Source organism: Drosophila nasuta, chromosome 3 (genome assembly GCF_023558535.2).
Source record: "Drosophila nasuta strain 15112-1781.00 chromosome 3, ASM2355853v1, whole genome shotgun sequence".
Lineage (NCBI taxonomy): Eukaryota > Metazoa > Arthropoda > Insecta > Diptera > Drosophilidae > Drosophila > Drosophila nasuta.
This window is the reverse complement of record NC_083457.1, coordinates 41069319-41345712: the sequence shown is the minus strand read 5'-3', so window position 1 is coordinate 41345712 and position 276394 is coordinate 41069319. Positions and strand designations below refer to the sequence as shown.

General features: G+C 38.7%; 62 protein-coding genes, 1 long non-coding RNA gene and 1 pseudogene across 69 annotated transcripts; 37 read left to right on the top strand and 27 right to left on the bottom strand.

Moving 5' to 3' along the window:
* Positions 1-7530: 7530 nt before the first annotated feature.
* LOC132793064 (EGFR adapter protein) lies at positions 7531-38371 on the top strand. Of its 2 annotated transcripts, none has more exons than XM_060802719.1 (6): positions 7531-8023; positions 27343-27404; positions 29375-29477; positions 36002-36275; positions 36329-36675; positions 37509-38371. In XM_060802719.1, exons 2-6 carry the CDS (start codon positions 27376-27378, stop codon positions 37710-37712), a joined length of 957 nt encoding a protein of 318 aa, XP_060658702.1. In that variant the 5' UTR covers positions 7531-8023; positions 27343-27375; the 3' UTR covers positions 37713-38371. The 2 variants fall into 2 exon arrangements, with proteins under 2 accessions (XP_060658702.1, XP_060658701.1); XM_060802718.1 differs by lacking the exon at positions 7531-8023 and adding an exon at positions 28473-29198.
* Positions 38372-42549: 4178 nt separating this feature from the next.
* On the top strand, positions 42550-43467 carry LOC132791303 (serine protease 1-like). Its single transcript, XM_060800175.1, has one exon. It carries the CDS (start codon positions 42567-42569, stop codon positions 43347-43349), a length of 783 nt encoding a protein of 260 aa, XP_060656158.1. The 5' UTR covers positions 42550-42566; the 3' UTR covers positions 43350-43467.
* Positions 43468-44075: 608 nt separating this feature from the next.
* On the top strand, positions 44076-44807 carry LOC132788238 (serine protease 1-like). Its single transcript, XM_060795569.1, has one exon. It carries the CDS (start codon positions 44076-44078, stop codon positions 44805-44807), a length of 732 nt encoding a protein of 243 aa, XP_060651552.1.
* A 1233-nt stretch (positions 44808-46040) lies between these two features.
* LOC132791934 (serine protease 1-like) lies at positions 46041-46924 on the top strand. The gene has a single exon (XM_060801067.1). It carries the CDS (start codon positions 46070-46072, stop codon positions 46808-46810), a length of 741 nt encoding a protein of 246 aa, XP_060657050.1. The 5' UTR covers positions 46041-46069; the 3' UTR covers positions 46811-46924.
* A 1358-nt stretch (positions 46925-48282) lies between these two features.
* LOC132791304 (serine protease 1-like) lies at positions 48283-49155 on the top strand. Its single transcript, XM_060800176.1, has one exon. The coding sequence runs from the start codon at positions 48303-48305 to the stop codon at positions 49059-49061; it is 759 nt and encodes a 252-aa protein (XP_060656159.1). The 5' UTR covers positions 48283-48302; the 3' UTR covers positions 49062-49155.
* A 1402-nt stretch (positions 49156-50557) lies between these two features.
* On the top strand, positions 50558-54107 carry LOC132788237 (uncharacterized). The gene is made up of 2 exons (XM_060795568.1): positions 50558-51311; positions 53187-54107. The coding sequence occupies exons 1-2, from the start codon at positions 50573-50575 to the stop codon at positions 53987-53989; spliced, it is 1542 nt and encodes a 513-aa protein (XP_060651551.1). The 5' UTR covers positions 50558-50572; the 3' UTR covers positions 53990-54107.
* Positions 54108-56451: 2344 nt separating this feature from the next.
* On the top strand, positions 56452-57334 carry LOC132791613 (serine protease 1-like). Its single transcript, XM_060800615.1, has one exon. It carries the CDS (start codon positions 56474-56476, stop codon positions 57221-57223), a length of 750 nt encoding a protein of 249 aa, XP_060656598.1. The 5' UTR covers positions 56452-56473; the 3' UTR covers positions 57224-57334.
* Positions 57335-58467: 1133 nt separating this feature from the next.
* Positions 58468-59986, top strand: LOC132792467 (serine protease 1-like). 2 transcript variants are annotated; one of them, XM_060801866.1, is made up of 2 exons: positions 58468-58652; positions 59646-59986. In XM_060801866.1, exons 1-2 carry the CDS (start codon positions 58497-58499, stop codon positions 59865-59867), a joined length of 378 nt encoding a protein of 125 aa, XP_060657849.1. In that variant the 5' UTR covers positions 58468-58496; the 3' UTR covers positions 59868-59986. The 2 variants fall into 2 exon arrangements, with proteins under 2 accessions (XP_060657849.1, XP_060657848.1); XM_060801865.1 differs by having other exon boundaries at positions 59631-59986.
* Positions 59987-61691: 1705 nt separating this feature from the next.
* On the top strand, positions 61692-62593 carry LOC132791394 (serine protease 1-like). Its single transcript, XM_060800288.1, has one exon. It carries the CDS (start codon positions 61719-61721, stop codon positions 62472-62474), a length of 756 nt encoding a protein of 251 aa, XP_060656271.1. The 5' UTR covers positions 61692-61718; the 3' UTR covers positions 62475-62593.
* Positions 62594-69543: 6950 nt separating this feature from the next.
* Positions 69544-72119, top strand: LOC132790823 (brachyurin). The gene has a single exon (XM_060799534.1). The coding sequence runs from the start codon at positions 69951-69953 to the stop codon at positions 70956-70958; it is 1008 nt and encodes a 335-aa protein (XP_060655517.1). The 5' UTR covers positions 69544-69950; the 3' UTR covers positions 70959-72119.
* A 96-nt stretch (positions 72120-72215) lies between these two features.
* On the top strand, positions 72216-73190 carry LOC132790825 (serine protease 1-like). Its single transcript, XM_060799535.1, has 2 exons — positions 72216-72504; positions 72576-73190. The coding sequence occupies exons 1-2, from the start codon at positions 72248-72250 to the stop codon at positions 73138-73140; spliced, it is 822 nt and encodes a 273-aa protein (XP_060655518.1). The 5' UTR covers positions 72216-72247; the 3' UTR covers positions 73141-73190.
* A 9811-nt stretch (positions 73191-83001) lies between these two features.
* Positions 83002-83990, top strand: LOC132791990 (serine protease 1-like). The gene is made up of 2 exons (XM_060801169.1): positions 83002-83295; positions 83361-83990. The coding sequence occupies exons 1-2, from the start codon at positions 83036-83038 to the stop codon at positions 83923-83925; spliced, it is 825 nt and encodes a 274-aa protein (XP_060657152.1). The 5' UTR covers positions 83002-83035; the 3' UTR covers positions 83926-83990.
* Positions 83991-85894: 1904 nt separating this feature from the next.
* On the top strand, positions 85895-86873 carry LOC132791302 (serine protease 1-like). Its single transcript, XM_060800174.1, has 2 exons — positions 85895-86191; positions 86252-86873. The coding sequence occupies exons 1-2, from the start codon at positions 85932-85934 to the stop codon at positions 86814-86816; spliced, it is 825 nt and encodes a 274-aa protein (XP_060656157.1). The 5' UTR covers positions 85895-85931; the 3' UTR covers positions 86817-86873.
* Positions 86874-88178: 1305 nt separating this feature from the next.
* LOC132792199 (serine protease 1-like) lies at positions 88179-89071 on the bottom strand. Its single transcript, XM_060801455.1, has one exon. The coding sequence runs from the start codon at positions 89038-89040 to the stop codon at positions 88240-88242; it is 801 nt and encodes a 266-aa protein (XP_060657438.1). The 5' UTR covers positions 89041-89071; the 3' UTR covers positions 88179-88239.
* Positions 89072-90907: 1836 nt separating this feature from the next.
* LOC132792276 (serine protease 1-like) lies at positions 90908-91799 on the bottom strand. The gene has a single exon (XM_060801565.1). It carries the CDS (start codon positions 91768-91770, stop codon positions 90970-90972), a length of 801 nt encoding a protein of 266 aa, XP_060657548.1. The 5' UTR covers positions 91771-91799; the 3' UTR covers positions 90908-90969.
* A 1515-nt stretch (positions 91800-93314) lies between these two features.
* LOC132788236 (serine protease 3-like) lies at positions 93315-93844 on the top strand. The gene is made up of 2 exons (XM_060795567.1): positions 93315-93355; positions 93541-93844. Exons 1-2 carry the CDS (start codon positions 93315-93317, stop codon positions 93842-93844), a joined length of 345 nt encoding a protein of 114 aa, XP_060651550.1.
* Positions 93845-94531: 687 nt separating this feature from the next.
* Positions 94532-95391, bottom strand: LOC132791308 (serine protease 1-like). The gene has a single exon (XM_060800180.1). The coding sequence runs from the start codon at positions 95378-95380 to the stop codon at positions 94580-94582; it is 801 nt and encodes a 266-aa protein (XP_060656163.1). The 5' UTR covers positions 95381-95391; the 3' UTR covers positions 94532-94579.
* A 1833-nt stretch (positions 95392-97224) lies between these two features.
* Positions 97225-98079, bottom strand: LOC132791309 (serine protease 1-like). Its single transcript, XM_060800181.1, has one exon. It carries the CDS (start codon positions 98074-98076, stop codon positions 97276-97278), a length of 801 nt encoding a protein of 266 aa, XP_060656164.1. The 5' UTR covers positions 98077-98079; the 3' UTR covers positions 97225-97275.
* Positions 98080-98805: 726 nt separating this feature from the next.
* Positions 98806-99667, top strand: LOC132791310 (serine protease 1-like). Its single transcript, XM_060800182.1, has one exon. It carries the CDS (start codon positions 98833-98835, stop codon positions 99613-99615), a length of 783 nt encoding a protein of 260 aa, XP_060656165.1. The 5' UTR covers positions 98806-98832; the 3' UTR covers positions 99616-99667.
* Positions 99668-100797: 1130 nt separating this feature from the next.
* On the top strand, positions 100798-101675 carry LOC132792647 (serine protease 1-like). Its single transcript, XM_060802084.1, has one exon. It carries the CDS (start codon positions 100837-100839, stop codon positions 101617-101619), a length of 783 nt encoding a protein of 260 aa, XP_060658067.1. The 5' UTR covers positions 100798-100836; the 3' UTR covers positions 101620-101675.
* A 1821-nt stretch (positions 101676-103496) lies between these two features.
* On the top strand, positions 103497-104336 carry LOC132789542 (serine protease 1-like). Its single transcript, XM_060797613.1, has one exon. It carries the CDS (start codon positions 103500-103502, stop codon positions 104280-104282), a length of 783 nt encoding a protein of 260 aa, XP_060653596.1. The 5' UTR covers positions 103497-103499; the 3' UTR covers positions 104283-104336.
* Positions 104337-105687: 1351 nt separating this feature from the next.
* On the bottom strand, positions 105688-106538 carry LOC132792923 (serine protease 1-like). The gene has a single exon (XM_060802459.1). It carries the CDS (start codon positions 106503-106505, stop codon positions 105726-105728), a length of 780 nt encoding a protein of 259 aa, XP_060658442.1. The 5' UTR covers positions 106506-106538; the 3' UTR covers positions 105688-105725.
* A 1028-nt stretch (positions 106539-107566) lies between these two features.
* Positions 107567-108409, bottom strand: LOC132789615 (serine protease 1-like). The gene has a single exon (XM_060797720.1). The coding sequence runs from the start codon at positions 108386-108388 to the stop codon at positions 107609-107611; it is 780 nt and encodes a 259-aa protein (XP_060653703.1). The 5' UTR covers positions 108389-108409; the 3' UTR covers positions 107567-107608.
* A 503-nt stretch (positions 108410-108912) lies between these two features.
* Positions 108913-109877, bottom strand: LOC132789540 (serine protease 1-like). Its single transcript, XM_060797609.1, has one exon. The coding sequence runs from the start codon at positions 109860-109862 to the stop codon at positions 109068-109070; it is 795 nt and encodes a 264-aa protein (XP_060653592.1). The 5' UTR covers positions 109863-109877; the 3' UTR covers positions 108913-109067.
* Positions 109878-111549: 1672 nt separating this feature from the next.
* LOC132789539 (serine protease 1-like) lies at positions 111550-112415 on the top strand. Its single transcript, XM_060797608.1, has one exon. It carries the CDS (start codon positions 111565-111567, stop codon positions 112372-112374), a length of 810 nt encoding a protein of 269 aa, XP_060653591.1. The 5' UTR covers positions 111550-111564; the 3' UTR covers positions 112375-112415.
* A 1192-nt stretch (positions 112416-113607) lies between these two features.
* On the bottom strand, positions 113608-115688 carry LOC132789541 (serine protease 1-like). Of its 2 annotated transcripts, XM_060797611.1 has the most exons (2): positions 115239-115688; positions 113608-114041 (listed from the first exon to the last, which is right to left on the bottom strand). In XM_060797611.1, exons 1-2 carry the CDS (start codon positions 115647-115649, stop codon positions 113658-113660), a joined length of 795 nt encoding a protein of 264 aa, XP_060653594.1. In that variant the 5' UTR covers positions 115650-115688; the 3' UTR covers positions 113608-113657. The 2 variants fall into 2 exon arrangements, with proteins under 2 accessions (XP_060653594.1, XP_060653593.1); XM_060797610.1 differs by lacking the exon at positions 113608-114041 and having other exon boundaries at positions 114788-115683.
* Positions 115689-117300: 1612 nt separating this feature from the next.
* LOC132791889 (serine protease 1-like) lies at positions 117301-118153 on the top strand. Its single transcript, XM_060801006.1, has one exon. It carries the CDS (start codon positions 117306-117308, stop codon positions 118113-118115), a length of 810 nt encoding a protein of 269 aa, XP_060656989.1. The 5' UTR covers positions 117301-117305; the 3' UTR covers positions 118116-118153.
* A 679-nt stretch (positions 118154-118832) lies between these two features.
* On the bottom strand, positions 118833-119681 carry LOC132791890 (serine protease 1-like). Its single transcript, XM_060801008.1, has one exon. The coding sequence runs from the start codon at positions 119661-119663 to the stop codon at positions 118884-118886; it is 780 nt and encodes a 259-aa protein (XP_060656991.1). The 5' UTR covers positions 119664-119681; the 3' UTR covers positions 118833-118883.
* Positions 119682-120015: 334 nt separating this feature from the next.
* LOC132792740 (serine protease 1-like) lies at positions 120016-120913 on the bottom strand. Its single transcript, XM_060802196.1, has one exon. It carries the CDS (start codon positions 120876-120878, stop codon positions 120084-120086), a length of 795 nt encoding a protein of 264 aa, XP_060658179.1. The 5' UTR covers positions 120879-120913; the 3' UTR covers positions 120016-120083.
* Positions 120914-124691: 3778 nt separating this feature from the next.
* LOC132789987 (serine protease 1-like) lies at positions 124692-125552 on the top strand. Its single transcript, XM_060798368.1, has one exon. The coding sequence runs from the start codon at positions 124705-124707 to the stop codon at positions 125512-125514; it is 810 nt and encodes a 269-aa protein (XP_060654351.1). The 5' UTR covers positions 124692-124704; the 3' UTR covers positions 125515-125552.
* A 705-nt stretch (positions 125553-126257) lies between these two features.
* On the bottom strand, positions 126258-127093 carry LOC132789832 (serine protease 1-like). Its single transcript, XM_060798123.1, has one exon. The coding sequence runs from the start codon at positions 127090-127092 to the stop codon at positions 126313-126315; it is 780 nt and encodes a 259-aa protein (XP_060654106.1). The 5' UTR covers position 127093; the 3' UTR covers positions 126258-126312.
* Positions 127094-127611: 518 nt separating this feature from the next.
* Positions 127612-128486, bottom strand: LOC132789921 (serine protease 1-like). Its single transcript, XM_060798259.1, has one exon. It carries the CDS (start codon positions 128462-128464, stop codon positions 127670-127672), a length of 795 nt encoding a protein of 264 aa, XP_060654242.1. The 5' UTR covers positions 128465-128486; the 3' UTR covers positions 127612-127669.
* A 2442-nt stretch (positions 128487-130928) lies between these two features.
* LOC132790205 (serine protease 1-like) lies at positions 130929-131776 on the bottom strand. Its single transcript, XM_060798665.1, has one exon. The coding sequence runs from the start codon at positions 131761-131763 to the stop codon at positions 130969-130971; it is 795 nt and encodes a 264-aa protein (XP_060654648.1). The 5' UTR covers positions 131764-131776; the 3' UTR covers positions 130929-130968.
* A 2193-nt stretch (positions 131777-133969) lies between these two features.
* On the bottom strand, positions 133970-134820 carry LOC132790469 (serine protease 1-like). Its single transcript, XM_060799001.1, has one exon. It carries the CDS (start codon positions 134808-134810, stop codon positions 134016-134018), a length of 795 nt encoding a protein of 264 aa, XP_060654984.1. The 5' UTR covers positions 134811-134820; the 3' UTR covers positions 133970-134015.
* A 2183-nt stretch (positions 134821-137003) lies between these two features.
* LOC132792849 (serine protease 1-like) lies at positions 137004-137868 on the bottom strand. Its single transcript, XM_060802358.1, has one exon. The coding sequence runs from the start codon at positions 137838-137840 to the stop codon at positions 137043-137045; it is 798 nt and encodes a 265-aa protein (XP_060658341.1). The 5' UTR covers positions 137841-137868; the 3' UTR covers positions 137004-137042.
* Positions 137869-140761: 2893 nt separating this feature from the next.
* Positions 140762-141632, bottom strand: LOC132792677 (serine protease 1-like). Its single transcript, XM_060802126.1, has one exon. The coding sequence runs from the start codon at positions 141596-141598 to the stop codon at positions 140804-140806; it is 795 nt and encodes a 264-aa protein (XP_060658109.1). The 5' UTR covers positions 141599-141632; the 3' UTR covers positions 140762-140803.
* Positions 141633-145688: 4056 nt separating this feature from the next.
* On the bottom strand, positions 145689-146517 carry LOC132790513 (serine protease 1-like). The gene has a single exon (XM_060799062.1). It carries the CDS (start codon positions 146513-146515, stop codon positions 145718-145720), a length of 798 nt encoding a protein of 265 aa, XP_060655045.1. The 5' UTR covers positions 146516-146517; the 3' UTR covers positions 145689-145717.
* Positions 146518-147784: 1267 nt separating this feature from the next.
* LOC132792397 (protein tantalus) lies at positions 147785-149287 on the top strand. The gene is given in 3 exon segments (XM_060801754.1): positions 147785-147961; positions 148043-148325; positions 148328-149287. Coding segments are annotated over 3 exon segments (888 nt in total). The 5' UTR covers positions 147785-147890; the 3' UTR covers positions 148862-149287.
* A 1758-nt stretch (positions 149288-151045) lies between these two features.
* LOC132791056 (chymotrypsin BI-like) lies at positions 151046-154055 on the top strand. The gene is made up of 3 exons (XM_060799838.1): positions 151046-152202; positions 152993-153168; positions 153226-154055. The coding sequence occupies exons 1-3, from the start codon at positions 151673-151675 to the stop codon at positions 153909-153911; spliced, it is 1392 nt and encodes a 463-aa protein (XP_060655821.1). The 5' UTR covers positions 151046-151672; the 3' UTR covers positions 153912-154055.
* LOC132791057 (brachyurin) lies at positions 153896-154927 on the bottom strand. Its single transcript, XM_060799839.1, has 2 exons — positions 154337-154927; positions 153896-154273 (listed from the first exon to the last, which is right to left on the bottom strand). Exons 1-2 carry the CDS (start codon positions 154896-154898, stop codon positions 153963-153965), a joined length of 873 nt encoding a protein of 290 aa, XP_060655822.1. The 5' UTR covers positions 154899-154927; the 3' UTR covers positions 153896-153962.
* A 3996-nt stretch (positions 154928-158923) lies between these two features.
* Positions 158924-164874, top strand: LOC132791055 (organic cation transporter protein). The gene is made up of 3 exons (XM_060799837.1): positions 158924-159545; positions 163060-163502; positions 163572-164874. Exons 1-3 carry the CDS (start codon positions 159142-159144, stop codon positions 164720-164722), a joined length of 1998 nt encoding a protein of 665 aa, XP_060655820.1. The 5' UTR covers positions 158924-159141; the 3' UTR covers positions 164723-164874.
* A 769-nt stretch (positions 164875-165643) lies between these two features.
* LOC132788235 (uncharacterized) lies at positions 165644-166930 on the top strand. The gene has a single exon (XM_060795566.1). The coding sequence runs from the start codon at positions 165644-165646 to the stop codon at positions 166928-166930; it is 1287 nt and encodes a 428-aa protein (XP_060651549.1).
* Positions 166931-172162: 5232 nt separating this feature from the next.
* LOC132789770 (uncharacterized) lies at positions 172163-173726 on the top strand. Its single transcript, XM_060798027.1, has one exon. The coding sequence runs from the start codon at positions 172163-172165 to the stop codon at positions 173477-173479; it is 1317 nt and encodes a 438-aa protein (XP_060654010.1). The 3' UTR covers positions 173480-173726.
* A 1879-nt stretch (positions 173727-175605) lies between these two features.
* Positions 175606-176859, top strand: LOC132788233 (uncharacterized). The gene has a single exon (XM_060795565.1). The coding sequence runs from the start codon at positions 175606-175608 to the stop codon at positions 176857-176859; it is 1254 nt and encodes a 417-aa protein (XP_060651548.1).
* A 1702-nt stretch (positions 176860-178561) lies between these two features.
* LOC132788232 (uncharacterized) lies at positions 178562-179557 on the top strand. Its single transcript, XM_060795563.1, has one exon. The coding sequence runs from the start codon at positions 178562-178564 to the stop codon at positions 179555-179557; it is 996 nt and encodes a 331-aa protein (XP_060651546.1).
* A 98-nt stretch (positions 179558-179655) lies between these two features.
* Positions 179656-183574, bottom strand: LOC132788231 (T-cell activation inhibitor, mitochondrial-like; annotated as a pseudogene).
* A 1047-nt stretch (positions 183575-184621) lies between these two features.
* Positions 184622-185710, top strand: LOC132788230 (uncharacterized). The gene has a single exon (XM_060795562.1). It carries the CDS (start codon positions 184622-184624, stop codon positions 185708-185710), a length of 1089 nt encoding a protein of 362 aa, XP_060651545.1.
* Positions 185711-185975: 265 nt separating this feature from the next.
* On the top strand, positions 185976-187190 carry LOC132788228 (uncharacterized). The gene has a single exon (XM_060795561.1). It carries the CDS (start codon positions 185976-185978, stop codon positions 187188-187190), a length of 1215 nt encoding a protein of 404 aa, XP_060651544.1.
* A 19-nt stretch (positions 187191-187209) lies between these two features.
* On the bottom strand, positions 187210-189117 carry LOC132789809 (T-cell activation inhibitor, mitochondrial). The gene is made up of 2 exons (XM_060798084.1): positions 188413-189117; positions 187210-188360 (listed from the first exon to the last, which is right to left on the bottom strand). Exons 1-2 carry the CDS (start codon positions 188947-188949, stop codon positions 187413-187415), a joined length of 1485 nt encoding a protein of 494 aa, XP_060654067.1. The 5' UTR covers positions 188950-189117; the 3' UTR covers positions 187210-187412.
* A 297-nt stretch (positions 189118-189414) lies between these two features.
* Positions 189415-190179, top strand: LOC132789811 (probable trafficking protein particle complex subunit 2). Its single transcript, XM_060798086.1, has 2 exons — positions 189415-189581; positions 189638-190179. Exons 1-2 carry the CDS (start codon positions 189495-189497, stop codon positions 189968-189970), a joined length of 420 nt encoding a protein of 139 aa, XP_060654069.1. The 5' UTR covers positions 189415-189494; the 3' UTR covers positions 189971-190179.
* LOC132789810 (translocon-associated protein subunit beta) lies at positions 189993-191166 on the bottom strand. The gene is made up of 3 exons (XM_060798085.1): positions 191025-191166; positions 190460-190835; positions 189993-190396 (listed from the first exon to the last, which is right to left on the bottom strand). The coding sequence occupies exons 2-3, from the start codon at positions 190832-190834 to the stop codon at positions 190199-190201; spliced, it is 573 nt and encodes a 190-aa protein (XP_060654068.1). The 5' UTR covers position 190835; positions 191025-191166; the 3' UTR covers positions 189993-190198.
* An 862-nt stretch (positions 191167-192028) lies between these two features.
* On the top strand, positions 192029-194873 carry LOC132790772 (phosphoglucomutase). Its single transcript, XM_060799463.1, has 4 exons — positions 192029-192179; positions 192246-192492; positions 193211-194429; positions 194496-194873. The coding sequence occupies exons 1-4, from the start codon at positions 192102-192104 to the stop codon at positions 194632-194634; spliced, it is 1683 nt and encodes a 560-aa protein (XP_060655446.1). The 5' UTR covers positions 192029-192101; the 3' UTR covers positions 194635-194873.
* A 458-nt stretch (positions 194874-195331) lies between these two features.
* Positions 195332-203222, bottom strand: LOC132789872 (WASH complex subunit homolog 5). Its single transcript, XM_060798178.1, has 7 exons — positions 203018-203222; positions 202858-202960; positions 202610-202801; positions 200933-202174; positions 199470-200854; positions 195619-195990; positions 195332-195550 (listed from the first exon to the last, which is right to left on the bottom strand). Exons 1-7 carry the CDS (start codon positions 203137-203139, stop codon positions 195397-195399), a joined length of 3570 nt encoding a protein of 1189 aa, XP_060654161.1. The 5' UTR covers positions 203140-203222; the 3' UTR covers positions 195332-195396.
* A 550-nt stretch (positions 203223-203772) lies between these two features.
* LOC132788227 (uncharacterized) lies at positions 203773-204648 on the bottom strand. The gene has a single exon (XM_060795560.1). The coding sequence runs from the start codon at positions 204646-204648 to the stop codon at positions 203773-203775; it is 876 nt and encodes a 291-aa protein (XP_060651543.1).
* A 1105-nt stretch (positions 204649-205753) lies between these two features.
* On the top strand, positions 205754-211497 carry LOC132793907 (FACT complex subunit spt16). Its single transcript, XM_060804063.1, is given in 10 exon segments — positions 205754-205985; positions 206249-206512; positions 206579-206632; positions 206634-206879; positions 206934-208114; positions 208480-209346; positions 209416-209684; positions 209743-209890; positions 210044-210154; positions 210888-211497. Coding segments are annotated over 10 exon segments (3369 nt in total). The 5' UTR covers positions 205754-205916; the 3' UTR covers positions 211048-211497.
* Positions 211487-213287, bottom strand: LOC132793909 (uncharacterized). Its single transcript, XM_060804065.1, has 2 exons — positions 213154-213287; positions 211487-213074 (listed from the first exon to the last, which is right to left on the bottom strand). Exons 1-2 carry the CDS (start codon positions 213197-213199, stop codon positions 211540-211542), a joined length of 1581 nt encoding a protein of 526 aa, XP_060660048.1. The 5' UTR covers positions 213200-213287; the 3' UTR covers positions 211487-211539.
* A 1877-nt stretch (positions 213288-215164) lies between these two features.
* LOC132793910 (transmembrane protein 134) lies at positions 215165-219146 on the bottom strand. Its single transcript, XM_060804067.1, has 2 exons — positions 218314-219146; positions 215165-216313 (listed from the first exon to the last, which is right to left on the bottom strand). Exons 1-2 carry the CDS (start codon positions 218490-218492, stop codon positions 215962-215964), a joined length of 531 nt encoding a protein of 176 aa, XP_060660050.1. The 5' UTR covers positions 218493-219146; the 3' UTR covers positions 215165-215961.
* Positions 219147-219504: 358 nt separating this feature from the next.
* Positions 219505-221761, top strand: LOC132793908 (protein HBS1). The gene has a single exon (XM_060804064.1). It carries the CDS (start codon positions 219626-219628, stop codon positions 221645-221647), a length of 2022 nt encoding a protein of 673 aa, XP_060660047.1. The 5' UTR covers positions 219505-219625; the 3' UTR covers positions 221648-221761.
* A 307-nt stretch (positions 221762-222068) lies between these two features.
* LOC132788981 (ras-related protein Rap1) lies at positions 222069-224808 on the top strand. Its single transcript, XM_060796691.1, has 2 exons — positions 222069-222294; positions 222834-224808. Exon 2 carries the CDS (start codon positions 223580-223582, stop codon positions 224132-224134), a length of 555 nt encoding a protein of 184 aa, XP_060652674.1. The 5' UTR covers positions 222069-222294; positions 222834-223579; the 3' UTR covers positions 224135-224808.
* A 1227-nt stretch (positions 224809-226035) lies between these two features.
* LOC132788980 (CUE domain-containing protein 1) lies at positions 226036-228284 on the bottom strand. 2 transcript variants are annotated; one of them, XM_060796688.1, is made up of 2 exons: positions 228034-228284; positions 226036-227936 (listed from the first exon to the last, which is right to left on the bottom strand). In XM_060796688.1, the coding sequence occupies exons 1-2, from the start codon at positions 228196-228198 to the stop codon at positions 227103-227105; spliced, it is 999 nt and encodes a 332-aa protein (XP_060652671.1). In that variant the 5' UTR covers positions 228199-228284; the 3' UTR covers positions 226036-227102. The 2 variants fall into 2 exon arrangements, with proteins under 2 accessions (XP_060652671.1, XP_060652672.1); XM_060796689.1 differs by having other exon boundaries at positions 226040-227888; positions 228034-228282.
* Positions 228285-230159: 1875 nt separating this feature from the next.
* On the top strand, positions 230160-235914 carry LOC132790300 (uncharacterized). Of its 2 annotated transcripts, none has more exons than XM_060798788.1 (4): positions 230160-230911; positions 234399-234637; positions 234719-235076; positions 235265-235914. In XM_060798788.1, exons 2-4 carry the CDS (start codon positions 234410-234412, stop codon positions 235336-235338), a joined length of 660 nt encoding a protein of 219 aa, XP_060654771.1. In that variant the 5' UTR covers positions 230160-230911; positions 234399-234409; the 3' UTR covers positions 235339-235914. The 2 variants fall into 2 exon arrangements, with proteins under 2 accessions (XP_060654771.1, XP_060654770.1); XM_060798787.1 differs by having other exon boundaries at positions 230170-230911; positions 234716-235076.
* A 15786-nt stretch (positions 235915-251700) lies between these two features.
* Positions 251701-253277, top strand: LOC132791349 (cuticle protein 7). Its single transcript, XM_060800223.1, has 3 exons — positions 251701-251791; positions 251899-252030; positions 252183-253277. Exons 1-3 carry the CDS (start codon positions 251777-251779, stop codon positions 252603-252605), a joined length of 570 nt encoding a protein of 189 aa, XP_060656206.1. The 5' UTR covers positions 251701-251776; the 3' UTR covers positions 252606-253277.
* An 8626-nt stretch (positions 253278-261903) lies between these two features.
* On the top strand, positions 261904-264531 carry LOC132791350 (larval cuticle protein A2B). The gene is made up of 5 exons (XM_060800224.1): positions 261904-261945; positions 262030-262183; positions 262321-262417; positions 262503-262727; positions 264087-264531. Exons 2-5 carry the CDS (start codon positions 262094-262096, stop codon positions 264233-264235), a joined length of 561 nt encoding a protein of 186 aa, XP_060656207.1. The 5' UTR covers positions 261904-261945; positions 262030-262093; the 3' UTR covers positions 264236-264531.
* A 765-nt stretch (positions 264532-265296) lies between these two features.
* On the bottom strand, positions 265297-266692 carry LOC132791238 (uncharacterized). 2 transcript variants are annotated; one of them, XR_009632884.1, is made up of 3 exons: positions 266376-266564; positions 265808-266323; positions 265297-265740 (listed from the first exon to the last, which is right to left on the bottom strand). It is a non-coding gene; the product is annotated as an uncharacterized LOC132791238 (long non-coding RNA). The 2 variants fall into 2 exon arrangements; XR_009632883.1 differs by having other exon boundaries at positions 265808-266692.
* Positions 266693-276394: the final 9702 nt, after the last annotated feature.

Sequence of the window (276394 nt, the reverse complement as noted above, 5' to 3'; positions counted from 1 at the left end):
TGCCGACAGGAAATGTATGTAACAGGTAGAAGGAGGCATCTCCGACCCTATAAAGTATACATATTCTTGATCAGCGTCAACAGCCGAGACGATCTAGCCATGTCCGTCTGTGTGTCTGTCCGTCTGTCCGTATGAACACCTAGATCTCAGAGACTATAAGAGATAGAGCTATAATTTTTTTCGACAGCATTTGTTATGTTTGCACGCAGATCAAGTTTGTTTCAAATTTTTGCCACGCCCACTTCCGCCCCCGCAAATCGAAAAAATTGAATAACAAGCGTAATTGTAAAGTTAGAATTGCGAATTTTGTATATGGGCAATTCCCAAAAAAAGGTAAACCACGACCGAAAAAAAAAATCTTCACATTCATCGTATTTTTTTGTATAATGTCATAAAGAAATATCCAAATTTTCATAATACAATGGATCCGTAGCATATCTCCGTTGTTTTTATAAAAAAAATTGCCTGCAAACTGAAAAATGTAATTTTTTCACTTTTAGCTCCATTTGTATGCATTTTTATGTTTTATTATTTCACAAAGAAAACATATGATATGTTTGTTCTTTTTCTACCAAATCTCTTAATAGCAATCCAATAATAAGATAAAAATGCAAAGTGAGCGAAAAAATGTTCAATTAACTGTTTATTTTTATTTTGCTTCTTATCTATGTTCAAATCGTACGTTCGCGACCAAAAACATCATTTTATTGTAATTGCTCCGCAATAAGTGCAAGCAGGTGAATGAAACTTCGCGTGTTAAGTGATTTTGGTATATATATTTTAAATATAAAAAATCGTTGGGGTTACTCTAAGCGTACGTTCGCGACCTTACCTATAAGCCTATGTCGATTTTTACTAGCGTCGCATGGATTTAAAAAAAAAAAATTTTTTTGTTTTTGTTTTTGAAAACTATGTTGTTTGCAGTTACTTATTACTTGTTAGTTATTACTTATTATTTATTACATATTTTTCTTGCTATTAATAAATTTCAGTACATATTTCATATTTAATAAAAATTTTTTTTTTTTGCTTTTAAATGTTATTAGACACATTAAATTGAGTTAAATCCGTTTGTTTTTATGAAATATAAAGTTATTAATAAAAAAAAGTTGTGGTAAAAATAAAAATTTAATAAATAAAACAACATGGAAAAATCGTACGTTCGCGACCGTACGTTCGCGACCGGAACTTAATTAAATTAAAAATAAATAAATCGAGATATTTTCTTGGGAGTAGACTTAATAGAAAGCTACATGATTCTACTTTAAAAGTAAAGTTATTTCTTTAAAATATTCCGTCTCAATTCGCAGAGTTTTGCATTTTACTGTATTAAGCCAAAGTCGACTTCCATTTTGCGTACGTTCGCGACCGCATGTTTTTTGACAATATTATGAAAATTAAAAATCGATAAGCCCCATAATTTACACTAACCAAAGAGCTAAACAAATGCTATCGAAGAGTAAAAAAAAAGTTTCAGGAAACGTTTGTTTTCGATTTTATTTTTTTAATTTATCTCGTACGAACGTACGTTCGCGACTTTGGGAAATGCCCATATACAAGTATATACAATAATAAGTATAGTATTTATGATATACAAGTATATACAATAATAAGTATAGTATTTATGATTCCTGAAAATTTGGTTGCGATCAGATAAAAATTGTCGAAGTTATTTAAGAAATACTTTTGTATGGGCAAAAACGCCTACTTACTAGGGGTCTTAGTTGCGTTGGCTGACAATATGGTATATTTTGCCGTCTAAGGTATATTTTGAATGCGGTACTACACCGATATACCACATATATCATTTGGTATATTTTTAGTATTTTTGTAGTATATTTGGTATATTTTGAGAAAAATACAGCAAAATATATTGCTTTTATTTAAAATGGGTAGCGGGTATCTCACAGTCGAGTACACTTGACTGTAGCTTTCTTACTTGTTTTCTGTTGTACCTACTTTTAAATGGTTTATTTCATATGGTTAATATTTTAAAATTTTATTAAAGTCATATGCACGTTGGAAAGCCAAACTTGTCTGAATTTATGATTCAATTAAAATAAATTAATTTTTGGACAGCTTCATCCCCAAAAAATTAAAATAAAGGAGTTCGTATTATCTTTAAAATATACCAAACTAATATACCAATAAAATACTTAAAATACTGAAATGTATATTAAAGCAAACCTGATCCGCGAGCAAAAACAATTATTTTATGGGTAACGTGTATAAAAATACACATTTGCTGGCACATTTATCTACTTTAATTATGCACATAATTTTATTACCTAAAGATGTAATAAATTGAATCGATTGAGTGTCATTCTGCAGATCAATTGTATCTGTCCCCTATAAGATGTCAACTTTAAACTGACATCACAAGTCCATCAACAGCTTTGGCAGCTAATTGAATAGCATCCGCTTTGGGTTCACACCAAATAACAATAATAATAATAATAATCATGTTGCTGGCATAATAATGGCTGATGCTGTGTATATGTTTTGTAATCTGCCCTGTCAGTCGACACTTTCGACACATTCGACGCATTCGAAATTAGTTTTGCGCTGGCGTAGAGAACAGTTCGTAATCATATTATGAGTATGTCACACTTCAATTACTGTCAGCGACCGTATTTTGTGTATTAATAATTTTCACAAAAACATTCGACTGTGTGGGACACTTGCAGGAACCATCATCGTGTATCGTGCAAAGTATCAGTCAGCATCATGTGACAAAACTCTCGATCAATGTTGTCGCTGGCAATGTCACCACACGTTTTGCATTAGAAATGCCAATGACTTGGGAAGATGAGAAGCAGTCGGCAGTGAAGCAGTCAGCATGTGGCATGCGGCAAGCGACGACGACGTCAGTGTGTCTGGCATAAAGTTAGTTTTTTACACTGAAAAAAAAAACATGTTATAAAATCAAGATTTTGGTTTTATTACTGCATATTTCCTTCTATGAAGACATGAACGATCTCGAAGTTAGAAAACAAGTCCTGACATAAGGCCAATTATATTTATATTAGTAAACGAGTAAGAAAGCTTCAGTCGAGTCTGCGAGATACCCGCTAATCATTTTAAATAAAAGCAAAACAGTGCGGTGTTATTCTTTAATATACCAAATAAATATACCACAAAAAAAACTTAAACTTTCCAATAGCTATATTTGGTATATATTTATACAGTACTGCATTCCAAATTGACCAAGGAGTACAAAATATATCAGATTGTTAGCCAAACCTTCTATATATAACATATACTTTAAGGGTCGGAGATGCTTCCATCAGCCAGTTTCCTGGAGGCACAAAGTTGTAATAGCCATCACCATAGAAGGCGGTTACAATAAAATAAAAATATATTTAACTTTTCAACCAAAAATGTTATTATAGTACTCAATATTACATTATTATGCCGTTTACTATTTTATTTATTATTTAATAAATTGATTAGAATTATTGAATTCTAGATGTAGTATTTTATATCATATTTATTGAGTATGTGGCATTTTTCAGCTTCATGTTCTTAGTTTAATAAGTTATTTTTATTGTAAATAACATAATTTTGAAGCTGAATGTTCTTCATCTAAGCAACTCTTTCTTTCTTTCAGTGTAGCTGTCTAAAAAGTGTTTAGAAGTCAAGCTGCGCGCTTGCGCACAATTTATTTTATTTTAGTTCTGTTTTTTTTTGGTCTAGCAACCTAATTCATTTTCAGAGTTATGTGACACATATGGGTCCAGCATGGCAAGAACAAAAGGTACCTGGTGCCAGCGGGCGGGCGTCACTGGCAAACGCCCTCGAGTCTTGAATTGACTTTGAATTTACGAAAGTCGCGTGAATTCTGGGTAATTACAGTTCACAGTTTTGTATTGCTTCGGTTATTGCAGTTGCCTTTCAAGTGGGGCGACCCGCAGAGCGTGTTTGTATTGCTTTTGAATTGAAACTCGATTGCGAAACAATACTCACTTGAGGTTGCCCTTTGTGTGTGTGTGCGTGTGTCTTTCTGTTCTAGTTGCGTTCCACGAAGCAATAACTACATGCACAAAGAATACAATCGTCGACAAAGACGAGTTCACCTTGCTTTGCAGGACGACGGAATGTCTGCAATTTCTATGGCCAGCAGCTGCATTTAATCAAATTCAATTCCCCTTCTTCCCCTTCTCTCGAGTAGTTACATCATCATCAGAGCTACTATATATATGCGGGCAGTTGTCTATAATAATTCCCAGACATAAGCTGCACAAACAATTAAAAGAATAAAAACTTGTTCAGAATTTGCTATGCATTTCTGGCGGCGTTACGCTTCAGTAGTTCCATCCAAAAAAAGAAAAAATTGAATTAAATTATATTCTTGCGGAGAGGAGTGAGGCACAAACAACGACTCAATTAAGTTGCCGCCGCAGTTGCCAAGCGAAAAACTTAATTTAATGCTTAATTGCAGCATAAACAACCAGGAATCAGGGGGGAAGAGATGATAGAGGGTCGAGGTGGGAGGTATGAGGAGAGAGGGCAACAGCAGTTAGGTCACACGTCGATGGCGGCCCCTATGCTTCAATTTTTGGTCTCCGTTTGATCCTTGAAGCATATGCCTGCCAATTGATAACCAATTTTCCAATTCGCCAACAATTTCCATTTTAATAGAAAAAAATCCTACACAAAAGAATACAAAAGCAAAGAAAGATAAAAATGATGGCGAAAAAAATAGAATAAATATGAAAAGCCGCGTGGGCAACGTGCCACGTATAAGGCATAAAAATTCAATATAAAAATTCAAATCATTCAATTATCTGCGGCTCAGCACAACTGTAGCCTGCCTCCCTCCCTCCCTTTGACGGGGGCGTGCGAAAAAGGCAAAAAGTTGAATCAATTTGGCAATTGAATTTTACAACAAAGTCGTAGCTGATAGCATGAGAGATGTAAAGCCAGATAGCACAGAAAGAGAGAGAGCGAGGGAGAGAGTGGGTGGAAGGCCTCGAAATATTCAACTTAAATAAGTAAAATAAATAACATTTATCAGAAACAAATCAAATTTCCGGTTGCAACTGAGAAAAGCTCACAAATTCTATACTAGACAACACTAAATTGCCAAATGTTTCGTTTGATTAGAAAATACTGTAGAGTATCGATTTCGAATGTAGTAAAATTTGATGTCACAGGAATGTAGGAAAGGAAACGAATGTTTATATTGCCAAATAAACAAATATTTTTCTATTTAAATTGAGATACAGATAGAGATAAAAAAAATGGAATTATAATCGTTGAATTTATGGATCTTTGGCAGCTCGATATCTGTTCAGAATTTAGATTGCAAAGATTGAAATAGGAAAAGTAATTAATATTTCTTATAGAAAAAAAAAAATACTATAAAAAATTTCTTGTAGGGAATAGTTTTGTGCTTTAATAAATTTTTGAAGTTTGGCAGCTTGGTAAATGAAGAGAATTTGTATTCAAAAAGTAATTTAAATTTCTTATTGACAAAATAAATTCTATTAAAGTACACTCTAAAATAGCTTTGTAAGGAATAGTTTTGTTTTATTTCAAAGAAAATAAAGATGGACAAAAAAAAAGGAATTATAGATGATGAATTTTTCGATTTTGGAAGTACGATAAGTTCGAATTCAAAAATTAGGATAATAAGAGTTACTAGCAATTTAACTTTCTTGTTAAAAAACAAATAGTATGAATGTTAGTTCTATTTAAATTTAAGTAAAGATGGTTAAAAAAGATTGCCCAAATAGTCGAATATTTAAGAATTTAGAATAGAAAAGATAAAACACAATTTACTATTATTCATATTTATTTTAGTTGAAATGCCTTGAAAAGATATTTGTATATAACATAATTTCATCTCTTTTATTTAACAACTTTAACCTTTCGACTTACTTCGAATGCTCAGCATGGAAACTAGAGTATTTTCGCATGCATAAAAATTGGAATGTCAACAGGGACATTCGGCATCAAAATAGTCGTCATTTCACATGCTACCTTCGTATATACATATATTTTTGCAATTCCGCGAAATAAACTCACACGGCGGAATACCATTTCAATTTAGAGCCATTAAATCAGAGTGGAACCTATGACAACAAAAACAAGAGTAGCAACAGCAGCAGAACAAGAACCAACCATGTAAATATTCGGCTGCTAAACAATGCGTTAAATAAACAATAAAATGGATTGCAAATAAAAAGAAAATTGCATGGCACGTCACTCGTCATGGCGACAATGAAAATTGCCAACAAAAAAAGTAAGATAAATAAATAAAATTCGAGGGGAAAAAATCACAGTCCGTGACTAGGAAAAAGAGATGAATTTTATTAGCTTTTTATGGGTGGTGCACGTAGCAGGCGCATCCATGAGATACGATATCAATTTTAGGTGTAGAGTTACACACATGAGTGGCAGGTAAACGGAACGCTCTTCCATCTATTATATTATCTGTGCATGGGTCCTAATGAGTTGTTGCTCGTGGCAACAACAACATGAAGAGAGCAACAAAGCTGCAACAATGCAAGATACTTTGCGCTTGGTTGAGTTTTGAGTTCAGGTTGAGCGTTATAGATATGCCAGATATGTTGGGTTGGCCAGCTGCCGAGTTGCAAGATGCCGCCGCTGATGCACGCCCACAAACAAACACTTCGAGTTCGCCTTGCGGTTTTTGGGCTATCCATTAATGCACTAAGCAGTCGGCATCCTTCTGAAAACCGCAAGACAGCAGCAGCAACAGGCAACAGCCAACAGCCAAGAGGCAACTGGCAACAGGCAGCAGCATGTAGCATGCAACTGCCAACTGGCAACCAGAAACTCGTGAGTGTGTGATGAGGGTGCGGTGTCTGCATATCTGCATATCGTAGTTGAGATTTTGCTTAATGCGCTTGCATAATAAACAATGTATGCATCTGTATCTCTATCTCTATCTGTAGCTGTAACTGTGGCACAAACTTTGTGTCAGTAAGCGGATTTACTGTAATGTCATTCCGTGCCGTCCCTTTGGGACCTTTTTCCGTTTGACCCAGCTCAGATGCTTTGCACCAAACTAAAACTCTGTTATAATTAGATAAACGTTCTACATTTGACAGGCTGTCAGGTATACGGTAAAAAGTGAGAGTGCAGGCATTGAATTTCCAAGTTCAAAGGTTGCCAATGGCTAAAATACAATTTCATTAAACTTAAAGCAATTTGAAATGAGAAAAATGAATCTCTCCTGGGGTTGTGGCAAATTACAAAGAAATCAAGTTGTCACGACGACAAGTCCCATTCGAAGAAGGAATCGCAGTCAAAGTCGTCACATATGGCTGCCCATTGGGAGCTGCTACTGAATGTTGATTCCTGTTCCCGTTGCTGTTGTTGTTGTCAGGCAACCACTAGTTGCTTGCCCTGTAAACAAACTTGGGACTGGAAGTGTTTTGGCCATCCAACGCATGCGCATTAGTGGATGCCAAGTTTCGGTCACAAAACATTTTGCCAAGTTTCGTTTCATATCATAAATGCCTTAACACTCGTCGAGCACAAAACAGTTCCTTGCGCGCTTTCAACTGCAACGGTTGCCCCAATCAGCGCTGAAACAGTTTCTTCAAGTGTAACCAAAGTAACCAAAACTCTAACTCTGAGATACGTATCTCTGTTTTTGGCGTGTGAAAGTAGCGCAATTTGTGCGATAAACTAAACGCAACAAATCTGCCAATTTAGCACAAAGCAAAAGGCAAAAGGGCCAAGGGATGCTTAACTTTTAATGCCGGCAACGGGCTAATTTTATGGCCAGTCTGCGACTGATAACAGCGATAAGAAAGTGGCAAATCAAAAGCGGCTCGTAAAACGCGCGCGCCAAGTGTTGAAATTTATGCGCTCGCAATCGTAATTGAATTTTATGCGAAAAGTTCGAGGCTGCTCGGTGTCAAATCGCTTTTGTTTGTTTGTGGCCCGATAATACTGAACACTTTCGAGAATTGCCAAGCAAAAATCCAAAAAAAAAGAAAGCATAAAGTGGAGCAAACCAACACAGAAAAACAAAAGTTAATACCAGGTAAATTTATCCCCAAATTGTTATTTGTTATGTGTCATAAATTTTGATTGCGAATTGTGTACAATTTTCTGGCCAATTTAAATGTGTAAAATGTGTTTTGTGTTGACCTCGCTTTAACCCTTTTTTTTGTATATGACAAGTTCAGTAACCTTACCTTGATCTCGCTAAGGTTCGGTAGGCTGTTTATGGCTGGCATCTTGTGTATCCTTACATTATGCAAACATCGTGCCACAACTCAGCTGGTTAAGCGTATCAACCTTGTCGCCATGTCGCCACCTTGGCTGACACGCTGCTTGACATTTAGCACTGCACTTGCCGCATATTAAAACGCATCGAAATGCTGTACAAAGTTTTTCTGTGCAACTTGACGAAGAAACTGTGGCAACTGTTTCAGTTCTTTGGTTAAACTTTCCACAACCAAGTACTATGCTGAGTTAAGCTCTCTGCTTTTTCATCTAATGCCTCTTCTGCCTCTGCCTGTTGGTTAACTTGCGCAACGAGTCCTTGTTAAGCTGTCAACATGTTTTGAGTCAACTGTTACAGTTTGCCTCGGGATTTAAATATTTGCGCCTTGTTTTATATGCAGTTGGCTTTGTGGTTTAAACAAGCTTGAATAGTGCGCTGCATTTTAAGTCTGGCTTAAAAATATAAATGAAATGCGCGTTAATTAACATAAATAACAATGTTGTTAGTCACTTAATTTATTATGCAACTGAATGCAGCTATGATTTACTTCTACAATTTAATTTAATCAGACATAAAATTAAATTTATTTATTTATTCAATATTGATATTCTAGCTCAAAATGTATAATAAAATCTTAAGAGCTACAGACATGTTTTGGGAAAATCATTCTCAATATTTATTTCGTTAGTAGCATTTTATTTCAACTACTTCTAACTCTACTTAAACTTTTCTACTTTTCGATAGAATAATTTTATTTCAACTACTTCTAAAAAATCTTGAACTGTTGTAATAAGTTTGAAAAAAATCTAAACCTTTCCGCATTGTAAAGTTTCAGTTTATATTTAACTTTTGTGTGCAATTTGCCAAACAACAAACATGTTAAAAAAGTTGAAACAACCTCAAGAGAAAACAAGTTATTTTGTTGTAAAGTGTTAATACTTTAAGATGCAATCAAAAAACATTAAATGCAAACGAAGCACAACATGAAGTTATGCAAGCCTTAGAACTTATATTGGCCACAAAATACAAATATAAATCACTTATTAAAAGTGAGTTCGTATAACATGCTTTGTTATTAGAAAGCAACAAAAAGGATTTAACATAACAGCAGCAGTCTTTTTTATATGGGTAAAAAATCGTGTGCGACACTATTTTCAGTCATAAAATACATATGTATATATTTTATTAATTTTAAAAAGAAGTAAAGGATTTTCTCAAATTATTTGATTAGCATTGCATTTGGTACTAAGATTGATTGTAGGAACTTTTTTTAGTCCTCATTAAAATATATAAATTTGCAAATTTGTTGTTTTTCGTAAGTGTTTCTTCGTTTTTGTAATTACCGTAAGTTATAAAATCATTCTTAGCTCTAATTAAAGTTTTAATCTAGAGTCATCTTTATGAAAATTTATAAAATGTGTTGGTATATGTTTTTTTCACTTAAAAGTACAGTAAAATTTTACATTTAAAAATTTGCAATTTTGTATGCCAATTTAAATATCTTATGTCTTATAATTAACCAGATTTTAAAACTGCTATAAATTATTAATTGACAAATTTTAAGCAACATAATCTTAAACCTACATTAATGAATAATCAATATCTAATGCTTCTTCAGAGCAACAAATTTTATGCTAATTAAAGTATAGAATTCTTAGAATATTTTATACCCAAACAATTTTTCAAATTGCTATAAATTTTAAATGATGAAATAATAAGCAAACACAATGCGTAAATAAGAGACTTCAACTTATTAGCCTTAACCAACATAATCTTAAATCTTCATTAATAAATAATCAATATTTTATTAAACTGAATACACATCTTCAGAGCAACAAATCTTATAATTAAGTTCAGAGCAGTAGACGAAATCAAAGTGCCGAAATTCACATTAAAAATGAGTTATTCCTTAAAGTCTTTAAGCTGCAGTTTGCAGTGTGTGAGTATCGTGTTCGTCCTCGTGGAATTATATTTTGAAACGTGAAGGAACCGCAGTGGTTTTACAACCGTCGTCAAGGCAAACGTCAGTGGCGAGCAAAAGGAAATGTCAGCGCGGTTTGGCAGCCGCAGCAGCAAGTGGGCGTAGTATGAAGTATGAATGGATGAGTGAAGAGAGTGGGTTAAGAGTTGTGGCAGTTGCGGGGGGGTTGAGAGCGACAATGGCGACAGGTGTAGCCTGTCAGCTGCATGAAAAACCGAGCGAGTTCTGTCCCCCAGGAAGCAGAACCATCTTTCCTGTCCCCTCGCTCACCAGGTAAATGGTGTCAAGTTAATCAGCGCGCGACAGAATTTCCTTTTTTCCTCTCTCTCCATCTCCCTCTCTCTTTCTGTTGGTCGCTGTCATGCGGTTTGTGCAGCTTTTTAGCTTTTGAAACGCAGAAATTTTCACGCCTGCTAAAACGGGCAAACTTTCCATAGAAACCGTTAATAAGGTGTACAAAAAAACAGAAGGAGGAAAGTACACAAAAAAAAAAAAAACGCTATAAAAATGGCGGTTGTTTGTTTAGCTTGGCGCTGCATCCAGCTGCTGTTGCTTCTCGCTCTGCTACTCAACACTTTTTATTTGCTAGCGCTTCTTTATTTTGTTGCTGTTGCTCTTGGCAATGACTTTGCTTTCACCATGAACTGAGTAGCCCGAGTAACAAAAAAACAACAAAGTTGCAAACGAAAGGCAACAATTTTGTTGTGTTGTTTTTGACTGCCGTTTTTTTGTGTGTTGTGTTGTGTTTTTTTGCACTGACAGCCTAAATGAAAATCTCAAATGAAGCTCTTAAGTAAGAGGCTTCACTCACACATACAAACTTCCCCTACACACACACACACACTTTCTATCGCACTCACACACATGTGCAATAATTCACACTGCTACTCTAAAGCATTGGCAACAGTGAAACGCTTTTAAGCATGCCCCCTCCTCTTTTTTTTGCGCCCACCTGCTGCGCCACGCCCCCACGCCCACGAGCAGCTTAAGTTGGCATCGCTGCTGCTGTTGCTGCTTCATCGTTGACATTTTCATTCATCGTCTTGGCAACCGTAATTAAAATCGTTTTAATTTACTTTTGCTGCACAAACACAGCTACACACGCAGTTATTCACACGCACACATACACACATACACTCACACACATGTGCAGTAACTCAGTGCCGCGCACGCACTTACTTGAGTGTAGCATACTTATCTGGGCCCTCAGTAGGCTTCACGCTTTTGCTTTCTCCGCTTACGCTGCCTTGGTTTATGTTGTTTATCGACTTTTGTTAGTCGCTGCCAAGCCACGGCAAGCCAAGCCGCATGTTGTTGCTTCTGTTATTATTTCAGTCTTTTGCCTGGCGGCGCTTATTGCTCCCTACTCCCTAGCCTTGCCTGTTGTTCGTTACCCTTCCTTGTTCGAGAGCCTTGCTCATTATGTGGGCGTGCAAATTGCTGCATATTCATTTACCGTTATCTCTCAGTCGTCAAGTGAAACATACACATTTCACTAGTACAACAACAGCTGCTGCCCGCCGTCTCCCATTCCCTTAGCTTGTCCCTTTATCGTCCTCCGCTTCTAATGTATCTTGGCAACCAAGGCCTGCTCCCTTTCGTTGCTCTTAATAACATAAACTTCTTTTCTTCTCACTCGGAGTCGACTGAAGTTTGAGTTAATGAAGAATTTCCATGACGATGTTGTCGTCGTCGTCGTCGCTGTCGGTTGACGCTTGACTGTTGACGGTTGCCGTTGCCTTGCCGTAAGTCTATGCTAAGTATCTTCCCTTTTTGATAAGACTCAACTGCTGCTGTTGCTGCTGCTGCTGCCCACCTGCCCAGCTCATTATGTTGCCTTGGCTGTTGGCTTTGCTGTTGCTGCTGGCAACGAACAAAACGTCTACAAATTTAGCGCACAGTTCGCACACATCTCAAGTGCGCATAAAATGATTGCCGATAAGATTTGATCTCTGTTTGCTTTTGCCTCCGCTTCCATCTCTCTCTTGAGTACGTAATGTGAGCAGTGTATGCTTGCTGCTCATTCACAGCCAACGGATTTACTTTGGGGATTCACCTCTGGCATTTTAATGAAAATTTTGACTCGACTCTGCGCCTTTTCTAAGCGGCTTAAAATTGCCAAGTTCAGTTTGATGTTTGCCATGTGTGCAGGCAACATTTTGCCAGCATTCAACTGCTGTTGAATGTTGCTCGCAACATTTGAGCCTAATACACGGCGTACACACACACAACTAAACAGCCCCTGTGCACACACATGCGTGCATCTATCATGGTATCTCGCATCTGTGTGCGTTACACCCACACACACTAAATATTTTGCACCAGGCGCACAGCAGCCAGCGAACAATGCCCGCCACAAAAGCAGCAGCGAAGGCAGCGAGAAACACGCCATGCACACAGAGAACACAACGAAACCACGCACTGTACACGAATACAAGCACATCGAGAAGGACATACACACACTCCCAGTTAAACACACAAACAAAAACACACACACACGCTCAATTGGAGCACACATACAAACAATTTGAGACAGGCACACAAAATCGTGCTGCAGGCTGCTCGCAGAGCAAAACCAAGTCGAGACTCGAATTTTTGGGGGACGAACGAACACAACGATGAGATAAACAAGGTGAAGAATAAACACACACACACATATAGGCACATACACTCTGCAACAACACACTCGAATGCTGTACAAGAGGCGGACATTGAAACAGTTTTGGTTTTTCGGTTTTGGCAAAGGGGGAAAAGCAGATTGCAGACTGAGGAGCTGTAGAGCCGTGGCACTTGTGAGATGTCTGTTAATTTTGCAACGTTTTTTTGGCGCGCATAATAAAGTTGATACGCTGCGATGGCGAGACACTTTGAATATTTTTGTTGTTATGCTCAAAAGTAGGCAACGAGTTTTTCGTTTTACAGCAGCGCAATTATGCGCTACATGCGTGTGTGTGTGTGTAAGTCTTTGTATGTATGTGTATGTAAGCTGATAAATAGTCGTATTGTGGGTAGCGAAGTGGGGGGTGAACAGGCATGCCAGTGTGTCAGCAGCAGACAATATAATGAATGCGGCAGAACGAAGAAGTAGTCTGGCCTTTTTTTAAACATCTCTAGCTAGAAAATCGTGTCAAATAAGTGGAGCAGGGGAGCGAAAAACACCAGAAGAGAGGGTAGGTTGACAGGACGCATATGTCTGTCTAAGCGCTGCCATAAAACAAATGAGCTTTCAACATGAGTTTGTCATTTGTTGCTGCTGCCGCTTCTTTGCCGTTGATGCTGGCCTAAAAGTGTGCAGCAACGAGTGCAGAAAAGTAACGAGTGGAGAGAGAATCTCTATGTTGAAAAGCATAAACTATGCACTTAATTTTGTAGATTGAGTGGCATGAAAGCAGCAGACAAAGGGGACAAATTAGAGCAGATAGAAGGGCAGCAAGCAGCAACCAACGAGAGCGAAAGCAGTGATTGATGAGATGATTGAGAGTAGATTGAGATTGTGATGTTGCCAAACTAACAAGTAGCGAGAAGAGTTGATTATACAAAATATACATAATTGCTAGAGCGAAAGTCCAGACAATAGTTAACCACAATGATTTCAGCAGAGTAACGAGTGCCAAAGGGAGCAGAGCAGCGAGTAAAGCGGCATTGAGCAGCATAAACAATGCACTAAATTTTCTTGATGTGCCGCCAGATGGCAAACAATGCACAAGGGAAAGCGTTGGTCAGAGCGGAAAAGCGACGGCGGCGGCGCTCAAAGGTAAGGGAAAACAATAGTCTGGAGTCATAAAATGCAAAAAGTAATACAAAGTAAAAAAGGGGTTAAGGACTCGGGCTCCTTTTTTGCCAGGCTGCGCACTGCAATTCGCACGAGACGCTTTTTATGGTCACAGTAATTAATGCATACCTCAAGGCTATTACGGACAGTCTGTCTGTGAGACAATACAAAAAAAAAAGAAGAGCACAGACAATGGATAGACTCTGGCTGGAGCTGGAATATAAAGACATCGCAGCTAGACGAGCAAATCAAAGTGAAGTATTTCGGGATAGGACAGCATAGGACACGACAAGCTGAATGTCCTAAAGGTTTCAAATGCCACAAACTGCAGTTGGTTAAACTTAAAGAGCAAGTGCAAAGAGCTGTGTAAAAGTTATGCATACATTTTTGCCACTCAAAACACAAATAAATTGCCTTTTATGTGTTGTTGGGCAAGAACTGCCAAAAAAGCCAAGTAAAGCTCGCCGGACTAACAACAACTTTTGGTGCCATTTGTATTCGTTGTTTGTTGCCTCATAGACTGACTTATGCACTCGGCATGCAGTTGAGTTGCCCATCTCCCTCGCTCACTATCTCCATCTCGCTGTCACAGAAACAAATATAGTATAACAGCAAATTTAAGTTGCATTTGTTGTTGTGGCGAGAGGCGTGCGCTGCAAAGTATGCTACACTTTTTTCCTCGGTTCTTTTACTGTTCGTTTCGTTTCTTTTTTTTCGTATTACTGCTGGTAGTAGTCCTGTTTTGTTGTCCTTCACGCCTCGCTGCGACAGCCTGAACTTTTGTTACAACTGACACCAGTTGTTGCCTCCTCGGGGTGACTTACTATGCATTGGGTGTGTGTGTGTGTGAGTGAGGCAACCACAGCATGTGGGCCACAGTGTGAAGTATAGTGCTCTGCTGGCAAATGCAAGGGCATTAATCTATGAGGCAACGCAACTCAACAGCACCTGATGGTGGCCTTCGTTTTGCACTGAGTCGAGTCATTCATACGCCTCGTCGCTTTGGCACTTAAGTAATTTCAACTTGGCAAACAAACATATACAACGATAAATACTCTGCTTCACGCACAGCACAAATGTCAAAGTAGTTGTTAACATTCTCCCACTCCCACTCTCTTGCTTTTGCTCTCTCAAAGTTCGCCCAACCGAATTGTAAGCCACAAGAAACGCAGTGAAGTAAAACTCGACAAAAGTTGCTTTTCCCACAATGCTCGACACTTTTAAATTACTGACTTAATTATAAAACATGAAAGCAACTCGGAGAGAAAAAAAAGCGAATGAGTGCAAGAAGTTTTGCTGCAACTAGTTGCAGTTGGCAGTTGCAAGTAATTTACATAAATAACTTTTGGCAAGCGCATTAACATGAAGGTTACAAATCGCCACGACCATAAAATGTTTAAATGCCATTTAAATGCTTGACTTTGGCAGTAAGAGTCAGAGTCAGCGAAAAGCGGGTCAAATGCAGCTGCAAAGTTGACAATTGCAATTGCGAAAACATGAATGTGAGTTTTTTTGGGGTGCTCAGAGTTGGGTGTTTGACCTGTTGACAAGTGCAACACAGTAGCAGTAACCAAGTTGACCCCAAAAAAAGTCAAGTAACATGACTGCAACTGAGAGCGACTCTCAAGTTCTTGACTTCACAGTAAGTTGGCCGAGTGCAGCGAAGCATTGCCAAACATTGACTTTGACTTGTGCTGTGTTAATGCTGCCAAAAAAGTTGCCACATTTGTAAAGCAGCTTCTGAACTAACTAACTAAGTAACGAAAACTAACCTTAACTATGCAGCTAAAGCAGTAAATACCTTAAGCTTAACCAAAAACATGCTCAAGAACTTTACACTTTTGGCCAAAACGCAGCTCAACTTGCTGGAAAAAGGTTTAAATATTTGCTCAAGTGAAGCGTTTTTAATGCGTTTATAAATACCACAGCTTCAGTTTCAGACACAGTCTCTCACTCTGTTTATTAACTTGCCGCCTGTCTGAGTTGAGTTCTCTCTCCTCTTCGTTCCTCTATCAGCTTGTCCTTTTTTTGATGCTCTCGCCAAATTGACCCTTTGGCTTATGTGTAGTCCTTGTCGCCCTCTCCTCCCCGTGTTTGTATGGTCTTGCTTTGCTGTTTCTGGTGTAGTGTGAGGATTTGTTATGAGCTGTTGACTGGACTTTGTTGCCTGTTCAATTTGTCGCCTCTTTTGCCCAGCTTAAGCCACGCCCACATGCTGGCCAAAAAACCAACTAAAGCGAATATTAATGCACTATCCTGAGGCGGTTTTGATATTGAAATTAGTGTTGGTCATGTGGGTTGGATGGAGTCAGAGGCAAAGTCAGAGTGTGGCGCCTCAGATAAGGCGTGTGTTGGTTTGGCTTTTAATGAAATCGTTGCCTCGTTGACTGGCTGACTGGCGTTTGGCTCGTTTAGCATATTTGCATAAACGATTTTGAGGGCCGAGAGAGAGAGAGAGAGTGTCAATGACAAATATTTGAATGCTGGGCGGCATAATTGTTATTTGATGAATGCCAAATGAGTGTGGTTGCAAAGGGTTTTGCTTGCAGCTGCCTTAAACTAGGCCAAGTCAAAGTCTTTAACTTCGAGACGAATGAATAAATTTGCTTGCATTAGTTTTTGTTTTCTGTCACTTTAAGCTGGCAACCCCAATTTCGATATCAGCTCATAAACAGTCACTCTGTTTGGCCACACACATCCAATCAGCATAACCCAAACCCCCCAAAAAGCATCCAAGGGGCACATTTTCCATTTCAGGCCTAAGCCAGCTTAGCACACAGAGACCGAGAGAGGAAGGGCGCAGCATCGTCCCCCTTTTTTCGATATTAGTTTGCTTTGTCATTTTATTGAAGCAACAAAAATGATAATTTCGTCAATACAATGTGCTGAAGGGCTCAGCATCCTGCTCAAATATGCAGACTTCTTTCTCTCTCTTCTCATCGGACAGACAATGGCCCAAACAAAAAAGAAAACCCACAAAAATTCATTGAATGCGCATGAATTTCAATTTGGACGGCTGACAGGATTTGCACTCGCTACCAGTTAATGATCAAACGCATTTGCCAGGACTCACTACATAGTTTGCAGGGATACACACACACACATATACACACTTATGATGCGCCTTCAGGCTTAGCTTGCTTCCCCCTCACTGTTTCTCCGGTTATTGATACTTTGTGATTGCCTTTGGTTATTTAACTTTTACGCAGACATGTGATACGACTCTGCTCCTTGTGTACAGCAGTTCTATTTTGTTTATTTTTTTCTTCGCTACTCGCTTTCGTCCATTAGCGCACAGCACGCAACCCTGCCCACTTGCTGAGCGTGCCCTGCCCACTTGCTGAGGCTGCTCTGCTCGTTTGCCATTGTTAAGTAATTGGATTAGATTACTTCTTTTACCTGACTCTAGTTCGCTTCGGTTCGGTGCTGTTCTCTCCGCTGTGTTTGGTTTTTGGTTGATAAATTTTCGTGGTTGCCACGCCTTAGCGCGCCCGTCCCTGCCACCGCCCCACGTCCCCATCTTGGGCCCAGTGGACCGCCTGTCATGCGTGATTGATGGATGATGTCAATATGCTTTTTATGTTGCTCCCTTGTCAGCTGCGGGTTCCCAAATTTTTCTGTTCACATCTCCTAAGTTTTGTTTTTTATTAAATTTACTTTTAATGGCCACTCGAACTGCAGCTGCCAAATGTATCCTCGTCAAGTTTTGTGGCTTTTTTTGCGCTAGGTGTGCGTGTGTGTCGCACTCACACGTCGAGTTTCTTGTCGCGCTTTTCTCGAGGCCATAATAATTTTCTGCATCGTATCTGCAAGGCTATTAAATTCGCATAAAAATCGTTGTTGTGCGGTGTACACATTTTTCCCACGCAACCAGCCAAGCAAGCCAATGGAAAATCATAAAAATTTATGACTGCAATAATCTGGCTTTCGCACGGAGAAGGATGAGAGTTGACTGCTGCTGCATGCAGCTCTACGCTCTTGATGTTGCCATGAAATTGGGCATTCAAGTTATGAAATGAAAGCGCGTTTCACTCACAGAATATTTTTGGGCATGGCATGGGATACACTTTTAAGGCGAATAGCTAAAAGGCAGCTTAACAGCGGCGCACATTGCGTATGCGCAACATTTCATCAGTTGGACAGCATTTTAATGCTGCCAACTTTTTGGACATGGTTCTCTGCTTAAGCTGATTGACAACATGCAGATAAGCGTGAAAATTTCCAAATGATTATGGCTCTTGGTTGTTAAAGCAGCCACCAAAATGTGGGACACAAGCCAGGCGGCAAATGGTAAATGGCAGAATGGCAACTTCAAGCCAGTTGGAACATGCAGCAAAATTTTGAAGTGCGGCCAAGGACATAAAGAGAGACTGATGAGAGATTTGGCAACGAGGCTCTTTGTTGTTGTAGCTCTATCTGTGCGGTCCGATCTGTGGCAGAGTTATCAGCAGTCACAGAGCACAGACCAATGCCACAATTTGTTGTGCAGGCAGCCGAAAAAAAAAACGAAAACGGAAACAATGCCATTCACATTGGCCCAGTTCCAGCGTTGAGCAGCCAACTCCCAGTACTCCCAGTGAACGGACTCCCCTTGATACTCTTGTTGAGCAGTCAAAGTATATGAAGCGTAAGTAGTTCTAGTTTTGCATGGCCATTTATCTCCCAAAACGAGTGTGTAGCATCGTAATGAGCGCTTTACACGCCATGTGCCAGAGTCGGTTCCACAGTCACAGCGAGAAAGCACTCTCGGAGCCTGGCGCACAGCAGCGCATCGCCTGCGTTGAACGCATAAATTTCAAGGACGCGAGCCCAACTGGGCTCTGAGCAGAGTTGAGTTGAGGCTGGCAAAACAGAATCAGACAGTGTGCCAAGCCGTGACTGGAACCGCGTTGCGCATGAGGAGCGACCAGAAAATCAACATAAACAACGCTTACACACACAAATGCACACACATATGCAGGCGGGCGAAATGTGCCAAGCGCGAGAAATAAATTGACAGCCTGAAGGTATGCAACGCTTTTTGTGCTGTTGCCAGTTTGACCTACATGTGAAATGATGGGCAGCACTGGCAGGGGTAGGCGTTATTTTGTTTTGTGTTGCGTTTCGTTGCGTTGAGTTTGTTAACGAGTTGCTGCCGCGTGTTGAAGCGTTTGTTAAATGACTGCAAGCAGTTCTTATATATGTACATATATAGTGAGTGCTGTTTTAATACATATACACATTTCTTAAGGGAAATACCTCGTATTTAATAAATGCATAAAAAATTATCTTAATCAGTATTTAAATTATACATATATCAATTGTCCTTCAATTTGCATAAATTATTAATGATCAATGGAGGGCAGAGAGACGTGTCAGTTTGCAGTTTGCAAATGGCATTAATTGCACATGCATGAATCTTTGATGCACTCGAATGCAAAAATCAATTAAACGTGAAATGCATAAAATACAACATTGCAACAAAAAAAGAGGAAAAATGAGATAGTAACGATACATTACTGAAGCCGACAGTAATGGCTACTATATGCATATTTTGCAAAAGTTATTTTTAAATATTTTACAAGCCAATGAGCTTCAGCTGAGCGCACCGTTTTGTTAATGCGCCCGGGCATTAAAAATAATATTTAATTTAAGCCTGAACCACTGACAATGGTCAAGATTGGGGCCACTCTCTGTGTGTTTAACAATGAGTGCAAATGTGGGTTGATTTTAAACTCACTCAAATGCTGGTTTAACCCACAAAGTCTTTGTGACTGTTTAAGCTCATTTTACCTTTTAAAGGGCTAATGGGGAAACTCAAATTGAAATTATATTAGCCACATCAATATTGGCATTATGACCTCAAGTAATAAAAACGTTATAGAAATTTGTTAGTAATTAAAACGAATTGCTCTTAAATACATAAAGATGAAATACGACTGTCTTCAATTGATTTATATATTTATAATTTTGTTGAAATGAAATAAAATTATTTCTTGAAAAGAACTTCTCTCATAAGTTGTATTGCAATGCAAATAAATAAAGAAATTGTATGAAAATTGCCTAACAATTAAGATTACTTTCTATTGAACACTTATGGACAAAATACAAGTGCTCTTATTAAGGTAATTTATTTATAATGTTGTTGAAAAGAAAAAAAATTATCATTTGGAAAGAAGATCTCTCACTCCACTAAGGACTTCAACTATAAGCGGAAAATAGTCAAAGAAGTTGTAAATGTATTGTTACGAATTTTAATAATTTGTTTTACAATACGAACAAAAAAGAAAATGTTTTTAAATTGCTTAGCAAGGAGAGCTCTAGGCTCTTATAGATAAAGTACAAATGTTTTGAATAAATTGAATATAATTTGAATGAAGTGGAATTGTAAAATAAATTACCTATTCAAAAGCACTTCTCACATGCCACTAAAGTTTTCAACTATAAGCTTCAAATAGCAACAGAAGTATACATTTTATTTTTATGAATTTAAATAAGATGTAGTGCAATACGAAATAATATGTTAAAGAAAACAAAAGTCATACTTTAGGAGCATATAAATACAAATATATAACTTAATTGTTGTTGCCACAGCTGGCAATCAAAAATAGCAACAAAAAAAGCAAGTTAATACCACCTTAATTTCGCACTAGCAAATTGCTGCAATTTAGAAATTAACATACTTCATGATAGTGCCTGTGACTGTGATTTAACTACTACTGAACTGGCGAACAAAGTGCACTTTGTTATTAAGTTAACAGTTAACTATAGGCTATCGTAAGCTTTGACTTTCATGATTTGTTAGGTGTGGGAAGTGCGCGACAAGAGAAAAAAAAAGAGAAGGAAAAGGAGCAATCGCTGCTGCGAAAATGGTTTGGTGTGTGCGATGTGTGTGCAATTTCCGCAACGAGCTTGCGGGCAGTTTCGCCTTTCGCCTTTGGCAAAAATAAAAGGGAGGCAGCAACAGCAACAGCAACTGTGCTGGGGTCATTCATCCTGCAAAGTGGCGACACGCCAAAGCGGTGGACGTAGCCAAATGACTAATGGAGGGCCCAGCCAGGAGAGCCAGAATAAATGCTACAAAGAGAGAGAGAGAGAGAGAGAGAGAGAGATAGAGAGGAAGTCGTTGAAACAGCTGCAAAGGGACGATGGCAGCAGCAGCTACTGGCAATATGCAAAATTCGCAATTTGCCATGCCAGACGACCAAGGCGCAGGACACGACGTCGACGACGACGACGACAGCCCAGGGGCAGTTGTTTGGGCCAGTCTGGCAAGCGGCCTCTTCTCTCTTTTTGTCCCTGGCATGCATTCGGTTCGACGTTCGACTATTTTTATGACCGAATTGCGTTTTATTGCTTCTCGACAACGTCGAACGAATGCTAGTCTCAAATATGGGACAAGCCGCCGTCGCCGTCGCAGTTTGCGGTCGCACTGCGTATAAGCCAAGTTCTTCTTGCACTTGCTCGACATTCAAAATTAGTTGACATTTTCGTTACGTTACTTTTTTTTCTGTTTGGGCATCCCTTATCGATTTTGCTTTTTTTTGCGCATAGCAAATCGCAGCCTTAAGCTGCCCAGGAATCTACTTATTCCTGCTGTCGATCTATGTCGTATTTGTATGTATATTGCGGCTTTCCTTTTGTGTGTGTGGCTGGAGGTGTGAGGCTTTAGTAAAACGCTTCAATTGATTCGAACATTTATTGCTTGGGGTAATGCGAGACGGCGTGGGAGTTCCACCCAGACACACGAGCTGGACTCTGTCTCTTCGTCTGTCTCCGCAGCTTGCCTCCAGCATAACCCAAAAGGTATTCACATTATTTTGTTGCTGTCGTCGCATATAAAATAGTTTTACTTTGTGCCTTGTCGTTTTAAATTTGCCAGCCAAGAAATCTATGGCAACTTTTTCGGTTTTTCTTTAGTCAATTCCGTTTCAGTCGATGAGCGTTTGAGTCCATCTCAGCTCTGTGTGTCCTGCTCCCTGCTGGCTTCGATATTCTATTTTGTTGCCTGAGACAAATTTTATGGGGGCCATAAAATTACACAACTTTTAATCAATAGTTTGCATGTTTCCTGCACGACACAATTCTTTTCATCTGCCGTTGTGTTGTGACTCCAAATATTTGTGTAAGAATTTAAATTTCACTTTAAAGTTGCATCACAAAGTTGGAATCTATAGAAAACTTTTTAAAGAATTACTGCATTCTCTTAACTGACTTATTATTCACTCTTTAAATTAAATAATAATTTTTCAAAGAAGTCCTTGGAATAAGAATAGATTTAAATGGATCTGAAAAAGTCTCCCTAGTGTATACATTTTTCTACAATTTCTCTTTTGAAAAGCAAAAGCTCAACATCAGCGCTGTCAGCTATTTGCGTGCATAAGCAAAGAGTATAATTGTTTTGTTTATTATTGACAAAGAGCAATCATAACGAGCAACGTTTGCTTAATTGTACCAGAAAAAAAGCGAAGAGAATAAAAATAAAACGAAACTAATTAAAATTCTTTTGTTGTGAAATTTTTGTGCTTTCAACTTGTTTTCTGTTTGCTTTGCGCATATTTAAAACATTTAAAACAACAGCTCACAGCACAGTTTTTTTTTTGCGCCCGTTTTCTAATTTTGTTCGACTCGACACCTTTTGCTGGGGTTGCTTTTAGACCCCATAAGTAAAATGAAATAAAGAATCACCCTCCAACTCAATCCTCGACGTGCTGGCATTTCCGTTTCAGCCCTAAAGCTAAACAATTTTCAAAAAAATTACAAAAAAAATTCAAAATAACAGAAAAAATTGCACATAATGAACTGAAGGCGGCAAGTGAGCCAAATTACGGGGGAGCTCCCAAAAGTGTTTCTTTTTTTGGGACAGACGATAAGAGAGCAAAAAAAAAAGGAAAAACAGCAAACTGCAGCCAGTCAAATGGCCTAAAAATCGCATGCCAGTTGGCCGTTTTGTTAGCCGCTAAGCGAAAATAATTATTTGCCGTGAGAAGTGCACATTATTCACTCGGTCTCAACTCGCTCTCTCTCTCTCTCTCTCTTTCTCTGTAGTCAAAGGCGTTGCTACAAGAAATATGTTAAATAACTGAACAAAAGGCGCAGTCGAAAACGCGCTTGTAAAAGCAAAAGTGTTTTTTTTTCGTGGAGTTCCTGGTGCCAGGAAGTGCTGCCGCTGCCTTCGAGCCTTTGCTTTTCCATTCGAGTTCGAGTTCGAGTTTTTAATGTTTGTCATTTTGGGGTTCGCTTTGTTTCCGTTCTGCTGTTGTACTTATTGTTTTTCTTGGTGATTTACCTGCGTGTCGTGCTCGTTTTGCATGTAAATTTGTTGCCTAATTTTGGGCGCCGAGCGATTTATGTCTTTCTCTCGTACTCTCTCTATCTCTGTCGTATCTCTAAGGTCTCTTAGAGCGCCATCAACATGCACTCACGTCGCCAAAAACTTCCGCCGTCGTCCTCCTCCTCCATTGACATTATGAATGTTTTTCAATTTTATTTATGACATAAATTGTTAATAAATGCAGCTTTTTTGCTCGCTCACGCTTGCTCTCCCTCTCATACTCTCTCTCTCTCTCTCTCTCTCTCTCTCTCTCTCACTCTTTCTTTGAGTGTCTCGCTGCGTGTGGTACGTGTTGCCGCGTCCTTGGGCCATGATTAATGCCTGGCATAAACGAATTGCATTTTAAATAAATTATTACGCATACGCAGCGTTGTCGGCAGCTGCTAATGAAGCTGCCGGCTATTTGAGCTTTGCCCGTTTGCCAGCTCTATCAAGCAAGATGAAACGAAAGCGAACACACACAGAGAAAAAGTTTACACATCTGGCGCTAAAATATGTGTTATGCAAAATGTGGCGCAACTCTTTGGCACTCGGTTACAGCTTGATTAAAATTTCATTAACAAAAAGTTGCGGCATACTTTAAAGCATGTGCGAGAAATCTGCGGTGGCTGTGTGTGCCACATTCACACACACACACGTTAGCAGCTGCTCACAGACACACACACACAGACACATAGACAGGCACAGACACATGTGCAGTGGCACATAAAACGTTTTGGTTGTTTTGGCCTGCCCGCTTTTCTTGCGTTTTTCCTCGATTTTTCTCCACTTTTTATTTTCAGTTTTTTTCTTTCGTCTTTTTATTTTGCTGCTTTACGTTGCGTTGGCTTTTTGCGCTTGAACGCTTCGTTTGTTTGCCAACTGCCTGACGCCTCTTCAAGTCTCTCTTTCTCTCCTTTTCTCTCGCTGCTGCAGCCTCCTCCTCGCTGCCTTTTTATCGCCATGCGTATACGTGAGTGTGTGTGTGTTTGTATGCTTGTGTGGGAGTGCCTGTTAAATTGCTTGTTTATGTTTGCCCGCCAACAGGATTCGCGAGGCAAAGTTTCACTGTTGTCGGCCTCGGCCTCGGAAGCGGCCTCGGCGGCAATCACTTGAAAATGCTCATATGATTTTGATTTGTTTTAATTTGGCTGCCAAAATTCGCTTGCTTGTCGTTTGTTTACTTCATTCTGCAGCAGCAACAGCGTCACACACACACACACACACTCGTACACACCCACACACACAACAAACATAACAATAAAAACAAGCAACAAGATTGTCTGTTTGCTTTATGCAGGCAAATGTTGTTGTTAATGTTTTTGTTTAGACTGTTGATTTTATTACGCAATGTTGTTACCATCGCTCACTCACTTAGCCAAATGAGTTGTTATTTAATATTTAATGTGCGATTTTTATGGCCAAGCCAATGCCATATGAAAATCCATATTTATATTTTCGTTTTTACTTACGAAGGCAACGAAAGCAGCAACAATGACTGATTACCATAATGAGTGTGCTTACATTTAATGGTATTAAGTACTACCAAGAGACTAAACGAAATATGAATGTTGGATAAAATGCATTAAATCAATAAATGAATACAAATTTTGTAAGTTATTTAAGAAATAAAAACATATAGCAAAAGAAGGCTGCTGCTGTTGGATTTTTTTTTATTGTTTTGGGCTACACTTTGGTATATTTTGTTGTGGTAGATTTGATAGATTTTAAATGTAATAGTATATAGGATAGCATAATAGTATATTTTGTACTCTGCGGTATATTTTGAATTTAAAAGTACATCGATATACTAAATATTGCCTCCGGTATACTTTTGTATTTTTGAAGTATATTAACATGGTATATTTTAAAATTAATACCGAACTCTTCTGCTTTTATTGAAAAATCTAATTGTCTACCACACTTTCTTAGTTGTTTTTTTATTGTAACTCAATTCAATTCTGTAGTCCAGTGTAAATTACTTTTGCAACTCAAATAGCTCGCAGCTTGGCCACAGGTTGAGTCAACGTGTTAATGGCCGAAACAATAACTATTTATATACGCAATTAATATGAAAGTGTTCGTGTGCGTGGACGGGCATAAATAGTGTCCACTTAATGTATCAACAATAATGTGCTTAATTACTTTTGCCGAACCCCTTAGCAGTTAAATTTAATTGTTAACATTTTGATTTTTCGTGTTGCGCGCTTCTGTTGCTGGCAACTTTTAACTTATCAACCTGTCACGAACAGTTCGGTAGCTCTTGCTCTTTGGTTGTGAGAGGAATCGCCTTAACTACATGCCATAATTATAATGCCAACATCAGCGTTAATTTACCTCCAGACCTCCAGAGCCAGTCCCAGTGCCAGTGCCAGTGCACAATCCTCTCAGAGTCCGGCGCTAATCCACTTCAGCCAAAAGGAGACTCACACCGAACGGCATGTCAAGCATTTAATTACTGGCCATCAGCGTAGCTTAAAAATGCTCATCTCTGGTCGTCTGCTCTCTCTTTCTCGGCTCTCTGGGTGTGAGCTGTCCTTTCCAGCTGCAAATCCACTTCGTTAAAACAATATTAAGCCAAACGAAAGGGATCCCAACTCGAAGCGAGGAATTCATCAGCCATCGTTCACCGTTTGCCTTTTGACGGTTCGAAATGTTACGCAAAATATTTTCATTAAAATGTCAAAAATATATATCTGAAAATATTTTGCGCAGACACGCAAAACTCAAACAACAACAAACAAGGCAAAAGAATAAAAGCAAATGAAGAGAAAGGCTGGCAAAATGGCAAATGAAAAAGGTTTTCTATTTGTTTAAGCGCTCAACGTTCAACGTTCAACGCTTTTTTTTTTGGGCATTGCCAGAGAGTATTTTTGGTCAGGAGTCGACGGTCGCCCCAGTGAATCGTCGAGAGAGTCGTTAAATTGTTTTCATTATCCTTGTAAGCCTTGCCGGGCCAACAGAGCTTTTCTCTTCCTCTTGCCCGACTGTCGAGGTTGCCTGGCAATTAAAACCGCAATGCAAATGAGCTGTGCTTAATGCGTCGCTTCTTCTTTCCCTCTCTCTTCTTCTCTTCTCTGTGTGTACACTGTCCTAATAGTTTGCGGTATGAGCATAGGAAAAATTTTAATTGCACTGCCGGCAAAGTATTTTTAGAAACGCGTCAAGTGGATTCTATATGCTGGCTTCAGTTGCCGTCTAAATTATGCTTAAATTTGACATGCTCTACGCACATACGCACACACACACATAAGCAAACAAAGCAGACACAGGACTCTTTCGTTTGCTCTCGCCGTGTTTCCGTTTCATTTGTAATTAATTAAATTACTTCCGCTTAAAGTGCGTTGCCAACATGGCGCTGCGGTCCACGCTGAGACATTGCTTGGCTCGCTTGCCCAACCCAATCCAATCCCATTTCCAATCCCAATTCGTAACTGAATCCCAGCTCCGTCGTCGACTTCTCAATTACTGGCGCTGCAGCTCAACCCCCATTGGCGCGCCGCAACTTCACTCGTCGCCTCGTCCTTTCATCTCGTTCCCCGTTTCCCGTTCCCTCGCTCAGTGCTGTTCATTGCGAAGTAATTAAGAAGACATTTCACCCGGGCATCCTTTAATCTGTGCGTTTTATTTGCGCCACAGCCACAGCCAAAGCCAAAGCCATAGTCATGACCATGGCTCTAGAGCTCTGAAGCTCGTCCATGTTGTTTACTTCGTTTGGCCAACGCACGACTGCACCGCTTGGGTGGCAGCTTCTTGGTCTGATCTTAGGCAATGTCCTTGGTTGCTATTGCTTGTTGTGTTGATTTGCTTTAGGTTTGCCTGCCTGCCTCTTTAATCTGTGGCTGTGGCTGAGGCTGTGTCTGTGAACTGGTTGTTATTTCTTGCCCAGCACACGCTTGATTAGTCGCCTAATGAGGTGTTGACTATGGGCGTCTAATGATTGCCACACACACACACACACACATACATATACACGCATTTCCACACTTGAATGGCTGTCGCTTATGGCCTCGCTTTAAAGTCAATTTTAATTACAATTTAACTCAGTCTAACTTTAGTTTCATTCTCTCTGTTTCTCTCTTTTGCAGCGCATATTCAGCCAGCTCTATAAACGTGGCCAAATGAAAAGTTTGGTTGCCATCGAACCAGCGTGAGTATTAACCAAAAAAAAAAAACACAAACACAATAAAGCTGCAGCTGTGCCTGGCATGAATGTAATTCATTTGCCATTTGCATTTCACTTTCATTGCGCTGACCCTAAAAAGTATGCTACAAAAAGCGCCAAAGGCAGAAAATGCTTTTACAGCGAACTCTCTCAATCGCATTAAATAATCAAAAGTTGTAATGCAAAATAAAAAAAGGACAGCAAAAGTTTTTTTTATCAAATAGGAAACACACATATCACAGTTCACAAGTTATATCCATTCTTTTTGCTCTGAACTCTTTATTTACATGAAATTTTGGACTGCATACACAATCAAAATCCAACTATAACTGAAATCGAACTCAAATTGGCAATAACAACAACAACAACAACAACCAAAACAACAACAACAATTACAAATGGCATCAAAATTGGCAACTAATTGGCAAAAATGTTCAACTGTGAAATTGGCAAACAAAAACGAACCGAAACAAAACTAAAAACGAAATTCAAATGTTTCTCCCCAAACATGTTTTGTATATGTTCACCAACAACCAACCACCCACAAAATCATATTAACAACAACAATAAACAACAAATACAACAACAACAAACAATCATCATCAACATCATCGTCATGAACAACCCGCAAAATCCTGCTATTTATGCGCTTTACAACGTGATGTCACATGCTGCGCCTTCCCCTGACCAACACCCCTCTTTACCCCCCTCTTTTCCTGTTGTGTTCCCCTTATTGTTTGGCGCTGCTATTTATGTGCATTTTTGTGGCTTCTCCCCCCTCCAAAAAAAAAAATCATTTTCATATGCGTTTTCATTTTCGCTTTCTATTTTGCGTTTTATGCAACCATCTTTCCACTTCTCCCCTCTCAACGTTCTCCTTCCATTTTTTTGTTTATGCTTCACGCTTTCGATTTTGTTTTGCCTTTGCTTTATTTTCTCTTGTTTTTTTTTTTTTGCTTTTGCCAATTTCCGCTTGAATTAATTCTGTGTTTAAATCTGCGTCGTTGTCCTCCTCCATGTCCTGCCCCTGCTCCTTAACCTCGTCGCCTGCAGTTTGCTGAAGTAGCGAGCGACCCCTGCGGTTAGTCCTGGCATCCATCCCCCTCAGCAGCACAATAGCAGAGAATTTAATAAAGGCAGCGGTTGGATGTGCTCCATCTCCATCTCTAACGCCATCTCCATCGCCAACACCAACTCCAACTCCGATTGCTGTTGCTCGTCCTGGCGGGGATCACACGCAGTGCGACAAAAGCCGCCCGCAGCGTTTTTATATGCGCACATAATTCAAAAACACTGCAAAAGTTAATGCCCAAAAGCGAGGCGAAGTGAAGCCGCCGCAATGATAACCAACAATAATTTGGATTACGACAAGAGCTCAGCGGCAGCCACAGTGACAGCAACAGCAACAGTGGCAACATCAATTGCCACCGGCAACAGCAATGGAAGTGCCAGCAGCAGCAACAACTCATCACCAACCGCTGACAATTCGAACTCGAACTCAAACTCGAATTCGAATTCAAACTCTAACTCGTATTTCAACCGCTTCGACAATCGCATTGCTGCCAATTTGGCTGCTGTTATAACCGGCGCACGCTTTCGTTCCTCCTCCTGCAACAGTCGCCAACAGCAGCAACAGCAATCTTTGGGCAATGGCAGAACAACAACAACAACAGCCATGACAAGATCAAATTTGACGCGCAGCAGACCAGCAACACCTTCATCGCCCGCTACTTTGGGGCGACGTCGTCCTCTGCAGCTGTTCAGCCAGGCGAATCTCAAGTGAGTAAAAGCATTGTAGTGAGCATGCCGCTTGGCTTTCCCCCTTGTAGACGCTTGATTCATGTTCATTCTGTGACACTGAGAAGCACACAAAATACACACTTCGATTTGACACCCGAAACACACACACAATCTGACCAGATATTTAAATGTTAACCCCATCACAATCCCTACAGCTGCAATGACAACGAGAAGGTGGCTCAAACGCCCAGTTCCGATGAGGACAACTCACCCACAGAGCTGAACAATTGCAAGCGCTTGACGGACAAGCCGCCACTGGTAAGAGAAACCCCGTTAAGAAACGTTTTTTTCGGGAAACCTTAAGAATTTCCAATCTATTTCCCTTTCCTTACAAGCAGATCAAAGCTCAACGTCCCCATTGCATATTTGATATGTTTTGTTGTGTTTTTTTTTGCGGCAGACTTTGATAAGGGTGCGCAAACTGCGGCCATTTATTGCTTTTTGTCATCGACAATTTTTGCGCAAATATTTCAAATTTATGAATTCCACATTTTGTTTTGTTTTGTTTATTCTGCTGCATTTGACGCTGCTTATGAATTATTGGCCAAATAAAATGTGTGCCCAGAGGACTTCAAAATCCTCGCCTAAGCTTCAGCAAAACCTTTCGTTTTAGGGCGACTTCGACTTCGTCTTCGATTCTTTTTGCTACTGCTTTTTTCTCACTTATTGCAAACTTTTGCCTTTTGCACGCAATTCTCGACAAACCGGAAGCAAAAAAAAACTTGTAGCAAGTTTAGACACACCCCAAATGAATTGCTTCTGAGCGGTGGCCCCAACACCCTGGCAGACTTACAGACCATTTGATGCCATTTGTATACACTAAGTTCGTCGGGTTTCGGGCATTGCGACTATTAGTTGTGATATGGTATAGGTATATTTGAAGTTATCAAATGATATAAATACAAATAGTTTTTAAATCTAGATTGAAAAGGTTGCAAACTTTATAGAAATGAGTTATTGATATAAAAAAATTAAAAAAGACAAAGCTGTCAAATGAAAAAATTATTATGTGTATGGTTGAAAAGTATATTTAGTTCTGGCATTTATATTTTGTTCGATTCTTAATTATTATTCCAATAATAGTTTACAATACTTCAAACTATGTTTAAACCAGAAAATAATAGTATCGTTTTACTTTTGCAGTCAATTTATAGTCAAAAAAGTTTCAAGTGAATTCAAATGGAATGTTGCAAATGTATATTTGAAATTAAATTGTGATATACTATAAATAAGCTTTAAAAGTGTGATAGTTTTTTCGAGAATTGTAATTCAGTTCGAAATTGAGTCCCAAACTTAACTATTGGTATCTTATTCAGTTCGTAAATGAAGCCAAAAGTTAACTAATCAAATAATCTATGAAATGACGAATTTCAAACCATGTTTAAACAAGAAAATAATATAATCTTATAATGCCAACATTTACTATTGCAGTCAATAATTCATAGCCAAAAAAGTTTCAAGTAAATTCAAATGGAATGTTGCAGGTATATATTTGAAATTAAATTGGGATCTTTAATCTTTAAAAGTGTGATAGTTCATTCGAGAATTATAATTCAGTTCGAAATTTAATCCCAAGCTTAACTATTCGTATCTTATTCAGTTCGTAAATGAAGCCAAAAGTTAACTATTCAAATAATCTATAAAATGCCGAATTTCAAACAAAGTTTAACCCAGCGAATGGTATTATCTTTTAATGCCAACATTTACTTTTTGCAGTCAATGATTCATAGTCAAAAGTAGTTTGAAGTTTTGCGAGTCTGTCGCGCTTCTAAACACAACTTTGACAATTATTCGACGCACAACAAGCAACTATTTAAGCTTGTGAGAAGCACAAAAGCAAGAGAAACTATTTGTGTAAGGAAAACGCTGCAAGGGTATTCAAAGTTTAGTGTGCCATAGATAAGCTGTTGCCTTTTGTTATAGTTCTCCGTCTCGCAGCTTCTTAGGCTATTGTCATAACACGTAGAGAGAAGACTTACTGAGAATGTGAGATAGTAGAGAGGGAGATGTCGAACTGTTTCACATCTGTGCAATGTTTATCAAATGTTTTGTCATTTTTTGTCACGTGTATGAGCAGCAGAAAAGCAGCAGCAAAGGACCCGAAAAGTTGTGGCATTGCACACAACAACTTTGGCCTTTTACTCGTAGTTGGAACGCGGTCTTCGACTTTGAGTTGAGGCACGTTGTTTTCATAAATTTTACGCCTTAAATATTCATACAGACAGCGGCGGCAGCACATACTATACATATGTAGATAGATATAGGAGTAGAGCTGAAGCTAGAGCTTGAGCGAGGCAGCTGTGCGCAGTCGAGCATAGTCTATGCGATAAGTACGTGCGAGTTTATTCATATGAGAAACTCTCTCTATGTGAGAAAGACTTTTGGGTGCTGCTTGGTGCTTGATGCTTGATGCTGTGTGCACACGGCGTATGCGTAATGTGTTTGTCTTATTTATGGCCGGATTGCTGCTGGGGCGCATTATGATGATTACGTTTTGAACTAATGGCCCTTAAATGGAGCAAAAGTGCAATCATACAGGCGGCAACAGCAACAACAACAGCAACAGCAACTCAAATTCCAAGGCCATGTCACACTACAACTCAATGAAGCAAATCGAAACGAAACACTCGACAAAATTGAAATTCCTACAGCGCTAAAAATGAAAGCGAAAACCAATCAGTTGCCTCTAATGGCAAGCCATAAATATTGTCAGTTCCACACAACAACAACAACAACAAGAACAACAAAAAAGGCGATGTAAATGCAAAATGCCAAGGACATGCGATCGAAAGGAAAAACAAAAACACAGCAGAAGAGGAAAACAAAACCATATGTCGAAAAGGGTTGAGAACGCTTTTACTCAATTCCCGGCAGCTCTTATGCTTTGCTTTGGCATTTTTCATATTTTTTCGGTTCGCCAGCCGTTTTTTTTGTTTTGTCAATAAATCAATTTTGCTATAAACATAACACGCATACGCCACGTGGCAGCAGCATGGCTCACGCCTCTGTCTCTGCCTCTGCCTCTGCCTGCTGTTTTACATAGTTTTTCAATACTGAAACCGACTGCCTGTCAATAACATCATTTTGCGGCAGTGGCAGCAGCAGTAGCAGCAGGGTGCGGCTGCAGCGCGATAAGCAAATTAATTTTTGGCCCAGAGCATAAAGTACGAGTCGAGTTGTAGTGGGACATGTTGTAGGGGACTTGAGGGAGGTGGGTGAAAGAGGGAGAGCAGTGAGTGAAGCAAAGGCACCCTAATTGTGCCCGACGGCAAAGTTGGCAGCGCAGTGTCGTCTGCTTGGCTGCCTGATTCAATTTCAGATAAGCAAAATAAAGCAGCAGCAGCAGCAGAAGCAGCAACACATGCGACCGAGCCAAAGACAAATGCGATGCCACATTATGCACTTTGCCCGTATAACAAGACACACACACATCTATAGAGAGAGAGAGACAGAGTGAGCGAGACTATGCCGGAAATAACGCGCTGTCTGTCGATGGGGCTGATCTCGAGTTCGTCCTGTTGCTGGCGTTGATGCATCGATGCTGCTGCTGTGTTGACTCGGTGCCGCTAAATGTTTGTTTAGCAACTGCAACAACAAGCCCAGCAGCAGTGCTCTGCTCTGGCAACCAAATATACTCGTCCTGCACACGTCCTGCAGCTTCCTGTCTGTGTCTGTGTGTGTGTCTGTATGTGTGTGGCTGGCATTGAGTGACAGGCAGCCACATGTGGCCGGGGCAAGCGTCACGCCTACTCATCGTGTATCATGCTGGTGCCCAAATAATATTTTTCGACTCAAATGCCATAAATAATATTTTGTTGGCCACACGCAGACACGCCTTCCACGCCCAAAAGCAAAGTCAAGCGCTCCAATCTGTTGCCCCGATTTAAACGTGGCCAACTTGCCACCGCACTGCTGACGGGTTGTTTCGTTTTCCTCGTTCCCTTCCGTTCTACGTTCGACGAGTAAAGCAGTTTATTAAATTTGCATAAATGCTTTGCAGGGAAAATGCTTTTCGGCCACATTCATTGCTGCTGTTGCTGTTGCTGTTGCACGTGGCGCCTTCTTGGCAACAGCTGATGCCAATGTCCGGGCTGCCAGGCACTTCATTAAGCCAACGGAGGCAATTAGTCTGCCCCAAACACATTCACACACGCACACTCTTTGCTCATGACCAGCAAATTGCAAAAATGTAAAATGTTATGCAGAAAAATGCAAACAGCACTGTGGACAATCTAATGAAAAGCAAAATTCAATTTGAAATGCCATCAAAATATCACAAAAAAAATAAAACAGCAAATGTGTCTGACAAGCTCAGCAAAGTAATAAAGTAATATGCAGCCGCAGACACACCCACAGTCAGAGTCAGAGTTGGAGTTTCGAACCTGGCACAACCCCTAAAACAAACAGAGTTCGCCTGGCAAAAAAGAATAAGCACCGAAAAGTAGACTATGCTTCGGCAAACACACCTGAACCACCTGCCTTCTTTCCTCTTTGTGTGTCTGTTCTGCTCTGCTCTGCATTTCATTTGAATTTGATATGCTACTGTGGCTCCGTGCTCTGCTGCTCTGGGCAAACATGCTTTGACTGCGACCTGCCGTGAATGATTACGTTTGTTATTTTTAAAATTATAACTGATAGCAAAGTGCACCGAGGAGCACAATATATATTTCCAAATAGAATAATTTCATTATTGTAAAACATTGAATTCGCATCACTTTTATTATTAGCGTTTTCTTTTGTTTGCATAAAAAATGTATCTTGTTTTTTAAGCTCTTTAAAGATATCATTTAAACTATCATTTTTACGAATTATACGTCATGTTTAACATATTTGATGAGACTAAATAGAAATATACAAGTAACGAAATTACAAAATTGTAAAACGTTGAAAGCTTTTCTTTTTTGTATGGAACATTTCTTGTTCTTAAAGCTTTTTAAAGAAGCCATTTAATTACTATTTTCGTTTATATCCTAAATTAAACTTATTTGTTCAATTTGTATCTAATTTATTTCTCATATTTGTGTAATATATGTTTTTATAATATCAATTATTATAGATTACAAATTAATTTATAACCTACCGTAAATTTACTAGCGTTGGCTGCTTTGGCCTTTGGCTAGCTTAAAAGATATTAAGATTCATTTGAGTAATTGATGTTTAATAACAAAGCACAGAAACCTTTTAAACTTTCTTTTATTTCAAACCTTATGTATGATTAGATTCTTCTTTTGAGAATGGAAAAAAATAACTAATTTATCTTTCATGTTTAGCTTATTTAACTGCCTGTAATTTGTAGTAAATACGTAAGAGAAATTAAACAAGTAAGAAGCTTCCTAGTAAGAACATAAATGAACAACATGACCTTTGAGAACGATACAAGCCATACATTCTTGGTTTCATTTTGAGCTACATTTAAAGTTAATTAAATTTGCAAAAGAATCTTAAACAGTTTAGTCGAAATTTGTGGCAAAAAAGCTTGAAAAAAATTGGTATGCAAAAAAGGGTCCATGTTGCGTTACGAAATGCATAATGTATACATGAATTCATCGACAAACTTGAGGCTGTAAAGCACACCTATAGTATTGTGTGCGAAGTATGGAGATTGTGTGTGTTGTGTGTGTGGTAAAATGAGCTTGACTGCCAGCCAAATCACTGTGCAATGCGCCGTGAAATATGCAAACAATGTTTGCTTAAGCAGCCTAAAAGTATGCAGCGTGCGCGCTGTTAAATTATGCAGCAATGAGCAAACAATTGCTGTCAGCCGCTCGCCAGGTACGAGTAAAGTAAGGTAGGCGAAGGCAGAGCAAAACCAGCCAGCAAATGAAAGCTTGGCTGGCTACAGCTCAGCCACCTCATCGTCTCATTGTCAATGTCGCCTTAAATTATGCCAAAACTCTCGCACACACACATTCGCATAGCTGGGGAACTGAACTGTAGTCTAGTTTCTGGCTCGCAGGCAGCAGGCAGCCGCATCCATTGTGCACGGCACAGACAGACTTTTCAAAGCCACTGACCTCAAAAATAAAAAAGAAGAAGAGGAATAAGTAAGATGGAGAATATGGAGGACAGCGTTGAACACGATCTCAACATGCGCGCACAAGTGCAGCTGAATTATCGCCGCCTTGCTCTCAGTTTCCTTTATGCCCACATAGTTCGCTTCTTTTATTTCGCTCTTATTTTACGTTTTTCTCGTGCTGCTGTTAGTCCTGCGGCACATTTCCGCTTAGCACGCCACTTCCGCATCCGCCGCATCGGATGGCTTGCAACATTTTTAGCGTCCGTCGGTTGGTCGCGTGCATTGCGTTTGGCTGCAATGTCGACAGCGACTGCGACTGCGTCTGCGTTTGCGTCTGTGCCAGCAATTTATGCGCCTTTTATGGCCTGCCTGACTGCCTGCCTTTTCTTTGGGGCCCAGCCACTTCAATACTCCTTTTCGCCACCCCTTCTCTGCTGCTCTCCAGTTACGTTCGTAATTCCTAGTCCAAGCATCCGCTTCCTGTTTAAGTGCAGGCGTACAAAAAACTTTTCTCTCTTTTTTTTATTCGACTGCTCGTTTTGCCAAGCTTTTTGTCTAGTTGCGGTTTTTGGTAATAAATTCCTTTTCGTATTTTTTTTTTGTTCTTTTTTGTGAGTTCATCTCCTCCCTCGTCTGTGACCAGGACTTACAAGGTGTTTAAATTGTAGTTAATTTTGTTGCCACTTGAACGCGCGCTGCCTTATTCGTTGATCCCTTTAAACGACCGTGTTAAGTCTTAAAGCTCCTTCCGCTTTTTCACCCGCAGGTTAAGCGCCTGACCATGGGTCTGCTGCGTCACAATGAGGAGTCACGCCCCCTTGTGGGCAGTGTTACGCCCCTGAGCGGAGTTGCACTCAAGGGCGACGACACTCAGCCCATCTACTCGAATGGCTACATCAACGAGGACTCGTACATTGACAGCAAGTTTGGAGATTCGTGCCGCCAATCCTTGACTGCGATTCCGATGCTCGACAATGTGAATCTCAACGACAACAGCGAGTTCAATCTGAAGAAGCGTTATCTGCGCGAAACCAGCAGTGGTAAGCAATCATCCCTAGTATATCAATTCCGTTGCTAATTTTCTAAATCACAGCAAACTCGAGTCCTAAGATCTTTGCCAATCGCCTGCGGATGAACAATGCGGCGGCAGCTGCTGCAGCTAGCTTGGCGGCCAATCAGCGCAGCAGCAGCTTGGCGAATACGCACATCAGCGAGGAGGAGGCGGATGCGGACCTCAAGGATGCCTGCTGGTATCAGGCGGGCATCTCACGTGACATTGCCGTCGAGGTGCTGCAGAGCAAGAGTCCGGGCGCCTTTCTCGTGCGCAAGAGCAGCTCCAAGCCCGGTTGCTATGCGCTCACACTGCGTGTTCCATCACCGCCGGGTCCCAACATAGCCAACTACATCATTCTACGCTCGCCGCGTGGCTACAAGATCAAGGTAAGATACTGAAGAGAAAACTGAGTTTTTATACCTGCTGCCAAAGTGTCACAGCAAATGTAATCTTAACAGGCAGAAGGAGGCATCTTCGAACCTATAAAGTATATATTATATATTCTTCATCAGATGCGACGATGTAGCTATGTTTGTTTGTCCGACTGTCCGTCTGTATAAACACCAAAATCTCAGAGTTAGATATAAAACGTTTCGACAGCACCTCTTTTTTTTTGCACGGAGTTCTCTTCCGCCTCTTCAAGTCCTCAAAAAACAAATAGTACGCGTAACTTTAAAGCTAGCACGATTTTGGTATATCTGGCGAAGACCCAACGTCATTATCAGAGTCCAGTACTTAATTCAGGCGGATGCAGTGAGTCTTCGCTCCCTTTGTTGTTCATAATTATCTCTTCTCTCTTTTAATTAACACACGTGTTAGTCTCACGACACACTTAAATCGAGAGAGAGCGAGAACAAAAGAGTGACCAGACCCACACAAAGCCTTAGTTCCCAAACAAAGACTTCATTCTAGCAGAACTAGTATGTATCTACCAACACAGCATAACTCTGGTCACACCTTTAACTCGCATATCACATATTCTACAGCATTACATATAACTACAGTGCTTATGATTCCTGATCATAAAAAATTGTAGAAATTTGTTAATAAATACTTTTATAAGACACTGTATGGTACATTATAGATGTAGTAGTATACCAATATACCAACTACAATATCGCTACATTGATTTGGTATATTTTTAGAATATGATTGTATTGAAAATATGTAGCAAGTATCTTTCTTACTTGTTTAATCTGAAATATCAACTGTTGTTTAGGGCTTTCGCAAGGAGTTCTCCAGCTTGAAGGCGCTGATAACCCACCATTCAGTGATGCCGGAACTGCTGCCCGTTCCCCTGGCCATGCCCAGGCCGGCAAATATGTCCTCATCGCGACGCAATCTGGATGACTTTGATACCTATGATTCGCTGCAAATGCTGCTCAAGTATTTGCGTGCCAAGAATCTCGAGGCGGAGCAGTAGCACGTATTTTAAATGAAGATCTCAAGGATCCACGTACTATATGACATAATTGTAGCACACAAATTGCATTTAGGCATTAGGCATAAGAGAGCAAAATGATTTTGCTTCAATATTCGATAACAAAAATGTGATACTCTATAAAGAAGAACACAAACACAACACACACACACAAATACACGCACACTCTAAAACACAAACGAACACGAAAACTGCAAATGAAACGCCTAGCTGATAAATGGTGAAAATAATTCTAGTTTAGTTTCCTTTCTCTTTTGGCCATTAATAAGAGTCCACAAATGTGAAATGAAAACATTGAAGGAGTTGAAACAATGTGAAAATGAGCACAGAAAAATTAGCAAGCAAATTCCAAATTTTCGTTTACATAAATTGAGGTTCTAAACTTACTTCATTTGTTTTCATAGATTTTCCATTGGCCCTGAAAGTAAACAAAAATATATAATATAATTAAATTAATTAAAATCTATATATGAATATTATGTATTAAAAATTATATGTTAAATGTTGTTGCTGCTTCAATTGTTAAGCGTAAATAAATGTACTAAGCATAAATTGCATATTTTAAATTAAGATAAACAAAAGCGCATAAAAACAACCTACAACCTAAATATGTAAATAATTCACTACCCTAACATAATTGAGTAAATAAAGTTATTTAATTTATATACAAAAACAACAATGAGCTTCACTTGTTTTTTATATACATTTATATAATTGAAATCATAATAATCAATTTCTCATTATGCAAATTTTCCGCACTGCAGCTGCGAAACCAGAACATTTTTCACACGTTAATTATGTTGGCCGTTTTTCCGAGTAAGTGCGACACAATTTCAGAGTCAGATTCTGAATCACATTTATATTAATTTCCACGCCACAATCCAAACTCGCTTTACAATTAATTTTAAAATGATTTCTGTTTTTTCGATTTTGATTAAGGAAGGTAAAATGAGAAAAGAAAATATACATATTTTTTAAAATAAGTTTAAAATTATTTCTGTTTTTTTTTTTTAAGTCAAAGAAAACTTTCATTTTTGAAATATATGTATATATGTATTTTTTAGTAGTCTCTAGTAAATGAAATTTTCAGTAATAAACTTTATATTATTATTATACTTGTTCTTCGAAATTATATTCTTTGTTATTTCTTTAACTACTCAACATTTATTTATGAATATTCTCTTTTATTCTTAGCATTATTATTGGAAAGCTTTTTTCAATGAAACGAATCTTCTTCATTATACCAAACCAATAAAGTTTATTGTCCTTTAGAGCAAGAAACCAATTTCTTTGAAGTCGCATCTCCACTTGCAAAAGTTGCAAACAAATGAAGAATCATCTATTGTACAATTGAAGCTGGGCAATTTGCAGTCCGTTGTTGGCCTAATCACCGTCATTATACAATTTTAATTTGCTCAACTTTTAATCGAAAAGCAGAAGCAAGAGTAGCAAAAAGAAGCAACAGTCTTGGCCAAATCAAAGTCTGACCAGCCACGTAATCCCTTTTTTAATTGCAGCTTCGACCGAAACACTTTTTCTTGCACAGTCGTCGCAAAAGTTGTGGCAAATCTTTTCGATGGCAACATGGAACAAGTTTTTAGCCGGCGGCGACTCTTTCTCTTTCTTTTTTTTTTATTTTCCAATTCCTTTGTTCCTGTGAATCTCTCGTTCTTTTTCTCTCGTTCCCTGGAGTTCGACTACTTGTTGGTGTCAAAGTGTTGTCTACTTTTCTGCTTTTTGGTTTTGCTTTCATGTTCTGTGAAAAGTTTTTGCTTTGTTGCAATTATCGGGCTCGCTACACACGAATGCGTGCGTAAATAAAATGAAAAGAAAAAGAAGCACAGAAAAAAAGCAGAAACAGAAAACAGAAGAGAACAGCAAAAAAAAACATTTAAATAATTGGAGAATTGGCAGTTGGACAGCTCGAATCGCGCCGCTAAGCAGCCTAAAGTATTCATAAGAGAGACAGAAAACTCGTCGAGACTTTTACAAAACTTTTTGCTGTCAATTCACTTTATTTGTCAATTATTGCCACAAGCAAAACCCAAGAGGGAAAGAGAGGGAGACAGAGAGAGTGAGAGCCTGTCATTCACTTTGGCTGTTTCTGACAATTTGCCATTAAATATTTAATAAGCCAAAGTGGCCAAAGAAATAACAACAACGCAAACAAAAACAACATCCACACACAAATGTTGAAAATCAATTATGAGCCATTGCCTACTTCCTCGAAAGGAAATGAAACCAAGCCGCGCCTTATAATTCTTAAGTGGTTTATGTACGTGAGTCTGTATATACGGATGTGTGTGTGTATGTGTGTACTTATGTATGTCGTAAGTATGCGTCACTCTCTGCGTCGCCCATTCGACAAAATGAAAAGTTTTTTAATTGAACATTCTGCATTCTGGCTCCCCACTCGCCTCGCCAAATGTCATTTGCTTAATGAGCGCTATTTGCTTTCATGGCCGATCGGCCGCAGGACCAAGAACCAAGGACTAAGGACAAAGGACAATGGCAAATAAAGTAGTCGGCAGAAACCAAAAGCCATTGAGCCGCGCGAAGAGAGAAGAGAACAGACTCCATCCAGTTGCAACGTCTTTCATATTTTTGTATTATTTACCAACATCATCGCGTTGCCTTTTACTCATTTTCATTCCTCGCGATTCGCGTTGTCGCATTTCTTTGTTTGTGACATCGCGACTCTCATTTCTCAACTCGCTTAGCGCGCTGCAGCTGCGAGCGAACAATGGCAAAAATTATTGCTCGCTTATTTGGCGCTGCTTTCTCCTCATTTGTCAGTCGTCTTTTGTCTTTTTGTTGTCCCCTCCGCAGCAGAAGCTCGGAATATTGCGAAATTTTTTCAACATTTGAACTTTTTCATTAGGCTAATTAAAAATGTTTGGCTGCGCATTGGTTTTTGTTGGGGTTTGGGTTTCCCAGCTGTCTGTCACTGTCTTGAAAGTTTTCTCCGTTTTACTGCGTAACACATGGCGTATGAGTGCTGAGTGTTTTATGACTGCGAGGTAAACGAGACGCAACAACTTTGGTAACTTTTATTTAAATGGATCTAAACGCCCCAAGCTCAATGGAAAAAAAGCAAACCCAAAGCATATCTATTTTAATGTAATCTTTTCCCTTACCAAATCACACACCCAAAAATAAGTGTCACAACATTTTTGCTATAATTCTGTTAAATCCAACATTAGCTGCTAGCCACAGACCTGTGCTGACATTAAGCATTTCAACATTGTCGCTTAACTTGCTTGGGCATAAAAATTAAAACTTTTCACTGGCTCAACCCAAAAAAAAAAGAAACGAAACGAAAAAAGTTGCATACTTTGAGGCGTCGCGACGCTTTCGTTGACATTAAGGCGACAATTTTGAGTGCTGCTCGTTGTTCGGTGGCTGTCATTAAAACTACAACAATGCCAAGTAAAAAAAAAACTGAAAAGGAGAAAACGCAAAAGGAAAAGGAAAAAACAATAAAAACCAACAACCAGCCAAGTTTTTTTCTGTTTTTTCTGTTATGTTGTGTCGCGCGCATGTAAAGGAAGTTTTTTGGCAAGGATATGCTTAAGTGGCAGTAACAGTTTTCATGCAAATATTGTCTGGGGAAATGTTGGACTGTCACAAGAATAAAAGCAAAGAAAATAAACGCCAAATGCTAATCTTGGCTGGCATTCGCTCAGCTCCGTCTGCTTAAAGAGCTGCTTAAAGCCAGTTGCCAAATCTGAACAAAATTACAGTGCTGTCGACTGCTGACATGGTCAATTACAAAACTGCAACTGCAGTGGGCGCCGTTTGGTGGGTGCGATGATTATGCATGGCTGGCCAACAGGACACCTCATTAATTTGCCAGGCTGCGGCAATAACAATAACAGCTATTTGGCCATTTGGCTCATTGACTGTCTGATTTTATGGCCCTGACTTGCACAGCTCCGACATCGCCTCATGTCCAAAATCAACATTGACCCAGGAGCCGTTTGTGGTATATTGGTAGCTTCAACTCGTACTCGATGCCATACCAAACCCCCACTCAACTGGAACGGCAACTGCAGCTGCGATTCTGGCGTTGCCAAATATGTTTTTGTGGCATTTTTGGCCAATTGACAGAGTTTTGGCAACGTCCTCCCCGCGGGTCAATCGCATGCTGCAGACAAAGATGTGCACAATGTGTCTACCTCGTCCCTCTCACTCTCTCTCTTCGCTCCCTTCTTCCCACCCTATCTCCATTCATGCTGATTATGCCGCAATGTTTGCCAAGCCGGGGGGCAAGGCACGAACCGGGCCACGTTGCTGTTGACTTGTTTGCCTAACCCAAATTGCATGCTATTGACCAAAATTCAACATTTTTCAAGTGATATGCCAGCCGCCTGGCAAAAGCATGACGCCAATTGCCGCCGTACTCGCATTCGCATTCGTATTCGCATTTTCCATTAACTTTTCCCAGCAATTGCACTTGAAAGTTTCGCAAACACTTTTGCAAACACGCGCCAGTTCGATCAACTATGAGTGCCAAACAAAAGTCAGAGAGAGCGAGTTCTGAAAGCAAAGCAAAACAATGCAAATGCAAATGCAACAACACATTTGTGCAGTCTGTGACACAGAGTGAAAACACTTGAAGAGAGAGAGCAAAGTGCTTTATATAAGGCTGCTCCGCTCTTTTAAGGTATTCAGAAAGAGAACTCCATCAACCCAATTCTTTATGAGTGTACCCAGATAATACCTAATTAGCATTCTACATTTTATTGTAACTCCTAAACTGTGATGCGACGCAATTGAAAACATCTATATATAGGGCAAGAGTTCTTCAGCTCAAAGTCAGACAATTCTCTAACCATGCAAGTTCTGTTCATCCTTCTATCAGTGACAATTTCTTTATCACTTGGTGGTAAACTTCCGTTCGGTGGAACCAAAAATTTCAATATACAGCAACGCATTTATAACGGAGAAGATGCCCAAAAAGGACAATTTCCATACATTGTGTCGTTGAGCATCAGTCTGAGCGATGATAATGGTGCCTTGTGTGGTGGCTCCATTATTGATCACACCTGGATTTTGACTGCCGCTCATTGCACACACAAGGCCAAATCGATTAAAATCTTCTATGGTTCCACGAAAGTTGCTCAGGGTGAATTTAGCCATGAAGTCAATACCGATAACATTATTGAGCATGAGCACTACGATGATGACACGCTCGAGAATGATTTGGCCCTCATTCGTACACCGCATGTGGATTACTCCGAGCTGGTTAATAAAGTGTCGCTTGCCGATCGCGATAATGACTACGAAGGAGCGTGGGCCGTAGCCAGTGGCTGGGGAGAAACCTATGACAATAGTGCAACACCAGAGAATCTGCAGTTTGCCGACTTACAGATAAAGAGCAAAAAGGATTGCTGGGATGCAATTGGCCGTGAATCGGATAACATTCTCTGTGTCAGTACATCGGAAGGCAAAACCATTGGCAGCGGCGACTCTGGCGGCCCATTGGTCACCCATGATGATCCCAAACTCGTTGGTGTCAGTTCTTTTTCACTCGAAGCTGACGAAATTCTTCCAGCTGGATTCAGTCGAGTTAGCGCTAATCTGGATTGGATTCGTGAGCACACTGGCCTAGAATAGATGTACGCAATGCTCTCATACAGTGCACCAAACCTAGCACTAAAGCGATATATTATTAATTGGATGTACAAAATTTGTAATAAAATGATATCGCAAAATATGTTGATGAAGAGCAAAAGTATCTGGTCATTATTTCTTTGAAAATACCCAGGTGAGTTAATTTATAATTAATTATTCAATGCCAGATATAAGTATATGTAATATATAATTATAAATATATTAGTAAGAATCTGAATATTTTGATGAATTTTGAGCTTATACTGAAATTAACATTCCTGCACTGCCTTTAGCGTAGACTCGCGCCAAACAAGCAGTGTCACAGCAGTGCACTGCTTTGTCAGAGCGCCTATCATGATAATACTTTATTATTGTAGAGCTTTGACCTTGACTTCGGTGAAATCAGTGAGCGGCCACGAGCACAATACTCACTCACTCATTATCGAACGCGTCAAACTAGTTCGAAAGCGCACTCATTTGCTTTTGCAGAATCGTTCGATCGCAAGTTTGACGCAACATGTTCGAAAGTGATAAAGCTATGTTCTTTAAAGGTATTTACAAAGATAACTTTGCCAGCCTTCATTAAGTCCATCAATTCAATTCTTTATGAGGATACCTAGATAATACTTAATTAGCATTTTGACTCCTCAACTGTGACGTAACCTAATTGAAAATCATTGAATATATAAGGGAAGTGTTCTTTAGCCAAAGACATACAATTCGCTAACTATGCAAGTTCTACTCGTCTTTCTATCTGTGACATTTGCCCTGTCACATGGGGTTAAGCTTCCGCTCGGTGGATCCCAAAATCTTAATATCCAGCAACGCATCTACGGGGGAGATGTTGCCCATAAAGGACAATTCCCATACATTGTTTCGTTGGCCATCAGTAAGCTGCATGGAATGTTTGGATGTGGAGGCTCCATCATTGATAACAACTGGATTTTGACTGCCGCTCATTGCACACACAACGCCGTTTCGGTTCAAATCTTCTATGGTACAACGGAAAAATGGAAGAGTCAAATTAGTCATAATGTCAGTTCCGATAACATTATTGAGCACGAACTTTACAATGATTTCACGCTCTTGAATGATATTGCCCTCATTCGCACACCTCGTGTGGAGTACTCGGAGTTGATTAATAAAGTGTCACTTGCCGATCGTGATAATGACTACGAAGGAGCGTGGGCTGTAGCCAGTGGATGGGGTGAAATTGAGAATAATTCAAAGCTACAGTTTGTCGGCTTGCAGATTGACCGAAAGAGTTCGAACACCATTATCAGAAGCACAATTTCGGATGGCAAATCCTGCGGCAGTGGTGACTCTGGCGGCCCATTGGTCACTCATGATGATCCCAAACTTATTGGTGTTACCTCAAAAGGACAACCAGGTGTTTCCACTTACTTTACTCGAGTTAGCGCTTATCTGGACTGGATTCGTAGTCACACTGGCCTAGAATAGATCCATATACCCTTATACAACACACTAAACCCAGTATATAGTGATGTCTAATTAATTGCATGTGAATAATTTGTAATAAAATGAAATCGCAAAGTATGTTGATGAAGAGAAAAAGTAACTGGTCATTATTTGTTTCAAAATTCCAAGCTGATTAAATATTGCTTTGATTATTCAGTGCAAGATATAAATAAATACACAGAATATGGTATATGTAAAATACACAGTAAAATAATATTTAAAAAATATATTGGTGTTTGAATTTATTGGTGAAATGCAAGGCAGCGTTTTGAGTTAGATTTGACCTTCCTTCGGTTAATTTTGTTTAGATTTAGGGACTTTAGATTTATCAGATCTTATTTGTATTATAATTTATTTGTTATGGGATATCTTACTCTTTTATAATCCTTTAGACAAAAGGTGTGAAAAATGAGATTAAATTGTAATTAAACATCAACAACGCAATATTCATTAATCAAATAAAAAGCATTTTAAAGTTGTATCTATGCATAAAATTTTACAATTTCGCGAAATAATATATTCCCAAAGGTTTTGATAAGATCAGTGTTTAAACACTTTTCCCCGAAAGCGAATTCGATTTACGTAGCATTCAAAGGTGCTAATATATCTTGCAATCTAACACTTACCCATAATAAATCAAATCAAAAATTTATGTTTACTTTGAGTGAAAATTTATTTTTGTTTATTTCAATTTCACATAATGAAGTAAAACTTTCTTTTAATCTAACATTTGTGAGTGCACAACTCTCACTGCTTCCCTTGCCTTAGCCTTGCGGAAAAGAAGCAGTGTACTAGCACTGCTTTGCCCGAGCGACGCTACTGAAAATACTTTATTATTGCATAGCTTTGACTTCGGTGAAATGAGAGAACGGTCGCGAGCACAATAATTTCAATCAAACTCGTTGTCTGCTCGTGCTCGTTGTGATGAAACTCGTTCCAAACATGTATAACGCCTGCTCGATATTATTTCAAACAAATTATTTGCTCACTACTGATCACATCAAACTTGTTCGACTGCAAATTTGAATAAACATGTTCGAAAGTGATTTAACTCCGTTATTTTAGGGTATTTACAAAGATAACTTCGCCAGCCATCATTAAGTCCATCAACTCAATTCTTTATGAGGATACCTAGATAATACTTAATTAGCATTTTGACTCCTCAACTGTGACGTAACTTAATTGAAAATCATTGAATATATAAGGGAAGTGTTCTTTAGCCAAAGACATACAATTCGCTAACCATGCAAGTTCTACTCGTCTTTCTATCTGTGACATTTTCCCTGTCACATGGGGCTAAGCTTCCACTCGGTGGAACCCGAAATTTCGATATTCAGCAACGCATCTTCGGAGGAGAAATTGCCGATAAAGGACAATTCCCATACATTGTTTCGTTACTCATACGTAAGGGCAATCATAGTGGTGTATGTGGTGGCTCCATCATTGATCACAACTGGATTTTGACTGCCGCTCATTGCACGCACAACGCCGATGGGGTTCAAATCTTCTATGGTTCAACGGAAAAATGGAAGAGTGAAATTAGTCATAATGTCAGTCCCGATAACATTATTGAGCACGAAGACTATAATAATTTAACGGCGGTGAATGATATTGCCCTCATTCGCACACCTTATGTGGAGTACTCGGAGTTGATTAATAAAGTGTCGCTTGCCGATCGTAGTAATGACTATGAAGGAGCGTGGGCCGTAGCCAGTGGTTGGGGCCTAATTACGCATAATTCAATTTCAAAGAGTCTACATTTTGTCGGCTTGCAGATTAACGGAAAAAGTTCGAACACCATTATCAATAGCATAACTTCGGATGGGAAATCCTGTGGTATTGGTGACTCTGGCGGTCCATTGGTCACTCGTGATGATCCCAAACTTATTGGTGTTACCTCTTTAGGAAAGATGGGTGTTTCCACATACTTTACTCGAGTTAGTGCTTATCTGGACTGGATTCGTAGTCACACTGGCCTAGAATAGATCCATATACCCTTATACAATACACTGAACCCAGTGAATTAATTAATCTAATTAATTCCATGTGAATAATTTGTAATAAAATGAAATCGCAAAGTACGTTGATGAAGAGCAAGAGTACCTGGTCATTATTTGTTTCAAAATTCCAAGCTGAATAAATCTTGTTTTGATTATTAAGTACAAGATATAAATACATATAAAATGGTATATATGTATTATATATATATAAGTATGTCAAATACACAGTAAAATAATATTTAAAAAATTATTGGTGTTTGAATTTATTGGTGAAATGGAAGGCAGCGTTTTGAGTTAGATTTGGCCTGTCTCTGGTTTTTTTGGTTAGATTTAGAGACTTTAGATTTATCAGATCTAAATTGAGTTATAATTTATTTGTTATGGAATATCTTACTCTATATGCTCTTTTATAAACCTTTAGACAAAAGGTGTGCAAAAAATATTTTAATTGTAATTAAAAATCAACAACGCAATATTCATTAATCAAATAAAAAGCATTTTAAAGTTGTATCTATGCATAAAATTTTACAATTTCGCGAAATAATATATTCCCAAAGGTTTTGATTAGATCAGTTTTTAACACTTTTCCCCGAAAGCGAATTCGATTTATGTAGCATTCAAAGACCCTAATATTTTGTGATTGTCTTGGAATCTAATACTCGCCCAGAATAAACTTTTATTTATTTATTTTCACTTTAAATGCTTTCGAATGTCATAATGTTTTTTTTTTAATTGTTGTTGAATACTAAAGTAAATCTTTCTTTTAATCGAACATATGTGAGTGCACAACTTGCACTGCTTGCCGAATAGCCTTGAGTAAAAGAAGCAGGGCATCAGCAGTTCACTAGTGAACAAAAATAACAAAAACAAAAGCGATGCTTGCCGTTATTCTGTACTTATGCTTTAATACGCATACATTTATTAATTAGGTGGTTCGACGTTCGTTTACTATAGGGTCACTTTAGTAAGTACCCATGTAGTGATCGGCGAGGTAAGCACTTAGCCATGGCCAATCGACACCTTCAGTTCTGCAGGACTGCTTTGCTCGAGTGACGCTACTGTTAATACTGTATTATTGCATAGCTTTCGGTAAAATCAGAGCGCGGTCACCAGCACAATATATTTTTAATCAAACTCGTTGCTTGGTCGTGTTCGCTGCGATCAAACTTGTTTCAAACATGTCTCAAACAAATAATTTTCCCACTACTAATCGCATCAAACTCGTTCGAAAGCAGATTCGTTCGACTGCAAGTTTGAATAAACATGTTTGAAAGTGATTCAGCTCCGTTATTTTAGGGTATTTACAAAGATAACTCTGCGAGATATCAATAAGTCCATCAACTCAATTCTTTATGAGGATACCTTGATAATACTTAATTAGAATTCTGAACTTTCCCTAAATTGACGTAACTTAATTGAAAATCTTTGAATATATAAGGCAAGAGTTCGTGAGCCAAAGACATACAATTCGCTAACCATGCAAGTTCTACTCGTCTTTCTATCTGTGACATTTGTCCTGTCACTTGGGGCTAAGCTTCCGCTCGGTGGAACCCGAAATTTCGATATTCAGCAACGCATCCAAAAGGGAAAAGATGCCCATAAAGGACAATTCCCATACATTGTTTCGTTGGTCATCAAAAGGGTGGATGGAAATTATGGATGTGGGGGCTCCATCATTGATCACAACTGGATTTTGACTGCCGCTCACTGCACACACAACGCCGAGTGGGTTCAAATCTTCTATGGTTCAACGAAAAATAAGCAGGGTGAAATTAGTCATGTTATCGGATCCGATAACATTATTGAGCACGAAAACTATGATATGACTACGACTCACGTAAATGATATTGCCCTTATTCGCACACCTCGTGTGGAGTACTCGGAGTTGGTTAATAAAGTGTCGCTTGCCGATCGCGATAATGACTACGAAGGAGCGTGGGGTGTAGCCAGTGGATGGGGCAAAAATGAAAATGGTAGACCACAGGAAAATCTACAGTTCATCGACTTACAGATTAACAGCAAAAGGAACTGCTGGAATTTCGTTTATGAACCATCGGACACCATGATCTGCGTTGGTCCATTTGTCGGTGATGGCGACTCTGGAGGTCCATTGGTCACACGTGATGATCCCAAACTCGTTGGTGTAGCTTCTTTTCTAGACCCAGGTCGACTAGGTGGCTTTAGTCGAGTTAGCAGTTATCTGGACTGGATTCGTAACCACACTGGCCTACAATAGATCCAGATGAATCCCAAGCCCAGCATAAAGTGATGTCTAATTAATTGCATGTAAAAAATTATTAATAAAATGAAATCGTAAAGCATGTTAAAAAGACCATTGTCATTATTTCTTTTAAAATGTTCACATTTCAATTATTTCACGCAAGATTTAAATACATTGAATATACCCGCTACCCATAGGGTAGAAGGGTATTATAGCTTTGTGCAGACAGGAAATGTATATAACAGGTAGAGGAGTAACAGGTAGAGAAGGCATTTCCGACCCTATAAAGTATATATATTCTTGATCAGAGACAACAGCCGAGACGATCTACCCATGTCCATCTATCTGTCTGTCCGTCTGTCCGTATGAACACCTAGATCGCCAGACTAGACTATAAGAGGTAGAGCTATATTTTTTTCGACAGCATTTGTTATGCTTGCACGCAGATCCGCCCCCACAAATCAACAAAAACCGAGTAACAAGCGTAACTTTATTGGTGAAATGCAAGGCAGAGTTTTGAGTTAGATTTGGCCTGTCTCTGATTTATTTTGGTTAGATTTAGAGACTTTAGATTTATGAGATTTAAATTGAATTATAATTTATTTGATATGGGATATCTTACTCTATATGCTCTTTTATAGTCTTTTAGACCAAAGGTGTGAAAAAAGATGAAATTGTAATTCAAAATCAACAACGTAATATTCATGAATCAAATAAAACGCATTATGAAGTTATATTCATAATATTTTAAAATTTTTCGAAATCTTTTGATTAGATCAGTGTCTAAGCTCTTTGCCCCGAAAGCGAATTCGATTCAAAGGCCCTAATTTATTGTGATTATCTTAGAATCTAAAATTTTCCCATAATAAACTTTTATCAAGACAACAATTTATTTTCACTTTGCGTACATACGAATGTTTATTTTTGTAATTTTTGATATATTATATAATGAAGAAAAACTTTCTTTTAAAAGAACACACACGTACATATATGTAAGTGCACACAGTGCACTGCTTGCCGAATAGCCTCGCGCAAATGAAGCAGTGTAATAGCAACGCATTGCTTTGCCAGAGAGACGCTACTTTATTATTGCATAGTTTTCGGTGAAATCAGAGAACTGTCAGGAGCATAATATTTTCAAGCAAACTCGTTGCTTGCTCGTGCTCGTTGTGATCAAACTCATTTCAAACATGTCTAATGGCAGTTCGTCATTACTTTAAGCAAATAATTTACTCACTACTGATCGCATCAAACTCGTTCGTAAATGCTCGTTTGCTTTTGCAGAATCGTTCGACTGCAATTTTGACTCAACATGTTTGAAAGTGATTCATCTCCGTTATTTTAGGGTATTTACAAAGATAACTCAGCGAGATATCAATAAGTCCATCAACTCAATTCATTATGAGGACACCTTGATAATACTTAATTAGAATTCTGAACTTTCCCTAAATTGACGTAACTTAATTGAAAATCTTTGAATATATAAGGCAAGAGCTCGTGAGCCAAAGACAGACAATTCGCTAACCATGCAAGTTCTACTCGTCTTTCTATCTGTGGCATTTGCCCTTTCACTTGGAGCTAAGCTTCCGCTTGATGGAACTCAAAATTTTAATATCCACCAACGCATCTTCGGAGGAAAAGATGCCCATAAAGGACAATTCCCATACATTGTTTCGATGCACATACGTAGAGCTAATGAAAGTTATATATGTGGTGGATCCATCATTGATCATACCTGGATTTTGACTGCCGCTCATTGCATTCACAACGCCGATTGGGTTAAAATCTTCTATGGTTCAACGACACTTTGGAATAGTGAATTAAGCCATGTGGTCTATTCGGATAACATTATTGAGCACGAGAATTATGATAATGGAACTCACGTAAATGATATTGCCCTCATTCGCACACCTCGTGTGGAGTACTCGGAGCTGATTAATAAAGTATCGCTTGCCGATCGTGGTAATGACTACGAAGGAGCGTGGGCCGTAGCCAGTGGATGGGGCGAAATTGCACATAATTCAATTTCAAAGAGTCTACAGTTTGTCGGCTTGCAGATTGACCGAAAGAGTTCGAACACCATTATACGTAGCACAACCTGGGATGGCACATCCTGTGGCCGTGGTGACTCTGGTGGTCCCTTGGTCACTCAAGATGATCCTAAACTTATTGGTATTACCTCAACTGGCATAGGAGGTTATTTAACTAACTTTTGTCGAGTAAGCGCTTATCTGGACTGGATTCGTAGTCACACTGGCCTAGAATAGATCCAGATGTAGCCCTCATACAATGCACTAAACCCTGTATAAAACGATGAGAAAATGTTGTAATAAAATGAAATCGCAAAGTATGTTAATAAAGAGCAAAGTATCTTGTCATTGTTTCTTTCAAAAACTGAGTTCAGCTCTCTTTTTAAGAGAAAAAATATAATATATTTTAAAAATGAGTGGTGTTACAAACAACGCAAGGTTTTGGCTTGATTTGGTTAGATTTAGGTAATTAGGATCTATATTGATCTATATTGTATTACAATATATTTGTTATGGAATATATAACGGTATATTCATTCTCTTAATCCTATGCCCGCAATGTAGGAAAAAAATATAAATTCAAATAAATATGTATGTTGATGGTAAGAATTTCACGTTCGACGATGTCACATAACAAATATTTATAAAATTTGTAAAATAAATTAATCTATAATAATACTTTATTATAATGTTTCTAAAGGAAATTATACCACTTATAATTTTCTAGCCACATGTATGTAACAAAGTAGTTTATTGATATGAAATATGTAATGAAGTAATGATGATATAAACAGAATAATGATGAAATAAACACAATAATGATCTACACGATTAGAGGACAACTGTTCCTGTCAACGCCGACACATCAACTGACTTCTCGTCGATCTTGCTTTCGTGATCAGTGCTGCCATATCCTTTCACTAAGCTCGCGTTGCCACTCGTTGCCAGCAACCAGTAGTGCCATACTTCACATGTATATTATTGACAAAATCGTGTACTTTTCCGTCAAATGAAACACAGATGATGTGCGCACTGCTTACCACATAGCCTTGCGCAAAAGAGGCAGTGCTTCAGCAATGCACTGCTTTGTATTAATACTTTGTATTGCACAATTTTTTACGTCAGTTCATATCAAGAGAGCGAAAACGAGCACAATATTTTCAATAAAACTTGTTGTTTTCTCGTATTCGTTATACTTACTTCAAACATGTATAATTCCTACTAGTTCTAACACAATATTATTTCGGACAAGCAATTCACTCGCATTAAACTCGTGTTAATCTCTTGTTTGCTTTTGCATAATCGTTCGATCGCATAGATTGTGGAATATATAAAATGCACAGTAAAAAATGTTTAAAGAAATACTGGTGTTAGACGATTAATTATTTAAAAACCAGCTAAAAAGCTTTATAGAGTATTTCACTGCATAATATTTTACAATTTCAAAAATTTTTTTTATTGCTAAATGTTTTGATTAAATTCCCCGAAAGCGAATTCGATTTACATAGCATTCAAAGGCGTTAATTTATTGTGATTATCTTGCAATCTAACACTTGCCCATAATAAATCAAATCAAAAATTTATGTTTACTTTGAGTGAAAATTTATTTTTGTTTATTTAAATTTTACATAATGAAGTAAAACTTTCTTTTAATCGAACATATTTGAGTGCGCAACTCTCACTGTTTCCCTTGCCATAGCCTTGCAAAAAAGAAGCAGTGTAATACTTTATTATTTTGACTTCGGTGAAATGAGAGAGCGGTCGCGAGCACAATATTTTCAAGCTCACTCGTTGCCTGCTCGTGGTCGTTGTGATTAAACTCGTATAATGCCAAACATGTATAATGCCTGCTCGATATTATTTCAAACAAATTATTTTCTCACTACTAATCGCATCAAACTCGTTCGATTGCAGATTCGTTCGACTGCAAGTTTGAATAAACATGTTTGAAAGTTATTCAGCTCCGTTATTTTAGGGTATTTACAAAGATAACTCTGCGAGATATCAATAAGTCCATCAACTCAATTCTTTATGAGGATACCATGATAATACTTAATTAGCATTTTGACTCGTCAACTGTGACGTAACTTAATTGAAAATCATTGAATATATAAGGCAAGAGTTCGTGAGCCAAAGACATACAATTCGCTAACCATGCAAGTTCTACTCGTCGTTCTATCTGTGACATGTGCCCTGTCACATGGAGCTAAGCTTCCGCTCGGTGGAACCCAAAATTTCGATATCCAGCAACGCATCCAAAAGGGAAAAGATGCCCATAAAGGACAATTCCCATACATTGTTTCGTTGGCCATCAGTAAGAAGAATAGAATAACTGAATGTGGTGGCTCCATCATTGATAACAACTGGATTTTGACTGCCGCTCATTGCACACACAACGCCGATTGGGTTGAAATCTTCTATGGTTCAACAAAATATGAGCAGGGTGAATTTAGCCATGTAGTTGGTTCCGATAACATTATTGAACACGAAAACTATGATATGGCTACGACTCACGTAAATGATATTGCCCTCATTCGCACACCTCGTGTGGAGTACTCGGAGTTGGTTAATAAAGTGTCGCTTGCCGATCGCGATAATGACTACGTAGGAGCGTGGGCCATAGCCAGTGGCTGGGGCAAAAATGAATATGGTAGAAAACAGGAAAATCTACAGTTTATCGACTTGCAGATTCACAGCAAAATGAACTGCTGGAATTACATTTATAAACCATCGGACACAATCATCTGCGTCGGTCCATTTGTCGGTGAAGGCGACTCTGGGGGTCCATTGGTCACACGCGATGATCCCAAACTCGTTGGTGTAACCTCTTTTCTAGATCCAGGTCGACTAAGTGGCTTTAGTCGAGTTAGCAGTTATCTGGACTGGATTCGTAAACACACTGGCCTACAATAAATCAAGATGTACAATGCACTAAATCCTGTATAAAACGATGAATAAATGTTGTAATAAAATTAAATCGCAATGTATGTTGATAAAGAGCAAAAGTATGTGGTCATTATTTCATTCAAAACACTGAGCTCAATAAAACTTTTTTTAAGATAGAAATACAGAGTAAAAATATATTTAAAAAATGAATGGTGTTAGAAACAAAGCAAGACTTTGGCTTGATTAGGTTGGATTTAAGTAAATTTTGTCAGATCTATATTTTATAATAATCTCTTTGTTATGGAATATATAACTCTATATCCATTCTCTTGATCCTTTGCCCGCAATATGGGGAATAAAAAAACAAATTCACATATTATTCGCAATAAATATGTTGATGGTTAAAATTTCACGTTTGGCGATGTCACTTAACAAAAATTTATAAAAATAGTAATAATACTTCATAATAGGGTTTACTGAAAGGAAACTTAGCATGTAATATCTACATGTATATTATTGACAAAATTGTGTTCTTCTAAAGACGTACTAATGTTATGTTTGTGATCCGTGAAATGAAATAGAGTTCTAACACAATATTATTTCGAGCAAGCAATTCGCCGCATTAAACTCGTTCTAATCTCTCGTTTGCTATTGCATAATCGTTCGATCACAAGTTTGACTCAACATGCTTAAAAGTTATGCAGCTTTTTTTAAGTATTTACAAATATAATAGATGGAACACAAAATTTCGAAATCCAGCAACGCACCCAAAAGGGAAAAGATGCCCATCAGGGACAATTCCCATACATTGTTTCGATAGCCATCAGTAGGGAGCATAAAATTTATGGATGTTGTGGCTCCATTATTGATCACAATTGGATTTTGACTGCCGCTCCTTGCACAACGCAGAGTATGTTAAAATATACTATAGTTCAATGAAACTGTGGAATAGTGACATTAGGCATGTAGTCTATGAGAAGCACCAGTATCTGCGTCGGTGCAGCTAACAAGAGTGGCGACTCTGGGGGTGATGATTCCAAACTCGTTGATGTAGCCTCTTTTATAGACTCGGGTCTACTCGAGTTAGCGCTTATCTGGACTGGAGAATAGATCTGGACTGGACAATAGATCCAGATATCATTTTACAATACACTAAGCCCATCTTAAACTGATGTCTAATTAATTGTTTGAGAAAAATTATTAATAAAATGATATCGCAAGGCATGTTGATAAAGAGTAAAAGTTTTTTTTTTGATTATTTCTTTCAAAATATTGTGCTGAAAGTAGCTTTTTATAATTATTCAATGCAAAATATAAATACATTGAATATAAAAATTAAAGTTGTTTAATTATTGGTGCTAGAACCGAATCCGAGCTTTGTTTCTACTTAGGTTTGGCGCTTTATTGCTCGTTGAGTATTACATTTACGCAATTTAGTATTGTCAGATCTATATTGTATTATAATCTAATTATTAAGGAATATATCGTTCTATATCTTCTTCTCCTAATCCTTTGCTTTCAAAGTGTGAAAAACTACACATTCACAATGTGATGAATATTTTAACGTTCGGGACGTCACGTAAAAAATATTTATAAAATTTGTAAAATAAATAAATCATTAACAATACTTTATAATAGTGTCTATTAATAAAAAAAAAGCCTACATTATTATGATTTAAAAGTATTGTCCTAGAATTTACTAGCCACATTTGCTGTCTTACACAAGTGTTGATGATGAAGTCAAATGTAATTTCCGTTTTTCGTCACGTTCTTGATGCACTGTTTTTCATTAATTTTCTGTAAATAGACAATTTTCAAAACTAGTCTCTTAAAAAATGCTCTCTTTAATGAGTTAAACAATTAATAAGAGTTTTGAGAATGTATATTTTTGACGAAATTTTGTACGTTTAAAGACTGTAAGAATGTCGCGTCCGCGATCCTGGAAATGTCCGTATGCAGATGTTACCTTATCTTAGGTTGCACTGCTTACCGCATAGCCTCACGAAAAAGAAGCAGTGCCCAGAAATGCACTGCATTGCACCAGCCGATGCAGCGACGCAACTGAAAATACTTTGCTATTGCTCAATTTTTACGTCAGTGCATATCAAGAGAGCGACAACGAGCACAAAATTTTCAATAAAGCTCGTTGCTTTCTCGTACTCTTCGTAATAAAACTCTCTTCTAACATATATAATTCCTGTTAGTTTTGACTCAATATTATTTCCAACAATCAATTCACATCATTACTGCTTGCATCCAACTTGTTCGTAAACGCTCGGTTAGTTTTGCGTTTCCAAGTTCGACTCAACATGCTCGAAAGCGATACAGCTCCATTCATTTACAAAGATAAATCCGCCAGCTATCAATAAGTCCATGAATCAAATTCTTTATGAGGCTAGATAATAATTATTAATATTTATTGTACTTCCTAAATTGTGACGCGTTCTAATTGAAAACAACTGAATATATAAGGCAAGAGTTCGTAAGCCAAAGACAGACAATTCGCTAACCATGCAAGTTCTACTAGTCTTTCTATCTGTAACATTTGTCCTGTCACTTGGGGCTAAGCTTCCGCTTAGTGGAACCCAACATCTTAATATCCACCAACGCATCCACAAGGGAAAATATGCCCATACAGGACAATTCCCATATATTGTTTCGTTGGTCATAGGTGAGGGCAATAAACGTTTTAGATGTGGTGGCTCCATCATTGATCACACCTGGATTTTGACTGCCGCTCATTGCACGCACAACTCCGATTGGGTTAAAATCTTCTATGGTTCAACAAAATATGAGCAGGGTGAATTTAGCCATGAAGTTGGTTCCGATAACATTATTGAGCACGAGCACTTCGATCATGACACAGGCGTGAATGATATTGCCCTCATTCGCACACCTCGTGTGGAGTACTCGGAGTTGGTTAATAAAGTGTCGCTTGCCGATCGCGATAATGACTACGTAGGAGCGTGGGCCATAGCCAGTGGCTGGGGCAAAAATGAATATGGTAGAAAACAGGAAAATCTACAGTTTATCGACTTGCAGATTCACAGCAAAATGAACTGCTGGAATTACATTTATAAACCATCGGACACAATCATCTGCGTCGGTCCATTTGTCGGTGAAGGCGACTCTGGGGGTCCATTGGTCACACGCAATGATCCCAAACTGGTTGGTGTCAGCTCTTTTGTAGGTGAACTAAGTGGCTTCACTCGGGTTAGCGCTTACCTGGACTGGATTCGTAGTCGCACTGGCCTACAATAGATGAAGTTTTCATACAGTTCACCAAACCCAGCATAAAGTGATGTCTAATTAATTGAATGTGAAAAATTATTAATAAAATGGAATCGTAAAGCATGTTGATAAACAGCTAAAGTATCTTGTTGTTATTTCATTCAACATAATGAATTGAAAGAAGCTTTTTATAACTATTCAATGCAAAATATAAATACATTGAATATAAAAAATATAAAAAATACAGTTTTTTTAATAATTGGTGATAGAACCGAATGCGAGCTTTGTTTCTACTTAGGTTTGGCGCTTTATTGCTTGTTGAGTATTACATTTACGCAATTTAGTATTGCCAGATCTATATTGTATTATAATATACTTATAGAGGCATATATCGTTCTATATCTTATTCTCCTAATCCTTTTGCTTACAAAGTATGTAAAATTACAAATTCACAATAACTATGTTGATGATGAAAATTTCACGTTCGGGAACAACAAATATTTATAAAATTTGTAAAACAAATAAATCAATAACAATACTTCATAATAGTGCCTACTAATAAAAAATGACACAACTTTATTATGATTTAAAAGTATTATCATATAATGTACTAGCCACATTTGCTGACTTATACAATTTTTGAAGATGAAGTTACATGTAATTTCTGTTTTTCGTCACGTTCCCAGTGCAGTGTTTTTCAATAATTTTCTCTAAATAGACAATTTTCAAAACTAGTCTCCTATAAAAAATGCTCTCTTTAATGAGTTAAACAATTAAAAAGAGTTTTGAGAATGTATATTTTTGACGAAATAAATACGTTTAGAGATTGTAGAAATGTCACGTCTGCGATCCTGGAAATGTCCATATACAGATGTTAACATATATTTTACTCGCACTGCTTATCGTATAGCCTCACGCAAAAGAAGCAGTTCCCAGAAATGCACTGCTTTGCACCAGCGACGTAATTGATAATACTTTGTTATTATACAATTTTTTTTTTAAACGCTCGAATATTTTTGTGTTTGCAAGTTCGAATCAACATGCTCGAAAGTGATATAGCTACGTGCATTTCGGATATTTACAAAGATAACTCCGCCAGCTATCAATGAGTCCATAAACCATATTCTTTATGAGAATACCTAGAGCATTCTGAACTTTTAATACCTAAACTGTGACGTAACCTGATTGAAAATTATTGAATATATAAGGCAAGAGTTCGTAAGCCAAATACAAATAATTCTATAACCATGCAACCATGTTTTTTAATATTTTAATATCCACCAACGCATCGTCGGAGGAAAAGATGCCCATAAAGGACAATTCCCATACATTGTTTCGTTGCTCACACGTAGGGGCACTAAAAGTTATGTATGTGGTGGCTCCATCATTGATTTTGACTGCCGCTCATTGCACACACAACGCCGATTGGGTTCAAATCTTCTATGGTACAACGAAACAAGTAAGAAAGCTACAGTCGAATGTACTCGACTGTGAGATACCCGCTACCCATTTTGAATAAAAGCTATATATTTTGCATTATATTTCTCTCAAAATATACCAAATATACTGCAAAAAATTAAAATAATATACCAAATGGTATATGTGGTATATCGATATAGTACCGCATTCTAAATATACCATAGACGGCACAATATACCAGATTGTCAGCCAAAGTAACTAAGACCCCTAGTAAGTAGGCGTTTTTGCCCATACAAAAGTATTTCTTTAATAACTTCGACAATTTTTGTCTGATCGTAACCAAATTATGTCTGATCGTAAATCATAATTACTATAGTTGTTATTGTATAAACCAAAATTCGTAACTCTAGCTTTAAAATTACGCTTGTTATTCGATTTTTTTGATTTGCGGGGGCGGAAGTGGGCGTGGCAAAAATTTGAAACAAACTTGATCTGCGTGCAAACATAACAAATGCTGTCGAACAAAAAAATTATAGCTCTATCTCTTATAGTATCTGAGATCTAGATGTTCATACGGACGGACGGACAGACACACAGACGGACAGACACACAGACGGACAGACGGACAGACGGACATGGCTAGATCGTCTCGGCTGTTGACGCTGATCAAGAATATATATACTTTATAGGGTCGGAGATGCCTCCTTCTACCTGTTACATACATTTCCTGCCGGCACAAAGTTATAATACCCTTCTACCCTATGGGTACCGGGTATAAAAATGGAAGGGTGAAATTATTCATGTTGTCAATTTCGATAACATTATTGAGCACGAAAACTTTAATAATACAAATCTCATATATGATATTGCCCTCATTCGCACACCTCGTGTGGAGTACTCGGAGTTGGTTAATAAAGTGTCGCTTGCCGATCGCGATAATGATTACGAAGGAGCCTGGGCTGTAGCCAGTGGATGGGGCGCAAGTGAGAGTAATGAGAGACTACAGGAAAATCTACAGTTTATCGACTTGCAGATTCACAGCAAAACGAACTGCTGGAACTTCGTTAGGGAACTATCGGACACAAATATCTGCGTCGGTCCAAATGTCCGCCCTGGCGACTCTGGGGGTCCATTGGTCACACGTGATGATTCCAAACTCGTTGGTGTAGCTTCTTTTATAGACTCGAACTTAAGTGGCTTCACTCGGGTTAGCGCTTACCTGGACTGGATTCGTAGTCACACTCGCCTAGAATAGCTACAGAGGTTGCCCTCAACCTTATGCACCAAGTGCATAAAATGATGTGAAAAATTTGTAATAAAATGAAATCGCAAAGTTTGTTGATTAAGAGTAATCTGGTCATTATTTGTTTCAAAATTTCGAGCTGAATAAACGCATTTTATATTATTTAATGCAAGATATAAATACATTGAATATGGATCATGTAAAATACACGGTAAAAAATGTTTAAAAATAATTATTGGTCTTAGGAAGAACGATTCCATTGCTTCTAGTTAAATTTGTTCTTTGGCTTTTTTGGTTAGATTTATACAGGTTATTTTTCTCAGATCTCTATAGAGGGACACACAGCCATACGGACATGGCTATATTGTCTCGCTTTTGAAGCTAATCAAGAAGATGACTCCTTCTACCAGTTACATACATTTGCTGGAGGCACAAAGTTATAAAGCCATTTGTCCCCCACGGTCAACGTGCTATTATCAAGAGCAATAAGTTTTGCATTTTTTTTAAAGCAAACAATTATTATCATTTACCATCCCCACTGCTTTCTGCACAGGCAGTGTCTTCGATACTTGCTCGTTCTACTTGTGAGCAAACTTTTTTCAAACATGTAGAATCGCTGCTCGGATTAACACGATTTGATGGCGAACAAATATTTCAACCAATTCAACGCGTTTCAAGTTCATTCGTAAATGCTAGTTTTTTTGGCAGATTGGTTCGATTGTCGGCGCTAAGCGAACAGGTTTAACTGAAAGTGGTTGGATTGTTCGATGATGTTCGATCACCCGGGTCAGATGACTTCTTCGGCCTGTTAATTATATTTTCTATTCGCAAAACAAAATAATGCCAATCCAACAAAGTATACACCTTCTGCTTGTTACAATTTTATAAAATCGAGTATTAGATCATTGTCAATATGACGTACACATCATCTATCCACCGTAAAGTTTGAAGCTTCGTCAGGAATAGAATAGAAAAGAGAGGAAAACACATTAAGAGCGCAAAGAGCTTTATAAGACTGCGTCCTTTTTTTTTTTTAGGGATTTACACAGATAACTCAACAAGTCCATCAACCCAATTATTTATGAGAATACCAAGATATCATTAAATTTGCATTCTGAATTTTATTGCAACACATAGATCTCAAAGACTGTAAGAGACTATATTCGTCCCGATAAATAAGAACAAAATGAATATAAAGAGTAATTTTAAAGCTACAGTCATGACTCATACATTAATATCTACAGTACATATAGTATACAACGAGACAAAAATTATAATTATATATTGCAAAAACGACAGTTTATGTTGGGTCTTAGTTGCTTTGGCTGACTATTTGGTATATTATGTATATATGGCTTATTTTATGTTAAATATTATAAATATACAAAATAAAGCTTTTGATATATTTCAGAATTTTTGATATATTAGTTTGTATTTTAAGAAAATTGCCGCCATGTTTTGGATATATTAGAAATGTGTAGCCTTAAGGATCGGAGATGCGTACTTTTGCCTGTTATATACATTTAGTGTTCGTACAATTTTGTAAAACTCTTCTATTATTGGGAAACGAGTACAAGAACATTGTATGTGGCTACTTCGTAACTAATACAATAGAAAAGAGAGGAAAACGATTTAAGAGAGCGAAGAGTTTTGTAAGGCAGCTTGATTTTTTAGGGTATTTACAAAGATAACTCCGGCAGCCATCAATACGTCTATCAACAACTATTTATGGGTTTACCTAGATAATACTTAATTAGTGTTCGTATCTTTATTTAAATTTTTAAACTGTGATGTAACCTAATTGAAAATCTTTGAATATATAAGGCAAGAGTTCGTGAGCCAAAGACATACAACTCGCTAACCATGCAAGTTCTGATCGTCTTTCTATCTGTGACATTTGCCCTATCACTTGGGACTAAGCTTCCGCTTGGTGGAACTCAAAATATCGATATCCAGCAACGCATCCAATACGGAAATGATGCCCATAAAGGACAATTCCCATACATTGTTTCGTTGCACACAAGTATTGGCAATGTTAGTTATATATGTGGTGGATCCATCATTGATCATACCTGGATTTTGACTGCCGCTCATTGTACACACAACGCCGATTGGGTTCAAATATTCTATGGTACAACGAAACGTTGGAATAGTGAATTAAGCCATGTGGTCTATTCGGATAACATTATTGAGCACGAAAACTATAATAATAGAAATCTCGCAAATGATATTGCCCTCATTCGCACACCTCGTGTGGAGTACTCGGAGTTGATTAATAAAGTGTCGCTTGCCGATAGCGATAATGACTACGAAGGAGCGGTGGCCGTAGCCAGTGGATGGGGCCAAAATGAGCATGGTAGAGTTCAGGATAATCTACAGTTTGTCGGAGTGCAGATTCACAGCAAAATGAATTGCTGGAATATCGTTTATGAACCATCGGACACCATAATCTGCTTCGGTCCATTTGTCGGTGGTGGCGACTCTGGGGGTCCATTGGTCACACGTGATGATTCCAAACTCGTTGGTGTAGCTTCTTTTCTACAACCACGTGTACTAAGTGGCTTTAGTCGAGTTAGCAGTTATCTGGACTGGATTCGTAGTCACACTGGCCTGGAATAGATCCAGCTGTAGCCCTCATACAATGCACCTATCCCAGCATAAACCGATGTCTAATTAACGGAAATTGAAAAAAATTTTAATAAAATGAAATCGCTTAATATGTTGATGAAGAACAGAAATATTTGGTCATTATTTCTTTCAAAGTGCAAAGATAAATGCTTAAAATTTAACGTAATTTGAAACAACATGTAATTATAAATATGTTAATAAGAAGCTTAATGCTACAACGGATTTTAAGTTGATACGGAAGTTAGATTTTTTTTTAAAGAAATGCTAAAAATAATATTGTTATACCTCAGCAAAAGTGAACAACTCGCCCTGCTTACCGCAAAGACACGCGTGAATCAAGCAGTTTACAAGCAGTGTACTGCTGTATCGATGGATTCTAGCCACTTTGAAATGTGTTTGCAGTTATCATATAAAAAACCATTCAAGTCACGATTCACTTATAGCATCATAATTGCATAGATAAAAAAAAAATTATTCGATAAAGATTGGTATATAAGCAGGATAGCGATTATCCAAATATTCTTCAACGGCTGGTTAAAAATCTTTGTTAATTTGTTTACACCAATATTTCCCAAGATTTTTGGTATTGCCAAAATAGTGGGCTCTTCATTGTGTTGCTCATTGAGGGCGCTGATCGACGCTTAAAGGATCTCTCACACCAGAACGAATAAATGGCAGCGGCAGCGGCGCAAATATATAATTACATTGCGTCTTATGAACGTATGCACCGTTTTTTTCCACAACCGCGCATGCAGCGCTTTTTTCGCATGCCGCCAAGAACGATAAAAATTAAAATTGCAGAAATTTGCTCATGTTCTGCGATGATGACGTCACATGTGATGCATGTGTTCAATTTTTGCCTTATTTACATGTTAAATTAATATATTTTGGTATTTGATACAATATGATTATAATAATATAATACGAGAAGCAGTTTTTAACTTATAATCATTCACTTTTATTGAAAAAATATTAATTTAAAATCATCACATGTGACGTTAATGCGTTTAATTGTTTATGCGCAATGTCTTTTTTCATGGCTGTCATTTGTTGTCATTCACAAGTGCACTAATGTAAACCTCGAATAAATTCGCCGAGGTGTGAACACACTTGCGATTTTGGCGCGGAGAACATCACGCGGTTTATTCGCGCCGCTGCCGCTGCAGTTTATTCGCTCTAGTTTGAGAGATGCTTAATCCTGATCTTTTGTACTGGGCACCGAGAGATTGAGCCATCATGACTGGTGCACATGGTAATCTACCAATTCATAGGTTCAAACACATCTGTCACAGATCGTCAGTAAAAGCTTATTTCCTTAAGATTACTAAGATTCATGATGGAATATAAAGTACACTTCTTTCATAACTTTTAGCTAGAATATATCACATATTTAAGTGAATCTTAAATCAACACATCAACAGTTGAGCTAATACAGCTTTACCTTTTGGTAGAAGAACAACAAAGATCATGCTGCAACCTCGACTGAGTTGTTAGCTTGCAAAACGGTTAAAAGAACTGTAAGCTACATTCATATGCAATGCATTCGCACACAGTTTGTGGTATTAATGCTCTGCAGTTGCTAATGCAACAACAATGCGAGTGACAAAGCAGCAAATGCTATGCAGATGCCAGGCAACAACAGCAACAATAACAACACCACGAAATGGGGGCCAACAAAAGCCAGTTAAGGCAGCACTGACTGTCGTCTTAACACACACACATCCATATTAAGTATACGCACACATACGCACAAGCGCATACTATAGAAATGCACACTCTCGCAGCCGCATTCATTTCTGCCTTTCGCCATTGTTGCAGCTGCTCATAGCGTGGCCCATTGTTGATAATGTTGTCGTTCTCGTTGTCGTTGTTGTTGTTGCTGCTATTTCCTGCATATTGTTGTTGTTGTTGTTGGGCCACACACACATATAGACACACATTCAAACAGCCCGCCTGCCTTTTTGTTTAATTCGTTTTTCTATTGTTCACAAGAACTTTAGTCCATGGCTTTGGCAACATTGTAAAATATGTGTTGCTCTCCCTCTCTCTCACACACACTCTATTTGTGCTGTCTCTCTCTCCCCTTTTACTCGCATTTATTCGCTTAGTGTGGCGTGTAGATTTTGCATTTACAAAGCATAAAAGTTGAAAGCGAGGACATTATTGAATATGCGTGGCTGTTGTCCCATTGTTGCCACACTCTCTCTCTCTCACTCTCTCTTTCTCGCATGCTCTCCCTCTAGACTAGGCTTGATACTCCACACACAAAGGTGCAGCTTAGCGAGCATTTTGACCATTGAAATTTATATGCCACTTTCACACATATTCGCCAGGCTTCGCATTAAAGCCAACTAGCCAACAGACAAAGCGAGGAAGAGAGATGGAGACAGAGAACGTTTTGGGGTTGCCAGATTTGCTCAATTTCAAGAATGTTATGGCCAGACTGCCAACTGATTCGAACTGCAGCCCTGCCACCCGAAACCCATACGTTTATTTATGTTTTTCTGGCGTTTTGTTTGCCGCTTCAGCTAATAAATTAGCAGCTTTACCTTTGGCCCCACAGCCAACCAATAGCAATTTATCGCCGAGCCAAAGAAAGGCACGTACCACCGACTGGGGCAAGAAGATGTGGCAACGAAGGGGTTGCCTGGAATGTGCACACCTTATCGCCGGCTTAGGCGACACGCACGGCAACTGAATGGAGATGGAATTGGAGATGGAGTCGGAGTCGGAGTTAGAGACAGAGACGGAGGTAGAGACAAAGCGAGGAAGGACCATCAGTCGGGGATTTGGTAATAGTTGTCCCGACTCTCTGACTAACGAGGCGACAATAAAAATGGCCCTGGCAATTGGCACATTGCGGTGGCAAGTTAAAGGGATTTACGATTTTAAATTATGGCCATAGCTAGAGCAAGCACATAGCAGAGATAGGCGGATGTAAAGAGAACGCGAAAGAGCGAAGAAATCACATATGGACTAAGAAGCGAAATACTTTGCATACACTTTTTGTTCAGAAATATCAATAAAAGTACATCAAAAGAAATAAATATATGTATAATGATATGCTTACATCTCCTGTTTAGAAACGATAAGTATATGCTAGGTGATCAAAGGTAATCATAGAAATATAAAATAAAATATTAAGTATACGTAGTTTAACATATGTAGGAAAAGTTTCCTTTGTATGTTTCTAACATGAGTATAAAAAAAGAAATAAACATAATATATAATATTGTGCTTACATATATTGTTAAGAAACAAGTTGCCAAAGGTAATCATAGAAATATAAAATACTTTGCATACCAGATATATCAAGTATACGTTGCTTAACTAATCTAGGAGAAGTTTCCTTTTTATAATGTTCCTAATATGAAGGAGAGATCACATATCAGCTAGTCAGAAATAGTCAATAGTTTGTATACACTTGTAGAAGTATTAAGTATACTTCAAGTATTACAAACTGATCTGCCTTTTGGAAAATGTTACGTTTTGAAAGAAATATTTAATACCTTACATACACATTTTGTTACAAATTATACCTCGCCACACATGCATTTAACAAAACTTTCTTCATTATAATGCTGCTACATTCAAGAAAAGCTGGCATATCAACTCGTAATATTCTAGTAATATTTCATTATTATTTAGGGCAATAGAAAGCCCGCCTTTCAGTGACTTTTAAGTCAGCACACAGCACTTTAAAGTTTATTTAACAGCCATAGGCCAAGTTTTCTAATTATGCTGCTAATTTTAAGGCAAGATACTTTCCTCCTTTCCTCTTCCCCATCCCGATGACCGAACTTAGCACGTTTAATATGCCACAACTTTAGCTACAGTTTCGAGTTCAGCCGAAACGTGAAGGCAAATTGAAAAGCCTGAATGGACCTTGGGTTTATCGCTCAGGTGTAAGCAACAAGAAGCTCAAACAAAAGATGTATTTCGATTGCGTGCAGCTGAAGAGATTCTCGAGGTTTCGTGGGTTTCGTGGGCAAAACGGAAACGCTTGCCAAGATTTATCGTGCGTCCATTACAAGCGGAAATTAAGCGCGGCAGGTCACCAGGCGACGCAACGCTTCCAAAGCGAGCGTGCGTGAAAGCGTTTTCCCGGCCAACAACATTCTCACTGCCATTCCCGTTCCCTCGGTGCTTTGGCCATAAAGCAACAGACGAACCCCCCACAAAAAAAAAAGAAATTCCAACTGGCCAAAGCAAAGCTATTGTTTCTCGACGTGGGCATGACACGACGCTGTTCTGACTCTGCCGCTGACTATTCCAGTCACGTGGCACGCAACGACAACTTGGGATTTGTTAAGTGGCGCGGCATTTTGATGCACGGAATGTTGAACGCCAGCCTCTCCTCCGCAATTCAGGCATAAATGTGGACTACACTTTTATACATATTTTCATTTTTCTTGAGCTATGCTTACTTTCTCGATTTTTTTTTAGAACATTGTCCTGTCACGTGTTGCGGACATTTTGCACATAACTTGTTTTAACATTTATTACCAACTTCTGTTTTTGGCCATGTTTTTGCTTTTGTTTTTTTGTTTCGCCCCGTTTACTTTTCGCTCACAGCTCACCTTGTGGTGGTTAACGACATTTTGGAAATCAAACGGGGATGGCGTAGGGGAAGACATCAGTCAGCCATGGCTGATTCGATTTTCCGATGTGTACCTTTTGCTTTTTAGTGATTGAAATCGCACATTTTTAAGTGAAAAAGCGCACACAGAAGTGCACTCAATCATTCGTCACGTGATTCGTTGCCAGTTCACATCGCCGGAGCAGGAAGTGAAGTGAAGGAAGCGGAGGAAATGGCACAATGTTTTGCTTCTAGTAGAGCGACGAGGCAGAGGATTGAGTGCTATTTCTGTCAGTGCTTCTACAGCTACAGCTACAGCTTGGACAGCCGTGTGAAAAGTGTTGGAGCGCGGCTCTGTTTATATAAAAGATTACGTCACTGTCGGACGACAGAGTGTGGGGGGAAAAACTGATTGCGGCAGGGGGTGGGAAAGCGGAAAAACAAAGCGGCATTCGAGAAGCATTTGGAAATGGAGTCGCTTTGGGGTATCGGCTCCGGCTTTTGTAAGCGATGCGATAATGGCACGTAAATGTTGTTGAATGGGAAATCAATAGGAAAACAGCTTTAAAGAAAATGAAAATCGCTGGCGGGAAATAGCGACTCCCCCTCCCGCACCCCTCCTCTTCGTTTGCCAATAAAAATTTAAAACCAATAGCTAAAAACTTTTGTGCCAAAGTTTTCTAATTTTCGCATTATGAAAATTATCTGTAGAGGGTCTTGAAATTCCACAACCTCCCGCCAAATGCAAAATAAAAAGGACCAAAAAGTAATTTCAAGGGCTGGCCATTTGCGTGCGGGTTTGCAGCAGCCAGGCGAAGAGGGGGCAAAAGGGGGCATTTTGGGTTTGAGCCTACAAATGTGGCACAGGCGACAAATGCCACAAAACAGAATGGACGAAAAATTGATGTGGCAACACGACAACAACCGAAAGAAAAGCGAAAAGAAAGAAACCAAAGAAGAAAAGCAAAAAAATGTGAATGGAAGGAAAATCCGTGAAAACTTTTCCATTAAGAAAATTAACTGAGATTAAGTGTGGCGCATGTTTTAACTGAGTGAAACTTTGCCTTCGCTCACACATTTTTTGGGTTGCAACAATTTCAGGGCATTTAAGCATTTGTCACACACAGACAATTTCCCATCGTAGGCAGCCCAAAAACCGGATGTGCGAACCCTGCTTCACACACACACACACACACGCACACACAATATAACGGATGTGGATGTGCTTCGAACATTCACACAGCCTTCGGGAGTGTGGAAATGGGAATGAGGATGTTGCTGCCTGCGACGCACTTTGCTTGTTTGGGGGACTGCCGTCGATACTAATCTAATTTTATTGATATTGACACAATTTCTGCAGATTTCCGCATAAACATAAAAACAGAGGCGGGGTCGAAATAAAGCTAAGCTTCAAGTAGCAACGCAATGTTGACTACAATAGTAGCTACAACAACAGCAGCAACAACAACAATAACAGCAATAGCAACAGCATAGGCAATAACAGCATCGAGAGCTACTGCCAAACAGATGAAATCCAATAATGTTGACTCGAGAATAGAGTAGGAAAACAAGTTGCGGAATATGTGAGAAATTTCTAGCGATGCAAGATTGCTTTTCAAGAAATATTTCCTAAATTTGTGAATATATACATATAAAAGATTGACTGACTGGTAATAATACTAAATTTTCTATCTATTTAACACATCTATCAAAAGTTTAAAATCTGGGAAAATATTTATGACATAAGAAAATACTTAAATTTTAATAGTCCATACATTTTTGTAGTTTATCCAACAAAATGACATACACTTGTCTTCTTGTATATATATTTTAACGAATGTATATAAATCGTAAATTTATAAAACATAATTATTATTTATATTTATATTTAAAGATTAATTATTCTTAATCAGAATTTGAAAATTGAAAACTCTGCATTAAGTTCTTAGCTTGACAAACTCAAATTGCTTGGGTCATCTGTCAAAATCAGATGCAATTGTCTTTCTTATTAAAAAATATTTAAGAAAATGTTTATAAAATTATAAAATATATATAAATTAGAATTATCATTATTATTTAATAGTTAAAAGTTTAACTTGTTCTTTAACTATAATTTAACTTGCCAATAAAAGTTACCTTTTTATGAGCAGCTAAATTCCATCGACTGTCTTAGTTATTATCTACTTACAATTCCATCAACTATTTTTTGTAATCAGCTTTATTTTAGGCAGACATGACTGTACACGCCTCAATCGCATAAAAATGTCTGTACGCCGACAATTTGTCTCGTTAACGATTGGCGCGCAAAAACAAAAAATAAATAAAACATGTTGTTGATTGTTTTTGCAAGTGTTTTCTGATATCACTTGCGCCGTTATCAAATTACTCACAATTTACTCAATGATACCAGGAACGAAGGCATTGTAAAAGCTCTTCAAATCCATTGATAAGTACACCGCAAATCGCAAAAACTATTAATTAAGTAGAATGCTAAAAGCATAGTCTGTAAGTGAAATAAAACAAATATTAAACGAGTGGAAAACACAGCATTGATAAGAAGGCTTTGAAATTGAATGAACCGACTTCAGTTTGTGTATTGTAATTAAGGAAACTGCAGTCAAGACAAGATGCTCAAACAGAAATTACAGCTGGGAGTTGGGAGAAGTCTCCCTAACTTCGGTAGACGAAGGCCTAAGCAACATAATCGCCAAAACGTGCGGCAATTACATGAAACTGTGGAAATTGAATGCCAAACAGCACAGCTGCTTGGCGAAATTCAATTAACAGCGTGGAAGGGGGGAGTGAAGCGAGAGACACGTGCCGGGCTATAAAAACAACAAACTACTCAAGTGAAGAGCCCACTCAGCACTGTCGATTGGATCTACGAGATGGCCAGCTTAACGTGTCTAGTTCCGTTCGCTTTGCTTTCCGTTGCTGCATGCATTCATCAGGCGCACGCGTGGAGCACTCAAGAGGAGACGGTTGAAGAGGAGTCAGAGCAGCAGGAGGAACTCGATGCACAGCGCTGGCAGCTGGGTTATGAGCAGTGGCAACGTCAATGTGTGACTCACGAGCGTTCAGCTGGGATCAGCACACGCATCGCTCGTGGAGAAGCCGCCGAGCCGGGACAATTTCCCCACCAAGTTGCATTATTGCTCCAGCTAAACAACGGCAGCTTGCGACAATGTGGCGGCACACTTATAACTCTGCAATTTGTGCTGACCGCAGGCCATTGTCTGACGAATGCGGCAGGTGGCAAGCTCTTTTTGGGTGCCACAACATATGCGAATGCCACGGCAGCAGAGGCAACATTCGAAGTGTCGCGCAGTAACTTTAATGTGTATCCAGGCTATCTGGGATTTGGGGGCTATCATGATCTGGCTTTGATACGTCTGCCACATGAAGTCACGCCCAGTGAGCGGGTGCAACCCATTGCGCTGGCTCGCCAGTTCATGCAACAGCCACTGTTGCAGGGTCAATTAGTCATCACATCGGGCTGGGGCGCCACGACAGACGACGAGCTGAATGCCACCGCACGCACACCGGATCAAGTCGATGGACTGCAATATGCGAGTGTCAAAGTGCTGGAGCAGCAGCGTTGCATTTGCCTCTTCCTGCCCGGTTTGGTCAATGCTCGGCGACACATTTGCACCGATGGCGAGGGCGGACGTGGCGCCTGTCAAGGGGATTCAGGGGGTCCGCTGGTGTATCGGTGGGGCAATGTCAGCTATTTGATAGGGATAACCTCGTTTGGCAGCGCCAACGGGTGCGAAGTGGATGCGCCCACCGTGTACACGAGGATAACTGCCTATTTGGAGTGGATTATGGATGAAGCGGGCATCGTCGACAGTCAACAGTCAACAGTCGACAGTCAACTAAATGCAATTAACGCCTAATTGTTGGCCATTAATTGCTTAACAATATAGCCAACGACCAGGAGCCAGAAACACGTCCTGCGAACGACAATAAAACCAATTAAAACGACACTCGCAATAAAACCGAATGCGAAACTCTCAACTTTTGCTTTCTCTTGTATTTTTCGGGGTTGCCCTTTTTATGGTCCCCAAATGGAAATTGTAGCTAATAAATAACAATAAACACAATGAAATCGAAATTGTAATCGATATGTTTGGGAAAAGACTATAAAAATGCCAAAAACAAAATAAAGAAAAAATGTCAATTAAATTTGTCGGAGAAGGGAAATTTGAGCTGGGCAATCGACTAATCGGCTTTAATTGAGCATTTTGAATAGGCGATTAACCGCAGTTTTGTGGCCAGTTTTTGTTGTGCCCACAGCAAAATCCACATCGACAATCGTCGCAATCACGCGGCGAGTGTTGATAAATACACAAATACCAAATGACCAAACAACTTTTTGCGGTCAGTTTTGCCGGTTCTCGAGTTCTCGGCGAGTTTAATAATAAATCAAATGCAACAACAAATACCAATAGCAATATCAATCGAAAATATTATTATAAATAATTATCAGTCTCATGATTGCGAAATCTGTCCAAGGAAGAGACGCCGCAAACAATGACAGTTGAAGGCCAATAATGCATTTACTTAGCACATAGATCTAGGTTGCGATTGTAAGTTGATCTTGGGAACCGAAACGGAACTGACAGCTCAATGTCTCCAATGATAAGATACACAGATAGAAGAAATATGAAAACTAAGACCATTTAATGCAACTTACTTTCAAGTATCGTATGGAGAGCAAAACAAACTATGCTCAACTTTATTTTCAATAATTCGCAAAGACTCGCAAGCCCCCAAATATCCTATCGGATTAACGAAAGTAAATAACATAAGCAGAAAAAAACGCACAAGTGTTTGTAAACAAAAACATAATTCGTTAAATTTAGAAACTCATAAGAAATAAATCAATTTGAAAGCTGATGGATTTCAATAAGATTGTCGCCGCAGCTGCGTGCCAAACTTACTCGTATCTCGTTTGATATCACCTTCGAGAAGTGTTCAAAACTGTTTCATTGATATGTGATAAGACTGTGGGCTGGAACGTTGACATTGTCTTGGACGCCGTGACCAGGCTAGTGACGTGTGCCAAGAGTCGACAGCTCTATCTTATCACACCTGTATTACGTCGGCAATGCAGTCCGTTTTTGGTATAAAAGAGCCGGCGTTCCGTTGGTAAAGCACACAGTTGACTACTAAACTAATCAACATGAAGTTCCTGATCATCCTTACCCTGGCCGTGGCCGCTTCGGCTTTCCCCGAGTCTGAGCTGGTGCACCGCGACCGTGTGATGCCTGTCCAGGACAGCATTGAGGGTCGCATCACCGGTGGATCTACCGCTTCCGTCGGCCAGTTCCCCTACCAGGTCGGTCTTTCCCTGCGTGTGAGCGCTCTCTCCTCTGCCTGGTGCGGTGGTTCTCTGATTGGCACCCAGTGGGTGTTGACCGCTGCTCACTGTACCGATGGGTAAGCATCGAAAACTAAACATCTAAACCCAAAAGTGTTTCTGTGTACTTACTTTCTTTCCCCAATTGTAGTATTTCGTCTGTGACAGTCTACTTGGGCGCTACCGTTCGTACCTCCCCCGAGGTTTCATCCACCGTTGCCTCTAGCCAAATCATCATCCACTCTGGCTGGAACAGCAGCACCCTGAAGAACGATATCTCCCTGATCAAGATCCCCGCCGTTGCCTACACCACCAAGATCCAGCCAGTTACCCTCCCCTCCGTTGCCTCCTCCTACTCCACCTATGCCGGTGAGACTGTCGTCGCCTCCGGCTGGGGCCGCACCAGCGACTCTTCTAGCAGCGTTGCCACCAACCTGCAGTATGTCGACTTGACCGTCATCACCAACACCGTCTGCGCTGCCACCTACGGCACCTCCATTGTCACCTCCTCCAACATCTGTGTGTCCACCACCAACGGTAAGTCCACCTGCAACGGTGACTCCGGTGGCCCATTGGTCCTTAAGAGCAACAACGTCCAGGTTGGTCTTACCTCTTTCGGTGCTGCTGCTGGTTGCCAGAAGGGCTACCCAGCTGCCTTCACCCGTACTACCAGCTACTTGGACTGGATCAAGTCCAACACTGGCATCTCCTACTAAAGACCAGGAACTTCTAACGCACATATAAAATAAAAAAGCTTCTAACGAAATTCGATCTGGTGTTTTACTTTTCTCAATACTGATCTCAAGAATTCTAAAATCAAGATTTCGTTCTTAGTACTAAAGCATATTAATCTAAAAAGCTGAAAACTAGTAGAACATTTGATAAAATACCAAGTTCTTATTAATGAGTGCCAAGACCACAAATCTTATCATAAGATTGAACAAGTAGGAAAACTCCAGCGCATAGTGAGATACTACTGCTATTATAATTTGATTAGCATTCAGTTATTTAGTAGTACTTATTAGTTTAACACTCTACTTACGAAATAGCTTTCCCCAACTCTAGCTGGGTTTGAATATAAAGCAAAATAATAGTTCACGACAGTTCTACCAAATGTAAGCAAAAATACTGACAGTAAGTTCGATTGATTTAAGGATATTGGCTTATTTTGTGTTTTAGATTTTGTTTTTAGTGCTTCGAATTTTCTAGATTGCTGTTCTTAGTTTTGACAATTGAGTCTTAAAGTAGCATTATTTTAATAACATCATATTTAAGCTGTGTTAAGCTGGAATTCTTTTCAGTGTACCTACACACCAAGCCAAACAAATGTGTTTCAATAGGCAAGAAAATGGCGTCGCGCACATCAAAAGTTTAAATTGACATTATTCGACAATTGCAAGTGTTTTAGCATGTAAATGAGGGAAGCGTAGAATGGGGAGAGGACAGAGGAAAAAGGAAAGATTGGCGGCAGCTGTCTCAAGCAGCGGCAACACATGCGCAACGCACATAAGTTTTCATTAAAATTCATTAAATTTACGCGGCGACGCAATAAAAGAAAACATCAACAACAAAAAAAAAAAAAAGAAAAGAAATCAACACAGAACACAGAAAAAGTTGTTAGCAAGTGAAAGTGGGCGTGGTTGGCTGACAATATGTCAACATTTAAATTATTACAACGCATTTAAATAATGGCAAAAGTTTTTTTGTTCTCCCCCTCAATTTTATGAGTGTTTTCAGTTTATATTATTTTTATTTTTTTTGCTTTTTTTAATTTACAGCAAAGTTTTGCATAGCCGAAATTTCCCTCGAATTTAAGATGACTTTGCAGCAGTGTAAAATTCATAAAAATCATAAGAATAAAAGCGAAATAAATATTCAAATTTTACAATCTCATGCAAGTGCACAAAAGGCGCGCACATGAATATGCAAAGAAAATGTTGTCCAACAATGAAGTGCTTGGCCGCACACTCACCATATTTGGTTTGGCTACTCGTTATATGGCATGGAATGAAATGGAAGGCACTCCAGACACACACATATGCTGCCGCTGCTGTTGTTGCTGTTGCTGCTGCTCTGGCTGCGGTTTGAATAGAAAGCATTTACTCAACGACGGCCAAAGACAAAAACTCGCAAAGTCAGTCAGTAAAAGCGGCAAAAGGCAGCAGCAGCTGAGCTTGAAAGTGGATGCGAAAGTGCACTCAGAAAAAACTCACAAAAAAACACAGTAAATATCCATTTTTTAAGCCAACTTTGAAGAATCATTTAGGTAGTCCAGCAGGCAGTCACACTTAAATGAGAAGTAAAGACAGTTTGGTTACCCATTGAGAACTACAATTTTCTAATGTTCGAGCTATTAATCATACTCACAAGTAAACCATCAATCAATAAGTAGTCTAATCAACTATAAAAATATGAATAATGAGTTATTAATTATAGAAATAATTTGAATTGTGTAAACAAAAGATAAAATATAATTTTACAGGCCACCAGCTGAAAGTCAACAAAATTCTCAATCAGAATAGTTAATCGAAAAACGCGTGCTAAAAATAATATTGCTGAGCAAATTTAGAAAACACTACAAACTTATCTAAGAGCACAAAAGTAAATAATTAACTTTTAATCAAAGCAAACGATGAGCAATCAGTCATAGTCAAAGTTTTCAATTGGTAAAGTATTTTTTATGAAATAGGCCACAACAAATAAAAGATTTTGTGACGAATTACTTGCGCTTTTTCTTCAAGTGTAATAACTTTAAATATCAAAATGCAGAGCGCTGCTAACTGAGTGCGGGACCGGCCAAGCTGATAAATGTTTGCATTGCGCAAATTTATGACAGCAGCAAAAAGTTGCACTCGTATTTTGTGGCTTAGATATGACAAAATATCGCACATATCCAAGAAGTTACAATACAACTGTGTGTGCACAGCATAGTTCTTTGTGTGTGTGTGTTTCTGTTTGTGTGTGTGAAAAGTTAGTTAAAATGTCAAAGCAGGCAACTTGACATGCATGTCGCTTTCTCTCTCGCTCTCTGCCTCTCTTTTTCTCTATCTCTCTTCTTAGTTGTCTCACTGTCTAAATGGGTTACTCATACGACGCGTGGGCTGGGAGCGTTTATTGCAAAAGTTTTTTATTTAAATTCCTCTTTGGCTAGTCACAAATTCAGTTGCAATTGCAATTTTGACAGTTTCCTGTTTGCAGTTCTGATTGAATTGCTTGCGCTTCTTTTGGTCTTCGCTTCGCTTCGTTTCGGTTTCTTCATGGCCCACAAAACTTGGTTCATTGAACACGTGCCATTTCGACATTTCTGGTGACATTTTGTGGCTATTGGGTTAGTTGGCAAGTCTCACATCGTATCTAACAAAATTCACAATTGTTTGTACAATTTTGCATTTATATTTATGCCTGCATTAAGCTCGTCACCTGTGGGAAAGGCATAAGGATTGGGGTCAGCAAAGTTGACCCAAAAATTTGTTTGAAATGCTGTAACCAATCAATTATTTAGCCAATTGCTTGCCAGCTAATAAAACCAATTTGGTTTCGATATGTATATGTAGTACTTGTCGTTCGGTGTATATAAAGTTGTTGCCGCACAGCAAAATCAATTAACAAAGAGGCAGCTCATCAATTATACGAGCACCAGTCTCTGCCACACACACACATACACACATGTTTGACTGCGTGTGTGTGGGCGAAAACTTTCTGACTGAAGAGTCAATGCAATGCTGACTAACAAATCGCAGTCGATTCAAAGCAATCAAGTTAATTAACGATTTTTGGATGGGCAACTAGTCGGCTACATAATTAATTAAGTTGAAACAGACACACACAAAAAAAAAGTCCCAGCTATCATGCTACACAAGTAAGAGTGAGATGAAAGTTGCAAGGACAGCAAATTATACACACTCACACTCACACACACTACTACGCATAAAAGTTACAAGTGGGTATTGGCTAATTGGCTGCAAAGGCTGGCAGGCAAAGGGATTATTTGTATCAAAGGAAATGCAAAAAGTTTGCATCCCCTTTTCGCAATGCCACTGCGCAGACATTAAGTCACAGAGTGTTTTAACACATCACCCAATAATAATGATTATGATAATGATATTGATGCGGCATGAGTGGCAACTTTAGGCAGACTGTTTGTCTGTCTTATCTATATACATATATAAAGCAACTCGACTCTTAGAAATCAAGCATTACGTTCGACTATGACGAGGCAAAACTATTGCCAGTAAGTTGATCAAGTTTGTAGTTTGCAGTTTTAGTCAACTTACAAAAGTCATTGCCATGACTTTTTGCCTGTGACACTTTGAGTGATGTCTGTGTAATTAGCTACCACACAATTAAGTATAAGCAGCAAAGAGAGAGAGAGAGAGGGAGAGAGAGAGAGAGCACTTACTCTCAAGTTCTATGTATATTTAACGGGCTGTCACTTGCGCTGACAGCCAACACAGAAAGTGTTTCTAGCAAAGTCCTCAGCCTGGCGAAACATACAAACACAAACACACACACACACACGCACACCCGCGTCACACACATGTGCTTAGAGTATCGTACACTTAATTCATTTAACTCAAACATTTTCATTTATTTATCGCATTATTCCGACTTTACCCCATTGCACAGCACTTTTTTTTCTCTTTCTTCTTTTTTTTGGGCTAATGACTTCCTGCTTTTGCCAACGCGCACAGCTTCCGGCTGAAACACTCGCACAAAGGCAGCACCACACATACACATACACATGTGTTTGTAAGTGAGTTGGAAACTAACTGACACCAACACACACTCAGGCTCATTGAATGTTTTTGGCATGTTGCCCGGCTCGACACCATTATTTCTGGTAACAAGATAATTGTATAATGAAATCCAAACAACACTTTGGCTTGACTTGTCTGCGGCGACGATGTCGACGATGACGATGGAAACTGCCTGGTTGGCTGACAGACAGACAAGCAGGCAGCCAGACAGATCCTGGCATCTCGACTCTCGACTCTTGGCACCCGAACTCACCCGAATCCATGACCATGTCCATGCCCACTTCAACTTCTACAACAATGACTTGACGGCAAACTTCGCCGCTTTTTCCCCAACAGTTCACACAAAAGACAAAGACTTTTGTTGATGGTTTCGGTATTTTCTTCTTTCTATTTTTTTGTTTTGCTTTGCTGCCGATTGAGTGGCAATACCTTTTGCCTTTGATGGGGTATACTCATATTGCTCGAGGCTTAAAGCTCATTCCAGGCCAGGCACCAGAATTAAAGGTCGAACAGCTCAAATTAAAAGGCGTCGAAGCTGAAACTCTGAGTACACAAACTAATGACAATTGCCTAGCAGATGTGTCAACTTTTCAAAACTAAATAATTCTTAACAATAGCGAATTTAATAGTGTCATAAAAGACTAAAATTGCCAACTAATACCGTTGCTTTGAGTATTTTTTTCTTCCTTACGATTCTGGTTTAATTTTTCTTTTTCTTCTCAAAAAAGTCTTGTCATTCTCTGATTCTTTTGTTTCTGTGTTTCGTGTTTTTGTTTTGTTTTGTTTTGCTTTGTTTTTGCTGGCATGCGACAATTGATTGACAGCAAAAGTTAATGGCTTAAGTGCTCAGACACAGGACTATATAATAATAAAGCAGAGTCATATATTTTAGCTTGGCATACGAGTGCGACTCGCTATATTGATAACTTGGCACAAGTTGCACAAAATAATTGAAACCTTTTCGTTATAAGTATTAAAAAGTTGCCACTGACAAGAGAGCGTATCAAGTAGAAAGCACACACACACACACACTCGAATACATATGCAAAGACACTCGGAGGCAATACCATTACACAGTCGAATGGCAGCCATCGCTCAAGAGAAAAAATAATACATGTTGCCTCTCAAATTCTCCCTCCTCTTGGCAGAGCACAAAATAAAGACATAAAGCAAACAAATGCCACGTCGAGGAAGAGAAATAGAATAGGGTAGAGCCAAGAGTAGAAGCGAAGAAGAGTGTAGAGTGTTGACGAAGGCAAGGGGGCAAACGGAGAGTAAGCAGCAGGTGGGATACCCAACTGTTTGGCTGACTGGCATTCGAGTAGCTTTTAGTGCGTTCAAGCAGAAAAATATATAGAAAACAATAAACCGAAATTACAACAAAAGCATCACACAAGCAGAGCAGCAAAAAACAAGCAAAATATTGGCAAACAAAATGTTCATAAGCCATAAAGCATTTTCCTACCAACCAACACACAACAGAAAAAAGGAAGAAAATGCTCACATACTATATTTGCATGCTAAAATTTGATGAGTAGTTATATTTCATTTTACGAGTGAGCCACTGCTGTTCATACTCGTATTCTGTTTTTGCTGTTGTTTTTAATAAAGTTGTAACAAAGGCTTTACATTTCAGAGACGTATAATGAAATGCTCGAGAAGTGCATTAAGCTGCTCTTTGATAATATTTAATATTACCTATTTGCATTGCACAAAAGACCCAGACAGTAGCAGACTGCAATTTCAGTAGCTCTTTCAGCATCTTCTGCATTCAACGAGAAACAAGGAAGTAAGCAAGCTATCGATACGCGCCCAGTGGCAATCATTTTGCATGCGCCAATAAGCTGAGACTGGGACACGTATTTGTCTCGCTATTCCTGGCAATCGATGCGAGTAAATCCCTCAATTTCGCCTAGACATGCCAAGGCGCTTCCCAAAATCCAATTGTCGACTAGACAAAAAAATAAAAAAAAAAATGGAATACAAAACAAGCAAAGGAAACCAGAAACAGAAAACCTCGAGCACAATAAAAATCGGCAGCCGAATGGCAGTCAACCTATTGAAAGGGATTTGTTTGTATGCTTGGTATTTTATATATTTTTATTTATATTCAAAAAAACCTTTTCATATGCAAAAAGTCAGCGCTATTTGCTTATTGATAGCAAACACAAAAAAAGAAATTCAACAAAAAGGGAAACTCAAATATTTGGGCTGACAGTCGCAGTGCCAAGGCATTGATATCTATGCGAAATATTACATAGTTTGATCCCGGCGCATAAAATTTAATGCCAGCCACTTGTGTTTGTCGTCTGTGACTCGGATTTGTGTCAAAAAAAAAATATATATACATATGTATATAAATATATTGGCAGTTATACAGAGCCGCTTTGCTGCCAAGAACCCAACAGCTGACAGCAGGGCGTATATGTAATGTGCCTCAAAGAGAAAAGCTGACTAAGGCTGGCAAGTGAAAATTGAAAGATCGTCAATCATAAATTCGAATTAATATGCGCAATATTTACATCGTCAACTTTAAAAGGATTTTAATAAAACGTTTTGCCACGTTTTTTAAATCTTGATAATATTGCATAAAAGTTTTGATTTTATTGTGCACTTCTTATGACCTTTAGAACTTTCACTATATATATGGGACATATGTTAGCTGCTAGTGGATTATATTGACAAGTGGAGCTAATGAAAATTGCGCTCAGGTAGGCGCTGCAAGTTCGACAAGCAGCTGTGCCAATAAAACTTTTTCAATACGGAATGCATTAAAAACCGAGTTGGAAATTGCGACACAAAGTTTTTGACCAGTTGTTGCAGGCAACTGCATGTCACAAGGCTTAACTCACACACACTTATGTTCACTGTGCACTGCAGTGCACAGTAGCTGTAGTTACTGCAGTGTGCGGGTCGTTAAGTGTGTGCGTAAATCATGTGCGGCAACAAATTGCTGTTGAAAAAGTTTTAAAAATGCATTTTACGCCAGTGAACATCTTGAGGCAAGGCGTCGGCAATATGTTTTTTTGTTTGGGTCTGGCACAACCTGAGAGAGAGTGCTCATCATCATTGTCGCAAGCAAACATCACGGGCAGCAGCAGCGGAAGGAACATTGATAAATGCATTACTCATACGACCCGTTGTAATGATTAATGAGACGACTGGCGTTGACAAGCAAGAAGGCGTCTAACAATTTTGAATTATAGCCGGAAATGGAACTAGCTATTCAAGTGGCAATGTGATAAGTCATCAAGGAATGCTCGGCCAGGTCAGCTGTGCCAGACAGTTGTCATTAATTTTGGTCAACAAGCTCAAAGCAGCTCAAACTGCCCGCTGACCACAGACAGGCCAACGAAAGAAGGCCAAACGACAAACAGCAGACGATAGACGACGGACGATAGTCGACGGTCATTTCACGATGACAATTTAACGCAACTGTGCAAAGTTTTCTATTTGACAACAACAATGGGCAACGACAGCAAATAAATGTAATGAAAAAGCAGCCAAAAAACATCCACAGCATGAGTGGAATGTTGTGTCCAGAGAGAAAGAGCGAGTGTAATCGATGCGGCTCACATTAGGTTGCCTTTCGAGTGGCAGGCTGAGCTGAGCTGCTCCTTGGTCCTTACAGCAGCATTTCGAGTGCGCCACTGCCTTGCTTTTCCTTACTTTCTCCTGCCCGCTCTCTCCCTCTCTCTGCCTCTCTCTGCCTCTCTCTCGCTCGTCTTGCTTTCTGTTTGCTGCTCTGCTCTTTTTATCGTGTGCTGCTTCGTTTATCATTTGTTGTTCACTTGTCGAAATTTTATTGCTGCAATCTTGTTTGTCGTCGTCAAAGGAGCTCGAGCTCGCTGCTGGGGGACACTTCGAATGCCCCACACACATACACACACATACGCACACACACACAATACATACTTGTAGCGCACACTTATATATCAACTTGAGCGGCAGACACAGAAGGCAAGGATACTTGAGCATGAACTGGACATTGTTGTTAGGTCTTCCATTGCTGCAGGATATGCGTCTAATAAGCGTGTATGTGCGTGTGACTGAATGAGCTGTAAGCGCATTACGTATACGTAATATAGAAAATGCTGGCTGGCAATTTAAAGTCCTGGACTGACATCACTTAAAGCTGCAATAATGAAGGCAAATAATTCAAGAAAATTAGTTTCTTTTGAGTCAAAAGCAAGTCGCAGAATGTTGAAGAACAAAAAGTACAGTAATTCATTGTAATCAGACAGAGGAAACGGCAAAAGGAAATTGTAAGGCGTAGCCATAAAATACGCGCAAAATGCGTAAATAGTCTTCATCAAAATGGGTTTAACAAGCCAACTAAGCTGCAAGTGTCTTAAAGCCAATCTCTAGATGATCATCAGCAAATGTGAGACAATGTCCTTTTGGTCGCCAACGATTTGAATTTAGGCAGCTCACGCACACAACCTGCTCGAACGCAATGTGCCCAGCATTTATGACCCAGAATGGATTCTGCTCTACAACTTACTTACATGTGTCAGCATCACAGGCAATGAATTGTTTTTATGTGCTAATGCTGCCAGCCATCGAGCTTCCAGCTTCGGGCCTTGAGATGTGTCGTCCCGTTTGATATGTTTGCATGCCCAGCACGTAAAGTGATTTGATTTCAATTTTCCAGATTCAACTGACCAGCGCCCCAGTGTCTAGTTTTATGTAATGACCTTGCAACATTTGGGACAACACATACTCCGCATACTAGGAATACGAGAATGTACGAGTATTTCTTAAGAGCATGATATGGCTAATCGCTACGGGAAAGTCCAAACACTTGACTCCGTGGCGAGTACACATAAATTTCATCAACGCACTCCAGCGATAATAAAGACCACAATCAATTATCATTACGGCGCATTTCACCTAATCGAATAATATGAGTTCATTCAATCTATGTAGTACTTCTTAATTTATTGACTCCTTTCTTAGGTTTTATGTGATTTCTTAAGATGTTTTTCCCAATCCACCAATGAATTGTTCAATTTCAGCTAAAAATATCAAATCTCGCCATAGCTAAAGTTCAATGGAGATAACGAAATCCATTCGCATTTAATACTAATATGTTCATTCGTTTATCAATTTCGATAAGAATTTCACGAATTTCTAAAATTAAAATGGACAATAATATCAAGGAATTTGCCTAAAGCGCTAAGTAATGTAATAGATAAACAACTAGATTATATTAGTTACCGATTTTAAATGCGCATAAACTAGTGCAAAGTCCGCATACATTAAAAGAAGTTGTTGATAATATTCAACAATATTAAACCTAAAAAGACAAAGTTTGGCTGAACTTAGAGCAACGAAAGCTTTGATGAAAATAATATGAAACTTTCGCAGTGCAAAATGAAGATAGTTTATCGATGAGTTGCAACTTTTACCAGCTGCCAAAAGTGGTAATACCCAATTCTGGAGAGGGTAAATTCACCATAATATTTCGTGGGAAACCCACTTCCATGAAACTGGTCATCAGTCGTCTAACGAACATTATGCAGTCAATTGCGATCATAAATAGCAATCAGTTCGTATCACTCAAGTGTCCACGTTCCGAGTTCAGCGGCACTCTCAGTTCTTGAGAGCACTTAATTGCTGCTGGCTTATCTTTCCAACAGTGCCTGATATGGATTTCATTCTGGTCATTACGTAGACTGTGATACTCAAGCGCCGGAAGGAGAATAGACGAAAAGGGATCGTTAGTACTTGGAAAACCAAAAGCTTCCATTGATAAACTCGAACTTTTAACTACTGATAAGGCCATTTTCGAAGTATATAAATTGTCAGAATGGTCAGTGGAAAATTATTCGTTATACGGCAAACGATCAACATGAAAGTGCTCGTAGTTCTTGCTCTGGCTATTGCCTCCGTGTCCGCTGGCGTCTTGCCACAGGGTGCCCCCGTGCATCCTCGTGACTTGCCCGCTGTCCCCTCCATCCAGGGTCGCATCACCAACGGATTGACTGCCTCGGCCGGTCAGTTCCCCTACCAGGTCGGACTTAGCTTCGGCAGCACCAGCGGCAGCTGGTGGTGCGGTGGTTCCATCATTGACAACACCTGGGTTCTGACTGCTGCTCACTGCACCAGCGGGTAAGCAGAAAAACATTACTCAATTTGCAATCATCATCCTCTTAACGCTTTAATATTTTGTGCAGTGCCTCCTCTGTGACCATCTACTACGGTGCCACCGTCCGCACTAGCGCCAAGCTCACTCAGACCGTTGCCAGCTCCAACTTCATTCAGCACGCCAGCTACAACTCCGTTGTGTTGAGAAACGATATCTCCCTGATCAAGACCCCATCCGTTGCCTTCACCTCGGACATCAACAAGGTTGCTTTGCCCGCTATTGCCAGCAGCTACTCCACCTATGCCGGTGAGAAGGCCATCGCCTCCGGCTGGGGCAAGACCTCCGACGCTGCCACCAGTGTTGCCAACACTCTGCAGTACGAGACCTTCGATGTTGTTTCCGTCGCCACCTGCCAGAGCACCTACGGCTCATTGATCGCCACCTCCAAGGTCATCTGCATTGCCACCCCCAACAAGACCTCCACCTGCAACGGTGACTCTGGTGGCCCATTGGTTCTGGCTTCCAGCAAGGTGCTCATCGGTGTCACCTCCTTCGTGTCCAGCGCTGGTTGCGAGTCTGGTGCCCCAGCTGGTTTCACCCGTGTGACCAGCTACTTGGACTGGATCTTGGAAAACTCTGGCGTTTCCAAGTAAATGCACTTCCAACGATATTCTTCAATAAACTCCACAAATAAATTGCACTATTCGAAAACATAAAATGTGTTTGCTTTGATTTTATTATCAATAAATAAACACAACCCAATTATGCTAAAAATTGAATTGTGAAAACATAAAACCTTTTGCTTATTGAACCGATACGAAAAGATAACCTTAATGAAAAATAAGTTTAAAGATAATATTTATAAGACCAAAAATATTATTTTGTATACTTCGATTCGTATTTTTAACTAAGCTTTAAGTTTTAAAATTTAATAATTATTTTATTTAGGAAATGCGTCTGGTCCCTTGATCATTTGTACAATGAAATCATCTTGTTTGTCCTAACCTTATTATAATTATATATTATATATAACAGCATATACAAATGAGTAACAGGCAGAAGGAGACATCGCCATAAAGTATATATATTCTTGGTTAGCATCAACAGCCGAGGCGATATAGTAATGTCCGTCTGTCCGTCCGTCTGTGTGAACACCTAGATATCGCAGACTAACAGAGATAGAGACTTGCGACAGCATTTGTTGTTTGCCTGCATTCATATTTATTATATTATGTAGTATAGATGTTATTCAAGAAATACTGATGTATAGGGAAAAACGCATACTTACTAGAAGTCTTAGTAGCTTTGGCTGGCAATGTGGTATATTTTGTACTATTTGATGTATTTTGAATGTAGTACTATATCAATATACCAAATATATATTCGGTATATTTTTAGTATTTTGTCCTATAAAATTTGGTATATTTTAAGAGTAATCCACACTGTTTTGGCTTTATTCGAAATTTGTAGCATGTATCTCAAACTCGAGCACACTCGAGTAGCTTTCTTACTTGTTTTTAAATTCCTCGCATGACTAAGATAAATTCGTGAACACGATTTGGCGATCTTCATCTATCTATTACTACACTTTTAGTGTTTGTATATAATAAGCAAAAAGAACGACAGGCTATGTAAATATTAAACCTTTAAAATCGTAATGTATACTTTTTCCTGTATTTATTGACGAACACATTTTCATCAATCTTGTGTCCTAATATTGACTATTGAAAATAACACTCATAAAAGTATGTTTCACATAAAGCAATTCGATTGAAATACTGCCTGATACGAAGCCAAAAAGTATGCTATTATTTTTATTGAGAATGTCTGCAATGTGCAAAAACTTTTCAAGTGGGAAAAGAGAGCCATATGAACTTGCTGTGAAATGAAATTTGCGATGCCATGTTTTTAATTAAGAAATTAAAATATTTGTTATTTAAAATGCTATTTCTGGAGCAATAAATAGTATATAATTAAAAACAAACTCAAATCGATAATATGAGATACACAAAATAATTATCATGACGCCATTCTCATTATCAATTATATAAATTATGTGCTTGTTTATATATTTGATTTGAGCCTTGTTATCAAGTTTGTGGTCATTTTTTCTTTCAAGTACTGATATTAACGCATTATTTTAAAAATATCATGACTTGTGATAACTTATTTAAAGCTATAACAACAAAATTTCATTGATTAATTTGATAAACTGATAGCGAACGTACAGACGATTACGAATTTGTGGAATTACAAAAATTTACGAATCACATAATTAACAAAATTTAAACATCAGCAAATCAATGCTTTAATAAATCACTCTTCTGATCCTAATGTAGAAAATTTCCCGCATTCACAAAATTATTGGTTATCGGCCAGTGCTGATATATGGCGACTCTTAACGTGTAATCTAATACGATCTTAAGCACAACAATCAGAGCAATAGCATTCTTTCACTTCACCCAGCACGCGTTCAGCTTAGTTAAATGTTTAACTATTTAATTGGTAACATGGCACAAAGGGAAAGGCGGAGCAAAGAGTAACAATGAATGACACTTTTATCTCTAGCATTTTAGAACTGATAACGCGCCCCTTGGACACTATATAAATGGCCAGAATGGACAGTGTAGTATCATTCGTTTTACGGCAAACGATCAACATGAAAGTGCTCGTAGTTCTTGCTCTGGCTATTGCCTCCGTCTCCGCTGGCGTTATGCCACAGGGTGCCCCAGTGCATCCTCGTGACTTGCCCGCTGTCGCCCAGATTGAGGGTCGCATCACCAACGGATTGACTGCCTCCGAGGGTCAGTTCCCCTACCAGGTGGCTCTTAGCTTCAGCAGCTCAGGCGGTAGCTGGTTCTGCGGTGGTTCCATCATTGGCAACTCCTGGGTGCTGACTGCTGCCCACTGTACCTCTGGGTAAGATTTCCTCGCCTTGTTGTGCCTCACATCAAATAATCTGGCTTCTTTCGTTTCCAGTGCTTCCTCTGTGAACATTGCCTATGGATCTACTGTTCGCACCAGCCCCAAGCTTAGCCTGACTGTCAGCAGCAGCAGCTTCAAGCAGCACACCAGCTACAACTCCAACACCTTGGCCAACGATATTTCCCTGATCCAGACATCCGCTGTCTCCTTCACCACCTACATCAACAAGGTTGTATTGCCCTCTATTGCCAGCAGCTACTCCACCTACGCCGGCCAGAAGGCCATCGCCTCCGGTTGGGGCAAGACCTCTGACTCAGCTTCCGGTGTGACCAGCACTCTGCAGTACCAGACCTTCGATGTCATTTCCGTTTCCACCTGCCAAGCCACCTACGGCAGCACTGTTGCCTCCAGCAAGGTTATCTGCATTGCCACCCCCAACAAGCAATCTACCTGCTCTGGCGACTCTGGCGGCCCATTGGTTCTGTCCAGCAACGGTCTGCTGATTGGTGTTACCTCTTTCGTGTCCAGCTCTGGCTGCCAGTCGGGTCTGCCATCCGGCTTCACCCGTGTGACCAGCTACTTGGACTGGATCAAGACCAACTCCGGCATTTCCTACTAAAGCACTTTCCACGAAAATGTAACTCTAAATAAACTGCATTCTAAAAAATATATATTCTTTTATTTTATGGTAAAGTTTTTAGATTTTTAATATATTAAAGTGATTTAAATTAAATTCAATTTAAACTAATTATTTAATTGATCATTTAACAAAAAGAAAATGAATGCTATCGTCTTTGACATAAATTAAATGCTTCACCAAACAATAAGTCCTCATAATCTTTAAATTTTTGAAGTTCAACTTTTATAGATAGTAAAGCTTTTTGAGCAACTCGTTTAGATAACGAAGTCAACACTTCGACGCTGAAAAGTATGCTAACAAATTTTACATCACGCCGAATTGTATTAAGACCCCAAAACATATGCTGCGATTGAAAGAAAAGTTTAAACGAACTAAAATACACAATGGTCATGTATGTAGATAATTGCTGGTAGAAATGGGAAAAGAAATTAAGTTCTTCAATTTTTGCAATTCAGTGAAACCCATATTAAGCGGAAGGAAATACTTTTTGTGCGACGCTCATTTCTTGTGAACTTTTTCATGCCTTAAAAAATTATATATGGAAAACTGCACTTCGCGGACGCTACACTATGCAGTCAGTCAGATGGTCAGTCTGTTTCTTGTAGAATGCGATTAAAACCTCGATGATATATTAACTTTAAAAAAATCTATTAATACCTAGAAAAGTAGTCGGCTGGACCATAGTGCGCTAGTTGTAAAGTTTTTAAAAGTCAAAATCATTTATAAACGAATTCCCAAAAGTATATATATTTAAAAAAAACATGAAAATCTCACTCAGTTATTTCACAAGTCACAAAATACTCATCAATTTCATATGCCGCGAACACTCGTGCTGACCGAACATTGGACTTAACTTTAATTATGATGGCTACGATGGCAGACTGAACTGCTGTCTAGAATTTAGTTTTAATGTGGGCAATTGCCTAACATTATCAGTTATAGGAAAAACTGTAAATAATGAGTACAGTTGTGATTTAAATAAAATACAAGTAAGAAAGCTTCAGTCAAGTGTGCTACCCTTTTTGAATATAAACAACACAGTGCGGTATTAATTTTAACATATACCAAATTAATGTACCACAACAATTTAGTTGGTATATTAATACTGTACTACACTCAAAAGGTATATTTTGCGCAAAATATACTAGATACTAATATACATATATAAATATATATCTGTATATTTTTAGTATTTTTCGTCACAATAATTAGGTATAGAGATACTTTACTAGTGCTTATCAAGATAACTTTCAGAAATAGCTATTGCGTATGAAGTATGCTTACTTTATCAAAGATTTTTAATTCAATTGGTTTCTTTCAAAAAATAAACATGTAAATAAATGCTGTTATTATTGTTATTTATTCAATTTGAATTTATAAATTGTATTTCCATTGGAAATTTTTAGTAGGAAATGCCGGTGTTGTCACGGATCCAGTCCAAGTGGTAAGTGACACGGGCGAATCCAGCTGGACCACCAGATTGGCAACCAGCAGCAGGCACAAAGTTGGTAACACCAACCAGTTTGTTGCCGTCGTGTGTGACCAATGGGCCACCAGAGTCACCCTGGCATGTGCCCTTGCCGTCGACAACGCGAATGCAGATAATCTTGTCCTGAATGAGTCCGGTTCCGTAGTAGTTGGCGCACTCACTGTTGCTGATGATCTGCAAGTCGGCGCACTGGAGCCAGTCGGGCAGAGGAGAGCCATCATAGGTGCCACCCCATCCGCAGGCAACAGCCCACGCTCCGTTGTAGTCGTTGTAGCGATCGTTGTAGCTGGGCAGCTCAACCTTGTTGACCATGCTCCAGAAGTCGACATGGGGAATGCGGATCAAAGCAATATCGGCGGAGTTGTGGTTGATCATGTCGTTGCGGCTAACCCAGTGAGTGTACTGGGCGTTGGTGCGCCATGTGGCACCGAAGTAGACGGTGACAGACTCAGCGCTACCCGAGCAGTGCTCAGCGGTGAGCACCCAGGTGTTGCCAATGATGGAACCACCGCACCACCAGCCACCACCGTTGCCGCTGAAGCCCAGACCAACAGTGTAGGGAGCCTTGCCCTCGTAGGCTGGATAGCCGTTGGTGATACGACCTTCGATTCCCTTCTTGGTTGTGGTCAGATCCTTGGGATGGACCATGCCCGTGGAGGGAGCTGCCGAAGCAGCGGCGACAGCCAAAGCCAAAATTGTTATAAACACCTTCATGTTACAGTTGCAACTTGTACAAACTTAGCAAAAAGCAAGAGCTTTTATACCCTTCAACAAGTAGGCACCTTAATCAAATTATCTTTAAGTGAATGATTTATTTATGTTATCTTTACAAGCTCTAAGTTCGATTGTAAATTTTTCATTCTGAAGAACGTTCTCTTCCGTGGGCCAAAGACGTGAACGCTTGTTATAAAGCTGTTTAAAGTAAAAATCATTTATTAACAAATACCCATATACTATAAAACAACATGAAAATCTCACTCACTAAATCGTAAAATACTAACTATTCATGAATTTAAATATAGTAGTGTAATATATAGTAATGAAGGATGGCTTATGTAAATTGAATACAGTAATGAAGTAAGAATTAATCTTATTTTTATTATAAAGGCACAAAATACTCATCAATTTCAAATGGTATTTAGAATTATTTCAAAATCCTATGCAGCCAACATCCGTGCTGACCGGACATTGGATTTAACTTTAATTATTTACAGCTACGACGGCAGACTGAGCTGTTATCTACAATTTACTTTCGGTGAGGGCAAGTGCCTAACATTATCAGTTATAGGAAAAACTGTAAATAATGATTAAAGTTTTGATTTTAAATAAAATGCAAGTAAGAATGAAGCGTCATTGGAGTGCGCTCGACTGTGAGATACTCGCTACCCATTTTGAATAAAAGCAACACAGTGCGGTATTAATTTTAAAATATACCAAATTTATGTACCACAAAAGTACTTAAAATATACGAAGGGGTATATTTGGAATATTGATACAATACTGCACTCAAAATATAAAAGACATAAAAGGCAAAATATAATATATAATATAATTCTATAATATCTACAAGTAAGAAAGCTTATGTCAAGTGTGCTCGACTGGGATATACCCGTACCCATTTTGAATAATAGAAAAACAGAGCGGCATCATTCTTAAAATATACCGAAAATATACCACAAAATACTAAAAATATACCGAATGGTGTATTTGGTATATTGATGTAGTACTGCATTCAAAATATATCATGGGGCGAAAAATATACGAGACTGTCAGCCAAAGCAACTAACCCATCAATAATTGGGTGAATTTGATCATAAAAGAGATTTCTTTATTAACTTTGACAATTTCTGTCTGAGCGCGACCAAATTTTTGGGAATTATAAATAGTATGGTATTATTGTATGTATTAAAATTCGAGACCTTGCTTCAAAATTACGTTTGTTATTCGAGCTTTGTCAATTTGCAGGGGCGGAAGTGGGCGTAAAAAAAATTGGAAACGAACTTGATCTGCGTGCAAACATAACAAATGTTATCGAAAATTATAGCTCTATCTATTATATTCTCTAAATCTAGGTGTTCATACGGACAGACGGACTGACAGACAAACAGACAAACGGATATGGCTAGATTGCCTCAGCGGTTGACGCTGATCAAGTATATACATTTTCTATGGTTAGAGATGCCTCCTTATGCCTGTTATATAATATATATTAATAATATTAAAAATCTTTAGTATTTATTATTTTTAAAATTATTTGTAATGTTACTTGTTTTTTTTTTTTTTTGTTACATGTTCTGATTGAATTTCTTTAGTTACAAAACATCTAATAAGTAAAACAAGTGTAAAGTATGAACCAATCATGAAAATTATTCAAAAATAATTTTGTAGTAAGTAGTAACAAGTAATTAAAATATACTACATCTCTTTCATACTCTTGATAATTAAGCAACACTCATTGTACTAGCTATTGCAAAGTATGCTAATTTACTTTGCAAAAGATTTTTAATATTGTATTTCTTCATTTTCGCGTCTAATTGGAATATTCTATATTTATCTTTAAAGAATGAAACAAGTATAAGACTGCTGTTTTTTTTTGTTATTTATTCAATTTGAATTTATAAATTGTATTTCCATTGGAAATTTTTAGTAGGAAATGCCGGTGTTGTCACGGATCCAGTCCAAGTGGTAAGTGACACGGGCGAATCCAGCTGGACCACCAGATTGGCAACCAGCAGCAGGCACAAAGTTGGTAACACCAACCAGTTTGTTGCCGTCGTGTGTGACCAATGGGCCACCAGAGTCACCCTGGCATGTGCCCTTGCCGTCGACAACGCGAATGCAGATAATCTTGTCCTGAATGAGTCCGGTTCCGTAGTAGTTGGCGCACTCACTGTTGCTGATGATCTGCAAGTCGGCGCACTGGAGCCAGTCGGGCAGAGGAGAGCCATCATAGGTGCCACCCCATCCGCAGGCAACAGCCCACGCTCCGTTGTAGTCGTTGTAGCGATCGTTGTAGCTGGGCAGCTCAACCTTGTTGACCATGCTCCAGAAGTCGACATGGGGAATGCGGATCAAAGCAATATCGGCGGAGTTGTGGTTGATCATGTCGTTGCGGCTAACCCAGTGAGTGTACTGGGCGTTGGTGCGCCATGTGGCACCGAAGTAGACGGTGACAGACTCAGCGCTACCCGAGCAGTGCTCAGCGGTGAGCACCCAGGTGTTGCCAATGATGGAACCACCGCACCACCAGCCACCACCGTTGCCGCTGAAGCCCAGACCAACAGTGTAGGGAGCCTTGCCCTCGTAGGCTGGATAGCCGTTGGTGATACGACCTTCGATTCCCTTCTTGGTTGTGGTCAGATCCTTGGGATGGACCATGCCCGTGGAGGGAGCTGCCGAAGCAGCGGCGACAGCCAAAGCCAAAATTGTTATAAACACCTTCATGTTACAGTTGCAACTTGTACAAACTTAGCAAAAAGCAAGAGCTTTTATACCCTTTCAACAAGTAGGCACCTTAATCAAATTATCTTTAAGTGAATGATTTATTTATGTTATCTTAACAAGCTCAAAGTAATATATTATTCTGAAGAAAAAAGATTAAACGCAATGGTAAACATACTTGCTGATTTTACTTTTTAACTTTATTACGAAAATAATAAATTTACATATTGAAATTATATATTAAGTACAAGTAAAACAAGTAAGAAAGTTACAGTCGAGTGTGCTCGACTGTGAGATACCCGCTACCCATTTTTAATAAAGGCAAAATATTGCGGTATCATTTTCAAAATATACCAAAAATACTAAAAATATACCAAATGTTATGTTTGGTATATCGATATAATACACCATTCAAAATATACCATAGACGACACAATGTGCCAGATTGTCGGCCAAAGCAACTCAGACCCCTAGTAAGTAGGCGTTTTTGTTCATACAAAAGTATTTCATTAATAACTTCCACAATTTTTATCTGATCGCAACTAAATTTTCAGGAATCATAACTACTATAGTAATTATTGTATAAACCAAAATTCGCAACTCTAGATTTAAAATTACTCTTGTTATTCGATTTTTTTGATTTGCGGAGGCGGAAGTGGGCGTGGCTAAAATTTGAAACAAACTTGATCTGCGTGCAAACATAACAAATGCTGTCGAAAAAAAATTAGAGCTCTATCTCTTATAGTCTCTGAGATCCAGTGTTTCATGCAGACGGACGGACAGACGGACAGACACACAGACGGACAGACGGACAGACACACAGACGGACAGACGGACATGGCTATATCGTCTCGGCTGTTGACGATGATCAAGAATATATATACTTTATAGGGTCGGAGATGCCTCCTTCTACCTGTTACATACATTTCCTGCCGGCACAAAGTTATAATACCCTTCTGGGTAGCGGGTATAAAAATTCAGCTTATTTTGCAGATAAATTCCTTAATTATCCTCAGTCCAGATGATATCTAAATGCCTCTCTCAACTGAAGCTACATCAGAAATAAGAATGGATTCAGTAAATAAAATTGATTATAACATTTTGCACTTATAATTTGTCACAGTTCAGTGTTATTTCCGAAATAACTCCCATTGAGAGAACATCTAATGCAAAACAAGAAATCTTGCAATGTAAGGTTAACTTTTTTCTTTTTAATTTATTTTTCTAAATTATTATGGTGAAAATATTCAATATTCTATTTAAAAAATATACATATAGTTTATTGAAACAAATATGCAAAGCGATATATATAAAATATTAAATACAATAAAAACACAAAAAAAAAGTGAGCCTTTTTTTGTCAGTTCTTGGTCTTCTTGTCTTGGAGTTCCTGAATCTCGTAGCTTATTTAATTATAGAAAATTATAGATACGAACAGAATTTAATCAAAATAATTTTTATTTGTAAATACAGGATCAATTAGTAGTAGGCAACACCAGTAAGATCGCGAATCTAGTCGAGGTGGTAGGTGATACGCTGGAAGCCAGATGGATGTCCAGACTGGCAGCCGGCAGAGGAGACCCAGTTAGTAACACGGATAAATTTCTTGCCCTCGTGAGCCACCAAGAGCCTTCGGGTGTTCTCACACACAGAAATTTGCTGCACACAGTGTTAGATCCATAAGTTTGCACACACTCGCTGTTGGGCAAAACCTACACGTCGAGGAGCTGCATCCAATCAGGCAATCCACTGGTGTCATTTGTATTTCCCCAGCCACAGTGGAGTATCATGCGTTTTACGTCAAACGATCAACAAGAAAGTGCTCGTAGTTCTTGTTCTGGCTATCGCCTCCGTCTCCGCTGGCGTTATGCCACAGGGTGCCCCAGTGCATCCTCGTGACTTGCCCGCTGTCGCCCAGATTGAGGGTCGCATCACCAACGGATTGACTGCCTCCGAGGGTCAGTTCCCCTACCAGGTGGCACTTAGCTTCAGCAGCTCCGGCGGTTGCTGGTTCTGTGGTGGTTTCATCTTTGGCAACTCCTGGGTGCTGACTGCTGCCTTCTGTAACTCAGGGTAAGAATTCCTCGCTTTATTGTGTCTCACATCAAATCATTTAAGAAATAAAAGATGAATGATATCGTCTTTGGCGTAAATTAACTGCTTCACCTAAGAAAACCTCCTCATAATCTCTCACGGTTTGGAGTTCAACTTTCATAGGTAAAAAAGCTTTTAAACTAACTTGTTTAGATAACGAAAGTCAATACTTCGACGCTGAAAAGTATACTAGCAAATTTTACATCTCTCCGAATAAAGAAAAAAGTTAAAACTATCTAAACTACACAATGGTCATGTATGCATATAATTGCTAGTAGAAATGGGAAAATAAATCATGTTCTTCAATTTTTTCAAATCAATGAAACCTGTATTAAACATAAGAGAATACTTTTTGCATTGAAAATTATGTTATATGTGGAAAGCAGCGAACACCATTGCAGATGAATGATTGCAGTTGTAATTGTAAGATACGCCATTTTAAACAAAAACAAATCAGTGCGGTATTAACTTTAAAATATGTCAAATTAAAATACCGTAAAAATACTTAAATACGAATTAGGTATTTACTATACAGTATTACACTACTAAAATATAACATAGACGGCAAATTATACGCTAATATTACTTTATTTAATATCGTATCTCTTTATATTCACGTCTAATTTGGAATATGCTATATTAATCTTTAAAGAATGAAACACTTAAAACACTGTTTTTTGTTGGTTATTTATTCAATTTGAATTTCTGATGGAAATTTTTAGTAGGAAATGCCGGTGTTATCACGGATCCAGTCCAAGTGGTAAGTGACACGGGCGAATCCAGCTGGACCACCAGATTGGCAACCAGCAGCAGGAACAAAGTTGGTAACACCAACCAGTTTGTTGCCGTCGTGTGTGACCAATGGGCCACCAGAGTCACCACTGCAAGTGCCCTTGCCGTCAACAACGCGAATGCAGATAATCTTGTCCTGAATGAGTCCGGTTCCATAGTAGTTGGCGCACTCACTGTTGCTGATGATCTGCAAGTCGGCGCACTGCATCCAGTCGGGTTGGGAACCGCCATCAGAGGTAAGACCCCAGCCGCAGGCAACAGCCCACCAATTGGTGTAGTCGTTGTAGCGATCGTTGTAGCTGGGCAGCTCAACCTTGTTGACCATGCTCCAGAAGTCGACATGGGGAATGCGGATCAAAGCAATATCGGCGGAGTTGTGGTTGATCATGTCGTTGCGGCTAACCCAGTGAGTGTACTGGGCGTTGGTGCGCCATGTGGCACCGAAGTAGACGGTGACAGACTCAGCGCTACCCGAGCAGTGCTCAGCGGTGAGCACCCAGGTGTTGCCAATGATGGAACCACCGCACCACCAGCCACCACCGTTGCCGCTGAAGCCCAGACCAACTGTGTAGGGAGCCTTGCCCTCGTAGGCAGCATAGCCGTTGGTGATACGACCTTCGATTCCCTTCTTGGTTGTGGTCAGATCCTTGGGATGGACCATGCCCGTGGAGGGAGCTGCCGAAGCAGCGGCGATAGCCAAAGCCAAAATTGTTATAAACACCTTCATGTTACAGTTGCAACTTGTACAAACTTAGCAAAACGCAAGAACTTTTATACCCTTTGCTTACTTGTAGCAACTTAATCAAATTATTTTTAAATATTATTGATTTATTTTTTTTATCTGTACACGCTCTAAGTTCGATTGTAAATATTTCTTTCTGAATAACGTTCTCTTCTAAAGATTAAAAACAATGGTAAATGCATTTACTTTGATTAATAAAACATATTGAAACAAGTAAGAAAGCTACAGTCGAGTGTACTCGACTGTGAGATACCCGCTACCCATTTTGAATAAAAGAAATATATTTTGCGGTATTTTTCTCAAAATATACTGAATATACTGAAAAAATACTAAAAATATACCAAATGGTATGTTTGGTATATCGATATAGTACCGCATTCAAAATAGACGGCACAATATATCAGCCAAAGCAACTAAGACGCCTAGTAAGTAGGCGTTTTTGCCCATACAAAAGTATTTCTTTAATAACTTCGATAATTCTAGCTTCGCAACTCTAGCTTTAAAATTACGCTTGTTATTCAATTTTTTTGATTTGCGGGGGCGGAAGTGGGCGTGGCAAAAATTTGAAATAAACTTGATCTGCGTGCAAATATAACAAATGCTGTCGAGGAAAATTATAGCTCTATCTCTTATAGTCTCTGAGATCTAGGTGTTCATATGGACAGACGGATAGACAGATAGTCTCGGCTGTTGACGCTCATCAAGAGATGCCTCGTTCTACCTTTTACATACATTTCCTGCCGGCACAAAGTTATAATACCCTTCTACCCTATGGGTAGCGGGTATAAAAATTTATTGAATATGTAGTGTTTCAAAATTCTTCATTCCTTTAGCAGCGTCTAAAAATATATCTTATGTCCAATTTAGATTAAAAATAAATTAGAATTAGTTTCCCCCATTTAAAATCTGCGTCACTCTTCAAAGATAGCATTGCTTGCAAAAAAAAAATCAATTCACCATAAATAATTATTTGTATCAATAAAAAATTAAAGATAAGAAATCGCCAAGGGCCTCTTAAGTTTTGCATTTAACCTCAAAACAAATTTTTAAGTGTAAACCACTTTCTTTCTTATCTATTCAACGTGACCTAGCTCTCCAAAGTAAATTATTCAGTACCCTCCGAAAACAAACCAAGGGTATATCAACTTTTTGAAATGCTACAATTACAAGCCGGACATTTTATTTAAAGAGAAGTGAATCGTGTTTTCCCCCTATCCGTGCACTTTAAGTACAATAACACTAAAATAAAAATGCAGCTTATTTTTTAGATAAATTCCTTAATTATCCTCAGTTAGATAATATCTAAATGCCTTTCTTAACTGGAGAAACTTCAGAAATAAGAATATCACTAAAATAAAAATGTAACTTATTTTTTAGATAAATTCATTAATTGTCCTCAGTCCAGATGATATCTAAATGCCTCTCTCAACTGGAGCTACATCAGAAATAAAAATAGATTCAGTAAATAAAATTGATTATAACTTTTTGCACTTATATTTATAATTTGTCACAGTTCAGTGTTATTTCCGAAATAACTCCCATTGAGAGAACACCTTATGCAAAGCAAGAAATCTTGCAATGTAAGGTTAACTTTTTTCTTTTTAATTTATTTTTCTAAATTATTATGGTGAAAATATTCAATATTCTATTTAAAACATATACATATAGTTTATTGAAACAAATATGCAAAGCGATATATATAATAAATACAATAAAAACACATAAAAAACTGAGGCGGTTCTTTTAGGTCAGTTCTAAGTTTTCTTGTCTTCGGGAGTTTCTGAATCTCGTAGCTTATTTGATTATAGAAAATTATAGATACGAACAGCATTTAATCAAAATCATTTTTATTTTTAGATACAGGATCAATTCAATAGATCTTAGTAGTAGGCAACGCCAGTAAGATCGCGAATCCAGTCGAGATGGTAGGTGATACGCTGGAAGCCAGAAGGATGACCAGACTGGCAGCCGGCAGAGGAGACCCAGTTAGTAACACCGATCAATTTCTTGCCCTCGTGAGCCACCAAGGGGCCACCAGAGTCGCCGCTGCAGGTCGATTTGCCTTCAGGTGTTCTCACACACAGAATGTTGCTGCGCACAGTGTTAGATCCATAAGTTTGCTCACACTCGCTGTTGGGCATAACCTGCAAGTCGACGCACTGCATCCAGTCGGGCAATCCACTGGTGTCATAGGTCTTTCCCCAGCCACAGGCGAATGCCCACCAACCGTTGTAGTCATTGTAGCGCTCATTGAAGCTCGGCAGCTCAATTTTGTTGACCATGTGCCAGAAATCGACGTGGGGAATGCGGATCAAGGCAATGTCATCGTAGTCGTGATTGATGATGTCGTTGCGGCCAACCCAATGAGTGAACTGAGCTTCTGTGCGCCACGTGGCACCGAAATGCACATTCACATTATCCACGTTCCTGGTACAATGCTCCGCAGTGATGACCCAGGTGTGGGCGATGATGGAACCACCGCACCACGAGTAGGCACCGTTCGTCACCAAGCTCAGACCAACCGTATACGGGGCCATACCTTCATAGGTTGGATATCCATTGGTAATGCGTCCTTCCACCTTGCTGACCTTTGCCAGATCCTTGGGATGAGCGATTGCCGCTTGGGGAGCCGCGGTAGCGACACCAATGGCTAAAGCCAAGACAGCTATGAACAGTTTCATGTTTATAGCACAACTTAGTTTTAGTATTATTTCCAGCGCGCTTTTATACTATCCCATTATCGGGGATTCATTATCGAAGAAGAAGCATATAGTAAATATTCTCCGACAACTTATTATAACATATTTAACAAAATTAGTAACGATAATCAATCGACAACTTCGTGTGTGGTATAGTCTACGCAATTTACTCTACAAAATGTCTTAATGTGGTTTAACAAGTCTCAATATTCCTATGTCAGAAATATTTTGAAGTTTTATTGAAAAACAATATATTCAACTTCTGTAGGATCATTTCTTTAAATGCATTTCTAGATTAAAATATGATCAAATAATTTCTTCCTTGAGGAAAGAAATTTAAAGTAATAGGCGACACTATTTGTTCAATCAAATATAATAATATTATAATATTTTAAAAGGTTATAGTGTTCTCTTGCAATATTAGTATCCGATCAACAAAAACAGTTTTCCTATAGGGTATGTTAAAGCCAATGCTGAGCAGCGTTCCATTTGAATTGCAGAAGTAAACAAATTGTAAATCAAATTTTATAGATAATCAAATTCCTATCAGCACGTACATACATACGAAATGCGAAAATAATTTTTAATGGCCTAAATCACAATAATCTATGAAAGTTTTATTGAAGTCAACCAATATTTATTCGCTTTCCAAGCTATCTGATAAGGCTTATGTTCTTGCAATAAGAAAAAGTATAAAAACTATGTCAACGACCCAGAAAAGCACAATTTGTCTACAACATGAAGGTGTTTATTACTCTATTGGCTTTGGCTGTTGCCTCTGCCTCGGCTTATGAGGAGGTGATCCACAACAAGGATATCACCAAGGTGAATAAGATCGAGGGTCGCATTACCAACGGCTACCCAGCCTACGAGGGCAAGGCTCCCTACACCGTCGGACTCGGCTTCAGCGGTGGCTGGTGGTGCGGTGGTTCCATCATCTCCAACACCTGGGTCCTTACTGCTGAGCACTGCACTGGCAGCGCCGAGGCCGTCACCGTCTACTTCGGTGCCACATGGCGCACCAATGCCCAGTACACTCACTATGTTAGCCGCAACGACATGATCAATCACGGATCAAAGGATATTTCTCTGATCCGCATCCCTCATGTGGACTTCTGGAGCATGGTCAACAAGGTTGAGCTGCCCAGCTACAACGATCGCTACAACGACTACAACAATTGGTGGGCTGTTGCTTGCGGCTGGGGTGGCACCTATGATGGCTCTCCTCTGCCCGACTGGCTCCAGTGCGTCGACTTGCAGGTTATTTCCAACAGCGAGTGCGCTCAGACCTACGGCACTGGCACTGTTACCGACAGCATCATCTGTGTGAGGACTCCCGACGGCAAGTCAACCTGCGGTGGTGACTCTGGTGGTCCTCTGGTTTCCCACGACGGCAACAAGCTTATCGGTGTTACCAACTGGGTGTCTGCTGCTGGCTGCCAATCTGGCCATCCTTCTGGCTTCCAGCGTGTCACCTACCACTTGGACTGGATCCGTGAGCACACTGGCATTTCTTACTAAGAAGCTATGATAACTCGAAAAATATTAATAAAGCAAATAAAATGAAAATAAATGTTTAAATTTCGATCATTATAAACTATTCAGGGATTCATATTTTGTTTGCAAAACCAAATTCAAAGTGTGAAATAATAATGATATTAAAACTATTAAAGACTTTTTATACTCGCTTCTTATATGGTAGAAGGGTATTATAAGTTTGCGACTTCAGGAAAGTATGTAACAGGGTGATTTATATATATTCTTCGTCAGCGTCAACATCCGAGACGATATAGCCATGTCCGACTGTCCGTCTGTCCCTAAGATCACCTAGATCTCAGAGACTTTAAGAGATACCGCTATGTTGTTATGTTTGCACGCAGATCAAATTTGTTTCCAATTTTTGGACTACCCCAATTCCGCCTCCGCAAATCGACAAAAACGAAAAACAAACGTAATTTGGAAGATTGAGTTGATCTTGGTACATACAATAATAACTATAGTCTATATGAAAATTTCTGAAAATTTCATTGCGATCAGATAAAAAATGTTAGAAAAAATACTTTTGTATGAATGAAAACTACGGGGGTTAGTATCATTGGCTGACAATCTGGTATTTTGTGCACTCCGTGGTATATTTTGAATGAATTACTATTTCAATATGAAAAATATAACATTTGGTATATTTGAGTATTTCATGGTATATTAATTTGGTATATTTTGATATTAATAAACAGTGGGTTATTTGCTTCAATTCAAAATGGACAGCGCGGTTCTCATAGTCGAGGTTACTCGACTGTGGCTTTCATAGTTGCTTTGATTTTTTATGTTAGCACATTCTTTCTTATTTAATTCAACAAAATTGATGGTAATTTTCATTTTTTTATAATTTAATTTTTCTGAAATGTGCACAGTGGTCTATCATAATAAGAGTAATCAATTAACAATAATTATATTATTTTAGAGTATGTGCAAGCCATTGCGGAAAAGCCATCGATTTGAACTGCAAGCATATTGTAAATAAAATAATGTAGATAAAAAAATTCTATCAGTACGAGTATAAGAAAAAGTAAGATAATTTCTACTGGCCTAAATCACAAAAATCTTGAAAGTTTTATTGAAGTCGTAGATTATTTATGTGCTTTCCAAATTTCGCGATAAGGCGAATGTATCTGCAACTTCTTGCAACCAGAAATAGTATAAAAACTTGGCCAACGGCTCAGAAATGCACAAGTTGTCTACAACATGAAGGTGTTCATTACTCTACTGGCTTTGGCTGTTGCCTCTGCCTCGGCTTACGAGGAGGTGATCCACAACAAGGATATCACCAGGGTGAACAAGATCGAGGGTCGCATTACCAACGGCTACCCAGCCTACGAGGGCAAGGCTCCCTACACCGTCGGTCTCGGCTTCAGCGGTGGCTGGTGGTGCGGTGGTTCCATCATCTCCAACACCTGGGTCCTTACTGCTGAGCACTGCACTGGCAGCGCCGAGGCCGTCACCGTCTACTTCGGTGCCACATGGCGCACCAACGCCCAGTACACTCACTGGGTTAGCCGCAACGACATGATCAACCACGGATCAAAGGATATTTCTCTGATCCGCATCCCTCATGTGGACTTCTGGAGCATGGTCAACAAGGTTGAGCTGCCCAGCTACAACGATCGCTACAACGACTACAACAATTGGTGGGCTGTTGCTTGCGGCTGGGGTGGCACCTATGATGGCTCTCCTCTGCCCGACTGGCTCCAGTGCGTCGACTTGCAGGTTATTTCCAACAGCGAGTGCGCTCAGACCTACGGCACTGGCACTGTTACCGACAGCATCATCTGTGTGAGGACTCCCGACGGCAAGTCAACCTGCGGTGGTGACTCTGGTGGTCCTCTGGTTTCCCACGACGGCAACAAGCTTATCGGTGTTACCAACTGGGTGTCTGCTGCTGGCTGCCAATCTGGCCATCCTTCGGGCTTCCAGCGTGTCACCTACCACTTGGACTGGATCCGTGAGCACACTGGCATTTCTTACTAAAAAACTTTAACAACTAACGAGAAATTAAAAAAAAACATATGATTTGAAAAGCAAAATTAATTTTATTTGTTTAGTTCACAAGATTTATTCACCTACGATTGCAATGATGTTGCCGAGTCGTAGGAAAATGTCCTAGCTTTGAGTACCTGGACGTCCTTCAATGAAAAGCTATCGGCTACCGGCAATTCGACCAACAATTACCCAAAAGTATTTTCCTACTTTTACCATACTTTCTAGTTATATTAAAATACACAATTAAAAATACCATAAGCTATACGTTGCAGCGGATTTTAACACTATAAAATTCAAACTAAATTTTTAGGAATAATTTAGACTACTAGACCAAAATTCTCGCAAGCTTGAAAGTTACTATTATTATCCGATTCCGTTCGATATCAAAAAGATGGCGAGGAACCTGGTTAAAAGTAGTAGCTTCTATATTTCTAAGATTATAGATTTATCGAATCTCAGATATTTGAATATTATGTGGATAATGCTATTTCATAATCTTTATATGCATATAAACAGAGGCTATTTCATCTTCATTGTTGACTCTGTTGAGGAATATACTACTACTACTACTACTATATGTTATATGGCTCCCTTTGTTGCAATCAGATAAAAATCGAGCATGTTACTTAAGCAATAATTTGTTGTATGTCCGACGCCGGCTACTGCTGACAGGACTTAATTACCTTGGTTGACAATCTGGTTTATTTGGTACTCTTTGGTATATCCTAAAGGTAATAGTATTTATGTATATAACAGAGGAATTTTTTGCGCTATACTATTTTGGTATATTTTAACAATAGAACACAACTGTTTTATTTTTATTGGAAATGGGTAGCACATCCATCACAGTCGAAAACACATGATAGACATTTATTTTTAATTGTCTAAAAAATTGTATAAACATAAACAATGCAATAAAACAAGTAAGACAGCTACAGTTGAGTTTGAGATACCAGCTTTCCCCATTTTAAATGAAAGCAAAACAATGCGATATTAAATTTAAAATATACAAAATTACTGGACCGCAAAAATACTAAAAATATACTTAGGGCTATATTTGTTGTATTGAAGTAGTACCACATAATTATTCGATTTTATCAATATGAGGCGGCGGAAGTGGGCATGGCGAACATTTGAAACAAACTTGATCTGCGTGAAAACATGCTGTCGAACAAAAATTAAATTTCTATCTCTTATAGTTTCTGAGATCGAGGTTTTCATGCGAACGGACCTACAGCCGGACGAACGGACATCGCATTATCGGCTGTTGACGCTGATAATATATATAATACATATATATATACATGTATACTTCTTAGGGTGAGAGATACCTTCCCTTGCCTGTTACAATCATTTTATGGAGGCACAAAGTTACCATACCGTATTGGTAATGGGTATAAATAGTATCCTAAAATTGCCTAACTGGTTATTTAGATAGACTTATTACTGAAAAACTGCTCTTCATTTTTTAAACCCATACATTTTGATTGATTATTTATTTTTGTAAAATTTATAATTTTTGAAAGTTTATAGTGATCCATTAAAATAAAAGCTACCAATAAGTAAAGTCTTCAGTTTTTAGTGTTTTGAGGCTATTGCAGAGCAGCATTCGATTTGGAATGCAAAACAAAACGTACTGTAAATCAAATTTTGAAGATAAAAACAATTTCTATCGGCACGTATATACGAAAGCGTAAAATAGTTTCTAGCGACCTAAATCACATTAATCAGATAGTTTTATTGAACCAATAAAATATTTATGTTCCTTCCAAATTACGCGATAAGACTTAAGTATTTGCAACTTCTTGCAACCAGAAATAGTATAAAAACTTGGCCAACGGCTCAGAAATGCACAAGTTGTCTACAACATGAAGGTGTTTATTACTCTACTGGCTTTGGCTGTTGCCTCTGCCTCGGCTTACGAGGAGGTGATCCACAACAAGGATATCACCAGGGTGAACAAGATCGAGGGTCGCATTACCAACGGCTACCCAGCCTACGAGGGCAAGGCTCCCTACACTGTCGGTCTAGGCTTCAGCGGTGGCTGGTGGTGCGGTGGTTCAATCATCTCCAACACCTGGGTCCTTACTGCTGAGCACTGCACTGGCAGCGCCGAGGCCGTCACCGTCTACTTCGGTGCCACATGGCGCACCAATGCCCAGTACACTCACTATGTTAGCCGCAACGACATGATCAACCACGGATCAAAGGATATTTCTCTGATCCGCATCCCTCATGTGGACTTCTGGAGCATGGTCAACAAGGTTGAGCTGCCCAGCTACAACGATCGCTACAACGACTACAACAATTGGTGGGCTGTTGCTTGCGGCTGGGGTGGCACCTATGATGGCTCTCCTCTGCCCGACTGGCTCCAGTGCGTCGACTTGCAGGTTATTTCCAACAGCGAGTGCGCTCAGACCTACGGCACTGGCACTGTTACCGACAGCATCATCTGTGTGAGGACTCCCGACGGCAAGTCAACCTGCGGTGGTGACTCTGGTGGTCCTCTGGTTTCCCACGACGGCAACAAGCTTATCGGTGTTACCAACTGGGTGTCTGCTGCTGGCTGCCAATCTGGCCATCCTTCTGGCTTCCAGCGTGTCACCTACCACTTGGACTGGATCCGTGAGCACACTGGCATTTCTTACTAAAAAGCTATAACAACTTACGAGAAATTAAAAAAGCATATGAATTGAAAAACAAAATGCATTTTATTTGGTCAGTTAATTTCTCTAAGGGTTGTGTAAATACCCAACCGAGCTTTTCGATGACGTTCCAGCTTCAGGATGAGCGGGACTCTTTTTAACACAAATTTTGATCTTCAACATCAAAACTTTGGTGTGTGAATTATATCTTATCTCGAAGATTTTTGAGTTGCTGTAGATCTTAGTAAGATGATAAATAAGATTGTAATTGATTGAAGCAAAACTTGACAGAATTAGGGCCAGTTTATTAATGTCCCCATAAGCCTATAAATGAAATTACATACAAGTTTTTCCAATTTCCGATATAACCACAGATACTGCATGCCACTAGACTATGTTTCTAGGAATTTCCATAAAAAATATTTTATTAGTTATTCCGCTAAAATCCATAAGAGCTAGTCTGTTTTTTCAAATCTATTTGCAATTAGAAACTAATACACATACATACATACATAAATATGTGAACTTTTTATACCCTTTATGTACTTTTTATGCCCTTAATGGCATTCGACAATTTTACGAAAGGTTGACGACCTTGGTGAAGTCAGAGTGAAGTCATGAGTAGCACTCATGGGAAGTTTCATATAATATTGCTTCATTATTTAATGTGTTTATATAGTTTTAACAATTAACATAAGATCAATGAACTTTTTTTTAATTTGGCCGTAATGTTTGTTCCTGAGTATTGAGGAAATTTTTCTCTTTAATAAAGTAATTAATTGTCGCCACATATCGCAAAAGGTGTTTTCGAAGAAAACAATGCCACCTTTTTGAATTTTGTTTGCAATTCACAATGCAAATCGATATATTTTCGTTTGGGTACATTAGATAAAAGTTTCTATCGATAGTAATCGATATTTAAGGCAGAGGGTTGCCACATTTATCATTAAAAAAAATCCATGGGTATAAAGCCCGCACTGTTCCGATTTAAAGGAAATTTTTGTAGAGCTCTGAGGCAAGATTCAATATGGACGATATACAAATCCTTTTAAATGTATAATTTAATGGATCGTAAACTTCAGATTTTGCATATTCATTTCGCATTTACAGAAAATGTTGCCTATAAAAAAAAATCAAGAAGTTGGACTTTACAATTTTGTTCATCTTTCTTTGAATAGATGAGAAAGTCCCAATTTCATTAATATTTTCATTTATATTTCCTTTTAATTTGTTGAGATAAAGAAATTATTTAAAAATCGATATTTAAATGATTTCAGGATTGTTAATTTCATTTTGCATTTATATATGAATCTTTATTTTTGTCAATAAAATTAAATAAATAAATGAGGAAAACAAAAAATCCAGCATGATCCCGAACACATTAATTTCCCAAATCGTAATAAACATATAATTTTTAATCAACTAAGTTTTTATTGAAGCTAAAGCTTATTAGTAAGAAATGCCAGTGTGGTCACGGATCCAGTCCAAGTGGTAGGTGACACGTTGGAAACCAGCTGGGGCTCCAGATGTGCAGGAGGAGGTACCGAAGTTGGTAACACCAATCAATTTGTTGCCATCGTGGGAAACGAGAGGACCGCCAGAGTCACCGTTGCAAGTGGACTTGCCATCGGGAGTCCTCACACAGATGATGTTATCCCTAACGGTGCCAGTGCCGTAGGTCTGAGCGCACTCGTTGTTGGAAATAACCTGCAAGTCGACGCACTGCAACCAATCGGGCAGAGGAGAGCCATCATAGGTACCACCCCAGCCGCAAGCAACAGCCCACCATCCGTTGTAGTCGTTGTAGCGATCGTTGTAGCTGGGCAGCTCAACCTTGTTGACCATGTGCCAGAAATCGACATGGGGAATGCGGATCAAAGCGATATCGGCGGATCCATGGTTGATGATGTCATTGCGGCTAACCCAGTGAGTGTACTGGGCGTTGGTGCGCCATGTGGCACCAAAGTAGACTGTGACGGACTCAGCGCTGCTGGTGCAGTGCTCAGCAGTAAGGACCCAGGTGTTGGAGATGATGGAACCACCGCACCACCAACCACCGCTGAAGCCCAGACCGACAGTGTAGGGAGCCTTGCCCTCGTAGGCTGGGTATCCGTTGGTAATGCGGCCGGAAATATCCTTCAGGTTAACGGCTTTCTCCACAGCGGAGGGCACCGCGGCGCCAGATGCGGAGGCAATGGCCAAAGCCAAGATAGTTATGAACACCTTCATGCTGGATGTACAACTTGTTGGTTGAGGGGAATAAGTTTGCGCTTTTATACCAAATGCAAAACATTGTTAACCTTATCTTCAAGTAAATGAGCAATGACCTAATAAATTATTTACCATTCCTAAGTGGTTTATTGAATGCGATAAAATAGGATTTATAATCGCAAAGTTCAATTTAATAAAACAAAGAATTGACAAGTGGAAGATAGACAATTAAGAGTGCTGTAAACACTATAATCTGTATTGGGTATAGTTATGTGTTGACAATTTTCAAATAAAACAAAGTCCATTCCTCATTTCAATTGATTTTATCAGGTTAATTCAATGCCATTAATAGTAAACTGTGTCAGTGCATTTTTAGTGACAAAGCTAAAGTATTTGTAAAGTCTTCCTAAGACTACAGTGTAAAGTCAACATTAAATTCAAGCGACATATAAATAAAAACATTTTAACTATCTTTAATCACATATTAAATACAAATAGAGCTACAATCAACAATACTCTTCGGGAAATCCGGCTCGTATCCTACAAGGTCCTCTGTAATTACAAATTGTACTTTTCAAACATAATTTTATTTTTAGTATTCTATTGCTCAATATTGACTAGGGTAGATCGCAGACCCGGAGTTCAACTCCATCCGTAGGTGCTCTCAGGAATTCTATTGAAGTTGCCATTACATATAAGAAATATTTTTTATATATGGTTTTTCTTTTCAAAATTTAATTTTAATTGAAATAATATTTGTTTTTCGAAACACTGAAAAAACCTTACAGATTTGTTAATAAAAATCGCGAGAGGATACAGTGGAAGGCTGAAAATTTTACACAAGAATAAAAGATCACTGAAGACAAATAACAAAACATTAGTATTTGTTTTACTTTTATTTTTTATTTAGAAAAAAAATGTATAATTATATTAATAATAATAATGGAATAAACTAACAACAAGCAAACCAAGAAGTAAGAGCTGGACGTCGCAGGTTTTGCAAATTGCAGCGTTTAAGCAACCTAAATGCTGTATAACAGTTCGACCAATAATTTTAGCCCATATAAAAAACAAATCAATTTTTTGTAAATGTACTATATTTTTATTGAAGCTAAAGCTTATTAGTAAGAAATGCCAGTATGGTCACGGATCCAGTCCAAGTGGTAGGTGACACGTTGGAAACCAGCTGGGGCTCCAGATGTGCAGGAGGAGGTACCGAAGTTGGTAACACCAATCAATTTGTTGCCATCGTGGGAAACCAATGGACCGCCAGAGTCACCGTTGCAAGTGGACTTGCCATCGGGAGTCCTCACACAGATGATGTTATCCCTAACGGTGCCAGTGCCGTAGGTTTGAGCGCACTCGTTGTTGGAAATAACCTGCAAGTCGACGCACTGGAGCCAGTCGGGCAGAGGAGAGCCATCATAGGTGCCACCCCAGCCGCAGGCAACAGCCCACCATCCGTTGTAGTCGTTGTAGCGATCGTTGTAGCTGGGCAGCTCAACCTTGTTTACCATGTGCCAGAAATCGACATGGGGAATGCGGATCAAAGCGATATCGGCGGATCCATGGTTGATGATGTCATTGCGGCTAACCCAGTGAGTGTACTGGGCGTTGGTGCGCCATGTGGCACCAAAGTAGACTGTGACGGACTCAGCGCTGCCAGTGCAGTGCTCAGCAGTAAGGACCCAGGTGTTGGAGATGATGGAACCACCGCACCACCAGCCACCGCTGAAGCCCAGACCGACAGTGTAGGGAGCCTTGCCCTCGTAGGCTGGGTATCCGTTGGTAATGCGGCCGGAAATATCCTTCAGGTTAACGGCTTTCTCCACAGCGGAGGGCACCGCGGCGCCAGATGCGGAGGCAATGGCCAAAGCCAAGATAGTTATAAACACCTTCATGCTGGATGTACAACTTGTTGGTTGAGGGGAATAAGTTTGCGCTTTTATACCAATTGTGAGACATTGTAAACATTATCTTGAAGTTAACGAGTCGCCTAACAATAAATAATGCGCCGTATAGAATTGGATTTATCAATTTGATAATAGAAAGTATATGACCGTAATAGTTCATTTTAATAAAATAAAGATTTGACTATTTAAATGCTAGTCAATTTAATAACTGAAGATACTATATGAGAAGGAGTAAACAGCAATGCCCAGAAAATTCAATATATATACATATATGTACCTTGACACCCCGTCTTAATGCTTATAACTGGAAATATATTTACTTAAAAACATCCCTCTGCTTCAGTTTTTTTTTGTTTTCTTCACTACTGCCATCTTGCTAAAGCTGTCAGTTCATTTTCAGATTAATAGTAAAAAGATCAGCTCTTGCAAAGACAAATTTCGTAAACTAAGTCTCCTTTACTTATAAGACACAAATAAATATACAAGTATCATATATATTGTTTTTTCCTGTATAAATCCTATTTCTTCTTTATTGTAATTATAATCAATAATATTATAATTATTTAAATGAAAAAGGTAACTAGACATATCGTAATAACATCTCTCTCGAGATACTTATTTGATATATGTTTTTCTTTTTAAAGTTGTAGAAAACTCAAGAAATAGCTTAATAGTAAGCAACACCAGAGTTGTCGCGGATCCAGTCGAGTTGGTTGGTGACACGGGTGAATCCAGATGGAAGACCGGCGGTGCAGCCAGCGCCAGATACCCAGGAAGTAACACCAACAAGTTTGCCGCCGTCGTGGAGCACCAATGGGCCACCAGAGTCGCCAGAGCAGGTGGACTTGCCGCCGGGGGTAGAAACGCAGAGAATGCCATCGGGTTGGTTGCCATAAGTCTGAGAGCATTGGCTGTTGCTAATGATCTGCAAGTCAACGCACTGCATCCAGTCGGGTTGGGAACCGCCATCAGATGTAAGACCCCAGCCGCAGGCAACAGCCCACCAGCCATCATACATGTTGTAGCGATCGTTGTAGCTGGGCAGCTCAACCTTGTTGACCATGCTCCAGAAGTCGACATGGGGAGTGCGGATCAAAGCGATATCGTTGCCATTGTTGTTGGGCCAGTTGTGGTTCTGGATGAAGTTGCCGCTGCCAACCGAGTGGGTGAACTGGGCGTTGGTACGCCAGGTGGCACCGTAGTAGATGGTCACAGAGCTGGCACCGTTGGTGCAGTGAGCAGCAGTCAGCACCCAGTCGTGAGCAATGATGGAACCACCGCACCACCAACCGTTGAAGCTCAGGCCAACAGTGTAGGGAGCCTTGCCCTCGTAGGCTGGGTAGCCGTTGGTAATGCGTCCCTCGAGCTTCAGGGATTGTGGCAGATCCTTGGGATGCACCTGCTCAATGGTTTCGGCAGCAACTGCTGCGATAGCCAAGGCCAATACAATGAAAGTCTTCATGTTGAAGTTGAAGCAAAAACTTATAACCATAAATCAAAATCACTACTCTTTTATACTTTTTCTCAATGTCAAAAGTATATGTGGGCATATGCTTAAAGGTAATCGTAGCCGAGATAAACCAATTAGTAATCAAAAAGGGAAGAGATATAAAAAAGCATAGCGTCTATGCTTACACAAACGTTAGTGTTCATAGTCACACCCATAGAAGCTGATCAATCAATAAAAGGGTACTCAAACACGTAATGAAAGTGGTCTATGAACGATCATTGATAATAGAATAAATAATTGAAAACCAAATTGTATTTCAGAAGTGTGTAGTAGACACTTTAGTTTGTAGTATGTCTGGAAAAGTTTAATTAGAAACAATATAATTAGACAATGTAATCCCTTTCTCTATACAATGTATTTAGATTATATTTTAATCAAATACTCAATAACCTCCCAATAATCAGAAAGAAGATTGAACCAATCCCTATTATTAGAAACACCCTAAACATAGCATGATTGGCATATTTTTTGTGGTTGCACACTAAGTTGCTTGACTTTATCAAAATTTATAATTTCCTTTGGCAATGCTTCTCTTTCATATTTACAATATGCGAGAGATAAGCATTTTTGTTCGATACATTCAAATGAAGTTGAACATATCGATAACGATAATAATATCGAGAAGTCTGTACATCGACCGTCTTCTGCTCATATTCGTACTCAGTACTCATGTGTTATCATTCAAAGTAGCGTGTGGCACTTTGTTTGATGACTTGGTTAAATACTTTAATTTATTTGCACAGATAACACGATCATAAAGCTTTGGTAAGCTGAGTACATTTAAATGATAAGATAGCCAATGATTTGGCATCAATATCAATATACGACCGAAGCTTTTTCGACCTGAGCGCTTTGTTCATCATTAATAACCGCATCCGGTCTTAAAGATTATGCTAGAAAAAGATAATGAATGAAAAGGGCGATAGATACAGTATTTTTTTATTTATATGACTGTTATCAGTAAGCTGCCAAAATATCAGGGTGCCAATAGTTAAAATAGTGCCCAGACTTTAGGCAGATTTACAATGTGATGCCGATTGTACATCCTGTTGATGCGCAATATCTGCAAACGGTTATATTTATTACTATGTTACAATTCCATTAGCGGAAACGTGTATAACTTCAATATACCCTTAGTAACATAAATTGTAACACACTAAATATCGGGTATACACGCAACAAATATGTCCGAAAAAGACACATAAAATTATTATTGATTCATCCGTTAGAATAGTTAACACTCAATCATTTAATTAATGAAATTTATTTTTAATCAATATATGTTTGAAATTCACTATATATTTGCAGTTTCTCAAAAAACGTAACGTCTATATTGTATACATATTGGGTAGATTAAATAAAACCAAGTCGAATATTTTTTTAAAACATTTAAAGAGTATACAAATACTAAGCAAAACAAGTCATATTTTTTTATTGTCAAAATCGTCAAAGGAGCTGCGTAATATTTTGAAATTCGACCTACTAGACAAGCCCTCTTTGGGACTCACCGAACCATTTATTAGATTATAACTAAATAGACTCAAATAAAACTAGAAGAAAATTTATGAGCCGCGATTAAAATAATATGATTAGATTTTGAAAAAGAATAAAAGCAAAGGGAAAATTTCAAAATGTTATGAGTTTCTCTTCGAAAATGAAACTGTTCGTGTTCTTAGCCTTTGCGCTGGCCGCAGCCAACGCTGTGCCCACCGGCATCAACAAACCTCTTAAGGTTATGGACATGCCAAAGACCCCCACCATTGATGGTCGCATTACCAATGGGTATCCTGCCTATGAGGGTAAGGTCCCCTACATTGTTGGTCTTAGCTTCGACGGTGGCTGGTGGTGCGGTGGTTCAATCATTGGAAACACCTGGGTGCTGACTGCCGGACATTGCATTAATGATGGTTCCGGTGTGAGAATCTACTACGGTGCCAGCTTCCGTCACGAGGCTCAATACACTCACTGGGTCAGTGGAAACGATCAAATCCGTCATCCCAACTACAACGATCAGTTGAACAACGATATTGCCCTTATCCGCACACCCCATGTGGACTTCTGGAGCTTGGTGAACAAGGTTGAGCTGCCCAGCTACAACGATCGCTACAACGACTACAATGGATGGTGGGCTGTTGCTTCCGGCTGGGGCGCCATCTCAAATGGCAGTGGTATGCACAACTACCTCAACTGTGTCGATGTCCAGATCATCAGCAACGACGAATGCCGCAACGTTTTCGGCGGTGGCTATGTTATCGATAACACCATCTGCATCAACACCTCTGGTGGCAAAGGCACTTGCAACGGTGACTCTGGTGGTCCATTGGTTACACATGACGGCAACCGCATTGTTGGCATCACATCCTTCGGTCATTGGGATGGCTGCACTGCTGGTCAACCCGCCGGTTTCACTCGTGTCACTGGTTACTTGGATTGGATCCGTGATAACACTGGTATCTCCTACTAAATTATATCTAAATAAAAACTAAAAGCATTTTAAAAACAAAATTCCACTAATCCTTGCACTTCAATTGAAATCACTTCCACTTCAATATTAAGTATAGCTGATATGAAAAGCCTTTAAGTGGATCATCGAATAGTAATCGAAGTTCAAAAGTCCTCTTTAAAATTCACTCATAAAGTGAAATCTTCCATCATGGGGTATAGAGATGCACATAAATGTTGAAGCAATTAGTCTTTCGCAAAACAAAACGTTTATTTTTTCGGCCTCACAAATTACATATATATATTCTTGATTATTAGCTCAAACGACATAACCACGCCACTCTGTATGAGAACGTAGATCTCAAAAACTATAAGCTACAATTCTTATTTTTTACATTTTTACCACGCCCACTTTCAGCCCCGCTAATCGAAAAGTCATATGGCGAGCAAAATTTCAAAGATAGAGTCACGCATCATACAATAATAATTACAATCTACAATCTGATTCCAGAAAATTTTGAAGAAGAAGAAATAATTAAATAATTAAATGAATAAAAATAATAAATCTGAATTGCTGTCGTTAACAATCTGGTACATTTTTCTTTACTTTTTTCTATATCGAATGTAGTAGTATATAAATATAACAAATTACATTTCGGTATATTTCAGTATTTTTTTGAGTATATTAATGTAGTATATTCATGTGAAAATACTGAACTGTTTGCTTTTATTGAAAACTGATACCGCGTATTTCTTTATTCTTACTTTACAATTACAATTACCTATCCAAAAATATTTCTCTGTTTATTTACTCTCCAATCTGAGACGTCTAATTTCTCCGTTCATATCCCAGATATTTTTCTTTTGTACACTTTAAAAACAAATTTGATTATAATTATCATGTCCACTTCAAAGTTCAATTCATTTGAGTTCGGTATCTTATCTTCAGTTCAATACCTGAACTGATATTTATAGCTTCTAGACTAAATTTTATTTCTACAGGGTAAATTCCTGATTGCTCTAGACAAAGATTCACTCATATTCTTGTTTTAAACTCATTCACAAAAACCGCGAGATTTTTTCATACACTTTTTTGATAAGACATACTGCACAATCTTTATGTCTAGAGTCTACTCGCAACTTCTGCGAATAAGAAGTCTCAAGGTCTCTCAACATTCAATGGAAAAGCTATATAAGCATATGAGCTTTTTCCCGAAATTTCTGAATACACTATAGCAATGCTCTACAAAATTAATTTCCTTTTAAAATGATATTTTCTGTTTATTTTATTGAAGCTATAGCTATTTAGTAAGCAATGCCAGTATGGTCACGGATCCAGTCCAAATGGTAGGTGACACGCTGGAAGCCAGATGGATGACCAGATTGGCAGCCAGCAGCAGACACCCAGTTGGTAACACCAATAAGTTTGTTGCCGTCGTGGGAAACCAAAGGACCACCAGAGTCACCACCGCAGGTGGACTTGCCGTCAGGAGTTCTCACACAGATGATGTTGTCCTGGATAAGACCGCCATAGGTCTGGGCGCACTCAGAGTTGTGGATGACCTGCAAGTCGACGCACTGCAACCAATCGGGCAGAGGAGAGCCATCATAGGTACCACCCCAGCCGCAGGCAACAGCCCACCATCCGTTGTAGTCGTTGTAGCGATCGTTGTAGCTGGGCAGCTCAACCTTGTTGACCATGTGCCAGAAGTCCACATGGGGAATGCGGATCAGGGCGATATCAGCAGAGTTGTGGTTGATCATGTCGTTGCGGCTAACCCAGTGGGTGTACTGGGCGTTGGTGCGCCATGTGGCACCGAAGTAGACGGTGACGGAGTCGGCGCTGCCAGTGCAGTGCTCAGCAGTAAGAACCCAGGTGTTGGAGATGATGGAACCACCGCACCACCAGCCACCGCTGAAGCCGAGACCGACAGTGTAGGGAGCCTTGCCCTCGTAGGCTGGGTATCCGTTGGTAATGCGACCCTCGATCTTGTTCACCTTGGTGATATCCTTGTTGTGGATCACCTCCTCGTAAGCCGAGGCAGAGGCAACAGCCAAAGCCAATAGAGTAATGAACACCTTCATGCTGGATGTACAACTTGATTTCCTAGCAGACCTTTTCGTGCTTTTATACAAATCCGTGACTCAAATCATTGTAAACATTATCTAGAGTGAGTATGCCCCTAATAATTCAAACTATAAAATGACTTGATTTTGATAGTAAAATATTTATGAACGCAAAGATTAATTTTACCAACAAAAATTTCAAAAATTGAAACGTAAAATCTCTATCACAAACTATTGCCAAATTAGGAATCTGTTGATCCTAATTGAATTCAGCAGCACATATTCTCGGCAGAGATAAAAATATTGATTATTGGCCAACTTTTGGATTAAATTATCCTAATTAGAAACAATAAACGGAGACAGAAATATATTATTCGTTATTACATCTCTTTCGAAATGCTCATTTTATTTGTTTTTAATATATCAAGTAATAGCCTAATAGTAAGCAACACCAGAGTTGTCACGGATCCAGTCGAGTTGGTTGGTGACACGGGTGAATCCAGATGGAAGACCAGCGGTGCAGCCAGCGCCAGATACCCAGGAGGTAACACCAACAAGTTTGCCGCCGTCGTGGAGCACCAATGGGCCACCAGAGTCGCCAGAGCAGGTGGACTTGCCGCCGGGAGTGGAAACGCAGAGAATGCCATCGGGTTGGTTGCCATAGGTCTGAGAGCATTGGCTGTTGCTAATGATCTGCAAGTCAACGCACTGCATCCAGTCGGGTTGGGAACCGCCGTCGGAGGTGATGCCCCAGCCGCAGGCAACAGCCCACCAGCCATCGTACATGTTGTAGCGATCGTTGTAGCTGGGCAGCTCAACCTTGTTGACCATGCTCCAGAAGTCGACATGGGGAGTGCGGATCAAAGCGATATCGTTGCCATTGTTGTTGGGCCAGTTGTGGTTCTGGATGAAGTTGCCGCTGCCAACCGAGTGGGTGAACTGGGCGTTGGTACGCCAGGTGGCACCGTAGTAGATGGTCACAGAGCTGGCACCGTTGGTGCAGTGAGCAGCAGTCAGCACCCAGTCGTGAGCAATGATGGAACCACCGCACCACCAACCGTTGAAGCTCAGGCCAACAGTGTAGGGAGCCTTGCCCTCGTAGGCTGGGTAGCCGTTGGTAATGCGTCCCTCGAGCTTCAGGGATTGTGGCAGATCCTTGGGATGCACCTGCTCAATGGTTTCGGCAGCAACAGCTGCGATAGCCAGGGCCAAGACAATAAAGGTCTTCATGTTGAAGTTAAAGCGACAACTGGTAGCAATAAATCAAACCCATACCCCTTTTATACTATTCTTAATCTCAAGTATAGTTGTGTTAATCTCAAGTAGTATGCTTGGGTGAAGTCAGAGCTTCGATAAAATAATTAGTTGCCGCACGAAAGGAATAGATAGCAAATTAATAAATTTACCAGTATTCATGCCCATTTTAAAAATCCTAATCAATACTTCAAGGGGCACTTCTAAAGTAATGAAAGTTGTCTGTTTAGATAATGCACACGACTACTCATGGTTTTCATGATGTGTTGCCAGGTTGTTCAAGTAAATATTGACACTTTATGAATAAATTAGGTAAACACTCATAGCCTGTAACAAGAACCAGCAAACAAGTAGGATTATTCGAAAGTGCTGGACTGAGGTACTCATACAAAAAAGTTAAAAAATATATAATTTAATAAATAAGTAAATAATCAAATCTATCATTCCCACATCAAAAATACAATAAAATAATCTAACAATAAACCAGGTTATAATCAAAATATACCATTAACTGTATTTTTGTCAACCAAATTAACTTACATATTCCTATTCAGAAACATTAATAGCAGAAACTATTAAGATTTCAAAATACATATACCTAAAAAATTGTAACCCACAAGATATAAAATACGCTTAATATTTAATACAAGACGAACAATCAAGATGAATTGTTATTCTAAATAGATTATTAGCTTTTCTGATAGATCAATTAACGGACATATTTTCGCAATAAACGTACCAAATAGTTATAACAAAATTGTACCGATTTTTATACCCGCTACCCATAGGGTAGAAGGGATCAGCGTCAACAGCCGAGACGATCTAGCCATGTCCGTCTGTCCGCCTGTGTGTCTGTCCGTCTGTGCGTATGAACACCTAGATCTCAGAGACTATAAGAGATAGAGCTATAATTTTTTTTTTCGATAGCATTTGTTATGTTTGCACGTAGATCAAGTTTGTTTCAAATTTTTGCCACGCCGCCTTCCGCCCCTGCAAATCAAAAAAAAATCGAATAACAAGCGTAATTTTAAAGCTACAGTTTTGGTATATACAGTAATAACTATAGTAGTTATGACTCCTGAAAATTTGGTTTCGATCAGATAAAAATTGTCGAAGTTATTTAAGAAATACTTTTCTATGAGCAAAAACGCCTACTTACTATGGGTCTTAGTTGCTTTGGCTGACAATCTGGTATATTGTGCCGTCTATGGTATATTTTGAATGCGATACTATATCGATATACCACATATACCATTTGGTATATTTTTAGTATCTTTGCAGTATAATTGGTATATTTTGAGAATAATACCGCAAAATATATTGCTTTTATTCAAAATGGGTAGCGGGTATCTTCTCACAATGGGATTAACATACAGTCGATTTTTTTCTAAATACTCATTTTCTGAATATACATATCTATTTATATATCTATATTTGAAATTCGACCTACTAGACGAGCCCCTTTAAGACTTATTGCCTCTCTAATTAAATTAGACCTGTCTAGAACCTAGTAAAACCCAAAGAAAATTTATGAGCCGTGATTACGATGGAAAATTTATTAATCTGTGATAAGATTTTAAAATGTATAAAAGCAAAGGGAAATTTAAAAATGTTATGAGTTTCTCTTCGAAAATGAAACTGTTCGTGTTCTTAGCCTTTGCGCTGGCCGCAGCCAGCGCTGTGCCCACCGGCATCAGCAAACCTGTTAAGGTTATGGATATGCCCAAGACCCCCACCATTGATGGTCGCATTACCAATGGGTATCCAGCCTACGAGGGTAAGGTCCCCTACATTGTTGGTCTTGGCTTTGACGGTGGCTGGTGGTGCGGTGGTTCCATCATTGGAAACACCTGGGTGATGACTGCCGGACATTGCATTAATGATGGTTCCGGTGTGACCATCTATTATGGTGCCAGCTTCCGTCACGAGGCTCAGTACACTCACTGGGTCAGTGGAAACGATCAAATCCGTCATCCAAACTACAACAACCAGTTGAACAATGACATTGCCCTCATCCGCACACCTCATGTGGACTTCTGGAGCTTGGTGAACAAGGTTGAGCTGCCCAGCTACAACGATCGCTACAACGACTACAACGGCTGGTGGGCTGTTGCTTCCGGCTGGGGCGCCATCTCAACCGATAGTGGTATGCATAACTACCTCAACTGTGTCGATGTCCAGATCATCAGCAACGACGAATGCCGCAACGTTTTCGGCGGTGGCACTGTTATCGATAACACCATCTGCATCAGCACATCTGGTGGCAAGTCCACTTGCGGTGGTGACTCTGGTGGTCCATTGGTTACACACGACGGCAACCGCATTGTTGGCATCACATCCTTTGGTCATGGGGCTGGCTGCACTGCTGGTTACCCCGCCGGCTTCACTCGTGTCACTGGTTACTTGGATTGGATCCGTGACAACACTGGCATCTCCTACTAAATTTTTATTCAATAAAAACCAATGCATTTAAAAAATAATTCTTGAATTCTTTCACTCCAATTGTAATCACATTGTACACTTCAATAATAAGTTTAGCTTATAGAACGTTTAAGGGATTCACAGAACAGTAATTGCACTTCGAAAGCCCTCTAAGAAATTCACTCATAAAGTGGAATTAATGAGGTATTAGAATGCACTAAAATTTAAAGTAAAATATATAGCTATCTTCTTAAAAGTTGTTCTAGTACTTTAGAACTATGTCAAAACTATGAGACCAAAGTATTGAAAATCGGTTTGCAAATTATTACTTTTCAATGAAACAACTACTACAAATAAATCTTTTTATAATATTATATAGTACTACTCCCCAAATCCTTTCGTACACTTTGATCAATCACTTTAAAATTCAAATAACTTGAGTCTATAATCTAATCTTAAGTTCATTAACGGAAATTATATTTGACCTATACTTTAACTGTATAATTTCAGATCGCATTAATCGAAGACTTACTCATATTCATGTTCTAAACTCATTCACAAATACTGGGAGATTTTTTCATAAGACATACTGTACAATCTTTATGTCTAGAGACTCCCCGCAACTTCTGCGAATAAGAAGTCTCAAGGTCTCTTAACATTAAATGGAAAAGCTTTATAAGCATATGAATTTCTTTCCGAAATTTCTGAATACACTATAGCAATGCTCTACAAAATTAATTTCCTTTTAAAATGATATTTTTTGTTTATTATTATTGCAGCTAAAGTTATTTAGTAAGCAATTCCAGTATGGTCACGGATCCAGTCCAAATGGTAGGTGACACGCTGGAAGCCAGATGGATGACCAGATTGGCAGCCAGCAGCAGACACCCAGTTGGTAACACCAATAAGTTTGTTGCCGTCGTGGGAAACCAAAGGACCACCAGAGTCACCACCGCAGGTGGACTTGCCGTCAGGAGTTCTCACACAGATGATGTTGTCCTGGATAAGACCGCCATAGGTCTGGGCGCACTCAGAGTTGTGGATGACCTGCAAGTCGACGCACTGCAACCAATCGGGCAGAGGAGAGCCATCATAGGTACCACCCCAGCCGCAGGCAACAGCCCACCATCCGTTGTAGTCGTTGTAGCGATCGTTGTAGCTGGGCAGCTCAACCTTGTTGACCATGTGCCAGAAGTCCACATGGGGAATGCGGATCAGGGCGATATCAGCAGAGTTGTGGTTGATCATGTCGTTGCGGCTGACCCAGTGGGTGTACTGGGCGTTGGTGCGCCATGTGGCACCGAAGTAGACGGTGACGGAGTCGGCGCTGCCAGTGCAGTGCTCAGCAGTAAGAACCCAGGTGTTGGAGATGATGGAACCACCGCACCACCAGCCACCGCTGAAGCCGAGACCGACAGTGTAGGGAGCCTTGCCCTCGTAGGCTGGGTATCCGTTGGTAATGCGACCCTCGATCTTGTTCACCTTGGTGATATCCTTGTTGTGGATCACCTCCTCGTAAGCCGAGGCAGAGGCAACAGCCAAAGCCAATAGAGTAATGAACACCTTCATGCTGGATGTACAACTTGATTTCCTAGCAGACCTTTTCGTGCTTTTATACAAATCCGTGACTCAAATCATTGTAAACATTATCTAGAGTGAGTATGCCCCTAATAATTCAAACTATAAAAATGACTTGATTTTGATAGTAAAATATTTATGAACGCAAAGATTAATTTTACCAACAAAAGTTTCAAAAATTGAAACGTAAAATCTCTATCACAAACTATTGCCAAATTAGGAATCTGTTGATCCTAATTGAATTCAGCAGCACATATTCTCGGCAGAGATAAAAATATTGATTATTGGCCAACTTTTGGGATTAAATTATCCTAATTAGAAACAATAAACGGAGACAGAAATATATTATTCGTTATTACATCTCTTTCGAAATGCTCATTTTATTTGTTTTTTAATATATCAAGTAATAGCCTAATAGTAAGCAACACCAGAGTTGTCACGGATCCAGTCGAGTTGGTTGGTGACACGGGTGAATCCAGATGGAAGACCAGCGGTGCAGCCAGCGCCAGATACCCAGGAGGTAACACCAACAAGTTTGCCGCCGTCGTGGAGCACCAATGGGCCACCAGAGTCGCCAGAGCAGGTGGACTTGCCGCCGGGAGTGGAAACGCAGAGAATGCCATCGGGTTGGTTGCCATAGGTCTGAGAGCATTGGCTGTTGCTAATGATCTGCAAGTCAACGCACTGCATCCAGTCGGGTTGGGAACCGCCGTCGGAGGTGATGCCCCAGCCGCAGGCAACAGCCCACCAGCCATCGTACATGTTGTAGCGATCGTTGTAGCTGGGCAGCTCAACCTTGTTGACCATGCTCCAGAAGTCGACATGGGGAGTGCGGATCAAAGCGATATCGTTGCCATTGTTGTTGGGCCAGTTGTGGTTCTGGATGAAGTTGCCGCTGCCAACCGAGTGGGTGAACTGGGCGTTGGTACGCCAGGTGGCACCGTAGTAGATGGTCACAGAGCTGGCACCGTTGGTGCAGTGAGCAGCAGTCAGCACCCAGTCGTGAGCAATGATGGAACCACCGCACCACCAACCGTTGAAGCTCAGGCCAACAGTGTAGGGAGCCTTGCCCTCGTAGGCTGGGTAGCCGTTGGTAATGCGTCCCTCGAGCTTCAGGGATTGTGGCAGATCCTTGGGATGCACCTGCTCAATGGTTTCGGCAGCAACAGCTGCGATAGCCAGGGCCAAGACAATAAAGGTCTTCATGTTGAAGTTAAAGCGACAACTGGTAGCAATAAATCAAACCCATACCCCTTTTATACTATTCTTAATCTTAAGTATAGTTGTGTTAATCTCAAGTAGTATGCTTGGGTGAAATCAGAGCTTCGATAAAATAATTAGTTGCCGCACGAAAGGAATAGATAGCAAATTAATAAATTTACGAGTATTCATGCCCATTTTAAAAATCCTAATCAGTACTTCAAGGGGTACTTCTAAAATAATGAAAGTTGTCTGTTCAAATAATGCACACAACTACTCATGGCTTATAATGATGTGTTGCCAGGTTTAAGCCATTAGGTAAACAAATACAACCTTTAACAAGAACTAGCAAACAAGTACGATTATTCGAAAGTGCTGGACTGAGGTACTCATACAAAAAAGTTAAAAAGTACAGTAGAATCCGGTTATAACGACTCCGCTTATAGTGTCCGTCCAGTTATTGCGAGGAAAACTCGATAGTATGGTTGGTCCCCATACAAACTTATATGAAAGGGCTTCCGCTTAATACGTCTCCGCTTTTAGCGACTAACCGCTTATACCGACGAAATTTTTGAGAATTCAACCGGATATAGCGACGAAAAAAACAAGTAAGAAAGTTACAGTCGAGTGTGCTCGACTGTGAGATACCCGCTACCCATTTTTAATAAAGGCAAAATATTGCGGTGTCATTTTCAAAATATACCGAAAACACTAAAAAAAAAACACTAAAAATATACCAAATGGTATGTTTGGTATATCGATATAATACACCATTCAAAATATACCATTTACGGTACAATGTGCCAGATTGTCAGCCAAAGCAACTCAGACCACCAGAAAGTAGGCGTTTTTTGCCCATACAAAAGTATTTCTTTAATAACTTCCACAATTTTTATCTGATCGCAACCAAATTTTCAGGAATCATAAGTACTACAGTATTTATGGTGTATACTCTAGTCTAGTATTCGCAACTCTAGCTTCAAAATTAGGCTTGTTATTCGATTTTTATGATTTGCGGGGGCGGAAGTGATCGTGGCAAAAATTTGAAACAAACTTGATCTTCGTGCAAACATAACAAATGCTGTCGAAAAAAAGTATAGCTCTATCTCTTATAGTCTCAGAGATCCAGTGTTTCATACGGACGGACAGACAGACGGACAGACGAACATGGCTATATCGTCTCAGCTGTTGACGCTGATCAAGAATACATATACTTTATAGGGTCGGAGATGCCTCCTTCTACCTGTTACATACATTTCCTGCCGGCACAAAGTTATAATACCCTTCTACCCTATGGGTATCGGGTATAAAAATACAGCGAAATAATGCCAAAAAATTTGAGCATCAAATGACGTAATTGTAAATCTACCCTGCAGTTCTGGAGGTGTCGATTGCCCTGGGTAAGTGCTTACCTCGCCGATCACTACATGGGTACTTACTAAAGAGACCCTATAGTAATCGAACGTCGAACCACCGAGTCGACTCGAGTTTGCGATTGGCCCTAGATAAGTGCTTACCTCGTCGATCACTACATGGGTACTTACTAGATTAACCCTATAGTAATCGAACGTCGAACCACCTAGTTAATAAATATATGCGCATTAAAGCATAAGTACAAAATAACGGCAAGCATCGCTTTTGTTTTTGTTATTTTGTGGAAAAAGTATACACAAGTTTAAAGAGAAAACTTCGATTATGCTTTACATCGCTGTTTGTTTACGCGTCTTTGTTTTATTTTGTGCTACTCTTTTACTCAAACACAGCTGTGTTTCCTAGATGATGCAAGCATTTGAATTGAGAAGTGCAAAGCGGATCCGCGATCAATTATTAGGTGAGTTACTTAAAAAATAATTTATGTATGCATTAAACAGATAATAAAAGAATATCAAGCAGTTAGTGTAATGCATAGTTCTACAGTGGAAAGCGACAATGTGCCTAAAGAAGAGGAAGTGGAAATTATGACAGAAAATCTACGTTATGGAAATAATGACAGGGGAATGCGGCCCAAAAAAAGAAGACAATTTCTTTGGTGTTATGATCGGTGAGTATTTTAAAAGATAATTATTTAATAATCATTATCCACTTCAATCTATTAAAACTTTTTGAATCCTTTTTATTTCCAGATTCAATAACTGAGGACCAGTTGAGAAAGGCCTTGCAGCTCCAAAAAAAAAAACGATATTTTAAAACTCAAGGTGCCTTAAAGTAATAAAAGTATTATTATTAAAATAAAGAAAAAATAAAATTAAACAAAAACTGTAATTGTAATTGTAAATTTTTTTTTTAATTTATAATGGCCGACTCCTCAATGGGGTCCGATGTAAGCACTTATTTTACTGACCCTTCAATGGGGTCCCATGTAAGCACTTATTTTACCGGCCGTTCCATGGGGTCCCATGTAAGCACTTATTTTACCGGCCGTTCCATGGGGTCTAATGTAAGCACTTATTTTACTGACCCTAATATGTTGCACTATTTCACTAGTTCGTGGTAATCGAGGCGGTGGCGATTGACCCTATTTGCGGACATTTCATACAAAAACGGAAATTAAGAAACGCATGGCTAGACGCCACTTTGTAAGTAGTGAGTGGCTCCTGGTAAGCGCTTATTTCACCAGCAACGAACTAGCGCTCAGAACTGCAGGGTATGTATGTCTTTATCAGTGATCGAGAACCTTGCTTGTATGCTTAGCAGTGATACGAAGTTTCTTACTTTCTCACTAATCTCTGTTAGTTTTAGCTGACGCCTTAGCTTATGCTAAGAAACATGCAAGTATACGATTTACAACCATGCTATTTAATTAAATTTATACTTTTTTTTGTTTTGTTTAAAAAATTAATTAAATTAATTAATTAAAAAATTAATAAATTAAAAACAAAACAAAAATTTGTTTTGCTCCTTTCGGTTAGTGCGTCTTCCGGGTATAACGACGTAAAATCGTCGGTCCCTTGAAGGTCGCTATAACCGAATTCTACTGTATTTGCCTTTTGTCTTTTTTGCAAATAAAGACTTGAAATTTTCTTTAAAAAAATCAGTTAAACGGCAATCAGCTGTTTCCCACAAAAAAAAGAGGTGCCACATTTTTAATGCATTTCATCCCGGTCATTTCAACAATTGTTGTTTATAATATTTTGGCATTTCAGTAATTAAATTAAATAAATTAAAAAAAAAAAAATATTTTACCCAACTTCAACAAATTGAATGCCATCCGTTCCATTATACAAATATTTTTAACTTTTTTTGCTTTTTCATTCCACCAAAAGTATGGCAGCCTAGGCGATAATTCATGGTGTCGGATTTATCGGTCGCTCACCAAAACGAAAATTGTTGTTGCCGACGGCAAAATTTTATTTCCAAATTTGAGGTGGGGTCAGAATTTGCAATTCGAAAGAATCTTGTGAAAGTGAAAACGCTAGCACCAAGTTTTTCGTTTTCAAAACGAAAACGAAAACCAAAAGTGAATACCGGAGCATGCCTCATTAAGTTAGTTTCGGAATAAACGTAGCAAAAGTTATACAAAAATTATACAGATTTAAGAAAAAAAAGTGTTTAATTGAAATGGGATTATCATACAGTCGATTGTTTTTCTAAATACTCATTTTCTGAATATACATATCTATTTATATATCTATATTTGAAATTCGACCTACTAGACGAGCCCCTTTAAGACTCATTGTCTCTCTAATTAAAGTAGACCTGTCTAGAACCTAGTAAAACCCAAAGAAAATTTATGAGCCGTGATTACGATGGAAAATTTATTAATCTGTGATAAGATTTTAAAATGTATAAAAGCAAAGGGAAATTTCAAAATGTTATGAGTTTCTCTTCAAAAATGAAACTGTTCGTGTTCTTAGCCTTTGCGCTGGCCGCAGCCAGCGCTGTGCCCACCGGCATCAGCAAACCTGTTAAGGTTATGGATATGCCCAAGACCCACAGCATTGATGGTCGCATTACCAATGGGTATCCAGCCTACGAGGGTAAGGTCCCCTACATTGTTGGTCTTGGCTTTGACGGTGGCTGGTGGTGCGGTGGTTCCATCATTGGAAACACCTGGGTGATGACTGCCGGACATTGCATTAATGATGGTTCCGGTGTAACCATCTATTATGGTGCCAGCTTCCGTCACGAGGCTCAGTACACTCACTGGGTCAGTGGAAACGATCAAATCCGTCATCCAAACTACAACAACCAGTTGAACAATGACATTGCCCTCATCCGCACACCTCATGTGGACTTCTGGAGCTTGGTGAACAAGGTTGAGCTGCCCAGCTACAACGATCGCTACAACGACTACAACGGCTGGTGGGCTGTTGCTTCCGGCTGGGGCGCCATCTCAAATGACAGTGGCATGCACAACTACCTCAACTGTATCGATGTCCAGATCATCAGCAACGACGAATGCCGCAACGTTTTCGGCGGTGGCTATGTTATCGATAACACCATCTGCATCAGCACATCTGGTGGCAAGTCCACTTGCGGTGGTGACTCTGGTGGTCCATTGGTTACACATGACGGCAACCGCATTGTTGGCATCACATCCTTTGGTCATGGGGATGGCTGCACTGCTGGTCAACCCGCCGGTTTCACTCGTGTCACTGGTTACTTGGATTGGATCCGTGATAACACTGGCATCTCCTACTAAATTTTTATTCAATAAAAACCAATGCATTTAAAAAATAATTCTTTAATTCTATCACTCCAATTGTAATCACTTACACATCAATAGTAAGTTTAGCTTATAGAACGTTTAAGGGATTCACAGAACAGTAATTGAACTTCGCAAGTCCCCTAAAAACACTCACGAAGTGGAATTTTCCATCAAGAGGAGTTGGAAGGCACAAAAATGTAGAATAAAATATATGGCTTATTCTTAAAAATTGTTCCAGTACTATCTGGGCAATATGGGAGCAAAGTATTGAAATTCGGTTTGCAAATTTTAAGTTTTGAATGAAACGTCCCTTACATCTGCTAAACAAAATCCTTTTTAGAACAAGTAGTGCCAAACTTCACATACATATGTATTGTAACTAAGGAGTGTAATATAATATTGCACTACTCCACAAATCCTACCGTAGACTTTGATCAACCACTTTTACGTTCGAATCACTTGAGGTTATAATCTAATCTTCAGTTCATTAACTGATATTTAAAGCTTCTGAGCTTTATATATTATATTTTAACTGTACAGGGAGAATTTCAGATTGCACTTATCGAAGATTTACTCATATTCATGTTCTAAACTCATTCATAAATGCTGCGAGATTTTTCCTTACAATTTTTGATAAGACCAGACCTGCTTTATAATCTTGATGTCTAGAGTCTAGACCCAACCATATGAGGTTCTTCCCGAATTTTGTATATTCACTATGGTAATGCTCTACACAATTATTTTCTTTTTAAAATGATATTTTTTGTTTATTATTATTGCAGCTAAAGTTATTTAGTAAGCAATTCCAGTATGGTCACGGATCCAGTCCAAATGGTAGGTGACACGCTGGAAGCCAGATGGATGACCAGATTGGCAGCCAGCAGCAGACACCCAGTTGGTAACACCAATAAGTTTGTTGCCGTCGTGGGAAACCAAAGGACCACCAGAGTCACCACCGCAGGTGGACTTGCCGTCAGGAGTTCTCACACAGATGATGTTGTCCTGGATAAGACCGCCATAGGTCTGGGCGCACTCAGAGTTGTGGATGACCTGCAAATCGACGCACTGCAACCAATCGGGCAGAGGAGAGCCATCATAGGTACCACCCCAGCCGCAGGCAACAGCCCACCATCCGTTGTAGTCGTTGTAGCGATCGTTGTAGCTGGGCAGCTCAACCTTGTTGACCATGTGCCAGAAGTCCACATGGGGAATGCGGATCAGGGCGATATCAGCAGAGTTGTGGTTGATCATGTCGTTGCGGCTGACCCAGTGGGTGTACTGGGCGTTGGTGCGCCATGTGGCACCGAAGTAGACGGTGACGGAGTCGGCGCTGCCAGTGCAGTGCTCAGCAGTAAGAACCCAGGTGTTGGAGATGATGGAACCACCGCACCACCAGCCACCGCTGAAGCCGAGACCGACAGTGTAGGGAGCCTTGCCCTCGTAGGCTGGGTATCCGTTGGTAATGCGACCCTCGATCTTGTTCACCTTGGTGATATCCTTGTTGTGGATCACCTCCTCGTAAGCCGAGGCAGAGGCAACCGCCAAAGCCAATAGAGTAATGAACACCTTCATGCTGGATGTACAACTTGATTTCCCAGCAGACCTTTTCGTGCTTTTATACAAATCCGTGTCTCAAATCATTGTATCTCGAGTTATCTCGAGTGACTATGCCTCTAATAATTCACACTATAAAAGTGACTTGATTTTGATAGTAAAATATTTACGATCATAGATGTTAATTTTACTAACAAAAGTGTTGAAAATTTAAACGTAGAATCACTACCATAGACCATTGCTAAATTGAGAAATTAGTATAATAAATAAAATCTAGCACTGAAAAGGCAAGGCAGTGAAATCTATAGACTTGTTTAGCACTTCCAAAATAAGTTAGAAAGTTACAGTGAAGTGTGATAATCTCTAAGATACTAGCTATATATAAAGATATAGTACTACATTTAAAAGATTCTATAGAGTACAAATTATAAATCCTTCTGCCTGATACAAATTGTACATTCCCTCTTTCTATACAAAATAAATTGATTCTTGTCAATTTACAAGATAAACACAATACCAAAAATATGTTAATAGTCCTTATTACATTTCTCTCTAAATTCATCTTTAATATATTTTCGGTAATTTCAGCAAAAGCCTAATAGTAAGCAACACCAGAGTTGTCACGGATCCAGTCGAGTTGGTTGGTGACACGGGTGAATCCAGATGGAAGACCAGCAGTGCAACCAGCACCAGCCACCCAGGAAGTAACACCAACAAGTTTGCCGCCGTCGTGGAGCACCAATGGGCCACCAGAGTCGCCAGAGCAGGTGGACTTGCCGCCGGGAGTGGAAACGCAGAGAATGCCATCGGGTTGGGTGCCATAGGTCTGAGAACATTGGCTGTTGCTAATGATCTGCAAATCGACGCACTGCAACCAGTCGGGTTGGGAACCGCCATCGGAGGTGATGCCCCAGCCGCAAGCGACAGCCCACCAGTTGTCGTACATGTTGTAACGATCGTTGTAGCTGGGCAGCTCAACCTTGTTGACCATGCTCCAGAAGTCGACATGGGGGGTACGGATCAAAGCGATATCGTTGCCATTCACATTGGGCCAGTTGTGGTTCTGGATGAAGTTGCCGCTGCCAACCGAGTGGGTGAACTGAGCGTTGGTACGCCAGGTGGCACCGTAGTAGATGGTCACAGAGCTGGCACCGTTGGTGCAGTGAGCAGCAGTCAGCACCCAGTCGTGAGCAATGATGGAACCACCGCACCACCAACCGTTGAAGCTCAGGCCAACAGTGTAGGGAGCCTTGCCCTCGTAGGCTGGGTAGCCGTTGGTAATGCGTCCCTCGAGCTTCAGGGATTGTGGCAGATCCTTGGGATGCACCTGCTCAATGGTTTCGGCAGCAACTGCTGCGATAGCCAGGGCCAATACGATGAAAGTCTTCATGTTGAAGTTTGAAGCAACAACTGATGGCAATACATCAAATCGCCACTCCTTTTATACTATTCTCAATACTATAAATATCTTTGCATGGGGGCAATCAGCGCTGAGATAAAATAGTTAATTAAAAGAAATGAATAGATAGCAAAATAATGTATATATTCATGCTCATTTAAAGAAATTAATTAATTCTTCAAGGTGCACTTAGAAAGTAATCAAAGTAGTCTGTGAATTCCCTCGTATAATGCACACGAATACTCATGACTTGTCATGGTGTTTTGCATTAGTTATTTAAGTGAACATTGCAGCTTTATTAAAATATTAGGTCCACATTTGAATAAGTATAAGTGAATAAGAATAAGTATATAATTATAATATAATAATAACAATTTGCAAACAGTAAGAAAACACGCAGAAAAGTTTTAAATGACTCGACTGAGATATCATTTTTGTCAGAAAGCAGTTATGTAATATTACAAAATATACGAAAGTATATAGTAGTGATAATATGTCAAAGGTTAATTTTATGTTTGAAAAAAAATACCATATTATGTTATATACATCGATTAGGTTGTCGGTCAAGAATATATATCCTTACCGAGTAGGAAGTGCATTCTTGAATCCTATGAATAATTGGTATACAAAGAAAATTAATATATTAATCACAGACTTTTAATTTTTAGAAAAACTTAACCTTTCCCTATCATTATTATAAATTATAAATTTGCATAAATGACTCATTTTTTTTTATTTATTACTGTTAATTGATATAGTTTGTTTACAATAATTTCAAGAAATTTCATGATAATGTCGCAATTATGAAGTCGAGAATAACAATTTGACTTGGAAATACTTTAATTTATTTTCTTAGATATCACGTTTATAGTTTTTGGTAATTTCAAATCTTTTTCATGATAAGATAAATGATGATTTGCATTTCTTTGCTATGCTGACTTTAGATACTTAATGCTCTGAACGAAATTTGTCAATCATTTATAACCACATCCGCTTCTAGACATAGGATATTCAATTATGCGACGCTGTCGAAGATCATTTATTATGTAGTAAACATCCTTAAATACAGTGCATCCGATCGGTGAGAGAATTTTGGAGATTTTCACATAATCTTATCAAATTTTATGATCGAGTACTCGAAAGTTCAATTTACTTGACTGCCAATCTAATCTATATTTCATACAAAAGTTTAACTATGTTGGGGGTATTTTTTATTGTACCAAACCGGATTTACCACCTAATTTCAATTCGTTTCAAGCACTCATTCATAAAAAGTTCGACAGTAGCCAAGATAAATCAGAGTCTTTAGTATACTAATAAAAAATTGTAGATAACACCGCCGGCAAGGTTAAACAGATGTCATTCCTATCGATGGAATTCAAACGCGTATGAAACAAGTAAGAAAGCTACAGTCGAGTGTGCTCGACTGTGAGATACCCGCTACCCATTTTGAATAAAAGCAAAATATTACGGTAATAATCTCAAAACATTAAAATAAATATGTATGTATTCTCGATCGGGATTTGAACTCGAGCACCACTGACAGGGGGGTTTAAAAAAAGGTTTGTACCTCGAGCGGGCTTGAACCCGAGCACCACAACATGCTCGGCTTGCACTCTACCACCTGAGCTAACGCATTGCTTATGAACCCCCCTATGCATACAGATGCTAATACAGACGAGCATGTATATACGTTTACAATACATACATAGCAGGCGGTTTTGGCCATACAAAAGTATTTCTTTAATAAATTCCACAATTTTTATTTATAATTGTTGTAAATAGGGTTAAAAAAAGTTTGTACCCCAAACGGGCTCGAACCCGAGTTCCCCGAGTACCACAACACGAATATGCTTACACTCTACCAATAGAGCTATCGCAGTGCCTCATGCATACAGATCCAAATATAGAGGCGGGCATGTAAATACGTATACGCATACATACAACACATTCATAGAAGGCGTTTTTGCCCATTCAAAACTATTTCTTTAATAACTTAAACAATTTTTATCTCATCGCAACCAAATTTTCAGGAATCACAAACACCATTGTTATTATTGTATATACCAAAATTCGCACGTCTAGCTTTAATATTACTCTTTTCATTATTGATTTGCAGGAGCGGGAGTAGGCGTGGCAAAAATTTGAAATAAACTTGATCTGCGTGCAAACATAACAAATACTGTCGAAAAAAAATTATAGCTTTATCTCTTATAGTCTCTGAGATCTAGGACAGACGGACGGACAGACACACAGACGGACATGGCTAGATCGTCTCGGCTGTTGACGCTGATCAAGAATATATATACTTTATAGGGTCGGAGATGCCTTGTTCTACCTGTTACATACATTTCCTGCCGGCACAAAGTTATAATACCCTTCTACCCTATGGGTAGCGGGTATAAAAAATCTATTGCTATCATGGAATAACAAATACAAAGACAAACAAATAATATTCGTTTCTGACAAATGATACTATATTTCAAAGTCAATGCTTAATAGTAAGCGACGCCTGAGTTGTCGCGAATCCAATCCAGATGAGCGGTGACACGAGTGAAACCAGATGGATGGCCAGATTGGCAACCAGCACCAGATACCCAGGAGGTAACACCAACCAGCTTGGCACCATCGTGGAGCACCAGTGGGCCACCAGAGTCACCCTGGCAAGTAGACTTGCCATCGGGAGTGGCAACACAGAGAATTCCTTCGGGTTGGGTTCCATAGACCTGGGAGCACTGTTGGTTGCTGATGATCTGCAAATCGACGCACTGGAGCCAATCGGGCAGAGGAGAGCCATCATAGGTGCCACCCCAACCGCAGGCAACAGCCCACCAGTTATCGTACATGTTGTAACGATCGTTGTAGCTGGGCAGCTCAACCTTGTTGACCATGCTCCAGAAGTCGACATGGGGAGTGCGGATCAAAGCGATATCGTTGCCATTCACATTGGGCCAGTTGTGGTTCTGGATGAAGTTGCCGCTGCCAACCGAGTGGGTGAACTGGGCGTTGGTACGCCAGGTAGCACCGTAGTAGATGGTCACAGAGCTGGCACCGTTGGTGCAGTGAGCAGCAGTCAGCACCCAGTCGTGAGCAATGATGGAACCACCGCACCACCAACCGTTGAAGCTCAGGCCAACAGTGTAAGGAGCCTTGCCCTCGTAGGCTGGGTAGCCGTTGGTAATACGTCCCTCGAGCTTCAGGGATGGTGACAGATCCTTGGGATGCACCTGTTCAAAAGATTCAGCAGCAACTGCTGCAATAGCTAAGGCCAATACGATGAAAGTCTTCATGTTGAAGTTTGAAGCAACAACTGATAGCAATAAATCAGAACCACACCCCTTTTATACTAATCAGAGCTACAAATATATTGGTGCAAATGTATGGGTGCAATCGCAACTAAGATAAACTTATTAGTAATCGTAAGAAATCAATTTAAATACCCCCCGGTCACTTAAAATAGAAATGTGAGGCGTATGAGAATGCTTTCAGATAATGCACTCGAATACTTGTGATTATTTACAATTGAAAAAAGCAAGCATAATTTTGAGCATGGGGTTTTTAATAGACATATTGAAAATTACATTCTTTCCTGAAAATAGGTTTAACTAATTAGTTAAAATATTTAACTAACGAACTAACTAAATATAACAAAGGTCTCTTATTGTTTTGGTTGAGAATCTGGTGTTTTGTATTATCATACCAAGTATACTTTTTGGTATAGATGTATATGGTATGTTTTATGGAAAATATGGTATTTTACAGTCGGGCACACTCGACTATAGCTTTCTCACATGTTTTGTAATGCCAATGTTTGCTTACAATTACAACACAAAAATCCATTAAAATTGTGGGAATTTCCATAACGAAATCATCACTCATGATCAAGGGTGTGCTGGAGTTGACTTTAAAATAGTTTTATTTACTTAGCTGTATATCACGATTCTATTTTTTGGCAAATATTATTCGTGATAAGATAGATGATGATTTGCATTTCTTTGATATACAGAAGTACTTAGAAGTACTCAATACTCTGAACGTGCTGTGCCAATCAGTTATAAACACATCCGGTTCCTGATCATTGATATCTTTTAAGCATGGAACAAAGGTGACCGGATATTTTTGCGAATAAGGCATAAAAATAATTAATTCAAAAATACATAAGATTTGTTTGTTTATTCATTATACTATCCTTTTTAAACTTTAACCTTTCAAAAGTATATTTGAAAATTATTTCGTAATCTTGATTTCACCTAATTTGTTCTATTTATTCCTGTTGTTTTTTAGAAAATCGGAAAAGGGTCTTACCATTCAGTAAGAAATATATATGTAAGCATCAAGGAGCAAGACGATATAAGTCTCAACAGCTATAAGTGGTTAAAGTATTGAATTTCCTATTCACAGCCATATATTTAATATTTAATAATAATAATAATAATAATAATAATAATAATAATAATAATAATAATAATAATAATAATAATAATAATAATAATAATAATAATAATAATAATAATAATAATAATAATAATAATAATAATATAATATATATAATAATATATATAATATATAATAATATATATATATATAATAATAATATATATAATATATATATAATAATATATATATATATATATATATATAATATAATATATATATATATATATATATATATATATATAATAAAAATAATATATATATATATATATATATATATATATATATATATATATATATATATATATATAACGTCAGTAACAATGAGTTTTTTAATTTTGTAAGTTTTTTGAAGTCACTGTTTTTTATTAGCCTCCAAGAGGTGGCTAAATAATCAATTATCAAAGGCATTTTTCCGGCTAACTAGTTTCAAGTCACTGCACTTCTAGACCAGTTGAGCAATTTAAAGACAACACAAAATATTCTTTTTGTCTACTGTTTTGATCTGTCAATGTGATCAATGTAATTTAAGATCTTATGATCGGATATTTTTAGAGAGAGTAAGCGCCATTTTGAAACTCGTGGAGAGGATCGCATTTTTTTTGATTGGTTAATTTATTTCAACCTTTATGTGAATTTGAGTAGTGATGAATAAAATTAATGAAAAGTAAAAATAAAAGAAATCAATTCAGAAATTAACCTCTTAGTTGTGAGTTGATTACTAACCAACATGATTTTGTGGGTTCTTCTTATCACAAAAACTTAGGGAATTATATGGTCGGGGGCTCGAAAGTTCCATTTGCTTCGGTTGCTAATCTTATCTATTTAGTATTTTATACACAACTTTGACTACGCTGGGGGAATTATTAATTTCAACAAAAAAATTAGGATTTACCTTAAATTTTTACTCATTTCCAGCACTCATTCATAAAATGTCCAACAGTAATTGATGAAGAATTGAAGATAACATCACGGGTAAGGTGAAAAAAGAGTCATACCTATTGATGAAAGTAGTTTCAGACTCTTCTGAAAATAGAATAAACCTATCATAGAAAAGCAAATACAAAGACAACAAAATAATATTTGCGATATATTTTAAAGTCAATGTTTAGTAGTAAGCGACGCCGGAATTGTCGCGAATCCAATCCAGCTGAGCAGTAACACGAGTGAAACCAGATGGATGGCCAGATTGACAACCAGCACTAGATACCCAGGAAGCAACACCAACTAGCTTGGCGCCATCGTGGAGCACCAATGGGCCGCCAGAGTCGCCACTACAGGTAGACTTGCCATCGGGAGTGGCAACACAGAGAATTCCTTCGGGTTGGTGACCATAGACCTGGGAGCACTGGTCGTTGTTAATGATCTGCAGGTCGACGCACTGCAACCAATCGGGCAGAGGAGAGCCATCATAGGTGCCACCCCAACCGCATGCAACAGCCCACCAGTTATCGTACATGTTGTAACGATCGTTGTAGCTGGGCAGCTCAACCTTGTTGACCATGCTCCAGAAGTCGACATGTGGAGTGCGGATCAAAGCGATATCGTTGCCGCTCTGACTGGGATAGTTGCCATTCTGGATGAAGTTGCCGCTGCCAACCGAGTGGGTGAACTGGGCGTTGGTACGCCAGGTGGCACCATAGTAGATGGTCACAGAGCTGGCACCGTTGGTGCAGTGAGCAGCAGTCAGCACCCAGTCGTGAGCAATGATGGAACCACCGCACCACCAACCGTTGAAGCTCAGGCCAACAGTGTAAGGAGCCTTGCCCTCGTAGGCTGGGTAGCCGTTGGTAATGCGTCCCTCGATCTTTTGAGATTGTGGCAGATCCTTGGGAAGAACCTGCTCAAAAGATTCAGCAGCAACTGCTGCAATAGCTAGGGCCAATACGATGAAAGTCTTCATGTTGAAGTGAAAGCAACAACTGATACAAAAAATCGGAACCACACCCCTTTTATACAAAACAGAACCACAAATATGTTTGTGTAATCCATACTGCAATCAAAGCTAAGATAAACTAATGAGACACACTTTATGAACATAGTAGCGGAAGTTTCTAAATAGGCCAAAGTATTTTGGAAATTTTCCTATTTGTTCCTATCAGTACTACAAATTGCCAAAGTGCAATATATAGGGGGTATAATCATTTGAAGTTTATTTGAAAACATTATTGTATTTGAAATAATATTGTATGTGTATTTGAAATAATATTGTATTAGGCAGTGTCACAGGTGATGATGGGCATCTTATCAAAAGCTGAAGTAGTCAATACTCTTAACATATAAGTAGGTGACCGGATGTCGTTGTGATCACCTACAAGACAACATAAAATTGACGATTATCAAAATGAGTTTGTGTTTAAACTACATCTTACGCGTTCCATCCACAAAGAATCAGTGAGCAAGTCTGTGTGACGTTACAGCCACAAACTTGGGTCATCTTGAATGCATCATGTCACCGGTAAGTTATGTAATGTGAATAAACGTCGCTGAGATCTTTTGAGGTATCGTGCAATTTTTATATCCTTGGAGTCAGTTAATTTTAATTTATATTTTTGGTGCATATAATAAAAACTACAGTATTTAAGCTGATCAACGAAAAAATTTAGAAGTTATTTAAGAAATAGTTTTGTATGGCAAAAATCGAATCTTATTTGCTTTGAAATAAGGAAATGTATGTAAGTAACAGATAGAAGAAGGCATCTCCAACCCTATAAAGTATATATATTCTTGATCAGCATCAATAGCCGAGACGATCTATCTATGTCCGTCTGTCCGTCTGTGTGTCTGTCCGTATGAAACTTTGGATCTCAGAGACTATAAGAGATAGAGCCATTATTTTTTTCGACAGCATTTGTTATGTTTGCACGCAGATCAAATTTATTTCAAATTTTTGCCAGGCCCACTTCCGCCTCCGCAAATCGATAAAATTCGAATAACAAGCGTCATTTTAAAGCTAGGTACATACAATAATAGCTATAGTAATATGATTTCTGAAAATTTGCGATCGGATGAAAATTATCGAAGAAGAAACTCTTTAAAAAAAAACGCCTACTTACGCCTAAGTCTTAGTTGCTTTGACTGGCAATACGGTATACTTTGCACTCCATGGTATGTTTTTAATTGGGTACTATATCAATATACCAAAAATACAATTTTTATATTTTTAGTATTTTGTAGTATATTATTTTGGTATATTTTAAGAATTACATCGCAATATTTTGCTTTTATTCAAAATGCATAGGGGGTATCTCACAGTCGAGCACACTCGTCTGTAGCTTTCTTACTTGTTTTTGAAAATTCAACTATAAATATTGTAAAATTCATTGTGCAATACGATATTACAGCACTTTTCTTGAATACATTTGGTGACAAGACTGTCGCAAGAACTGCGATTCTGATTCGCAATTGCTGCAACTCTTGCAATATCTCCTAAGTTAAAGACTATTCCATTTTTTAAGAACAATTTAGATAATTTAAAATTTCTTTTAGTTTCGCGACTGTATTTTAAAATGTTTATAAATAAGCACGGTTCCATAACATTTACATTTTACGCACAATCTCTAAACTTCCTATCATAAATATAACGTAGATGAAATTAAAAATTGAGTGTCAATAACGAACATCAAGAAAAGGTGCGACAGATAGGTAGATAAGCAAAAATATTTAAAAGTTCAGTGCATCCGATCAGCATATGATATTTGTGGCTTCTTCCTCTCACATAATCTTATCGAATTTTATGATCGGCCACTCGAAAGTTCAATTCACTTGAGGTAGTAATCTAATCTTTTTTTGAAACGAAAGTTTGTTTGCGTTAGGGGTATTAGGGGGCATACAATGCGAATTTACTATAGTCAGCTTGCCACCTCATTTTTACTCATTTCAGGCACTCATTCATAAAAAGTCCCACGGGAGGCATGGTAAATCAAAGTCTCTACTAAACTGATAAAGAATTGCTGATAGCATCGATGTCCAGGTAGTATAGATGTCTCGACTCTAAAGTCTACAGCTATATATAGAATTAGCTTTAGATTCGTCTAGAATCTATCTATAGATAGTCCTATCAAACGAAGGCAGACGCAATGGCAATCAATAAAAATATTGTTCATAGATATTATATTTAATTTAAAATTAATGCTTAGTAGTAAGCGACGCCGGAGTTGTCGCGAATCCAGTCAAGGTGAGCGGTAACACGAGTGAAACCAGATGGAGCGCCAGATTGGCAGCCAGAGCCGGACACCCAGGAGGTAACACCAACCAGTTTGTTGCCGTCATGGAGCACCAATGGGCCACCGGAGTCACCCTGGCAAGTAGACTTGCCATCAGGAGTGGCAACGCAGAGAATACCATCGGGTTGGTATCCATAGACTTGGGAGCACTGGTTGTTGCTGATGATCTGCAAATCGACGCACTGGAGCCAATCGGGCAGAGGAGAGCCATCATAGGTGCCACCCCAGCCGCAGGCAACAGCCCACCAGCCATCGTACATGTTGTAGCGGTCGTTGTAGCTGGGCAGCTCAACCTTGTTGACCATGCTCCAGAAGTCCACATGAGGAGTACGGATCAAAGCGATATCGTTGCCGTTCTCGTTGGGCCAGTTGTGGTTCTGGATGATGTTGCCGCTGCCAACCGAGTGGGTGAACTGGGCGTTGGTACGCCAGGTAGCACCGTAGAAGATGGTCACAGAGCCGGCACCGTTGGTGCAGTGAGCAGCAGTCAGCACCCAGTCGTGAGCAATGATGGAGCCACCGCACCACCAGGCATTGTTGAAGCTCAGGCCGACGGTGTAGGGTGCCTTGCCCTCATAGGCTGGGTAGCCATTGGTAATGCGTCCCTCGATTTTAAGGGATTTGGGCAGATCCTTGGGGTGGACCTGGTCGGCCACCTCAGCAGAGACGGCAGCGATGGCCAAAGCGAGAACTATGAATGCCTTCATGTTGAACACACGATTGCTGACTGTTCGTTGTAACAGGTGTGTATTTATACCATTTCTCTATCGTATCTTGGCTCTTCAGATATTTGGCAAACATTAATTTCATACCAACTATCAAAACACTTTCAACTAACTAACTTAGATAACCGCCTGAACAGTTGATTGGCGGCACAAGTCCCTTAAGTAAACAAGATATGGCCACCTATTGATTCCATACTCGAATGCACGAATCTCATTAAAATGAAGTGAATACGAATCGGATTCTATATATGGAGAAGAAGAATCTTAATGGCTTTCTGCCAAACTTCCTATTAAATCTTATTACATCTATGCAGATATAGTATTTGGTGCTTGCTTAGTTTCAACTATTGTTAACTAAGTAATATTATCTAGTGCCAAAGATCCAATTGCTGTTGAAAAACCTTATCATAATTAAAAAAAAACAAGTAAGAAAGTTACAGTCGAGTGTGCTCGACCGCTACCCATTTTGAATAAAAGCAATATATTTTGCGGTTTTATCCACAAAACATACCAATTATACTACAAAAATACTAAAAATATATTTGGGGTATTATTAAAATATACCGAATATACTAAAAATATACCAAATGGTATATGTGGTATATCTATATAGTACCGCATTCAAAATATACCATAGACGGCCCAATATACCCCCAGTAAGTAGGTGTTTTTGCCCATACAAAATTATTTCTTTAATAACTTCGACAATTTTTATCTGATCGCAACCAAATCTTCAGGAATCATAAATACTAGAGTTATTATTGTATATACCAATTCTAGCTTTACAATTACGCTTGTTATTCGATTTTTTCGATTTGCGGAGGCGGAAGAGGGCGTGGCAAAAATTTGAAACAAACTTGATCTGCATGCAAACATAACAAATGCTGTCGAAAAAAATTATAGCTCTATCTCTTATAGTCTCTGAGATATAGGTGTTCATACGGACAGACGGACAGACACACAGACGGACATGGCTAGATCGTCTCGGCTGTTGACGCTGATCAAGAATATACATATGGGTAATTCTCTGGTAAATGTCGCGTGCGAACAGCTTTTCAGTGACAAAAAAAAAAAACATAAACTAAAACAATTTTAAAATTAAGTAAAGGTTTTTCTTAAAGCTTTGGATTAGCACTATTTTTAGAGCTAAGATTGATTTTAGTAACATATTCTGTTTTACGATAAAATATATAAATTCGTTCATTTTTTGGTTTTGCGTACGAATTTGTTAATTTTTGCAATTATCAGAACAGAAAACAAAACAGAAAAAAAATTCCAAAACCATTCTTAGCTCTAATTAAAGTACTAATCTAGAGCTATAAAAATAACCTTTACTTGTTTTTAAAATTATTTCAGAATATGTTTTTTTTTGTAACTGAAAAGCTGGTCGCACGCGACATCCCTTAGAGAATTACCCATATATACTTTATAGGGTCGGAGATGCCTCCTTCTACCTGTTACATCCATTTCCTGTCGACACAAAGTTATAATTCCCTTCTACTCTATGGATAGCGGGTATAAAAAAAAAACAAAAATATAAATGCAGAAAAAAAACATTGCATTTGAATTATGAATATTTTTTGGGTGGTTCCATAAAAAGGGAAGGCTCTATTGCAATCAAATCTTAAGCGGTTTATTACTTGCTTTAATAATTATTTAATATGTTCCCTTAAAATCGATTGGAGATATTTATTTATTATTCAAATGCAATTGCCATAGTGTTCGCCGATGTGATATTCTTGCCGTTTTATATGCCAACATTTGAAAAAAATAAGACTTTAAAGCTTCTTGAGATATAACAAACGAAAAAATATATTTTATAGTTTGCAAATATTTGGATTTATTTAAAAAATTATATACAGCAATAAATTTTTTTGGTTTTAAGCATTAACAAGTAGGAAAGCTACAGTCGAGTGTGTTCGACTGTGAGATACCCGGTAAATGCAAAATATTGCGGTATTATTCTCAAAATATACCAAAATATTCTATAAAATACTACAAATATGCCACATGGCATATTTGGTATATCGATTAAGTACTACATTCAAAATATACCACAGAGTGCAAAATATACCAGATTGTCAGGCAAAGCAACTAGTCCATACAAAAGTATTTCTTTAATAACTTTGACAATTTTTATCTAATCGCAAACTATCAGGAATCTGATATTTGTCGATTTTCGGGTGCGGAAGTGGGCGTGGTAAAAATTTGAAACAAACTTGATTTGCGTGCAAACGTAACAAATGCTGGCGAAAATTATAGCTCTATCTCTTATAGTCTCTGAGATCTAGGTGTTCATACGAACAGACGGACAGACGGACATGGCTAGATTGTCACGCCTGTTGAAGCTGATTAGTAATATATATGTCGGAGTCTGTTCTACCGAAGTCTGTTTATTCATTATCGCGAAGCGAGTTTCGGTGCTCTCACAGGCGATTCTACGAGCACACTGCCGCTCGATCCTTTTACTGCCTACGCCATAGCCATCGAACCACACTCAGCCGCCCCGCAATAACTGTACTTGGCAAAGCGACAAAATGCGGACAACCAACAAAGCGCAAATAAAGAATGATGCAATCTAACATGCACACTCTTAATTACGCAGTGCCAATCTGCCGAAACGCACAAGCAACTACGCATTGCCAAAATGCCAAAGTGCACCTACAACTACGCAGCGTCAATGTGCCGAGACGCACGCACAGCTGCGCAGTGACAATGTGCCGAATCTACATTACTTACTCTCCGACATATATAATTTATAGGAACAGAGATGCCTCCTTATGCCTGTTACATAGATTTCCTGCCGGCACAAAGTTATAAAAAGTTAGACCCAAATTTTGAGAGAGAATAATAATAATAATATAATTCTATAAAGTAATATAATAAAATAAAATAAAATGCAATTTATATTAATGCATATCGTTTATTTATTTTTGTTAGAATGTCTAATAGTAAGCAACACCAGAGTTGTCGCGAATCCAGTCGAGTTGGTTGGTGACACGAGTGAAGCCAGCTGGAGCGCCAGTTTGGCAACCAGCACTGCTGCCGAAAGAGGTAACACCAACCAGTCTGCCACCGTCATGGAGCACCAATGGGCCACCAGAGTCGCCAGAGCAAGTGGACTTGCCATCGGGAGTAGCAACGCAGAGAATACCATCGGGAAGGCTGCCATAGGTCTGAGAGCACTGTCCATTGCTAATGATCTGCAGGTCGACGCACTGCAGCCAATCGGGCAGAGATGAGCCATCGTAGGTAAGACCCCAGCCGCAGGCAACAGCCCACCAGCCATCGTACATGTTGTAGCGGTCGTTGTAGCTGGGCAGCTCAACCTTGTTGACCATGCTCCAGAAGTCGACATGGGGAGTGCGGATCAAAGCGATATCGTTGCCGTTCTGGTTGGGCCAGTTGCCGTTCTGGATGAAGTTGCCGCTGCCAACCGAGTGGGTGAACTGGGCGTTGGTACGCCAGGTAGCACCGTAGTAGATGGTCACAGAGCTGGCACCGTTGGTGCAGTGAGCAGCAGTCAGCACCCAGTCGTGAGCAATGATGGAACCACCGCACCACCAACCGTTGAAGCTCAGGCCAACAGCGTAGGGGGCCTTGCCCTCGTAGGCTGGGTAGCCATTGGTAATGCGTCCCTCGAGCTTCAGGGATTGTGGCATATCCTTGGGGTGGACCTGTTCGGCCACCTCAGCAGAGACGGCAGCGATGGCCAAAGCGAGAACTATGAATGCCTTCATGTTGAATACACGATTGTTGACTGTTCGTTGTAAAAGGCGCGAATTTATACCATTTTTCTATCATATCTTGGCTCTTCAGATATTTGCAATTTATTTATTTTAACCAACTGGCAAAGCACTTTCAACCAACATCTTAGATAACCGCCTGAATAGTTGATTAGTGGCACAGTTCCTTAAGTAAATAAGATATGGCGGCTTGTTGAGCTACTAAGCTTTTTTTAAGCTTTCACGCATTCAATTATGGTTTATAAAAAAATAAAACACGAAAATTCAAATTGAAAGTTAATTTTGGGTTTCACTTGAACAATTATCAAGCCTCGTCACCAACACGATTTCAATAAAAGCAAGAATACAAGTGGAAAATATAATTTGCCGGTTGAAATGGAAGCGAACATTAAAAGTGTCAGAGAGCATGGAGTGCTGCCGGCAGATGCAGCGCTGATAGCAGACGCTGTCACAGCATTACATTAACATTAGCTGTTTGCTACTTCCGACATACTCCCTCCGTTGGAAGCCTGTCTTGCAACATCATCCCTCAGGGGCAGTAGACATAGTTTGTTAATGGCTCTCCAGGTGCTACCACACGACGTCTTCAAATCAGCAATCTCGACACTCAACGTCCCATGCATAAGCGTGATGACACGGGCTAGCGTCCAACGAAGTGGAGGCGAAAATTCGTCCTTGACCAACACCACGTCATTTACTTGCAGTCTACGCTCAAGAGTAAGCAACTTGCATCTTTGCTGGAGAAGAGTCAGATACTCCTCCCGCCATCGAGCCCAGAAGACCCGTTGCCGCTGAGTGACACCTGCCAGATATCCAACCGATTATAGTTCAACTTAGTTAGGTCGGACTGGAGAATCACGGTTGGAGAACCACCAAATAGTAAATGAGCGCGAGTCAACACTTTGAAATCGTCAGGATTTTCAGAAATCGAAAGATATGGGTCGATATTTGGCCAACCAGCGTGCGAGGCTCATCAAAATTGAGAACGGACAACAGAGCGATATAGATGGTGCTTTCCGCTCTTGAATGCTGCTTCCCCCAATCCGTCAAAATGCGGGGAACGAGGAGGAATGAACTTCCACTCGACGTTATCCATTAGACAAACATTCCTCATAAGAAGTCAACTTATGAGGATCTCTGAGGAGAAGTTTCCTGACATCCTGTAATTCATTTTTGGCCCCACAAAATTAGTCGCATTATCGGACCAAATCTGATTGGGCCACCCGCGAAGCGATGCAAATCTTTTTAGCGCTACCAGAAAGACGTCAGTTGTTTAATCGTTCATCAACTCAAGATAAACCTTAAAAGCAAAGCAGATGAATACGCTTGTGGAACATTTGATTAAGGTTTAATTACGAACTTCGGATTTGTAGTACAACGGCCCGCAGTAGTCCCCTCCGCAAATTGCAAAGGCGCGAGAATTTAGAAGACGAAAGGCTGGCCATACTCGGTTTGAGCACAGTGGGCTTCGATGCCCTTGACACAGTTCGTAGTCCACCAGTTGGCCAATATTGCAAACGAATTTTTGCTAAAAGGGCCAATGCGAAGGCAATATAATAGGATTACGTGTATCGTAAGAAAGGGTTTAATTGGCTAGCCGACCGCGAAAAAGAAGCGATTGAACTTTATTTCTTGACGAAGCCTTTTGATATAGCTATCTGATAAAGCCCTGCGCACATATCGGTACATCTTCTATATATCAATTGTTAGCGCCACCATTTATGTACAAAAACGAGGAAATACAGTATAATTCGGTTATAACGACTCCGATTATAAAAAAAATACAGCGAAATAATGCCAACAAATTTAATTATCAAACGACGCTGTTAGAAAAGTAGGCATTTATCAGTGATCGGCACTCTTGCTTGTGTGTCTAGTAACGACACGAAGTTTCTTACATACTCACTATTCTCTGTTAGTTTTAGCTGACGCCTTAGCTTATGCTAAGGAACATGGAGATATACGATTTATTATGGAACAACCATGCTATTGAATTACATTTATACATTTTTATACCCGCTACCCATAGGGTAGAAGGGTATTTTAACTTTGTGCCGGAAGGAAATGTATTTAACAGGTAGAAGGAGGCATCTCCGACCCTATAAAGTATATATATTCTTGATCAGCGTCAACAGCCGAAACGATCTAGCCATGTCCGTCTGTCCGTCTGTCCGTATGAACACCTAGATCTCAGAGACTATAAGAGATAGAGCTATAATTTTTTTTCGACAGCATTTGTTATGTTTGCACGCAGATCAGTTTGTTTCAAATTTTTTGCCACGCCCACTTCCGCCCCCGCAAATCAAACAAGTAACAAGCGTAATTTTAAAGCTAGAGTTGTGAATTTTGGTATATACAATAATAACTATAGTAGTTATGATTCCTGAAAATTTTGTTGCGATCAGATAAAAATTGTTTAAGTTATTAAATAAATACTTTTGTATGGGCAAAAACGCCTACTTACTGGGGATAATAGTTGCTTTGGCCGACAATCTGGTATATTGTGCCGTCTATGGTACCATTTGGTATATTTTTAGTATTTTTGCAGTATATTTGGTATATTTTGAGAATAATACTGCGAAATATTTTGCTTTTATTCAAAATGGGTAGCGGGTATCTCACAGTCGAGTACACTCGACTGTAGCTTTCTTACTTGTTTTGTTTTGATTCAAAAATTAATTTGTTTTACCTTATAAACCTATTACGAACATGGCAACCATAAAAAAACACAAAAAAAATTTGTTTTGCTCCTTTCGGTTAATGTGTCTTCCGGGTATAACAACGACGTAAAATCGTCGATCCCTTGAAAGTCGGCCAGCCATAATTTAATGAATATCCATCGAACACAACGCGAAGCTTTGTTGTCGTACTATCGGCCTTTAGTACGCAGTTGTATGGCAGAAAATACTTGCTAGGCTTAAAGGCTTTAGAATGTACACGCGACATATGATCCAGCTTCAACTATTCCTCAATAAATGATGAATATATCTTGCCGTCTGTCCTCAAATATTAGTGTCCCATTCACAGCATTTAGACTTAGTATTTCGTCGTCGTCAACCTTGCGTGTTTGCCTGAAGTGTGCTGCTCTAGACTAGATGTTAAGACTGTCGATGGAAACGTGAAATTGGGCGCCGATGTTTGAGAAGTATGCTGCTCTTGACCGGATGTTGAGTCTCGCAAACTCAACGCGCTCACTTCTGAAATGAAAGGGACTTGGATTTGACTGTTTCTTCCAGCTCGGTGTAATTCTTTTGCCGTCCTCATCTTCATTACGTAGATTTTCACCAAACGGTCAAAAAATCTTTCTTAAATTAGTAAAGTACTCCGAATATATGGATTAAGTTTCCTTGCGAAGCGAACACTTATAATTTTGGCTGTCACTTGAACAATTAACAAGCTTCGCCACCAACACGATTTCAATAAGAGCAAGATTACACGTCGGTCCGTCTATCTGTCTTAATGATTCCTCAAAATATGGTTGCGATCAAATAAAAATTGTTGAAGTTATTTATTTATTTAAGAAATATTTTTATATTGCCAAAAAAAACGGCTGCTGCAATCGATTCTTAACTGCTTTGGTTGATAATCTAGCATATTTGGTATTCCATGAAATATTTTAAGTGTAATAAATATTATGTCAATATACCAAATATAAACTTCAGTATGTATATTTTAATACTCCGCAATATATTAATTTGGCACACTTTAAGAATAATACCGTTTGGTTTTTTTTAAATATTAGTAGTGGGTATCACAGTCAAGTTCACTAAACTGTAGCTATCTACAGTTATTATCCAATCACAACAAAATTTCAGACTATAGTTATTATTGTACAACCAAGAATTGCGACTCAAAAATAACAATTGCTGGGAATAATAATTATTTCTCTATCTCTTATAGTCTCTGAGATCTATGTGTTCATAAAGACGGACGGACAGACAGATGAAGATGCCTCCTACTATTTGTTACCCTTACATTTCCTGTTATAATATCCTTCTACCCTATGTGTAGCGGGTATAACGCAAAAGTAATCTAAGAACGTTTTGTAGCTGAAATCAATAGAGCTATTTATAACTATGTGTGCATGTCGTTTATTTATTTTTGATAGAATGTTTAATAGTAAGCAACACCAGAGTTGTCGCGAATCCAATCCAGATGAGCGGTGACACGAGTGAAACCAGCAGGAGCGCCAGATTGGCAACCTGCACTGCTGCCGAAGGAGGTAACACCAACAAGTTTGGCGCCGTCGTGGAGCACCAATGGGCCACCAGAGTCGCCAGAGCAAGTGGACTTGCCATCGGGAGTGGCAACGCAGAGAATACCATCGGGAAGGCTGCCATAGGTCTGAGAGCATCGGCTGTTGCTAATGATCTGCAGATCGACGCACTGCAACCAATCGGGCAGAGGAGAGCCATCATAGGTGCCACCCCAGCCGCAGGCAACAGCCCACCAGTTATCATACATGTTGTAGCGATCGTTGTAGCTGGGCAGCTCAACCTTGTTGACCATGCTCCAGAAGTCGACATGGGGAGTGCGGATCAAAGCGATATCGTTGCCATTCACATTTGGCCAGTTGTGGTTCTGGATGAAGTTACCGCTGCCAACCGAGTGGGTGAACTGGGCGTTGGTACGCCAGGTGGCACCGTAGAAGATGGTCACAGAGCCGGCACCGTTGGTGCAATGAGCAGCAGTCAGCACCCAGTCGTGAGCAATGATGGAACCACCGCACCACCAGGCATTGTTGAAGCTCAGACCGACGGTGTAGGGGGCCTTACCCTCGTAGGCTGGATAGCCATTGGTAATGCGTCCTTGGATCTTAGTGGACTTGGGGAAGTCCTTGGGGTATTCTTGCTCCAATACCTCCGCAGAGACGGCGGCAAGCGCCAAGGCGAATATAACGAACACTTTCATGTTTTACGATTAACTCGAATAAATTTGATTCGAGTTTACAGTTTTTATAGTAAATTCATATCATATCATTTATTGATAGAAATGCAGTTATTAATACACACGATAGAAATAATAATATAAGTAGATAAGCCACCAATCAATTTTCTTGATTATCTTATTTTCTTATTTTTTTGTACCCACTCCATAGCGTATCTGAAGAGCACAGATTCGTCTACTAATCGAAGCTCACCAGCAAACAATCAAGAAATTTTATAAATTCTAATAGGCAAGTCCAAAGATTTGTTAATTAAATTTTCTCGAAAATTCGCAACACGAATTTGATTTCCTATTAAAGTTTCAATTATATATACATATATCACGAATAATACATAAAGTAGGCCGTTAAAGGTTAAATTAAATGTCAATAATTTTCAATAATAAGACTTAATATATTTCTCCTCTTCGCAAAACAAAAAGTTTATACTGAAACTGATATTAGCATTTACCAAATCAGTAAATCAGTTTAAATCATTTACCAAATCAATAAATTACAGTTTATTGAAATAAACTCAATAAGAATAAAATGAGGTCTTCAAAACGAATTTAAACGTAACGGCTACTTGAGCGCCACCTATAGGAAATTAAATGAACATTGCATTTGGCACTGTAAACTTATCGAAGATGCAGCAATCGATAATTAGTTAACATGCAATTTTTAAGTTAACAGAAAGTAAGAATGAGACCATAAAAGATTAAAAATACACTTTTTGGTATAAGATTTTGGCATGTACCAGGCTGGCTACCTCCAAACGTATACAAAAATATCAGTTTGTCATTTTCAATCCCGCAAACGCAAGTATGTAAGTGATAGGAGATTCTTTAGAAGTCTAACAATATATTGCCAACACTAATTTAAGAAAAACTCTGAAATAACAAACTATTTGAGTTTACGCGCCTTTTTTACTTTGAAATATACTAAAATGTTGAATGCCATTTATTCAGAATTCTGACACTTTAACATAATATTTATTTTTAAATATGCATTATTGCATAGTTAGCCTATTTTTTTGGTATATGAAAGTAGAGAGAAATAGAGGGGATACCGTCTTTTTATTAATTATGGAATTGTAGCAATGAATATTTCAAAAGAGACTTCTTTTATTTGAAATTGTATTTATTCGTTGTAGCTTTCAGAAATCGAAATAAGTATCAACTGTTACGATTGCCAATTCGCCAATGTTAATGGAGTTATCGCTATGTTAAACAACATTTTGGCTCAGCGTTAAGCTCTTCTTCTTATTTTTGTAAGAAAAAGTGTAAATAACAAGCGCAAAGTGGCTAGCACAAACGAAAATTAAATCTTAAACAATAACAACAGAATGTTAGACACTGAATAATGGAAAACATTGTTCACAATTTTGCCAAAATCAGTTTTCAGCCCAAGGAGGTTGTGTTGACAGAAAATCGGTAAGCGAAACAAAAGTCACAAGATACACTCAAAGTTGCAATTGTTTTCATTTTGTTTTTTTTTTTTTTTTTTCTATGCAGTTCTGCACCCAATAACTTTACTTGGAATTTTAAGCCAATGCCTGGCCACACTGTCTCCTCGCCGCCCGATGCCATGTTGGAGTCGGAAAGCGGCGACACAGATCAATCGGATGAGATCGATTCACAGCTAAGTCGAGGCGAGGACAACGATGAGAGCGACAGCAGCAGCAGCTGCTACAGCCAACGCGGTCAGCAACGTGGTGGCGTCGCGCGACGTCGGATGCCTGCTCGCATCTCCAAGGACAATTTCAATCGTGTATGCAGCGCCATCATGAAGCCAGCAAAAAAAAGAAGCGACGGGAAACGCTGCACACCAACGAACAGACGTTGAAGAGCATCGAGAAGATCTACACTAGCAAGCGAATGAAGAAGTTTACGCCCGCCAATTTAGAGACGATCTTCGAGGAGCCGAGTGATGAGAATGCCGCCGATGCCGAGGACGATAGTGAGGAATGTGGCGCCATAACCAGCCAAGTGCGTCTGGTGAAGTTCGGATCGAGAAAACTACGTCGCGCCATCTCGTTCAACGATGGTCTGCACAAGAACAAGAATCTGATCAAGAAGCGACGCTTGAAGGTTAAGAAGACGTTTGGCAAACGCTTTGCCCTCAAGAAGATCTCAATGACCGAGTTCCATGATCGTCTCAACAAAAGTCTCGACAGCGCCATGTTCGAGGAGGAGGAGCAGGAGGATGTCGATGTGGATGGGGCAAGCGGCAGCAAGACTGCCACTGCTGCCTCTGGTTCAGCTGCTGCCATCACATTCATGGACGACATGCAATTGCCGCCGCTTTCCACACCATCAGCGGTCTTCGAGTAGCCACAAGAATAGTTAAGCTGACCAACCAACCACATTGATGTCCCACGTTTTCTTGGGAATGTTGGTCAAATGTACTGATACCAATGTAATGTAATGTTTTATGTAAGATTTATTTATAATACCCAATAACCCAATACATATTCAGATATAGGAAGTGCTGTGGAGCATGAAAATAATTTAATCATTTTGCGTAGCGACCCAATTTATCGTAGTATATCATTTATCATTAAATTAAGCAAGAATACAATTCTGAGAAAAGATTCCTATACAAAAAAAGAGAAAAATTGGGGTAGAATTGTATCAAACCATAGTTGTAATAAATTATCATCTTACCAAATAGGGAAATGCGTGAAAATGCTCTACTCATTGTTTTCACTGCCGCAAAAGTAAAGCAAACAAATAAATAAATAAATAGAAAACACAACCATATTTTAATACAATCGCTTTACTAATACCAATCAATTGGTAAATAGTACGATCGTGGTGCTAAATTGGATAACGGCAAATGCATTAACAAGTGCAATAATATACAAAAAAAATAATGTATGTGCTTATTATTATTATTAAATATATGTGAGTACGTACAACATGCAAGAGTGGTAATCATAATTCCCGATTATGCATTAAATATCGACGCACAGCACGAAACACAGCTGGAAAACAAATCAAGAAAGCAACATTTTGTTTGCACTTCATAATGCACAACAACGACGAATAAACTCCCTGACATATCAAGATATAACCACGCGTACAACTTATTTTATACGCCACTGTTAAGACTAACGCAGCGACCCTGTTGCTTAGAACCACCCTGTCATTTAGAACGGTAACGGTTAACAGCAAAAGAACATCTGTATTAAAGGTTCAACACTTACCTTAGCATGTGCTGCAACCGTACAAATAAATTGTCAAGTCAGCCGGGTAAGAGTATTTTAAATGCACTGAACAAAAAGAAAAAAAAAAAACACAAATAAACACTAGCCGCAGAAACATTTGCATAATCGACACCACTAGCTACTGTTACTGTTACTGTTATTGTTGTTGCTGCTATTTGCTGGCGTTGGCGCTGATTGTATTTTGTTATTGTTATTGTAGCCTCATTACATTCGAACATATCACCGATCGCGAGACGATTTGATTTATTTGCTTCGCTAGGCAGACAAAGTAAGCCGCAATTTCCTAAATAGGCGAAAACAATGCCAAGAAATACTTTCAACACCAAATTAATGTTATTTTTAACGAATTAATTTAATTAGAAATACATGCAACAAGTTATCGAAATGCACATTTGATTTCCTGCTAAGAATACTCCAAATGGCGACATGCAATCAAAATTGTCTTGCGACTCGAGCTCCGTCTCGCTTCCTCATGTCAAAAATGCCCTGGCAATAACCTTCAAACTACACGTGGTGCTGCCATCTTGTTTGCCGCCGCACTATGGACAGTTGTGGCAACTTAAGCCCTATTACTTGTCGTGCTTGAGGACTGCTTATAAATTCGCCCACTGTTGTTGTCAACTCATATTATGCATGTAATCGCTATTTGCGGTATTAATTTAGATGTGAGTATGAAAAAAATGCAAAAGACAAATGTATCGTGTAATATTATTGTTGTTTCGCCGACAATAAAAGCAACAACAACATTGTAGCTTTTTCTCAATGAAAGCATTTTGCCGCATGCTGCGCATTACCCACAACACACACACTAGCACACATACATCTACACGTGATGTAATAGCACCAAAGCAAGTAGGGGATAAGTAACTAGAGTTACAGCTTCGCTTGCTTTTCATATTTAAATGGTAAAAACAACAACAAGAGCGCGGCGTCAACCGCAGCGTTAACGGCGATAGCGACGCTTGTTAAGATTTATACACTAACACAACGAACACACACACGCACACGTTGTCATAGAGAAATTCGACCCGACCGGTGTGCGGCGTCTAAGGGCACGGCACATTTTCGACTGAATGCCAAATGCAGCGAAAAATGCGACAAAGGTTGTCAAAGCGCCGGCGTAACAATGTTGCGGGTGCAAAGGCGAAACAGAGCTTGAAAAGCGAATTTAAAAAAAAAAAAAGATGGCTACACCACTTTATACACACACATATGCAAACGTCATCTAAGGGCATGTGAAATGCAGAAGTTGATGTAGGTGTGCGGGTGGCAGGCGAAAACTTACATTCGCAGCGAATGCAAATTGAAAGAGGCGAATTCGATAACGATGGCGACGAACGCAAATCAAATGCAATTGCGCGCTGACTGCGAAAGTATGCGCAGTCGTCGTTGACGACGGCGCTGACTGCGCAGTCAAATTAATGCAGCAAAATAGACGAAATAATTAAAGCGGTTGCAAAGAAATGGTAGCAAGAGAGTTTATAAAAATGCTTGCAACATGCGCGCGAGGCCACAGTTGGAAGCGAGACGCTGACCGAAAACCTCACAAGTCCCAACTCCGCATGAAAGTTGCAAGCAAAAAAAAACACAGAAAAAAAAACAAAAGGCAAAATATTACGCGCAAGATAAAGTGCGAGTGTTGAGGGGGTGTGAGGGGTGCGCGCAAGTGGCGAGTGGAGTACGTAACGGCTTTTCAAAACAAAACGGGAAACTCGAAATTAAAAGTGGCCAAGTGAACCAACAAAATATCCAATAAAACGGGGAAGCAAACATCGTGAAAAAGAGAGAGAGAGAGAGAGAGAGAGAGAGAGAGAGAGCAAGGTGCAGAGTGCAGGTCAATTAAATTGGGAATTAAATATTAAATGCGTGCACCAGCCGCTGCCAGCAACAACAATAATAAAAGGCAACGACGCAAATGCAAATGTGTTTACAATCAGCAATTGTTGCAATTATTGCCAAATTAACAGCGCTGCTGCTGCTGCAAGTCGGCGGCGCAGCAGCGGCGCTGGACTGGCAACAGGTTAAGCCAATGTATCTAGTGTCCATGTATCCGGGCCCGTTTGGCATGGCCTTGTCACAGACACCAACCACATCACTGTCCGCCGAACTGGACGCGGAAATGAGCGCCACCAATGACGACAGTCGCATTAGCAGCAGCAGCGGCATCGACAGTGCAGCCGATAACAGCGGCGATAGCGATAATTTGCCATCGGCCGATGAACGCGAACCACTTGTGTTGAACCTAGAGACGACACCGTTGCTCGACAGCATGCTGCCAGAGGGCGCCATGGCTATGGATCGCATCTTTGGCGGCGATGTCGGCAATCCACACTGCTTCCCCTACCAGGTGGGCATGCTGCTGCAGCGTCCCAAGGGTCTCTATTGGTGCGGTGGCTCCCTCATCTCTGATCAGCATGTGCTCACTGCGGCACATTGCGTGGACATGTAAGTTTTCATCATCTTGTTGAAGGGGTGTTTTTTCCATATTAGTTTTGTTGGGAATACTTGAAGACCTAAATAGTCGTTATTATTCCTAAAATTTTGAAATTATATTTATTTTAAATAATGTCTAAGTTAAAAAATAATTAAATGGCATAATATAATAATAATTATTAAATTATATTTTTTTAAAGGGAAAAGTTAATATTATCTGATGCTAATGAAGTAATTTTAATGTTGCTAAATTTTTTAATATTTGAGCCTTGATTTAATGATTGGGCCCATGAAAGTGTCCTGTAGGGATCAGACTAGGATTTTACAAGTTATCATGATCTGTGAATATTAATTATTATTTTTGTCAATAATTTTCCAATCGCTCTTCAAAAATTGTCATCAAAAGGTGCCACAAAAACACTATCATACCACTCAAATTTGTGTTTTCAGTCGAAACGCCAGCTTTACTCTATGAATACATAAAGAGTCTTTAATTTATGATTATGTATTATTATATAATGCAGATTATAGTATTTAAAATATGTATTTAATGTAATTAACACACAATTAAAGAAAGTGTAGGCAAACAATTTACTTTCAAATAAAAATTTTGATTCGGCAAGGATTGTTTATTAGTATTGAATATACTTGGAATATATAAATTTAAATATAGTTGAATTTAGATTGAAGTAAAATAATATATAGCTAGACATCTTGGCTGACTGATCATTCCTTATTCCTTCAATATTTAACATAAGACTTTAAAACTCCCCCCACTTGGTTGTATTTCTTCTGATGGCAGGGCTAAGCGCGCCTTGGTCTTTCTGGGCGCTAATGAGATTAAGAACGCCAAGGAGTCGGGTCAGGTGCGTCTAATGGTGCCCAGCAGCAACTTTCACATCTATCCCACATGGAATCCCAAGCGACTGAAGGATGACATTGCACTCATACGCCTGCCACACGCGGTCAGCTTCAATGGTGAGTGTTAAAGTGTCTCACAATGTGGCTACAACTAATGAAATTTCCCCGTTGCAGAGCGCATTCATCCCATACAGTTGCCGAAGCGTCACTACGAGTATCGCAGCTTTAAGAATAAGCTGGGCATTGCGTCCGGTTGGGGTCGCTATGCCACTGGGGTGCATGCGATCAGCAATGTGCTGCGCTACGTGCAACTGCAGATCATCGACGATCGCACCTGCAAGCGCAACTTCCCATTATCGTTTCGTGGCACAAATATCTGCACCAGCGGACGCAATGCACGCTCCACATGCAATGGGGATTCGGGTGGTCCGCTCGTCTTGCAGCGTAAGCACTCCAAGAAACGTGTGTTAGTGGGCATCACGTCTTTTGGCAGCATCTATGGCTGCGATCGTGGCTATCCGGCTGCATTTACCAAGGTGGCATCGTATCTGGACTGGATTAGCGATGAGACGGGCGTGCATTCACATCAGGACACCACGGAGGCCATTTTCTTCGATCAATATGTGAAGAACTATGCCAAGGAGCGACACAATCGCAAAACCCAGCAGTTTGATCATTCAGAATTTCACGATAGTGATGATGATCTACCCGATGAACTGGACGTGCATCGTCCGCTGCCGCAATCGGATGAGAGCAACGAGGATGATGTGTCCTTTGCCATCGCAAGCTCACGACGTCCCCATACAAAATCCAAATCAAAATTGAAAACCAAATCGGAATCCGATTATTATTTCTTGTAGCTTCAATAAACATTTATTTTGTAAGTTAAAAGCAAACGATCATTTTGGCATTTAGAATCCACTGTTGGTCACGCCGCTGATCTCCTCGATCCAGTCCAAGTAAGAGGTGACACGGGTGAAGACACCGGGCCAGCCAACCTCACAGCCGAGAGCAATGCCAAAGGATGTGGCACCAATCAGCTCACCAGTCTCGGCCGACACCAAGGGACCGCCAGAATCGCCGTTGCAGGTGGAAGTGCCACCGGTGGTCTTGATGCAGATGTTGGTCTCGTAGACGACACCGCCAAACCAGGGCGAGCAGCCGGAGTTGTTCATGATGGGCACACTGATGTATTGCAGAATATCGGTGGCACTGGTGGCAGCTGCAAATGGAAAGTTGTAGCAAATCAAAGTGAAAAACTCTTATGTGTCTAGCAATCACTTACAGTCACTGATCTTGCCCCAACCTGAGGCAATACCCTGTTGGCCGGCATAGGTGTTGTAGGTGTTGGATTTGGCGGGTAGCTTGATGGGCTGAATGTGCTCATTGAACTCAATTGGCACGGGCAGCTTGATCAGCGAGATATCGTTGCGCAGCAGCGAAGCATCCCAAGCGTCGTGAACAACCACATTCTTTGTCTCCACAAAGATAATCTGTTGTCCGTGCTCGCTGCCATCGGTACGATCCCAGGCACCCAAATAGACATCCACACCTGTGGTCAGACTGTCCGTGCAATGGGCAGCGGTGAGCACATAACGATCACTGATCAAGGAGCCACCGCACCAAGCAGCGCCGCCAGCAACGTAGAGCAACAGACCCGCCTGGTAGGGGAACTGATTGCGTCCGGCGGTCTCGCCGCGGGTGATGCGTCCCGACGGGGCACCAACACGATGGGAGATGGGCACATCGACCTCAATGTCCATCGACTTGACCGACTGCCAGTCGACGGAGGCTTGGGCGCCAATAACGGCGGCCAGCAGGAGCACGGTTGCACAGGCGAATTTCATGTTGACTTTCAACTGATTCAACTTGACCAACTTGGACACACTTTTATAGGCAAGTCACCTACAAAATCGAGGGTGTCATATATCTTGGACTATCGCTAAAGCGCTTTGCCGCTTATCACGGTTATCATGGCTAGAAAACACAATTGATTTACAATTTGGTGATACTCCTGCCACAGCTCAGACTACTAAGTAATATAATCTTTGATCAATGATAGTGACAAGTTCAATTTAGATCTAGGCGCGTGCTTGGCATTTCCATCATCATTCAGGGATAATCGCTGTCGTAAAGCGAATACAGCTATGCTGAAATGGTAAATTTCCAATGTAAATAGATTAAATCAATATTGTTCAGCCGAAAGCTCTAATTAGTTTGGCGACATCTTTAAACATTTCAACAGTAACAACAACAAAATAAAGAAAAAAAAACATTGTGCTAAATAAATGAGTATTTCACAATTCATCGTAAGATCATTTTGTTTTTTTCACAGATTTTCCATTTCAGCTGTTGTTTTTCATTCATTAGATTTCACTAAATTAAAGCTAAACATCAACTTAATCTTCGAGATTAACGCGATCAAAGGTTAGATAAGAACTGCAAATATTGTTGAGTTTATTTTTGATTTGTCTTGAAATAGAATTTGCTCTTATCGCAGCACATTTCGATTGATTAAATTCGTTCCAGTGTTGACTATGTCTACAGTAATGATCATTATGTGCACTCACTTCCTCACACCCAATTCCAATTTCAAATTGACTTTTAATTAAACACTTTTTGTTTTTGCCCCTCCTCCCGCAAACAGCAACTGTTAAACTGGTTGAGAAAAAAAACGCTATTATGCATATTTATGCTCTTGGGTATTAAATAATAATACTTTATAAACTACAAGCAGAAAACCAAGAATTAAAACGGAAATGGTTTTAATACGAAAAGTATTTGTTTGTTCAATTGAAGGTTACATCAATCTAAGTGCACAGAAACAAAAGTCGTTAATCAAACAGCAATCAAAACGAACTTGAAATGCTCTACGATTGGCCAGATTTTTCAACTGATAATTGTTAAGAGTGTTGAACAAGATTTTGGATTCGGAACTGATTAAAATTGAGTGACTCGAATGATTTCTAATGCAATTTATTGTGTAGGTCAAGTTTAATCATTATTTCATTATCTTTGGTGATCAGTTGCTTCTCAAATATTTCTTTTATAACAGCTTAAATTTTAAAAATTAAAAATAATTAAATAAATCTTATTATTTTATTTCAGTTTATTAAATGCAAAAATAATGTCATATAAGAGGAAGGTTTTTCATATCTATTTACCTATTTATTTATTCTTAAATGAAAACTATATCTACAAAATTAAAAGGAACTATTATTAAATAAAAAAGAAAGAAAGTCCAATGAGATTTCATGATAACATTTTTTTTGAGAAACTAAAAATTTAGATAAGAAAAAGATTGGAACCGTTTTCGTTGAAGTGTGCTTTAATTTATTATATCATTGCATTCTTATATAATTATTGTTATTAGGAACTAAATGGTGACTTATATTATTTGTGTTATTTTAAATCAATTGTTACATTTCTTAACAATTTCTGAAGCTTACACATTCCTTAAGCATTTCTCAAATTTATAAATACATTTTATGAATTAAGATAAATGTCTCAAGAGCATAATACGCCTTATGAATCATTTTTCAATTGATGTGCATTTGTTCATCTGAGCATTGAATCATGTTTTTATTAATTTATATACATACTAAGTATCAGTACGCATTGTGTTATTATATTTATTGACAAAATACGATTAACTTGTTAATACTTAAGACGTATAAACCATTTAAATAAACGAGTGTTAACTCGTATAATCGTGTGCTTTTTGAGTTAAGACATAATAAAGCTCTGTTCCTGGGCAACAATAAGCTGTGACATGTTTGCCCATCAATTAGCTGTAGCTTTGCGCGATCTGGTGAAATAAACGTACGCACATACGTATACGTAATATGTTATGCACTTTCTAAAATCAGATCTGGACAAATATATCAAATGACACCTGTCAACTGGTGGCAAAATGCGAAATAAAGGCAAATCAAAAATAATTAGCCATACGATGCTATTTAGATCTGAATAGATCACACACAACTTCAACTTGTTCTCCATCAAATTCAAGTGCGGGGGTGCTATGAACTCAGTCGAGAGACCGACATCGAATGCCATTGTCCTTGAGTTAGCTGCAAACGGCGCTAATTAAAACATTAAATGCGTAGCAAACAAGCGAATTGTAACTAAATTAAAATATAATTCAACACAAAAAAAAATCAAAAGCAAAAACAAAGGCAAACAGTAATTCAACAATTGAAACTCTAACTTAAGCTAAAGTTAAAGCTGAAACTAGCCAGACTAAACTGGATTTTAGACGCGTTTAACTGTTTTAACAACAACTTTCGCACTTGTAACAAGTGCAGAATGCGGCAGTTGAGTTCGCTTGACTATGAGATATCCTAAACGAAAAACAGGGAAGGAAGGGGAAGCTTTACTTAAAAAACCACTTCTATATTTATTTCTAGATCGTGTTGGGAATGTACTTATTTGTTTAAATGAAAATGTTTAAGAGTAAAAGATTCCATTCCAAGCACTAGATTATATATAAAATTTAATATTGTAAAATAAACATATTTTAATAAATTTTTTTTATAAAAGTTAAGAACTGAAATCTTAAATCTGTTGGATCTAGCTATTTAGTATTTTATACCCATTTAGCTCAGTTCTCAGTGTATTTCATCTTTCAAATTCGAACGTTTTTTTATTATCCAATCCCAATGAAACTTTCCAAAATGTGCTAAAGTGCTAAATGACAGGCAAGTTTACGCCAATGGATCGTTTTATTTTTAAGTTTGGCAATCCTGCCTCCTTTTGTCGTTAGCTTGGTCTTCAAGACAAGCCCCTTAAAAGGTAAAATGGAGGCAGCTGTGCAGTCGTTTCATAATATATGCATTTTATAGGCGGACACACACAGTCGTGCCTCTTGCCTCTTACCCTTACATACCCGTTCCTGAGGCCATACACACATAAGTTACAGGGTATAATGAGAACATGTTTTTGAATAAAGCTTAAGCAGTCGCTTATTAATTCGCACAAATAACAGATATCACATTCCAGATACCACTAATTATGCAACCGTACCGAACCGTCGGAGACCTGTAAGAATCTCTCAATCTGTATCTCAAAAACACACATTTCAAAACCGGGGGCAAATGCAACCCAACAACAACAAAAATTCATAAATTTCACAAAAAAAAAAAAAAAGGTATTCTGAGGGGATTTTATTGAGGCTGGGTTCAGGGCGTGAGTGCGTGTGACTCAGGACTAAGGAACAACTAAGGAGGGGAAAATCGGGGGAGTTTTATTCCCCGGTATTTGCTGTTATAATTGCATTGCTCGTATCAGCAAAATATGAATGGTCATTCTGACGTTTTAGAGTCGCAAAGTTTTTTTTTTTTTGTCGTCTTTTATGCTAATTTTTTTTTTGGCCATTTGGCGCAGTTCATTGTTGCGGCATGATTCACGTGCACACCGGCCTCTTCCGATCTGGGAGCGTCGTCGTTTGGTCAGCCTTGCAAAAAAAAAAACCTAAAAATAATCTAAAGAAGATGCCAACAGCCAGCGACACTTGCGGGTGATGCGACTGCTCTGGCCGCAATGACCATTAGGATCGATGCGATCGAAAATGAATCGCAATGGATTCGGTGCGAAAAACCGGTTTGCCAGCTGTGCGAGAAAAGCTGAACAGCTGAACAGCTGAGCCAGCTGTGTGTGTTTTGAACTTTCGCTGCCGGCTCTGGCAGCAGCAGCGGCATCGCCACCGACACCGACATCGGTAAATTTCTTGTTCTTAACGAAGCTCGATCGCTTGTCAACCTGACTGAGTGGCTTACTGGCTCAGCTGAGCTGAGCTGAGCTCGACTTCACTTGACTCGGGGTTGATATAAAAACGGCATCCGGCGCGCGTGCTCAGTTCAGTTGAAGAACATAAACGGAAACGCGCGCGTGCGCCGTCAGCAGCTCTCGTGTTTGGCATATTTTTGTGTGAATCAAATAGTGTTCGGCCAAGTGAATTTCTTTTGCAAAAAGCTTCAACAAGCTGCACAACTCGACAAGTGACATAGATACGGCAAGGTCGATATCAAAAAAGAAAAAAAAACTACTGTGACTACTGTGACTACAACTGCTACTACTACCACTAGAAACATGGAAGGTCAGGCCAAGCAAGCATACTTCGTCAATGAAGCATATAATCACGAAGAGCAGCCACATGGAGCGGGCGGAGGTGGTGCAGATACTGTTGCTACTGTTGCTACTGACAATTTGCCGCGTCGTCGCAGCGGTGGCAACACCAAGGAACTGCAACTGCATCTATCCAATAAAAAGGCACTTGATCAGCAAGATGCACACACAGCGCCAACCATCGATTTCGATGACATTCTGCCAATGATTGGGGAATTCGGACGTGCACAGAAGATACTATTTCTACTCATGATACCGTTCTCGTTCTTTGTGGCCTTTGTGTACTTTTCGCAAATCTTTCTCACGCTCATACCCGAACAGCATTGGTGTCATGTCCCCGAACTGGATGCCCTAGATGTGGAAGCCAGGTGAGTTACTCAAACGAATTCTAACTAAACGAAATCTGAATGAATTCGTGATTCAACAAAGTCCTAACCCAGCGGGTTTTCCCGTCAAGGTGAAAATTTGGTAAAAAAAAACAAAAAAAAAGCAACAACTACAAAAATCTACGACAACTCCGCGATTCGCAAATTCACGTAACCGACTTGCGAATGTGACTTTGTCTGTCTGTCTCTATGTGTATGTGTGTGTGGGGGGCTTATCCAACGTAATGGCTTTATAAAAGTTGATATACGACGCGTTAATTACTACAGTAGTTAATATACCTGACTATAACATTCAAGCACAACACTTTCGGTTAGTTCGGAATGTCGTTTGCATCCCATTAGAAGCGAATGAGCATAATTTGATGTGCATTTTATGCTGATTTTGTTTGCTTTTGTTTTTTTTTTTGTTTTTGTTTTTATAGTTATGATAATCTTTATGATGCTTTATGAATGGGCAGTAGCATTTCGACTCGCCAATCTATTTTAATTTACTATGGAAACCGTTAAGTGTTGAGGAAACATCATAATCTTTCTGAATAAAATTGTTATTATTATTATTATTATTATTATTATTATGATGATGATGGGAATTATAATGTCTAGCACTAGTATCGACCTTGAATTTAGTTAAAGAACTTAGGAACGAACGAAGCCAAGAACTTGGTTAAAGTACAAAATCCATAGCGAAGGTTGCTATTCTATTATTATCTTTTCTAAAATTAGAATGTCTTCAGAATACATAAAAAAAATACAAAAACAATTGAAAACAAATCAAGCGTTGATAATTTTAGCTCGTTGTGAAGCTTTTATTTTTGCATTTGCCCAAAATGCTAAATCTGATTTGTTATTGAGGAAGACTTTTAAGTAGTTGAAACATGGAATTTTTTTTGTTTTGCTTACGAACTTTGGAATTCAAAGAAATGAAAGAGATGTGATATTCAGTTTTATCAATAAGTTTATTTTCGATTTAATGATATTATAAAACTCGTATTGTACAGTTAACTAATCCGACTTTATGTTAGCTGATTATTAAGTGGAAACTGCTTCAAAGTGTTGCATAGAATTTTTGCCAAATACGTTAATTTAAGCATTGTTTTTTCAAGCAGAATCAATTAGATACAGATAAATATGATAGATATGATGTGATATTGAAAATCATTTTTGCAGTGATTGTTAGCAATTAAAAATTATTCGATAGTTAGCCTTTAAATGCTGTAAAAGTTGTTCTAATTAAAAGCGTTCACATTACTTCCAAATATCTCAATGTAACTTCCCCCCACCCCTTTCACTGTAATTGTCAACTTTTCAGCCGGAAATCGCACACAGTGCGTATACTTCTTAGAGCCAAGCGATTCGCATGACTTTCACAAAGGCAAACACACAGTGATCGATTATTCCAACTTGCACTATTTTATGTTCGATTGACTTTGGTCGACAATTATTGAATTTATTGCCTTGAAATCGACCGGTTTTTGGGTTGCGTGCCCTAACTGGGCAGTTACCACAGTTTAAAACTTAAACTGAAACTGCAAAAAAAAAAAATTGAATACTTTGAGTGATTTGAAATGCGATTTCTATGTATTCTATGCAAAGGCTGCCAATTCTTAGCCAAATTACACATAGCAAACGTGTTTGGTTTGAATTGAAACTAAATGAAAATGAAAACGAAAACGAATGAACGAAACAAAATTCGAGTGTTCTGACCAAAGTCATTAACTCGTCTAAGTGCTCAGAATGGCTTAGAATGCCGACTAACCTTGCGCCATGATTGGTTTTATTCATGTTTTTGCATTTTTTTTTTCCATTTTTTTTTTTGTTAGTCAGACTTGGTCGGCTTAATAAGGCAAAGAACCTTACGAATCTTTTTCGAGAGCGCGAGAGAGAGAGAGGAGTGAGGAGTGAGGTGTGAGGAGCTGTGTGGTTGGGTACTCAATGCGAAGGCAAATTCAAATACAGTGGCAGTGGCAGTGGCAGTTAGATAAGCAGCCAGTCGTCCAACGCCGACTCCAAGTGGGCAACAGCAAGGGGCGTCTAATTAGCAGCGCATGTTGCGACAGCAGCCACAGCAACAGCAACGCACAAGTGAAATAATCGTGGTAGCCACAGTAAATACCTACTAAATAACTGACTGACTGACTGACTAACTAACTAACTGGCTGTCTAACTAATGTTGTGTGGCGACGCCAAACACGACTCAAAACTTACCGCATCCAAAAACTGAGAGAGCCAAAGAGAAATTGCAAGCTGCAATTCAAATGCTCTTCTATTCATTACATGAGCAACGAAAGAAAGTCTTATACTGTATAAGAGTTACACTTGATTCATTGGCAGTAAAAGCAAATTTAACAAGCATTTAGATCAATTAAAAATTATTTTGTGAAAGGTGCACACTTAAATATGAAAACATTTTGTGGGAAAATCTCTAAAAGATTGAGTAACTTGCTAAATACAAGTTCGCAAAGAAATGTTTTTTATTCCTGCAGGCCAATCTAAATTAAAATCAATCATGATATTCTAACTGGCAAAACTAATTACACAAATAATCAAACTAGCAGCAATCTTTATTGTTGATCAGTTAGACAAGTACACAAATTCCTAGTATTTAGACAATTTCTTTAATTAACTTTTAGCACTACAAATAAATTTAGTTTGAGGTACAACACGGGTGTATATTATTTACAGAAGATTATCAGGTGTCAATCGAACTAATCGTTGCTGATGTCAAAAGTGTCAAGCAGCTCGATAGGCTTGACACAGATAAGTAGACGTAACTGAAAATTGATGAAATATATTATGAAAATAAAGAGTTAACTCGTTGGTATAATACTCATACTCATATCAGCTTCAGTTGGAGAAAATAAATCAAGAATAATATCTTCAATCAAGCTTAAATCTGACAAAATTCAATTCAGAATACAATTCTTAAACTTAAAAGAATTATCTTTAATTATAAAAACTAAGTGCAAAAATACTTCTTTATTGAAACACGTTTTTTTATTAAAAAATTCATATGAATGTTATTTAAAGACTTATTTAGCTATCAAACTTTAACGACTTTACCTTTACTTTAGGGTAAATGTATTGATCAGAGCTTATTGTAGTGTTTAATGTTAAATCCGTCATAAAACTGGCAATTTAACTGAATGAAACTTGGCGCGTTTCCCGCATGACAGATCAATCGTTAGTCAATGACTGGGAGAGTGCGGAGTGTGCGGTGTGTGGTGTGCAGCCATCAATCTTGCATGGCTATATATAATTTAGACACATGAATACGAGTTGCGAGTGTGAATATTGTGCTTGCCACACGTATACAATTGCAGACAGCGGATTTTGTCAAGATCATGAGATTATTAAGCTGTCCCAGGTCTTTTTGGGGTTGTGGCTGTGACCCTCGATGTGTTAATGACTCTATAAGCACAAAAACCAAAACAAAAATAATGAATAACATTGAAAACCACCAAACTAACAATTGTGGCACCTTTCTTAACTCCCACAGACTGGCACTCTCGATACCCATGGTGAAGGGAGAGTACAACAATTGCTACATGTACGATGTCAATTATACGGAAGTTCTCGCCCAGGGACGTATTATGGCTGATCCCAAATGGCCGCAAGTCAAATGCCGTAATGGTTGGTCATACAACTTCACCGAGATACCGTACTCCACGGTGGCCACGGAACAGAATTGGGTGTGCGATGATGCCGCATTGCCCACGTATGCCCAATCCATATTCTTTTTGGGTGCCATTGTCGGTGGCTTACTCTTTGGCTGGGTGGCGGATCGATTTGGCCGCATTCCAGCGCTGATCAGCTGCAATATGATGGGTCTGGTGGCGGGCGTGGCAACGGCATTTGTTAACAACTTTTGGCAATTTGCCATCATGCGTTTCTTTGTGGGATTCGCCTTTGACAATTGCTTCACCATGATGTACATATTGGGTAAGTGAAACTCGTTGCACTTCACCTTGAATGCATAATCAACTCCCTCTCTCTCTCTCTCGTTCTTAGTGCTGGAGTATGTGGGACCCAAGTATCGCACCTTTGTTGCCAACATGTCCATTGCCATCTTCTTTACGGGCGCCGCTTGCATCTTGCCATGGATTGCCTACTACTTGGCCGATTGGAAACTGCTTACGATTGTTACCTCGGCGCCGCTTTTGTTGGCCGTCTTGACGCCGTTTGTTGTGCCCGAGTCGGCACGTTGGCTGGTCTCCCAGGGCAAGGTGGATAAAGCCATTGGCATACTGAAGAAGTTGGAGAAACGCAATGGACGCCAAGTACCGCTGCAGACGTATCAGCACTTTGGCGACAGCTGCAAACGGATGCGAGATCAGGAACAGGCACAGAATGCAAGCTATTCGGTGTTGGATCTATTCAAGTCGCCGCGCTTGCGTCGCACCACCTTGCTGCTCATCGTCATCTGGATGGCCATATCGCTGGTCTTCGATGGCCATGTGCGTAACGTGGGCTCCCTGGGTCTGGACATCTTCTTCACGTTTACCGTGGCCAGTTTTACTGAGCTACCAGCTGATACGTTGCTTACGGTGACCCTCGATCGCTTCGGTCGTCGTTGGCTTGCCTGCGGCTCGATGGTTGCCAGCGGCATCTTTAGTCTGTTGGCCACTGTGGTGCCCGTTGGCGTCTACTCAGCGGCCCTGGCTATCATGGGTCGCTTCTTTGTGAACATCAGCTACAACATTGGTCTGCAGTATGCCGCCGAGATATTGCCCACTGTGGTGCGGGCTCAGGGTGTGGCCTTCATACATATTATGGGCTATGTGGCCAGCATTATAGCTCCATTTGTGGTCTATTTGGCCAACATATCGCCGGCACTGCCATTGATTATTTTGGGACTCTTGGGCATTATTGGCGGACTGTTGGCCCTGCTGTTGCCGGAGACACTGCATCACGATCTGCCGCAGACGTTGAACGATGGCGAGGAGTTCGGACGAGGTCAGAGCATCTGGGATTTCCCCTGTCTAGCCAAGCAGTTAGACGAGGAGGACGACAAGTGCAACGCTGATGTCGAAGAAGTGCGCTCCCAGGCTTTTGTGCGTGGCACCCAAACGGGAGCCTCCCTCAATGCATCCACGCGCGGTGAACTGCGCTCGAGCATATTGCGCAGATCGATTCAATCTCGCAACTCCACCAAATTGTAGACGACTTGTATATTTTAGCTGCGTTAGTAATTATAGTTTTTTGCATTTCAGTTAGTTCGATTTGTAGTGATTAAGTGCTTTGTCCAACCTTGTGATATTAATTCTAAGTATTTTCGTTGCCATTTTGGCCTAATAAACAAAAAAGTCTAACGTTCAAATTTGGAGTTTTAATTAATTGAATTACACTGATTTGAATTTGATTTGTATGAAATATTTTTAGTTTAATACATTAGAGTTGATTAAGAACGTTACTAACTGATCTATCATAAATGTTAAGTATACGCTCGATTTTTTTCTGAATAGTTTCACTTATTTTGCACTTAAATAGCAACATATGCTTTTCATAAATATATTTATATTCATATCGCATATAATTGCATAAAATTCAGATGGCGCTAGCAAGTTTGGTGAAGGCAAATAAATATAAATTATTTGCAAATATATTATATAATATGTATTTGCAATCGCCATATAACGGACGAAACTTACTAGCGCCATATGTTGAACAACTCAAGTCGATTGTTAGTTGATAAGCGCTAGTCTGCCACGCATACGCCAGATGGCGTCATGTTTTCGCTGCTTAGCTTTGTGATCAATAATTATAAGAAAAAAAACAATAAATGTTTAAAATGGACAATCAGAGACATACAAATTTAAATTGGTTATTTTTATTGAAAGCCAAACATGTGGTCATCATAAATCTTTTGACGTCAAATAAATGGTCTTTAATTTTCAACTCACACGCGTCAAAATCACAAAATTCTAAGTGAAACTAAAGCACTACAAATAAAACGAAATATAAAAAAAAAAATTATATGCCCGCACAATGTCACTTCAAAATTGACCTTAACTGATAAAACCTTAACGAAAATAGTCTTATAATTTAATGAGTGCTGAGCTCAGGCGACAGTTTAAAACGCAATGGCATCGCGAGTCGTTCTGTTGCTGATTCTTGGGTTATCTCTAGGAAGAGGAGACAACTTGTCGAGCGGCACGAATATTAGTGAAGTGCTTCCAAGGCCCGAAGGCTCTGATCTTGAGTGTGCCTTATTGACTACTATTGCTGAGGATAGTCCTCTCCCTCTGGAGCTTATAATTCGAACTATAGCAGATTACGACTTTGAGAAGAATATTCGCCCAGTTTTGGAATTAGGAAACGCCGTTCGCACTTCGGTACTGAAGAATGTCATCTACGAGAAATTATGGAAACATTGGGAAATATGGCATGGAAAATTAGGGTTTTATGATCCCAAAGATATTCTGGAATACTATGAAAACTTAAAGCAAAGCATGGATATTACGCCAGATTATAAGAAGTTTGTTTATCAGAAGTTTATTGAAGATTGCGCTTCATATCTCAATTTACCGCTATACGTAAAAAATGAGAACGATTTCGAAATGAGAACGATCACCGAAACGATCACCGAAACGATACGATGTTTGTCACATAGTCCACAAAATTATACGACTGATGTATTCGAGGCAGTGTTCAACAAGGTGCTCGCTACAACATCTCCTCTGGTCTTGGCTGAACGTCTTAACGAATTGGGCAACTACGGTGCCAGTTTGTCGCAATTGGTCTTATTTAACATTCAGCTGCTTAATCGCACCGAAATCAAGTCAAATTCGAGTGCGAAAGCAGCTGTGCTGGAAAACTTACGCCAGTTGGCGATCCATCCAGATTTTGCTGAGGAAGTGGAGTACTCCCTGCGTCTTAAAGTATACGGATTTCTGCCGTCTGGTATTGGTTTGCTGTACACAGCGCAGAAGGTGTGTTTGCACAAGGCGAACAACAACAACGAATACCTTTATGAGTGTCAAGGTCCGACCAATATGTGCACCCGTGAACGAAACTACGAACGAGCATCCTTCGAAGTGCAGCGCAAGCAAATTGATGCTAAGAACAGGACACAGTTTGCTTTTCTGAGTACCCATTTTCTTAATCGCTGCTTAGCAATAACAGCGGAGCAAACGAAATTCACAACGAACGTGTATGGCCGAAACAAAATCAACTGGTTTAATGTTATACCAGTGCAGGAAGGCGTGGCACTCCAAGATGCTGCCACATCCGAGTCCTTGGTCTGCGGCGGCGATTCAAAACAATGGAGTAGAGGAAACCATTTTGCACACACGCTCGAGGCAAAATACATAGCTGCCTATCGTGAGGAATGCAGTTGGATCGTAGAGGATTGCAGTAATAAAGATTAGAGAATAAATAAAAAATATTGATGCATTCATTTCAGTTCAGCAAAAGTTCTAGCTCTTGTCGAATGTCAATATAAAAACTGTCAGCATTGTGATTGCATGTTTGAAATTTACTATAACTCTATATTTTTTATGAGATTAATCTGTTTGATCTGAGGTGTCTTCCGATGCTGTCAAATAAATTTTAAAGCCCCAGAGAAATATGACATTGAGTTTTTTTTTTTATAAGAAAATTGAAATATGATTGTGAAAGCAAAGCATGGTAAATTCTATTTTTACGCAGATGGTTTATAATCAATTTAGGCTATGGGTAGCGGGTATAATTACGCTGATAACAGAAAACTTTGCCTTAGAAAAATTTGCTTAATAATGTAAATGCTGAGGCCAAAACAGATTAACACGCGTAAGAAAGCATAGTCGTGTGTGATCGACTTTAAGATACTATAGGCTAATTTAGGAATATTGATACAGTACACATTCAAAATATACAAATATAGAGTGCAAAATATAGCAAATTGACAGCCAAAGCAACTTAGATCTTTAATAAAATCTAGACGGACACACGGACATGGCTAGATCGTCTCGGCTATTGATACTGATCAAGAATATATATAGTTTATAGAGTCGGAGATGCCTCCTTCTGCCTGTTACATATATTTTATGTAGGCACAACGTTATAATACGCTTCTACCCCACGGGTAGCAAGTATAACTATAGTTAACTGCGCTACATAGTCGAGTACTTGATTGCAATAAGCAATTTTGACAAAATAATATATTATATATACACTACAAAAATTGATAATTATTAATCAAACCCAAACACATGGTTATCATTAATCTTCTCACTTCGTCAAATAAATACTCTTTAATTTTCAACGCACACCCGGCAAAAAGCTAAAAATTCCAAGTGAAACTAAACCACAACAAATAAAACGAATTATGGAAATAATTAAATGGCATCTTGCCTCTCCAATGTCACTTCAAAATTGACCTTAACTGATAAAACCGAAACGGAAATAGTCTTCTAATTTGATTAGTGCTGAGCTCAGCCCACAGTTTAAATCGCAATGGCATCGCGAGTCGTTCTGTTGCTGCTTCTTGGGCTATCTCTAGGACGAGGAGGCAACTTGTCAAGCGGAAAAAACATCAGCAAAGTGCTTCCAAAGCTCAAAAACTCTGATCTGAAGAAGCTTGAGTGTGCCTTATTGTCTACTACTCTTGAGGACAGTCCTCTCAATCTGGACTCTATTACCAATGCTATATTAAATGACGATTTTAAGCAGAATATTGGCTTAATACTGGAATTAGGAAACGCCGTTCGAGTTCCGGAGCTGAAGCACGCCATCTACGAGATTCTTTGGAAGGACCGTCAGAGATATTATGCGCTCTATGAGCCCAGATATATTCTGGAATACTATGAGAAGCTGTCGTATAATCCGCCAGAGTATAAGGAATTTGTTTATCAGAAATTCATCGCTCATAGCACTTCGTACGTCACTTCAGCACTCAACGTCAGCCGTGACTCAACCGATTCCTCGAAGATCGCCGAAGAACTACGATTTTTGTCACAAACTTCACCGAATTATATGAATGATGTATTCGAGGCGGTGTTCAACAAGGAGCTTGCTAAGACATCTTCTCTGAGTTTGGCTGAACGTCTTAAGGAATTGGGCAAGTACAATGCCAGTTTGTCACAATTGGCCACGATCAACATTCAGCTGCTTAATCGCACCGAGATCCAGTCAAATTCGAGTGCTCAAGCAGCGGTGCTGGAAAATCTACGCCAGTTGGCGATCCATCCAGATTTTGCTGAGGAAGTGGAGTACTCCCTGCGTCTTAAAGTATACGGATTTCTGCCGTCTGGTATTGGTTTGCTGTACACAGCGCAGAAGGTGTGTTTGCACAAGGCGAACAACAACAACGAATACCTTTATGAGTGTCAAGGTCCGACCAATATGTGCACCCGTGAACGAAACTACGAACGAGCATCCTTCGAAGTGCAGCGCAAGCAAATTGATGCTAAGAACAGGACACAGTTTGCTTTTCTGAGTACCCATTTTGTTAATCACTCGCTGGCAATAGAACAAACGGAAGTCACCAGGAACTTGTACGGTCGAGACCAAATCGACTGGTGGCACGTGAAACAGGTGCAGGAGGGCGTGGCACTCCACGATGCTGCCACATCCGACTCCTTGATCTGTGGCGGCAATTCAACACTGTGGAATAGAGAAAACCATTTTGCATACACGCTCGAGGCAAAAGACTTCGATGCCCATCGTGAGGAGTGCACTTGGATCGTAGAAGATTGCAGCAATAAACAATAAAATTAATAAAAACAAAATATTAATATGTATATTCATTTCTGTTCAAGTTGAGTCAATACAAAAGCTATTTAAATCAGCATTGTGAATGAATGTGTCAAGTTTGCTATTACTTTATTTGTTCACGAAATTAATCTGTTCTTTATTTAATTTGAGATGTCTTTCGATGATGGCAAACAAATGTTAAAGCACCAGAGAAATATTATTTTTTTGTTTTTATAATAAATGTAAATCTGAAAAATGAAAACAATGAAACCAAAGCACTGCTAATTCTATTTTTACCCAGAATGTTCATAATCAACTAGAGCGTCACCCAACCGGGTCACGTAAGAAATCATACTGATAATAACAAATTGTGATTCATAAAAATGTACTTTATAATGTGAATGCTGAGTCCAGAAAACAGATCAACACACAAAAGTAAGTCGTGAGATACCCGCTACTCAATTTTAATAAAAGCAAAACAATACAAAGCGGTATTACCGTTAAGAGATACTATATATGTAAATAAATGGAAAAAGTACTTAAATATACAAAATTAATATACTGAAAATGTACAAAACTACACCAAACGCTTTATTTTATATATCTATAGACAACATATGCTCTCATTCAAATTATACTATAGAATGTACTTAAAATCTATACCTTAAGTTCTTAATACCTTGAGTTGTAATACTGCTAATACCCATAATCTTCTATAAATAGCGGGAATTACAAATACGACATGATTACACTTGCATTCACGTCTTTGCTTCAAATCTATATTATTCACATTTGTTTCTAACTTATTAAACATTTTTATCTCATAATAACCATCGTCTTGTTGCAAAGAAAAAGTTGTTTCTGCTTCATGTACATATGCTAATCTCACTCATGGAATTTGACCTACGGCATGTATTTTATTGTTGCGCAAATAAATGGGAAAATATATAAACAATTCACTAATTTAATTTCTGACAGCAGTGAGGCATATATTTGACCGGTATATAGTTGGTTACAGCAGTTGATGTTCATTTTGCAATATGGTATTTTCTTTATTGTCTAATTATAATTATCAACCTTATAAAATGTGACTGTGGTACATAGTCGAGCATTTGATTGTAGTTAACCTCTTTTGCAAAGTACAAAACTTTTGTTTGTTCAACAGAGAACAGTAAACGAATTGTTTTCCTTCGATATGAAGAATAAATGGTATATAGTATAAATACACAAATATATAAGTATACAACTATCTATAAGAAAATTTATCCGATCGGAATCGCATTTCCAAAGATCATTAGGATTATTAAGTTTGTTCCACTTTCTAGATTCAAATTCATCTGCATCTATTGTATTAACAATATGTCAGATGTTCATATCTATAGAATCTAATCTTTGCTGATATATATATATGTTATATTTCTGCTATACTTTATACTTTTCTTAGAAATTTTAATAAATTCTATTCAGCTCTAATTCTGCGATGTTTGCTAAGACGTCATTATATCAGTCAACCTAAGTCTTAATCAAACATATATAGAAGATAAGGGATTATCTCATTGCAAATATAATTAACAGAGTTTGACTTGTCTTTAATTTTTTCACTCAGTGTAGATAATTATTGTACAATAGACTTATGTTATGCATAGGATTTGCATATAAGATTTGCACGCTGTACCCATTGAAATTCTCAAAGGGTATTATAAACAGGGGAATGTGGATTACTCATTATTGCTTAAGGTGTACCGACTGCTTCCGTCTGAAATTGGTTTGCTCTTCATCGCCCAGAAAGTGTGCTTGCGCAAGGCAAACAACGACAACGAATACCTTTATGAGTGCTCAGGTCCCTCGAATATGTGCACCAAAACGCGAAACCAAAAATATGCGTCTTTCGTGGTTAAACGCCAACACAATGGTGCCAACAATAGAACACAGTTTGCCTTCCAGAATCCATATTGGGATGATCGGTATTTAGAACTCTGGAACAACGGAAACGTGTACAGCTCGAGCAATATCTACTGGTTGCATGTGATGCCGGTGCAAGACGGCGTGGCAATCTACGATGCTGCCACATCGACTTCGATGATCTGTGGCGGCGACCCAGCGCATTGGTCGGGAAATCTACATTATGCATACGTTGTGCTTGCAGAGGATTTTGATGCCCATCGAGACGAATGCACTTGGATCATCGAAGATTGCAGCTATTAATAATCTATATATAACCACAATTTCTGTGTTATTGATTCAGTGACTCCCCGAGAACTATATTCTGCTAACAAATATGTATCTTCAATACAACAATCACATAAAGCAAATCAAATAAAGTTGGCTAGTTAACTAACCATTTTAGCCAAATATTCAAGAAATTCTAATCCGGAGTTGAATATTTTACATGTGATAGGCGGAAATAACCAATGAAATTGGAACTGGAACACATATAAAAATAGGAGTCAATAGACTTGTATTTTATCTTGAAAACCAACTTTACTTTATTGAAGAAGTACCTATTTATGATATTCATGGATCCTATTGAGCTTATAAAATACTACGATAAAAATTCTAATTCGTTTCTTGGTTTTGAAACAATTCTTTAACGATCAAATTGAAAGTTTTGTATTTTCGATTATCCATTAAAAAAAAAATTTTGCAAGCGCCATCTATTGAGAGTACCTGCAAATTTCTGGTTCTTAAGCAAAAAGTGTTTGTTACGCATACACCAGAGGACGCCACATTGTTTGCTTTTGAAATTGGGTTCAATTTTTATAGTGCACTGCACATGGTAATCAAAATGATTACATTACAAACAATTAAATTGTTTTTATTTGCTGTGCATTGATATTGCCAATGCAAATATCCGATTCAACTACGAATAATAAAAAAAATGGGCTTTATAAAGCGAACGCTGAACTGAATCCACAGTTAATGCAACGATGGCAACGCATTTAAAAGTTCTGCTACTGCTGCCGCTACTTGGAATGAGTCTGCGAGGTGGCGACTCCGTTGCTGTCGGCAAAAGCAACAGCAAACTCCTCGCCATCCTGAATGCCACGGCTCCGGCATTGGATGTGCTGCTGCACATCGATGTGCTCTCCGGAGATTCGGCGCCATTAACAACCGCAGTCAGTCCACTTAGCCTGGAGTCCATCATACGTGCCGAGGTCAATGGCGACTGGGAGCGTGGTCGCCTAGTGTTGCAGCTGGCCAATGAGGCACGCACCTTGGAGCTAAAGCATGCCATCTACGAGGCATTGTGGCTGGAATTGCAGCAGACGAAACAAATCTACGATCCCCTCAAGATACTCGATTTCTTCGAACAACTCAAACATCAGACGAACGTACCGCCCACCTTGCTTCAAAAGGTCTATGTGAGCTTCGTCTCCCGCAGCGCTCAGTTGCTGTCGGCACCCTTTCACACCAACAGTCGCAGTGCAAATTTCCCGTTGGTCACCACACTGCTGCAGCGTCTGACACTGAGCACCTTGGACTACATACGGGACATACTCGAAGCGTTATTCGATGCTGTCCTCGCTTTGGAATCCACACTGAGTGTGGTGCAACGGCTGGGCAACTACACTGCCAGCTTGACCCAATTGACTGTGGCCAACTTGCAGCTGCTGAAGCGCAACGAACTGCAATTAGATTCGGTTGCACAAAAAGCTTTGCAGCTGAATCTACGCCAGTTGCTGGAGCAGCCCAACTTTGGCCAAGAAGTGGAGCGCTCGCTGCGAATCGAAGTCTATGCCCAGCTGCCGCCGGATGAGCGTGTCCTCTACACTGCCCAGAAGGTGTGTCTGCGCAATGTGACCAACGAGAATGCATATATCTACGAGTGTCCGCAGACCTATTTGATCTGCAGTAATCCACGAGATCCCAAGAAGGCAGCTTACTATGTGCAGCGTGGTCATGGTGGCGCCAATAATATCTTGCAGTTTGCCTTCTACAGCGCTTATTGGCGCAATCGATATATTCTCATGGAGTCCAATAACCAAACCACCGGCAATACGAATGCCAATGCCATCAAGAAGAACGTTTATAGCAGTGAATCTATCTACTGGTGGCATGTGCTACAGGTTCAAGGCGGTGTGGCACTCTACGATGCCGCCACATCGGGTTCGGTGCTTTGTGGCGGCAATTCTGCGCATTGGGATGGCGAGGAGCGTCATGTTTATACGCGTCACGCTCTCGAATTTGAAGCTAATCGCAGGGAGTGCACCTGGAGTCTAGAGGATTGCAGCGATGTAGCCTAAATATACATTTTAGTGGCGAGCAAAATTGAGTGTAGTATGTTCACGACTCTGACTTTCGACACACATAAAATCATAATCACACAAGCAAACACAAAATTTTCTTTTGTTTTATTTGTATTATGTTATTCTTTATAAATTCTAGGCAATGATTTTAGAGAATTCGAAGAGTCCTAAAGTAAAAATGAAAAATAACATCATAAACTCAATTTTTCAAGTTCCACAAAGTTTTAATAACTAAAGTTATATTAAAAGTTTGTCCAAACCCCTTTATTTTAAATAATATTTTTACGTGGTCTGGCATGCTCTCTATAAATTTTTAATAATATCGTTTTGAAATTCATCTGTATTCGACGACGCACTTCTGCCCGAGCCATTTTTTCACGATTGGCCAAAGTCTTATATTGGATTGAGATCGGGTCTTTGCAATTAAAAATGGTCCTCTCGGATCCACTCCTTCACAATTTTTACTGTATAGTATGCATCGGATCCACATCGTTTGGAAAACAAGTTCGTTTTTAAAGTAAATTCTATACATTTCTCAATAAAATATCTCGATAGTGAAGATTAGTGTGAATTTATGTTACATTGTATGAACAACTAAATAATCACTTTTCTGAACATAAATATTACATGAATAATTTACTTCATAAGACAGCTCACAATATTGAATTTTGTTGTGATTTTCTTCTAGGAGATCACTATTTAAATTGAACTAAATCATTGCAATTTTGTTTAAAATCCGATATTAATCTCAAACTTATGCAAAAACAAGTAAAAAAAATACAGTCGAGTTCGCTCGACTGTAAGATATTCGCTACCCGTTCTGAGTAGGATCCAAACAATCTGTTATTATTCTTCAAATATACCTAAAAAAATCAAAAATATACCAAAAGGTATATTTGGTAGTTTTATATAATAAATATATATGGTTATAGAGGTATAGGGAATAAACAAAAAAAAACACAAATTCTTATCACAATATTATATTGGCAAATACAATAAAGCTATAATCTAGTGGGCTCTACATATTTTTAGTAAAAATAAAAATAATAGTCTCATTTATATATTAGAATTAACTGAATTAAAACTACACCTCGTTTCTGAAAAATCGCGTGTTACGCAAGAGTTGAATAAAATATATGTTACTATATATGGGTAATTCTCTGGTAAATGTCGCGTGCGACCAGCTTTTCAGTGACAAAAAAAAACATAAACTAAAACGATTTTAAAAACAAGTGAAGGTTATTCTTAAAGCTTTGGATTAGCACTATTTTTAGAGCTAAGATTGATTTTAGGAACTTGTTCTGTTTTACAATAAAATATATAAATTCGCTCATTTTTTGGTTTTGCGTACGAATTTGTTAATTTTTGCAATTATCAGAACAGAAAACAAAATAGAAACAAAAATCCAAAACCATTCTTAGCTTTAATTAAAGTACTAATCTAGAGCTATCAAAATAACCTTTTTTTATTTTTAAAATTGTTTCAGGTTATGTTTTTTTTTGTCACTGAAAAGCTGGTCGCTCGCGACATGCCTCAGAGAATTACCCATATGTACTTAATTTATATCTATTTAAACTGAACGACATAAAAAATTAAAAATGGTTTATAACAAAAATCAATATTTAGTAATCATCTTAGGGGAAATTATTTAATTTTCAATCATGATCCTGTGAATTCGTGTCAAAAAATAGGTTCCATATATAATACAATAAAATCCTCTCATCCTGATGTCGAGTTTACATGTTTATGCAATTTTAACAACTATAAAATTTATTGAACAAACAAATCACAATCACAATACCGAACAGCTATAACTGAAAAGCAAAATCCCACTAAATGGATGGAAAACATTGTATTACCCACAATTTTGTAGTGAATATTATTCCATTTAATTTTTATATTCTGCATGTATTACTTTTTTTATTTACTGTATACTTTATTTCAGATAAGAAATGTATATATTACAAATATTTTGCAAGCTCAGCTTCGTTCTGCTGAGCGTTGATAGTAGAGTCCGATTATCAGGAAAATATATATACCTACATATATACATTTTTTTATGATGTACATAAGAATGAGCTATATAAGGAGAGCTCTAAGTTGCAACGGCAGTAAAAGCTATAATGTCTTTAATAGTCACTCTACTGTTGTTTATTGGATTGTCGTCAAGAGGTGGAGACGCTTTGTCGATCGGAGGAGGGAGTAGCACTCTGCTTGCCCGACTAGGAGACTCCGGTCCACCGCAGATCGAAATTCCCTCAGACTCCCCAACTAACAGTTCCCTACGCATGACTTCGATTATACGTGCCGTATTCAATGGTGAATGGGAGCGTGTCGAATTTGTGCTGCAGTTGGCGAATGAGACATACGAATTGGAATCGCAACACGCTATCTACGAGTCGCTGTGGCAGGAACTGCAGTACACGAAACAGATCTATGATCCCTTCAAGATACTGGCTTTCTATGAGCAGCTTGAGCATCAGCCGAATGTCCCACCAGTTTTGCTGTTCAGGGTCTATCAGTCGTTCATCTCACGCATGGTTCAACTACTCTCGGCGCCCTTCCACACCGACAACCACAGTGCAAATTTCCCGCTTATCACTACGCTAATGCATGAACTGAGCAAGAGGCCATCGAGTTATGTGCACGACATATTTGATGAGCTATTTGACACTGTGCTCGCTTATCAATCCCCGCTGAGTGTGGCGCAGCATTTGGGAAGTTTCAACGCGAGCCTAACCCAATTAACCATGGCCAATGTGCAATTTCTGAATCGTACCGAAGTCCAGTTCAATTCGAGTGCGCACAAAACTGTGCAGGATAATCTTCGCAAGCTGATGAAACATCCAACATATGAAATGGAAGTGGAGCAGTCGCTGCGTGAACAGGCATACGTCCAATTGCCTTCTAGTGATCGTGTGCTCAACACCGCCGAGAAGGTTTGTCTGCGCAGTGCGAACAGCAGCAACATTTACCTCTACAATTGCCCCAATTCATCTTCGATGTGCACCATGGAACGAGACTCTCAGCAGATGCTCTTCAAGGTTCAACGAGACGCCAAAGATAGTTCAAACATTGCATTTCAAAACCCAAAGTCGAGCAATCAATATCTAATAATGGCATCTCATCTCCACGCAACCGACAATGGTGTCGTCAAGAACGTGTACAGTTTAGATGGCATTTACTGGTGGCATGTGATGTCGGTGCAAGGCGGAGTGGCAATCTACGATGCTGCCACAGACGGCTCGGTGATCTGTGGCGGCGATCCAGCGCAGTGGGAGGGCAATGAACATTATGCATACACGCGCAATGCAGGAAACTTTGATGCCCATCGCAAGGAATGCACTTGGATCATCGAAGACTGTAGCGATAAATAATTAGTAATGAATACATGTAAAAATATATGAATGGAAATTTGCAAGTAAATATTTATTAATGGGACGATTTGGGGGAATACCTGATTATAGATTGTTACGAATGCATGGCTCTTGATCGCAACAATCTTGTATATTACATATATGTATATGTATAATCTTGTTATATCATCGCAACTTAGTTCTTGGAATCGAAACGGTAAGAGTAGAATTCTGAAATCAAATTTTTGCAAACGACATTGCTAAATTTTAATTACAGCCGCTACTTATATTTATGATATGTATAGCCTAAAAGGGTATTACAACTTTGTGCTTGTATGAAATGTATGTGACAGGTAGAATGAAGAGTCTCCTACCCCATTAAGTATACATATTCTTGATCAGTTTCAACAAACTGGACGATAAAGCCATGTCCGTTTGTCCGACCGTTTGATTATCTTTCTGTCAGTACGAAACACTAAATCTCTGAGACTTTAGTAGATAGATATGTATATAATTACATCCGCTAGAAGGTTGTCATAACTTAGTTTGTTAATAAGCTTGTAGAAAGCATTCCAAATGGGTATACAAGACTTACACTCTACTATAGCTTTCTAACATGATGCAATTCCAGATGCAGCTCAGGTTGAATGCTTGCAAGCACAGATTAGCAAACCCAAATAATCAGTAAAATATATGTATAAGTACACAAATATATGTATGAGCTACATATAAGCAACCCAATCAGTATACTCAGAGAGAAGAAGTACTTATCAGCCCGCTATATGGTGCATATGGTGCATATGTAAATAAATTACTGCAAAAGGCTTCTAACTTAATTGCACTTTGTTGTGATTTTCTGATCAAGTTTCACACCACTAATTTCATGTTAAGCTATTATGTTCATATTCCTTAATAATAGCCATAAAGATAAAAAGTTAGTAACGGTATAATAAAATATTGCTAAAATAAAAAAAAGATAAATAAATTGCGAGCAACAACAAAACCGAAGTTAAAAACTGTTAAGAATAATATTTACACTTCATTCCATTTTCAAAGCAAACATTCAAGAAAGCTACAGTTAGTTGAGTGTGCTCGACTGTCACACACCCGCATCCCATTTTGAATAAAAGCAAAATATTGCAGTATTTATTTTAAAACATAGCGGATATTAATATGTTTTTGTATAATACAACGACCACACAAGTCTTACCAAATAAATGCTAAAGATTGTATTGCCCAACATTTGTAGAGAATATTTTTCCATTTAATTATATTTTTGCTATATTTTATAGAAACGCAAGTTCTGACATATGTATGTATTAATTATTGCAGATAAGAAATTTATATATTACAAAGATTTTGCAAGCTCAGCTTGAATTCAGCTTAGCGTTTATAACCTACTATCAGGAAAATATACATATGTTATATATTCATATTGTCATGATGTACATAAGAATGAGCTATATAAAGAGAGCTCTGAGTTGCATCGGCAGTAAAAGCAATAATGTCATTAATAGTCATTCTTCTGCTGCTTCTCGGACTGTATTCAAGAGAAGCAGACTCTTTGTCGCTCGACGGAAACAACCGAAACTACCTTGCGCGCCTGACTGCCTCTGGTCCGTCATGTACATCATTCACCACAGCTGGCAGTCCTTTTAGTCTGGAGACCATCATACGTGCCATAATCAATGGGAACTGGGATCGTGTCGAATTAGTGTACCAAATGGCAAACGAAGCATGCACTTTGCAAATGAAGCACGACATCTACGAGGCTTTGTGGCTAGAGTGGCAGAAGGAGAAACATATCTACGATCCCCTCAAAATACTCGATTTCTATGAGCAACTCAATCGTCAACCAAATGTTTCGCCAGCCTTACTTAAAAACATCTATGTGACGTTTGTCATCCCCAGCACGCAGATACTTTCGATGCCTCTCCACACCGACAGTCGGAATGCCAGTTTCCCGCTGGCCAACTCGCTGCTTCAGGGCTTAGCGCGAAGTCCAAGCAATTATACGGAGGACATACTCGAGATTCTGTTTGACGATGTGCTCTCTATGGAATCCCCACTTAATGTGGCTCAACGTCTGGGCAATTTCAACGCTAGCATCACCCAATTGACTATGGCAAACTTGCAGTTGCTGAACCGCATCAAAGGCGAATTCAATTCGAGTGCGTTCCCGATCTTGTTGGAGAATCTTCGTCAGCTGTCGAAGCAAACAAAATTTAACCAGGAAGTGGAGCACACTCTGCGTATTTCGGCTCTCAGCTACCTATCTCTTGAGACCGCCCAAAAGGTGTGCTTGCACAATACGAACGATTACTTTTACGAATGCTCTTCCTCCTTAAAAATGTGCACTCGTGAACGAAACTATCAAGAGGCGATTTTTAGGGTGCTGCGTAATGCCAACGAAGAAACTCAGTTTGCCTTCCAAAGCCCGTACTGGGATAATCGCTATTTAGTAATAGATTCGTCCATCAGCATTCAATCAAAAGCGACCAATAACGTGTACAGTAAAAGCAACATCTACTGGTGGCGTGTGGTGCCGGTTACAGGTGGAGTGGCAATCTTCGATGCTGCCACATCCGGTTCGATGATCTGTGGCGGCGATCGAGCGCAATGGGGCGATGAACAGTATACATACACACGCCATGCAAAAGATTTAGATGCGCATCTTAGCGAATGCACTTGGATCATCGAGGATTGCAGCAATAAATAATTATTACTGAACGTTAAAATAATATTTGAATGTGAACATATACATGAACAATTTATTTAATGAAGGATTTGGGGGGAAGCATTTGTTTCTAGCATACATACTACATATGTTACTAACGACTATCCCAATTGCAATCTTAGCTAACGTGTTTATTGTTTTTTGGCTTATTGTCGATGATTATTCACAAGGCACAAGAGACAAACGTGAGCGGAGAATTGAAGCTACTTTTGCATAAAATCCCAGGGTATACAAACGATGCCATCTGTGAGCACGGAGTAGTAATGGGAGATGTGCAGCTTGAGCTGCTCGAAATGTTGTGGCCGACAGCGACGCAGATCCCTCAGTGCGGATATCATTTTGTCCGGCGTGACCGCATCATCTTTGGTTAATGCTTGCAGCTTAAGCTCTCGAGTGCACTGCTCGATAAGATTTTGTTCCAGATACTTGTCCGTCGCATATTTGCCCATTCGGTCTTCGGACAGTTTCATGTTTTGCGTGATGAAATCAACGAGAATGGCACCGGGACAGGTGGCGGGTGTGATGAATTGTCCTGTAGGACTGACCATCAATGGCCCCGCCTCTGATTCAACAACGATTGTGAACCCATCGAGTCTTAGAGGCCAAGCCGTGGGATAAGCCTGTTTGCTGAGAAAATCATTGAGCGATGTCGTCACCTTCATCAGATAGTTGGCATAACCGCGTGCTTGAGTCTTGGGCATAAACTTGCGTCGCCCGATCTGAATGCCACGCAGCACTTGGGAGAGTGCCAATTCATACAATGGCAGCACTTGGGAGAGTGCCAATTCATACAATGGCACCACGTTGAGGTAGCTGTCGTGCTGTGGAATGTTTTTGATAAAGTCCAGCCAATTACTTTACACGTCGCCGGTAAAGAGCATCACATGCCCCTCTAGGCTGATGCCCGTGAAGGGAGCAAAGACCACAACGCGATTCCGCAGTGAGCTCAGCTCGCCGCGATGTGTCTGTGCGAGACGTTGCAGTGACTTTAGGCAGCCACGATAATGCTCAATATTCCAGCCGCACTCGTAGCGAGCATCATTCACGAAATTTTCAGGAATCGTAAATACTATATGTTTTATTCTACGCACCAAAAATCGACTCTAGCTTAAAAATTACATTTGAAACAGGCTTGATCTGCATGCAAACATAACAAGTGCTGTTGAATTAAAATATAGTTCTTTTTATACCCGCTACCCATAGGGTAGAATTATAGGTATTATAACTTTGTGCCGGCAGGAAATGTATGTAACAGGTAGAAGGAGGCATTTCCTCTATAAGGTATGTATATTCTTGATCAGCATCAACAGCCGAGACGATCTAGCCATGTCCGTCTGTCTGTCTGTGCGTCTGTTCGTATGAACACCTAGATCTCAGAGACTATAAGAGATAGAGCTATAATCTGTTTTCGACAGCATTTGTTATGTTTACACGCAGATCAAGTTTATTTCAAATTTTTGCACCGCCCACTTCAACCCCCGCAAATCAATAAAATCGAATAACAAGCGTAATTTTCAAGCTACAGCTGCGACTTTTAATGTATACAATAATTACCATAGTAGTTATGAGTCCCGAAAATTGCGATCAGATAAAAATTGTCGAAGTTATTAAAGAAATACTTTTGTATGGGCAAAAACGCCTACTTACGTAGAAGGGGTCTTAGTTGCTTTAGCCGACAATCTGGTATATTGTGCCGTCTATGGTATATTTTGAATGTGGTGCTATATCGATATAACAAATATTCCGTTTGGTATATTTTTAGTATATTTGTACTTTTGGTATATTTTGAAAAGATACCGCAATAGTTTGCTTTTATTTAAAATGGGTAGCGGGTATCTCACAGTCGAGCACACTCGACTGTAGCTTTCTTACTTGTTCTTATAGTATTTGAGATCCAATGTTTTATGTCAGTATAAAACAGGACAAACAGACGCTGATCGATTATTGGGTCGGAAATGCCTTCTACCTTAATACCCTTCTACCCTATGGGTAGAACAGTTACCCCAAATGAATGACAAATATTGTATAACCTTTATTTTTCCTTTTAAATTAATGTTCACTCTATTAAATAGAAACGTACATACATACATACGTATGTATTAACAAATTATTGCAGATAAGAAATTCATGTATTTAAAAGATTTCGCAAGTGAAGCTATAATGCAACTTGAATGCTGAGCGTTGATAGTAGAATCAGACTATCAGGAAAATATATACATATATACACTCATATTGTCGGAGGCATAGCATATAATGATTTTCATAAGATTCAGCTATATAAGACGAATGCTCAGTCGCATAGGCAGTAAAAGTAAAAATGTGATTAATAGTCATTATCCTTCTACTTGTCGGACTGACTTCAAGATTATGAAGAACTTGCTGGATCATAGAACGAAATATCACTCAGCTTGCTCGGTTAGGAGACTCCTCTGATCGTATAAAAATTAAGGACTCGCTCTGCACATAAAACAAATAAAGCACTAAGCTGACCAAGGGTCGGCAATACTTGCCAATTCAAAAATGAGCTAAAACACAATAGGGAATAATGACATTAATTTGCAATTTGGGATACGTCTGTATAGAGGAATATATTCTCTATAGAGTATATGCAGATAGCAAAGAGAACATACAAAACAAAAGTTTTAAAAGAGCAACACGCACTTGTATTTCGTATTTCAAAAAAACGAAGAGTAAAACAAAACTCAAATATATAACTAAAACATTCGGATTATCTCTGAATCACAAGCCACTCTGATTAGCTCCGCTCTTTCATATACATATGTAAGTAGTGCGTTGCTTGATTCGAGCTGATTAGCTCAGCTGTGTTATTTACATTTATACATATGTATGTGTGTACATACATCACATGCGTATGTACAGTATGTCAAGAAACTCTTTACACACTGAAAAAAACACATATTTTTTGACTTTGCATGCAAAAATAACGCCTTTAATTATTATTTTTCAATATTTTTTTAATGCAGATCTATTATTTAGCAAATTTCAAATTAGTATGTACAAAAATAAAAACAATACAACGAAAGGGAAAATTTTAAATCAACAAAATATGAGTTTACACATTTTTGACACTGTCAAGAAAGTGTTTACACACTTTAGTTTTCGATTCTGTTTTGTTCTATTTTTCGTAAAAACTGTACTTTATTGTTATCTATGCTTATGCACTATTCGCTATTTTTGCATTCCTTTTCATTAAATTGCGAAATCTTGCTACGCACTTGTCAAAAAGCTGATTTTTAAATTATTTGACATGCCTGGAGCTGGTTTGACTTTTGACGTTACCCAATCGACTTATTATAGTCACCAAATTGGAAAATCTGTAGTTTAGCTAGTGGAGCTTATTGGGGTATCGCAAAAAATAATTTATAATGCTCCAAATCGAGCCGAAAATTAAGACAAACTGCAAGCAAAGTGTGGAAATGGTCGAAAAATGGATATTGACGAGCGGCCAGACCGCCTTATTATGGGCATGGTTCGTCAAAACCCCAAATTTTGATCAGAACCCATGCCAAGGAGTTGGAAGAAGGGTGTGACACGGTCAATTCACATGAAACCGTCCGCTAACTAATTCTGCGGAGCAAATACTATTTTCCCAATTTTACTGTCAGAATGATGTTGCGCTGATGTAAGGCTGTTAACGGCTTGTGCCATACTCCATGGTCCATCATTGTAGTATAGCATTTTTTTGGTTTGGACATAGAATACGACGTCATCCCAATAGTTGTCCGGCGTGATTTTCATGTTAAAAGCCAAAATTTAAGCGTTTTCAACATTTACTTTCGAAAGCAGCGGCTTCTTACGCGCAACCGTTTCAACGGTTGAAGAGTGTTTGCTCCGCAGAATTAGTTAGCGGACGGTTTCATGTGAATTGACCGTGTCACACCCTTCTTCCAACTCCTTGGCATGGGTTCTGATCAAAATTTGGGGGTTTTGACGAACCATGCCCATAATAAGGCGGTCTGGCCGCTCGTCAATATCCATTTTTCGACCATTTCCACACTTTGCTTGCAGTTTGTCTTAATTTTCGGCTCGATTTGGAGCATTATAAATTATTTTTTGCGATACCCCAATAAGCTCCACTAGCTAAACTACAGATTTTCCAATTTGGTGACTATAATAAGTCGATTGGGTAACGTCAAAAGTCAAACCAGCTCCAGGCATGTCAAATAATTTAAAAATCAGCTTTTGACAAGTGCGTAGCAAGATTTCGCAATTTAATGAAAAGGAATGCAAAAATAGCGAATAGTGCATAAGCATAGATAACAATAAAGTACAGTTTTTACGAAAAATAGAACAAAACAGAATCGAAAACTAAAGTGTGTAAACACTTTCTTGACAGTGTCAAAAATGTGTAAACTCATATTTTGTTGATTTAAAATTTTCCCTTTCGTTGTATTGTTTTTATTTTTGTACATACTAATTTGAAATTTGCTAAATAATAGATCTGCATTAAAAAAATATTGAAAAATAATAATTAAAAGCGTTATTTTTGCATGCAAAGTCAAAAAATATGTGTTTTTTTCAGTGTGTAAAGAGTTTCTTGACATACTGTATGTAAATTTAGAATTTAAATTATTGATGAGCTTCAACTATATGTACATAGGTTGTAGATCAAAATTCTACAGCATCGTTTTGTGAGTTTTTGCACTATATGAATAAATTTATTGCTGATAGAAAGTACATAGATTTTCTAATTGGAACTACGAGATTATGCTCAGCTTTAAGAGCAACAACAGAACATTGATTGGCTACCTAAATCACTCGAGTTTATATAAATACATATATATAATATTAAGATTTACTTCTACATAAAATAAGCTATATAAGGCGAACGATGTGTTGGTTCGACATTAAAACCAAGAATGTCTTTAATAGTCACTCTACTGTTGTTTATTGGATTGTCATCAAGAGGGGGAGACGCTTTTTTCGATCGGAGGAGGGAGTAGCACTCTGCTTGCCCGACAAGGAGACTCCGGTCCACCGCAGATCGAAAAGACCTCAGACTCTCCAACTAACAGTTCCCTACGCATGAGCTCTATTATACGTGCCATAGTCTATGGTGAATGGGAGCGTGTCGAATTTGTGCTGCAGTTGGCGAATGAGACATACGAATTGGAATCACAACACGCTATCTACGAGTCGCTGTGGCAGGAACTGCAGTACACGAAACAGATCTATGATCCCTTCAAGATACTGGCTTTCTATGAGCAGCTTGAGCATCAGCCGAATGTCCCACCAGTTTTGCTGTTCAGGGTCTATCAGTCGTTCATCTCACGCATGGTTCAACTACTCTCGGCGCCCTTCCACACCGACAACCACAGTGCAAATTTCCCGCTTATCACTACGCTAATGCATGAACTGAGCAAGAGGCCATCGAGTTATGTGCACGACATATTTGATGAGCTATTTGACACTGTGCTCGCTTATCAATCCCCGCTGAGTGTGGCGCAGCATTTGGGAAGTTTCAACGCGAGCCTAACCCAATTAACCATGGCCAATGTGCAATTTCTGAATCGTACCGAAGTCCAGTTCAATTCGAGTGCGCACAAAACTGTGCAGGATAATCTTCGCAAGCTGATGAAACATCCAACATATGAAATGGAAGTGGAGCAGTTGCTGCGTGAACAGGCATACGTCCAACTGCCTTCTAGTGATCGTGTGCTCAACACCGCCGAGAAGGTTTGTCTGCGCAGTGCGAGCAGCAGCAACATTTACCTCTACAATTGCCCCAATTCATCTTCGATGTGCACCATGGAACGAGACTCTCAGCAGATGCTCTTCAAGGTTCAACGTGACGTCGAAGACAGTTCGAACATTGCATTTCAAATCCCGATGACGACCAATCGATATCTAATAATGGCATCTCATCTCCACGCAACCGACAATGGTGTCGTCAAGAACGTGTACGGTTTAAATGGCATTTACTGGTGGCATGTGATGTCGGTGCAAGACGGCGTGGCAATCTACGATGCTGCCACAGACGGCTCGGTGATCTGTGGCGGCGATCCAGCGCAGTGGGAGGGCAATGAACATTATGCATACACGCGCCATGCAGGAAACTTTGATGCCCATCGCAAGGAATGCACTTGGATCATTGAGGACTGCAGTGATAAATAATTAGTATTGAATACATGTAAAAATATATGAATGGGAACTCGCAAGTAATGATTTATTAATAGGAGATGTTTCACCATGATCAAGAATTTGTGCCTAATTTTTTAGGTGTAGATTAGCAATATTAAATAATCAGTAAAATATGTACGCCATGCATAAGTATATGTATGTATGTAAGTTTATTTGTATTATGTATTCCGTTATGTGCTTGGCTCGGGAATCAGCTATATAAGACGGTCGCTGAGTCTCATTGGCAGTGAAAACAATAATGTCATTAATAGTCATTCTTCTGCTGCTTCTCGGACTGTACTCAAGAGAAGCAGACTCTTTGTCGCTCGACGGAAACAACCGAAACTACCTTGCGCGCCTGACTGCCTCTGGTCCGTCATGTACATCATTCACCACAGCTGGTAGTCCTGTTAGTCTGGAGACCATTATACGTGCCATACTCAATGGGAACTGGGATCGTGTCGAATTAGTGTACCAAATGGCAAACGAAGCATGCACTTTGCAAATGAAGCACGACATCTACGAGGCTTTGTGGCTAGAGTGGCAGAAGGAGAAACACATCTACGATCCCCTCAAAATACTCGATTTCTATGAGCAACTCAATCGTCAACCAAATGTTCCGACAGCCTTACTTAAACACATCTATAGGACCTTCGTCATCCGCAGCTCGCAGATGCTTGCGATGCCTCTCCACACCGACAGTCGCAATGCCAGTTTCCCGCTGATCGATTTGCTGCTTGAGGCTCTAGAGCGAACTGCAAACAATTATATGGAGGATATAATCGAAATTCTCTATGACGATGTGCTCTCTATGGAATCCCCACTTAATGTGGCTCAACGTCTAGGCAATTTCAACGCTAGCATCACCCAATTGACTATGGCAAACTTGCAGCTACTGAACCGCAAAGAAGTCGAATTCAATTCGAGTGCGTTCCCGATATTGTTGGAGAATCTTCGTCAGCTGTCGAAGCAAACAAAATTTAACCAGGAAGTGGAGCAAACTCTGCGTATTTCGGTTTTCAGATACTTTACTCTTGAGACCGCCCAAAATGTGTGCTTGCACAATACAAAGGACGATTACATTTATGAATGCTATGACACCGAAATGTGCACTCTTGAACGAGACTATGAAAGGGCGAGTTTCAGGGTGCTGCGTAATGCCAGCGATGAAACTCAGTTTGCCTTCCAAAGCCCGTACTGGGATAATCGCTATTTAGTAATAGATTCGTCCATTAGCATTCAATCAAAAGACACCAAGAACGTGTACAGTAAAAGCAACATCTACTGGTGGCGTGTGGTTCCGGTGAGAGGTGGAATGGCAATCTTTGATGCTGCCACATCCAGTTCGGTGTTGTGTTCCGGCAATCCAGCGCAGTGGGCTGATCAATTTTATGTATACACACGCCATGCAAAAGATTTAGATGAGCATCTCAGCGAATGCACCTGGATCATCGAGGATTGCAGCAATAAATAATTATTAGTGAACGTAAAAATAATATTTGAATGTGAACATACACATGAACAATTTATTTAATGAAGGATTTGGGGGAAGCATTTGTTTCTGGCATATATGTTATATATATATTTGTATATACTAACGACAATTGCAATCTGAGCTAACGTATTTAGTGTTTTTGGCTTATTGTCGATGATTATTCACAAGGCACAAGAGACAAACATGAGCGGAGAATTGAAGCTACTTTTGCATAAAATCCCAGGGTATACAAACGATGCCATCTGTGAGTACCGAGTAGTAATGGGAGATGTGCAGCTTGAGCTGCTCGAAATGTTGTGGCCGACAGCGACGCAGATCCCTCAGTGCGAATATCATTTTGTCCGGCGTGACCGAATCATCTTTGGTCAATGCCTGCAGCTTAAGCTCTCGAGTGCACTGCTCGATAAGATTTTGTTCCAGATACTTGTCCGTCGCATATTTGCCCATTCGGTCTTCGGCCAGTTTCATGTTTTGCGTGATGAAATCAACGAGAATGGCACCGGGACAGGTGGCGGGTGTGATGAATTGTCCCGTAGGACTGACCATCAATGGCCCCGCCTCTGATTCAACAACGATTGTGAACCCATCGAGTCTTAGAGGCCAAGCCGTGGGATAGGCCTGTTTGCTGAGAAAATCATTGAGCGATGTCGTCACCTTCATCAGATAGTTGGCATAACCGCGTGCTTGAGTCTTGGGCATAAACTTGCGTCGCCCGATCTGAATGCCACGCAGCACTTGGGAGAGTGCCAATTCATACAATGGCACCACGTTGAGGTAGCTGTCGTGCTGTGGAATGTTTTTGATAAAGTCCAGCCAATTACTCTGCACGTCGCCGGTAAAGAGCATCACATGTCCCTCTAGGCTGATGCCCGTGAAGGGAGCAAAGACCACAACGCGATTCCGCAGTGAGCTCAGCTCGCCGCGATGTGTCTGTGCGAGACGTTGGAGTGACTTTAGGCAGCCACGATAATGCTCAATATTCCAGCCGCACTCGTAGCGGGCATCACTCAACTCCAGATCCTTCACAAGTACATCTTTCAGCTTATCAATCTCAGCTTCCAGCTGGGCGGTCTCCTTGGCACGTTGGCGTGCCTTCTCTGCGTTCTCGGCCAGCCAGACGGACAGTTCTGGACGACGGCCAACAGCTTCCTGAAAGGGATTCAGTAAATACAAGTGTAGTGCATTTATGGAGACGACCTACGTTCTTCACTCGCTGCTCGAATTCGGCAAACTCTGTGTTGTAGTGATAGTCGTGACTGGGTTGATTGGCCACACTGTCGCTAACTGGCGTTGAATTCATCTTTGGCTTCGACCTTGGCTTGACGGTCTTGATGTAATCCGTCGATAGATTGCACGACTCCAGCAGATTCTGTATGAATCTCTGGGGATCTCGTGTGCTTCTATCCATACGTATCTGCACCAGCTTGAACGAGTCTCGTTTGTGGGCGTTTGTGCTCTCGCGCACATAGAACTTGAGCACCTTAGTATCCTCATTGGGATATGTGTGATGATAGAGCGCTTCCAGATGGGCACTCAGCAGCTTCAATGAGTTCTCGTTCGTCTGTCGCTGCTCGGGATGCTGACCGAAGAGATCCGGATGGACAGCAAAGTAAAAGGGACGCAACGCTGTCGTTAGGTCGCTGCTCAAATTGCGAAGCTGCCAAATACCAAATTTTGGTAATTTACCAAACGTGATCGTTGCAAATTCGCCGCCCAGGCGCAATGCCGCTGCTGCCATTATGTAACCAACTATAGAGCAGCAGCAGCACGCTGCTCGTCTGATCTCCTGTCACACACACATTCGAACTTGGAATGCGAATAACAGCAGCAGCTATTTACTCAAAATTTGATTTACTGGCAGCCAACAAAAGCGAAAAATACAAACACACATATGTATGTATATGCACATACATATGTTTATTACGCCTCGGCTACTCAGCTGTTCAGATTGTACACAAACATTGAACAGTGTTGGAAAGAGCATAAATGAGAATACTTCCGTATTGTGAAGGGCAAATACGCTGTTCCCACAAATAGCCAGGATTCCATTCAATAGTTGGTATGGGCAATTCAAAATCAGACTCACTAAAACAATTTATTAGAATGAATCACTCTTGAATGCAAACGTTGGGAAATGTAAAGCTAACAACTTTTGCCTAACTCAAACAACATCGATAAATCGATAATGTTATCGTGGTGCCTCCACCTCTAAGAGCGTTGAATCAGCTGTGGATAAATCATCCTCATATTGTTTATTTCCTTACAGACGACAATCTAGGCAAAATGTCCACTTATTATTTTGTAATAGTGGGCCACAATGATAATCCCATATACGAGAGAGAATTCAGCACGGCAAACAAAGAACAGCGCGTGAGTAAACACAGTGACAACAAAAGCAAACGACAGCTCACTATTTGTATTTACAGAAAGAGGATCAGAGACATCTCAGTCAATTTATAGCTCACGCAGCTTTAGATCTTGTCGATGAGCACAAATGGAAGACAGCAAACATGCAGCTAAAGTCAATAGATCGATTCAATCAATGGTTTGTGTCCGCCTTCATCACCGCATCCCAGATACGCTTTATTATAGTGCACGACAATAAGAACGATGAGGGAATCAAGAACTTCTTTAATGAAATGTACGACACATATATAAAGCATTCGATGAATGCGTTCTATAAGATAAATACGCCCATTAAGTCGGCAATATTTGAAAAGAAGTCGGATATCTTTGGCCGCAAGTATTTGTTGTCGTAATAATAAATGATTAGTAGAAATATTAGAATGTGATTTGAATTTTATTTATTTAGAAAAGCAGTCTAAAGACATGGGATGCGTCTTCGTATCAAATCTAAAACGATTTAACGCCATACTTTGCTTCTACAATGTCAAATGTGTATGAATATGAAAGAGCAATCTGATGTTGCACGGAATTTTGTTGAATCTCTGTTGAATATTGAGTTATGTCCCACGAGAAAAAGACTTCTAGTGCTTCTTGTTCTTGCCATGACGCTCATATTTGCTCTTTGATGAGTGCCACAGGATGAGGGGAATGGCCAGCGATGGCAGCGTCATTATGGCAAATGCCACCCAATCAAAGAAATGCGACGAGAAGCGTTTGTTGTACTCATTCAGATTGACAATGCCACCCTCTCCCGGCTCCGAGCTGATGGCCAATTGTAGCTGCCACAAAAGAGAGAATAGATTAAAGACAAATCGTACAGAGTGATATACTAAATAGCTTACTGTTTCGGCTTCCTCGACTGGTTTGTAAGACACTTCGGCAGCAGTGAAGTTGAAGTAACCAAATGCCTTCGGACGCACGACAAGCACGTGTGTGAAATTGGTTTGTGGTGCAATGCGTTCAACAGTTGCCGCCGGTTGGCCACCAACAACCTCAAAGGCATCAGGATGGAAACCGTTGTCGACCAGCTGCACTTGAGTCGCCGCTCCGTTGCCCACATTGAAGATTGTGTAGCGCACAAGAAGATCGCTCTTCTCGACTAGATATTTGTTGAGGATCTGCTTGGAGACGAGGAGACGGGCGCGCGTCTCGTCCTCAGACAAGCAGACGCTGAGCACAGCGAAGAGAGCGCACAACGCTAACGTTTTCCTCAACATGCTATAAGAAATTCAGAAAAATAAAACGTTTCACTTTTTTTGTTGACGTGGAAGGTTAGAAGAAGCAGTTTAAAAATGAAAGCGGTCCATTTTCTTTGCCTCTTTTATGATGAATCTTAACATAAAAGTAGTCTGAAAATACTTTGTAAGCACTGCTATAACTTTGCATTTTATTTATTTATTAACTTACATGATTTTGCGTTACTTAATTTGCGGGCTATTTAAACAAAACTAACTAAACACAACTGACTGCGGCGGTCGCTTTCTCGTGGCTACTTCGTGACGTGTAAACTGTCGGCTGTCAAACTTCGTGCGCAGGGTGACCGCAGTTTTCATTTCGAAATGCACTAATTTTTTTAAAATATACAACAGTGCTGGATAAAACATTAGAAAATTTCCATGCGCAAGAAGCTTGAGCGCCAACTTTAAAATTGTCTGTAAAGAGAAAATAGCTCTAATTAACTTTGAACTTTGTTTTGTCATCTTATGGGCACAGTTTTATTGTCATTGTTACCGATAATAGAGAAACAGCAGCTGTCAGCTGTCAGCCAGCAAAAAAAAACCATCAACAAATTTTTGCTTTGAGCATATTAGTAACAAAATATTACTTTGTAAATACATGAATTAACAAAACATTTTAGTGTATTGTTGTCACCACATTCGCACAGTTTGAACACCTTTGTTATCGATAATTGGTGATAGCAGCGACAACTCTATTTGCACAGCTGGCATACACCAAAACAATAACAAAAGTGTATTTTATGTTTTGCGCGCTCAATTTGTAAATGTTTATTTGCAGCTTTGATAAAGTATATTGCATTTAATCTTCATCATATTTACGCATGCATTACTGCAGGATGGTAGTCAATGATACTGTCTAATGCAGTGTGGGTGGGAATCGTTTTGCCGGTAGCCGTGAATGCCCTTGAATGACATTGTCACCCTACACAAAGCGCATGCTATCTTTGCGTTCGGACATGCAACACAACAATGAAATTGCGAAACTGTAGATAAATAAATAAACTGTTATTATATTGAACCCCTGCAAATAGTAATGATAAGGCAATTTCAACAGTTGGATTAAAAATTGATAATTGGGACAACTCGTTTTGCACGCACCCGACATGTTAGCGCTAATCGGAATCGTTACAGCCGAATCTATATGCTTATCACCAGCAAGACCAGACAGCAGTTGAGTTTTGCTATTCATCACACGCATACACAAATACTTCGCACGCAGTCGAAATTAAAGCAGCAGCTGGAAAACATGTCTCTGAGCGTGGAAATCGTGGCAACCAAACCTTACGAGGGCCAAAAGCCTGGCACCAGCGGATTACGCAAAAAAGTGCGAGCTTACAACATTTGTTTGATCTCCGTAGAGTCTCACTAATCCTACACTTTGCAATTGCAGGTAAAAGTGTTTACTCAACCCAACTACACGGAAAACTTTGTGCAATGCATTCTGGATTCCAATGGTGCTGCTCTGGCTGGCTCCACTTTGGTTGTGGGTGGCGATGGACGCTACTATTGCAAGGAGGCAGCCGAACTCATCGTTCGCATTGCGGCTGCAAATGGTGTTGCCAAGCTGCTGGTCGGACAAAATGGAATTCTATCGACGCCAGCTGTCTCCAGCCTCATACGTCACAACAGTGCGCTGGGTAAGCTTCGATGTCGTTATACAACACTGTCCCTCATGTAATCCCCGTGGCAGGGCAATAACTGATAACCATCTAGAAAACATCTACTACATACATACATGTATGTATGTTCATATTTAATAATACGTTACAAGTCTTTGGTCAGCTGTCAAGGTCATCGTTTAAATTTCACAATCTCGGAGTTATAGTAACGTAGGGTATACTATAATATGTGCCTTAAAGTGCCCAATTTTTAAATTTCAAAATCGAAAAGCGAATTTTCCAATGACCGACCTAATACTTCGCAATACCATACTAAAAATCAAAAAGTGAGAAAGATTATTTATCCTTTTTTTACATGTTCTGTAATAACTTTAAAGCTGATAGACGCAGAACGTAATCAGTAAAATCAAGTCAAACTTAAGAATGTTTATTCTCTCTTACACTTATAATTTACATTCGAGTTTTTTATATGAAAAAAGGATCATTATTTTGAATCATTATGAACTTTTATTTTAAACTAAAAAAACATTAACATGAACGAAAAGCATTAAAATTTCAAATATTTATTACGATATTTAAAGAAAAAATTCTCGCTCCAAATGATTACGATCAAAAGTTATTGGAAAGACAACAAATATTTGACCCTTGAGCAGAAACCACTAAAATTTCTTACAATTGATTTTAATTGAAGAGAATTTTTAATAATTAATTGAAATATTTGTATTTCTCCACTTAGGTGGCATTGTGTTGACAGCATCGCATAATCCTGGTGGTCCCGAAAATGATTTCGGCATCAAGTTCAACTGCGAAAATGGCGGTCCAGCTCCCGATGCCTTCACCAACAACATTTATCAGCTGTCAACGGCCATCAAGGATTACAAACTGGTGCGTGGTCTGCAGATTGACATCTCCAAGGTGGGCGTAAGCACCTACGATGTGGCTGGCAAACCATTTGTGGTCGAAGTCATTGATTCGGTGGCGAATTATGTGCGTCACATGGAGGAGATCTTTGATTTCGCCAAGCTGCGTGACTTTGTTAGCGGCAAGTCGACGGGCAAGCCATTGAAGATGCGCATTGATGCCATGAATGGCGTCACTGGCGCTTATGTGCGCGAGATCTTTTTGAATCGTTTGGGAGCATCGGAGGCATCTGTGGTGCACACAACACCACTGCCCGATTTCGGTGGACTGCATCCCGATCCAAATCTGACGTATGCCAAGGATCTGGTCGATACGGTGGCCCAGGGAGATTATGATATTGGTGCTGCCTTCGATGGTGACGGTGATCGCAACATGATCATTGGCAGCAAGGCGTTCTTTGTCACCCCCAGCGATTCGTTGGCTGTCATTGCCCACTACTTGGAGGCCATACCGTATTTCCAAAAGAATGGCGTGCAGGGATTCGCTCGCAGCATGCCCACCGCCTCTGCTGTGGATCTGGTTGGCAAGAAGCTGGGCAAAGAGGTCTTCGAGGTGCCCACCGGCTGGAAATACTTTGGCAATCTCATGGACGTCGGCCGTCTCTGTTTGTGCGGCGAGGAAAGCTTTGGCACCGGCTCCAATCACATACGTGAAAAGGACGGCATTTGGGCGGTGCTGGCATGGATCTCAGTGATGCAGCACACCGGCAAAAGCATTGAGGATATTCTGAAGCAGCATTGGTCCGTCTATGGCCGTAACTATTTCACACGTTACGACTACGAAGAGTGCGATCTGGAGCCCTGCAACGAGATGATGGCCACCATGGAGAAGAACATTACCGCAGCCGAGTTTGTGGGCAAGAGCTACTCGAGCAGCGGCAAAAGCTATAAGGTGAAGCAGGCGGATAACTTTAGCTACACGGATCCCGTGGATAAGTCTGTGGCCACCAAGCAGGGATTGCGCATTGTCTTCGATGATGGCAGTCGCATTGTGATGCGTCTCAGTGGCACTGGAAGCTCTGGCGCTACCGTGCGGTAAGTACACAAGATTCGCATATACGATTTGGATAGTTAGTTAATAATGAACACTTTCTATTTCAGTTTGTACATCGACTCCTATGAGAAGGATAATGTGCTGGGACAGGCCAGCGTCATGTTGAAGCCCCTCATCGATATTGCTCTGGAAATTTCAGAGCTGCCCAAGTTCACTGGACGCAATGCACCCACCGTTATCACATAAGCACGGCAGCCGCAAAGATAATCTAATCCAACTGCCAACTGTTGTTACTGTTATTCGAATGTGCAATTCATTTGGCACTAACGCAATTTCTCTTTATTGGCTTAAACCAAAGTTTGGCAACAATTGAAGCAATAAAATAAGTTCATGAATCTTCAAGCAATTGGCCATATAATTTATGTCTATTCATTAATAATGTATCCAAATTTATTTTACACAAATTAAAGCTTGTCTGTATATTATTTAAATATTTAATAATCAATTGATCTTTTTTTTCTAAGGAGTGGGCAAAGTGATTTAAAGCAACCGATGAAAACATTTAGAAAACTCTTGTGTAAGGAAGAAATTCTAGTAGTGTTTAAAAAAGAAAGCTCTAATAATAATAATTATTTGTCACAATATTTTGGTAACCAAAAATCGTAACATTTGCAAAGCACTTAAAAGTTTTCTAAAATTTCTTTTTACTTCAACTTATGAGATTTAAATTACAGAATTTCCGAAATACAATTAATTTCGTAAATTATGTGTTATTGTTCAGTAGTTGTAAAGTAAACGTTAGAGCGCATTATGATCGAATTATAATGAGTACTAATATTACTAATAATTTACTAATATTTATATTATAATATATATAACATATATTTTGATCACTGTCAAGACGGAATTCTACTTCGCTTATAGCAATTTATTTATTTAACTTCAAATAATACAAATTTGTATTTTCCTATCTAAAAAGCAATTTATTTTATTTATTTTTTACAAGTTTCACTTGACAGGCGTGGAGAGATAATCGAATTCGCTTAGTATCATATTGGGAATGCGCTGCTCCAGAACACTCAGTGGCAAATGCGCCAGACGCACAAATGCCTGGAGAAAGTGGAGCATGATGACCACCTCCGATCCCAGCATTTCCTTGTCACTATTCCAATGAAGATGCACAATACATTTGTTAGTTTATATCAAATTTTAACAGAGCAAATTACTTACGTTAACTGCGCCTCGGCTACGGTCACTACATACTGGCACATGTAAGAGATGTAGAGCATTTTGACATTCTTGTGGAACTGCTGGAGTATCGTCAACAATCCCATTATAAGCGGTACACAATCAATGGCATCCTTGGAGGATTTGGGCAGCAGACTGCCGGTGTTCTTTGAATGCTGCAAGCGACCAACGTGCGCAATGCTGAAGAGGAACAGAAACAAGGACATATTGTGCGTATTTTTGGTGGTCAAAAATATCTGCTCCAGTGGCTCATAGTTGCCCGTGTATTGGAGTATCTCCTGCAGTTCGGTGAGCATCATCACGCCCTGCTCATCGCACAGCTTGGTGTTGCTCGACAATTCGAGCATTAAAGCGCTGCAAGCAAAAGAAAATGAATCCTTCAATAGGCGTACTTTTTTCAATTTTACATTTAGTGCTTCTCCAGATCAACTTAAAAATTTACATTGAGATAAAGCTTAATGATAAAGGCGACAGCCCAAGAGTTAAAGCAGGTTATTAAAAGCGTCTGCTAATAAAGTGCTTAATTTTAATCTGGTCAATTCTCGATCTTTCAGACCCACTCGCTTTCTCATTGTTTCTTTGTGCCTTATGGATAAAACAATAGACTAAAATCCATTGGTATTTGCTTCCTTAAGTAAATTGACATATATTATGTGCTCAATAAAATGTTAACATTTGCTTTATTGTTAATTAAAAATCACTGCAATCTGCGATAATCCAGGTGCATTCATCGCGATGGACGTCAAAATGCTCGGCACGTCGAGTATATGCATAATGTTGATTGCCCACCCATTGCCTTTGATCTCCACCACAAATCACGCGGCTGGAAGTTGGAGCATCGTAGATTGCTATGCCATCTTTCACCTGGACCACATGCCACCAGTAGACATTTTCCCGACTGTACACGTTGTGGGTCACTTCCGCTTGTCCGTTGCCTTCTATAACTAAATAACGAGTATAATCCAAACTTAGGAAAGAAAAGTGTGTGCTGTTGTTGGCTTCACTGTGTGTGCGCTGCACACTGAAGGCCGCCGTTGGGTTTGTAACATCTCGGATGCACATGTTTAAACCGCTTTTGCACTCACATAGGAAATCTCTGGTATTGTTCACCAAGTGCAAACATACTTTTTGGGCGGTGGATAAAATACTAGAGGTCAACTGTTGGTACACTTGGAGATACAGAGAGTGCTCTACCTCCTCGCTAAAGGTCCGTTGCTTCACCAACTGGCGAAGATTTTCCAACAACGCAGCATGGGCACTCGAATTCAACTGGACTTCAGTGCGATTCATCAGCTGAAAGTTGAGCGTGGCTAATTGTGTCAAACTAGCGTTGAAATTGCCAAGACGTTGGGCCACACTCAATGGGGTTTCGAATGTGAGCACCTTGTCAAACACGGCCTCGAATATAGCACTCGTGAGATTCTGTGGACTTTGCGATAAGAGCTGCAGCAGAGTGGTGACCAAAGGGAAATCAGTACAGGGACTGTTGGTGTAAAGAGGTACGGAAAGCAACTGAGCGCTGCGGGATATGAAAGTTTGATAGACCATTTGTTGAAAATCTACCGGAATATCCGGATGCAGCTTGAGTTGCTTATATAAGTCCAGTAATTTGATCGGATCGTTGTTTTTTTTGGTCTGCTTCCACTCCAGCCACAATATTTTGTAAATGGAACGTTTCAGCTCCAAAGTGCGTGCTTCTTTCACCAATTGCAGCACCAAACGATGACGCTGCCAGTCGCCATCGACTATGGCACGTACAACGGACTCGAGGCTGAGAGGACTGTTCGCTGATGTGAATGAGGGACACTCAACCTGCGTGGCAGCAACGTCTTGTTGCCTTGCCAGCACCGCGCCAGTAATAGCAGTAGCTCTTACTCCTGATGATAGTCCGAGAATCAACAGAATAACGACTTCCAATGCCATTGTGGTTTTTGCTCTTGATTTCGCAAAGGCTTCGTCTTTTATAGCTGAATGAAATGCTGTATCACATTATAAAAGATAGACAGCACCTGTGAATGTTACACTTCCGTCCCTGCAAATCGAAAATAAGTAAGAAAGCTACTTTCGAGTGTACTCGACTGTGAGATACTCGTTACCCATTTTCACTAAAACAATATTTTAAAAATATATCGATTTAATATACCGCGAGGATCTATTTGGTATATCGATATAGTACTATATTCAAAATACAAATATACCAGATTGCCAGCCAATACAAAGAAGACCCAATTACAGTAGTCGGTTTTTGCCATATTTTCTATATATATATATATCATATTTCTTAAATACATAACCTCGACAACTTTTATCTGATTAGAAACATTAAAAGTCATAAATACTGTAACTATTATTGTATGAACTCAAGCAAACGAATTTTTAAAGCTAAAGTCACTACATTCTATATTTACAGCCTTATATGTTTGTATGTTACTCCAGGATGTAAGTAAGTTAATATACCAAATATAACCTTCGGCATATTTTTTATTTTTTTGTATATTTATTTAATAACGGAATATTTCGATTTCATTGAAAATGGGAAGCGGGTATTTCGCAGTCGAGCTCATTGGGCAAACTCTTATCTTCCCTACTTAGCTTACATACCAAGCTTACATAAAACATTTGAATGATCAAGTATAATCACATTATAGTTCGACCCCAGAAGGGTTTATCAAAGTTCATTTCATTACAATTTTACATTGTTATATTTTGTTGCTTGGTTATGAATCAAAATAATTGTGCGAAATTATTTATTGAATAAATTCAAAGTTTTTATTTTCCATTTTATCGCATTCAAAAAGATTGTAGTTACTATAGTCGCGAATCAAGGCTTAAGTTTTAAAAATACGCTTGCTATTTGTGTTTTTTGGCATACATAGACGAAGCGCGTGTGCCAAACATCTAAAACAACATCAGGCATCATTTACTGTAGAAGATGCATTAAATAAAACATTATTTAATCGTATGATACGAAAGCCAAAGTACTAATCAAGAAAATAATAACATCTCGTTTTCGAGTGTGCTCGCTGTGAGATACCCGCTACCCATTTCAAATAGAAGAAAAACATTGCGGTATTATTCTCAAAATTTAAAAATTATCCAACAAAAATACTAAAAAAATATATACAAAATTGTATATTTGATATTTCGATACAGTACCACATTCAAAATATACCATATACCATAGCAAATAAGACCCCTAGTAAGTAGGCGTTTTTGTCCATACAAAAATATTTCTTTATCGGCAATTTCTGATCGCAACCAAATTTTCAGGAATCACAAGTACTACAGTTATTATTGTATAGTATATACCAAAATTCGCGACTTTAGCTTTGAAATTACGCTTGTTACATATTTGATTTTTGTTGATTTGGGGGCGAAAGTGAACGTGGAAAAAATTTGAAACAATCTTGATCTGCGTGCAATCTTAACAAATGCTTTTGGAAAAAAAATATTTCTCTTTCTCTTATAGTCTCTGAGATCTATGTGTTCATACGGACAGACGGACATGGCTAGATCGCCTCGGCTGTTGTCGCTGATCAAGAATATACATATATACTTTATAGGGTCGGAGATGCCTTTTTCTACCTTTTACATAGATTTTCTACCGGCACAAAGTTATAATACCTTTCTACCCTATGGGTAGCAAAATAATAATGAAAAAACTGATCATGGGAAATATGAGATTTCAAAATATTGAAAATAGTTGAATCAATCATATTTAGTATCAATTAAGAAAAAACTGCATAATTGAAGGTTATCCAAAATTGTAATTCAAACCACTTTTAAAAAGTTTCACGAAATCAAACTGATCTAAAATTATTCTCGTAACTCACCGATTCAATGTGTCCGTGGTGTTCTCCAACAGCTTGGCATCGCATTTGCTGCTGAAGCTCAATTCGCTGGCAATATGCTGACGCAGTAGCTGCTTCTGGCCCAACGACAGCATCCAATCCAATAGAGTGGGCCACACCTTTAACCAACGCTGCGTATAGCTCTGATAATACTTGATGGGCTGTTTGGCCAGCTCGCCGGGAAAGTCTCGGGATTCTAGCTCTTTGGTCATTTGAGCCAATGCATCGCACCACATGCGATCTGCAGTTAGATTCTTTTGTAACTTGTCCAAATTACGCTTCAGCTCATCGGCCAACATGTGAGCATAAAGACGTTCCAGTCCAACCAGGCCAGCTGGTGCCATTGCCTCGCGCAGCACACTAAAGAAACTTGAGCCGGCGAGGAGTTCAGCATGTGGTGGTCGCTTATCGTACCAGCTGCACTTCAGATCCAAATAGATGGTTTGACGTGGTTCCGTACAGCGCAGCAGCTCATGGGCGAGACGTCCAATGAAATTGTTTGACTTACTGGGATCACCTTGCAGTGGCAGAAAGTTGGGAATGGGTATGGTCTGGGATTGAAAGTGCGATTGCCACTCCTGGACTTTGTTGCGCAAAAAGCAATTGCATTCCTTCTCCACATTGTAGTTGATGATGCGCTGTGATTCCTCCAGCAATATGCGCAATCCCTGTACACGCAAATAGTCCTCGATATACTCGAAAGATCGTCGATATCCCTCGATGGTTTTGGCCAGCGCCTGCAGTTTTGCCTGCAGCAATTGTCCACATGTCTTGCCCTTTTCCGGTATGAATATCAAGCCCAAATTGTAGGCATTAGCCAGATGATTGACCAGCTCTTTGCGTATGCCATCCTCCAGCAGCTGCTTGGGATCCAGCTCGATGACGCCGACCAATGTGGTCTTCATCATGAGTATGCCCTTGGTAAAGACCGCTATGGAGTTGGTCCATTGGGCGACCTTGGATCGTTCCTCGAATTGCGCATATTCGCGCAACTTTTCCTTCTCCAGGCGTGTGGGAAACTCTTTGATCACATTGGTCAACAGCTGTATGATTCTGGCCAAAATGCTGAACATTGTTTCGGGCACAATTTGGAGAACGCGCCGCAAAAAGTTTGCCAACTCTGTGCTATAATAGTTCGATACCGACACCAGATCCTCGCTTTTGGCCTGATTGATGCGCATGAGTGGCACCTCCAGTGTGCTGGCCAGCTTAAGGAATACCGCTCGGATGCCAATAACAGCGCGTGGCTGTCGCTTGATGTTATCCTGCATGATGGCAGTGAAATCGCGTTGCAGAAGTTGCCAAGCATAGCTAAAATCGCTGATCATCTGTATGTGAATCTCAATGTCTTCCTTCAGGTTGATTAGCTGCACAAGAAACCAGTAGGAGAAAGCAACATTTGAGTGTGAAGACCTATAAAATATATTTCAGCATTTGAAGCTCACCTGTGCCATGCGATTCAATAGATCTCGCGTCTCCTGCAGCTGCTGCTTTACAAGCATATTGGCATGCAGATTGTGATACTCCTGCACCTCATCCAGTGCCTGCATCACCTGAATGATAAGGCGACCTGCCTTCTGTGGCTTGCCAATGTCCAGTTTGTGCAGACGCTGTGCCACCTGGGCGAACCATTGTTGCAGCTGTGGATTCGCCTCAATCTTGGTCAACGGACGTGTGCCCGCAAATGCTTCGCTTAGCTCACGCAGATACTGCATTGCCTCCTCGCGATTGCGGCTCCAACGTGCCTCTCGATCGCACTGCAACTCCGCCAGCAACTCACGGACAGTCAACTCGAGTTGTCCGCAATTGAGCAGCAGATTGTAGAGTTTGCTCTGCTCGAACTGCAGTTGCTGCAACAGCAATTGGTGCACTTGCCCAGCTGCCTGTTGTCCACTGGCCGAGATCACAAACACCGCTGGACTGGTGTGAAGACAATGCCAACGCAACAGCACATTCGCTTGTCGCATCAGCACAATTATCTGATTGGCATGCTCCAGCACAAAGGCTTCATCCAAGACGCCATCGCGCACAATTTCCTGCGTCTTTTGCAGTGTTTTTGCCATTTGTTCGCGCTGCTGTTGACACAACGTTTTAATGGCCACTGAGGTCACCACATTGGCAATCGCACTGCTGGCGGCTTTGAAATGCGACCAGGCATCAATCAAATTGACCGTGATCCCCATATAAATGGACAACGTCCAATTGTCACTGAAGAACTTGTCCACAATCTCACGCATTTGGGCGCCTTGCGTGTGCAGCACTTGGGGCGAGAAATAGAGACAAACATAGAGCATGGCCGCCTGAGTGGAGAGCGCTGTGGTGCGATGCATTGGATGCGGATAGATGGCCAATTGATTGTAGATATCATCGCAACGCAAGCGAGCCAACACCAAGTCTATAAAGTTCCCATCGAACTTGAAGCGTGCAAAATATGTCTCAGGATATTTGAGCTCTGTCCCTGCAGCACTTTGACTAGTGACAACTCGAGCAGCTCCGACTGCAGTTTGCACATAGCCCGTGGAGCGTAGAAGCAGGCAAACGTCATGTATGTTGCTCTCATCGCCACTGGGCGTGGCATCGCCCCCACTATATCGATAGTAGGCAATCAGGAGACGTTCACGCACATCGCCGGGTATATGAAAGTCCAGCACAAGCAAAATAACACCATACAAATAGAGCGATTCGCACTGTAAGGAAAAAGGATAAATGAGAAGGTGGAAATCCATTCTTCGTTGTTTATGACAATTTTGCAGAATTATGGCATAATTATTAGAAAGTGTAAAGTTTAAAATTTCACAATATTGCTTTTAGTTTATAATTTAACATTTTTCTAAAGTTAATCACTCGACATATGGTAAAATAATGTATATTATTACACACCAGTATTCAAATGAAGTAAAATAATTAATATAAATCTGATAAAAATCAAATTAATAAAAATATGTCAGTTGAATACTGTGTATATGAAAATCTCAATTTATATTAAAACGAAAAAAAATTACACTCCTATAAAATGTTATTGGTATAACATACAATAATTTGGGATCAAGAATATTTATACCCCTTTCACTCTATAGCAACCGGTTATACAAAGTACGACCCTTTTTTTACATGGTACTCACTAGTAATTGTTTTCCCTCCTCATCTTGGAGCACAGTCTCTAGCGTCTGTTGTATGTAGTAGCCACTGTTTAACTCTTCGATGAACTGCTGCAAATCGGTGGCATAATGATGCACACTCTGGAAAGCTAAATAGAAGCGAGTGATAAGCTGCAAGTGATTTGTGCGGGTCTCCAAGTCCAAATCGCTTAGATCCTTTAAAGAAGTTGAAATTAAATAAATTTCTTAACAATTCTTTATATTATACTCACGGCACTCTGCTCTATTTTCTTTTCATGCGCCTCGGCCACTTTGAAGTAGCTAAAATCCAATATAATATCACCATATTTTTGCCTATCGCCTGCGTTTTCCAATCTGCAATTTTAAGACAATTTGCAAGCAGTTCGTTTTTATCGGCGCACTTCTTATTACCTGTATATGCTGGGCACGTACTCCTTTAGTCGTAGTATTTCAGCAACTATTGAGTTGCCCACTGATACGATATTAAGCAAATTTTGACCGCAGGCATTATTTTCCGACAGAAATTCGCTCATTTTACAAAGCACATAAAACAAACAAAAATATCAGATGTGCCGCATCAGCTGTTTGTTATTTACGCCCAAAACATTAGAGATGAGTTCGTGAATCGTGCTTAAAATACTGCAGCTTATGCCCTGTACACACTAAAACTGTTTTTCTAGTATTTTTCAATATATAATATGTTACATTTGCCACTTGGGAGAAAATATTTTTTTATTTTTATAATTATATTTTCGTATTATCGACAGATATGATGTAGTTTAACATATTTACTCTTATTGTTATATTTCTTGTTTTATTATTGGTTCCTATTACCGCCAAACCAGTTGTCACGCTGCTGAACCGAAGTGAATTCAAAACACAACCCACAACAAAGCCATCTGATATGCCAAGTTTAGTAACCGATCTTAATCAAATGTTCGTAGATCAATAAACTTTATTTTAAAAATGTTATACAATTGAAATGCTGAACTAAACACTTTCGGGAAGAGCAACTCCTAAAGTGCGTACCTTGAAATATATGTATGTACATATGTATTTATGTTTTTATGTATCTATTTACATATATGTATGTACATATACTTACAAATTTAAGCTAAGTATGATTATGGACTATTGCATGATATTACTATTATTTGAATCTTTAATTATTTGCTGCAATCCTCGATAATCCAGGTGCAATCCTTGCGATGCTCATCAAAATCCTCTGCACGCCGAGTGTATGCATAATGGTACCATTTATTCCATTGCGCTGGATCGCCGCCGCAGATCACGGAGCTGGATGTTGCAGCGTCGTAGATTGCCACGCCTTTTTCCACAGGCACCACATTCAACCAGTAGATTTCGACCCGGCCGCCCACGTTTTTGGTCACTCCTGGCTGCCCTCTTAACGAGTCTTCTATTCCTAAATAATGATTATTCCAGTACCGATTGTAGAAGGCAAACTGAGTTTTATTGTCGACGTCACTAATTTGATGTTGCACAGTGAGAGACGCCTGTTCTTCGTATCGTTGGTTAGTGCACATGTTGGAAGAACCTGAGCACTCATAAATATATTCCTTGTCGTTATCCGCCTTGCGCAAACACACCTTCTGGGCGATGAAGAGCAAATGCATTTTCGACGGCAGCAATTTGTACACTTCATGAAGTATAAAGCGCTCTACTTCGTGGTGAAAATTCGGTTGCTTCATCAACTGGCGTAGATTGTCCAGCAACACAGCGTGAGCACTCGAATTAACCAAGACCTCGGAACGATTTAAAAATTGCAAGTTGGCCATGGCCAATTGCTCTAAGCTGGCGTTGAAATTGCCCAGTCGTTGTGCCACCCTCAGCGAGGATTCCAAAGAAAGCACATCGTCAAACAGAGTTTCAAATATGTCGCGAGTGTATTTTTGTGGACTTTCTTTCAGTTGTGAAAGGAGTTTGGTGACCTGAGGGAAGTCGCTAGTGCGACTGTCGGTGTGGAAGGGCGCTGATAGCAATTGAGCGAAGCGAGCGATGAAAGTCTGATAGATTTTTTCCATTCAAGTTTTCGGCACATTCGACTCATTCTCAAGTTGCTTATAAAAATCAAGTATTTTAAGGGGATCGTATATGTGTTTATCCTGTTGCCACTCTAGCCACAAAGCCTCATATACACCGCGTTTCATTTCCAAGGTACATGACTCACTCGCCAGCTGCAGCACCAATTGGATACGACGCCACTCTCCATTGACTATCGCTCGTATTATCTTCTGTAGACTATGATTATCATCTGTTGTCAATGAGATACATTTACCAACGAAGTGGTCCTGATCATTTAGCCGTGCAATGTGTTTTCTGTTCTCTACTCCGCTGAGCAAAGTGTCTCCTCCCCTAAAAGACAGTACAATAAGCAGCAGAACAATCACTTTCGAAGACATTATTGCTTTTACTAAATATATTCATCGCTCAGTGCTTGCCTTATATGTATAACCCTTATCAGTCGTTTGTGCTGGTTTCATAATTGTAATTTTGCTAAGCTCAGCAAATAAGCTGACCTATAACTTTAATTATGCGGGATTTCCCACAAAAGGCAAAAAGTCGAGATTATTATATCATATTTTGGAAAATTCTACAAAAACAAACAAGATACAAGTGGTATGCGCTTTACTGCGAGTAACCCTATAAAGTACGAAAGATTTAAAGGGATACGGTCCGCATCTTGTAAGCTCGATAATGATCAAAGCAGCAGAATAGTTTTCATAACTTGGCGGGCTTGTTTGTTATGGTGTGGTGAACTTAGTTTTGGTATATAGATAAGCACCTCGAGACTAAAAAATATATACCGAAAAATGTTGACCTCTTTTTTTACCTATGTAAAAATATGCTAGATTTGTATTATGCAAATGTATATGGGGTAACTATTCAAAATATACTGAAATGTATAGTAAATATAGCATTTTGGACTGTATACAAATACAAATTTAAATGTCACAAAGACTCTTAGAGAAAGTAAATGACTATATTTAAAAAGTATTTTGATTATAATCGAAAAAATCCAAATTTCTTCTGTCATTTAAGCAGTCGATGTTTATATATCGATCATCAGCACCAAGTGCTCGTAAGTATCGATAACAACACGATGTTTTGGTATCACTAGTCGAACGTTGACGTGTGAATGTCCACGCGTCTGTCGCCGCGCATTTTTTTGCAAAACGCTCGACATAGTGTCTGGCGGAATTTGCGCTATAATAAATGTGTTAAATTATTGCAGTAAGACAGACATTTGTTTTTCGTTTCTAATACGCATTAAGTTTCAAAGAGCGGCACAATGTCGAGCTTCGTTCTAGATAAAGAATCATTTGTGCGTCGAATAAAACGCCTCTATACTGAATGGAAGGTAAGTCGAACTTTGTTAACTTTGCCGCAAATTCTCCTGCCGGGGACACAAAATACAATGGGCCAAGAAGCTCGCTTCCACGTTGTTCTTCGATGTGCCATCGTACTTTAGATTAAAGTTAATTAGCAAATGTTGCGAAATTACACCGAACAGATAAAAAAAAAACAAAAAATATAATAAAAACAAATCGGTTGCGAAATAGGTTAGAAAGCGTGAGATGCGGCATTTTTTATATTTTATTTACATGTACTTTTCCTTGTCAGGCGCCGAGCACTGGTCACGATGATGCGCTTAGTAATCTGGACTGCATCATGAGCGTGGTGGGCGTAGATGAGGATGTTGTCTACTCCAAATCCATGGCTTTGCAGCTTTGGCTGCTGGGCTACGAATTGACGGACACCATCTCGATCTTTGCCTCGGATGCCATCTATTTCCTCACCAGCAAAAAGAAGATTGAGTTCCTCAAACAGGCGCAGAATATTAGCGAAGAGGGCGTGCCGGAAATAAAGTTGCTTGTACGCGATCGCGTAAGTATAACGACAATAAAACATTTAACCAATGCAAAACAAGCTAATTTTAAATTAATTTTGTAGACCGACAAGGATAATGCTAACTTTGATAAGCTCATCAAGACCATACAGAACTCGAAAAAAGGGCAAAAGGTTAGGCGTCTTTACGAAGGACGCATTCCCGGGAGAATTTAGCGAAGCTTGGAAGAAGATGCTGACAGACGCCAAGTTTGAGCACGTGGACATTAGCACCATAATTGCGTACTTGATGTGCCCCAAGGATGAGTCCGAGATTAATAATATACGCAAAGCTTCATTGGTGTCCATGGACATATTCAACAAGTATTTGAAAGACGAAATCATGGACATTATCGACTCTGATCGGGTAAGTAAAACAATTGTATACAAAGCATCAATTATTAATCCCAACTGTTAATAGAAAGTGAAGCACACAAAATTAGCGGATGGCTGCGAAACAGCTATAACCGAGAAGAAATACACTAGCGGTCTGGATCCACGTCTACTTGATATGGCCTACCCACCAATCATTCAGTCGGGAGGCGCATATAGCTTAAAATTCTCGGCGGCAGCCGATAAAAATCATTTGCATTTTGGTGTTATCGTCTGCTCACTGGGCGCTCGCTACAAATCCTACTGTTCGAACATTTCGCGCACATTTCTGGTGAATCCCACCGAGACCATGCAGGAGAACTACACGTTTCTGGTAAACGTGCAGGAGGAAATACTCAAGTTACTTGTGCCGAATGCAAAACTATGCGAAGTCTATGACACTACGCTCGCCTATGTGAAAAAGGAGAAACCCAGCATGGTGGACAATCTAACCAAGAGCTTTGGCTTTGCCATGGGTCTGGAGTTTCGCGAGAATTCCATTGTCATTGGCCCCAAATGTCAGGCGCTGATCAAAAAGAATATGGTCTTCAATCTGCATGTTGGCATCTCGAATTTAACCAATGCCGATGCAGCCGACAAAGAGGGCAAAACCTATGCGCTCTTTATTGGCGATACAGTGCTCGTTGGTGACCAGGGACCGGCTAGCGTGATGACGCCATCCAAGAAGAAGATCAAGAACGTTGGCATCTTTATCAAGGATGACGACGACGAGGAGGAGGATGTGGATGATAAAAAGGCAACCAAAGCAGATCAAAGCACCGAGATCTTGGGTCGCAGCAAACGAAATGCTGTGCTCGAATCAAAATTGCGCAATGAGATCAACACCGAAGAGAAGCGCAAGGAACATCAACGTGAGCTGGCGCAAGCGCTCAACGAACGTGCCAAGGAACGTCTGGCTAAACAGGGTAATTCCAAGGAGGTGGAAAAGGTGCGCAAGAACACCGTCTCCTACAAATCGATGAGCCAAATTCCACGCGAACCCGAAGTTAAGGAGCTCAAATTGTATGTGGACAAAAAGTATGAGACGGTCATTATGCCAGTGTTTGGCATTCAGGTGCCATTCCACATATCCACCATCAAGAACATTTCGCAATCTGTTGAAGGCGAATACACGTATCTGCGCATCAATTTCTTTCATCCCGGCGCCACAATGGGACGCAACGAGGGCGGTCTCTATCCACAGCCGGAGGCGACCTTTGTCAAGGAAGTGTAAGTTTTAAAGATCCAAGGTAGCATTTACATCGCTATACGGCTGAAATTGCTGAAACTGAGCATTTTCAATTTGTTATGGCTTTCAATCAATTTTCAAATTAAGATAATAAAAATGAATTGAATGCAAGTTCATTTCAATGTTGATTATCAATTTAAAAAACCAAATCAAACCCAAAAATAATTTTAACTGCAACTTATAATAATTTTTGTTTAACGTAAAAGTTTAGTTTGCAATTATCAACATTTATCTTTTTGGTATTTGGAACATTCTTCAGTTTAAACTAGTTTAAATTCTTTTCGAATTATGATTTAAGCTAGTATTATGAACATGAATATTCAAACAATTTCGTTTACAATTACAGCACGTATCGCAGCTCCAATGTGAAAGAGCACGGCGAGATTGCGGCTGCTTCTTCAAATCTGAACAATGCTTTCCGGCTGATCAAAGAGGTGCAAAAACGCTTCAAGACCCGCGAGGCAGAAGAGCGTGAAAAGGAGGATTTGGTCAAACAGGATACGCTGATACTTTCGCAAAACAAGGGCAATCCCAAGCTGAAGGATCTGTACATACGTCCCAACATTGTCACCAAGCGGATGACGGGCAGCTTGGAGGCACACACCAATGGCTTCCGTTACATCTCGGTGCGTGGCGACAAAGTCGACATACTGTACAACAACATCAAGAGCGCATTCTTTCAACCATGCGATGGTGAAATGATTATACTGCTGCATTTCCATCTGAAGTACGCGATCATGTTTGGCAAAAAGAAGCATGTGGATGTGCAGTTCTACACGGAGGTGGGCGAGATCACCACAGATCTGGGCAAGCATCAGCATATGCACGATCGTGATGATTTGGCCGCCGAGCAGGCGGAACGTGAGCTGCGCCACAAGCTCAAGACGGCGTTCAAGAGTTTCTGCGAGAAGGTTGAAGGCATGACCAAGGCACTGGTCGAGTTTGATACTCCGTTCCGTGAGCTGGGCTTTCCGGGCGCACCTTTCCGCAGCACAGTCACATTGCAGCCAACATCAGGTTCGCTGGTCAATCTGACGGAGTGGCCACCATTTGTGATTACGCTGGACGATGTGGAGCTGGTGCATTTTGAGCGTGTGCAGTTCCATTTGCGTAACTTTGACATGATATTTGTGTTCAAGGAGTACAACAAAAAGGTTGCCATGGTCAATGCCATTCCCATGAACATGCTGGATCACGTTAAGGAGTGGCTCAAGTAAGATAAATGAAGTAACTAAATTGGACCTTTTATTTTTAATGTTTTGTGTTTTGTCCCCGCTTGCAGTTCCTGCGACATTCGCTACTCGGAGGGCGTTCAATCGCTCAATTGGCAGAAGATCATGAAGACCATTGTTGATGATCCAGAGGGCTTCTTTGATCAAGGCGGCTGGACATTTTTGGATCCCGAATCGGGCAGTGAAGCCGACAATGAATCGGCCGAATCGGAAGAGGATGAAGCCTACAATCCTACAGATGCCGAAACGGATGATGAGACCGACGAAGATGACTCCGAATACTCGGAGGCTTCCGAGGATGAAAGCGATGACAGCGACGGTATGTTGCGACAACTGTTTGTTGTATTCTTAATTTGATTTTATACTTTTTATAACAGAACTGGGATCCGATGAGGAGTCGGGCAAGGATTGGTCCGATCTGGAGCGCGAGGCCGCTGAAGAGGATCGCAACAATGATTACAACACCGATGACAAGCGCAACGGCAAATTCGAGTCAAAGAAACATGGCAAGAGCTCCAAGCACAGGTAAGCGCAAATTGCAATTGATTGTTAAGAGCCTAGTACAAGTTTAATGTCTACAGAGTGTATTTATCAAATTTGTAAACAAATCAAATCCTCTCTTCTATTTATTTATTCAATATAAAACTATTCCGAATCACGCACAACACACACAAACAGTCGTCGCGAGCGTGAGGAGCAGCGATCGTCGCACAGTAAAAAGCATAAGTCGAATTCCTCCTCTTCTTCGCATTTAAAATCCTCCAGCTCCAAACATGGCAGCTCATCTAGGTTTGTTAACGTATTCACACACACTGCTCACACCATGAAATTACACACACTCACTCACAACCTTTAAATATCCATACACTCACATACAATCACAATTCTTTGAACTAAAAAAATTGGCAAATGATATATTGAAAATATTGATTTGATATTTATGAAGTTATTTTTCCGTTTTCAATTATTTAACAAAAATTAACAGAGCTTAGCTTTAACTTTTACGACATTCTGAATATCGGAAAACGATATTTATGCGGTTCCTATAAATGAACATTTTTTTTTTAAATGTTTTCTGACTTTTTCAAAAAGATTTCCCTCTATTAATTAATCTACGGTTTCAAAGCACTTTTGAAACCAATATTTCGTTTTCTAAACTTTCTTCCTTTAATTTTTACTAAGGTTGTGTATATATAAATATAGTTTCAAGTTTCTAAATTTTCCCAGAGTTTCCCATCTTTCGTTCACACTTTGTGTGATAAAACGAAAAGACTTCGTTTGTTTTCAATGCTCTGCTGAAACGTTTACTAATCAATTAATATCTTATTTTTTTTTTGCCATGAAGAATACTTCATAAATTTTGCTCAAAATTCTGCTCAAAATTTGTTGTTTTGTTTCTTGCACATTTCCCTCTCGCTTGCGTGTTGCAAATAATTTTGCATTCTCAATCGAAATTCGCACCGAATTGAATTGATTTAAATTGATTAACTCTGAATTGTGTTTGGTTTTTCTTTTGTTGTAGCCCATCGAAATCGTCCAAGGATAAGTATCACAATCGCGACAAGCATCATTCCTCCTCGTCATCGGGTCACAAGAGCAACAGCAAGGATAAGGATCGCAAGCGTTCGCGCGACGACAGTCGAGACAATGGACACAACAAATCGAAGAAGTCGCGACACTAAGGACACACACACACACACCATTAGTTGTAGGACACACAATAGCACAGCAACCCACACACACACACACACACACACATATATATACACACATACATCTGCACCATATAATAAATACAGAACAGAGAAGAAATACAGTATACCTTAACCTTAGGTTAATTCGTGTCTACGATATCTCCATTTTGTAAATTCTGACATTGTAATCCTCGAACCAAACACACACACACACACCAACACAAACGCACAAATTCGTACCCAATATACACACTGCAAATGTCTGGATATACTTTGATGTTGATTCACTGTTGAGAAACTGTATTTCACCCAAATCCTTTTAAAATGGCTTCTCTTCTCCAGCATTCATTTTGAAAAAGTTGTATTACAAATTGCAAATAATTCTAATACGATTTCTATTTTGTATGTAATAAACTAGCCTTGTAAGTGCGCAATGCATATATATGTTACATATATATATATATATATATTTATATATATCTACTTATTCCAACTGCCCAACAGATGCCTATATGGATGCACCTCAATGCTGTCGCGACGTCGATTCACCGCTTGCTCTTGCTGCGAATGCTGTCTCTGATGTTTCTGGTGCGGATTGGGACTGTTGACGGCAGCCACACTTGCTCTCCTTCGTGTCGTATCGAACATGTTGCGTGTCTTGTTGATGGGATAGCGCATCTTGTTCTTCAGCCATGTGGTGAAGGCACGCTCATTGTCCTGCATCTTCTTTAGCTCATGCTCGTTGCGATTCAACGTTTGTTCCATGCTGAAGCGTTGCTTACGTCGCAGCTGTTGATCGCGTTGCTGCAATTGCTTGGCACTCAAACCGTACTCAGACATGTAGCCCGTGTACTTGGGCAGTTTGTCCTGCAACGCATGTCGATGCTCACAGCAGATCTTATAGTTCATCTTGATCTCTGGCGCTGCTGTTGTGCTGCTGGACGAGACACTGGGCGAGGCGCGAGCACGTCGCCGAAAGCTAAAGCGGCGGGAATTGAAGAATGTCTTGGTGCTGGTGCTGCTAATGGTGTTGCTACTAATCGGCGATGTTGTTCTTAGTTGCTGCTGCTGTTGCTGTTGGTTCTGGTGCGTTTCATCGTCCTTTTTGTAATAAATGCTACGCTCGTTCAATTCAAAGTCATCGGGTATATAGTTGGCGGCAATAATGGACAGATCATCATCCTCGTCCACATCGGCGACTTCATTGCCACTCGATGTCAATCGATTGAGTTGTGCCTGGCCATTGGTATCCAGCGTTTTGTATAGACTCTTGTAGGCTTCACGCAATTTCAAGCGCGCCTCGTTCACGGCACGTTCATCCTCCTCGCAATCGGATTCGGTCAGCAAATTGGTCAGACTGCGTTGATCCGACTCGCCTTCGGTCGGCTCGTAATTGCAATCGAATGTATTCTGGCGACTTATGCGACGCTTCTGTGTCTCGTTGGCCAGCGTTTCGGGTGCTGCCGTCAAATCATCCTCATCCACGCCCGAAAAATCGTCGTCATCGTTTTCGTCGGCCACATCATCCTCGTAGTCCATGTTGGCAGCGGACACAGTTGTCACCAATTGTTCACCTTTGGTGACGCTGCTGCTGCTGACTTCCACTTCGGTTAATTCCAAAATTTCCTCGCATATTTCTTCGTCCTCCTCTGGCTCCACTTCTATCTGCTGTTCATGCTGCTGCGACTCCTGTAGCTGTAGCTCAGCGGTCTTCTCCTGTTCTTTGGCTGGCTCCTCGGCAATTGGCGCAAAACGTTCGTGATTTGGCTTGAGCTTCAGCTGCGCCAGCTGGTGCAATAGTTCATCTGGTGGACTGGGCAGCTGGGTTTCTTGCTGCGATGTCGGCTCATAGTTCTCCAGATTGAGAGCAAAAGTTACCTTGCGACTGCTGGCCGCAGTCGTTGCATCCTTAGCATCATTTGCATCGCCGTCATCGTCCGCATCCAGAGCGAAGAGCTCCTTGTTGGCCTCCTTGATCTTGTCCACAATGTTGTACTCGTTGACGGGCTTGAGGACTGCGTAATCCAACATAAGCGACATGTCAGTCGGCCACTAATAAAACTCGAGTGCGACTCGAGTGCTAAGCATACTTACAGTAGACTTCGCAATCCTCGTCCGATTCCGCCTCGGGTTCATACATCTCTGCTGGCTTCGATTGCGTTGCTTATTTTTAGACTTTGGCTATGGCTTTGGATTTGGCTTCTTCACTACGGGCAAGGGGGCTAAATCGGATTGATGTGCAAAACGCACACACACACACACACTCGCAAACACAACAACAAGAAATCGGAAACTTTCCATTTCGTGCCGTTGAACGCTTTATGCCCTCAACTCCTCATTGCAGACGCAATGAGGCGGCCATCAAAGTCTAATGAACTTGGGGATATATGCATCGAGCAGTATGTAGCCAAGTCCCTTACCACCTCCTGTTGCGGTTATGGTTATGCTTATCCCAGAGTGCTGTCAGTTCCATTGGCGCCACACTGTGCCGTTGCCGTTCTCGTCGTTGTTGTTGTTGTTGTTGCCAGGCTCGACCGCCCCACAGACATGGTTCGGGAGCTGTCGATGTTTGGTCGATGCCTGGTGACAATTTGTCTTCCCAGCAACAAGAACTGACTGAAAGTTGTCTAATAGTTTCGAGTGTTTGACGCTGCGATACCCGGTAAAATTAAGTGAATAAAAATACTTTTTCTTTTTAAAATTTTTCGTAGAATATACAAAAGTATAAGCAGAATAAATAACTAGATAGAGGAATAATATAAATAACATAAAACAGTGTGATACGCCCATTCCATTGTCATACCCATTTATACACCCGGAAACCAGGGTATTTATGTACTCTAAATATAAAAGGCGACTAGTTTGTTAGTTAATTGTATGCATTTTATTTCACTCAGCTTACTTGACTAACCACCACATTTAAAGCTTAACGATCAATCATCATTCATCAATCATTCCATCGACGAGCAACGTTTAATTCGAAATAAAAATATTTAAATATATTAAATATATACGCACAATATCTATATAATCATACAGTATAAATTATATGTGTATTTCATACCTTCAATGTCTTTTCATATTTTTGAGCAACATTTGATTTGTCATTTAATTTCTGTTCTCTGCCAATCAATCACTAAGTAAAACTAAGTCTCGAAATCGATCAATCTATTATTCATCGAGTGCCAATGCGATTTCATGATGAATAAAAGTGAGAATGGTAATGCGATAAGTTCAAGATATATAAATATGGTATGAACAAATACATACGTAAATATAATTAAATAACTTTCAAGATATGTGCTGACAAAATGAAAAATAACGTTTAATAAACCATGACCATAGATAAAATATCTTTCATTTACTTATCGTTGTTGGCGTGTGCGAACTAAAGTGCGAATAGCAAAGCCCCCCAAGGTATTATCACATGTAGAAGTTACCGGTCCATGATAATGAATAAGCTGCAAACTATAAATTAAACGAAACAAGCAAAAGTAAAGAATAACCCCTTGTGGATTTTTAAAAACTAAATTTCCTTAATATAAGCTAGATAGATGATTTGTTAGGCAAGGTCCGGCAGGCTTTAGAACCGCCTTAAAATAATCACAACAAATAAAATAAAAGGGTTTCCAAAAAGAATTTCAACTGCTTGTTAAATTCAATATAATATCAATATTTGTGAAATAAAAACAATTAACGAACAAGTTCAAAAAAGTTTAATTTGTATTAAAAACCAAAACCAACAATAAATGAATTTACTTACAAAAGTCAAAGCAAAAAGCTCCTTAGCACATAAATTTCGAGTATAGACAATTTTGAATTTATCAACATTTTGTGTATCATTAAAATGAGTTTATTTTTTTGAGTTTTTTTTGGTTTTACATACAACCATATTCAGTGTACTTAAAAAAATAGAGAGTTAAAAACTAAACGGCGGAATAAAAAATATAATTTAATCATCAGTTTGATTTCATCATCTAGGTGATGAGATGTGTTCTTGTATTGATGTGGTTTGATGTGGATGAATGACTGTGCGAATTGAGTGTATAATTTCATTACAGGACGGGTAGGATTATTTAGGGTTAGAAAAAAGATAGCGCATTTCTTTTAGAGCTATAAAAAAACGTATATATTGCAATAGCAGCGCTTTTCACTTACATCACTAATAGATTTCTCTTTTGGTTTTATTTTTTGTTTTAAATAAGTTGTTCCTTTAAAGAATTCTCATTACAATTTGTTAAATAAGATTATCTGTATCTCTATATACTAAGTATTTAAGGCGCGTCCTTATCGAACGAACGCTTCCTAATCATATACATAGATTTATGAATTATCCTTTTTAGTTTTACACTTTTATTCATATAGATTCGTGTTCGAAAATCGTAAAACATTTCGTTAGCTTTCTTCGATTTTGTTGAAGTTTTTTTTTTTTGTTTTGTTGCCTTTTTTTTGGTGCAATTAAATTTCAATAAATTACAATTTAAGTGGTTTATTTTTTAACACTAACGCGCGCCCAACATTTAGCATCATATACAAAGTCTTTCGTTATGTTTTTGTTATTATATTTTAAATAAATTTCGAATGTTTTGTTTTTGTTTTTTGTTTATCATACGTATCTTTTGCACTTTTGAGGATATACCAAACGCTTTCTATCGAGTATATATAGTAATTACAACAAAAATAATTGTATAAAAAATTACAAACATACATACATTATTGCTAGTATTCGAATTGCGTATTGAAATCAACAAAATAATAAAGAGGGACACTTTTCGAGATTGAAAATCAGTTGGTAAATATATATAAATATATAATTATGTATATAGACAGACACAGACACGACACGACTGGTTTGAATTGGATCTACCAATGCGACAATGCGATTTGCATCTTCCCGACTGCTTATGTAAACAGTGGCAGGTGATAAAAGTCAAACCCTCGATATCCTTTGGCCGCCAGCCAAATGTAGACGACATGATAGGCGCCCGGTATAAAGCAAATGAGTCCAGCAACAAAAAATACAACACCCTGTGATGTATTGTGTGGATCGGCGATGGCAAACGTTCCCATCACAAACAGACCGGTGCCCACCACCAGCAGCGTAAAGGCGGCAAGGACAGTGCGCCAATTCTCCCGCACCTTCGGATGCCGCCAGCAGTATGTGTTTGTCTCCTCCGTGGGCAGATTGCCATATTCCTGTATTAGCGAGTCACTGTCCCTTGACGTTGTGTCTTCCGCATACTTGTTGTAGCCCCTAAAAACAAATGTGGCAAACAAATGAAGTGAATAATCATTCAAATGAGGAAGTTATTTTATAGTTGAGTGCGATCAAATTGAGGAATATACTTAATATATATTTAAGAAAAAGAATATTTCCCAAATAATTTCCAGGACTACCAATTCTAGATTTTTGTTGGTAATCAAAAAGAGTAAACCAGGATCGAAAGTACATTTACGAAAATTGGGATCTAGGCTCTATAGTCTCTAGAGTTCTACCAGTTCCTAATGATTATGACTATAACCGAGACACATTAAAATATAAATGTGTATCTATATAAATAAATGTACAAAATAAATAATAAAATCAAATTGGTCCGTGAATTAAGCTATTACTGCTTGAATCTTCGGTTAAGGTAAGTTAAGATACACAATACAGTGTGTATTTCAACCAGTGCTTATCGAAGACACGAACCATATTGCATATCTGGCATTATTACATTATTTGTGAAGCATCAGATTTTTTTTCTTTTGGGTATAAAATGTTCAGTTAATCGCATTAAATATTGGTCGTTTATCGACTTAGCAAAAATAAAATATAATTAATTAAAAATTTTCAGTTCAACTCCCAACAGCTGATAAATTTTTCAATTTATCGGCGCAGTCCTAATATTGTACGGTCATTGTGATTGTATATAAATAAAAACAAAGTCAAATATTTGGGTAAAATACATTTAACGACATTAACATTTAACGACTTTGTAATGTTATATACTTTAATCTTTTTCTTATGTGCACAATAATAACCTTGTGAACTTAGGGTAAAAAATCAGAATGAAATTATTAATTTCAATCTGCTTATCAGTTGTGTTATGGCTATTGAAAAGAGACGCTTCAGCCGCATTTACACACACACACACACAGTATATTTTGTGAATGAGTGTGTGTGAGTAATCGCGATTACTCGATTTCAGCGAAGCCGCACAAGTGCAACTGTGCTGCGACCGCAACCGAAGGCCACACACACACACTAATGCTAGGTGTTGGGTGTCGTGCAAATTCTTCAAGGAATGACGAAACGTATGCGCAACGATTTTACAATTGAATGCCAAATTAGGATGGATGCATGTCGGACGCTGGACAGATAGACGACGCCGTCTGCCTTAATCTCCATAATTACGTCGTATGCTGGCTTCAAGAGTTATATGTATGTAGTTGTTATTTTGTTTGCCTTGTGGCACGCCATGCATGCATAATGATGATGGCTGGCAACCAATGGAAACGCGAATAGAAGAGCAAAATAGTAATTGTAAATTTATTTATGTATGAATGAATGAATGAAAAAGCAGCACGCACGCGCCTTTTGGCGTCCAGTTAGCAGCCAACCTAAACTAAGACGAAGAGAGTGCCAGCCAATTTATGCAAATGTCCGACAAACGCTTCCGGCAACGGAGCCAAAGGAAAGAAGGAAATGGGGAAGTCACACACACACAAAAGGTAAAAGGGCCATTGACAGTGTGGCCAGCCAGCTGCAAGAGTTGGTGCATCATGCATATATTTAGCATGCCATTGACAGTGTGGCCATCTGCATTCACATTTTAGCATACATATGTATGTATATATGAGCACAATAATAAACATGTAAGGAAGTTTTTATTGGCCATTATTGTCTTTTGAGTAAGACAACTAAAAATACTTAATACCGGCTGCTTGATGAGAGTGACTCATTTGCAGCTCGTTTTAAAACAGGTTCCACACATAGTTTGTGCATTGCAAGTGCCAATTTAGTTCACTTATTTAAATGAACTCTTGTTTTAAAAGAGCGAGAGGGACAGATAACAAAAGCAGAATTTAGAACGCAGTTTCACATTTCCTTGTTGTTGATAGATCACAAAGACAAACTGTAATGGTGTCAACAACCATAACAAGAACTGTCAACCAGCTGCTGCCCACGCGCAAAAACCCAGAGAACCAGTTGGGAGGAAATCGCAAGGAGATTGGCAAGCGAACTAGTTTTTCATTTTGTTTTGCACTTACTTTGGATCCTGTATGCGTATGGAAACATCTTCGGTGGAGCGACCTTGTTTTGCACTGCCGCTAACGCCACCGCGCATTGGCGTTGATATCACTGTGGAGCCATAGACGCGTATCGCCTCCTCTTCCTCCTCCTCGAATGCGTCGTGTATGGAGAAGCCCCTTGCGCTGTTGTTGTACATACTGTTGTGTTGTTGCTGTTCTGTTTTCTTTCGTTGTAGTTGTTGCTGTTATTTAAACTGTATGTAGGTTGTGTCTACGTTTTGAGTTGACAAAAATACTCGAAGAAAATCGAGCGCTCAGTGATTACGACGCATGCATTTATCGCCGAGTGTTGTTAACCTTTTATTTTTTTCTTGATTACTTCGTAGCAATTTTTAGTGGTTGGTTTTGCTTCTTAATAAAATTAAACGCGACACAAAGACAACAACACACACCACGCATTTATTTCCGTTTTAACAGCAGTGCTAACAGCGTAACCAAAGCATTTAACATTTGCTTGTACTGCTACTTAACAGCGGTGGACGCAACTTTCCTGCAAGCACTTGCACACAGCATACGTGTTTTTCATTTTTATCTAAATCACATTTCTCGTTCAATTTGTTTATATTGTGATGGAACTGTTTTGGTTTATTGCGCGATTAGTTTGCATTAAAAAACGAAATATGAGACTCCAACAGCTGTCGATATGGGCACAATCACGACCTCTATTAACAGACAGATAACATAATACGCTCAATAAATTCAGAAGGGATGGATACAAAAGTATTGAAAATCTAAGAGCACCGATAATTTACAACATTATCGATATTACATCGATGGTTTTAAAATAATAATAAAAATTTTGAAAACCGTTACAGCATAAACTAAGTAATAATTTTTATATAGATATACAGAAAAGTAGTAAGATATGTTACATATCGAGAGACATAAAGCACTAACCAATAAAAAAATGCATAATCCATATTAACAAAAATTTTTATAAAAATTTCATGGGTGGCTTGAAATGGATCGAAAAAATGTTCTAGTCGTATATATTTGATTGAAATAATACGCCTTTTTACACACGTTTTTGGTAATTTTATTCAATTGAAGTGAAACTAGATGACAATTCTTAGGGTTTATGTATTATGTTTGGTATAATACTAAAAATACTTTACGTCAATTTTGTTATCGGTGTTTGTTCACCTCTAGCTTACAGGCAAGTGCTGCGTTCGTTTGTGAAATTCAACAACAACACATTGTGCATTTCGTTTTTTTACGAATTGTGAAATATATTTAAAAAACCGGTAAAATATAAAGAAAACGCATCAAAATGTCGCGTCACAGAATAGTACGCGGCATGGACTACAACGATGAGTACGATGGCTATGACGATGTCTACGGCCATTCAGTTGACGACGATTGCGTTTCGCCGACAGATCAACAATGGCTCTATGATCGAGCTCGTGGCCAACAAAGTATGTCGGCTTTCATCAGCAAAAACCAAAACATCGAGGAGGAGGCAGAGGCCGAGGATGAAGATGATGAGGCGTATCAGAAGGCACGACGCGATTCCGAAAGTTTCCAAATGCCCGAACTCGATGAAATGGAGCAGGCGAAGCTCAGCTCCTGTGTGGACGAGGTGCGCAGCGTGGTCGGCGATGCGGTGTCCGAGCGTCGCATTGTAGAAACCTCGATGCGTTTTGACTACAACATACAACAAATACTCGATGAGATTCTCAACGACGAGACGAATAAAAAGGAGAAGGAGAAAGAGCTGGAGAAACGACCACAAAAACTCAAAATAACGGCACCAAAAACTGCACTGATTACAACCTCGCCCAAGCCGACGCCCACCAAGATTACGCTGGCCGCCCAAAAGGACGCGCGTCGTGGCTTTGACATTGCATCGCCCAAAGCGCCTGCCTCGCCTGTTGTCTCCGGTCGGAATACGCCTGTAGATGGCGGCGATGAGGCAACTCGCAGCTCAGCCATCAACGCCAGCTTTAAGATCTCCAAAGATCAGGCACAACGCAATGCCCAACAATTGTATTCGCTGGAGCGATCCACGCAAAAGAGTCACATTCATATGATTGTCATTGGCCATGTGGATGCGGGGAAGAGCACGTTGATGGGGCATCTGCTATACGATACTGGTAACGTATCGCAGCGTGTGATGCATAAGCACGAGCAAGAATCGAAGAAGCTAGGCAAGCAGAGCTTTATGTACGCCTGGGTCCTAGACGAGACAGGTGAGGAGCGGGCACGTGGCATCACCATGGACGTGGGACAGTCGCGTATTGAGACAGCGACTAAAATTGTCACGCTGCTGGATGCTCCGGGGCACAAGGACTTTATACCCAACATGATATCGGGAGCAACACAAGCGGATGTCGCGCTCCTTGTTGTGGATGCCACACGCGGCGAATTCGAGTCGGGATTTGAGTTGGGCGGACAGACGCGAGAGCATGCAATATTGGTGCGTTCGCTGGGCGTTAATCAGCTGGGCGTGGTCATTAACAAACTTGACACTGTTGGCTGGTCGGAAGAACGCTTTCAGGAGATTGTACACAAGCTAAAAGCGTTCCTCAAGCAGGCCGGCTTCAAGGAGTCGGACGTCAGCTTCACTCCATGTTCGGGCTTGACGGGCGAGAATCTCACCAAACGCGCCCAGGAGCCGGCATTGAAGTCGTGGTACAGCGGTTCCCACCTTCTGGATGTTATTGAACACTTCAAGGTGCCAGAGCGTGCCATTGATCGACCCTTGCGCATGTCTGTGTCGGACATTTATAAGGGCACCGGATCGGGTTTCTGCATCTCTGGACGCATTGAGACAGGCGTGCTGTGCTTGAATGACAAGGTGCTGGTAGGAGCGAGTCGGGAGCAGGCGCAAGTGAAAGCGCTCACTATGGATGAATTGACGCAAACAAGCGTTTTTGCCGGCGATCAGATCTCAGTAACACTCGCTGGGGTGGACATCAATAACATTACGGTCGGTTGCATCATTTGTGATCCACAGTTGCCAATACCGGTGACAACGCGCTTCCAGTGTCGTATCATCGTTTTCAATGTGAAGGTGCCGATCACGATGGGTTATCCGGTGCTGTTGCATCATCAATCGCTCATCGAACCGGCTGTGGTGTGTAAATTGACGGCATCCATACACAAGAGCACCGGCGAGGTGGTCAAGAAGAAGCCACGTTGCCTGGGCAACAATTCGTGCGCTCTCGTCGAGGTAGAGACGTCTCGACCGATTTGCATTGAACGCTATTCGGACTTTAAGGAACTTGGACGTGTAATGTTACGGGTGGCTGGTGTCACGATTGCTGCTGGCATGGTCACGAAGATTCGTTAAGCTTGCTTCTTTTCTTTTTTTACTTGTACGAAATTTTAGTTAGCCTTAGTTTTGTTTTTGTTGTTAATAAAAACAGTTGAGATTCCGTCACGAGCCACAATTCAAAAAAACGTTTCTTTTATCTAGGGTATTTATCGAATGTCACTGCAATCGGTGTGGCAACACTGGAAATAAATCACTCGAGCTGTGTGGCAGCTTGTTATGGTGTAAGGTGTTACATGATTAGTAGAAATTTTTCTGTGATATGGATTTTTTTAATATTAACAAATGTACAAGACTCGCTCATATTTAAAGGGGATCCTATCGTAAATGTTCACATATCTTAACATAAAGGTGTAACCATGTAGTGGTAAAGGATTGACATTTTTCGTACATAGTCTGGACGCATATTAGTATATTTTAATATTTAAGTGAGGTCACACTGCATTGTAGAGCGTGAGAGCGAGCTAGCAAGAGAAGCGCCTAAGCCGAAAAAAAGTTATCTGCTTCCCCCTTAGAATTAAATATTGTTATCAATAAAATATTGCACATTTCGCGAGTTGTGTCATTTTATCTTGCACACGCATACAAACATCCATACAAACGAACGCGCAAATCGTGTGAAAATCTGCACAGACAACAACAGTTTTTTGTGCGCATCAAACAAGGTAAAACTCCGAATAGAGTTGCCGTGTGCGCGTGACATGCGGGTGCTGTGCCTCCCCTGCCCCTACGTACTGAAGAGTTTATTTCCAAAAATACTTTATTCCGTAGAACTTGTGTGCATTTATTTGCTGACAATAAATTCGTGTTTTTTTCATTTAACAAATGTATAAAAAATTGCCTATAGTATGTGCATGCTACAAGTGTGCTCATTGTTTGTGTTGTGTGATGGCTCAACAGTTCAATCAGTCCAGTCAGTCTACATGACAACTCTAAAAATGAATCATAAAATGTTGAGGGTAGAGCGAATTTGTGCTGAGCGAGCGAGCGTGTGAGCGAGCAAGAACACTTTCGAGTTCATTATTACAAAAAAAAAACTAGAAAGAACTACAAATTGAGTGCAGTAAATTCCTAAAAGCACACGCATCAGCACAAGCACACAGCATACCAAAAAAAATAATAAAATACAAACCAAAAAACGAATTATAGTGAAGCAAGAAATCTAATTTAAAAATACATCTATTGCTTTCTTTACATTCCACAGTGCGTACTCTGAGTACTCAGCAGACTCTGCAATCATTGTTGCACGGCAACACAGCAACAACAACAACAGATATCAATTGTATGTAAAACGGAAGTTGTTGTCGTAGTCAGCAGAGAGAGCGAGCGAGTGAGAGAGAGTGAGTGTCGCGGAAGAGGCGGCAGGGCAGTACATTTTTATTTATCGCCACACACCGAAAGAACGAAAGCAACAATTTTTGACGACAACCTAAAAAAAGTAAAATACGAAAAAGAGGAACGCACGCTTGCACCTTTTTTGCTACCTGAGCGGAGAAATTCAGAGAGAAACAGAGAGAGCTCAGGCGAGAGAGACGCACACATACAGCTACAGTAGTTGTTTGTTGGCACAAAGGTTATCATCAATAACAAAGAACAGTACACGACGTACAACAAATAACACCAGCAACAAAAGCTTTCTGCAAGAACTGCAACTGCAACCCAAAAGCAATCGTCGAACAACGCCTAAAACTAGTGACTTTTTTTGTGAGAGCGACAGAGAGAAGAGAGAGAACGTTGTCGCGTTTTAAATAAACATTTGCACAACAACAGCAGCAACAATAACAACAACTGAACCACCTCGTCGCCCGCCTACGATTCTAACTACCTGCGCCTGTTTTTAAAATATACCCGCAACACACACACACTCACACACGCATACACTGTCTCTCACAGACACAAACGCACTCACACGCACACATACACGTACATATATAAAGCGTCGCCCACAAAATGCGTGAATACAAAATCGTTGTATTGGGCAGCGGCGGCGTCGGCAAATCGGCGCTAACTGTGCAATTTGTGCAATGCATTTTCGTGGAGAAATACGATCCAACCATAGAGGACAGCTATCGCAAACAGGTGGAAGTGGACGGTCAGCAGTGTATGCTTGAAATTTTGGATACCGCCGGCACGGAACAGTTTACAGCGATGCGAGATCTCTATATGAAGAATGGACAGGGATTTGTTCTCGTTTATTCAATAACGGCGCAATCAACATTCAATGATCTGCAGGATCTGCGAGAGCAAATATTGCGCGTTAAGGATACGGATGATGTGCCCATGGTGCTGGTCGGCAACAAATGCGATCTCGAGGAGGAGCGCGTCGTTGGCAAGGATTTGGGCAAGAGTTTGGCCAATCAATTCAATTGCGCCTTCATGGAGACCTCAGCCAAAGCCAAAGTGAATGTTAATGATATTTTCTACGATTTGGTCCGGCAGATCAATAAGAAGTCACCCGAAAAGAAACAAAAGAAACCGAAAAAGTCCCTATGTGTTCTGCTATAAGACTTCCAAATAATACAAAAAAAAAAAACATTAATAAAAAAGAAAAGAATAGAAAACAAAAGATGAGTAAAAAAAAGAAAAACAAGTAACATGTAATGAGTAAAAAATGGTAACAAAGCATACACAGACAGCCTCCCTCCCTTTCCAGGAAATAAGATTGAAAGATTGTCGGAAAATTTGCAATAACCAAGAAAATGATTAACAAATTTTACAAAAGATTATAAATAGCAAAGAACGGATGAAAAATATTTAATTAACAATGACAATGTTTTTAACTGTGCAAAGTTTTTGTAATTATTACTACATACGATTACTACTACTACTACTATTATTATTATTAGTACTATGCTATTTTTTGCTGATTAACAATTAATTAATATACAATTATATTTGTCGTTCGTTTTTGAGCCGTTTTTTAAAAAACAAAATCTTTGCAATACACGCAACAAACAAAAAATGATGGAAACATTCGTAAACTAAACAACAAAACATTCGTATTTATTTTTTTCTTTCAAATTCTTTTTGATTATATACAACATATACACACACACACATTACACACAACAAATACATATTATACACAAAATAATTATACAATTTATCTTCATAGAAAAACCATAAATACATTACAAAAAATAATAATAAAAACAATTGTCGTTGCTCTTCAAACAAAACAAATAAACCAACAAAAACAAATGCAAGAGAAAGTTAAAAACAATACAAAATACAAATAAACAAGAATCAAATTAAGCTAAACGTAAATCTAAATTCAATTGTATGCCTAAAATCACTTAATGAAAACTTGAAAGAAACAAAAAGAAAAAAGCAAAAAAACATAAAAAAGAAAAAAAAATCACATATTTTATAAAAATATTGTATGCAAATGAGATGTCAAAATGTTGCAAACAAACCAGAAAATCCATTTTTAGTAATTAGTTTAAAACAAATTTACAAATAATTGTTTAAAAATGATCAATTTCTGTGTAAGTAAAGTAACAAACAAAACAAACAAAAAATAAGAAGAAAACAAAAATTGCACATTGCATCAAATCATACACCCAAAACACACACATACAACGTACATTCAACACACAAAACACACAACAAACATAAATACACAGACACTCCGGCATGCTCTGAGAGCATGCAACATTTATAATTAAACAATAACCAATACACAAAGAGAGGAAGATTGAGAGACAACACAACCAAGAGAGAGAGAGAGAGAGAATCGCGAGAGCGATGGAGAAGAGAAAGGCAAGGAAATCATTCAGTAGAGATAACAAAGCAAAGTTGAATTTTGATTGCAATTGCAATTGTTGCATGTAAAACGATTTAAATCCTGTTATTAAAAAATACAAAAAAATAAATAAAAATAAAAAAACGAAACAACAAATCCCAACAAATAAATTATAGTATGAAACACAAGATTCGTCGTCAAGTGTCAATCCAAAACGAAGTAAATTTACAAAAAAGGAAAAAATAAATAAAAACTAAAAAAAAGAAGAAATATACAATTCATAATAGTACTGTAACAGGTAACAAGTAACCAATATGCCCTTAAATCAAAGTCAAAAAGCAACACACACACACACACATAAAAACCAACGTGTATCCATAATAAATGTATTATGTTTATAAAAAATTAAAAAACAAAAAAATTTAAAAGCAAAAACAAAATAAAAATTAAATAAATTCATGTAAGAATCAAACATTTTTTTCAATTCTCGGATATCTCTAATCTTTTTAAGATTATGTCTTCATTACGTGCTCTTCTCTCGTTTCTTCCCGACACGGGAAAAAAAACGAAAAACGAGCGTGACATTCGCAGACGTAGCTCAAGATTACCAGAGATAATGAATACGACGTGGCATTCTGTTTTTTTTTTGTTTAATATTTATCTGTATTTTATACTTGGAATATGAATATAATATAATAGTTTTTCAAATATGGTTTATAATACAAGTACAAGTACAATTACAATCAAATAGTTGCATGTTTTTTTTTGTTTTAATGCTTAGCCACCAAAGATATGGATGGTATATATATGTCCATACTATATATCTGGTAATATCAACAGTTGATATGGACATTATCAAATTTATATCTGGAGATTTACGACGACGTGTTGAGAGTTGAAGCCAACAAAGCGTAGGCGGATATCATACGAATTATCTATGTATATACTATATATGGACTTTAAAAACTGCTAAGAATCGGTCAGTATGAGGCATGATATTGGATCAAATGGGGAGATAGTAGCACAAATATTTAGCTTGATTACTGTACATAAATTGTTTTAACGTTTATTTAATGACTAGTTTTCATTTTTGAGTTTAGCAAGTGCTCTAGATATACATTTATATTGTGTATGTCATATCGTTTCATGCCAGATCATTAGATCATTATCATTTTCATTTGCTGTGATGCTTTTAATTGTATTAATTAACGCATTTCATATCAGTCCAACATTACGTCTTCTTTTTTGACAAAAAAGCTGCCATTTAAAAATATAATAGTAGTATATCAATAAAACTTAATTATATGCTAATTTGGCAACAACGAAAAGTGAAGGTAAAAATAAGTAAAATATGGACAAAAAAAAATAAAACAATAAAAATATATATATGTATATAAAATATTCACATTATAATATTGCACTGGGAGTGTGGGGAGAAATTGCACTTTAGGTTATTAGGTGACTTTTTTGAACTAGAATCATATATAACATATATAGTAATGATTATTTCTTGTTGCATTGAGATTACTACGGTTCTTTTTGTTTTGTGAGAGGGGGAGGAGGAGATTACGTTTGTTAGCTGCGAGTTTACGCATACATCTGAGTAATCAGAGCGACCTTGACGTATGTGCTTTTTTATGGCCCAATGAGATAATAAGATAAGGATAAGTATAAGTATGTATATAAGATAACAAACAAAAGGAACCCTCGACACAAGGCTCCTGGTCTTTACTTTCGCAACTGCAATTGACCCTGTTGCTGCTGTTGGACTTGGCTCTGTTGTTGTGAATGCTGTTCTTGGCTCTGTTGCTGCTGCTGCTGCTGTTGTTGATGCTGCTGCTGATGATGATGATGATGATCTTCATCGTCGCTGGGCTCTTCACGCAATGGCAGCGAATCAATTTGTTTGGCAGTGGTCACCTTTTTATTCCGCTGCCAGGTGAAGACACGCGCCATTTGTAGGAATTTCTTGCGTGACATTTTGCCCATATTCTTCAGCCTCTCCTGGAACGGTGCATCATCCTCGCCTTTCGATTTGCCACTTTGCTCCTTTTCCAGCGCATTCATAAAGTCCTGATTCCATCGCAATTGATTCATAAACTCTTCATTCTGCAGCATTAGAGCAAACTGCTCATCTGGCAGCTCAAAATCCTGTTGTCCAGCTGCTGGAGTAATTCGCAAAAATCCAGCCGGCAACACACCCAAAATCGGTGGATTCCAGCGTCGATTTGTGTTGTTGGTGCTGCTGTTGCTACTGCGCTTGGTGGGCGTGTTGTTCAAGCTGCCGCTGGCATTCAATTTATTTGAGGCGCCCAGCGGACGTTGCTTGGGCGAGGCGCCCGTATTGTGATGCGGCGACGCTGTGTTTGCTGTGCTGAGCAATGTGTGACCGGCTGCGGCAGCGCTGCTCTCTGTCGTATTGCTGGCGACGCCATCTGTGGTGTCAATGAGCTGCTGCTGTTGCTGTTGATTGCGTCGCAGCTCCTTGTCCGGATCGTTTAGATTGATGAGACTCTGTTGTGGTGAGACATTAGCATCCAGTTCATTGCGCAGTTTTTCGTTCTATTCACATTGGTTAGTTAGTTATTATAGTGTTAGTGTTAGTTGGGCTGTTAGTATACACAAACAAACGTACACTCACGCACACACACATACATACCTGGTTGTCAGTTGACATCGCAAGCAGTTGGTCGATTGTTTGATCCACGGCGCCCAAATTAGCGCGCAGCACAGCCTCAATCACTTCGCGGTCAATGTCGGGGAACATCTTCTTGAAATCGGCCATTGCTTGCGAAAATTCCAGCTGCAGCGTCGATGTAGCCATGATGATTTTCGTATTTTCAATTTTCTTCCCCCCTTTTCGTTCTTTTTTTTTGTAATATCCCCAGCTGAACAGCCGAAAAAGAAGAAGACTATCGTTTAACAGACAGATGTTAGCATAACAATACACTGCACTGTTATTAACAGCAGGCCCCCAAAAATATATGTAAAGTAAATATTAACAGCAGACACTGTTGTCAGCCTAATAGATATACAAATTCAATTTTTTGGGGAATTTAAAGAAAAATAAATAAATAAGAATCATAATTACAAAAGATTCCCACTATAATTCAGCAACTGTTACTTAGCCCCAATGTTAATAACAGTGCCAAATCGAGTATGTTTATTTTGATGCATCAGGGTAGTGTTGGAAAATCATTTCTGTTTTGTAACCAATGAGCGCTTAGATTCAAATTAATATTTATTATTGTTTCCCCTATCAACAAATTATATCCATTTATTACGTATTAATTGTTTGTTATCGAGTAAAAAAAAGCTACAGCCATGTGAGTCACGCTTTGCCTGCATTTCGAAATGCTCAATTTGTTTAAATGACAGCAGAAAGTCTCGTGATTTTGTGATTGCTGCTGATAATTGGCCGGTACAAGCAGCACGTGTGAGCAATTGTTCCGGCATGAAATGTCAATGTCTACGTCTCGTCGCTGCTATTCTTTTTAATAAGTGTCAATTAGTGCTGATATGTTTGGTATTTAATATTTTATTTGCATGTCATAAGGGTTCGTGTGTCCAAAATGTCTTATCGCATAACTGACGAGATACCCTCGAGTTTGCTTATCTCCCCAGCGTTCGGGCTGATGTAACTATCAAAATTCATTTACCGGCAATGTACTCAAAATAAAGCGTAGGTGGGATTATCATCCGATATTTTCGGAGTCGCAAAAAAAAAGAAAAGGAAAAATCCAAAAAGCCACGTACTGAGCGTGTCAGATTAAAAATTCCCAAAAGTTTTTTGGTCAATGATTAAATGCTGTGTCAGTTTAATTGGTATTAATTAGATCCAATGAAAGGCAGACGATCGAGATGAGATTATTGCAAGACGAACGAATTTAATTATAAATCGTCTAACATTTGCAAAAAGAATGTTCCATCATAAGTGATGTTATTTATGAATGACATTTCATCACATCTTTTAATTAGTAAATTTCAAAAGTTGCGCCGCAAATTAATTTTGTTCTTCTCAAAGATAATGATCACTTCTTATCGCCATGAGAATGTAAACGAATGTGAATGATAATGCAAATATGTAAATTTCCATTCTAATTTTGGCAACACACTTGTTTGCACATCTTTATTTAGCTACTGAATCTTAAACAATAGTTATTATGTTATGTTATAGATAAGAGCATGTCATAAAGTTTGGTTTTTTTCTTCTTTTTTTTTTTTGTGTGAGCACCCTTCTTGACATTCAAGTTCATAATTGTTTCGAGTATTGGTAATGCAAAAGTCTCATTAAATTTCAACATCCGTTCGACATTGACCCAATTAACTTTCGCAAATTTGTAGTCAGCTCAAAAGCGGGTTTATTGAACTATAAATTAGGGTATAGCTTAAATATAGACCTGAGCATAGATTGTCCAAAAGTACCTTGGTCAATGTTAATGAACTTTATGCTGGTGGCAAATTCATCATCAGATTAAGAAGGCTCTTGGAAACAGAAATGAAAAGCACCAAAATACTTTAGTTTAAATTTTTTTAATTTTACAAAATTTTTGTTTTTGAATATTTTGTTATAAGCAAACTTATGCTTGCAGCTAATATGCCTTCAGCTGTGTAGCGTATTCTAAAACATTGCGGTATTCCTCGCCCGCTAAGCCATAAATCTCAGCTTTATCGGACGATTTGTCAAAAAGTGTGGCACGACAAAGATTCATTCCGAAGGTCTGAGACCGGGATCGGGACCGAGACCGAGACCGAGACCGACTTTTCATTATTTTCAGTTTCATCGAGAACACCACGATCGGTGTTGTTTTATTAATTTTTTCGTGTCAGTTTCTTAAAGCGAAAGTCGCGTTTAGTTTGCAATCGCACGAGAACGCGTCCAGTCCACTCGAAAGTCTCCTCAAATTTTTGAAATTTGTTTGTAGCCCCCTCTCAAAAAAACTCATACTGAACACTTATAACGCAGAGTTGCTCATATTTCGATTACGCGCGCATATTAGTCGTAAGAAGTGAAAAGTAAAAGATTAAGTGACAGAACTTTCAACTGCAACTGAGCACGGCCATTCTAGACGCCCACACGCCCACGCCCACCCATTAGAAACTGACGCCCGCCCACTTGACATGCCGAAGTCACAAGTGTCGTCGTTGTCGTTGTCGTCGTGGTCGTCATCGTCATCGTCAACATCGTCGCTATCGTCTCTGCTCTCGGTTGTTAGTTGTGCTAACTGTACCTGTTGATTTACCCTTTTTGTTGTTGTTGTTGTTACTCGTGTTGTTGCCCCAAAACGCTGTCAACGCCTATATAAACAAATGCTCACAACGGATTTGCGTTTATTCTGCAGTGTCACACCTAACGGTTAAGAATTAGTCAAGCGAATAGCTCATAGACCCAATTAATGAACATTACTTTGTGAAAACTCTGAAAACAATTCAAATTATTGTGCGTGAATAAAGACAAGTCAATTGCATAGTTTCAAAATTGCAAATAAATAACACTAAATTCGTGTTTTGTGTCACCTAAATAATCTTTCTGAAAGGTAAGTGTTATTTTACTTGGCGTATACGTAATGCGTATACTTGATGCTTGCTTAAGTGCAAGTGTTTTAAGTACTGCGTATACTTAATATTCGCATAAAACATTTTCATCGAATTAAACAAATAATTTGCATGTTTAGTGTAGTTATTAAATTTCTATCAAGTCATTCGATTCGCATTTATTCGCTCTTTAACTCACACAATAATTCACTCAATCGTGGGTCATGCGAATGGCGCCAAGCTCAATTATAATGTTCTTTGATAATGTTTATTTATTTTATTTTTATAACATTGTTGCCTTATTATCAGCAGTACACAAAAAAAAAGAAGCGACAGTGCGATTTTTATAGTAATAAATTCTCAATTTTAATACACACACAATTTCTTGATACGTGATTGGCGCTGAAAATTCGATTTATATTTCGTTGAAATTAACATAGTCGTCTTATCAGCGTCACAGTGAACGCGAAATTGCACTTTGTTGGACTAGTATTTATGTTATACTCGTAATAACGAGTATTCACTGGCGATTGATCAATGAACAGAACCGATTCACAAGTCTCGTGATACGTGAAATTAACGTATTGAGGTCAGGCAAAAGTATTTATTGCGTCGTCTTTAGAGATAGCTTTTAGCTTGGGGTTAGTTCCGCTCGATGCCCCCAGCACACAAAATATACGAATCTAATCGAGTAATTTCAAATTTATACGATAGCCATTTAAAACACACAACAAAAAAAAAGAGGGCGTGTCATAAGATGCTACTTTTGCCATGATAAGAATTCAATTTCTTTGATTGCGTGATTTTTTTTCTAACGTTGATGACGCACTTTATTGTTATATAGCAAATAAAAACAACAAGTTTTACAATCGAAGTGCCAATGAGAAGATTCGACTTAACAATACCTCGAATTCAATTCATAAATATGAATATTATTCTAAATAAAACTAATTTCACATTTACTATTTTCAAAACAAATATTAATAGCACACTTAAAATACATAATTCAATTTGTAGCTTGTTTACTAATAAAAATAAATTTAATTAGATTATATTATATACCCCATAGAACTAAATTGTTATTTGAAATTTATTTATTTTGCGATAATATTTGAGCATAAATTTATAATGCGTCAAATGAATCCCCCCTGCGAGGGGAACGTTCTTTGTTTTTTTTTAAATTTTTTATTTGTTGTTTTCTTCATGGAATTTTTTAGTGTTTTTTTTTTGAGCAGAAGATTTTGGGAATATATTTGAATTCTTGGTGACGTCAATAAGATGTTGGGAAAATTCTCGGCGATTTTTGTTAAAAGTTTCGAACTTGGATTATTGACTCATTGTAGAGAATAAAGTTTGACTTTTTACAAATGCCATAGTTTAATTAGAATTCAGAAAAGCAATAATAATATCCTCTAGTGAATTTCGGATAATAGTTGGCGGCTGTCAAATAAATTTGACAGGTGTTACGCCCACCCTTTAATTTAGTTGATAGTTATATAGTTTTAATGAGCGAAACGTTTGCACAATTAGCAAACCCAGGGAAGAGTGTGAGAGTTCAATGAAACTTGTACGCGTTAGGCCTTGACTTGGATTTTCAAATAAAACTGAAATGAATCTCAAAATGACTGACAATCTATATATTTATATATATAGAATACTTCGCGTGTGTTTGGGTGGTAAAAAAATTAGCCACGACAATCGACGCATTATCAGTTGAGAGAGGCATAAAAATGCGTTTGCCACGATTGCGATGATCGCACATTAAACATTAATTATAGAAAACAAAACGTAGAGCGTGTAAGTCAATGCAAATGTCACCAAAAAGTTTATCGCTGCCTGCACTTGAACAGGCCGTTAAAACTTGAAAGCAATGAAAATGAAAAGAAATTGAAACAAAAAAAAATGATTATGTGAATTATTTAATGATTTTATTGCATGTTGCCAGCTGAGAATCGGGCAATATATAGAAATGTTAATCAGCTTGATTGGGTTTCATTAATAATGCACACATAATATATCAAGTTTCACTTGATAAGACGTCGATAAATACTATGAAGCTTTTAAGGAATCTCCCAGTTAAAGGTTAAAAGTTGATAAGAGCACAGAAAAAAACGTGCTAAAATCAAGAATGAAATCTTGAATTAAGTTTGCAAAATTGAACCATGAAGGTAAATTCTTAAAGCAAGATCAAAATTCTATAAAAATATAATATTAAACATTCTTGATATTCAAGATTATTTTCTTGTATTAAGAATGGTAAAATCTGAAAATGTAAACAAGAATATAACATCACAAATCAGGAAAGTAAGGAAGCTACATTCGAGTGTGCTCAGTATTATTCGGTATTATTCATAAAATATACCAAAATAATGTACCACACAAATACTGAAATATGCCAAAGGCTAAGTTTTTGGTATATTGCTATATTAAAATATCTAAATATGAAGTGCAAAATATATGTACATCATTACTAATTGTTATTATAAAAAAAGGGAAATTTTTAGCTACAAATTTGACTCCTAGTTTTATATTTAAATTAACAATATAAATCATATATGACTTTCTCTTTTCTGTGCACTATTTTCATTACTAAATGAATAATATAATTTTAAGAAATTTGCTAAAGAGTTTCAACTGTTGCTTGCCAGCATTGAAATTACTTTTCATTAGATTGAGCACTTTATGTTGATAAATTTGTGGCAACTTTATGAATTTTTTGCAGTCAACAAATGACACGACATTTTTTTAGTGCCTGCTTGTCCTGGGTGGGTAAGGACCCACAGTTGAGGACAGTTCGAGCTGGCGTCAGAGTTGAGAGCATAATTAGGCATTAATATTTCATAAATGGCAATTAAGCCATTCGGAGACCGCGTCACGGACTCGCGCACACTCCGCATTGAGTTTGATATCACGTTGAACGCCTCATCCCCCCTCCAAATAAAAAGTTGACCCAGCGTAGATTAGCTAACTGAGTGAATGACTGACTGAGAGATTGAGTGCCTGGCATGTGAGTGTGGCTTCTTCACTTTTCAGGGAGGCGGGCTTCAAAGCAGTTTATGATATTTTTAGTCAAAGCGAGAAAGTGGAACGCGAAGATCATAGCGAATGCAACGTGACTTTATTGAAATACCAAACACCTTGAGATGAAACCCGTTAAGGGTAGAAAAAAAGTACTCGCAACTTTGGCGGGACAACAAACAAAACAAAAAAACATTTGACGCATATTTTAACTTGGCAACTTTGTTTCATTTGTATGAAAGTGTAATAGGAAACCCTTTTTGCGTAAGCGTTGCCTTTCGACTGCCGCTTTAAGTTGTGTGTGTGTGTTCATTTTTTTTTTGAGGGGGGAATGTGGGTTTGGTTCCGGCTTCTGGTTAATTGTCTTTGCCAAAGTTGACAACAAACTCTCTCTCACACACTCATACATTCCCAAACCTAGGCAACCGTATTGAAACAATTTTTGTTTTTTTTTTTTGTTGTATTTCGCAGTTGGCAACTTGATGTTGATGATGATGAAGAATTTGGCGTCACGCTCAACAACATGCGGAGGCAGCTCTATCGGCCATCAGCTGACCATTTCCATTGTGCTGCTGTCAATTGCGCTTTTGTCGCCCGGACATGCACTGCCACGCCCTACAGTGGGCGCTGTGCCAACGCAGTTGTTCTACAACGAGCTGCTCAACTCTGTGCCAGCTAACGAGGACAACTTGTTCTATGGCGAGCAATTGGTAAGTCTGACTGTTTACCTCTCTTACTCATGCACTTTGCTAACTTTTGATCCTACTCAACAACAACAACAACAACAGCAGCAACAGCAGCAACAACAGCAGCGACAACAGCACAAACAGTTGCCGTCATTCAATAGTTTTGTCAACAAGTGGCCATCGTTGCGCGATTTGCTGCTAACTGCGGACTACGAGGATGACGTTCCTCTGCCCACCAATAACAACAATAACAACAACAATCTGGAGGAGAGCAATGAACGTGCTCAGCTGGGTTCGAGGCTGGTGGCGCGTCTGCACAGATTGAGCGAATCGGGCGATGGCGATGATCAGTTGCGTTACAATGTGATCGATGACATGGCTGCCATGCCCGCCAAGAAGCAGAGCGAGAATGTCAAGCTGGGCATTCAAGCCAAGCAGCACAACATCAAGAAGAATGTGCAATGTGAGTGGAATATTAAAAATTAATTAATAATTTGCAATACTGATTGAATTTCATTTTTAATTTTGCATGTGGCAATTTGTTTTGATTTCGCAAATCTCTAGTTCGTAGACAATGTAAGTCGAGCATGTGACTTAAACTTTAATGCAATTGCACAATTTTATTGATTGCATGTTTTTAATCCATTGCAGATATGTCGCCGTGCCACTTTAAGATCTGCAACATGGGACGCAAACGCAATGCCGGCTCCTTTGTGCCCTACTAAAAACATATCAGAAAATATATAGCCCAAAAAAAGAAGAAGAAAAACACACAAAAAAAAGAAAAACTAAGGCCAAAAGTAAAATAAATGCATAAATATTTACAAGGAACAGAAATGCTGAAATTCCAGAATTGTTAATTATACGCAAGCCAAGTATTGTTTATTGTTTAGAAAGATACCAAAAGAGTTCGCACTTGAAGAACTCGCATAATGCTATAACTATATAATAATGTATTTATCTATTAGTATCCCCTATGACATATGTATCTAGCTATCTCCCTCTCTCTCGCGCGTTTGTTCTTTCCCTCCTTATGCAAACTGCATGTACAGCAATTCACACACACACACACACTCACATATATACAATTGCACACACTCTCCCTCTCACACACACAAAGCATATGAACAAGTATTTCCCTCTGTTACTTTTACTTATAGCTGTACAATTATTAGAAACTACATATTATACGCATTATTCCACTAGTATTTAGTTTTAAATGACGTTTGACAAACAACAACAAAAAAATGTTGCTATTTATTAAGTGCTTAACATTATTACGGCATATTTATTGAAAAACTACAAAATAAAATATAGATGTTTATGTTTCGTGAACAAAATGCAAACTTTATTTCATTTCAATTGGGAATTTGTGGTTTTCTATTGAGGAGTTTGACAATTTCTTAATTCGATTTAAAAATTAATACATTTTTTTCATTTAATGACAAAACAGCAAGAATGTGTAATTTTTTTTTCATTTTCTTAATGAATATTTTACTTATTTGATTTGGCAAATAAATTTGTGCATTAAAAAAATCATAACTTCAACTTAAAATACATGTGTTTTATTTATTTATACAATGATATTGCGGTAACAAAAAATTTTATAGTTTTCTTTTGTTTCAACTGCTTTCGTAGCTAAATAATTTTTACAGTTAAAAAAAAAAATAATAATTATTGAAATTGTACAAATAAAATATACAAATTGTAGTTGTAATTATTGATAACATTCAGGAAATCTTTATGTATGCGAAAAATTCATTAACTGGATGTCATATTTTTACAGACCAGAAGGATCAAAATGACAACGATTAAATTCCGAATTTGTATTTGAATGATTTTGAATGCACAAAATCCAGATAAAGTCACTTTGAATTTTTTTTTTAATTTCAAAAGTAGTTTTACCTCTGTTGCTATAACTTTTTCTTATAGAATTGTTATGAAACTTTTTTATGCAGTCAACTGATTAAGCGTATCGATTTATCGAAATGGTGGCCATTTTGAGTGAGTTAAGCGAGTAGTTCCTATAAGGTAAGTATTCCACTCTGTTTTAGACAACTTTAACAAAAATGTATTTCAATGTATACAACTGCAACATTGTTGCGAGGTGCCAAAAAGTATTCACAGTTAAAAAACTTAACTGCAAAACTGAAAAGCAAAGCTTACTTTTAGGCTTCATTGAAAGCGTTGGCATTTGCATGTTTATTTTAGTTATATATTTTTGTTATATCTTTTATTGTCAATCTTCAGTGATCTTTGACTTTTTAAAATGTATGTTAAAAATGGATTTTGTGTGTCCTTGGTTTTCTAATTCATTGTCTGTTATTTTGGCTAAAAAGTCAGCGTGTTTAAATTAGTTTAGTTAACGCCTCCATATCAAAGTTCTAAGACACAATCTAAGCTGAACATGAAAGAGCTAAAAGGCCAAGTGCCACTGCAATTTGTTGCAGTTGAGTGCTGCATTAATAGCCACTGTTTGCGGAACCAACACTACAGGATATGAAATACTTTATATGTATATTGAAATCGATCGTACAGCTCGTATAATGTCACGGCGGCGCCGTTAGTCATAAAAAAGTGCAAAGCAAGCGCTGAACTCAACTCAACTCAACACCAGAGCTCAAGACAGTTGGCCAACAGTCATAACGCCCAAACGCGCCTCCAATGCGAGTTTGTGGGAAAATCGAAAATGCTTTGCCATGCTCTAAGTCGGATCTGTTGACCGGCCACGCCTCTTGGCTGCTGACGTTGAGTTGACCGAACGATTGCCACTCGTCGTGACCTTCGGCAGTGCTTCACATTTATGCTCCGTTAACGCGTTTCGTATACGTAACCAATTTGGTGGCTTCGTCAAACGGCTTTGCAATTACCATTTACGAGCAAAGCTTAGAACAACTAACAGCTAAAAGCTAACAGCTAACAGCCACTTGGCCAGCTTCGTCTGATGTCCGTCCAAGTGATTCATGCAAGTACGAGTCGTAAAGTCGTCTCGTGTTGTCGCTCAGTTTGTAATTCTTGAATTGAATGCAAATCGAATCGTAATTAGAGCTGATCGTTCGCTGCCTTTGCTTAACATATTGCGACAAATTGTTTGCGATCTCTAGAATTATGATCTTAATAAGTCGATCGGTAATTGTACTCACTCTCGCTTTACCAAGTTTCCCACGAATCTCTGTAACAATTGATTGATATAGCGAAATTTTATGGCAGCTGCGGCTATTCGAGCAAAAGCAATTGTGTAACTTGAACTGTCGGCAATGCATCGAGCATGACTCGTTGATTATATTTGAATTAAAATAAAGTAATATTTGTGAATTGTAGTCAATTTTTCGATTAAGAAAGAAATTGATTATAAAGTTGCTGTGTTAAATATTTGTATTCTTCTTAGTATTAAATACTGAAAGGAAAAAATTCGAAATGAAGAAAATGATAACAAGACTTTTACATTAATTTGATTTGTATTTAATTTGAATTTATTAAATAATAACATTTGCATGTCAATTTTATATTTGTCATTGTAATACTTCATTGCATTAAAAATAAAATAAAAACAATTTAAATAAAATCTAGCTAATCGCCCCCATTCTGACAACTTATTTATTTAAATAAATTGTGCACCTTATGAAAATTTAATAATTCATTTTCTTGGTTGAAATACCACCAGCAATGCCGTCTCATACTGCGCTTTTAAATACATTTTCGTAAGCAATTAATCTTTTTACTTATTCACCTGTCAAATTTGGAATTTTTCACGCGCTACTAACAGCTCTTGAGACGACGACCCTAACCGATTTACAAAAAGATTTATAATTTCGGAAAAATGAAATACTTTACAAGCCATTGCCAGAGACCGTGTAATTTAATTTGAAGCCAAGTTAATTAAGCGAAAATACTTTAAAGTAGCTGTCGGATCTCAAATGATTGGCTTTAAAGTCAAGGTCAGCTTAGCACATTGGAAACAAATTATATTGAGGCGTTGAGCTCGACGAAAGTAAAAGTAAACAATGAAACAAATAATAAATATTTGCGAGTCAGATAAATGAGCAGTTAATTGAGTTAATTCAGTTGTTAAACTCGCCACCTAATGGAACTTTCAAAAAGACCAATTTAGATATACACTTAGCAAAGAAAAATAAAGCGAACCTCACACTTTGCCGCGTTACGTTAACAAATTGGCTGAGCATTAATTAATACTTTGAAATTGTTATAAATAAATTGAAATCTTAGCACAAATTGCAGAGGCCATTTCTCATATGCAACGTCGCATTGCAGCTCCAATCCCTTGCTTGATTCACATGCAACACACAATGAAAATGCACAAGCAACTGCGGCAACCACGACAAACAATTGCAATTGTTTCGCTCTTTTTTTGGTGTGGTTGCTACTGCACCAAATATGCCCGATTTTTTTGTATTGTCTTGCAAAGGTGTTTACTTCTCGTTGTTGTTGCTGTTGTTGTTGTGAATGTAAATTCTCAAGGCATGGAACGGCATTGACAAGGCCATTAGTGCATGTGCTTGCGAGCTTATGGCATATGGAATAGGCTATATGGAGTGCGGTTGCTTGTACGAGTAGCGTACAATTGCCATTTGATGTCTTTCTTTCTCTGCAGTTGGCAATTTAGTGCACTAAAATGATGTAAATACCCAGTAACCCGTAATGAACTTTATTCATATGCAACTAAACCTAATTGACATAGGGTATATGTGTGCACATATGTGATTAGCCACTGGGCGGAATAATTTAGCTTCGTTTATTTGTTATCTGATGGATGTATTGGAACTGCAAGATTTATTGTTGGCAAATAAAAGACTTGGAAAAATGGAATTATGCTGTTAAGAACTGAAGTGTTTATATTCTGCGCCTTAGATTTCTAGATATATAGTTTTATATATATTGGGAATTTCGAGAGGGAAGATCTGACCAAATATTTGGTATATGAAATATTGTTGCACTGTTGAAAGTTAGCAGTTATTTTTTCTTCTACATTAGTTGATCGAAATTAATATACGAGAAAAGATCTGATCTCATTATTACTACTTTAGATACACGCTACCCAGTTTCAATAAAAGATAAATTCATAAAATATATAAAATGAATATACTTAAAAGAAAAAATCGATTTAATTAGTATAAATATATACAATTACGCTCAAAATATATGCCAAACAAAAATAAACCAAATCATATCAAATTACTATATATAAAAATACTAAAATCGGTAAATTCGGTATATCAATATACTACTACATTCAAAATATACCATAAGAACCAAGTAAACCAGAATTATTCCTTGTAGAACTATAAAATTTTTTATTTTTTATTATTGATTGTAACAAAAAAAGTGACTATAGGAAATATCTCAATCGGCAAGCATAGAAAATATTCCGTGCTTAAGATACTTATATCCAACAATCTCATTTGCATTAGCTGCAATATAAAATGATAAAATTATTCTTTAAGTTTTTATTCAACACGGAAATAATAACAGCAATTACTCAATTTTCCGGGATTATAAAAGTCGGAGAAAAAAAGGCACACCTTACGCTAATTAGCACATAAATTACACTTGGCGCACAAGTTGATTTCAACTTCAACTTGAACTACGCACATGTGACATTGCCACACATAACTGTAACTCGTTACAGGTTGCCAGTTGCTAGCTGCACGCAGTTTGCGTTTTGTCCAAACGCGTGTCGAGTTTGCAATTGCCTTGACAGCCAATTTAGTGAATGACAAAATGCGACGTTACCACGCAGGCTCCACAACTCAAGCCATTGCAATCCATTCATAACGGAATCATGCGTAAGCGTGCGTAACTCGTTTCGTTTGGTTTGGTTTTGATTTGTTGTGGGCAATTTGTGTTGAAAATGTCAGCAATGCTGGACAAATGTTAATTGCAACTGGTCATGGATTTGTTTGGAAATTATGTCGACTAAGTGTTACCCTAACTTACATTCTGTTGTTATTTATTTGTTATATATTTATTTTATTTTTGCGCTTATGTTTAAATATTGAAATTTCATTCTTAGTCATGATGACTAATGATAAGAAATGTAGCCAACTGAATGTTCCAGCTAATGTACTCATTGTGTAGCTGAACATAGTCATACATAATATTTGTACTCACATTCGCATTCGTATCTTACCGCATGTCAATTCTAATGGTCGAGCAAAACAAGTTCGTTGCCTAAGTCTTTTGTATGTGATGAGATTTTGAAGGCAACAACAACTAAACAACAAAATATATGGTATGCAAAATGCCAACTTTATGCCACAGCTGCGTTGACCTTGACACAATTTGTGACTATCTTTTCCACACTATGATTTTTCACAGCGGGACACAGTGTTGTTGTTGTTGTCGTTGCTGTTGTCATCTCGTTGTTTTTGCTGTCGCTCGTTATGGGCAAATGAACTAATTACGTGCGTTGCAATTGCAAAAGTGAGTGAACTTATTATGACAACATTTTGCGCCAATTAATGCGCTTCTTTCTTGCCATTACTCCAGCTCGAATTGAGTCATTAGTTACACTGCGCTGCCGGCACTTAACCGCACATATTCATCGCGCTCATTAATCATGCAGCTGTCTATGAAGTGCGGCAAATGGTTTCTTTTAAGTTCCCAAGTTTCTCACACTGCCAAACGTTTGCTCAAAATTAATTTAATTTTAATATTAAAACTGAAAGTGGAACCCAAATTATAAGTTAGAACTGCAGCGCATTGTCGGAATCATATTTTTTTTTGTTTGTTAGCTTTAGGGGCAATTTTGGACCAACGCCTTGAAAACGTGCATGAATCGAATATTAAAATTGAATTGTCGATTAAGGTGTGTGTTTGTGTGTATGAATGAGTTTATTGTTTGCTGTAATTAATGATATATTAGGCGCTAGAATTAGGTAAGCACAAACTACAAAAAAAAGCCAATTTAAATTAGTCTTCAAATCAATGAAATCAACTTCCTCATTCCGTTTAAAAAGCCATTAACACACCACATCGACCCTTCGGGCAGCCAATAATCAAATTCCTAGAAGAAGAGAAAAAAAAGCGAAAAGCAGCTTTCAAATATAAAAGATTTAAATTTGAAGAGATTATCTTTGCATAGTATATGTTATGTATATGCTTGCATACTTACGTCTTGAGTCGAGTTTGTTTACTCAGTCTTTTGTTTGCTCAGCCATCAGGCAGACAATGCAATTGCTACGTCGTTGCATCGGCCATAGCAACAAACCACCTCCGACCACAACTTACGAGTACTCGTATCTATTGTAATGTGCACACTTAGCTCAAATGCACATTCACCCACTAACCCACAATTGCATTGGATAATACCAACGCGCTCCACTTCGGAGCCGACGTCTCAGTCTCAACAACAGTCCTCAACTTGCTCGCCCAGTTTTCATTTTCATTTTCATTCACTCATTTGCCGCGCAGGTTTTTTTCTCTTTAGCGTTTTCTTTTTTTAAGTTTTCAGTTTTTCCTACCCTAACCACACCCAAATTGAACTAGTTACTACGGGCAATGCAGGGAATGATCAAACTTAAAAACAACTAAAATGTTTCATGATTGTTTTTCCTACACTTTGTAAAGTGGCATGCTTAAGTTCGCTGTGGCAAGAGGTGAAACTACGTGTATGTAAGATGAGAGTGTGAAAAGTGAACTTTTTAAAAGTAAAAAGGAAATAAACATTCCTATCACTATTGTAAACAATTTCATAATTCTAATTTTTAATTATTATTATATTTTTGTAAATTTTGATATCTACAAATACTTCTTATTAAACACTTGAATTGATAAGCTTAAATACTTTATGCTTTACATATTATAAAATATAAAATTATTTATAAATCATTTTATACTATACTTTTTTACTGATATTGAAACAATTGTAAAATCTCTAAAGCTTTGTAAAGGGTATTCAACTTGCGCCTCAGACTGTTGATTATGTTTTTTATTGTTTTAGTTTAGGCTCTTCAATTCTTTGGCTTGACGCTTGCATGCTCTGTCATATTAAAGCATTTTGGCCAAAATGTTTGGCTTTATTACTGCAGCGGAGATTGGGGCTTGGACATTTGCTGCGGTGCAGCCAGCGGCGCAAATGTGGCAAAAACTCGTGAGCGCCCAGGAAAATGTGCATAAATTGTAGATTGCCCATTTGGATTATTTATTTTTAAATATTTAATGACTTTTTTATAGTGTGCGCGGGGCAACACCCTCGCAGTTGTGTGCGACACAAGCAGTTCAAATCGACTCTGTTTCTGTTATGCAAGTCATTTCTATTCAAATATAAATATATTTATATATATATATATATATATATATATATGCTCGTATTCTGTGTCTTGATCTGGCTGCCAGCCACAGCACTTTCGAAAGTGCCCGCCCCAGTTGCTAAGGCAGCTGCTGCTGCTCTGACTCCGCCACACAGGCTTTTGGCATCGACATCGGCATCCAGCTAAGCGGCAACCGTCAGTTTTGGCCATTTGGTTGCTCTGCATGACACAATTTGTTAACTAGATTATTATGTAAGGCTTCTCTCGGCCGTCTAATCAAAAGGCAGCCCCGACTCGAAAGGCATTTCCAATGCAATGCCTGCATGCGGCTGTCGACTTTAGCTCCAATTTTTTTCTTGTCCAGAGTATGCAAAAAAATAACAATTAACCATCATTTTGTTGCCGGCAACAAGTTGTGACCAAAAGACACACACATACTCACACTGTTACAGATATGGTAATTAAAACTTTGGTAATGCCAACACAAATTCAAATTGACATTTTGTGTGTGAGTCTCAAGTGGATGGTAATTCAACTTGATAAACGTGCTGCCCGTCGAGTCCGAGCTTGTAATTGCTCACATTAACAGCTGGATTGGATGGAAATTGTGTGGAAAGTGCTCTGCAGTTGTCATCGTCAAAGCGATAAAATCGAACGATTTTAGTTTATTTCTTAATGAAGGGAAAAAATCAATTAAAGCACGATAATAATAGTCAAAACAACGGATAAGAAAAACAAATAATTTATTTAAAATGAAGTAAGATTGTGAAATATTTTATTTCTAACAACTTTTGACTCACATTGTCACTAATTTTGGTAGCTCACACTTTATTACCTGCTTTTGAGGTTTAAAATATGTATGTAGATGAAGACGTCTACTGCCTCAGTTTGCCTGCTGCTTTTCATTTCTGTTGGCACACAGTTAACATACACTTTACAAGCAGCATTGTTCATAACAAAGCCATCTAAAGGTTCTATTTAAAAATATATTATTTTTTAAAATAAATATTTTTCATAAATTTGAAAAATATATAAAATTTTTAGTGTTCATAGATCTCATGAATCAATATTAATTTTAATTAAGAACTAAGAACTAAATTCAATAAATGCACTTTATTGGCTTTTGTTTAGTTTACAATTTTAAGAACTAAATTCATTTTCATTTTTATTTGCTTTGCAAAATGAACTTAAAAGCATTTATACATTAGAGTCTCATATGAGTGAGAGAAATATCAAGTACTTTCGTTCTTATAAAAAAAGTTTACATTTAAGAGTTTTTGAATAATTCTTGATTTTTGGGTAGAATTCTTGAAAGAACAATCTTTTCTCTAATTAAGAACTTGCATTATGCACATAAAAATATCAGAAATCATTAATTTTGTATACCGTATTTTCAATCTTATTTTTGTAAGTTATAAATCAACTTTATTTAATTTTTTTAATTTATTAATCATAGAAGAGTCTATTGGGCATTATTTAAAATACGTAATTCTTGGTTAAAAATGTTGCTTTCATTTCGAAATTTATAAGAACCGTTAAAGTTTTTAAGAGCGCTTCGTCTTCAGAGTAAGAAAATATGAGAATGAAGTAGAAAAATTTCAGATCGAAATGGTATTTGGTACCATCTTATTTTGTTCTACAAATTATACTGATGTTTTCAGACTATTTAATTTAGATTAAATTAGTATTGTCTTCTTTTAGCTTAAAGCAATAAGATTTCCACTGCCTAGTGTTTTTGCGTTGGCCATTAAAGCAGAGTAACATCCAGCGAGCTACGCTCGACTCAGGCCAGACAGCGTCATGTTGATGACGTTGCCATCGCCTGCGGGACCACCTCAAACGTGTAGCTGGCTGATAAGCCAAGAGGCGATTTATGAACTAACATGTTGTTGCTGTTGCTGCAAATTAAATTTAGTTGAGTGCGGCCCTGCTGTTGATGATGGCGATAGAAACACGCGCTCTCCGGCGGCATGGCAAGCCAAGGCGTTGACACCCACACCACTGAGCAGCAGCAGCAGCAACAAAGTAAACCCAAGAGTTGAGCCAGAGCCCTCAATCTTTGATTACGGCTGCTGCATAGCCACATGTCAGTTGTGTAATTTGTTGTTGTTGTTTTTTTTGTCGAGCGATTGGCAACAATTGCGGTGCGGTTAACGACACCAAACCAAACGAGGACGTGGGCTGAGGGTGTCACAGATCATAAGAAGCGGCAAATGCCACACTACTTACACATATCTCATGCTGTTTGTGCGGTTTGCTTGCAACACGAGTTTTGCATTCATAACACCGTGCAGGATTAACTTGTAGTCACAATGATTCTAAGCCGGATATGGCAATGCGATAGACAATCATAAAAAGGGAGAGAGATACAGAGAGAGATCTATCGACATGCCATTGTGTGGCAGCAGGTCTAACAATGGTCAAAGCATTGCACAGACCAGAGCAGACCCCGACCAGACATAGACATTATCGAGAGCCAATAAATCAGCAGACTAAGCCACAATTTTCAAAACCAGAACAATGCACAACAACAACAGCAACAACAATAGCAATGCCAACAATTACAAAAGCATATCAAAAATGAAAAAGAAAAAAAAAACAATAATGAAACGAATTCGATCCAAAGCGGAAATTTTGTAAAGCTGCAACAGCCACGCCCACTTGGGCTAGTGAATGCATTGCGAAAAGATCGAGACCGTAACAACACAAATTGTAAGTCGTCATTGTGAGGCGATCCAATGGGGCGGCTTTGGCTTTGCCCCGTTTCCAAGTTGTATTTGCTTTTTGCTTTGGCGTCTGTCGCCCCATTCTAAGCATGCCAGCAGCCAAGGCCACTTGACGATCTCCCGATCCAAAACCCGAAAACAATGGACTTCGCTTCGTGATCTACTGCGACATAATTGCCCAGATTATGTTTAGTTTACTGCCCCGCGCCTTCGCTCTCTTTTGATAAGCCCAAAACGCCCACCGAAAAAGCAACGACTTTGACATTAAGCTGTCAGAAAAGCCAAACAACCAAAAATAAAAAAAAACCAAATTCAAATCAACCCAAATGCAAAGAAAAGCTTGCCCACAACAATAACATTCAATCAGTGGCATTCGACCTTGTGGCTGAATGCACTTTGCGCCAGAAAGTGGGTCGGATCGATCGGATGAAGCTAATGGAGCAGCTCAAGGTGGCGGGAAATTGTTGCCAAGATAACACAATTCTGGGATAACTATGACATGCACTTTACTACCATAAATTGAAAATCAATTAAACGCATTTTTTTGGCTTTTTTTTCTTTATATCTTAGATTTCTTTTTATACCCGCTATCCATAAAATAGAAGGGTATTTAACTTTGTGCCTCTAGGAAATCAGAAAGCATCTAACGATCCAATAAATTATATTCTCGATCAGCGTCAACAACCGAGACTATATAGTATGACCTGTCTGTCTATCCGTCTCTTAGTTGATTTGGCTGACAATCTGGAATACTGTGCACTATATTTTGAATGTAGTATCAAATCAGTATACCTAATATAGGCTTTAGTATATTTTTAGTATTTTTGTGGTATATTAATTTGGTATATTTCAAAATAAATACCGCACTATTTTATTCACAATGGGTAGCGGTATCTCACAGTCGAGCAAACTCGACTTTACCTTTCTTACTTGTTTTCTTTGTTATCTTTTCCTCATATCTGTGATTTCTTTTTTAACCACAATTCAAGGTCAGCGCGCAGTTAAATTAATTTAATTTAAATGCTACCGCTGCATTTGGATTTTATTTGTTAACTCTTTTTTTGTACTCAGTCATAATGTGAGTAGTAATTTTTATGTCTTACTTGAGTTCAATTGAAAGCTTTTGAAATTTGTTGTGGCATTTTTTTTTGTGGATTTCTTTTGAATTTCAGCTTGGCTGCAATACAAGTAGTATGCTAATTATTATTATGAATAATTAATTGAAATTATAGCTTAATGTCCGGCGGTTGAATTGATTTTGAATTGGGAAACAGATCCGTTTCGTTGGCATTGCGCAAATGCATTTTTCTGGCAAATGCAGAACGAAAGACTCTGGCAACGAACTTGTTTCTGCTCAGCCTATTGCATACATTACAAAACAAAAAGTTTGCCACTCAATCAACAACAGCAGCGACAACAGCAACAGTAACAGTAACAGCAACGGCAACGGCAATAACAACAACAACAGCAACGCACACAAATTGCTTTAATTGCAACAAATTTTTGCGAGTACTCGGTATCAAGTTGAGTCTCTTTTGGACCTCTCGCATGTGGGCAAGCTTATGGAGATTGCTGACGCTGAGACTCGCCACAAGCTGAAGCTGGAGCTGAAGCTGAAGCTGAAGCTGTGGCGACTTACCTTGCCATGCAATCGCGCGAAATACGTCAACAATTGTTAAGCTCAAGCACCCGCAACTAGAAATATGCCCAAGCTTCAAGTGTCCAACTCCAACTCCAACTCCATCTCTAACTTCGACTCAGAGACTGCAACTTAGACAACAACTCGAACTGCGTTTGCGTTGTAGAGACGATTAAAGTTTATGCTATGGTTAGAGGCAGTCAGGCGAATGGATTACTACAGTTTGGGCGTTTCTTCGAATCCGGTTGGTTGCTGCTGCTGTTCATTCTCAACTGGACTTCTAGCCCTGGTCATAAATGTTGGCCGGATCTAATGCAAAATGAGTGCGACTTCGACTGCAACTTCGACTGTGACGCTACGTTGCAATACTCAACAGCAATTGCTGCATAATTAAATGCAAAGGAAACGAGCAATATGGCAAAACTATAATAACAAAACACTCGGACGGACGGACAACATCAACAACAACAACAACAACAATGTTGTCGTAAACGGCAAAAGTTTGCACAAAATTTGTAATTGTCATCGCTGTCTGTCTGTCTGTCTGGCCAAAAACTACCAAATCGCCAGCCACACTGGTTGTGTGTGTGTGTGTAAATGTAAACAACTTTAAGTTGTACTTAGATCCTAGAGAGTAAGCACACTCACACAAAACACAATTCTAATATGAGTCGACAAGGCCTTTCAGTTAGAGAAGATTCTGTTTCCATGTTATATTAGATTGTGTACAGAACTTTTCTTGGCGTGAACTAATGCGTCATCATGTCACTTTTAAATATATTTAACAAAGTTTTCTGACCTAAGAAAATCAACAGTGATTAGAGAAAGCATTTGTATACTTTTAATAACGAAAATAAATATTTTAAAAGGGCTTTATCAAAGCTGACATAATTTAAAAGTTTATTTAATTACTTAATTATATACTTGAAATAACATAAATAAAAAATTTGTAAGTTTTAATCGCAGATGAAAGATTATAGAAGATGATTTAAATCAACAAAATAAATTGTAATCATTATATAATATATAAAAATTATGTTAGCTAATATTGGAAATAATCTATGTAAGTACTCAGCATATATATTTTTAATTATAAATGTACTATATAAGAAAATCAATCGTGATCAAAAAATTATTTTATATACAATACTTGAAATAACACAAAATATAGAAATGTCGAAGTTTTCAATCACAGCTGATAGATTATAGAATGTGATTTAAATCAATGAAATAAATTCTTAATTTATAGAAAATACTTTAAAGTACTTTCGACAACATTAATTAATATTAGGAATAATGTTTGTTATGTCTAAATGTATTTGCCTATTCCGTATGAGTTCTAAACATGCAACTATTAGATTTATAGAATATTCCTTCTTTAAGTTAAGAGAATTTTGAAGGGCATGCTAATTTCGTAAGCATTAAAAACGATGTCAGCTAAATGTCAGTTTATAATTTTATGAGACAAAGACTACATTTGCTATTCGTTACAGTTTCTAAAAAAAAAATAATAATAAAACTACTCTCAAATATGGTTAAGTCAGTAAGATTGAAATGTTTGAATATTATCTCTAATCGCATACAAGTTAAGTTTATTTATTTATTTATTAATGATTCGTCATGCACTTTTTTACACATTCACGCGACCAACCCATAATCAAAGCAAATTCATTCCATATATGGGGGAGGCGCAGTCATCAATCAAAATGGGAAAAACTGCGATTATCAATGTGCATTTTCTATGGCTGACTAAAATTCAATTAATTGGCCACAGTGTGCACAGTGTGTCTGCGTCATTTGGTAAACAAAAGACGTAATCAGATCGTGCTCTAATTCAGGCAGCCTGCAGATATCCAAATCGTTGTTGTTGTTGCTGTTGTTGCTGTTCTTATTACCTTGCTCTGACTCCGAAAACTCAATGCGCAGTGCGCAGCTGTTGCAACTAGAGTTAACAGCAAATAGTTGTTGCCTTTAGATGTTTTGCTTTGGCTGTTAGTGATCCGTTACATGTTGCTGTTGTTTTTGGTTTTTCGCTTTTTTTTTTCGTTTTTGTATTGTCGTTGGAGTTGTCTCGTTGTTGTCGTGCTAACCTTGAGATGATTACTTCAATTTTGTAAGTACACGCTGGCCAGCCAAGCAGAGCAGCCCCCCGTCTTGGCCACTAATTCGAGACAATTTATTAAATGAGCCAAATCGGGGCAAGTACAAAATAACAAAATAAAAAAAAACACATATAGTTACACTGACAACCAAAAATATTCCATAAAACAAAGACAAATGGCAAAATGACGCCTGGTAATGGTTATGGTAATGATTATGGAGCCAGGGCGCCTACAAATTCGAGTAGTCCAACCAGTACTTGTTCATGTCTGCCCTCCTCGAAAAGATTAAACCCAAACCAAGAAAAAATTGGACATTTGTGGCGCCCAGTTCCGCTGTTGCATGCTGCAGAGCCATGTACAACCTGCATCTTTATGGCTCATTTGCGCAAGCGCTTTTTCGTTAATAGGCAAAACGGCCTACAAGGCAATTAAAAATGTTCGAGTGTGCCACAAAATGAAATGAATCATGTGAGTCTATGCTGTGCGTGGCAGGAGGAGCAAAAGGTGGAGTCGCCACAAGAACACAGACAAAAGTTCGCAATGCCAGCAACAACAATTGCATTAAGCGCATGCAATCTGAGTTACATTATGAGAGGCAACACCTCCGCCCACCAAAATGTGCTTATAGAAGCCATTGTTTTAGTAGAAAAATGTATAAACAATATTTATTGCTAATTTTGTTCGTGCTGCGAAATGGTTTTCATTTATTTACAAAAGGTATATGCACTACATAAGAAGATAGAATAGAATATTTCATGAGGAAGTAGAGTTTTCATAATATTTTAAATGTTTAAGAATATTGTAGGTTAAAGATTGTTAATTTTTATAATTACTGACTAAAAAATGTCATGAGAAAGTAAAGATTCCGACTGTTTACGATCCAAACATTAAAAAAATATATATACATATATTTGAAAATTCCGTTGCTAAATTTCAAACTGCTTTTTATACATTCTTTTTTAAATATTATATGTTCTATAAGCTAAAAACAATTTTTGTGCAAATTATTTAGAAGACAAATAAATTGATCTCTTCTTAGCTATGATATATATAGCTGATATGTATATATAGATACATGATTATAGATAAATATCTCAATTTAAGTGAGATTAATTTATTTGGCCGCCCAATTACAGATTTAATGAAATTATATTATAGCCAATCGACTTTTACTATTTTTTGTTAAACATCATTTCCATAGTGTATTTAAAAGTCGGAAGATTTAACCATTTTTACTCTTATTCTTATTTGTATTGTGCGAGGGAGCAGCTTTGGAGAGGCCATACCAATTAAATCGTGATAGCTGATGGAAAATCAGTAAATTTGCGATTTTTCATAGATTGATCATGAATTTTTTTTTTATATACATTTTTCATAAATGAATATTAATTGCCTGTTATTTTAAGGAAACCAAAGTCGAATTGCAATGACGTCTGAAATAAATGTACATAGCATAATAATTGTTTGTTATTGATTAATATCATTGCCAAAATAGACAAATGTGAGATACTTAGTAACTTAGTAGCAAAAATGTATCTGTACTATAAATTGGTATTGGTGTTATTTTAATTTTTGTTATGCACATTTAATATTTTTTATATTTTCTAGAATATATTACATAATTATGCATATTTATATTTAAAAACTCGTTTATAATTTTTGAAATTCTATCACAAATTGTCCATTTCAATTATAATAAAATATTATACTCGTATAATTTAGTTAATTTAAAATTTGAATACTTACAAAAATACTTAAACGTTTTTGTATATTTAATTTAATCAAATTTTATGGCTGTATGTATGAATATTCATAACATTCGCCTGCACTTAGCCCACGAAAATGAGTAATTTGAGTTAATTTCCATTTGAAAAGCAAAGCGGAGACATAAACCGCAGCAGCAACAACTGTAACAACAGCAGCAGCAGCAGCAACGGCGACAGCGAGAGCAACAACAATGCGCAGTCCATTTACTTTAAACTAACTGAACTTCACTCTCGTTTTCTAAAAGGCATAAAATAATTGCCGCACAGTTGGCGTTGGCGTCAACGTCGGCGTCGGCGTCGCGTCAACAGCATAGCAACATTGTTGTGTTTGTTGTTGTTACAGCAGCAGTTGTTGTTGGTGCGTCAACTTCTTGGGCTTCACTTGCAAATGGCAATTGTGGTTGTTGGTGTTGTCGTCTGCCGTTGTTGTTGCCATTGCCGTTGACCGTTCGCTCGTTAGCTTACCTTGCGTTCGGCTCGCTAATCGTGTCTTTTGGCTTCGGCTTCGGCTTTGCAGCGCCATCAACTCGGGCGTTGTCTTTGTATATAAAAGCGGCTTCCTTCTTGGTTCTAGTTATCAGTTGAATTCAGCTCAACGTATCGCACACACGCGTCTTACAACCAACAAACCCCCAAAAAAACTCTAAATAAACCATAGCAATGGCTTTCTTCAAAGTGAGTGCCACATAGAGTACAGTGATCCCTGATCTAGTGCAACATAAAACTGTGTCTAATTTCATAAATTGTTTTGTGCCTAATTCTACACTTTTTTTGCAACACAGTCTTTGATCTGCTTGGCTGTCCTGAGCGCTGCCTCCGCCGGTGTCCTGCATGGCGGTCCCGCTCTATACGCCTCTGGCCCCGCTCTCGCCTATGCCGGCCATGGCCACCACGATGAGGGTCTGGACTACCATGTAAGTGTGTGACCCTCGTGACATTTTGATGAGATTTTTCTCACAACTGTCGGCCGCATCGAGTCCATTAGCATATCGCTGCCACTTTTGTGTGGCGTGCAACATGCAATCGTAATCTGACTGTTGTTGTTCTATGCTTCTTTGTTCGACAGGCGTATCCCAAGTACCACTACAACTACGGTGTCGCTGACTCCCACACTGGTGATGTGAAGTCACAGCATGAGGTGCGCGATGGCGATGTTGTCAAGGGCTCCTACTCTCTGGTTGAGCCCGATGGTTCGGTGCGCACCGTTGAGTACACCGCCGATGATCACAACGGTTTCAATGCCGTCGTCCACAAGAGCGCCCCCACCGTCCACCATGCGCCCGCACCCGCAATTGTCGCTCACGCCGCTCCTCTGGCCGTTGCCCATGCCGCTCCTCTGGCCATTGCTCACTCGGCTCCCGCTATTGCCCACCATGTGTCTGCTGCTCCAGCTGTCCCCTATGCCGGCTCTCTGGCGCATCATGCCGCCGCCGTGCCCGCCTACGGTTATGCCACCCACAACGCTCACGCGCATGTTGCCCACTACTAAGGAACAACAATAACAACACCGAAGGATCTAACCCGGACAAACGCCCAATCCTCAAACCACAATCACCCGAACCTTTTCATATTTATTAAGCACGCGACGACAACGTTGACAACCCATTTTTTTACGAAACCCATTGACTCCTGATAAAGTTTGAAGCTGAAGCCTGCAAAATACTCAAGTCACTCACACTTTGTAAATAATCAAGAACAGAACAGCGACAGATCGGGAGCAGTGCCACAACATGAAACACCTCTTCAGCATTTGTCATCACTCTTGCTCATTCGCCTTGTCTCTGTCTCACCCACTCAATCAATCAATCAATCACTCAATCACTCTCACACACATGCAGCTTTCATGCAACTCTCTCACTCTCTTTTGTAATTTATACATCGAATCATCTATTTTTTGTATATACTACTATGAACGCCCATCAACACAATGCCACACCCACGAAATGAAAGATGAAACTGCTGAGGATCATAACTGAAGATCAAGATGACGATGAAGAAGCTATAAAGGATTACAGAATGGAATATACATTACACAAATATAAATTGGGAATTTATAATTTGTAACATGTCTCATAATTTCTGTTTAATTTTTAAGTTAATTGAAACTGCGACAAAATGCTATAAATATAAAATGTAGTGAATTACAAAAATCAAAATACACGTCTTTTACTTTTTGCAAACCCATTAAGTTAAAAGGATTTACTAACTAGTTGATCTATTAACTTTTACTATTACTTTTATTTATATACCAACTATTCCTTATTACCTTTCTTAGTACATTAATATATTTTATCTAAAATCTTTTATTAGTAACTGCAATCTACAAAATAATCTAATCTTTCTATCAACTACAATATTTAAAGTCTTATAAAGTTCTCGAAACCTCAACTGATTAATTTTTCAACTCTCGACTATTTCGTTTACAATCTATGACTCTTATTGACATCTGGGATTTCTATTAAATCATCGCATAAACTAGTTTTATACTATTGTTTATATATTTTTATGCCATACTCTCACATCTCGCCACTTGATTCGACTGTCAACGATGACAACGATTTTCTATTTACGCTTACTTTAAGCGCTTTCAATCGACTTTAATTGGCAATCATTTACGTTAATTATGGTTTACATTTTGTGATCAGAATCAGAAACAAACTAACATGGCTAACACTAAGTTAAGTTATGTAAATTGTTAGTTAGCCAATGCAATGCTCATGACCGCGCATATTGATTGACAATTATGGGTTAGCTAATTTGTGGGTGGGCAGCTGAAAGGTGAAGGTAGAACCAAGCAGGTGTAGACATTAAAAAGAAGCAGAAGTATTATTATCGATAGTGCCAGTTGTGTAATCAAGGCTGTCCAAGATCCGTTGAAGACTACGTGTTGTCATTGAGCATTGCTAAGAATTAATATTTTATTCTATTATAACCTTTAGTCTTTAGAAAATGTTTTCAGGGCATTGCAGACAGTATTAGCATATAATAATAGAAGAGTAATTAACTAATTTACCATTTTTGAAAGTAGGAATTGTCATGATTCAGCTTGTGACGCAATTACTTTTAAAATAGATTTAATCCAGGAATAGATTGTTCAAGATATTGGCGTTAATTTCTTAGACAGAAAAGTGAATGTGTAGACACAGGTGCGTATGAGTGATATTGAGTAGTAAATTGCTAATGAGGGTCAACGGAAATAATCACAATGTATAAACCAGATCGACAGTTTTCTATACGAATCCAGCTCCATATTCAGCTAATCCCAGATAATAATAAGTTAGTCTGCGCATCGTGGAATATTAAATAATGCAAAGAGCAAACATTCCATTAATATTTATATGCTTGCATAATTTATAATATAATTTAAAGTGCAGTCGAAAATTAATTATATTTAAAGCATATATGTATATTTATGCCAAGCTCAGTTAAGTCAATTAAATATTAACTCATGCTCATAACGCACTTCGAAATGTCTTAATTGTAAGCCCAATTTAGTTTGAGCTCAATTAAAATGGCTTGCAAAATAAAATATTAAGTAATTTGCCATAGCTCTTATAAGTAATTTATGATTATGTCAAAAGTAGTTTAATACATTTGAAATTATTGTAAATAATGTTTTCCAATTCTTCAATAGTTTTGGTTTAAAACATTGCAACTATAAGTAAAGCAAACTTATTAAAATGATTGTTAGATGGCGTTAGATTTCTCATTAGCTGTTTGTATACTTTTGGGCTGACAAACTAATGGCTTTAACGAAATATACTTTTGAGCTGCAAAAAGCGGCTTAAACTGAAACCAGTTATACAATTTTGTTAGCGCTGCTAATGTGTTTAGTGAGAATATAAGAGCTGATGTTATAAGTAGAAAAATATGTTAAATTCTGAACAGTTTTTTTGAGCTGTGAGAGGAAAATTTTGTTTGGACCTTAGTTAAAAGAGACATTTTTGCACTTTATAATGTAGCTTGAATAAGTTTATTATATTGATTATAAGGTTTCAATTGAATTAGAATAATTTCAGTTAGTTTGGCAAAATGTTTTACTTAATCAAATAAAAATGCAAACTTTTTGTAGGCAGACTTTGTGGCCAACTCAGTCACAAGGTCAAAGACAGTCTCGGGTCTCAGCCATTTCCGATGCAACTGCATTCAATCATCTGCTTAATGCCGTAAAAGCTCTCATCTTTCATTGCCACTTCCAGACTGTGTCGATAACAATCCCTGGCGACCACAAATTGACGGAAGACTGCTCCAATTATCTCTCCTGCCGATTGGTAGCCAATGTGGTCACAAGTTGTTGTGGGCGTATGTGGCTCATGTAAAATAATCAGTTATAAACATAAACATTATGGAGTGAAGTCGCTTCCGTCGTGCAACAAATCTTGTTACTTCCGTCACTTTAATGTGTGAACTGCCAAAAGAAGCAACAACAAAACAAAACAAAACAAAAAAGAAAAACAAACAACAAGAAAGCGATATATACATATGCATATTGATCTCTTAATGGTCGCAACGTTAAGATACAACTTTGAGCAGACAAAAACGTTGAAGACGCCTCAAATGTGGCGCACAGACAAATTTATCATAGCCAGAAAATCGAAAAAAATCAGCGAAGCGTTTAAATGTGCGCCAAAAAAAAGAAGAAAAAAAAAATGAAACAATACAAAGAAGTAAAGCAAAATACGAGAAGAAGAAAAATACTTTAAACATTTTACGTGCACTCCATTAATTAGACAGCGCCTAGTCACAGACTTAAGTTGGACATTTCTTGGTTAGACTAAGCACAGCTGCCCTGTGGCCGGGTTCTTTAACAGTTAAGGTCATCTGTTTACTTGGGTTGAGATTTCCATTATGCACGTCTCACTCTAAGCTAGGAAATGCCGGAAGGAAGTTCCGCTGGCTGGCGAAAATCTTCAAATGCCCCAAACACATGCTACGTATACGTGTTGGCCGAAATACTCACGTTCAAATCAGCTCAATGTCTGCCCCGGTGACTGGCAAAAAACCGAGTAGGTAAAGCTACTCATTTACTCATTGCTCCAATAACCTTTTCCACATCCACATTTCAATGATGGCAAAATATCAGCAATATGTATGTATATGCAACTTTGTCGTAGTCGACTGGCAATCTTCTTCATCAATAAATGACAGTTACTAACGACTTTTTGTTTTTGCTTGCACTTGGTCAATTGAATCAACTTGTTGACATTCAAGTACGAATAACTTCGCAGCGATCGATCTCCCTCCTCCCCCTGTTCAACACTTGCTCTGCTTCGGTTTCGTTTTCGTTTGCTGTAGAACAACATTAAGATACATACATTCCGTAGATATGCATCGCCAGCTTGAGCCGCTAATACAATTTATAGATAATCAAATGCATGGCGCTACTGAAACTCGCCGAGACTTCTTACTGGATTACGGTGATGCGTCGCAATTGTCAGCTGCACAGTGGTTAGAACTTTAATTGAATTTAAGAAATTATCTGAGCATTATTGTCGGGAAGCACTTCTAATATCAACTACATATAATTTATAAAACTTTTAATTAAATAAAAACAATATAATACAAGAAAAATATATACATATATTACATCATTTTAAATTTATAATTTAAATAAATTTTGCAATTTTTTTTTAAATTACAAACTTAAAGACAAATCTAATAAGAAATTTTACAAATGAAAAATAAGTTTTTTGTGAATTAAAATATCATAAATCATAAGTAAAGAAACTTGTTCATGTGTAAAAAATATTATTTATTATACTTTGATTTCTGAAAATTCAATATTGGATAATAATCTTAGAATTTTTTTTAAAAAGAGTATCCAGTCGGGTCTTGGTAGCTTTAGTTAACATTCTGGTATACTTAAAGCTCTATGGTATATTTTGTCAATAGCGGTATATAGATATACCAAATGTACATTTCTGTTTATATCAGTATTTTTCGGTATTTTCATTTTGTGTGTTATTATTGAAATCGGGAAGAGAGTATCACTCAGTCGATCACAATCGTTAGCAGCTTATATTCATTTCTTTTATACTTCAATTGCAATTTTTGCTCGTCTTCAGAAAATACTAAATTATAATTTTAATATACTTTTAATCAAACCTCTTTAGTCGTAAAGCGAAATCACACCAATGTGCCATGTAAATGTCGCTGCCTGTCTGCGTAATTGAAAAATGTCATTAATAATTAACTAATGCTGGACAACAAGTAAAGCGGACAACTGGCTAACTGCCCAACCGACCAAGTGATCAACTGGGCAGACATAATTAGAGTTATAAGCGATTTGCATTTTGCTGCGCATAAATAAACATTTCAACAGAGGAGCAGCTGATGAAGGGGCTGCAAGATATCATGACTTTGGCATAATCATCTCAACGTAGTTGAGTAGTTATGCATGCTGCCTGTCAGCGTCAATTATATAACAAAGCTAACTGGATTATTTGGGGGTTAATTTGATGCATGGCGGCAAGTCATGGTGGTAGCAACATCAGCTCAGCTCAGCTGCTTGCAACAAATTGGCCCAAAAGGTGCGAGAATTCACTTCCATCTCTCTCTCTCTCTCTCTCTCTCTCTCGCTCGCTCGCTCAGTTGAAGCTGCAGCAAACAAACTGAAAATTTATAGCAGCTTCTCTTTGGAACTGGAAGCCATTAATTTGCATTTTATTACAGCGTCCACATTTGCCACGGGTCATTTTCATGGCGCGTTACAAGCTCTTGTTAACAATGGTCAGTCAATTGGCCCGAACACTGAAGATGCGGCAGTGGCTGAGGCACTCAGCCATGTCCAACTAAGCGACAACAATGATGCCCACCCACACCACAAAGACACAGACACTCACTTTCCACTGCCAAAACTCTCTACGCTACACTCCACTTGCAACATTCGCACCTTGAAGTCACCTTCGCCGCATGTTGCAAGCGACAATTTACCTCAAGCAAATGCTTATTGCCCATTGCCCACTGTCCATTGTCAAATTAGTTTGTGTTTTTGTGTAAATAAGCTCAAATTAGGTGACCAACCTGGCCCAGCTATGACAGCGTCTAAAAGTAAACCAAGTCAAAGTCGTCATCATCGTCGTCATCATTGCCCACAAAAATAGAGCTCGCTTCAATTCGTGCTGCCTTGGCCGGGTTCAATCTTCATTTGACTCAAATTTGCGTCTTCACGGGGCGTTGGCACATCTTCAATTGCATTGTCAGAATCGAGCAGCGAATGGAGGACAGCGATGAGGGCGCGACTTGTTGATTTTAATGAGAAAACATTTCTGAAGTGATGTAATTATCAGATCAACTAAATAATGTGATTAATGTATAGTTTAAGAAATTTATATTTATGCGCTCAGGCTTAACATTTGTATGATTTTTAATTCAGTATTATTATCTCAATAATTTTCATTTATTTTTCTTATTTTAATTTTATGATTTTATTGAAATATTATTATGGTAAATCATTTCCTTTTATTCTTATTCTAATTTAAAATAAGCACATCAATATATATAGTTATTTTTTTCTACAATTTAAATTAAATTTACTACTTATTTGTAGCAAATCTAAAAATAAAAATCTTCTTTAAAACTATTTTTAGGAAACTCCGACAGCGCTTTTATTTGTTCTCATAAATTGATACATAGATTTTTCCATATTATTTTTTTTTTAATTTGTTAAAATATGTTTCTAATAAATTAGTGAAAAATATAAGTTATTTCTTTACAAAATAGATTTAACAAATTTTATTTTGATTTTGCTTAAAATTATTTGTATAAAAATAAGAGTTATTCCTTAATTATTTTTGTTGTTTATCAAAAGATTTTTATATTCAACATTTTCAAATAAAACTATGTTGCGATTTTTTTACTATCATTTTTCATTGTTATTCAAAATTTAAATAAACAGATTTATCAGTTCATTTTTTGTGAATTTGTTAAAATTAGTTTTTATTTGTATTCCCATCAGCGGCTATCAAATATATTTCATATTTTAACGATCTACTTAATTTTATTTTAGAGCTCTTTCAAATTAATGTTTCACATTATTTTTGGCAAAACATAATGGAAATTCCACTCCCACCTGCCACACGCTCCATCGTAAAGTCACAAAATTCAACTGCACGCCACATTTAACATAAAAAATATATGAATATGTGAATTTCAAAATTTATTCTAGACATTAGCGTGTACGTCAGCATAGAGGAAGAAACGAAGGGGCAGAAACATTTTGCTGCAAGGCACGCACAAGTGGCTTAAAATTCTGTCAAGCTGCTGCTGTTGCTGCATATGGAAAACCTTCGGAAAATGCCGACAATCGTTTTGCGGATTTTTCCCAACCAAAAAAGAGAGCGAGATAGACAGAGAGAGAGACTCGAGAATTGGACTTGAAGTTAGCATGTCTGCGTGGCCAAACGCTTTGGCGGCGAGCACAAACATGCAAATTGACTTAATCTAGTATTTAGTTGTACTTTTTTGTCTTTCGACTGCCGCCAAACCGCAAAAAACTAAAACCTTAGACGGTGGCAGCGACAGCGATGGGAGACAATTGTATGCAAGTGCTGAAGGTTGTTTGCCAAAAGAAAATTAATGAAATATTATTTCGTTGGCTATTCGCGCACTTCTCCGCGTATGAAACTCACTCTAATTAGAGTCTTTAGTACGCCCCTCGCTTTTTTAATTATGTGAAAATGGGCAGCTGGCTCGAATGTTGACCTGGGCATAAACTAGCGCATATTATTAACTTGAGCGCAAATTGTTTTTGTTGTTGTGGGTTTTGCTGTGACTCTTGCGGTTTGTCAATATTTCTAATAAGTTTGTTAGCTGCCAACCTCAATTGGCACGTTCTCGTCGTGGTTCAAGGATGAGCAAAACTTTAGACTCCAACTGAAATTGTCTCAGCGATCTTATTACTCTTTGAATAGCTTTTTTCCACTGTTTTTTTGTAGATCTGTGAAACCATAAATCACTCGCTAAATAGCATATGTATTCTTGATCGGTTTCTTTGATTTAAATAACGTTGCTCTTTCTTTCTCACTCGATTGTACTTCATAACGACAAATTACTCATGAGTAGTTCAACAATTTGCGCTAAATTCACATGCATATCATTTGTTTCATACCACAAACAGCTGCTATCTTTGTACCTAGTCCAATTAACCACTTAGTTAATAGCAAATTAGAAGAGAGATACTCTAACTTAAAGTTCTCTAGCTTTGGTTATGTTAAGATTAATAAAAGTGAATAAACATTTGGATACTAAAATTTTTACGTTCAATAAATTTGCCATCTATTAATTAAAATGATGGTCTAAGCCAGCTTTGGTAGTGATAAAATTAAAAAATAATATTTAATAAAAATTGACAAACATTTTTAATGCAAAATTTTGATATTGCAAATTTTGAGTTAAATTAATTTACAAGCTAGTTAAATCAAAAGTGAGTCAAAGGTGCTCTTTAAATAATTGTTGTGCAGATGTTTATCTTTTCAACAAGAGTATAAAATGTTCTTTGGAAGTTAACTAACATTCACCTTTGGCTTAATTAGTTCAATATATTTAGCGTACAATATGCGTGGGAATACAGCCGTTTAACAGCCAGAGATGACAATGAAAAATGCAGCATGAAATGTTAGTAATTATAATAAATACATCAACAAAATACAGACAACACAACTTTTATGATAAACCTTTCTATTACAAAGTCCTTTTCTGTGGTAAAAATCTTTTCTTTTAAGTCTTCAATTCTGGTCAATTGAGTCTTATTAAAAAGTGACGCGATGCTAATTCATTATTGATTATTGAGCAACTAAAAAACTTGACCATAACAAGTTATAGTTATAGTTATAAGAAAAATATAAATTAGTTTAAATTGCCGGTGTCATATTCTTTTTTGCGCTGCTTTTGCTTTTATTCGCTGCCTAGAATGGAACTGCGTTTGAACTTTGCTGCCGCGCTTGACCTTCAGAGCACGACAAGAATAAACTAGCTGAAAGGGGGGAGATTGCGGAGTTTAATACGAACTTCAAGAAGTCTGTTTCGGTTCTGTTGTTGGTTTTCATTCAGATCAGATCACTGAGAATTTCGCATGTGCCAAATAACTAGGGCTTTTTGTTAAGGCTACAACAATTGCGGCAATTGTTTTTGTTTTTTTTTTTGCTTTTTGTTGGTTACAACTTGACCCGATTTTCGTTTAAGGTATAAGAGATACTATACTATATTTTATTGTCAGCGATTTGCGTTAGAATTAAGTTGTTAAAATAAATTGCATTTTATTGCATACTATTTGTTATAGTCCAGGGCAAAAATAATTATTACGCTGCAGTTCGTTGCCTAAGTCTTTCGTTATGAAAAGGAAATTAATGATTAAGCTATGATTAATACCAGCCACAATTCTAACAAAAACAAAAGTGATTGCCATCGTGTTAGATGACTTCATTATGTGGGGATCGAAAACACAATGCATAGACAGCTCTGGAAATCTGTCGCCAATTTGCTGCACTGCTTCCATACCCAGACCCCATTCAACGGGGTTAGTGTAGCAACATCCCAATCCAATCCATGCTGCAACTTCATTCACATGGCTTCCCCCCTCATTTCGCGCCGCACAACAAAAGCGTCGTATCTCTCTCTCTCGCTGTGCTCACCACGACGTCGACGGCGACGTCGTCATCGTCGGCATCGACTCAGTTGAGTGACTGTGTCTTGCTGCCGCTGCCACTGCCGCTGCTTCGGCTGTTTTCGCACATTTCGCGCTTATTTAAATGGAAACTCGAAACTAGAATAGCCACAGTATTCCGGTGAACTTGGCGTTGTTTGTATCTCTTGCCGTTGCAGTACTAAAAGTAAATACAATTCAAAAACTGTGTCTTCATAAAAGTGCTCTAACTGAATTTTGAATTTTTGTGTGTTTTGTTTTTCAATTCTAGCGAATTACCAAATTCCATACAAAAATATATATATCGTAAAACGAGTATAAAAATCTTAAACGAAATGGCAAATTTCATGTGCTTTGTTATCCTTTCGATGGCTCTGTTCGCCAGTGTTGCTGTGGCGCGGCCAGGATACGCTGTGGATTACTATGTGAGTGGCTGTTACAATTTTGAGTGTACCAACGAACACTAAACAAAAAGTGAATTCAAAGAAAACTGAAAGTGAAACTTGTGTGTTTATTATTTTTAATAATTTTTACGCTCTCGTTTTTGGTTTTGTCAAAAAAGGATCATCCCAAATATGCCTTCAACTACGGTGTGGCAGATCATACAACTGGCGATGTGAAATCCCAGCATGAAACTCGCGATGGTGATGTTGTCAAGGGTAAATACAAACTCAAAAACTTTTATATGTGTTTCTTACTTACACTTTTTTCCCCAACAATTTGCTTTCTTCACTCTTTTCGCAGGTCAATATTCGCTGGTCGAACCCGATGGCTCCATTCGCACTGTGGACTACACGGCTGATCCCATTCACGGCTTCAATGCGGTTGTCACCAAGTCTGGCCCCACTGTGCACGCTCAATCGCTGGTCACCAAACCAATTGTGGCCCACAAGCCCATTCTGACCCACTATGAACCGCATGTGGCTCCTGTGGCTGCTCCTGTGGTGGTCGCTTCCCCAGCGCCTTATGGTGAGTGAGAAGTTCAAGTATCTTACTGTGATTTAGATGAACTGGATTCGCACTCCCTGATTTACTATTTAGCAGCCCTCATGCACCTCCAGCTAGTTTGTGGTTGTTTGTTGTTGGTAACAGTTAGTTAATTGTAGACACTTTGTCTGACATATTTTTTGGTGCATTTGCCGTTGTTGTTCTTGTTATTGCATTTTTCTAGGCATGAACACGTATCGCATGCTCAAGCTGTTCAGGCGTCACGCCAACTATTTTAACAATCAATATCGCAAATTGCGGCCAGACGACGAATACGATGACATCTTTGTGCTGGCTACTGTGCAGCAGCAGCTGCAACAGACGACAATTGCAGCGGAGGCAGATGATTATTATGCAGCCTACTGAATCAGCATTGAATTCTCTGTCGTCTAGTTATGCACATGTTTACCATATTTCTATTATAATACATAATTATCATTTAGCTATTTGCCCTGCCCTGCTCCGAGTGTTGTGTAATTCCTTTCCTTCCCCGCTTTGCATGGCAATTAGCTGTGAGTGTGTGTGTGCAGTGAGCGCAGTGAGGCGACTAAACTGAATCATCGCATCGTGAAATGTGTAACATTTCTTAAGACTGCATTTTGTTGACTAATCGCAATGCACCACACGCCCACGCAACTGTTAATTATGTCATGAGTTCGCTGATGCAGTCGAGATTAGTTCAAGTTTTTGTTTAACACTTCTTTTTTTGGTTTTGTTGTGCATTTGCCTCTCACTCATATAACATCATTTTCCAAACCTTTTTTCCCACACTAATTATGCCATATTGCAGCAGCAGTAGCAGCAGCGCATTGAGTTGGCGCTTTTCCAGCAACAAAACGCAAAAAAAATGCTGTGCGGAAAATTGTGTTGCCCATTTTCAGTTTTTAACCTCAAGCCAACATCTTTTCTCAATGTCGCAACTGTTGCTGGGAATTGTTGTTGTGATTGTTGTTGTGACTGCATGTGAAAATCATTTTAATCGTTGTCTGCCATTTTCATAATTAAGAATCGCACAGCAAACGCACCCACACAAAACTTTTGCCGAATGCCCAAAACAAAAGACTTAGGCAACGAACTTCGGCTTGCTTAAATTTGCATGCACAACACAAAAAAAACAAAATCAACATTGAGATGAAAAGGAAGTTCCACAACAAACTAGCGCAAAAACAACAACACCTGTGACCAATTGACTTTGCTTGTTACAAATTCGTGACAATCAGAAAAAGAAAAATCTCTTGAGCCAATTTACAAAACAAACCGTTACCAGCTGCTGAATCATTTCATTTACAACAATTGAAAACAAATCTCTGATAATATTTACTGGTCATTTTGTACTTTAAGTCAACAAGCATTATGCCCCCGCTGCCGCGCCCATTCACTACGATTACGATGATGGCTACTACAACCAGGCTCAGTACGAATATGTGCCACAATACGATGCCGGACACTATGGTCACTATGCGAGTCCCTATGCGACATCTCACTATTAAGCATCTCGGCTAAGCTAAGCGCAATTTAGTTTGTATAGAAGAAATGACAAAAACAAAATACAACTCTAGCTTGGAGTATTTATGTCGACCCTTTAAGCAGTTGTGTCGTTGCTACACATTTTCGTTTTGAGATCCACACATACTGTCAACATGCTGACCCACACACACACACAAACACACAGACACACACATGACAAATGACACACTGAAGCTGAGTAAGATAATAATGATATGGATGCTAATTTAAGTTGTGAATTTTTCTGTAAAATAAAGTTTCAACAACATTTTATAAGTAAAAAAAATATAATGATGTTTTTCTGGTACAATTTTGGCATTTATGGAAATAAAAATGGTATAGTAAACAGATGAAAAATGACTTTTTTCAGTGACAAAAAGTAAGCATGATTTTCTGATAATATTATCGTATTTTTAGAGAGGAAAATGAAATAGAAATAAGTTTAAAGATCATTTTTACAAGTGAAAAAAGTAATGGTGATTTTTTAAGAAAATTTTGGGACTTATAGAAATGAAAATGGTATGGGAAACAGATGAAAGAAAACCTTTATTTATAACAATAAAATAATAATGTTTTTGTCATAAATTTTTTTGGTAATCTTAGAAAAGAAAATGGAATAGAAATCAGATGGGAAATGTCTTTTACAAGTGTCAACAAATAATGATGTTTTTCTAATAAAATTTCCATCATTATGGAAATAAAAATGGCATAGGAATCAAATGGAAGATGTCTTGCATAAGCTTAACCTTTCGCTTTTTATCAACCCCATAAAGATATACTCTTTATAAACTAGTTTATACTTTTATTTGCTGCAGTCTGGGAACTAATTTTTAACGCAGTTTTTAATGATCTTGGCGGCAAAAAGCATTTACGAGCGATACGTAATTATGCATAAAACCGTTCCATAATTTTACAAAGTGATGTGGGCTCTTCGCTCAAATGGCAGCAGATGCAACAGTTCCCACCTAACAGACTTGGCTTTCAACGTTGGCGGCGTAATTTGCACTTGATCAAGTATATTGCTATTATTTAAACGATTGAAATGTAATTTATTTGAATATTTCTTAAGCATTTTTTATTTCGTTATTGCTGCAATAATTCATGGCCAATTGAGCGCGGTTACATTTAAGCCGAACATTGAATTTGTGTATTGAAATAAATGACAATAGTTAAAAAGTTAGCGTGGTTGCAGATTTCCGCTCTTCTCAGGTTTACTCGCTCTGTGCTGCAGCCAGCAACAACTTTTTTACGGTCAGCAAATTTGCAACTGTTTTCTTATATAAGTGAGTCTCGTTTTTTTTGTTGCTGATGAACTGTTTGACTGGCCCATTTGTGTATCTTAATTGGCCATTGAAAGCTTTCTTCCGGCTGTTTCCGCTGACCAATTGAACCAAGATCAAAAAGCTTTAAGGTAAAGATCGAAAGCGTTAAGCTTTTTGATTAAGCTTTCGTATATTATATGAAGAGCTTATTGCGGCTTACTCATAAGCTTTTTAGGGGATTGTAAACAAACTAAAGTTTAAAGTTTTGCTTGAATAATAAATATATTAACATACCTTGAGGCTGTTTATTTTATGAAAATCTTAAAGTCGACTTCTGGGCCGATAACTGTATAAACAGTTTGTTGAACTTGTTTTACTTTCAGTACTTTCAGAGTAAAGAATGTCATTAATGTCGCACACCCCCATTTTATGATCGCGTTTGGTTTTTATCACGTATACGACTCATTATACACATGTTTTGCTTGATTAACGCCAGCTTAATGTAGTAATAGATCCATTGTGGCGCAACTGGATACAGCATAAATCGAGCAAATCGTTTCATTTAACACTTGACCAATTAGTAAATGAATTCGATTTGAATTCGACGTTAATAACTTTAGTAACAGTTGAATGCAACCGGTCCGGATTGTGATTCAACAGCGAATTCCAGTCGCGGGCATTCAGCTAATCCATTCAAAATCATTGCTCAATGCAATAGATTAGCTGGTTTACTTAGCCAGCTCCGACGTCATCTTCTTAGTGCCGGATTAAACTGGCTCAAGGCTAAGCTGTAACTGGTCCCAGTGATTCCTAATTGAGACTCGGATTCTAAGACGTCTCTTAGGTTTTGCATAAAACTTACATTAAATCGCATGATAAGTGGATGCACTTTGTCAATTGAATTACGAGTTGCATTTGCAATGCCAAACGCCAACATCAACACCTATATATAAAAATACGAGTCGCTTGCACAATGCTCATTTATTTTTTGAGCGCATTAATTTTGTATTAACATTTTTGAAATTTCGCCTGGTGACTGAAAAAAGCCAACGAAAGTGACAATTAAAATCTTTTAAATCTTGACTAGCCGTCTGTGGCAGCATTTCCTTAAGAGAGCGCTCGCCCAGATGCTTAAAGCCTCCGGCTATGCCGGGCCAAGACGGTCCAAGCTGGGGACGGGGCTGTGTCAGCGCCGCCAAACCTCAATTATAGCAACGCCGGCAGCCAACTTGCTTACACCTATTTCACTATAAACCAATGTGTGTTTGTGCGCACAGAAACACAGATACATTCGTATATGGAGCCGGCACAGGTTGCCAAAGTGGACAATTTAATGTGGCTGTCATGTTAAATGCCAGGCCAATAATTTAAGCCTCATTTTTCTTGGCTGAGAAATGTTTGATGGGTGGTATGTGAACTATTGGGCTCACATCTGTGCCTCACGAAATTACCAAAAAAGCCAAAAAAAACATATTCACGGATTAATAAGTAGAGCACAATCAAAGTTATGTTTGCCATTGGCTATGAGAAATTGAGAAGGGCCATGAACAGGTTATGTAAAGGAAAAATCGAGAGTGAAGCGAAATTATGAAGAAAAGTATAAAAGAAAAAAGGTAAAAAGCCTTAAAAGCTGTGAAAGTAGTATTAAAATATTATTTATTAAATGAATATACTAAAAATACTTATAAGTATCAAAGCGGCGAATAAATAAATCCAATTAATCTACCAAAAAATAATAATATGTATATTCAAGCGGTATTAAAATATATGAAATTAGTATTCCAAAATTACTTATAAGTATCAAAACATTATTAAAATATAGCAAAAATACTAATACATTTAAAATATAATATACCACAGAGTACAATATATACAAAATGTCATCCAAGCATATTAGTATCAGACAGCTGCAGCAGTTTCTTGTCATATAAAATTGTTATTTGATTTTTATCTATTTTTAGAGTTTTAATTGTTTCAAACAGGTTAATTGCTTGTGCTTAGAAGTGCTGAGCCAGATGAACTTTTAATTACCGATTATCTGGTGGTTTATGAAGTCATCGGTATGACAATAAAATAAACATATTATTTTAGTATTACTTTAATTACTTTTGCTGTACATTTTTACAATAAATTTAGTAACAGTTCAATTTACCAACAATTTTATGAAGCTATAACTAAATTTATTATGAGCAGCGAAATAAAATTGAAATTACACTAAACACTCAAAGGTCTTCTGTAATGACTAGCACTTAAGATTAATATAAATGTATCTACAATTACAACAAATAGTTTGGACAATAGCTATTATTATCATTGTATTATTAGCAATTTGAAAAGCAACAATAAACTTGCATAAACCATCTGAATCTTAGCTAAAGTCATTATACATTGATTTCATAGCATCGTGCGATTAAAACAAGTTCTTTGGAATTATAGTTCCGCTAATAGTTTGCATAGTTCCATCACTTTAATACTAATTAACAAATATTTTAGCTGGAATATCGTATAGCTAATTGCATTTCATTATGGGCCATTTAAAGTAATTTGTTAACAATTACGGCTAGCATTTCCGTTTGCCAGAAAATGAATTAGCCACGTGCTGATCCCGAAATGAAACGCTAATCGAGGCAGAGCTCTGGCTCTCGACTTTTGTGTGAAATCGGAAAACAAAAAAACTCAAAAATGTGAGAAATAAACCACAAATAAATCGCGTTTTATACTTAACGCAAACTCACTTGAACTCCATTTGCGGTTTTTGTTTTTTTGTAACAACAAATATGAAAATGTAAACAAAATGAATCCACAAAAAAACAGATTTCGTTTAATGAAACTTTGTCGAGCAGAGAGCCAAGCGCCTAAATGATGGCAAAAAAGCGGTTAAAGCGCCTTTGAAATCCATTTGCTTGATGGCTCTATTTGTATTATTGTTGTTTATTTATTTGATTATTCGTAGCTGCTGCCGCTGTTGTTGTTTCTGTTGTTGTTCGTGTTGTATTATGCAAACATCTTTGGCGATTCTTAAGATACACGTATCCATTAGATACATCGCAGCACACACGATCAAGACCCTTTTAAAGAGATTGTCTCGGCACGTTTTCAATATTGCAAAATCACTTGTAGATACTATGAGATTGTGTGTGTGTTATTGACTCATGAGCATTGAGAACAACAACAATGAGCTTCCCATATGATGATGATGATGATGCGTCACTTTTGCTATCAACATTGAAAAAATCAACAAGTAAAACTGATTTTCCAGCCGACGCGTCGTTAGACGGGTTTTACTGATTATTGCCATGGATTTTCATTTTCATTTTCCTTTTTTTTTTGTTTTTTGCGAAATTTTGCAAGGCTTTAATATTGCTGCTGGTTTTTTTTTTTTTCGTATTCATACCCGCTACCCATAGGGTAGAAGGGTATTATAATTTTGTATGTAACAGACAGAGGGAGGCATCTATGACCCTATAAAGTTTAAAATTTCTTGATCAGTGTAAACAGCCGAGATGATATGCCCATGTGCGTCTGTCTTTCTGTCTGCCCGTATGAAACATGGGATCTCACAGACTATGATAGATAAAGGTATAATTCTTTTTCAGCAGCATTTGTTGTGTTTGAACGCAGGTCAATAACAAGAGTAACATAATTTTAAATTTAGAGCCAAATTTTTGTACATGTCTTTATAATTCCTGAAAATTTGGTTACGATCAGATAAAAATTGTAGAAGTTATTTAAGAAACACTTTTGTATCTTATGGTATATTTAACATGTAGTACTATATCATTATACCAAATATAGTATTTGATATATTCTTGAAATTTTCTGGTATATTAATTCGGTATATTTCAAGAATAATATCTCATTGTTTTGCTCCTATTAAAAATGGGTAGCGGGTATCTCACAGTCGAGCACACTCGACTTAAGCTTTCTTACTTGTTTTATGTGTTGTTGGTGTTGCTGCATTGTTGCAGTTTTGTTGCCAGCTTTTTATGGTGTTCAAACTAATTTGTGGTTACAAGCGACTGCCGGCCTGTATTTTTTGTTTTTTTTTTTATTTCGTGGCTCAAAACACAAACTGCGGCATCATGCCCTTTTGTTGTTAACTAACTGTGTGAGGTGGTGGCTTATTGAATGGGGAGCATAGGAGCTTAGTAGGAGAGCACGAACATGCGCAAGGAGCGGTGGCGGGGTGCTCATAAGAGTGCGGCACAATTTGCAATTATTGTTGAACAAAAGCGCCAAAAGTCGACCAACAACAACAGCAACAACAACAAAGTCTGGCTTGGAGGAGGCGTACAAAGAAGGAGTTTGATGTTGGGAGTTGGCAGGATTGCTTCATCGCATTACAGCTGAACTAATTTGCCAAATTTAGTAACAAATTATACATACTATGCATATGTTATACACACACATACAATTAAGGTCGCTTTTTGGTTTGCGCTGTCAACAAAATCTCAGAATCTCTGCAGCACAAAACTGACAGGCAACTTTCGAGACATCTCTGTGGAAGTGCACTTCAAACACTACACAGAGCAGAGCGTGGCAGTTGCAAAGTGTTTGCCATTGATACAGGCAGAGGCAAAGGCAAAAAGGCAAAAGGCACAACAAGTAACAAGTACTAACATCAAACAAGCCACAAAGTGAGTGTAAAGGAAGCAACACAAATCGCTTGAGTTGCCTTTCCTTTTTTTAATTTGTGCAGCTTAGATATGTATTAAAAAATTTGCAGCAATTACTTACCAACAAAAAAAATATCAACTGAACTGCAACTGCAAACAACTGTAAATTTCAATTTGCATAAAGCAAAGTTCAATAGCATAAATAGCATTCGGACATAACACAACGATCTACTATAGTTCCCCTTCATTTGGTCCGGAGCAACAACTTTCATGAAATTGATTTTCCATGAACTTCAATTTCGGTTTTGCATGTTTGGGCTGCCAACTAAAGGAGTGCAAACTGAATGGGGAACTGCGGCTAGTTTTGAGCCTTTTTCCGCAAGTTTCGCATACAATTGTCATTGTCATTGCTTTTGGCTTTTATTGTTGTTGTTTATGCTGTTGACCTGTCGGGAGATTTATATTTACCTGCTGCCCATTTGAAGCACATTATGTAAATTTCGCATTGGAAACTGGTTCGTGTTTGGTTTTTTTTTTGTTTGTTTGTTTTCATTGCATAGCCGAATCGAAGCGATTTCTTTTGCAGCGTGTGTCTGTGTTTGTTTTGTTGATTCGCATATCACATTAAGCGCTTTTCCACTTCAGCTTTTATCCTAGGCGCTTTTTAATTGCCAACTACAGTTTACACACTCGGTGCATTTTCTTTCATGCCAGGAAGACAATTAAAAGCAAGCAGAACTTGTAAACGAGTAGCTTTAAAACTTTGAAATTAAAATCAAAGTAAATGTATTTGTTATTGTTTTATAGGACACTTCACGACTCGAATAACTTCCGACTTATTTGGATTATAAAAAGCCAGTTATGCTATAAATACAAAAAGCTAAAAATAGACGACTTGTATGAATACTAAAATTTAAGTAATAGCCAAATAAAAATAAATTTTTAAAAACAGACGAAAAAAATGTATAGCATTCAGAAAATTTCTGAATATAATGAATAAATAAGCCGAAAGTTAGTCATTCACAAATTATTTGCTTAGCAAACGAAATATATAAAGCAGTCAGAAATTATTAATTTAACAATAATAAAAATTATGGAAATCATGAATTCTTGACACTAAATATGTTATACTATATGAAACGGTATGAACTGAAAAAAAATATTCTTAAGAAATACACAAATTAAAATAAATACATTATGTTCAGAAATTATAAATTTGTTTAAGAAATAAATTAAACGAAAGTTTAAAATCAGTAAGAAATTATTGTCGTAGAATAAGGAAAATATATGAATAACATTTTTAGTCAGTGTTTTTGTGTTATCAGTCAGAAATTATAAATTTGTCAGTAATAAAAACTAAGACAATCGTGAACTTTAGTCAATAAATATATTATATCTTCAAATAAATAGTATGAATGTGGCTTGAACTGAAAATATACTGTGAATAAACTCACAAATTATAATCTGAATATATGAATTATATTTGTTTATACGAAATGTATTGTTAAAAATATTAAACTTACTTAATATTCAAACACTTTCAAAATTTTTGCAAATATTTTTTGCTCTACAAATTTTATATTATGTTTCTTCCATTGTTATTGTTTTTGTATTGAAATTTATCTGTGTAACTTGAAAAGACTAAGTTGAATGTTTTCTTCTTTTTAAACATCCTTTTTCATATTCAAATAAAATGACAATACTTAACGCGTTTTAAAGTATTACTCTTTTGTTTTAAGCTTATAAATGTGAAGACAGAGCTTACAAAATTGATATTTGAAATATGAACAGTTAATACTTAATGAATGATTGCCTAAGCAAACTTTACTTTCATCTGATAATCCGTTGTGTGTCATTAACTTCAATTGAGTTTCCGTTCTTAACTCGCTGATATGTTGCGTTTTTTGCAATGTTGGTTAATCCGTCGTTAACTTTAATTTTGCACAGTGGAGTTAACAGCACTCGTAACTTGCGCATTTACAACTTAACGGTAGCGCCACGACATTGCGAGGCCTTTGCCACAACAGCAACAACAACAACAACAACAACAACAACTGCAATAACCTTAGCAACAACAGCGGCAAGATAACAACTCTAAGCATTGAATAAGGTTAGCATCTCATGACACGATTGCAACTACTCTGTCTCCAGCTCTCTCTCTCTCTTTCATTGTGTTGTTGTCTCGCTCTGAGATGCATACGTGGTTACGAGCATTGCATGTGAGATAAGCACCCGCATAGCTGTGGCAAGCAGCAACTAGGCAACTGGACAGTTGGACAACGACAGCGAGGCCATTTCATTATGTAAACGCAGCAAGGAAAACGAGAAATCTGGCAACAAATCAATAGCTAACAAAAAAAGTGTTTTTATTTCGTATTGATGGGGCGTCGGGATGTGGACTAACTGGCTAACTGCCTGACTGCCTAACTGCCTAACTGACTGACTGACTGACTGACTGACTTAGGCGATATGAGCACGTCTATGGGGAATCTGTAACTGTTGCAGACTGTCTGTGGACCGGCTTCAGTTGCGTGTGCTGCAGCAGCAGCAGCAGCAGCTATTATGAATAAACATGTGGCACATGTAAGCTGTGTCGCCCGCCTCGTTGGCAGCGCTCCTAAGTAATGTATTTAATATTAGCCAGCTTTGGTAAGTGCAATTGGAAATGGCACAACAAAAAAAGAGAGCAAAGTGATTTTCGGGTTTTGCAATTAGCCATAACACAAGTCACAAAGGAAACACGCTCTGTCTCTCTCCACGCGGACCAAACTCGTATTTCCTGGCCTAGTGTCTGCCAGTTGTCTGGCAGGCTCCTTGTCTCCCTGTCCGTCTGTCAGTTAGCCTGTCAGCCTGTCTGTTTACCGCAACGCGTCTTGCGCCTTCTGGCCAACAACTGCCATTTAAGACTGCAGCAAGAGAGTCAGGAGATGCGCTGTGATTACAGTCAATCGTCCCATCGCGGATCGCTGAATTATGACAATAATTTTATGTTAATAACTCAAGCCTGAACTTTATGCCGCCAATTTTGGACTCTAAAACTCTTGACTGTTGCCTGTTTGCGACGACTGCTGGCGGCTTTTTCTCTGTTTTTGGTGAATTGTGTAATGTCTAGATTCGTTGGTTAGTTAGTACGGCTCGCGGGGCGTATGCGTAATAATGCCCATGGCCAATTGAAAGGCGCAACCAAAAAGTGCAGGCTTAATTAGACAATTTCTCTATTATGGCGTATCCAATGCCTTTCACAAACAACACAAATCGCCACTCAACGCCACTCAATTACAGCTGTGGCTAATCAAAAGGGCATTGATTTTTATGAACTGCGAACTGTACAACTAACATTGTGGATGGGAATCAAACGACTTCGGCGACGGCGACGGCGACGGCGACGATTCCCAATCGCAATGGGCCTGGCTAAGATGGTGGCAGCTGATGTTAAGGCCTGGCCGGTGAATTGTTTGCTATATTGATGACGCTGGCGTTGTACAAATCTTTGTATTTTAAACGAAACGTGCTCTAGCAAAAACTAAAAACTAAAAAATGAAAACTTAACTTAACTTAAGCATCAGCATGATGCAAGAGAGAAAGAAAGTTGCTTGATCTGTGGACGGGCTCATAAACGGAGCAATCGCTGCACATAACAACCAGGCAAATAAGCTCACTTAAGGCTGAAATGATCGACTAAGAGATACCTATTTTTAGCTATTCTTAGTTTTAACTATTTAATAGATTTGTAAATAAATAAATAAATAATTCGGTTCTGTCCAATTAACAGCTAAGTTAAGATTAAGAACTGTTAATATCAGCTCGATTAAGTTAACATTACAGCAGTAGCCAGCGACTTTTAAGTTAACATAAATATAATATATGCTCAACAATAGCGCTTTTAATCTTAACATTATGTGTGCTCTTAACTTTAAATGAAATTATCGAAAAAAAAAACAGATTAACTCTTATTCGTTGTCTATTTAAGTAAATTTTACAGCTTGGTTGCAATATTTTTTCATTGTGAATTTATTAGGCAATTCTGCGATTCCAAAGTTTTAATTATTGTTATTTCACTTCTCGAGAAAAACTTCACACGCTTACTTTTTATTTTGCCAACATCAGTGCGACATCATCAGAAAAAATATGTTGTCTAAGTTAAAATTGGGCTGTTAAACTTAACATAATGGTCAGCTGCAACGGACTTAAGCTTTACTAAATTGTTTCCTTCTATAACTTACAAGTTTATTAGGCGATCGTAAAACAAATTTTATAGATTCAGATTGTAGTTATTTATTATTAACGATTAATAAAAGTTACTGCGAATCTACAAATTTAGCTTTCAAATTGCGATTTTTATCAATTTAGGAGGGTGGAAAGTTGGAGTTGTAAACTTTAACATACAACAAGAAAATGTTTGCAAAAATAATAAAATAAAATAAAAATCTACCTTATTCCCATTGTGTCTTGCACAATTATTGACAATTACTAATAACTAAGATATAAGCTCATTGGATTCATTATTGATAATTTTTGATGAACGATTTGCTGTTAATTTTAAGTTTTCACACTTTAGTTATTTTCGTATCTTTTTTAATTCTAATGTGACTGTTTTCTTTTCTGATATCTGAATTTAAGACAAACAAATGAACAGACATAATTGTGGATGCAAGAAGGCTAAACTAAAACATAAACTCTATTACCTCTCTGTTTTTATATATTATATAGTTATATACTATATTAAAAAGCAAGAGATCGAGACGAGATAAAAACTTCGCGTTCATACGTTTCTTTTCTTTTACATTTACACTTAATATTCAATTGATATTTCCATAAAGTTTTTCAAAGTTTTGGGTAACATAAAATAAACAATTAATTGTGTTACATTACAGATTCTAGCTATTTAACATCAAACTTTGATTAAGTATTTTTTAAATTATAAAATAATGTTGGCGGTAACAATAATAGCTTATATTCTTTATTAAGTAGTTATAATACCCATCTGCCTAAGCGCTAGCGGGTATTATTGTAATAAAAAAAGGGTCCGGTCTGGGTCCGGCACAGGTCCGGGTGCATGGGTGCGGGTCTCGTTGATGATGACGGGTCAGCACATAATCAAAGGCAGCAATGTGGAGTGGCCCGTCACGTTAGGGCCACATTCACGGCGACTAACTGCAGTGGCAGCAGCAGCAGAAGCGGCCTCGAGTCTTGGCCATAATGTGCATATTGCAGTTTTTTCTTGTCTCTCTGATTTTGTTTTTGTTATTGTTGTTGTTGTTTCTTTATCGCTTCTCGCTTTTGACAATAAATTGCCTTGGCGGTGGCTTTGCCCGCGTTACCTTTAACGAAGTGTGAAAGATGTCGGCTCTGATTCGATTCGATTGCGCCACAGTGGCATGCACCGTCGCTACACCAGCAAACGTAAAGTAGCAAAAGCAGCCAGCACACGCTGCAAGGTTTCTTTTTGCTGTATTTCTTGGTCGCCGTGCACCGTGAAGATGTAGTTAACAACGTGACTATGTAATCAGCATCAGTGGCAAATGCCTAGGAAGTCGCCCAGCTTAACGCTGCTTTTGCTTTATTGGCCCGATGCAGCGTCAGCTTCAACTTGAGTGCCCCCAAAGTATCCGCTGTCCACCGAAACTTCAAATGATTTTTTAAGCATTTTTAACAGTCGACTCGTTTTGTCTCGTTTCTAATCAAATTAATTTCGCCAGCTGCACACAACACACTGCAATTGTAACTGGGACTTGGCAACTCTTTTGCTGTTGCTGCACATTGCGCATACGCAGCGTATTACACTCATATATTGAATGCACATACAAAACTTGTGTGAGCTACAAAGGTGAAGGGTGATCCAGACATATGGCATGCCGCATTCAATTAACTAAAGCTTTAATATGTCTGCAATAATATTTCACATTAATAATGCCAACGATCTATAACTCGAAGCAAATCCAGTTGCAGTTGCGAAAATTCTTTACAATTCACACTTCCATAAATCGGTTAAGACCATAAAAGTTAGATGTTCAATTTATCGCTTAAATCACAGATTTCAACAACGTTTTTTCGTGTTTGTTGCCGCCAAGTTTTGTGCTGAGAACTAAAAGAAAAATTGACTTCATTTTGTTAGATAATATTTGAACTCCCTTTTACTGTCATCATATTTTTTGTATTTCATTCCACCCTGCTAATTCCAATCTTAGTCATTTCACAATTCGAAGCATGCTACACCCACAATTTTCGGATTTCCGCAGTTGAGAGCAAATACAAACGTCAGCGG

Excerpts from the sequence above, each read along its gene's own strand:
- LOC132791057 (XM_060799839.1), bottom strand. The coding sequence starts at position 154,898 with ATGAAATTCGCCTGTGCAACCGTGCTCCTGCTGGCCGCCGTTATTGGC. Across the intron at positions 154,274-154,336 it reads TTGGGGCAAGATCAGTGACT|CTGCCACCAGTGCCACCGAT; the intron begins GTAAGTGATTGC and ends TTCCATTTGCAG.
- LOC132791349 (XM_060800223.1), top strand. Across the intron at positions 252,031-252,182 it reads ATGAGGGTCTGGACTACCAT|GCGTATCCCAAGTACCACTA; the intron begins GTAAGTGTGTGA and ends TTTGTTCGACAG.
- LOC132791304 (XM_060800176.1), top strand. The coding sequence starts at position 48,303 with ATGCAAGTTCTACTCGTCTTTCTATCTGTGACATTTGTCCTGTCACTT.
- LOC132792740 (XM_060802196.1), bottom strand. The coding sequence starts at position 120,878 with ATGAAGACCTTTATTGTCTTGGCCCTGGCTATCGCAGCTGTTGCTGCC.
- LOC132789832 (XM_060798123.1), bottom strand. The coding sequence starts at position 127,092 with ATGAAGGTGTTCATTACTCTATTGGCTTTGGCGGTTGCCTCTGCCTCG.
- LOC132788232 (XM_060795563.1), top strand. The coding sequence starts at position 178,562 with ATGGCAAACGAAGCATGCACTTTGCAAATGAAGCACGACATCTACGAG.
- LOC132791303 (XM_060800175.1), top strand. The coding sequence starts at position 42,567 with ATGCAAGTTCTGTTCATCCTTCTATCAGTGACAATTTCTTTATCACTT.
- LOC132792276 (XM_060801565.1), bottom strand. The coding sequence starts at position 91,770 with ATGAAGGTGTTTATAACAATTTTGGCTTTGGCTGTCGCCGCTGCTTCG.
- LOC132791889 (XM_060801006.1), top strand. The coding sequence starts at position 117,306 with ATGAAACTGTTCGTGTTCTTAGCCTTTGCGCTGGCCGCAGCCAGCGCT.
- LOC132788237 (XM_060795568.1), top strand. The coding sequence starts at position 50,573 with ATGCAAGTTCTACTCGTCTTTCTATCTGTGGCATTTGCCCTTTCACTT. Across the intron at positions 51,312-53,186 it reads TAGTCACACTGGCCTAGAAT|ATAAGGCAAGAGTTCGTGAG; the intron begins AGATCCAGATGT and ends ATCATTGAATAT.
- LOC132791309 (XM_060800181.1), bottom strand. The coding sequence starts at position 98,076 with ATGAAACTGTTCATAGCTGTCTTGGCTTTAGCCATTGGTGTCGCTACC.
- LOC132791990 (XM_060801169.1), top strand. The coding sequence starts at position 83,036 with ATGAAAGTGCTCGTAGTTCTTGCTCTGGCTATTGCCTCCGTGTCCGCT. Across the intron at positions 83,296-83,360 it reads GCTGCTCACTGCACCAGCGG|TGCCTCCTCTGTGACCATCT; the intron begins GTAAGCAGAAAA and ends TATTTTGTGCAG.
- LOC132790300 (XM_060798787.1), top strand. The coding sequence starts at position 234,410 with ATGTTGATGATGATGAAGAATTTGGCGTCACGCTCAACAACATGCGGA. Across the intron at positions 234,638-234,715 it reads TGTTCTATGGCGAGCAATTG|CAGCAACAGCAGCAACAACA; the intron begins GTAAGTCTGACT and ends CAACAACAACAG. Across the intron at positions 235,077-235,264 it reads CATCAAGAAGAATGTGCAAT|ATATGTCGCCGTGCCACTTT; the intron begins GTGAGTGGAATA and ends AATCCATTGCAG.
- LOC132792467 (XM_060801865.1), top strand. The coding sequence starts at position 58,497 with ATGCCCATAAAGGACAATTCCCATACATTGTTTCGTTGCTCACACGTA. Across the intron at positions 58,653-59,630 it reads TCTATGGTACAACGAAACAA|TTTATCGACTTGCAGATTCA; the intron begins GTAAGAAAGCTA and ends GAAAATCTACAG.
- LOC132791934 (XM_060801067.1), top strand. The coding sequence starts at position 46,070 with ATGCAAGTTCTACTCGTCTTTCTATCTGTGACATTTTCCCTGTCACAT.
- LOC132789615 (XM_060797720.1), bottom strand. The coding sequence starts at position 108,388 with ATGAAGGTGTTTATAACTATCTTGGCTTTGGCCATTGCCTCCGCATCT.
- LOC132788981 (XM_060796691.1), top strand. The coding sequence starts at position 223,580 with ATGCGTGAATACAAAATCGTTGTATTGGGCAGCGGCGGCGTCGGCAAA.
- LOC132789770 (XM_060798027.1), top strand. The coding sequence starts at position 172,163 with ATGGCAACGCATTTAAAAGTTCTGCTACTGCTGCCGCTACTTGGAATG.
- LOC132790772 (XM_060799463.1), top strand. The coding sequence starts at position 192,102 with ATGTCTCTGAGCGTGGAAATCGTGGCAACCAAACCTTACGAGGGCCAA. Across the intron at positions 192,493-193,210 it reads ACGTCACAACAGTGCGCTGG|GTGGCATTGTGTTGACAGCA; the intron begins GTAAGCTTCGAT and ends TTCTCCACTTAG. Across the intron at positions 194,430-194,495 it reads AGCTCTGGCGCTACCGTGCG|TTTGTACATCGACTCCTATG; the intron begins GTAAGTACACAA and ends TTTCTATTTCAG.
- LOC132788238 (XM_060795569.1), top strand. The coding sequence starts at position 44,076 with ATGCAAGTTCTACTCGTCTTTCTATCTGTGACATTTGCCCTGTCACAT.
- LOC132790513 (XM_060799062.1), bottom strand. The coding sequence starts at position 146,515 with ATGAAAGTGTTCGTTATATTCGCCTTGGCGCTTGCCGCCGTCTCTGCG.
- LOC132789987 (XM_060798368.1), top strand. The coding sequence starts at position 124,705 with ATGAAACTGTTCGTGTTCTTAGCCTTTGCGCTGGCCGCAGCCAGCGCT.
- LOC132791350 (XM_060800224.1), top strand. The coding sequence starts at position 262,094 with ATGGCAAATTTCATGTGCTTTGTTATCCTTTCGATGGCTCTGTTCGCC. Across the intron at positions 262,184-262,320 it reads GATACGCTGTGGATTACTAT|GATCATCCCAAATATGCCTT; the intron begins GTGAGTGGCTGT and ends TTGTCAAAAAAG. Across the intron at positions 262,418-262,502 it reads CGATGGTGATGTTGTCAAGG|GTCAATATTCGCTGGTCGAA; the intron begins GTAAATACAAAC and ends CTCTTTTCGCAG.
- LOC132789872 (XM_060798178.1), bottom strand. The coding sequence starts at position 203,139 with ATGAGCGAATTTCTGTCGGAAAATAATGCCTGCGGTCAAAATTTGCTT. Across the intron at positions 202,802-202,857 it reads AGAAAATAGAGCAGAGTGCC|GATCTAAGCGATTTGGACTT; the intron begins GTGAGTATAATA and ends ACTTCTTTAAAG. Across the intron at positions 200,855-200,932 it reads TATTGAATCGCATGGCACAG|CTAATCAACCTGAAGGAAGA; the intron begins GTGAGCTTCAAA and ends TTTCTTGTGCAG.
- LOC132789809 (XM_060798084.1), bottom strand. The coding sequence starts at position 188,949 with ATGGCAGCAGCGGCATTGCGCCTGGGCGGCGAATTTGCAACGATCACG. Across the intron at positions 188,361-188,412 it reads TCGAGCAGCGAGTGAAGAAC|GAAGCTGTTGGCCGTCGTCC; the intron begins GTAGGTCGTCTC and ends AATCCCTTTCAG.
- LOC132792199 (XM_060801455.1), bottom strand. The coding sequence starts at position 89,040 with ATGAAGGTGTTTATAACAATTTTGGCTTTGGCTGTCGCCGCTGCTTCG.
- LOC132792647 (XM_060802084.1), top strand. The coding sequence starts at position 100,837 with ATGAAGGTGTTCATTACTCTACTGGCTTTGGCTGTTGCCTCTGCCTCG.
- LOC132788233 (XM_060795565.1), top strand. The coding sequence starts at position 175,606 with ATGTCTTTAATAGTCACTCTACTGTTGTTTATTGGATTGTCGTCAAGA.
- LOC132793064 (XM_060802718.1), top strand. The coding sequence starts at position 28,759 with ATGATAACCAACAATAATTTGGATTACGACAAGAGCTCAGCGGCAGCC. Across the intron at positions 29,199-29,374 it reads TTCAGCCAGGCGAATCTCAA|CTGCAATGACAACGAGAAGG; the intron begins GTGAGTAAAAGC and ends CAATCCCTACAG. Across the intron at positions 29,478-36,001 it reads TGACGGACAAGCCGCCACTG|GTTAAGCGCCTGACCATGGG; the intron begins GTAAGAGAAACC and ends TTTCACCCGCAG.
- LOC132791056 (XM_060799838.1), top strand. The coding sequence starts at position 151,673 with ATGCAAATGTGTTTACAATCAGCAATTGTTGCAATTATTGCCAAATTA. Across the intron at positions 152,203-152,992 it reads GCGGCACATTGCGTGGACAT|GGCTAAGCGCGCCTTGGTCT; the intron begins GTAAGTTTTCAT and ends TTCTGATGGCAG. Across the intron at positions 153,169-153,225 it reads ACACGCGGTCAGCTTCAATG|AGCGCATTCATCCCATACAG; the intron begins GTGAGTGTTAAA and ends TCCCCGTTGCAG.
- LOC132791394 (XM_060800288.1), top strand. The coding sequence starts at position 61,719 with ATGCAAGTTCTGATCGTCTTTCTATCTGTGACATTTGCCCTATCACTT.
- LOC132788235 (XM_060795566.1), top strand. The coding sequence starts at position 165,644 with ATGGCATCGCGAGTCGTTCTGTTGCTGATTCTTGGGTTATCTCTAGGA.
- LOC132790823 (XM_060799534.1), top strand. The coding sequence starts at position 69,951 with ATGGCCAGCTTAACGTGTCTAGTTCCGTTCGCTTTGCTTTCCGTTGCT.
- LOC132789539 (XM_060797608.1), top strand. The coding sequence starts at position 111,565 with ATGAAACTGTTCGTGTTCTTAGCCTTTGCGCTGGCCGCAGCCAACGCT.
- LOC132792677 (XM_060802126.1), bottom strand. The coding sequence starts at position 141,598 with ATGAAGGCATTCATAGTTCTCGCTTTGGCCATCGCTGCCGTCTCTGCT.
- LOC132789810 (XM_060798085.1), bottom strand. The coding sequence starts at position 190,834 with ATGTTGAGGAAAACGTTAGCGTTGTGCGCTCTCTTCGCTGTGCTCAGC. Across the intron at positions 190,397-190,459 it reads CAGTCGAGGAAGCCGAAACA|CTACAATTGGCCATCAGCTC; the intron begins GTAAGCTATTTA and ends CTTTTGTGGCAG.
- LOC132792849 (XM_060802358.1), bottom strand. The coding sequence starts at position 137,840 with ATGAAGGCATTCATAGTTCTCGCTTTGGCCATCGCTGCCGTCTCTGCT.
- LOC132792923 (XM_060802459.1), bottom strand. The coding sequence starts at position 106,505 with ATGAAGGTGTTCATAACTATCTTGGCTTTGGCCATTGCCTCCGCATCT.
- LOC132789921 (XM_060798259.1), bottom strand. The coding sequence starts at position 128,464 with ATGAAGACTTTCATCGTATTGGCCCTGGCTATCGCAGCAGTTGCTGCC.
- LOC132790205 (XM_060798665.1), bottom strand. The coding sequence starts at position 131,763 with ATGAAGACTTTCATCGTATTGGCCTTAGCTATTGCAGCAGTTGCTGCT.
- LOC132788227 (XM_060795560.1), bottom strand. The coding sequence starts at position 204,648 with ATGGAAAAAATCTATCAGACTTTCATCGCTCGCTTCGCTCAATTGCTA.
- LOC132789542 (XM_060797613.1), top strand. The coding sequence starts at position 103,500 with ATGAAGGTGTTTATTACTCTACTGGCTTTGGCTGTTGCCTCTGCCTCG.
- LOC132788980 (XM_060796688.1), bottom strand. The coding sequence starts at position 228,198 with ATGGCTACATCGACGCTGCAGCTGGAATTTTCGCAAGCAATGGCCGAT. Across the intron at positions 227,937-228,033 it reads CGATGTCAACTGACAACCAG|AACGAAAAACTGCGCAATGA; the intron begins GTATGTATGTGT and ends CAATGTGAATAG.
- LOC132791613 (XM_060800615.1), top strand. The coding sequence starts at position 56,474 with ATGCAAGTTCTACTAGTCTTTCTATCTGTAACATTTGTCCTGTCACTT.
- LOC132788228 (XM_060795561.1), top strand. The coding sequence starts at position 185,976 with ATGTCATTAATAGTCATTCTTCTGCTGCTTCTCGGACTGTACTCAAGA.
- LOC132789541 (XM_060797611.1), bottom strand. The coding sequence starts at position 115,649 with ATGAAGACCTTTATTGTCTTGGCCCTGGCTATCGCAGCTGTTGCTGCC. Across the intron at positions 114,042-115,238 it reads TCTGGAGCATGGTCAACAAG|GTTGAGCTGCCCAGCTACAA; the intron begins GTTGAGCTGCCC and ends ATGGTCAACAAG.
- LOC132791310 (XM_060800182.1), top strand. The coding sequence starts at position 98,833 with ATGAAGGTGTTTATTACTCTATTGGCTTTGGCTGTTGCCTCTGCCTCG.
- LOC132788236 (XM_060795567.1), top strand. The coding sequence starts at position 93,315 with ATGGATGTCCAGACTGGCAGCCGGCAGAGGAGACCCAGTTA. Across the intron at positions 93,356-93,540 it reads CGGCAGAGGAGACCCAGTTA|CCACAGTGGAGTATCATGCG; the intron begins GTAACACGGATA and ends GTATTTCCCCAG.
- LOC132791890 (XM_060801008.1), bottom strand. The coding sequence starts at position 119,663 with ATGAAGGTGTTCATTACTCTATTGGCTTTGGCTGTTGCCTCTGCCTCG.
- LOC132793910 (XM_060804067.1), bottom strand. The coding sequence starts at position 218,492 with ATGTACAACAACAGCGCAAGGGGCTTCTCCATACACGACGCATTCGAG. Across the intron at positions 216,314-218,313 it reads ATACGCATACAGGATCCAAA|GGGCTACAACAAGTATGCGG; the intron begins GTAAGTGCAAAA and ends ATTTGTTTTTAG.
- LOC132789811 (XM_060798086.1), top strand. The coding sequence starts at position 189,495 with ATGTCCACTTATTATTTTGTAATAGTGGGCCACAATGATAATCCCATA. Across the intron at positions 189,582-189,637 it reads CGGCAAACAAAGAACAGCGC|AAAGAGGATCAGAGACATCT; the intron begins GTGAGTAAACAC and ends TTGTATTTACAG.
- LOC132791308 (XM_060800180.1), bottom strand. The coding sequence starts at position 95,380 with ATGAAGGTGTTTATAACAATTTTGGCTTTGGCTATCGCCGCTGCTTCG.
- LOC132791302 (XM_060800174.1), top strand. The coding sequence starts at position 85,932 with ATGAAAGTGCTCGTAGTTCTTGCTCTGGCTATTGCCTCCGTCTCCGCT. Across the intron at positions 86,192-86,251 it reads GCTGCCCACTGTACCTCTGG|TGCTTCCTCTGTGAACATTG; the intron begins GTAAGATTTCCT and ends TTTCGTTTCCAG.
- LOC132793908 (XM_060804064.1), top strand. The coding sequence starts at position 219,626 with ATGTCGCGTCACAGAATAGTACGCGGCATGGACTACAACGATGAGTAC.
- LOC132791055 (XM_060799837.1), top strand. The coding sequence starts at position 159,142 with ATGGAAGGTCAGGCCAAGCAAGCATACTTCGTCAATGAAGCATATAAT. Across the intron at positions 159,546-163,059 it reads GCCCTAGATGTGGAAGCCAG|ACTGGCACTCTCGATACCCA; the intron begins GTGAGTTACTCA and ends TAACTCCCACAG. Across the intron at positions 163,503-163,571 it reads CACCATGATGTACATATTGG|TGCTGGAGTATGTGGGACCC; the intron begins GTAAGTGAAACT and ends TCTCGTTCTTAG.
- LOC132790825 (XM_060799535.1), top strand. The coding sequence starts at position 72,248 with ATGAAGTTCCTGATCATCCTTACCCTGGCCGTGGCCGCTTCGGCTTTC. Across the intron at positions 72,505-72,575 it reads GCTGCTCACTGTACCGATGG|TATTTCGTCTGTGACAGTCT; the intron begins GTAAGCATCGAA and ends CCCCAATTGTAG.
- LOC132790469 (XM_060799001.1), bottom strand. The coding sequence starts at position 134,810 with ATGAAGACTTTCATCGTATTGGCCCTAGCTATTGCAGCAGTTGCTGCT.
- LOC132788230 (XM_060795562.1), top strand. The coding sequence starts at position 184,622 with ATGAGCTCTATTATACGTGCCATAGTCTATGGTGAATGGGAGCGTGTC.
- LOC132793909 (XM_060804065.1), bottom strand. The coding sequence starts at position 213,199 with ATGTATGAACCCGAGGCGGAATCGGACGAGGATTGCGAAGTCTACT. Across the intron at positions 213,075-213,153 it reads CGAGGATTGCGAAGTCTACT|TCCTCAAGCCCGTCAACGAG; the intron begins GTAAGTATGCTT and ends TGGATTACGCAG.
- LOC132789540 (XM_060797609.1), bottom strand. The coding sequence starts at position 109,862 with ATGAAGACTTTCATTGTATTGGCCTTGGCTATCGCAGCAGTTGCTGCC.